A 288,358-nucleotide genomic window follows, 5' to 3' on the forward strand; every position below is an offset into this window, starting at 1 on the left:
GAGTTAGCAGGCAGTGTTTTTCTAGATAGACAGTAACCTGACTCAGCAAAAATTACCGAGGGTCTTGGTCACTTTAGAGTCTAAGAGTTTTGTAGAATGATAAACTTTGGTACACGGAAGTCCACTTTTTAAACCCTTTGTTTAAAATGGAAACAGTCCTTCATCAAAAGAACTCAGTGAAACAGTGAAATCACCCATTTTATCCTCTCAATAGTGTGATATGGTCAAGCTACTCTGGTACAAGTGCCACGCATATGAAGGCACAGCATACCCCTGAGTGCAACTTCATGCCCCTGCTGGCCAGTGAACCCAGTAGCCACACACTGGAGTGAAGTGTTTGTGGAGAGATGCCTCCTTCACACACACAGACTATGCCTGCTCTCTATCATGATTTAAAATTAGGTGTTCATTTCACAACGTAAATGTATACATCAGGCCTACTTAATCCTCTCTCATATATAATTATTAATCACATAAAAGAAACTCCCAAATAAATGTACAGTGATCAGGCCAAGTCACCAAGCCCACTTTATATTGTGGTTTGGCATCTACTTTTTTTTTAAAACTATGAACAGTAGCCACAGATTGATCATCAGAAGATTGCATCATGCCAGAGATGGGGCTGATTTACCTTGTCTGTACCACAATCCCAATAAAAGGCTTTTTCCTTCTCATTTAATGACCAACCCCCCCCCCCCCCCCCGTTAAACAGAAAAACATTTGCATGCAGCCCGGATCTAGGCTTTGCTAGAAAGAACATAGCTAAAGTTAAAATGCATGCTTTTTTTTGAAAAAGGTTCTTGCAAACAATTTTGTAGAAGGTCCCTGTAATCACAGAAAACTGTTGCCAAAGAATCCAGTTTTCCCAACACAGTGATCTGGAGCATAGTATAGCACTCCCAGTCAGTATGGAGGTGGCAGAACATGGTCAAAGAAACATTCCTGCCTGGCATAACTTGTTTCATATGAGCAGACAGTAGAGAGAATTTCTACCACTTCAACTAATAATATTGTAATCCCTGATACCAAACTACTGTGTTAACTGACTGGCTTGCTTGCTTATTTATGCTGACATTGTGTTATTCCTTTATTTATTTATTTATTTATTTAAGCTGACATTGTGTTATTCCTCACATTTGGGTTTCATGAAGAGGGTGGACCTTATCCCCTGAGTGTTGTTTGATATTCTATGTCTGCTAAACTGAAATACACTTACCATTAGTTACACCAAAGCTTTTAGCGGTAGCTTGGTGGCTAACACGATTAACTAGGCTTATTTCAGGTTCATGCTAGAGATGGAAGTCTGCATATGAAGGGTAGCTTCACTCAACAAAACATTGCAGGCTTTTCTCCCCCCTCCCATGGCAAATATTAGGGGGGGGGATAAGAAAACAACTATGGTTGAGCTGCATTTGTCCTTGGTTTTGATAAAAGTGTTCACTTCTATTCCCTCTTGCAAATTCCATCGCGTGAAGCCTTACTCTGGTGATGTTTACCAAGCATCTTTGATACTTATGGCTGAATCTGTCCCTACCAGACACTCTCTGCTCTTCGTACATACCATTCTTTCTCTCTCACACACACACCCCAATGCTGGAAAACTGATGTGCCATGGAGTCAGTGCCTCTCATTATGAGCTTATCTGGGATGAGTGAAGGCAGCTGCTGAGTTTCAGCAGCTAACCTCATTAGGAGTGTGAGAGCTTGTCTGCAGGAGGGAAATATGGGGGGAGACCTGAGGGAAAAAGCTTTGCATAATTTCACGGCGCCTTTAAGGAAGGGTAGATTTTGTGAGAGGGAAGGTGTGAACAAAGGTACAGATAGACAAAGTGTGGAATGAAACACAGGCAGCTTCAAGAGATACAGATAAAGGAGAAAAATAAAGGAGATACATGAACAAAGATGGGGGAAAAAACCTAGCTGGAGAATCAAAAGGACCACTGATGATGGAGTGAAAGGATTCCTTTGGTATTCCGAAGTTTACCTACAATCCTGTTGAACCACCTGAGAAAGGATACCTTGATAGGAACATTAGTTACAGCTTATACATTGTTTGTTCTGCCTAGAAAAGGATACTGATAATCTGTAATGGGATTGATATCTAAGCATCCGATGCCTGTTCCCTTAAAGAAAATGGGAAGATGCTGCCAACAGGCTTTCAGAGTTCCAAAAAGATGGGTAAAAAGAAAAGAAGGGAAATGCTAACATTATCTTTAATCATCTTTGTATGCACTGTTTGTTGAATCTTATTGTATGACTAGAAGAACACTAAAGATTGAACTTCTCTTGCTCCATCAGCCCATCTAGTTTGCTGAAATCAGTATTATTTCTGAAGGTATTGTTAAACTGGCCAAGAGTGGTTCCCTCCCCGGTCCCTTTATGCTTCTGTTCAGAAATTGGCTTTGCTGGGCTTAATAATGCCCAAACCATTTTCACATAATCCACTGAAAACTGAAGTAAGTTTCAAAAGAAGGACTCTCCAGTCATATCTCTGTCATCTCAAAAGCTATGATCACAAGCACAAGAGTAGGCTTGTTAAATCTCTGGATTGCTAAGGAAGCAAATGCACTTCCATAAAGCTTTTGTTTAATCTCCAGCCCCCAAACAATTTGAATTCATTCTTATGTAGTTTATGCTTGCTCTTCCTGTACCTCAACCCCCCACCCCTTTTTCATCCTTTAACATGCTTTAAAGAAAGCTAGAACAAACTCATGCACTGTGTGCACATTGTTACTTCAGGTTGCCTTAGTACAGCGATGGTGAAACTTTTGGGCTCAGCATGTCAAAAATTTGGAAAATGCCTAACTTGACTCTGCTGGTGTGTCACCCATCCCCACCCGAACAAAAGAGAACCAATTCCTTACATATTCATTTATTTTAAAAAAATACATCCTATCATGTGTGATGCTATGTATTATATAAAGGAATGTCAGATAATTACAAAAATGAAGTACGAGTAAAGCAAACTCAGTTTGTTTGGTAACTCAAACAGGGAGAATAGTTATTGTCGGGTATTGGTGAATGCAGGAGTGTCACTCAAAACACTGTGGCATGTCCCCATTGACATGCATGTCATAAGTTCGCCATCACTGCCTTAGTGGATCACCCTGTCATGGAAGGCTCAGAGGATGCCCTAGTCAGAAAGCTTATGTTTCATCTTAAAAGAACAGAACAACAGGAAGAAATTCCTGGCTTAACCTACATGTGGCTAAGCTAGTGCTGTTTACTGACAAAACTATCTAATAACAATATTCACATGTACAGGAATGTCCAGAAAAATCCTCCTACTTATTTCCAAGCACCTAGCAATTAACATATATTAGGTGGAGTCTAGCTGTTCAGCAACAGATAATAAGCTCTTTTCTGCTCACCCCATCTTATCTGCAACTGAAAGAAAGCCGAATATGAATAGCTGTATTTTCTCATCTCATGCTATACATTCAACAAGAAATATTGGCTCAAATTTATTACAATACTGTACGCATAGCATTTTTAAAAATCTTCTCTCTACATCAATTCAAGATTTAAGATTCATGACATTCAGTGACTTTTCCAAACTATGTGTTCTTTTCTGAAATATGTATAAGTACTCTCAGCCTTCCATGCCATCTCCCAAGTGTTTTGCTTCATTCTACTTTTTTCAGTCTTCTTCAAGATAGGTTTAAACAATATTATAAAGGAAGCTGGCATGTGGCATCATAAAACATCAGCTATGAGATTCATTTCCAGAATCACACTAGAAAATATAAATGGCTGCAGTCCAGTTCTTTGCTTACAGAATTGCCCTCTTATTCAGAATATATTTACATGAATGAGTTGATAGGGAGTTTACTGAGGGCCAGAGAGAGTGGCAGGGAGCATTCTCATGACTTTGGGTCTGATAACTTGGTGATTTATACCTAGCAGTACCCACTGTGTGAATGAATAAGCCTCTCTTTTCTACAGCAGCCATTTTATCTGATGAACTCACAAAATGTTAATGTACATATTGGCTGCAAAAGACAGGGAATCCCTGCTTTGGATTTGAACTCCCTGTTTAAAAATGCCTGCTTGATGTATAAATAACCAGGCTCAAATTATCATAGTATGGACACATTATGGGAAGACCTGGCTCCCAAGTCCATAATGCTGGGAAAGGTGGGAAGAAAGAAATGAAAATGTTGAGGAGTGCAAGCTGGATGATTTTGATTAGAGCAGCAATTGGTGCACTGTTGGAAGGCTTGGCCAGGTTAGGGACAGATCATCTTGGAGAAGGTCTATCTATATGGTCATGAAGAGTCGACACTTAATTTGGTGGCACATGATTAATCAATCAATGGGTATGTGTGTATGTCTTTAGGCATTTACCTAGTAAAAACTATCATCTGCTTGCTATAGCTATGTAATAAATATATGTGGAAAGTGTAACCTTGAATGTTGATATCTTGCCCTTTTCTGGGATAACGTCAGAGTTAACTACTGATAGTCTTTAAAGTGTACTAACATCTGTGAAAATGGGTGGTAATGCATGGTGATGACAACACAACATTGGTTCAGTTAAACTCGATCAGATCTGCTTATGAGCATTATTTTCTAGATTTATGCATTTAGGTTAAGTATGATATATGAGCAAGAGTCTCTTTAACTGTGAAACAGTGGTCTCCTCTACTATCAATAGTGATAATATGGTCCACTCTCAGTTTGAGAGAATTGCTATGACATCCAGTACTGTAATAAGTTTAACAAAAATAATAGTGAAAAATATTGAAAGAATGTTGAAAGGTTGCACTGGTGACAAATTGTTTCACAGCAAAATTCACAGAGTTGGTTTTAATATTTAAGGCCTTAAGCAGAATCATCCATCTGAGGAACCACTTACGTCAGTATGAATCTACCTGGAAAATGATGTCAGTAGGAGCTCTCTTAAAGATGATTGCAGTTTTTTTTCTGCCTGGGAGTTCTGTTATGCTTTATGGCCTGCCTGGGGGTTGCAGGTATAAATCATGATGTCACCAGAGTGGGTGGGGACAAAACTTTTGGCCCAGTTTCTTTGCACTTTGGTGGGGAATGGGAGAGATTTTAAGGAAAAAAAATGAATATGAAGCATCTGCAAGGCTTACAGTAGTGTTTTTCAAACTTGGCAAGTTTAATGTGTGGACTTCAACTCCCAGAATTCCCCAGCCAGCATGAGTTGAAGTCCACACATCTTGAAGTTGCCAAGTTTGAAAAATGTTGCCTTAAAAACTCATGTTGCTGCTTAAAAGTCCGATAAATTCCCAAAATACCAAAAAAGGTAAAAATATTCAGCCTACTCAACCCAGGGAGGTTCAAGGGTGCAAATGGATGCTGGAAGCCTGCAAAATATGTTTTACATTTTTCCTTTTTGGTTTTAAGATTCACATTGTCTTGAATATTCAGTCTGAATAAAAAATGAAATGTAAATTGAATAAACAAAGAAAAAACTAACCACTGCTGTTTATTTGCAGAAAGGACATCATGTTCATTAATCCAAATTTAGTTTAGGTCTACCTTCCTATAACAGTTGTTGTTATAGCTCAGAGGCACCATAACTCTTTGCTTGCATTGTTATTTATGCATTTATTTACAAAGAAAATATATTCCTTTAACACTGTGTGCACAAAGATTATGAGTGTTGAAAACTAAATGGAGGGTACTAGCTCTTGGGCTCATTATGGTCTTGATCCAACATGAATATAGAAATTATGTCAGATATAACAGGAAGTAGAAACTACACACAATACAGAAAAGATACTGTACACTGGAAGCAAAGCAGAATTTACATTACCTGCAGAATTCAGAATCTTATCCTAGACGAGAGCTTTAACAATTTTACCTTTTACTTTGGGAACATATATAATCCTGGAAATATGGCACATTTTCTCAAACAAAGCAAAATATGCTGACTCTTTAAGTAAATATCTCCTGATGGAGACTCAAGACTCCGTTAATAGATTTTATAGTAAAATCTCTGGTAATCTTAGACATATGTTTGTATCTTTAATTGCATTCCTTATAAAATATAGACTTTGTACAGTTATGACTAACAAGCAGGCAATTTCTGATTTATGGCCTGGAATGCGTGGCTTTAATCGTATTTCCTGCTGTGTTCAAGTAATTCATAAAGATACACTGGTTGGTGAGCAACTTAGATATTTAGAGATGAAAGTGATTCTAAAAAAGCAGTTCCCCCATTTTACTTTTTAGCAGTCATGCTGTCTGCAAACATGCAATGTATGAGCAGCTTCTGAGACACCCAGGCACCATTCTTGGAAACTAACTGCTTACTTTTTCTTTTTTTCTTTTTTTCTTTCTCTTTTTTTTCCCTGGTGGTGGGTAACTGTAATGGAAATGTGTGAAAAATTGCTTCAAGGATTTTATGTCTCCAGCTTAAGGATCTGAAACTAACAACAGCAAGCTTGTTTTAAAAGTTATATGGGAAAATGTAGTGGACATATCGGCCACTTTTGAAATATACCGGTGCAGTTCAATAGGATTTTTGCCAGTTTGGTGAGTTATAGCAGTGTTTCTCAACATCAACAACTCTAAGAAGTGTGGGCTTCAACTCCCAGAATCCCCCAGCCTGTTTCTCAACCTCAACAATTTCAAGATGTGTGGACTACAAGTCCCAGAATTCCTCTGCATGCTGGCTAGGGAATTCTGGGAGTTGAAATCCACACATCTTGAAGTTGTTGAGGTTGAGAAACACTGAGTTATAGGAACAAAACTCCCATCAACCTTAGTACATCTGTCTGACATAATCTGATCTGATTCCTCTGTGAATCAGATAATTTCGTTCACAGAACTGATACTGTAAGGATAAACACGAAGGGGGTTCTCCCCACATGCATGCTGCCTTGGTTTTTGTTAGGAAACACAGGATATAAATTAATTAAATAAGTAAAATAATTTTGAGAAATTACTGACAATACATTTAGCCATCTTCAAAATTCTTCAGATGATTTTCAGGAGCCAAAATACATAGAAGGGAAAAGGTGAAATGACTTCTTTTTCCATATGAGGTTTTCAACATGGTTTAAGAAACAACTTAAAAAAAAAAAATCCTATGACTAATTTCCTCTGTCTTGTTCCCCACTGAATCTGAAGCAGGATGGCTGATTTTGCAGAGCCAGTTGGTCTGATGGGCTTCAGGCTTGTTGATCCTGATGGAGCAAGGAAAGACTTATTGATCCTGATGGTCTTCACTTCACCAGAACTGTCAGCAACTGCTTCTTTGAGATCTTGTAAATTCCTGTTTCTAACTGACCTATCTTCTGTAGATCTCTTTTTCTATTGTCTTTGATTTTTCCATTTAAGCTTAAGCTTAAATATTTTAAACACAAATGCAAAGGCAAGGGTCACCAGGGTCTTCCCTGGTGACCCTTGCCTTTGCATTTGTGTTTAAAATATTTAAGCTTAAGCTACATCATTAGTACTGGTGAGTAATGAGCCATCTGATTTTACTTCATCTAGTAGTGAATGGGAGCTAGTTTGGGGTAATGGTTAAAGGCACCAGACTAGAAACCAGGAGACTATGAGTTCTAGTCCTGCCTTAGGCATGAAACCAGCTGGGTGACCTTGGGCCAGTCACTCTCTCTTAGCTCTGGGAAGGAGGCAATGGCAAAGCACTTCTGAAATCTTGCCAAGAAAACTGCAGGGACTTGTCCAGCAATCTCCAGGTGTTAAAAAACTGACTTGAAGGCACAAAAAAAAAAAAAAAAAAAAGTAGTGGATGATTTGTTCTTATTTGTAATCCAAGGTATTCTCAGCGATTTTCTCCAGTGCAACAAAAAAGGCATTCTTTTTACTTCCTTCAGCTTCTCTGATCTATGTTACAACTGAAAAACCACAGCCTTGACGATACATCCCTTTATTATCAGTATGATATTTTTGCATTTTAAGGAAATGCTATCTCACTCCAAATTTCACTCCCACTCCCTCCAAGGAGCTGCTTTTTCTTTAGAAAAGATCTGCCATGCATCTCTTTCTTCTCCCAAACTGTTTCAGAGAAACTTAAGAAAAGTCCTGCTGGAAAAAACATGAAGCTTTCTGCTTTCTATTGTATTTAACCATTAAGAAGTTATTTCAACCTGTTAATTTAGCCAAGATGCAAGTTATATTACCCTTGGAACACGACAGGTATCTCAGAAGCTGTATTCTCACAAAATGCTTATCAACAGTTTAATGCCTCATGAGATAGTCAATTAACCCAGTTTTTTGAAGTTCACATGACTTACTGTATGACATATAAACCAACCACACAACCTGAGTTTGAAAAAAACAGTAGGCTAAAGTGTGGACAAGAAGTTTATTTATTTATGAGATTTGGGGGCTGCCCAACTCCAGAATGATTCTGGCCAGCTTACATCAAAAGTAGGGGGAAAAAAACCAATACAAAATTTACTTTCTGCTTCAGCATGTTTCATTTAAGTCACTGGCAAATTGTAATGTTCTGTGATTTTTCATTTGGGTTCTGTTTTTTCCTTTTCTTTCTTTTATTTGTTATGCAGTGATACCCAAGGCAATTTAGTTTTCTACAGTATCGATCAATCATACTTATAACACACCCAGTCTTGGAAAAACCAGGTTGATTAACAATATAAATCAACCAAATGACAGTAATTTCAAAGAGATATTTGAACCACAAAACACAGTATCAAAGCAGTGAATAACAATACCTGGACAACTTCAAACTCTAAAAATATTTGAATGACACTCTTAAAAGCAAAGTTCAAAAAAAAAAGGAAACTGAAGTATAAATGTAGCCTTTAAAACAAATCTGAGAAGGAACAATCCAAATTTTGATGGGAAGGGAGTTCCACAAAGCTGGTCTCACCGAGAGGGCCCATCCCTTAGTGAATTTTGAATGGTCTCCTTCTGGGTCAGCACTTGCAAACAACTATTCAGAAATGATTGGAGTACCCACTACGGCAAGGTTTCCCAAACTGTGAGATGTATCTGCCTTGGGGAGGTACAGACAGAGTCCAGGGGAAGTGGGCAGAACTTTTCACTTGTATATTGTTACAATAAATCCACCTTTCCCAAAGTTTCATTGTATTGTTTTCATTGTTCATTTGCGTTCATGTTGGTGTTTGGATTTTTAGAGTAGGCATGTACATTAAGATGACACTAAAGGGAGGTGGGATGGCAAGAAGTTTAGGAATCCCTGCTCTAGGGTTACTTAAATGGACTTAAAGTCATTTAAGGATATATTTGTCAAGAATGAATTTAATATGCATTAATAGATGTAATTAATATTTAAATTAATACTAATTAATGACTCGATAATTAATGATTTAAATTAATCTTTATTGATATTATATTTATTTAATTATTAATTAATACTTTCGCCATGAGCTGAAGGGAAATGTAAACAGTATGCAACCAAAATGGCCATCTCAAAAGAAGTGTCTTATGCTTGAGAGGTTTGACTGCCGTATTCTGGACTCATGGCAATATCTGAGCTTATTTCAAGGACATCAATGGGCAACATTTTATAGTCACTGGATCAGAAGATAACCTGTGCCTGGTGATTTCTCTTTCAATTGCAGCAAGGTTTTCATGAAGGAAACTCTCCAAAATGGTCTTATGTATTCCACTCCACCCCTCTAAGCTTCTAAGTCAGATCAGGCCCAAATAATCAGAGAGTGAAATCCACAACATTGGAATTTGTTCCAAATTCCTGTAAGGTAGACTTGCAAAGTACTTAAAAGAGGTTCTTCTGCAGGGAAAATTTGCTGGGCAAATGCCATAGGTAAGTAGCACATAGTTAAGTAGAACTGTGTGCTCCCAATAAAAAGGCAATAAAAGGCAAAATCCAGCTGCTTTAGCTGATCAAAGAGGGTTACAAATTTATTGTGTATCAGTGCTTGAATGGGTAATATATTGATACTAACACTACGATTTGTCTCCACAGGATTATTCTTCACCTCTCCTATTGATGCCAGTGGGGAAATTTCCTTTTCTTGCATATACATAGAAATGCATTTAACTGTGCAAACAGAATGAACATTCAGAACAAGCCCTTGAGAGCTCAGTAGCTTTTAATGCCAGGACGAACTGAAGCAGTTCTCTCCCTAGATTAATAATATAGAGCGGTGTGGTACAATTTATATAACAATTTTAAATGCTCAGAACTCTGTGTGTGTGTTAGGTATATAGTTCCTCATCACTCAGGCGAAGTATGTGGTCTTCAGGTAGCTTTCATAACTAGAACTAGAATGAAGCATGTTTCCCGTGTGAAAACAATCAACGTCATTGCATATATGGATGAACACATGACATTAGACAGGCTAGTAAAGCTTTTCCTATTGGTTGGAACTTCTAAGTCTTCTTGGTCTCTCTTTTGGTGATCCCAGTGGTTAACAATTAAGGGAGGAAAAAAAAAGATGAAAGACAGCACCTGTGTGTCATTTTTAAAAATGGCTTAACATTTCTCTCTTTCCATCTTTCTCTTTTGGCTGAGCCTTAACAAAGACGAAGTTATTGGAGCAGAAAATGCCCTCCTCTGCACAACTTTTGCCTCTTTTCTGGGATCTGCACAGCTTGAGACACATAGGTCAGGATGTGAAAGCTCTCAAGATTGGCACAACCACCTCTCTGTTTTCCTTCTCATAAGGCTCTGGAGTGGAAGTGGGGAAATGTACTAACTGGAACCTTTACAATGATATCCACAACAGCACCTGCTGTTGGCTATGAGTACTGTATCCGCGCAAGACAACTTCCTTTCTTGTGGCACTGAAACAGGTGCGATATCATAAATTTGTCTGGGATGAATAAGCTGGCGTTGGGTGTTGGTTTTAAATTTCTCATTGATTTCAGCAAAGAAATATTGCCTGTGTCTTGAAGCAATTGCTGCTGTTCCACAGCAGAATTTGGCATTTTCAGGAAATCCTTTACATGTTGAAAAAATGTTGTTTCCACAGACACTCTTGCACCTTCCAGAAGTTTCTGGAATATGTTTGGCGTGCAGAAGAAGTTCCCACAAAATGTTGCACCAAAATGTTGATTTTCATGAAATGAGAGTTTTCTTCTCCTAAACTTTTGAATGCAGGACCCACCTTTAATCTACATATCCAATTTGGAAACAGCCCCTGACCATTGTTTTTTTTAGTAGGTATCTCTCATTCTCTGTCTTTGAGAGGTAGCAGAAAAAATCCATGCAGAATAAGTGACAGTATAATAACAAGGGAATTTGAGCAGATGTAATTTTGAGATGTACCAAGTGCTGAATTTCTTCCTCCACCACCACCAACCCAACTGTAATGGAATTCTTCTGTATCACTTTTTCCCACTTTGGACTTTCTATTAGTGTAATGTTTTAATGCGGGGCTGGCTCACCATTACTACAACTCACCTTAGGATAGACAATTCCACCTCCCACAAAAAAATCCTTGGGGGTGGGGTGGGGATTGGCAGGCAGCCCCTTGGCTGTGGGAAAGGCTTGGGTGTCCCAGTGGTATAGTTAGCTTGCTTGCCCATACTAATTTGCCCTCTGAGTAAATGCACTTTGCAAAATGAGGCCAGTATTAAATACTGTATCTCCTTTTCTCATCCATGTCCATCATACAGCATTATACTTTTATCTGCTGGAGTAAAGTATATTGGAGGGTGGGAGGAGGTAAGGAAACTTCTACTCAGGAGTAGCATGAGCACGTGTACTCACACAGATAAGCAAACACTGATCACTTCATCATGCACTCCTAGGCAATCTGAAATAATAAAATGTATTTTAATTCAGCCGCAAGAGTAACGGCCATGATAAAGCGCACCCCTTGCACATAATAGATGATCCCAGTTTCCCACACATCTAATTAAAATGTTCTCACCCACCAAACTCAAGAAGGACTTTATCTGCAACCCCTGAAAGCTGTTGCTGCTCATGGAACATTTGGAACTGGGTATATCAACAACTCCTTCCGTTACCTTCTCGTGCAAGATTTGAGTTTTTTATGGTCCCAGAGTCTTCATTTGCTTGCCTGATTTATTCATGGTATTTATATGGCCATCCAACTCAGATTGTGACTTGAGGTGCTAGCATAGGATTAAAAACAAAATAGCCAATAAACATTAAAAAAACCCATAGAAACAAACAACACAAAACCTTGTTGGTACACACAACTTCATACTATTACGTATTGTAATCTATAGGAAAAATAACTCAGCTAAACTCTTTCAGCCACCCTTCTGATTACTCTGGATATACTTCAGTGTTACTCTGGAAGATTTTTTTTTTTCACACCATGTTTCTCATAGAATATATGTATAGTTTCACTATACATTTGACCTGCTCCAGTTGTGCAGGAAAAAACTAGGCAATCATACAGTTGTTGTATCCCTCCAAAATATTTCCCTGCTTGCAGAGACTCAAGCCATTTCCACACACCGTACTGGGAATCAGTGATAAATGGAGCAGTGTTGCAGGACTTCTGGTGTGGGATTAATTCTGTAGGTTAACTGGTTCAGCTCTTGCTCAGGAGAAAATGCTGGGCAATAGTTTTGTGGTGTTTTCTCTGCAGCTTCTGTCATCTTGGGATTCCACCCCCCCCCCCCCCATCTGCAGGGAACAAGGCTACTTGGCACTTCCCTCCCACACCCCTTTCCTGTTAATGGCACTTTTGTCCAGTTTAATTAATGGAATTTTATAGGGAAGGATGATTCTTCCAAATGTCAAACTTCCATTTGTAGCCCTTATTTGTTTTCCAAATACTTCTCTAGAAATTTCATTAAGAAGGGGGAAAGAATTAGCTCATAATATCTGGCAGAGGTCAGAGTTATTGGTCTGTGGAGTCCTTGGGATCCTCTGCGCTTGGTTGTTTTCTTGCAAATCTGTTGTTACTCAGCAAGGTAACATCTTCAGTGCTAGAATGGAATGGGGTTTGCTCTCTGTTTATATACTGTAGCATGCCCTGCCAGTGTTGGTGGGGGTGGGGGTTTTGTTTTATTTTTTTCCCTCTGGTAGTTCCTTGATTAGGGTATTGTTTACTGCTTGATTGTATATCTCGTGGTAATCTTGGTGTTAATCTCTGCTTATCTGGGTGATGATTGCTGGTGAGATGTTCTGGTCTTTTGTTTTCCTTTCTATTGCCTCTTTTGAATACTGTGTAGATGTTGTTTATCTCTATGTGCCTGTTGATGGCTGCCTTGTTTGAATACTAAGCTTCCAAGAATTCCCTCACATTTTTGGATTTAGCTTGGTCTAAGATGCTGACAGTTTCCCAGTTGAAACTATGGTTAAGTCTGTCCATGTGTTGGGAGATTAAGGAGTTTTCATCATGTCTTCTGACTGCTAGTTGGTGCTCATGGATGCCCTCTGCTAGTCTTCTGCCTGTCTGTCCTACATAATGGTTGTTACAGTCCTTACAGTGTATGTTGTGGATGACTCCTGTTTTTTCTTCTTGGGCTACTGGGTCTTTTGGTTTGCTTAAGATGTTTTGGAGGGCTTTCATTGGTTTGTGTGCTACAGAGATGCCATGTGGTTGTAATAGTCTGCTGGTAATTTCTGAGACATTTCTGATGTATGGCAGTGTTATCCTTTTCATAGCTTGTGTTGGTTGTGTTGTAGTAGGTTGAGTGGTCAGGCACTTTTTGATAAAGTTGCATGGATATCCATTTTGTTGGAAGATGTTGTATAGGTGGTCTGTTTCCTTTTTCTGCTGTTTTGGGTTGCTGCAGTGCATTTGTGCTCGTTTGAATAATGCTCTTACACAGCTCCTCTTGTGGGAGGTTGATGTGATGGAATGGTGTTATGAAGGCCATGCTCAGGGAGATAAGCATTTCCTTAGCCCTCCACAGGAGCATGGGAAGTTTAAGAAGGTGAGACTGGCACCACCCTAAGGAATTCACGGTGTTGTGGCTTGCTGGCTTGGGAACAAGTGCAGTCTGGAGAGATTGATGTCAGGTTCAGCCCAAAGAACTCCATGAGACAGTGCAATACAGTTCTGTTGCATTTATTAGCTTCACCTCAAGACAGAAATCTCTCCAGACTGAACTTAAGTTCCCAAGCCAGCAAGCAACAACACCATGAATTCCTTAGGGTGGTGCCAGTCTCATCTTCTTAAACTTCCCATGCTCCTGTTGAGGGCTAAGGAAATGCTTATCTCCCTGAGCGTGGCCTTCATAACACCATTCCATCACAGCTGGGTTGTTACTTTGGTAATGGAGTACTTGATTAGTGTAAGTTGTTTTCCAAAAAACTTGGGTGTCTAATTTACTGTTGTTTCCTCTGCTGATGAGGATATCCAGTATATAAACAGAGAGCAAACCCCACTCCCTTCTAGCACCGAAGATGTTACCTAGCCGGGTAACAAAACATTTGCAAGAAAACAACCAAGCTCAGAGAACCCCAAGGACTCCACAGTTCAATCCTGAGCTACACATATTCTCTTCTATTGGTAGTTATTTGTCTCGAAGGACCTTTACTAAACATTAGCTAAATTAATGTGCTTAAATTATGCAGTTACTGAACAAGTTTAAAAAGATATGAGTAAAACCACCCAGATTTTGAAGACTGTGATACGGTTATCATAGGATGTGAACTGAATTTCCATCCTGAAGCAAGCCATAGTTGGCTTGGAGTGATGGGATTGGCTGGCTTTTAATCCAATCTGTAATGATACAGTAGGCCACAAATTTTTACCAACTGTGCCTTTGCTTCAGAATTTTTCTTTAAATGTATAGAATTTAGTTATCAAAATAACAAATACACTAGAGGCAAAAGCTACTGACCTAGAATATTACTTTCCAGCTTCTGAGCATGGCTGACTGTACAGTGATGTAAAGTGACATGAACGCCAAAAGTATATTATTGTTCATTGTGGGCCTCAATTTTTATTTCTAATATTACTCTGAAAGATGAAACAACAGTTGTTTATTTTTGGCATATTTTGTCTTAGCAAAACTAAGCCCACTTTCCCCTATTATGGGGATAAATCTGAATTAAATTCCAAGGGATTTATTTAATGTCCCTGTAGAGCAAAATCTAAACATGGCCTTCATCCAAAAGCTAATTTAGTGTTTTCAGAGACTTACAAACTATAAGTAGGAAGCCAATTAGCATGCAGCCAAAAAGAAGAAAAAGAGAGAGAAAGAGAAACAGTAGAGGATCCAAAATTCCAAGTTAGCCTAAGCTGAAAAAGCAGCAGTTATAGGAACATTCAGTTAGCAGCTGATAAAATTCTAATTGTTTTGGAATTTTTTTTTTTCCTGAAGAAGATAAATTCCTATATCCTACCATTTGCCTGGGTTGGTAACAGTTGCTTTGCAAAATATCTGTTCAACTGTAATTTATTAGAAAGGGTTTCTCTCTCAAATGTTATTGGATTCCAAGTCCCAGCAGGCTTATCCAGTATGGACAATAGTGAGTTGCTGGAGTTTCTCCATTCCATCAGAGAACATGTTTTAAAAAAAACCTTTTTCTCTGTTCCGCCAGAGGATTACGTATAGAGGATCCTAGAGGAAGCAATTTATCTGGATCCATTTCAGTTGAGATGAAAACTGTGACAAGATAAAAAGTTATTCTGGTAGATGATCTTCACTGAGGTCTAGATGTGATATGTCAGCCTTGGCCTTAGTAGATTTCTCAGCAGTGTTTAATACTATTGATAGTGGTATCCTTCTAGACTGCTTACAAGGGTTGAAAGTTAAAGACATCATTTTACAACTGTTCAGCTCCTACCTGAATGGGTGGTTCTACTCAGTGATGCTAGGGAAGATATACTTGAGTCCACAGAAGCTCCAGTATAGGATTCCACAGGCTCAGGGCTCTTCCCCCTGCTGTTCAACATTTTCATTACATGAAACTGCTGGAACAAGTCATCCATCAGTATAGGGTGAGGTGTCACCAAACTACTGATGACACTTGGTTCTATTTCACCACCCTGGGTGAAGCTGCTGATCCCGAGGAAATGTGAATCAGGGTCTGGAGGCTATGACAATCTGTATGGGGAGAAATTAAATCAGATTAAATCCTACCAAGACAGAGTTGTTAGTGGTCAGTAGACATCTGGGCCTTCTGATATCATCAGCCCTATTAGTTACTCTGGATGGATTTCTGCTTTTTCTCTAAAGGACATGGTTCATGACTTGGTAGAACAACCACACCAATATAGAATTAGACCAATATTAAAGTCACTGCATTGATTCCTACAATATAGACTTCCAGGCCCAATTCAAAGTGCTAGTCATTACTTTGAAAATTCTAAATAGCATAGCACTGGAATACATCTGTCAGCACCTTGAACTGAATCTGCCCATCCAATCTGGCCACAAAGAGAGTATCTGCTAAAAGTTCCCTTGTGAGGTCCATGGGATTTAGATAAGATGGCAGGCCTTTTCTGTAGGAGACCCTACCTTATGGAATATTCTCCCCTAGAAATACATGCAGCCCCCACTTTGTTGTAGTTTCATAAACAAGGTAAAGCTGCTTTACTAGAACGTGCTTTTGGTCCCAGCTGACTGACTGTGGACACTTATCCTGAGTTTTATCTTGGAGTCTTTGTTTTTCTTTTGTTAAAATTGGTTAATTTTTGTTTTTGATATCAATTTGGATTTAATTATTTATTATGTTTTTATTTTTGCATGATGTTGAATACCACTCAGTCTTTTGAGACTGGGTTGTGTTATAAGTCCTGTGAATGAATGAATGAATGAATGAATGAATGAATGAATGAATGAATGTTCAGCCTTTCACCATTTAGCAGCCCAGCTCATTTCCTCTTGGTCTTAGGATAGGCTACTAGTTAAACCTATGACATTGGGAAAGACATGTGACCCTCTCAATCTTGGGCTTCTTTTCTACTCATCTTGAATTAATCACTGGGAATGCAAACATGCCATAAGCAGAAGTGAGAGGGAGAGGTGGTCACAGAAAATAGCTGAAAGTCCTTGGGTGAAACAGAGAACAAACAGCAACAGTTCATTATCAAAAGCCACTCCAAAAGGGAGCAGGCAGCCTAGCAGCCCACGACAAAGTAGTAATGGAGGGCAGGAACCAATGACCATAGCCAATTGGAATGGAGGTGTTTGCCTACCTTGACATGAAGAGCAGCAGGTTAAAGACACCATTGTTTATGCCAGCACAAGTCAGAAAACATTAGTTGTACATCAGGAAAAGATAAGCAGGGTTTCCTTTCCAGTAGGCTGGAGGCAGGCAGAGAACATTTGTGCATTTCTGTTCTAAAGAATAGTTAGTGGCCTGTACTTGCACTGTGGCAACCTGATCGTGCAACTCATTCCCAAGAACAGATGTCTGTAAGAAAGGAGTGTGAATTCCAATCAGTTTTGCTGCTGAAAACAGAGCACTGGATGCCAAACTCTTAATTCTGAAAATGGATTTGTACCTGTGGGATTAGGCTAAAATGGGATTAGGTAATTTGTGGTCCAGCATTTTTGGGGAATCCAGCCATTTTATTAGTGTGTTGTATGATCCATGCCATCCCATTCAGTTGTAACATGGCTTATTTGAACATAGTATGCTTTGCAAGCTCCAATGTTTGGTTATCCTGGGTTCTGAATTTATTACATTGTGTGAACCCAGTCAAAAAGTACTGCAGGTAGCTCTCATTATTTGGAAGTACTGTAATTATTATGGTCATTTACCAGAGTTTTGCAAATTAACAGCTTTTGTTTCAAGTAAAATAAAGTACAAGTATAAAATTATAATTCAGTCATTGAGGTGATCAAGGTGTGTTGAGTTTTATGGACACTGTAATAACATTTTGCCACATTCAAGGAACCTAAATTGTACTGGCTTGATAGAAGTAGTTGTACCTAAATTAAGCCTAAGTACTTCACCAGATGGGCTTATGAAACAAGCCCTTGCATTCTTATTGAAAAATGCAATATAAAAGAACATAGGCTATAGATTCAATGATTCTTTCTCCACAAGGGTACAACCTGTCAACCCTTCACACAACCTTAGTTCATATGGAACTTTTTAATGTTTGACCTTGAGAACAAGACTTGGGAAGACACTAAAACACACTAGAGTATGATAATGGTTATTTGATTTAAATATTTTGCCAGTCTGAAAAAAGAAAGGGTCTTCACTGCCCAGAAACATATTCCTAGGGTATGGTAGATTGATACAATTTGCCTTTCAAATGCTTTGCTTGGGTTTGAAACATCATCAAAATAACCTCTTTTGAGAACCTTGTTGTCTTGCAAGGATTATCATTTCATGTTGATTTAAAATTATCCATCATAATCAAAGAGCCTACACATTCAGAAAAAAAAAAGAAAAAAAGAAAAAGGAAAAAAGGAAAGGAAAAGGAAAAAGAAAAAAGGGAAAAAAAGGAGAAAAGGGGGAAAAGGGGGGGGGGAGAACAACGTGCAAGAACTTTAGCCACTGGGCAATAATACAGATCCATGCACCCATCTCTACTTTAATCAGACCAGCCTCCTTTTTTAGTGCCACATTAGGTACACATAATTGAAATTTAGTCACTTGGATGACTTAGCTGAATATAACTTTAGCACTGCTGGAATATGCTATGCCCCTCTGGCAAAGTAGAAGTCTACTTCTGTTTGAGCTTAGAAGAAGATGGTTCCCACCATGGCAAACACTGCTTCAGCCCAAGTGACTAATGTCCTACATTGTTGAATCTATTCTGTCAGAGCTGGAGAGTAAGAGTGCATGCGGAGGTCAAGGAAAAGGGTCAAAAAATAAATGTGTACATACACATTTTCTGTACTGTACAATGTGCAGCATGTTGAATAAAGTAACCACCACTAGAGGAAGCCTTCTTTTTTAAAGTTCAACTACTGTAACCCTGAATTTACGCCTTCATCAAATTTTGCCTTAAGTCAGGGAGGGTCACTGCTTAGGCTCAGGTTAAATACTGCACCCTCAGTGTTGTTGTATCAACAAAGCCAAAAAGTCTTACACCAGCTTCCTAGAGATGGAGTTTGGCTAGGTTCTGTATTGCCCTTATAAACTGTAGCTTGCCAGGCAGACTCATACTTTTGAGAGGAGCTCTGTTGTAGCAGAAGGCAAGTTTTGTTTTTGTTAGTGCAGAAGAAAAGAGCTTGCCACCCAGTACAATGAACCTAAGTTAACTCTTTGTGTTAGGAAATAGCTAGCAGGAGTCCCTGTGGAGGTTGCAAATCTCTCTGGACAGAAGATGTGGACCCCAATAAACACACAAGGAAACAACTTATTTAAAAGATGGATATGTTGGCCTGGCATATTTTGAAGTTCGTTACATTTTCCTGAAAGGAAGACTAGGTCTTTCCGAAATAAAGTACAGTACTTTTAAAATTAGGAGTACTGTATCTGGGCTGCAGAAATCAGACAACCACTCACTGGCAGCAAATTGTATCAATCTGCCATACCTAGGAATAGGTTTCTGAATTTTATGTATGTCTTCACTGTCCTTTTATGGTCACCCAGATTTTTATATCCAGATATGGAAGTCCTATTTGAAATGGCAGACTACTCTTTGATTTACTGAGAAACTAGAATAATGGAAGCAAAGAATGTTATCTTTCCTTGGTAGATGGAATATGGGGGGGCTGGAATGACAAATGCTGGGTCATTTTCCTTTTGACTAAATATGGTTATTCCTATGCATCTAAGTAAGTGAGCTATCATGACTTCCTATGTTCTAAGACCTATAACAATGCAAGGAATAAAAACGATACAAGCCTACAGCCTCTCATGTTTTAAGTCAGTTGCTTTTACGACTTCCTGCTCCTATTGGTCCCAGAGTTGAAGTCCACACAGCTTTAAATTGACATGATTGAGAGACACTGATTTATACAATGTAACTAAGTCCCTTCTTTTTCTTATATGAATTACAAGTGATGAGTTAGTATGCGAAGATGGGGACTTCTTTTTCTTTCTTAGCCAGGATCAAGCCCCAGGGTGACCATAATCTTGGGGCTGCATTGTTTGCATCCAAAATAGTTTGCCTGAATAGAGTGGAATTTTATGAAGTTTTCATCATCGAGATGGAATCAGCTGCATGGAACTTTGTTTTTTAATTTAGGCCTAGAGATTCTGTTTTCCAGCTCAGGGCCCCCGAGTTTATAAATTCTGTGTATTGACTAGGTAAAAAGAAAGAAAGCCAAGTTTCGAGTATTTGTATCAGATGCTTTTTCTCGTTAGGAAGTCACAGAACTGAATAATATAAAACACTGTTTCCTTCAACCTGATGAAGGGCTTTGACATCTAAGCACATGTCATTGATAGTCATTTTCACTATTAAGGTCTAATTACACGTTATCCTTAGTCTATATTCACATGACACACTGGACCACATGCAAACCTGGTCTGTGTGGTCAGTGTGTCACAGAAATACAGAAAATTGAGTAAATCATGGTTAAGTATCTATACCAGTGTTTCTCAACCTTGTCAATTTTAAGCTGTGTGGACTTCAACTCCCACAATTGTAAGAGTTGAAGTCTATACACAGCTTAAAATTGACAAGGTTGAGAAACAGTGATTTATACAATTTAACTAGGTCCCTTCTTTTTCTTATATGAATTACAATATAAATTAGTATGTGGAGATGGGGACTTCTTTTTCTTTCTTAGCCAGGATCAAGCTCCAGGGTGACCATAAGTAATATTAACCAAGACTCTATTGATTGGATTAGTGTCTGCTTTTACTATCTCTTCTGGAGCCACTGGACCACACCAATCTTATCTCCACCTGCAATTGTCTGCATAGCTAGAGGTAGTTAAGAAAACATTAAAATCATTCTGTAGGAGTGAGCTTGTCATAGTGCCTTATTTCATCAGAAATGCATCAATTAGCACTGATTGTACTTGATAATTAAAATGATTTACACATCAGATGGTGTTATTGACATTTGGGCAACCACCTGTGCCATCTCTTGTAGCCAGAAGTGATGAGATTTGTAGTGCTTCCCCCTCCTCCCCTTAGCAGTACGAGATGGGGAAAAATGATTTTAAAATAGTTTATTTAGCCTTGGGATATCAGCCTTTTCTTTCTTCTAAATGGTAAATTAGCTCAAGGTAATTCTTTTTCTTTCAACAAAGCTTTTTGTAAGGTTGGGCATTTTGTTACTGAATCTTTTCCAGCTTGGGAGAAAAAGGTAGTACTGATATGAATGTTTCTTTTTCAGCTTTATGGGTTCATATGTCTAAAAATGTGAATGTTGGCATCTGAGGAACAAAATCTGGCTCAGCCTCAGCTCTCTTCTCAGTCATGAGCTCCTACAGAGAAATGTTCAAACTTCATTATAAAGACAAGTTGGGAGAAATTAATGGCTGCAAGATTGTAATTTTGACAAGGCTGTTATTGGCAATATCAGGATTTTGTCACTCCCTCTCTTTGCTTCCGCTGAATTCCCTGGTGTGTTTACTTCAGGGTGAAATATTCTCAGTTCATTCAACAATTCTGTGAGGATTGCTTTCCATAGCTAAAAAATAAGGTCTACCTGAATGCTCACAAGCAAATACCATTAATTAAGAACTTTCAGAGGTCCAAGCATGTGTCCCCTCCCACTTCTCTGGGCTAGAAACATTTGTCAAGAAAGGGTCTATTAAGGAACAACATGAATAGCATAAAAAAGGAGCAAAATTAGCAAGGAGTGAGTTAGGTAGCGTCATTTCTTCCTTGACCTTGAATTTGGTAATAGGCAAAGTACTAGTCATAGAGTCTATGTGATTTAAATGAATAAGCTTCATATTTTCAAAACATATTTTTTATTGAATTGTATTAGGCAATCATCCTGGAAAAATAAGGAGAAGTCTAGCAAGTTATTGGCTTTTAGTTGTTAAAGACATTGAGATGGAATGTGAAACTCCCACAGCTACCACAGTTCCGGGTTCTCTTTCTCAAGAAATAGTGTCTAGTACAGATCAATCTATGGCATTGACCCTGATGAATTTATCATTGGATGGTGTAACAGACTCTTAACTCCCGTAGTTAAGATTTTAGTGAGATTTTATATCATGGCCCTTCCCAAGCAGGGATCAAAACCGGTTCTGTGTCCCAACTATAGTCTCATATCCAAATGTAGACATGAAGCTGGTACAAACCCTCAAAGGGACATTTCACTTCATTTGAGACTCTGATGCACCAGTGCCTTGCTTCTAAGCAGCGCAGGCACCACGACATATTGAAGCTACCCCTCACTTCCTCATAAGCTAATGTCACTTCACACTTGTGTTTGGAGCTAAGGTGACTCCAACAGCCCTGGTAGGCCTTGAGATTTTAACTGCTGCCTTACCACAGCTTATACTTTTCAACACTGTGCATGCAGTTCTGATTGTCCAGGTTTTGATGATATTAGAATCCTAGCGGACATAAAAACCTTTAACTCAAAATGGATGGAATCCAGTTGCCATAATTTCCATGCATGTTTTGAGCACTTTTGAAATTATTTCTAGAAGTGAATTTGGAGATATTACAAATATGCACCTGGGCCCCACTGTATGAGTTTTTAAGGCTGTATTCTGATTCTTTTATCTCAGTGTAGTAATTCCTAGATGATTTCTCAGTTGGTAAATTTATCTCTAACTTTGGCACAAAGGAAGCCAGACCTAGACAGATGGTCCAGAATTTCTTTGCATATTTGGAACAAGATACAGTAAATGTTATTAATGTGAACTGAACTTTGAAGCTAAGCTGTATTTCAAAGGCCTGTTTTTATTCATTCATATTATTTTCAGTAAATTATTGGTACTAAACAATTTTATTTGGCAGAATCATCCTTTAAAATTTTCATGCATAGATTCCAATACCCTGTTGGGAAATGTGAATTTTCTTCACTTCCAAGCTTCTAATTGATTATTTAGCTTGGCTTATAAATTAACTAGGAATTTTAGAATGTGCTTCTCTTTGGATGTTAGGCTCTGTTGCAGCACTTTTTAAATTTGCAGAGCATAACATTAACCTTAATTTACCTCAAAATGCTTCTTGGCAATTAATTCAACCTAAGCATTGTTGTTTAGATGCTTTTAATGTCTTTGCTCTCTCTGCATATCTTTGTGAAAAATCCGGTCTAGGTTTCTTGTGTTGTTTTGTAAATGATGCAAACTCCAAGGCATTTTATTTCAATGTTATTGACAGTTCATATTTTAACTGTTGAGAAAATATGGTTTAATATTTATATATCATTGAAATATGAATTTGCTAATTGCATTTTTGTTTACATTAACTTTATTACGTTACTATCACTATTAGAAGGTAGGTGAAGCAATGGGCAGAAGGAACAATGGGAATCAGAAGGCAAAAAGCAGCGTTGTGGCATTGTAATGTAAGCACTACCCCTTTCTGATGCATTATGTTACACATGCACCCAAAAAGGGCAGAGATTGTACAGTGATGCTTTCATTGTTCTGATGAAAGCAGCAAGGTCCTGTGGATGCCCATAAAACTAAGTATAGATACTTCAATCAGTATTTCAAAAGAAGTTTTGTTCAACCCATTTTCACAAAACCCCAAATGGCACTGATTGCACAGCTTCTAGGCCACTGATTTGGAACAATTCTAGCTAAACAGTATTTGTTTTATGCAAGTATCAAGAAAAAAATATGTAGGAAGGAACTAAGTATCTCGAGAAACTATCCACATGGATATTATTTCTCATGCTAATGATGGCTAATTGAGAATGTCTAGTATGCAACTCTCAAGAGTTCTCTGTCACATAGACAACTAGTAGGAACTATGGAATAAATACATAAATTATCCTCCATGTGTTCCAGACAATTTACACCCAGCAAATAAGTGAGACTATTTTGGAAGCAGCTGGAATTTCCAAATTGGAATTTGGGGATTACAAACAACACTAGCCATCTTAAACTATTATTTGTTAACACCAAGGATCTTTCCTATCAGTTTTGGAAAAAGATGGTATCCTGGAATTGCTTGTAGATTCTATACCCAAATCACAGAACAAATATTCAGCATATAATACACCAATAGCACTGTGACAAGGCATCTCAAAAATGATTGGCTGTAACTTATTTGCAGTGTAGTGTTTTAGGAAATAGTGTTTTGTCCGTGAGTGGATACAGGTAACATTTCCTTTACCCATCTAAATGCATGGTGCATATTTCCTTGCTCCCATTAAGAATTATACAGTAAGATCACCTGGAATAATGTGGTGATTTGCATGTCCGCCCATGGGGAGAAAGGTAGGAAAGAACATCATTTTCTGTGATGATCTGTATAACAGTTTCATGGCTTGGCAGAGTAATAGTGTCATCGATTGCTGCGTGATTTGGGAGAAACATTGAGGTTTGTCTGCACAATGAATTTCCTGTGCTTAAAATATTGAGCCTTTCTTTGTGAGAGGCACCCTTGTAATCTTGTGGGAGTATGACTTACCTAGTCTTTAACGGTGTCAAACAAAAGGATTTTCACAACAACTGCATTATGCTTTCTGGTTCCTGTAATCAGGGGTAATGCTGAAGTTTTATCCAGGCATCATAAATACAATGGATTTAGTTTCTTTTCGACTGTGTCCACTTACCAGGCTTACTGTGTCATAACTGATTCTGCTCCTATTAAAATCTAGGTGTCCAGGCCAAATCTGACTGGGGCAAATTTCATCTGTATTGCAGTCTATGACCAGAGCCACAGACAGTAGTCTGTACAGAATCTGCGATCTGATATGCTGTTATTGAAGTTCATTTCAACCCAATAGCAATCTTGTCCAAAACAACAGCTTTAACTATTAAACTGTTAACTATTAAACTGGGGATAAGTTTCACCTGTCATAAATCTAACACTGTGTGATACTTTATCAGGTCAATGTTGCTAGAATAAAAGACCACCTATTTGTAAACACTGGCAGTTTTACTGTGCGTTTGAGTAAGTTTTTCCATCTCTTTAGAGAGCATCCAAACAGTAACAGACTAAGCTGAAGAAATAGTATTATTGAATATGAATTTCCCTGCACATATTAGATGCTCTGGGGCACAGCAAAGGGAGTAAATGTAGAAAATGTCCTCTTTTTTACTTTTTTATCAGTCTCCAAAGGGTTAGTTCTTCCTGTAGCTGAATCAGGATAAGAGGCCATTCAGACAAGATGTACTGTTAAATATGAAGAGGCTCCTTACTCTGATCTACCTTGAATTCCCATCTTTCACTTTCCCTATTTAGTGTTATTATTATTGTTGTTTTGGCAATTGAGATTTCTAAGTCTTTGGAATGAAACTTTTTGCTATCCATATAAAAGATTTCCAGGAATGCTTACAAAGTGAAGAACACCTGCGAACTGATTTGCAGTAAATTCTAAACTGTTGTAAACATTTTCGTTTGGTTCACTGATATGGAGGAAGAAGTATGCTATTTTCTTGTCCTAAGACATACTTCCTCTCTCTGTTTCCCAAGTCTCATAAAGTGTGTTGTGTTGTGGTTTTTTTTGTCTTTTTTGAACAGTTTGAAAAGAAAAACACATCCATACACATGAAGGCCTATTTATATACTATCACACATCAAAATCTGGTGCAAATTATTTTTTTTGAATTGCTTTAGTTAAATTAAACAGTGTTGCATCACTGATTCTTATAAAAGAAAATATAAAGCACTAAGAATTCATAATTCATGACTTAAATTTGTGACGTGGTGTATAGTGAGCTTTTATTATTATTTTTTAAAAATTTTTGGAAAGTACTTTTTTGATCCTTTGTAAACTCCATACAGAGCAAGGGTGACTACCTAGAACTGCCCTAGCCCAGGAACATTTCCTGAGCAGCCAGGTCTGTTTCTTTATGCCAGGGAGGTATCTACACTATAAAGCTGCCCTAATCTCTGAGGACACTGATGTTAGCATGGTTTCATCCCTCTCTATGGTGGTTCTTGAGGTTATAAAAAAGTTCTTTATTGTGCCCTTGTGGAGAAAGGAATATTGAATCCATAGTCTACATCCTGTTATATTGCATTTTTTAAATAAGGATACAAGGATCTGCCTTTGAACTCCTCGTTTAACAAGTTACCCGGGCAATTCCGATCTATTCTATGTACAGCTGCTATTATCACACCAGTATGATTCATTTTCTATGAACATGGCCATATTTTACTATACGGCTTATAAAACCAGACATACTTTGACTGCATCAATGACCCTGCCATAAACTATGCTGTTTTATTTTGTTTCATCTGCTGTTAACTTATTGAATTCTGGTTAGTGACCATAACAAAGTTAAATACAAAAAAATACCCAGAATAGTTAAAATCACTCTGTTGAAATATCTGCCATAATTTTTAAAAATAAATTAAGCAGTAAAATAGATATACTATGTCTCTCACAGGTTTAACCTACCCATTTTACTCTGCAACTATCAAAGGAAATGGGTTTTGTCAGATGATGAAAAAATATATACAAAAAAGTGCACCCTCTGATTGCTAAGAGATGTTAAATAACTTCAGAACTGCCTTACTGTATTCTGAAATATTTGGATATATTTTCCTTTGAAATCACATTCCTGAGCCTAGCTAGAAAATGCTTTAAAAACAAGACCCACAACAAGGAAAAAAACAACATTAATATACAAGAATCACAAATGGGTCTATATATATAGTACAATAAAGAAATTTATGCAAATATTTATACTTCAGATTCAGAATAATTTGTTGTCACTAACTGCACATGTACTATAGATCAAGGTTAACAGATTATTATGTTTCAGTGGCAATATACTATGAATATCAGATGTTGGGGAACATGAATATTGCAGTCACATGGGTTTCCTAGAGAAATGTGGTTGACTACTGTGGAAAATAGGATGCTGGACAAGAAAGGCCTTTGGTCTAATGTTAGTCATTTAGATGGGTGATCTATTGAAGAAAATAGCCTCTCATTTCTCAGTACATCTCAATTTTAGGAATATTCATTGATGTTCTTTGGAAGTAGATTCAAGATTCCTTCATACAGCGCATAATTCAAAATTTGGAGAAAATCACGTCTGAGATACGTTTTAAAAGAAATAACCATATAGAGGCAGATGGGTCTAGCAATGCCTGTAAGTTCCCGTTTAGAGTCAGATACACCAGATTTTAAAGTCAAGCAATAAGAGCACCTGTTGACTTCATGCTTCCTTGGAAGCATTGGATGAAATGCTGGGCTAGAAGACATTCAATGGCCTTTATACTTCAAATGAGCAAACAGCCATGGAAAGATGTAGGCATCCAAAACCACTGTTGTATCAATCGCAAGCCTTTCCTGGATTGTCACCTCATTTGATCTCTGCTAAAGTTGATACCTGTGGCAAACTTATTTTTCATAACTTCCTCTAAAGGTTCTAAATCTGGCATTACTGTGTTATTCTGGAGTCACTTTGAATCTGTTGGTTCAAATGCCACAAATTTACCTGCTGAGTTTAAGCTGAAATTATACTGCTGCCATCTTGTTCAGGTCCCACTTTTTGAACTTTTTTCATACTCTGAACATTCTCTCTCAATGATTCATTTTATTTCATTAAAAAAGAAAAATCTAAATTTAAATCTAAATATCTAAATCTAAATAAAATCTAAATATTTTAAAATCCTGTTCCCCTCCTCCCAGCATAAAATGGAGATAGCTCCAAAACAGGCATTGTCCTTTGGCACTGATTCTGAAATACATTTTTGGTGCTTCAGCGATAACATGAACTCTCCAAAAGACCTTTGAGATGCGGTTAGTCTGCGTGCGGATGGTACTTCTCTTGCTGAAGTACCCACGGGACAAATGACAATTGCTGCTGAGTTCTCTGGCAGAGCAAGGAAAGAATAAACTGTGTTGAGAAAGTATATCTACACATAATTCCCCACCAGCTCTAAAGACAAGCTGCCCCTTTTCTTTGTTCTACAATAATGAGTATTTTATTTAAGGTTTTCATGTATTGCAGGAAATACAGTGCAGCTTAAGATATAAATCACTGAAATGATATATTTTAAATATTTAGTCAGCCAAATAAAATGACAGAATAAGGAATGAATACACACCTTTTCATTCGTAACAATCATTACACCTAGAATTGTCCTTCCAGAATTTTAACTACTGCCAAATATCAATATTTGTTTTAACATCCACTTAACTATGCAAATATTTCTTAAGATGTCTCAATGTCTGCCTTTGATTCCTTTATTATGATAAAAAAGAGATAATTAAAAATAGTTGCAACTGCATCAGTGTACATTAGGTTATTTTTATGGTAATTATAATCATATGTGCTGTGTTCTGAAATTAACTATCTCAAGTGTGCTTTCTGCAATAATTTGTTATATTCACTTGGAAAGTACTGCCCTGAATCTTACAAGAACAAAAAGATCTCATGATTTTTTTAGAAAAAATATTTTGGCAAGTGGATATTGTTGTCAATTATGAAAAGGAATCTTGCTGTTAGAAAATTAAGCTTCTAAATTATTGAAACAAAATATTCAACAGAAATCAGAAATAACATGCAAATGCAGACTCTTGATGTATATTATATGTAAGTTAATCTGTGAATTGCAAAAGGGATGTAAGTATATAACAAAATTTAAATAATCTTTTGTTATAGTAGAATATGGGGATTCTAAACTTCTCTCTTTGTGTTTTTTCAGAACTCATTTGTGCACATGTATCCCAATGGAAAGGCTGTATCTCAAGGCTGAACACTCACCATGCATGCCAAAGATACTAGATTCCATCATCTTAATTCACCAAGATATTCAAGCCAGTCTCAGTACTATATACTGGCTAACATCCTACTTGAAATAAGCTTCTGAAAATCAGTATCATTCAGATGTATCTGGAGCTGTAAAGGTGCAACATTTCTGAGCGCCTTTCCCAGACTTATAATTGCAAAAGACTCCTAGTCAACTAAGGACTTGAAATTGACTTAATTAAGTAGGAGGAAACAAATTCCTCCCACCACAAGGCCCTTATGACCATGGGTCTATTCTGTCCTGGTTGAGTGTGTGAGAGAGCAATAGCCCTCCTCTCTACAGCACTCTGCAGAGAGTTGTCTTCAAGATAGTTGGATTAAATACTAGGTACTTTCTTAGTCTGTATTTTTTGTTAGATCAACAATTCTCAGGCAATTTTTCTTAGAAGATATAAGCTTGTTTCTAATGTTTTTCAGCATTTGCCTTATTTGGCCTTCAAAGACGTAAGTTTGACTAATCAGCAAAGTAAGGAAATTGTGTTCCGCAGTATGTGGATAACTGTTGAAGTAATGTTTAGATATGCCCCCTACAACACGTTTCATGCACATGATTTGCTTCTTTTTCCTGTTTGGAGAACTTCTAATCCAGGTAACAAATGATAGAGAAAAAGAACATGCTTTTGTGTCATATCATAATGAGATGCTGTAGATAGCATTTTGCATTTCCTGACTACCTAACTCTATCATGCAAACAACAAAAACAAAACAAATTAACAAAAAACCCAAACATATTTTAAACAGACAGCTGGAAAGTAATTCAGTCTCTTGATCCAAAGTTTTCAGTCAAAGATATCCACTTCAGGTGCTGCTTTCAAAGGCAATATTCTTCTTGGCTGTGATTGTAAAATGTGGGGCCACAGTTGCATTCATTGTTCAGTGAGCTTGTCCACAAAGTTAAACCCACCGACAGCAATGAATGTTGATTGTGACCTTTTTTTGTGGATATAAGTGAAACTCTGCAAGGGAAGACAAAAACAAATCATCTTGGGTGTTGGCTTTATGACTATCTTCAATGAAATTCTGAAAGCATGAAGCAATGAGGAGGATGGTTAGCTGGAGGGTACAATCAACGGTCGATGGTTTTCACTTTAATCCCAAACTCACCGACAGCGTTGAATGTTCACTGAAGCAACCATAAGAAACAGAATTCCAAAGACTTCTGTTACTTCACAGTATTCATCCTTAAATGTCTAAAGTGAAGAAAAAAAAAAAAAAGAAAGACAAGACTTTTAATTTGGTAGATTAATTCTGTTTAAAATCACTGTTTCCATCACATTTGACTGTTGACTTATCCATCAAATCAATCTATTGAGGAATTCTCAACAAAGTACTGCTGCTCCATATTTAATGCACTTTTCTTGTTTGGGGACTTTAAGCAGAGGAATAAAGAGAAAGGTATCCATAAATCTCTGAAAAAAAAATTACATCAGAACAAAGTTCCTCTCTATTAAAATAAAATAAATCAAAAGTTTATACAAAGTAAACTCAAAATAAAATAATAAGTTTAATCTATTGTTCAGTCTTAAAAATAACACCACTTTTACAATACTGGCTCCAAATTGACATCTGTAATTCTTATAATACTCATGCATTTTTCTTGAATATTTTCACAATAATTATTTGGCACTTATTATTATTGCCTAATTATGCCTAAGGCAAATGTAAATTTAAAGCCAACAGGCTTGTCTCCTGACATTCGTTCTTTCATATTTGGCAATCCCGTAAAGCTCAACAATTCCGGAAAATGATTTACACTAGAATGAAACAAATCTTAAAAACTGAATTCCCATTTCAACCTATGAATACTTAACAAACTTTACCAAACCATTTTTTTCTCAAGTATACTGAATTAGCTTTAAATTTAACTGCTGCAAGGACATTACATGGCTGTGCCTGGAAAAGTTGTCTGATCCTTTCAGTGGAAGAATGCCTAACCAAGTTCTGGGAATATGCTTCTATGTTTAAAATAACTTTGTACCTTAAAAGTAAATCTGATACAGATTTAAGCTAAATCTAGAAACCTTCCATACATGGATTGGTACCATATCTAAAATTTGGGTTTATCTATGCATAGAATTTATATTTCAATTTAATGAGCTATGTAAATCAAAATAGGGTCTTAGTAATATGGACTGAACTTACAAAGTATAATTTTATACAGTGATTTATGTCAACCATGGCCCTTGATATTCATTAGCTCAATGAAATTTTGATTTTGGGATTTGATGATTATTTATTCTATAACTACAGAATTATCTTGTATTACTCTTTTTATATTTCTTGTTGATACTTATTTTGTAATCTTTTTAAATGTTAGAGCAAAAGATAGTTTTTATTACGTGAATTTTTAGATATTGGAGTAAGAGGTGAATGTGTTTTATACCTATGCCTGTACCAAAGAAAGTCAGAAGTTACTTTTCTTTTTCTGTACTTTTCTCTCTTTTGTTGTTTCTTTTCTTTTTGATTTTTCTGTATTTTACTTTTTTCTGAAACCCAATAAAATTTATTGAAAAATGTGTTTAGAAAGATACTCATTTTTAGCTCAATATCCACATGAATGGAACTTGATTCATGGTTTACAGTTAATCACGTTTAACATATCATTATTATATCCTTCCTTCATTTTTTTCAGTCACTTTTTTCTTCCTGTAACTTCTCCCTTCCGCAGTTTATTATTTTACTTCCGTGATATCAATCAAGCAAATGAGCTCCTTAGTTGTCGTTCCCTGAGATTCTATCTCCTAACAACAGAGTTGGCTGCTTTTTGTTTCCATTTTTTTCTTTTTTTTACTAATAACATATTTGAAAGCTCAGTACTACTACCATCCTTCTTCTGTTTATTTCCCACCTTGAGTGCAATTTGAAAATCTCTGCTGTCTTCTGAACTTTCAGTTCTATAGTCTGCGTTTTACATTATTTATTGGTTAAGAGTGACTTTCTCCCCTTCTTCCATCATCTGGTTTCCATCTTCTTTTTTAAAGAAACCCTGTGGATTGGCCATGTGTGCCTTTGCTAGTCTGTGCTACAAATGCCAGATTTATTTTATGTACATTTCATATCTCCAGGCTTCTGAGAACATTCACATTGGCTGAAACTTTTCTTTTTCTTTATTTAAGGTTAGTAGGTCATAAATAAACCAAAACACTTTTCCTTGCTCTGAGCAATTTGCTCATAAGAGTACATGAAATATCACTTCTAAAAACCAAGGAACCTAACGTGACTTGACAGGAGTACACGACAAAGTAGTTCATTGTGTTGCTTTAAAGGCCATAGGGATTTCAGCTGTGGAAGTTGTCTGTCTTAGGAATAGATTAAATATCTTGTCTGATGACCTGTGCTTAATTTAAGTGGTTGCCTTTGCCAGCCCTTCCAGAGGGCATATATGTGAAATAGAGCATCTCATCTTCCATCTTCGATTCTTTTCATTGTCCTGATAGTTTGACCTAAATTGAAAACAGGAATGCTGCACGGTACAGAATATTTAACAGTTATGCCAAGTGGCATATTTAAGCCTGTTAATTAGAAGGAAACAATCTTTAGTTTTACATAGGAAGCTGAAGGTCAAAATGAATACTGTTACTTTATTTAAATATGTTTTAATTATTTTAAATTAAAATAATAAATAATTATTAATAAAATTATGTAATAAATAAATAGTTTACTAATGTTATATAATAAAGCAGAGCACTGCTGATGTCATAAATTTCTACCAGTATCTGGACATTTTCAGATTTGTTGTTTATCATTTCTACTGTGTATATTAGAGCAAAATACTATGATGATGATTTGTTTCAGCCAAAGTAAGTTCAATTGATTTCAGCAGAAATGAGAAATACCTTTTTAGGACTCTCATACTGAAATCAATCAGGCTTGAAATGTCTGCTGGATTAGGCCCATCTTAGCACAACTCTGGGCAACTCACAACCACAGTAAAATTACAAAAACCATAACACCATAAAAAACAGAAACTGTGACTGATGCAAATTATGTCATTTGCATGATGATGTCATGGCCTGTGTGACATCACTTGCTCCTCCTGTGGATGCCCATGTTTTATGGATAGCTGAATACTGATACTGCCAGCTGTAACATACAATGAACTAGAGGTGACAGACTGTAATACTACTAGACCAGCTTTTCCGCATCTACTGAGAATGCAACTTCTCAAAATCAGGAGTCTGGTAGCACATTTTCTGACTAACACATTTTATTAAAATTTCTATTTGATTAAGTGGGCTGCAGCTCACAAAAGCTGATGTCTTCTAATAACATTTGTTAGTAGGAAAAGGTGCTGCCTGACTTCTGATTTTTTGTTAGCATTGCCTAACACGGCTCTTCTCTTGCAATGCAATTTCTTAGAATCCTAAAGGCAGGCCTGTATTAGGAATTGTTTTCCCCAAAACCTGGAGGCTGCCAGGAGGAAGAATGCTGCCCTGATTTTGCTTCTAATCATCACTGTTTATAAATTTCAGCACTGGGTATTTTAGCTTTATTTAACACAAAGTTTCTATTTAGTTAAAAAGCCACCTGTAGATTGTATTTTGTGAATTTCTATACTCCTTTACACAAGTCAACTTAATTCTATATATTCATTGTATTGTGAGAAAGAAAGCGCTGGAAGCTATAGTTCAATATTGGGAGGTAGCAGTTGTATTCAACTGTGGAATAATAAAAAATTAGATATTAGACTGAAGGTTTACAGATGAAAAAATATGTACATACAGAGGCAAGAAAACTTCTTAAAGGCTAGGATCATCGTGGGTGTGTGGCTAATACAAGCTTTATCCCTCACAAGTCACCATTACTGGTCGGGGTCACAGAAGATGAGATGTATCTCAAAGGACTTCTATCTCCAGCAACTATTCGTAGTGACTATAGGTTTGTTAGATTTTGCATCCCTAGGCAATTACTTTGTAATACAAAAATGAAGCCTCATAGTGGCTGATACATGTTTAGGCCTGAGTTTCATTTTAATCTCCTCATATCTAATTCTTGTGAGAAGATGGGATTTCAATTTGCCCCAGCTACCATCACAGGTCTTCAGAACTGTCATAAACCTGTGCTTTCAAAGCTCCCAGTGTACCTGTCATGAGGTTTCTAAGCAATGTTTCATCATAGTTACAGCCATACGTTTGTTGGTAGGAGCTCCTTAATTTTTGTTAATTATCTGGAAGGGGTTAAAATGAAAATTGGACATGACAAAATTATTCATTTGGAATGATCTGAAGGAATGCTATATCATTAAGTCTCATAGTGACCAGCACATATAGGATAAAGACATTTTGAAATATTTCTTGGAGCCATACATGGCTTAGGTTCTACTTGAACATGGCAACACAAGATGCCAAAAATGTTAACTTATCTTAGTAAAATATGTATTAAAGAACAAGATGCAGGCGTGATGAGCAAACAAAAGTATGGTCCCAGTAGAGAATGGCATCCCAGGGACCATTAGATACATTGGTTTCTGTCTTTGTGGTCAGAAAGAAAATCCTATCCTCGTAGGAAGGAATCTGGTATCAGATCCTCTTTCCTTGTCAGATGCTGAGATTAATTTTTTCTGAGGTCAGGAAATTCCAGTCCCCAGAAAGTTCCCACAGAGATGTGCCTAGGGCTAGGTCTGGCCAGAACACCTTATGATCTAATGGAACCAAAGCTCCCTCTGGTTTGCTGCCACAACCCTGAACTGAATCAGAATGTATACCAGCTGTTTGGTCTGTGTCCCTTCTCACTGCCTGCACCAGAGAGTAGCTTTGTCCAAAAGTACACAAAGAAACAATTTCACAGAAAACAGAGGACAAATCTCTCTTTGTCCTCATTTTTGTTCTGCTGGCTATAGCCAACAGTGTAATTGTACATGTCAGAGCACTCCAAACTAAACTTAAACTTGCTCTGTTAGGTACCAAAGTATTAAACTAATTGCTATCATTTCTGGTTCACTGCCCCGTCTCAAGGATGGGATATATTTTTGATATTTGAAAACAGTATGGAGGAAGGAAATAGGATTATGTGTGAACAGAAGGCAAAGCATCCTGCAGCAACTGCTAAAATAGGGCAACTTATCTAGGCTTTTTAATGGTTTCCTTTTCCTTATAGCCCCAACAAATACGATTTTCCACAGCACGAGGACTGGAGAAGTTTAACACTCATTATTTCACCTTGTCTTCTCCTTAACTGTGCAAAGAACAGAAAGCATAGCAATTTCATAACTGAGGTTATTCATTGCAGCAAACTCAGGAAATACTAGCAATAATTCATCTAGCTATGAAAACATTACAAACTAGAAATCAGGAAAAATATAAAATAGTGGCTGGTGCACTTATAATCATTTGCTTAAACTCAACAGATCTTACTAACACAATTTCTTAACAAGACAAGGTTTGTTATGTTTCTAAAGAATCGACAATGTCAGCTCAGACACCATCAGCAGCACCAGTTCCTCAAATGCTAATCTGATATTATGGCATAGGGTGGTTTAACTGAACTATATCCCTTTAATTGTTCCTATAACAGACCCATTATGGCCAAGTCACAGAAAGTGTTTACAGTTGTCATCAATTTATCACAAAACATTAGTTCTGATCACCACAGGTTTTAGCATCTCAGTTGAGAGTGTCCACAAAGTATATGTGATTCTTTTTCAAACACTGTACTGATAACTACTGATAGTACTTTCCTATGTCCAGTGCACAGTTCCTAACTACTAGATATGCTGAACTGATTTTTCTAATGATATATACACAGCCAGATTCCTTCAAATGAACTTATATTTTATAGTTGTACTTTGTAGGGAAAGCAGAGAAAGATCAGGTCCAGCTGCCACCAGTTGCCATGAATTCTTAAATAAAAGAATGTCAAAGCCTACGCAAAGCCTTTTTCTTAGTGCTTAGGAATGAACCAGGAGAAAAATTCATTTCTCAGGTTCTACTTCCAGAAACCAGAAAGCAAGACTGAACCGTTTCCCATTTTTTTACAAGTATTATCTCAAAGCATAACTGTGAAAAGGTGAGGATCAGTACATATGAAGTTTCAGTGTCAATCATTCTGACACATTATGTTACACCATGGAAGCACGAAGAAATGAATCATATTAAAGCTCCACACTTACAGTTGCTTGAGAAAAGTGATTAGGAATCTTGATTCTGATATTGTGTTCCTCACCATTTTATTATTTCAGCAAATTTCCACTGAACAGCTGCAGATTTGGTATGGCCAAGACCTTTAGACACAGATGTTTGTGATGTTGCTATGAAACTTGGTGAGAAGACGAAAGTAATTCTATTCTTTCATGAAATCACATTGTGATACTATACTACCATATGCAGGAAACCAGGAATCACAGCATGGGACATGTAGTCAGCTTTCAAGATTTTAGCACATTCAACTTACTTTCACAGTGTCAAAAGCCAGGAAGCTGAAGAAGTATTTTTAAGAAAAACCGAATGCTACACTGTACTGATAAACAATTGCAACTGTGAATGAAAATAGAGTAACATTGTTTTTCACAAGGTAGCTACATCAAGAGCATACTACCTATGATAGAAATCTTGTAGGAGCATAACATGTGTGCCATTTTTCAGCTGTTCCTCTGTGAGAGCGAGGAAACAGTTATTTACATTTTCATAGGATTGTAATTAGTGTAGCAAGAGGTAAAATCCACATTAGACTGCTCTTTCACAGGTTTGGGATTCTTGCTATAGACTGATGACTGTGAATATAAAACAGATTGCCTTGGAACATGTCTGAGTTAGAAGAATGAAATACAATACACATCTGTGTTCACATGCATGTCACTATCATTGACACAGGTATGGTATGTTGGGCAGTCATATAACCCATACCTCCCCAAAAGTATGCAATATCAAAAATATACATAACATCCTATACCATTTTTCATTTGTTAAGACTTTTTAGTATCTTAGAGTTGGTGAGTTTTTTCCTCTCTCACATTTTTGGCAATTTCTACCATCCATGTGGTGATTTAGGAAAGAGAACACTATAGGTCGTCCCCAGGTTAAGAACGCCTGGGTTATAGACAACCCATAGTTAAGAATGGAGCCTATTGTAGCAAAAGTTGAGTTAAATACACAATGATTTCAGTTAAATACACAATGGTTCAAGTTTATTACACAATACTACTTATACAGTATAGTGTTATACAATAATACTATCTGACTTACATACAAATTCAACTTAAGGACAAATTGTGGGAATGGAACTCATTCTTAAACTGGGGACTACTTGTGTTGCCAAACAAGGCTGATTTGGGGTTGGGCTGTTAAACAAATACATAAAATGAGGCATCTGTATCCTGTCAAAAATAAAGTAGTAAGAAATTAGAATTGGTTTCAAAATGTATGTGGACTGTCAAATGCATCTAGTGCCCTCTTCAACTTATTTAAATTATAAATAGATCAGCTTTACTCTCTCTGCATAGCTACTGGTTGCTATATCCAGTCCTCCCAACTGTAATGAGAATTTTCAACACAAAAGAGAGAATGTAACACTGAAAAGAAAAGACTGGGACCAATTTTTTAAAAAAACCTCACAAACCTGATACTTTTGTTTTTTCAGGAAGGCCTCTAATGCTTTGGTCAAAATGTTTGTGTATTTGGCCATGTTTGTTATGCTGAATCTGGACAAGCAAGTATTTTTAATAAGTATTTTATTCTTAGAGAGCCAGTTTGGTATAGTGGTTAAGGCACCAGGCTAGATGCAGGAACTATAAATTCTAGTCTTGCCTTAGCCATGAAGCCAGCTGGGCCAGTCACTCTCTCTCAGCCCCAAGAAGGAGACAATGGCAAACCACTTTTGAAAAACTTTGCCAAGAAAACTGCAGAGACTTGTCCAGGCAGTCGCCAAGAGTCAACACTGTCCTGAAGGCCCCATCCATCCATCCATCCATCCATCCATCCATCCATCCATCCATCCATCCAAATATATAACATGGTTCTTACAAGGAGAACCATAGCTATACCTGTTGAATTTGTAGAGTGGTGAGAATTTCATTAGGTTTGGTTTTGACAAGGATATACCAATATCTTAATTTCTTTCACTTGAAGGAATAATAAGACTGAAAAAAGTGGGAGGTTTTTTTGTTGTTGTTGTTTTATTAAAATTGAATGGGGGAGAAAACAAACTAATCTACATTCACAGCATTTACAAGTAGATATGGGGAAAATTTTAGTTGGATACATATTTTTAAACTAATTTATGTTAATTGGAAGAATTCTGCATTATCGTTTTTAGGTCAAAATCTATACACAATAATGTGCATATTAGAGAAACCTGACATAAAACATGTGCCATAGTCATTTGCATATGGAAGTATAAATGTTAAGAAAACTGTATACAGAATTACTTATCAACATTTTAAATTCATAGGCTAACAGAAATTGGAACAAATGTTATGAATACACATATGAAAAAGTGAACTGTCCTGCATAAAGAAAAATGTATTCTTATTTATTTTTTAAAATATTATACTTTCTGAGAGAAAAAAAGGAACGCATAAAAGGAAAATTAAGAATGATCACAGAAGGAAAAGAAAATTGCAGCTAGTTTGCAGAAAAATATACTTGCACTAGTTCTATCTTTGAAGGCAGATAAAGATAAAACTTCACCACCTTTTCATTATTTTTTAAATATTTACCATTCTCCCTTTTTCAGCTCCATGCTCTTTAAATCGTTCTCTTGTACCTCCCCAAAATTTTACAGCTTGACAGGCAATCTGTGGGGATAAAAATAGCTTGTTAGAAGATTTTATACCTAGTACTAACAGCCATTGACCATTAAACTTCTTTTCACTGGTTACATACTTGGTTCAATCATGTTTGAGTCACAGCAACTTCTTGGTTGAAATAAAAAAGAAGTCACAGCATAGCTTCTTCCTCACTCCCTTTCTTTGGTATGCTAACTGGTTTATTTTTGTTTTATTTACCCTCTCCTTGCAGAGGAACTCAATTTGTGAATGGTGTAAAGCACACTGTAATCAAAGTCCAAAGATAGGAAGCCTAGAAGAAGTTGGAGTGAAGTTAAAAGTTGCAGTGGCCTATGACTGGAAAGAATAATACTTTGTTCAGATAAAATTGAGGTTCACATGATAAAACTCAGAAGAATATAAAACAGTCATTTTACAATTGTGAGGAAACTCAATTTATAACTCCACATTTTTTAACTGATTCTTCATCAAATCTGAAAATTTGAACAGCAAAACCACTCTGGTCAGCTACCAAAAAATTACTTCCTTGAACACTAGTAATGTTAAAGTAGTAGTTGGTGTCTGTTTCTTACTGTCATTCTTCTTCTGTATAGGTAGAAATCTGGCAGATTTAGACTCAGGATTTCTAGTTGCTGAAAGCTAATTGTAAAATATCAATATAGGATTTTTTTTAACAAAACTTTTTACAGGTCATTATCTGGCTGTTGTAATTATCTGTGGTTAAGGCACCAGGCTAGAAAGCAGGAGACTGTGAGTTCTAGTTCCACTTGGGCATGAAAGCTGGCTGGGTGACTTTGGGTCAGTCGCCTTCTCTCAGCCCAACTCACCTCACAGGGCTATTATTGTGGGGAAAATAGGAGGAGGAAGGAATATTAGGTATGTTCGTCCTTGAGTTATTTATAACAATAAGAAAGGTGGGATAAAAAAAATCTAAAAAAAGCCGAACAAACAAACAGGAGAACCAGTTTGATACAGTGTTTAAAGGCAACAAGCTAGAGACCAGGAACCTATTAGTTCTAGCCCTGTCTTAGGCATAAACCAAGTTTTTGTTGTTATGATTATTTTATTTAAATATATTATAGCCGCCCACTCCCATAGCCTCTGGGTGGCTTACAAGTACAAATACAAAACAATAAAAGCAGTTAAAAAACAGTTAAAAAGTATAACCCCACAGGCAGCCCAAACTAAACAATCATAACCAGTAATAAATCAAACCACACCAGGGGCCCCACAAGCACATCAACCCCAAAGACCAACATCAGTTTTCTGAAACCCCAGGAGAGAGGGCACTGTCTGTATTTCTGGGGGGATGCTGTGGCAGAGGGTGGGGGCTGCGACAGAGAAGGCACACTTCCTCAGTCCCATAAGATGACAAGATTTAATAGGAAGGGACCTGGAGTGTACTGATTCTGCCAGAACATACCGGGTAGACAGAAACAGTTGGAGATAGGGCCTGGGTACCTGAGGGACTGCATATGTCATAAAGGGCTTTACAGGTGATGACCAGCTGACTGAATTGCACCCAGAAGCTGACTGGTAACCAATGCAGCTCACATAGCGGTGGTGTCACATGGGCATACTGGGAGGTGCCAATTACTGCTTGCATTGCTGCATTTTGTACCAGCTGTAGCTTCTGGATGGTCTTCAAGAGCAGCCACATGTAGAGCACTTTGCAATAATCTAGTCTTGAGGTGACCAGGGCATGAGTAACAGTCTGAAGGCTGAGAACAGGGTGCAACTGGCGCACAAGATGTACCTGTGCAAAGGTTTTCCTGGCCACAGCTGCCACCTGCTCTTTGAGCATTAGCTACAAGTCCAGTAGAACACCAAGTTGTACACCAGTCTAGAATGGGGAAGTGGTACTTCATCCAAGACCAACAATAGGAATGTCCCCAACCCTGGGGGGCCAAACAACCATAGCTCAGTCTTGTCAGGATTGAGCCAAAGTCCCCTTACTATGGCTAGAAGACTGATATTGCAACACTGGAAAGATAAATGTATGGCCCCACTCACTCAATGGATTGAATACCTGATTACACTGGCCACCTATGAGCAGACTGCCTATAGACATAGTCTTTGTACGGCCAAGTATAATGAAATATGGGATTCATTTATATAAAATACAGTAGGTTAGGAAAAAGCACGATTGTTATATTCACATACTATTTGCATTAGATAAATATATATAGAATTGTAACTGTTTATTGTTGTAACAATATATATATATATAATATACTTGATTTTTTATTATTTTTTCTGTTATATTTTTCTAGCACTTTTTAAAGCACTTGTTATATTACTATTTTTCATTTTCATAATGTATGTATCTTGGTGTTTTGTTCCTTTTTGCTTTTCTCTTTTGTTATTATTGTAAAATAAAGGGGGGGGGGGAAGGAATGAGCCAAAGTCTGTTCTGCCCCATCCAGACTCGTAAAGTTGGGTGACTTTGGGCCAGTCACTCTTCTCTTCTAGGAAGAAGGAAGTGGTTAACTACTTCTGAAAATGTTACCAAGAAAACTGCAGGGACCTGTCCAGGCAGTTGCCAGGAGTCAAGCTGACTTGAAGGAACAAAATTAAGCAAATACATTGTTCTAAAGAAAAGGTTACTGTACAGGTAAGAAGATGATGTGTTCAGTAGGAAACAATGCCATTCCATGTTGGCTAAATTCTATGAATCCCGTAAGAAAGCAGTAATGAAAATGTGCAGAAAAACAGAACAACATAGATGTTTTAACTCCTTTAAGGTTGTCTTTATTCTTACTAAAAATTCTAGTTGGAAGCAAGGCAGCAGTTGTGCATCAGAATTTAAACTGTTTGACATGAATTCAGCGATCAAGAAGGATCAGCAAATCAGCATGTATGCTCATCAGTTCCTATAGTCTGGGATCCTATTACTGACAGGACTTTGAAATATATTTGGAGTTTAAGTACTTTCTGAAAATAGACTGCATGGTTAAAATTAAAGCCTTCAACTGATAGGACATATATGTAACCCAATCCTGCAGAGATGGGATACTGATCAATTATTCTAATTTCAGAACAAGCTTTTGCATATGAACAATTGTTAACTGAATTGCTTAGTAAAATGCTGTTGGAAGAATTATCAGATGAGATTCTGATTCTCTAACTTTTTTACCTGAAAGAATTTTCTTCCAAGGACACTTCTGAATGGACACAAGCTCCACTGCATTCTCTGGGTTTTACTACTGCAACATCTTCATTTATTTTAATGGAAAATGCTAATCTAATTTGTCATTTACTATTCTCTTCTGAAAATGAATTGAATACACAAACGCATATTACACCGATGTGTGCAACTGAGCACCCATACTGGATGGCTGCACCTGTAATCACTAGCATATGTTCTACACTAATTAGTTCCAAAGATGAAACTAGGTTGACATATTAATCATACTCACATCTCAGCACTCACAGCTGGACTGCATGCTATTTGGGATGGTGGATGTGTCAAATTCCCATCTTCCAAAAACAGAAAACATGATAGAAGAGCTCACAAAAAAAACCTACCAAAGCAAAAAATTAACATGCACATTCCTCTCCAGTCTAAGAAAACTGAGACTCTGCATGGAATAGCATCTGAATGGTGCTGAATACCAAACTTTTTTTCTGTCAGAGGAAGACCCCTGTAGGGATTTATATTACTGAATATTAATAATGATGATTCCAGGGTATCTACAATGTGAATGACTGTTATAATTCCACATCAGTGTACAGAGTATACATCAGAGTATAAATACATGCTAAGTGTAAAACAGTATAATGGATTGCTTAAAAATATTTCTTCCTTATTTCTTGGATGATTAGACCTCCACAAACTTGGCTAATGAAATAAATTAAGTACAAAATCTGCTTTTCTCATTATTACTGTAGAAGCAAATTTTCTCATACTGACTTCATATTTAGGTTCTAATGACTTAACAAATATTTTGGCAATCTTACTTTCTAGACAGTGGGAACTGGAACCAGATTCGGGTACAGAATAAATATGCTAAATCCCAAAAGCAATCCAAAGGAAATAATATCATAGGAAGCCTGATAAAACCTTGAAAAACACTTAGTGACCACTAAAACACACACACACACTTCTGTGTATAGATTCCCATACACATTCTCTCTCTCGGATGGGAATACAGTATATTATTAACAAGAGCTGTCCTGATCTGGCTTGGAAAGAAATTCTCAGTTCTTCATTTACAAAAAACTGTATGTGGGAAAAAATATACTAGGAAAATTAAATATTTATAGCAAATACCTTCTTCAATAACCTAAAGACAACTCTACACATGGGTATCACTAGATGGACAACCAGCAAACTGAGTATCTATTGTGTAAGCAACAGTAGGGAAGCTCTATATAGTAAGCAAAAGCAAGTTCTGGTGCTGACTGCAGCTCACATAATAAACTCCTTGTAAATTTACAACTTAAGCTAAAGAAAACATAATATCATCAGATTAAAAAGGTATAATCTCAGCAAGATTCCATATGATTATATGGTGAAAGTAAAAATATATATTTAATGGGCTAGATCTGATAAACAACATTTCCTGAAGAAGTTTGGACTGAAATTCATGACATCATCAAATATGAAGCAAACAAAATTATCCAGAAATGCAAAAAGGAAAAGACAGCAAAATGGCTGTCTGTTGAATAGTTTAATAGAAGCAGAAAGGAAGAGGAAAAGCCAACATATACAGAGGAAAATGTGTAAGTGCTGAATTCCACAGAAGAGCAATAAGAAGTAAGAATTCATAACTAAAGAAACAAACTGAAAATAATTGTGGAAGATGAGATATTTATTTTAGAAATCAAAGTAAACAATATGCAAATATGTGACCAATAGAAGACAAAGAAGGCAAATATCTACTGGAGAAAGAAAATATAAAAGAGAGATGGCACAAATATATGAAGAGTGGTACAAATAATAATAGTCCCAAAATCAATTACATGTTTGAAAATTTGAGCACTGAGCTAGAAGCAGACATTTTGGAAAGCAAAGTTAAATGGGCCCTAAAAATATAACAACGAAACTGCAAGAGTTGATTAAATGCCCACCAAACTTTTGCAAGAAGATGCAGACAAGCATGCTACTTGCATTTTTAAGCAGATGGCCAAGGAACTGGAAAAGATAACTTTATATTCAAATACCAAAAAAGGACTAAAGAATGCCCATATGATTAAACAATTACATTTACCTTACATGATAATAAGATAATGCTCAAGATTTTGCAATGTAGACCTCAATAAAAGAAGGATTAAAAACTGCTAGTTATTCAAGTTGCAGACGCACCTGAGATCATTTGCCTAAGATTTATGCATTGACTAGGAAGTAACACTGAGAACAAAATAGGGAGTAATTAAATGGTTCAAAATAGAGAAAGAAGTGCATCAAGATCTACCTTATTTATATAACTTATATGCAGAATACATCATAGGAAATGCTGAACTTGAAGAAATTGAAATTGGAATTAAAATTGCTAGGACAAAACATGAACAGTTTCAAATATGCTGATGATACCACTTCGATGGCTGGAAATAAAGAACTCTTAAGGAATCTCTTGCTGAAGAAAAACAAAAGAGTAAAAAGACAGTCTGTGAATTGATAGCAGACTATCTTCCTAGTCTCAAAAGTTCACTGGAATGGGTGTTTGCTACTGACTATGAGAGATCTCTACAAGTATTAATGTGTAGAGACATCATGCTGTCAACAGAGGTATGTTTTGTTCAGGCTAGAGTTTTTCAGTTTAACATATGGCTGTGAAATCTAGACTATCAGATGCCTTTGAACTGTGATGTTGGAGAAAATTGTTGAGAATACCTTAGACTGCAAGAAGAACAAATAATTAAATATTAGATGCAGTAAAATTAGACTGGTTCCTGGAAGCACTAATAACAAAGCTAAAACTTCAATAAATTAGACACATAATGTGAAAGTAAGAATAATGGGAGGAGACCCTGATCCTTGAAAAAATGAAGGCAATAAAAAAGAGGCTGATAGAGACAAGGTAGCTAGATGCTATTACTTATGACACAAGCAAGAGCTTACAAGAACTCAAAGAAGCAGTTAGACAATTCTGGCAAAATGATGAGAGTCAGAAATGACTCAATGACTGAAAAACAGGTTTTTGAGTCAAGAGAGCTCTACCCAAAAACATCTACAGCATCCAGACTTTTGTCAAAATAATGAAAACTTTGTGCCGTAAGCATTGTGCCAAAAGTAGTCCTTTTGCACATGTGTGTGATGTTACACTACAAAAGTAGCAGACCTCGCATTGTGTTGGCATGGTGCTGCTTTTGTCATTTTGTTCCCCTTGTCCCTACTGTGGATGCTTTTGTCTGTACTCCAATTTTTTTGAAGGAATTTACATGAGTCTTCCCAACGTCAATTTTTTCCATGTATGTAGACACGTTCAGGATAAGCATGTCCTTAACTCAGTGCAAGGAGATGTACAGATAGGTATATTTATAGCTATTTTACCTTTCTGTTTTATTTTGTGACACAGTTATCCTTTTTTTACAGCAAAATGCATGCACAAATCAGTGTAATGCATGCATCTCACTGGGTTAAGCCTGCAATCATTTATTCAAAGAAGGGACAAAGGAAAACTAAAGTCACTCTTCCTTCCATCTACTCTTTCCCCAGAAGAGATGATCAGTGATACTGCACACATGACTAATCCAACTCATTTGTCAGGCTTCTTCCCCAGTCCCAAAGGTAATGCATTTACTCCTCTTTCTATCAGATCAGACTGAATGGCAGCATTGAGAGAGTTCTCAATATATACTTCAAATCTAGCAGCTGCATTATTGTTTTGGAAAAGTAATTATTGCTACATCTGATGAAATGTCAAAAGATCAGCAAACATCTATCATATTGTGCTCCCCTGATATAGAAGTCCTACATGGAGAGGGAGGGCAGATCGAATTTTTCTCAAATCAAACTCCTGCTTTTTTGTTTTGTTTTGTATAAAGTGACCTTAAAACAATAATTTTAGAATCAATTGAGGAAACTGGTTAAACCCTAACCATGTTGGGTAATAGTGCCATTGGAAAAACAAACAAAGTAAAATACACATTACACAGGTACTGCCAGACTAAACTTTTGACAAGATCTCATGAATTCCATATTGGTTACTATTGTATCAGTGGGTGGGTGGGGTAGGTTCATAAGTTTATTTAATCATCCTCAATGTTTATTTATTGGTTCTAGGTATTTATAACTGCATTTCAAGACCAAAAAATCCTTATCTGATGTTAACAGAATATAAAAAAAAATGGTGGAACCATAATATTTTATCACCACTTCACAAGATGGTACACCTTTCCCCTGCATATATTGTGTTATTATTCATATATATCACATCATTTTTGCACAATAACACTGCCCCTTCCTGGAGTTTTGGTAGAGAAAGGAGGCACCATGACTTGCGGCTTTTAATATGAAAAATAAAGGAACTGTGTTGCTGTAGTTGCCATGCTATGATGAACAAATCTGTATAAATTTCATTCATTTTCCTATCCAAGTTAATTAGGCAGTTTTCTGGCCTGTTTGTTTTACTCATTTTTAAAAGGTTTGTGAACATTTTTAAAAAACGAAAAACTGCATGTGTTGCTCACGTTTCTCTGACATACTTGAGCTTTTGTATTTCACTTTTCCTACTGTATGTGTGTTTTACACATAAATCTACCAAACGTGCTTTTTTTAAAAATGCAAATTTCCCTAGTGTATGTTATTATACAACTTTCTTCAATGCAAATTTTGAAACATAAATTGCCCTGGTGTGAACTCCCTCTTAAAGTTAATCTTTCTGACTTACCTTTTTAAAAAGTTCAAATACTTCTCCATGTATGCTTTTTAAATGCAACTTTCAGAAATATACCGTACATCCTTTTCTGCATATGTATTTTTGCAAATATTTTTATATGGATATTGGTCAAGAAAAAGAGGGACACTAGAAAATTTTGGTTAATGCTGCTTTCTATGCCATTGTGGTATTTGTTTGGTGGGACTGGACAAATAAGCTCCTGTATGAATCCATGGAGAATTTACAACCTTGCTCCATACCCTACTCTAACAAGTGGGATCACTAATAGTAACCCAAACAAGTGTTTGCATAGCCATTCTGGTAAGTCTGAAGTTATACATGTCCAGCTCAATGTTTTTCTACTGTTATTTACAAATGCACAGAACTGCAGCCGGTATACCAAGTGGCTTTTCACTGGGAAATATCATAATCATGATGAATAAATGATGGCTTTTATCTTTCCAAAGATGATGACTATCACTAAGTGTCTACTATAAAGTATACTGACATTCATTCTAAATACATTATGGGAATGCATTTTTAGGAAAGAGGAACTTTAATAAGTTTAGCAGTGAAAAATACATCATTTTTTAAGTGTACTTTCGGGAGAGGAAAAATTCATGTGTCCCTGCTTGATTTGCATCCTTGGACATTTAAGCCCTGTCTTACCAGGCAGAAGTTAGTAGACTTTACAGCGTGTGCAGGCTTGCAATCATACTGCTTCCCTTCATCGCTAAATGTTCTTTTAAGAGCTTTCTGTGGTTCGACGACCATATCAATTTCTCATAGTCTAATGAAAGTTCCTTCCCTCACCCTGAATCACATATACAAATTCTTCAGTGGAAACTGTGATCAGTGGAGCAGACTTCTGCTTTTTTTGAAGATAATAAAGAGGTAGTGCATGGTGGATGTTATGGGTTCTTCTGAGCAGTACTAAAACGTATAAACTTAGTTTTTTGTTTCTTGCAGACAAGAAATAGACTGTTCCTTGTCCACTGTTACCCCATTCACATATCTTATCTCTGAGTAAATAGTGAGCCTTCAATGCTATTCTGGTTACTTTTATAGTGGTGGCTACTTGATTTCCCCATCTTTGTTTCTCTGACTAGTACTTAGAACAAGTTCTTAGTTTGTAAGGGGGGCTATCACTGGATCAATTTTCTACCTGAGCATTAGTGACAATGTTCTTCATTACTGATTCCTTATATTCATCTGGAAAAAGATTACTAAGAAGCCTTTCCAGAGAAAATGTTTGCACTTCTCTATTTATGATAAACACACTTGTAAAATGTGCTGAACATTTCTGCTTCTCCATCCTTGAAACATCAAGCTCATGAGTCTGTATTAGCAAGGAAATGAGAATGAGAGTTGGGACTTTCAGTATCTCTGGAGCCCAGAAAACTACTCTTCTACTACTGGCACTAACAATATAGCTAAAATTTCAGTAGAAAATTAGTAACTTTTAAAATAAAAGTTGAATGTACACTGGAACCCCGGGTTACAAACGCTTCTGTTCACGAACTTTTCGGGTGACGACCAGCTCCGGCCGCAAAATTTTGCTTCGGTTCACGAACTCCGCCTTGGGTCACGAACAGGATCTGCGGCCATTTTCCCTCCCATGACATGGTCTGTGGCCATTTTCCCGCCCGTGACATGTGGTCCGCGGCCATTTTCCCACCCCTGTCACATGGTCCGCGGCTATTTTTCCGCCCCTGACACGTGGTCCGCGGCCATTTTTCCGCCCCTGACACGTGGTCCGCGGCCATTTTCCGCCCCTGACACGTGGTCCGCGGCCATTTTCCGCCCCCGACATGTGGTAGGGAGGGGGACTCTCCCTCCAAGCAATAGCTGCCTCCCTGTCCTCCATGCCAGAACGGATTAACGGTAATTACATTGAACCTTATGGGAAAATTTGCTTCGGGTCGCGACCAATTCAGGTCGTGACCAGAGTCGCGGAACGAATTAAGTTTGTGAACTGAGGTTCCACTGTATTTGTTTTTTTAAAATAAAGAAATTATCTTCAAGCATCCTGAACCAGTTTGTCAGAATTATAGTAGTACAAGTATGAAAGAGCAATGTAGTTAGCATGATTATGGAAAACCTGTGGCAGGGTGATGCCTTGATAGCTATCCACAGCTTAATCTGTCTGTTTCTATGCATGCTCAACCAACCCTGGGGAGCCCCCTTGTAATGTTTTGGCAAGTCTTAAAGAGAACATGCTATAGTATTTCAAGGACCAGGTCTGGAAGACTTTATATAATCTTAGTAACTGGATGAAAGCTAAGAAGACCCATGTTTGCAGTAAGGGCAGGAGAATAGACATTAACAGTTATGTAAACAACATCAAAGTATGCAATGCTTTTTTCCACTATGATTAATAATTTTAAAATTGACACAACAGGGTGGAAAAACTTTTTCAGTGTCTTGGTAGATAGCACTATGCCACATTTTTTTTCATAATATTTTGTCCTCTCAGCCATGGCAAACCATTGGCACGGAGCAGAAATCCAAAATGCTCTTTTAAATCCAATAGCTTTAAAACAGGAACAGGTTATCAGAGAAATGACAGATTTGGATTTCAACTGCAGTATCCTTAAATAACCACAATCATTCTTAAGTCTGGGTTATGGATGCATTAGTGTATAACTGGAAGTCACATGTATTGAATTTGGGTTGGCTTGTGTGTCTTCCTTTTCTGAATACCTCCTTCAATCACTTGAAAAATAGAGCTCTCCTGAAATAAATGTCGTCAGTCAAAACTCTCCTTCTCAGATATTTTTTGAGGCTGTCTGTGGTGAGCCCAAATGGGGAATATTTTCAAGTGCAAGGGAATGCTGAATTTTGGAAGGTAGGGGCACAAGAAGGCTAGTTTCATGGCAGGAAGTAGCAGAGGATATCTTTTCATTCTGTAAAGCAAAAAAGGAAAAAAAGAGTTTTGCCTCCGTTTCAAGTCCGATATTTAAACATTTAAATTCTTCACTGGGAATGCCTCAAAGGGAACGATAACATGTCACGACATAGCAATGTCCTCAGGAATATTGGTAGGGAGAAAAGGAAGAGAGAGGACAGAGTATGACTAGCCCAAAGTCACCCAGTGAGCTTCTATGATTAAAGATGGACTTGAAACTGGGTCTCACCAGTCCTAGGCCAATATCTCCACTATTTGTATATCTATGTGTGTGTGCGCGCGCACCCTGCCACATGTGTCTATCTATCTCCCTCCATTAACACACCTGTTACACATTTGCCCTTGCCTCAGATATGCTGAAAAAGTACCCATGACATATTTTGGTTCAACCCAGTTCCAGAAAAAGAATTTAATCAATTTCACTTCAGAAAAATAAAGTATGGAGTTAAGGCACATCTCTTGCCTACTTCAGGACCTGGTGTTCATGGGAAACGCCCTGTACAATACTGATTTCCAGCTGCTTGAGCCATTGGGTGAATATTCTTTTACCTTGGTTTCAGTGGGTCTCTTCAAGTTTCTCAGACCGATCTGTAGAATTGTCCCAAAGATAATCCTATACATAAACATACAGTAGTTTGGTATGAAAATCAGCTACCCGAATCACCTGGGCAAAGGTAAGAGACATGTGCAGAGACAGAATTCATTATATGGGCATTATTACTTCAGCCCAATCCACCAGCCAGAACTCTGTGTACATAGCTGCAATGAGACTGATTACAGAAACACAACTCTCTGGGAGGGGAACAATGGTACTGTCTTTCCTGCCAAAGCCCTGATTGGTAGTTTTGCTGAATCTTTGGATAGAGGGAACTATCCATGCATGGGTAGAAGTAAATCAAGGCCTGTACGTACCAAGCATTTTCCACATGTTTCTTGCCCAAGGACTGGATATATAATATTTAATGAAGCAGGAACTAAAAAGCACTGCCTGGAAAGCATTACAGTAAAAATAATGATATACATCATATGGAGATGTCTAATGGGTTTCTGTCAAATGTTACCTCTTTCCATAAACCCGCAGATTTACTGCTTCTCTCTACAACTATACTGTAAGGTGAAAGCCCCATCTAAGCTTTTCCAAGCACACAGAGAATGACTGCAGTTTTACCTATTCAACTAATTAGCCCCAAAGCTACTCACTGCTGCTTCAGACAAATGCTATATCCCCAGCATTTTCATTTATATTTTGGAAAATGATCTGAAGCAATTGGGAATACCTCCAAAACACCTTCCTGCTGCTGTATTACACAGTCACTATTTTTATTTTAAAATGTGGTAATTGCCATTAGTGAGCTGTTCATACTGCCTGTGCACCTTGATAAACCTGCTCTCTATCTGAAGTTTGGAGGATTTCACATAAAGTATAAATAGCATTGATTGCCTCTCTTTGCAGAACACAACAACCCATCCTCTCTCCCAGTAAGATGGCTGTGTCTCTCTTTGCCAAACACAAAACCATCCTCTCTTCCAGTGGGATGGCTGTGCCTATGTTTTCAAAACCCTCAGCCACTGCAAATGAGTGTGTGTGTATGTGTCCGTCCATCCGTCCACCCACCCACCCACACACACACCCTTCCTTCCCTTCTGGAGGTGATATAAATAGGATTGATACTACTAGGGACAGGTTCATGTTTAGGTGTATAATTGCCCCTACCTGTTTTACCCCTTTTCATCCCCATCGGAGCCATAGGAGGAAGAGTTAAAAGTGGAATGGCCACAGAGATAGAATGCCTAGAGTCCTCTCTAGGACTTTCCCTTGATCATGGATGTTGGTAGGGGCAGTGAATCCCCACTAAGTAGTTCACATGACAAATGGGGAGTTAATTGGGGGTGGTGGTGTTAACTTCAAGCAGGCCAGGTTTAACTCTCTATTATAAGATAAATAGCTGGGCTATTTGACCTATTTTGCCTGTTTTCTTGACATACTTACTCCTATGATCCAGTTAAATGCTGTCTGTTGCATTATTAGATAATTATGATGTGTACAAGGCAGGGCGTATGCGTTATTTTTGGTGTGGTGGTAGTGAAGGATCCCCCTTCCCAACATTCTATGGAAAGAAATACTGGACATTTTTCAAAATGGGATGCTTTGCAAGACCAAGAGGTTTATAAAATAAGTTTATAAATGAGGTTCTAACCTGACCAGACCTCATTAATCCTTTCCATTCTCATCCTTTTTTGATGTCAGAAAGAGTGAATGAAATGTATGTATGTATGTATGTGTGAATCACCTTCAGACTTGTAGATGTGTGTGTGCATCTGTGTGTGTGTGTATGTGTGCGCACGTGTGTGTGTGTGTGTGTGTGTGTATATATATATATATATATATATATATATATATATATAATTTGATTAATAACAAAAAAGAAAGAGCAAAACACAATGATAATAATGATGGAGATATATATGCTGTCAAATAGAAAAAAAACAAAGTGCTTTCCAAAAAAGCAAAAGTAGCATATGTCATTATAACATAAAGTTACAATTCTATGTATACTCATCTAATGCAAATATCACTCAAGTACGTATATATTTCTAATATACTTATATGATTATCATGTTTTTAGCCTACTGTATTTTGTATAAATGAATCCGATATTTCATTATACTTGGCCATACAAAGTCTATGTCTATAGGCAGGCTGCTTATAAGTGGCAAGTGCAATCAGGTCTTCAATCCATTGAGTAAATGGGGCCATACATTTATCTTTCTATCAATATCAAACTTGTACAGATGAAGAGGACTTTTTTTCTTGATAATGGGCAGGGGAAATTCTGATTATTTCTCCAGTTCAGGGACTTCCATGTTTAACAACAGAGACGTAAACAGAGGCTTCTTCTTTTTAAACTTTGTTTCCTGTTTTCTTTTAAAATTTTATAATTTTTCTCACAGTGGCAATGTTCCTCCTCTGTCAGGGCCTTCCAGTTTACCTGAGGTATCCTTAAACTACTGATGGAAAAGGAAGGTTTTTGCTACTGTAACAATAACAGTTTAAAAGTAAATGGGAAGAAGTTTAAAAAGAAACTTTTACATGCACTGTGAATGTGTCAAATTATAGGATTTTAAAATTCCCCTTTCCCCTTTTTTCTTACATCTTCCCCACTCCCCAGTGTTGGTGAGATCAAGAGAAGGATTTCAAGGAAAATTCTTAAATCTGAGGTAGGCTCATGCTGGACAATATGGGAAAATATTATTTTTCAAATATACTGGCCCCAAGGTACACAGGGCTTTATGGCTTATAACTTTCAATTTTGCCTAGAAATGGATCACCCACCATTGGACCTTTTTTAAATAAGGAAATCACCTGCCCCATATACATGGATTTAGTACTCTGGACCTGCTAAAATTTCCAAAGATTTTAAGCAAAGAACAGCCCCATTCAACTTTACTGTGATTTAGTCAGAACAGCCCCATTCAACTTTACTGTGATTTAGTCAGGATGTATGAGTCACTGTGGCCAGATCTACCTTTTTAGAGAAAAAGCTGGCCACCCTTGAAATTTGGGAATTCAGGTTCCAGGCAGCATCAAGGATTACAACCAGGGATCCTACATCTTAAATGGTTTTTAACAATTAAAATTGTATGTAACAATAATAACAGCATATACAGATAGAAATATATATTCATTTCCCTCTTTTAAAAGGGAACATCAATAGTACTCTTGCTTTATTTTTAAGTCTTATTATAATACTTTTATTTTATTTAAAACAAAGGGGTATTTTCAAAAAAAAGATATTATCTGTGAATGAACAGATGGTTACAGGTTATACAATTATTGTTCAATATAACATTAGAGAGTTACCAAGCAGAGTGTATTAAATTGTTTTTCTGATATAAAAAAGAAGTAAAATTTTCAACTTAATGCCAAAATGTCCACTGTATTATTGCTTATAAGTGCTTAAAAAAGAAGAAAAAGGAAAAAAAAGGGAAAAGGAAGCCCGTAAAAAACAATGTAGACAGTTTGGAAATGGTACATGATCCCAGTAACTTTAAGCTATTATAACAGAAGTAATTTAAAAAATTGTTGGAGGTGTAAAAAAGAAATTGGGACTTATTTGCATTTATGGTCGGAATGTGAAAAGGTAAAAAAAAAAATGGGAAAAGGTTTTTGTTGAGATTAATGAAATATTATCTATTAATTTGCAAATAAATCCAAAAATTGCATTACAGTTAAATTTTGGAAACATGAAATTAGAATGGCAAAAAAAAAGAGATGATAATTTTTGTTACTGCCTTAAGACTGATAATAGTTAAAAAATGGAAAGTGGATTTTGAGTATGAGCTTGAAGATTGGTTTAAAGAAATATGAAATATTGCTATTAATGATAAACTGACATGTGAACTAAAATATAAAAAGGGTCTGGTGAAAAGGAATGATTTTGATGTTATATGGGGTGAATTTCTGGAATATGTTTTGGTTAAAGGGAAGGGAGTAAAACCAGATCAATATGTATTATCCTTTTGGAGAGGAGGGCTTATTAAAAATTATTAATAATAGAGATCCATGATAACAAAAAATAAAGAGATAAGGATGGTTATAAGTCCCACGAGTAATGGGTGCATGTAGAGATTAAGTTATATGTGTTTTATTTCGGTTGTTTGACTGAATTATTTTACGTTTTTGTTATTACTGGTTTTGTGCTTCATAGTTTGTATTTTAAAAGAAAAAAGGAAAAAGCAAAAAAAAAGGAAAAAGCAAAAAAAAAAAAGTAGGTAAATATTCAATTTCTGATTTTCCCCTTGTTTGTACTCCAACCGGTTTGCAGTATCTGTTGGCATAAGCTTTAGAAAGCATATTCTAAATGTCTGTACTGACCTTGCTGCTGCAACATATAATATATATGGAAGCCATTCTTGCTTAAATTTAGTTAAACTTTGGTTATGTATATATACTGTTAGTTTTGCCATTGCTGTATATTCTCCAAGTTTAAGTTCCCAATCTGATATTGGTGGTACAACTTCTTAAATCTTAACCAATGTATTATTAGTCAAGGTCCAGGAAGGGAAGACACCTTACTTTGGTCAGTGCCAATGGGCCTTTTTTCCCCTTCAAAAAGCTCTCACAGCAATGCAAGTAGTCTTCTCCTCCATGGTCTACCTTGGGAGACTAATTACTTGACCATGTCATGCTGCGCCATTATGATGACAAGAGCCTTTAAATGCTGTGAAGATATTTGGGGACTTTTTTTAAAAAAAGAAAGGTAACTTGAACTCTTGACTAGCAGAACGGTGACCTTCTTTCCTTCAGAATACAATTCTGAAAGGAATTCTGTCCCCTCTTCAGTTCACTATGGCATTATTCATTTTCACACAAACTTTCAGAATGCCCCCTTGTTTCTAAAATAAGGAACATTCTAAAACCAGGAAATCCTTTTCCTTACAAATCAAGGGATATTGTCAATGTGATATAAAAGATGTCATTGCCAGAAAATATCCAACATGTAAGAATGCCCTATAGTTTTTATATTGTTATAGAATATGACATTAATTCAAAACATATAGTTCTAGAAACTGCACAGTTTTACTGTAATAGTTCACTCTATGTATACAACTTAAAAACATGATCTATCCTTTCACTTGAAAAATGTTTCTGAATGTCCTTGGATTATGTGCAATCAAGCGATGCCAGGAAATCCACCTGGTTCCTAACATCTGTGGCTGTGGAAGTTTCTTGTTTTATCCACAAATCCCTTTCCTGAAGCCCTGCTCCTTTTCCCAAGGCCCCAATTGTGACTCTCTCTCTTCTCTCAGGGCCCTCAATTTTCCTTCTGAGATTCCCAATCCTACCCCATCTTAGGGGAAAAGGGGGGGGGGAACCTTCTCTTTTTTGCTTCTGGACTTTAAAATAGTGTCCATTGATACTAATGGAAGCCATTTTAAGACTCACTGATACAATGGGAGAGGAAGTGAAGAATTAATTGTCCCCTTCCCTTCTGAAGGGGATAAATTACTCTGTGCTGCAAATATGATGGCAGCATTTTTCCTGTGAGACTGTGATATAGATTTGTAATACAAATGGAGTATGAAAACAGAATGTAGTAGTGTTAAAGATGTATACTTCTTTGTAAGACAGTAGCCTGTTTGTTGTAAGTGGAATGTCTCTGTGAATAGGGACAGTCATCCAGCCTCAGTGCAATGTTTCTAACAACTTTGTACAGTTGCTCTACCTGTGGCCGGCATGCGGCTCCAAATATACTTGCCTGAAATCAGTTTGACATTCCACTCAAAATAATTTTCCATGTTTTTGATACTAAGGGATTTTCTATTATTCTTACATAATGGCCTTTAGAAGAACATAAGCTTTACATTCTAAAGCTTAACGGTATGCTCCCACCCCAAGTCCTGCTACTCATCATGGCAGGGAGATGTTCCTGGGACAGATGAGAGAAGAATGCTTGGGGTATATGCCAGGAGTATATACTCCCAGCAGGTTATCACAAAGTGTGAAGGTCATCCCAGCTGCCTACCTAAAACAGGCACCTACGCTGAAGAGCAGCAATACAGAAAGATGCTGGAGATAAACTGATCACTTAGTGACAACAACCAAGGCATAATTTCATACAGCACAGGAAAAGGCAATAGTAAAATAGTCCTGTCTATCAAGAAAACCACATGGATAGTCAAGATAAAATGACTGATGTTATAGTGCTGGAAGATGGGCCCCTCTGAAAGAACTGTTAAGAGAGGAGAAAAATTACTAAGATCTAGGAAAGAAAAAAGTGTAAAAAAGAAACTCAAAATAACACTGCCTTGATTTTGTTTGGTGTAGATATGTAGAGAGAAACTCTGACAGGCTTTCAAGATTGATGTCAGCCCTTCAAGGTAGGCAAGGTCAAGAAAACAAGAAACAGAAGCAGCAGGGACTTCAAGAACGCTCTTTATTATTGTAGGATATAATAGAATCTTGAAGAATACCATGGACAGCCAGGAAAACAAGCAAATGCATCACAGAATAAATGATTCCAATTTATTCAAGAAAAATTACCAGACTCAAATTACCATATTTTGGACACATTATGTGAAGACCCAGCTCCCACATGAGAAGTCCATAATGCTGGGAAAGGTGGAAAGAGAGAGGATAATCAACAGCAAGGTGGGAAGACTCAATTAGAACAACCATGGGTGCACCAGTGGAAGATCTGAAGGGCCACGTTGGAGACAAAACATCTCAGGGAAGGTCTAGCTATGTGACTGCTAAGAGTCAACACTGAACATGATGGCACATAACCAGTCAATCAAAGTATAGGCTAAGGAAAAGGAATACTCAGGAGTGGCAATCAATTTTTCATTATAGCAGTGACAATGAACTTAAGTTGAGCTGTAGTCTTCTCTTTTCCTTGCAGCTCTTCCCCCCATCCCCACACCAATTGTTTCCACATTTGTGAGAAAATGCTAATGTAATTTTGCATTCCCATTGGGTGCCATTAGCTAGAGGTGAACTATTGAAAAGTGGTTTACAATATGCAGCCAGTGATGTAACTGGACTTCTCATGTTTTGTTAGCATCAGACTGAATCCTTTATGGTTCTATGAGATTATCAGAACCGTGTATCTGGAAACTATATGTATTTCAATATGCTATTTGGCAGCTTTGGAGTGATGAAATAATCTTTCTTTTGGCAGAGCAGAATATTGATGATCTTCTACTATACTGTGACACTTTGTTGAGGGAAATTATGGTCCTTGATTGCCAACAGATGTAATCTTGTCAAATCAGGACAGGAAGAAAGGGCCTCAAGGTGAAAAACCATCATGTAGAAAAATGTCAAAGCTGTCTGTCACCTGTCTGTCCAAACTTTTCTTAGCATCCCTTGTCTTTAAGAAATGAAGCAAACTCTTTTGAATTGGGCATACTGCCATTCTAACAGATGGCTATAAATATGGGCAGCCAAGAGACTATGCCTGTTGTAGGCAGCACAGAGAAGAGAAGATCTTAATGTGACAGCTAGTCAGGAAAAGGAAGTGCTGTAGATGGGAAGAGATAATTGACTGAATGAATTATTCCTAAAAAATACTTTCTGTAAGCAAATAATAATTTTAGTAAATATGAAGTTAATTTAAAAAAGACTCCAAATAAAGACTGCAATCCTAAATCTCCAGGATCCCCAGTGTGACACCTATAGGCATCAATAAGCCTATAGACACCTCTATTGGCACCAATCAGGTTCTCTGCTCCCTTAACTGTTTAATTTCATTAATTATACTTTTTCTTTAAAAAGAGAAGTTGACATGCTGAAAAACCAAGTATCAGATTAAATATGGCATCATATTTAATCCCAAAAACACCTTGGTGACATGCCTGGGTCCATGAACATACTTAATGGAAAAAAAGAAATTGGGGGGGGGGAAGGAATGTGGCTGCAACCCAATACTCTGTTTATTTATTGATTTGATTTATGCTCAAAAATCAAAAAGATGGATCAATATTTATATAGAACCAAACACAATATACTGAAAGAGTACATTGAAAATACAAAAATAAGGTTGTCAAAGTTACTACACTCTTAAGCATAAAGCAGTAATGACTAAATAAAATTTGGAAACTTTTCTGGAAATGTCAGATGACCTCTCAGTTAAAACAAGGAGAGTATTCTATTCATCTGTGCTACCATGATGATGAGTTAGTATCTGTGTTATTAGGTCAGCTCAAACCATCCAAATAAAAAGAGCTGTGCAAAAGCACACGTGAGGCTGATTCTATTTCCCATATGCACATGGGATCTTGCACAGGAAAATCCTTCATTCTTCCCACTAGCCCTAAAGATAGCAAAACATTAAGCTGAGCAAATGAAAAGAGTCTCCTGTGGGTTGAGGAAAAGTTATGGGCAAGTAATAGGCATAGGAGAAGAGTCTGAACAGATTCACTTCAAAGCAGAGATTATGCTGGATATCACAAAGCAGAGATCATTCCGGGTATCGCTGTCAAGAGCTATTTAGGCTCTCTCAAGGCAATCAAGGCTCTCTCAGGGTAATCAAAGTCAAATGTTTTAAGTCCAAATTAATAACTGCCTTCCATGATCATATAAACTTATTGTGTAGCATCAGGAAAGCATGAAGCTAATTTGAGCCAAAATTTAAGGCAGCAAAATGGCAGGAGATTACACCAGATTCCAGTCTCAGCAGACAGCTGATACACACTGGATAACTTGCAACAGGCTCTTAAAAACTAAGAATGGCTTCACTTGAATTTACATCATAATAATTACATGCGTATTATGTAACCAATGGCTGATAACCTTTGCTCCAAATTTTTTTGCTGCAATTGGAACATAATTATTGCCATTGCAATTGGCATAACATAAAATTTGTGGGCTCAGACAGTGACAGCCCTTTGTGTTCTTTCCAGATTGATGAGGTTTAAAAAGAAGCACTGAGATATTTAAATATTCTAATTTAACTAAACAAAATACTGATTTTTCATATGTGACAGAAAATAAGAGTTTTGTTTTGTTTTTTTGATGGAGAAAGTTATAACTTTACGTAGTTTTCTCATAGTTGATGACCAGTCTTTCCTCTCTGCAACACCTCAGGCCTATTGTTGAGAGGACTCCTGTTCCATTAGCATACAAAAGAACTGAAATGGGTCTGTTGGCCAACCACTTGGGAGTGAAATTTAGGTTTTGTCAAGACTTGCATCAGAGAATTAACCCAGACATTAAAAAGAAGTGAAGTTCTACCCATGGTTCAGTCCTTTTTTGCTGAATTATTTTCATGCAATTTCATAATCAACAAAAGAAGTCATTGTTTCATAGAGAAAGCAGCTACCTTCTGCTTATTTATCTCTGGGAATCAAATCAAAAGCTGCTTTTAAATCAATGCAGGCAACATTAAAAATACTCCCAAGACTAGATGATGGAGAACAAGACATTAAACATGTGTTTGTTGCCCCTGCCTGAGGTTTCTCTTTAGATCATATAAATCTTTTGCCCCTATTTTGTCTGGATATTTGCTCAGTTTTCCACAAAAAAAGACAAAGGTAATTAAGATCGTAATCCCATTTTTTTGTGTGGAGTAATTATCCCTTTAACCAATGATGTGTCACTTCCCCTCCTCAAAATATATTTGGAAATGCAGGTAGTCCCTGGTTTAAGAACACCCGGTTTATAGACAACCCATAGTTAAGAATGGAGCCTATTGTAGCAAAATTCGAGTTAAATACATGATTCAAGTTAAATACACAATGGTATTGTGTACTGTTTCAGCTTACAAATTCAGCTTAAGGACAGACCTTGGGAATGGCACTCATTCTTAACCTGGGGACTACCTGTACTTATTTAACTTTCACACAAAGGATGAGTCCTCAGTTTGCTCTGAGGTTCTCACTGGATGAAAACTGGTGGCTCTCTAGCCCAGAAGTTCCCAAACTTTCTCAGTTTGCAGTGCCCTTAGTGCCTCAGTAACTTTTTCACCTCACCCCTAACAGTTTCTAAACTGTACACTGAGGTCTCTTAGGTACAGTTGTAACAGTTCCATTTCTTAAGTAGCAAAACATCCTGCAGCATACCCCTGAGTGCCTCAGGGCACTGCAACACAGAGTTTGGGAACCACGGCTGTAGGCATATGAGGAACTGAATTCCCTTAAAAGCTTGCAGAAAACTACAATACACCATACAGATTTCTATATCCTTATGGTGCTTCTGAAGTTAAAGGCCAACATTTTTTATTGGACTGATAGTGCTTATTTTTTATAGAAAACACATTTTAGTGGACACTATTTTATTTCCTTTAATATCCATCATGTTGTTCATCTGAGGAGGTCCCTTCCATTTTCATTAAACAGCTCTATCAAAATTGTTACAAAAGTACCCATCATAGTTTTTATCCTCTAAGAATAAAGTTCATTCCACTCAACTCTTGCTTTAGAGATAATCAGAAATAAAAAAGGAATGACTACAGAATGGGGAATTTTATATAATTTAGAAAAGAAATGAGTCTTTCTGAGATGAAGGGTTAAAAAATAGGAAATGCAGACAAAAGCTTAGATTGATGACAGTATAAAGAGGCAATTCTCCAGTTTAATCTTTTCCATTTTATTTTGTACCACAGATTTCCACTATTGTATTATGAAGCACAGCTATTGTGTATCATTTAATAGGCTAAATCTTGAGCCTTTTATTGTATAACATGCAAAGCAAATGGCTTTTGGAGCCAAGTAAACTGAAGATATCATTTTTGCAATTTTCCTCATTTGATTTCACAACACCCATGTTGGACTTGCAGTGCAGGAGGCTAAGTGTTCTGCTTCAGGCAGGACCCCAAGGGGAAAAAGGAATTAAAAGATTAGTTTTAAATATGGCCGTAGTGGGGTGGACAGATATGAGCAACACTTCAAGCAGCAAAATGGTTTGGGCTGCTAGTACTACTGCTCAAACAAATATCCTGATGAGAAATCTTAGTCACTTGTGTAAATGCTTTATTGAGATGTGTTCATAAAAAAAAAAAAAAAAGCCAACAGGAAACTTGATGGATTAAATTGATCTTTCTACTGCTTCAACATTTCTGATATATCTCACTGTCAGATTTTAATTAAGAGAATCTGCTTCTGAATATCAGTGACTGAAATTTTGTTACTTAAAGCACTATAATGTGTCCTAATCTCTACTTGTACATGTGATTTTTTTACTTTTGTGAAACAGTGAATATGCATCATTTAGTGAATGCAGATTAATGTCCAACATTGGAAGTTTGATATGTTTCAGAATATATCATTGATGGATGGATGTTGTGGTACTATCAATTTTCAGAACGATATTCCCTGATTTGTCAAAGACTCAAAAAAATGACTATTATGTATGAATATACACATTCACAAACTTCTGAATCTCCACGGTTAGTTTATCTCCACTGTTAGCTTAGATCTTCCTAATGATACTCTGGACTGATTGATACAGTCACGTAAGTCATCCTGGCCACATTTGGAACTTTCCTAATTCTGAAACTTCCTCATTATGTGGAAAATAAGATGATTTGGTTTGTAGGGACAAAAAAAGTGCTGCCACCATGATCGTGGAAACTGCTTCATTCTGTAGCTATAATCCACAATATCTTATATAATCCACAATATCTTATATTACACCACAAAGCTATGGCTGTCCTTCAGGTACAGGCATAGCTTACTAGTTTAGTGGCTTAATACAGTTTAAATGCTTACATTAAATCAATGGGAATGTTTTTAACTATGAAAATACAAGAGGTCTTTAAAATAAATAATAATTATTCGTTTAAGTTGGTTTTGCTTTCTTAGAAGATAAAGGATAAAAGAACCAGACTCTAATAATTGAAAAATTAGGACCGAAAAGTAAACTTCAGTATTGTTGTTTAGTCGTTAAGTCGTGTCCGACTCTTCGTGACCCCATGAACCATATTGCGCCAGGCCTTCCTGTCCTTCACTGCCTCCCTGAGTTTGCTCAGTTTCATGCTCATTGCTTCAGTGATGCTATCTAACCATCTCATCCTCTGCCGTCCTCTTCTCCTTTTGCCTTCAATCTTTCCCAGCATCAGGGTCTTTTCCAAAGACTCCTCTCTTCGCATTAGGTGACCAAAGTATCTGAGCTTGAGCTTCATTATCGATCCTTCCAATGAGCAATCAGGGTTGATTTCCTTTAAGATTGACTGGTTTGACCTCCTAGCAGTCCAGGGGACTCTCAAGAGTCTTCTCCAGCACCACAGTTCAAAGGCATCAATTCTTCGGCGCTCGGCCTTTTTTATGGTCCAGCTCTCACAGCCATACATTACTACTGGAAAACTTCAGTATACATGGAATTAACTACAGTACATGGTTCTGTAGAACCAGTCCTCAATCACAGTCCAGTCAAGTGAATATTAAGAATATTACACTGAATCTGGTGTTCCTATCGGAGCTGTGGCTATATGATCTGAAATTGGGGAGCTTGTGGTGTCTCCCCGTCATGGTCAGATCACACGTTGATTTCCATGGGATTCTCTAGTGACGTTATCCATGCTGGGAGGCTAGACCCATTAGATTGGTCTGCCCCTGGTGACTGATGGACCCGAAGGGGTTTCAGAGGGAGCTGGGGGCTGTTCCTCCTGGCCTGCTGCACAGTCCATATGAAGCCTTGATCACCACTTGCAATAAGAGAGCGGCTGAGGCATTGGATTGGATTGCACCCATGTGACCTCTCCCCTCTCGGGGATCCTGTCACTTTCTGTGGTTCACAGAGAAGTTGAGGGAGATGAAACAAGAGAAGAGAGGTCTAGAGCATCGCTAGCACTTAACAAAGGACAGACTCAACAAACACAGGTTAGAGCCACTATTAAGGCCTACCTTGTGGCAATAAGGGCAGTGAAGAGTCAGTACTTCTATGCTCTTGTGTCCGCAGATAGCCACTCCTCAGCCCTGTTTCGGGTGACACGAGCCCTCTTGCGTAGAGGTAGAGGGGGCTTGGAGAACCTTTTGCAGGGGCGTGCAGACGGATTTGTTCAGCATCTGTTGGACAAAGTCACTTGGATTTGCTCACAGTTGGACACTGGCCTTGTTGCAGGTCCAGAGGAAATGCCTGGGGAGGAATCTTGCCCAGTTATCTGGGAATGGTTTGAACCTGTTGGACCTAAGGAAGTGGACAGGGTCCTTAGGACTGGGTGCTCAGCCACCTGCTCTTTAGATCCATGCCCCTCCTGGCTTGTTAAAGCAGCCTGGGGAGTGCCATGTGAATGGGTTCTAGCAATAGTTAATTCTTCTTTGAGTGAGGGGGTTGTTCCTTTACGTCTTAAAGAGGCTTTGGTTCGCCCCCTCAAGAAGCCATTGCTGGACCCCACCATACTGGACAATTTTCATTGAGTATCTAACCTCCCCCTTTTGGGAAAGGTGGTTGAGAAGGTGGTTGCGCAGCAGCTTCAGAGGACCTTGGAAGAAGTGGATTACATGGACCCCTTTCAGTTGGGATTCAGGGATGGATGCGGCATTGCTTATGCTTTTTAATGACCTCTGGTGATGGCAAGATGGGGGCTGTGCATCCATCCTTGCCCAACTTGACCTCTCTGCAGTTTTCAATACCATCAACCATGGTATCCAACTGGATCGGCTAAGAGGATTGGGGGTGTAGTGGCACAGTGTTGTGCTGGTTTGTTTCCTTTCTCCGGGGTCAATTCCAGTTGGTGATGACTGGAGAGGAGAGGTCCCGCCCTTGGCCCCTACTGCATGAGGTGGCACAGGTTTCGGTACACTCTCTTTTCCTTTCTACATGAGGATGCTGGGTAAGCTCATCCATTGCCATGGGGCAAGGTATCATCAGAAACCCATTATATCTCTCTGCCCCTGGCGAATTAAGCGATGCCACGAATGTTTTATCCCAGTGCCTGGAGGCTGTGAGGGTCTGGACAGAGAACAACAGACTTCAACCGGCAAGACTAAATAGCTTTGGGCTTTGGGGCTTGCCAGTTCTAGGACTATGCCATCTTCAGTGCTGGATGGGGTTGCACTGTCCCAGACAGACCCGGTGCGCAATCTCAAAGAGCAGGTGGCAGTCGTGGCTAGGAGGGCCTTTGCACAGTTTTGTGTTGTGCCAGTTGCACCCGATCCGAGATCGGGGGGCTCTGCTCACAGTCACTCATGCCCTAGTCATCTCCAGATTGGACTACCATAATCTTCTGTACATGGGGCTGCCCTTGAAGAGTATCTGGAAGCTTCAACTGATGCAGAATGCAGTGGCGTGGGCAGTTATGTCTGCTTCTAGAACAGCACGTTACACCTCTATTCCGCGAGCTGCACTGGTTGCCAGTTTGCTTCCAGGTCCAATTCAAGGTGCTAGTTTTAACCTTTAGGGCCCTTCATGGAATGGGACTGGGTTATCTGAAGGACCGCCTCTCCCTGATTACATCTGCCTGTCCCATTAGATCTGGCAGAGAAGGCATGCTGTGGGTCCCATTGGCTAGGTCTCTGCCATGGTGTCCACCTTATGGAACATTCTCCCCCCCCCCGAAGTGAGGTTTGCTCTATCCCTGTCCCTCAAGACCTGGCTATGTAATAAGGCCTGGGGGTCCCAGGGGACTGGCAACATTCTAAAATGGCTCCATCACTGCAGTTAATATTCGCTCTCTTCTATGGCTGGTGGTTTGTATATTTTAATAATTACTGTTTATATTTTTAATAATTGTTTTTATATATTTATTGTTTTACTTAATTGTTGTACACCCAGAGTAACTTCTTGTGACATGAGCAGCGATATAAATTAGATAGATAGATAGATAGATAGATAGATAGATAGATAGATAGATAGATAGATAGATAGATAGATAGGCAGGCAGGCAGGCAGGCAGGCAGGCAGGCAGGCAGGCAGGCAGGCAGGCAGGCAGGCAGGCAGGCAGAATAAAGGAAACGGCTTTATCCTGATTCTGTCTACTGGGTTGTGGTGTCAATTATTGTTTATCCTGGGAACTGTGTTTGCATAGGTTAATATTTCTGTGTTAGTGATAGGCAGGATTCTACATTCTCCAGTTTATTATTCCACAAAAATCATAACAGCAAAGTTGATTTAAAAAGGGTAAAGCCTTTTCTTAGATGTTGGGTTACAATGCTTTTCCATGTTTACTCTGTTCAGTTCATGCAATGGAGCTCAGAATCCATACCTATACAAAAGTGCATGTAGCTTTTTTTAAAAAAACTTTTCCTCTTACTGCTCACATCTTCTTCCTTCTTTCTGATTTTTTCTAAAAAGTTGGCCTTACAATTTCATGTTTTTAATAATGAGAATAAATATCTAGTTTTAATAAAGTTTTTTTTTTTTTAATCAGGCTTGACTCCTGCAGTCTCATCAACAACAATATGGTAATGGTTTCTTCCAGGATGTTTTTTTCAACTTTCCAATCTAGCCTATAGCCCTGGAATTTCCTGATAATCTTCCATGTCTGATCTTGCTTAGCTTGGACAGCAATGTGCTTCTACTTGCTGGAACCTACTTCTCATAATAAGTAGTCTTGCTCAGATAGTATAAACTAACTCCAGACCTGAAGTGTATTAAGATTTTCAGGAGCACAAAATAAACTACAAAAATTCTGTATTATGGCAACATAACTAATCATTTTTTAAAATGTATGTGGTAAAAGGCAGCACTGAATGCCTCATACAAATTTGTGTCTGCATACATTTATGCAGAGGAAAATTCAATTCTAGTTTAAAAATAACAGTCCATACAAAAGAAGAACAGGACCCACGAAGTGGTCCACCAAAATTTATTTGACTGAACAGTTTACCAGGTGACGATCTTCTCACTATGGTGACTGACACTGTATTTCTATTTAAAGCATTTAAGTGGGAAATACAGTCAGGACCAGAAATATTGGAACAAGGATAACTGTTTTGGCATAGTTCCAGAATTTAAAAAGTTCCAAATGTGGTCAGGATGACTTATGTGACTGTATCAATCAGTCCAGAGTATCATTAGGAAGATGGGGGGGGGTATGCCACTGGCTGTACTTCCTGAATGGTTAGTGCCCCACTTTTGTCAAACCCCTTGAATTACAGAGGAAAGTCCTGACTTCGCTCCCATCTGGGCGTGTTTCCTTTCAACTTCAATGTGGTGGTGTACAGAGGCCAAATGCCAAAACAGTTATCCTTGTTCCAATATTTCTGGTCCTGACTGTATATGTGTAAATTGGTGTACAAAATTGCATGGAAATCTGTGTCCTCTTTTTGGCTGTTTACATTTCACCACTCCTCATCAAGTCTATATTGTGTAATTAATCCCAGCTCCAAGTATAGTTCCTCTCCTCTCCTCTCCTCTCCTCTCCTCTCCTCTCCTCTCCTCTCCTCTCCTCTCCTCTCCTCTCCTCTCCCCTCCCCTCCCCTCTCTTCCTTTCCTTCCCCAGTTATTTCTTTTGACTCACAGGCAAAGTAGGTTGAAGCTGCTGGTCAAGGAGAATGCAGGAAGAATCCAAGACAGTCAGAAACAATTGATGACAGATTTTATTTGGAATTTCCTTTGATATCAGAGGTAGAAAGAATCAGTTGCAATTTTTGTTGATGAGGCATTAAAGTAACTGATTCCACATTAACTGTGATACCTTTGCACCAATTAGTGCTTGCCTAATGAATGTAATTGCAAAAGGACATTATTGTGCCCATCATGTATAGGTGTATGTGATTTTTCCTGTTAGATTTATGGGGCCAAAGCTAATGAGATTCTAGGATAGAAAAAAAAGCAGGTAATTATGCAAGAAATCTGTCTACTGCTGTGACCCTATGTACAAAGTCTAAGGCAACTGCATCCTCTACAATGTGCCCTTAAAAAATAGCTAAGTGCGGAGCAATATCCTGCACTGAACTCTCTCCTATGACTTCTGCAAATCTTAATTAGCATCTACACTGGCTAGTTGCATTTAAGTAAGCATTACCCATTTCTATTGCTTTTCTCAGTAGAATCTTAAGGTAATACATGGATTTTTTCTCATACTTTTTTATTTTTTCTTCGGAACAAAATGATGAGGGAGAGTAAAAATGAGGGAGGAAGAATACTGATTTTCTAGTGGTTAAGCGGAGATTAAAATAACTTGGACTTTCCCCAATTCTAGTCCACCACTCCAACCTAGCTTTCCCCAAAGCAGTGGTCTCCAGATTTGTAAGACTCCAACTACTAACACCCTTGATTCCTCTAAGGCAGTGTTGTCCAAACTTGGCCACTTTAAGATGAGTGGACTTCAACTCCCAGAATTCCCCAGCCAGCAAGCTCTAAGGTATTGCAGCATGCACACAACTTTGATAGGGGTAGGGAATGGCTGAATTAAATTTTCAAAGTTAAATATGGTTCTCTATTAGGGTAATGGGAAAAAAAAGAGTTGGGACAGTACAAAATGTCTTTCCCCCAAATGGCATTAAAACAAATGTCAGTAAATTAAATATTAAAAATAAATAATAAAATTTTGGAGAAAGTTATGGAATACTAGGATCTAATCCCATTATGATGTTTAACAAATACAAAAGTTGTCTAATCTCAATAAAATGGTCAAGATTCATTTACAAGTGAAATCTATCTTTAAACATAAGTATTGAAAATGGTAAGCGATGGAGAACAGAAACAGAACAAAGAAGATATCTAAAGACATCTTCTGTAGCATCATTGTAGTTAGTCAGGAAAAAAAACAGTTCAGCCATGCTCAGATTAGTTCTTCATGGGCATATGGAAACAATAGCTGATTGCTTTAATAACAAGCTATATATATATATATAAATAAAAGAGTTATAGATATAATTTGTGGGTTTGAATGTAGTTAAATAAACTGCTGCCTTCACTGACATTGAGCTCCATGAATATTCTGCTATTTGTTTTCCATTAAAGGGAACAGACAAGGTTTCACAAAAGCCATGATTGCAAGGACATGCATAGACAGCTCTTTGGCTTTGATAGGTCTTTGCATTTTATAAAAGGGCTGAGGATAAGCATAAAGATCCCAAAATTACCAATACAAATGGAAATAAAGGGTATTGAGAAAAATGCTCACCCAGAAGAGTTAGCTAAAATGGCTTTGGCTGCAAATCAGACAAATTATATTTACTTCCCAATTACTAATGCTGAGCATGGTGGTGCTGTGTTACCAAGCACATATCAGACCCACAGGCAGTTGCAATCTGATCTGTTCATCTATGGCATCTCAGGATTATGGTATAGATGTTAGATCAGAAAGTTTATTATGATCACGCACAAGTACATTCATTAATGGCTGCAGCTGTAAGGTTTTCTCTGAGAAGAATCTTCATGTGAACACAAGAGATGCCTTGCTGCATCAGATCAAAAGCCCATCTATTTCAGCATTCTGTTTCCATCAGAGGCTGGCCAGATGTTTTGGACACTCCCAGCATCTGGCATTTAGAATTATACTGCCTATCGTCTTAGGATTTCATCAGTCTATCATTGCATGTTACTATTTTTGAAGTTCTTTGCTGATTGATTTTGATGGCCACATCCCATTTCCGGTATTAGATGACAAAATGTAATAACTATTGTTTGACCAAGTACCTTTTTTTTTTTTGTTACAGGGAATATTATGTCAGTTTCAGCTGTATAACTTGTATTTGTATATACCACAAGAAACCACAAGAAAAATAAAATCAAAACCATTTAGATTCTGGTTTATTTCTTGATCAGCTACCCTTTTCCCCCAATCAATAAAACTCCAAATAATTTACTTATCTTACCAAATAAGTCTTTATTTTTACTTGTTAGATTTATATCCTATCTTTCCTCTAGAAGCTCAAGGAAGATTACTTAACACACCCACCTCCTAGAGCAGTGATGGTGAACTTTTGGGTTTAGCGTGTCAAAAATTTGGAAAATGCCTAACTTGATTGGGTGGCATGTCACCTTCGCTCTCAAACAAAAGAGAAACAATTCTTTACATACTCATTTATTTTTAAAAAATAAGTCCAATCATGTGCGGTGCTATATATTATATAAACAAACATCAAATAATTACAAAAATGAAATAGAAGTAAAACAAACTCATTTTCTTTGGTAACTCAAACAGGGAGGATAGTTGTTGTCGGGTGTTGGTGAATGCTGGTGTTTTACCCAAAATGTCATGGCGTGTCATCTTTGACATACGTGTCATAGGTTCACCACCCCTGTCCCAGAGCAAATGTAGGGCTGAGAGAGAATGGCTGGCTCAAAGTCACCGAGTAAGCTTCCATAGCTGAAGGCAGATTTGAACCTGGGTCTCCCCAGTCATCTAACGCTTCACTATTATGCCTCATTTCCAATGCCATGATCCCCCCATCCCAATTTATTATTTTGAGCTGGGGCAATAATTATATACAATATTCTAATACACTGTTCCATAGATAGGCAACACTGTACAATACTGCAGGAGATCTGCTGTCTTAATTTCCAGCATGAATTTGTTTTTTCTCTTATGGCACATTAGATTATTCCAAGACCAGGCGCTTTAGGCCCATTAAGATTTTCAGCAATGGCTAGTGGAAAATGTTGTCTCTCTTTCTTTAACAGAAGATTCTCATGCCATGTCATGAAATGTTTCTGAATGTTCCCTCATCTTCAAAAATCACTTGACAGAGTATTTGTGCTTGAAAAACTGAAGTGCAAAGTTTCTAGACAGAATGTTTTGGTATTTTTATACAATGTTCTTTTGATCTGGATCAAATGTATCACACTTGCTGATATATCTGATGTTGCTGATATGATATAGGGAAGTAGCCCCCAATGAACAAGAGCCTCTTAGCAATCAGAGGTAGAATAAAATCCAACTTTCCTTTAAGAAAAAATTGAAGAAAATTACTTGGACTGACACCATTCCTCAAAGCGTTGCAAGGCTGACCTTCACCAGGCTAATGAGGAGAAATAAATTGCATTTGACTGGCCTCCAGTGACTATGTATTGTGTCTTTCTTTTCATTAATCATATGTGATGGATCTTAGCAGATGTTGTTCCGCAGTCCAGTTACAGGTTATTGGAGAGCTGTTACAGGTTATTGGAGCACTGCATAAAGATAATCTGTGTGGTACTTTAAAAGACAAATATATTTACTGTAACATTGGCAAGAACACTCATTATCAGATGCATGAAGTGGATAGTCAAAGTGTTGAATGAATTAGCAATGGAAAACATTTAACATACCAAAAATAAAACATGAGAGAACATGAACTCCTATAAATAGAAAGCTAGTGTGGTGTAGTGATTAAAGTGTTGGACTAGAATTTAGCTCAAGTCCACCCTTAGCTGTGGAAGCCCACTCAATGACTTTGGGCTGGTCTCTTTTTCTTAGCCCATCTCCCAAAGTCATTGTGCAGACAAATGCTGCCTTTTGCTCCTGAAGAAAAGCAGAACATAGGTAATCCTCATTTAGCGACCACAAATGGGACCAGCAACTCAGTCGTTAAGCAAAGAGGTCGCTAAATGAAACCAGGACTGTGCTTATGATCTTACTTCAGCTTTCCTTTGCTTTACAGACTTACAAAGGTTGTAAACGCGAGAATTGGTCACAAAGTTATTTTTTCATCATTGTCATAACTCTGAATAGTTGCAAAATGAGGCAGTTGCTAAATGAGAACTATCTGTATTATGTAACATGTAATACATAAAAAGAGGAATCAGTTAATGACTGATCTAATTTGGCAGGAAAAACTCTTCATTTTTCCATTTTGATCATAAGTATACTATTTTTATTATGTTGCCTATTATGTTTAACTTAAATTTTTCTGAGCCAACTAAAAGAGTGGAGAAACAATTCAACTTCTCAGGACAATGTCACTGATCTTAAACTGACCAATCTTGAAAAAAACAGATTTTATTTGAAAACAGCTGAGCTATAATTCATCAACAGGTTTAATTCAGTCTATATTGGCTTCAATAAAGACAGATTTTTTTTTTAATTACACTGGTTGTAAATTAATTAATTTTGTGTTCAAAATTGTTCTGTGAATCGCCATTTTTATTAAGATAATTATTACAATCTATATAATTTTTTACCTTACTGTTTACCATTCATCTACCCTTTATCTCATGACAATTCTCATGAATCTGATGAAGTGGACTAGTCAATGGAAGCTTCCAGCATCACTTATGAGTCTTTAAGATGTCAAGGTATTCTTAGTTAATATCTACATTGTTGTGAACAAATAATGCTGTTAGTATCATTTAAAAACTTGACAGGAAATAATTCAAGATTAATATTTTCCTTTAAAAGTCTGTGTTTATTCCACTAAGAAGTTAATGGGGTGATTTTTGGGCCAGTTAGTCTCAGCCCAACCTACCTCACAGGGATGCTGATGTGGGAATATCATTAGGGAAGACTCCCATAAATACTGCATGAATTCTCAGAGAACAGACAGTATATAAGTGTACTAAATATATTGGTTCCAAGTCTAATTAAGCTAGTTGTGATGAAGTTAAACTGAAACTAATTGAACAAGCTAGTCAGGTTAACTCATTTCCCAATGCTTTCAGAGTTCATTTTAGTTAGTTTTTCTATGACAGCTAATTTTCATCAGTTAAATAATTATTTTTTAAAAAAATGTATTTCAAAGAAGCTAAACTTGTGATTGAAGTGCTTATTAATTTTTGAAATTTTTAATTCAGTAATGAAATTATTTAATGAAGAATTCTGAAATATCTTCAAAGATATTCTATTAATGATAAGGCAGCTTTTTTCAAAAGGTTTCTCATACTTCCCTTTAAAAGGGACATATATTAAGTTTAAATCAAATAACTGAAATGCAAGTGATCAATCAAGCAGTCATTTTCAAATCAATAATAACCTAATAATATGTGGTCAAGGCAGGGAACTGAATGTTTGTTCCAAACAACTGCTATGTTGTGTGCAATTGTTCTGTAGACTTTTGTTTTTGGTTATCCTTAACTGTTCTACAGATATTACCTTCAACAAACGTGAAACATCTGTATGACACTGGAGTAATTCTACTTAACCGAGCAATGTAAAAATATTGTATGCATGCAGTATGTAGCTTGGGATCATTTTCCTCAACAATGAACAAGTACATGTAGTCCTCACTTACCGACCACTCATTCAGTGACTGTTCGACATTACAAATGCGCTGAAAAAAGTGACTTACAACTGGGGCCTGAAGTTATGGCTGTTGCAGTGCCCCTGGGGTCACATGATCAAAATTCAGATGCTTGGCAGCCTGCCCGCATTTACGACTGCAGGGGCGCTACAACTCCCCCCTCCCACTTATCTCTCCCTAACCTAAACCTTCTTGGCCCCCTGCCACCTTGCGCTCTGCTCCCCAGCTGAACTTGCCGTCTTCTTGCTCCTGCTGCTAACAAGCTGTGCCTGGCCTGGTTGCTGGGCAAGGCTGGGCTGGGCTTCAGCTGCGAAAAAAGAAAAACACAAAACAAAACTGAGCAGTCCTTTTTTTACAGAGCTCTTAGGCAGGGCTGAACAAAGGAAAAAAATAACCAGCAGTCCCTTCGCACAGACCTCTTGGGCAAAGGAAAAAAAACGATGCAAAAGGACTGCTTTTTTCTTTGCAGCTGAAGCCCAGCCCAGCAGCCAGGCTGGGCATGCCTCATCAGCAAGTGGCAAAGGTCAGCTGGGGCGGCACAGCACAGGGCAGCAGGGGTCTTGGAGTGCTGGGTGGCAAGGGCGACTGTGGCTGGGACGGGACTGGGGTTACTGTGGCTTCCTGGGGCATGGTAAGCAGCCCCAGAACTGCACAGGGCAGCCAAAAGGGCACAGGTGGGGGGGGGGGAAATAGGCAGGTGGGGGGAGTTGGAGGCAATCCCTTGCCTTACTGAGGCTCGGGGCTGGGAGGGACCAAGCTGGAAATGGCTTGGATTGGGGTGGGTCCTTGGCTAATGACCGGTAAAATTTGCTTAACAGCAGCAACAGGAATTGCTGGGATTACAGTCACTAAGTGATGCGGTCACATGATGTCTCGCTTTATGACTGCATTGCTTAGCAATTGAAATTCCGGTCCCAACTGTGGTTGTTAATTGAGGACTACCTGTATAACATTTTTGACTCATTTGTTTAATGGGGTTCTTTTTATCTAGTTTTAGGACTTGTGTGGAAAACAGATCCTATCTCTGATGGTTTCTACTTCTCCTGTATGACTGGACAGTATGGGCATGGTTCCATGTCCCACTGATTAAACAATGTAATCTGATTTGATCCAGGAAGCAGGCATTCTCTATTATCTTGCCTGCCTTTTGGAAGAAAGATACTCCTCACCCTGACTGTGTTCAAAAAGTCTTTGAAAACCTGGCTTTTTCTCCAGGCTTTGGGTTAGGGTGGGTAGAAAACTCCGTACAGGATTCTGCATGTTAGTCTGAATCATTTCTCTTCTGTATCTACATAATTCTTTTCTTTGTTCTATTGCTCTGTTTTAATGTTGTATGCCACCCACTCTTCATGGAGTTGGGTAGCCTTCTTAATTTGACAATCAATCAATCAATCAATCAATCAATCAATCAATCAAATAAAAAATCCAAGACTCTTGAATATGTGGATGATTGTAGGCTTTGGTGGCTTTAAACAAGAAGAGATAAATTCATGGAAACAGCTATATGAATGGCGGTTATATTTGATTAGGAACTGATGGATCAGTCTAACTTCATATATCATTCACAAGGCCTATGTCTTATTTCTGTATCAGTATTCTGCTTGAGTATTCCCAGAAACACTTGGATTACTATTTTAGGAAGCAAGATCATCAAATAGATAGACTTTGGTCTGATCCACATTTTTGCTGCTTAATAACAGCAGTTTGAAACAGTTCTTTAGATATCCCCAACAAAACCTACTGGCCCCAGAAAAACAGCTTTACATTTTCTTAGGGTTTTTATATTTTCAGTGGTAGGGAGAGAATGTCCCACCTTAGCACAACAGTCCACTGCAGGCAAAGGCTTACTCTGTGAATATATGCAGCAATTTAAAGGGGCCTCTAAGTAGAGGCAGCTTTCGTGAGTTTTGGTCCTAAGCCATGCAATTTTTCCCTGAATAAAAAGAAAAGATCATAGTAGGGGAACTGGGCTGGGGCTCTTGACTTTAGCTGAATCTCGGGAATCTTATAGTTGAAATCCACACAGAGGAATATCACTGAATGAAATATTTGGGGGATAGATTTCCTGACTAAGAGATGAACACTCATTTCAGGATTATCCATCCTGAGATTTGAAATTGTCTTTATTATTACTGTTTTCCTTTTTTGGGAGTGCTTTTCTTCAATAAATCTGAGCAATATATTATTGTAAATATATTTTTTGGTAGATAAAATCTGATTATGGATTAATATTTTGAATTATAATTTTGATGAAGTAATTTGATATTTTATTGATCTGGGCCACTGAGAGTTCTATTAATAGAACCTCTCCTAGATTAGGGGAAAGTCATTCAGGCAGTCATTCATGCTCTAGCCATCTCACAGCCTAATTACTGCAATGTACTGTACACGAGGGTGCCCTTGAAGATCACCCAGAAGCTTCAGCTGGTCCAGAATGCAGCAGCATGAGCAGTAGTATGCCCATGTAACACCTCTGCTTCACAAGCTCCACTGATTACCAGTTTGCTTCTGGGTGCAGTTCAAGATGTTGGTTGTTACCTATAAAGCCCTATATGGCATACGGCCTGGTTACCTGATGGACTGCCTGTCTCCCATAGTATCTGCTCCACCACTTCAATCTTGCACAGTTGGCACACTCTGGGTTCCTTCCATTAAATAATGTCATCTGTTGGGACCCTGGAAGCGCACCTTGTCTGTAGCAGCGCCTGCCCTCTGGAATAAGGTTCCCCCCAATATCCGGATGGCCCCCACTCCGCTCTTGTTCAGAAGAGTGGTGAAGAACTGGCCTTTGGTAAGGGAGCATGAGACTCCTTGCTTCATTTCATTTGGTCTGTCACACTTGCCATCCTTTATTGTTTATTGATTTTATTGTAATTTCTTTGTTGATTGTTGTGAGTCACCCAGAGCCATTGGGGTTGATTGTTGTGAGTCACCCAGAGCCATTGGGAGTCAGGTGGCATGCAAGTTATAATAATAATGATAATGATAATGATGATGATGATGATGTTGCTCATTCGTGTCTGCAATCCTAATCATAATTGCAATGAAAAAGACTAACTTAATTTAGTAGAACATTTCTGAATAAATATTCATTATATATGTATTTTTCTTTGTCCATGGGACAATTAATAATCTACTTGAAGGAAAATTATTGTATTGATTTCATTGGCTTATTACCAAATCAGAATTTGTTTTTTCCTCTCTCTCTATTTTAGCCCTCAGAATAGGGCAAATGTGTATTTTTCATATGTCTCAATTCTGTCTTTGCCATCTTAAATTGGGAGATAACGAGTGTTAATATCTTTAGCTAGACTGCGGTTAAGATGATTCAATGGCTTGCAAAATCTTCTGAAGTGCAAGGAAAAGTAGGATTTTAATTCTCTTGATTAAACTAGCCCATAGTATTTCTTAAGTTAAACAAATGGTTTGGAATCAGGCAAAAAACTCAGTTGACTTCCTGATTTAGCACAGGAACCACAGCTGTTACTTATGCAATAAGTTTTCCAGAAGTCTGTCTGTTATGTGGAATAGTTGTATAATTTCAGAAAGGAAGGGATGCAATTATGCCATCAGATGATGTTGTCAAACACTGCATTTCACTACACTGATGTGGATGTAGACTATACTGCATGTTTGTTAACAGTCCATTAAATTCTTGGTCAAAATCTGCCTGTCTTCATTAACATGGTGTATATTATTTAAAAGCAAGGGTATATCTCAAATCATTTTCCTATCTGAATATAATGACTAGTGCAGAGATCCAAATTCAACAGGCAAAACGTAATTTGTGCACTCGACACTAGTCAGGAACAGGTTAAGCCGTCTGCATCATTTCCTATGCTTGCATGGCTGCCCTGTGCTGCTGACACATGATCCCAGGAAAAGATGTGTTTGATTTAAAATGTCCATGACAAGTGCTCTGATTTACATTTTGCCCTATGAATCCAGATCCCTGCATACCCTTAATCAATATATTCAGAAACGCAATAACATTTAGTAAACACTACAGAAGGGGGACGCGGTGGCGCAGCGGCTTAATGACGCTGAAAGTTGCCGGCCAGAAATGGTCGACGCTTCAGCGGTTCGAGTCCAGCCTTCGTGTTAGCAGGGTGAGCTCCTGTTTCCTCCCCAGTTCCTGTCAACCCAACAGTTCGAAAACTCACGTGAGTAGATAAATGGGTACTCTCACTCTGGTGGGAGGAAAAATGCTGGCGGCGCCTTGCAAAAAAGGAGTCGGGAGCAGTTGCCGGTAAGCGCGAAAAACCACACGCGCCCGAAAAGGGCGCGAAGCAACGGAAACCCCGCCTTCTGCGCTCACCAGCTGGGCTCTGCTCTAGGAAGGAGGCTCTGGCAAACCACTTCCGAAACAATTGCCTTGAAAACTGCAAGGACTCGTCCAAGTAGTCACTGCAGAGTCGGTAACGACTGAGCGCAGAAAAAAACAAGAAAAAAAAAACACTACAGAAGGATACAGATATAGACCTTTTAGTAACAGTGAGAGGTTCATCTGCATATAATCGCACACATGGGCATTCTCAGAAGCTTTTGTATGTATGTGCAATATTGCAACATCTGTACAAAAGGGGCACGGCTTACACCACAATGCTGCTTTCATAAGGCTGTTCTTGCTCCCCCCCCCCCGATGCGGCTAGCTACATAACTACTCACAATATTAATTTTAAAATAGGAGTTGTCCCTGGAAAATTTGATAGTATATAAGCAACATAAACAATAAAATAAAATAGGTGGATTAAATTGTTTTAGTTAGATGATAAATCATGTTAAATAATACAGCCTTGCTTAATTCATCTTCTAATATAGATCAAATCAGAGAGTGGAACTGCCACATTACATCTTACTTTAAAATAAGTATTTTTGTGTATCTTATAGATAAGAATAAGCAGTTGGTAATCTGCTGTTATACTTCTAAGGTTCTTCCATGCTTTTCTTCCAGAGATACAACCCAATGCTTGCTTAAACTTAATAAACACAGCATCTAAGGCAAAGCTTAATTTTTCTGTATATTTCTCCATCAAATAATTTAACATTCCCTGCTGTATTGTACTTCAACAGAACTGATCCTACCTGCTCATCCCCAAGCATATTTTCCTACTCCATCTAATTTAAAACTGTCTTGCATACATTTTGCTAATGGTACTTAATAGACTAATTAGGCAACGATAAGTATCCCTTCCCTTTCTAAAGACTGGTAGTTATTGCTAAACCCCAGTCTTTATGTAAATAAATGATGAGGCCAGAATTCTTTTTAATCAGCTCTGGGGAGAGTCAAAACCGTTCCAGGTTCCTTTCCAGAATTTAGCTGACTGATCAATTTGGAGACTTTTGACACTGAAAAGTATGGCTAATTTCAGAAGGATTGACAATCCTTCTCCAAGAAGATTACTAAACCAGATTCCTCCACATACATTTCACAGAAAAATGCTTCTTTCAGGAATATGACATTCAAGATATGAGGGCTCTATATACTCATGGATATACAGGCAGTCCTTGCTCAATGACCCTAATTGGGACCGGCAACTCTGCTGCTAAGGAAGCAGTCACTACGTGGGAAATCATGTGCCTGCAACTGTGCTTTCTGGCTGGAAAGAGACAAGACTAGTCAGTTTCATACCCTTTATCTGCCTCCTAACCACTCCCCCGCCCTTTGGAACACTGGAGTGCCTGCTTACTGTCTTGTACACACTGAAAACAATGAAATCACACTGCAGCTTGGGGTTGGGAGCCACGGGTGTGCTATGCAAACAGGTTACTCTCTTGAATTCCCTTGTCTCCAATCTCTCCTCTCTGCTGGGGGTGGGGGTTGAGAAAAAAAGCAAGTGATTTCTGTAGGCAATCTCTTCTCTGCCTGACCCTTTCCCCGCTGCCGGCACAATCGCATTGCTCTCGGTGTGTAGAACAGCAAACAGCTTACCCTCTTGAAATCTCTTTCCAATTTCTCTGCTCTGTGGTGGTGGTGGTGGTGGGGGTCAAGCAAAAGAGAGATTGCTTACAGAAATTGCTAGGGTAGAGAGATTGGAGAGAAAGAGATTTCAAGAGAGTACTGTAAGCTGTTTGCGTAGTGTGCCTGCAGCTGCCAGCCTCAGGCTAACGGCATGATCGCATTGCTTTCGATGTGTAGAAGAGCAAGCAGCTTACTTTCTTGCAATCTCTCTCTTCAATCTCTCTGCTCTGCAAGAGGGAAAGAAAAAAACTACAGGTCAGGCACAAGACAATGCATACTGACTGTAATGGTGATCATGTGACTGAGGGACGCTGTGAAAGTCATAAATGGGCCATAAAGTTATTTTCTCAGCACCATCATAACTTTGAACAGTTGCTGAATGAATGGTTGGTACATGAGGACTACCTGTATACAAATCTGCAGAAGATGGAACCATCATTAATTTATTTGCTTCTAGCAGTTGATTCCACTCAAGCATTATGGTTTTCTTCTTTTTGATGCTTTATTCTGTTTATGTTTTTTTAAACATTATAGCACCAATTATATAGGCACTTGTTTGGGTCTCACTTTACAGCATGATAAAATGTTGCTGATTTTTCTTGGTTTTAACATGTTCAAGTCACTATTTTGTGTTATGTGCATGTTTCTTACTTTACCATAGTGCCCAATTAATTATGAGTTATGGTTTTCAATCTACATGGAAACAGGCAGTGGCAACTAAAATCATATCCTTGGGCTTTTCTCCAGGTCTTCTACGCGGCATGGAATATGATCAGGCCAAAGAACTCATTAATCGGTGTGTAGCAGACACAGAGCACCAATTGAATCTAGCTAGGACCCCAATCTTTATTGCCAGTGAATCCAACAGGTACTTTGCTTCCCCTACGGCATACCTAACTAATCTAAGTCTCTAAACACCGGAGGGCCGTTACTCTGGCACGATGTCATGCTCTCCCTTCAGCTGTCCCTGAAAGCCAATATAAGAAGATTCCTTATCTGAAGAGACAACCCCCCTCTGACTCTGGAGACAGAAACAATAGAGCATGTGCTTCTCCACTGCCTGTACTACAGAGGTATCTGTATAGTCTCATCTCACCATTACTACACAAATGCTCAGGGTACACAGGACAGTTCTACACCTTCCTGCTGCTTTCAGATACCAACACTGCTGCAACATACAATCTTGACAGGTTATGCGCAACAGTGCTTAAAATTTGTCACATGATGACCTGTGCCATAAACTAGACTTAGAGCACCTAGTTCGCCATATTAGAGTGCTCTGTAATTTCATAGAGTCTTCCACACCTTTTATGCTCCTCTACACCCATCTAATGCTCATACCCCTTCTTTTAGATTCTTACAAACTTTTATATATACTTTGTCTTAATATCTTCTAGCTTTTCATTTTTTAGACTCTGATGTATCTTCTATGCTTTTTAATTGACTGTACCCCATCCTCCTTATGAGTGTCTATGAGCATAATAAAAGCTTGATTTGATTACCATGGTAACTACACTAACAGGTTTTGGAGATAAAGTTGCAAGTTCTTGGAAATACTGTAGCAAGTCCTTACATTAGGTCAACATACTGTATTTGTCCTAGGCTGATTATCTATAAGTGAAATAAATTGCAAAAATTCAATTTTCAGTTTCCCCTTCATAGAAGCATTAAGTTTCCTAGTCCATCTCAGGCATGAGGCCCAAACCTCTGTTGAGGAATTACAATAAACCTGCAGGTGGTAGCCAGATAGTCTAAAGTGCTCATAGTAGTACCTCTCTTGGACTGTAATTTCCTATCAAAATCTATCTCCATGCCTGCCCAGCTATGGGTTGATTCAAAGTTGGTTTGCTGAATTTCCACTTTCATAATGAATCTTCTTTATGTTTGATCTCTTAAATAAGCCATACTGGGTGAGAATTCTGGGAGTTATAGTACCGATATATCTGGAAAGTACCAGGTAGGGAAAAGCTGTTGTAACCTCAAGGGAATACTCATGTCTCTCTAGGGTGTAAAGGGAGAAACCAACTGTCATTGGGGTTATTTCTTATTTTCTGTTTTAGAGTCACAGTCTTACATCTGAAAATATGTGCCATTAATCTTCCACAGAGCAGCTGCTTCCATAGGATAAGGCAACAATGCTTGGCATGTTGCACAAGTAACTTCTTTCCCTCCAGGCCTAAGAAAATGCTTAAGGTCAAACTTTTTAAGTTGATGAAAACCAACAGAGGTCAAAAAATGATCTTTCTGAGCTTCATGTAACTGCTACAAGGAAATAGGCCATATAGGGAAAGCTTACACAACAGGCTGAGATTTCAGAAGCACTGAAATTCAATGGACTGGAGAACGTAATGGCAGATGTAGCACTGAATATCCTTTCTGCTGTCAGACTTATATTATTTTAGTAGAGAAATAGGTCATCATTGGATGATCTGATTAACTCCTATTCAAATTCCTCACATACATATTGCTGCTACTTAACAAGGATTTTTTAAATGTCCAGTTCATTCTAGTAATCGAAAAATTAATGCAAAATAGACTTTTAAAAAAATTGGTATTGAAAAAATGGGAGTACTGCTGAAAGTGTTTTCAAGAACCTGATATACCTTTGGATCTCACCTTTCCATTCTAATTATAAATGTAATTAGTTATAGACTATAGCTTGATATTTCCTATCAGTGTCAGTAATATAAAATGATTGAGCACTATGGGGAATCTAAAGCCCAGTCCTCATTTAACATTGGCAAATGAGGCCACAACTTTTGTTCTGCCCCTAGATTGTTGCCCCAAATGCAGTTCTTTGGATCAACCCATCTCCATGCAATTATGGTAATGCAAACTAGATTACTACATATTTCTTTTAAAAAGAGGGGATTTTTAATAAATTGTAGCTATTACAACCAGAGGGAAAGTAATTCCACTGCATATCAAGCCGTAACTATGATGCAGACATTATGTATGAATGGGACAACTGTCATTACTATATTCATAGGGCATAATATACAAAAGAAACTTGTATATATATTACACAACCAAACATCAATATTGATTAAGCAATTAGACATTGTACAGACAGAGTTAAAATAATGAACATACTTAAGTGTCACAATAAACCATAATTCTGGCTTTCCATTAATTACCATTAATGTGAATGGGCTCAGTTTCTTCTATAAGACTCCTCTTGCCAATAGTAACAGCTAAACAACCTGTAAAAGTTCCTTCCATTGCTGTTCTTCATGATAGCTGCCAACACTGATTTGCTAACACCTACTAAGCCAGGCTTGGAAGCAAGAAACATAGTTTCCAATTCAAGCTTGCTAGGAAGAAAATAACCCAGAATTCCCAGTCTGCATTCACAGCAACCAAACCAAAGAAAGAGTATCTGTAATTTATTTAGTTCTTCCGGTTGGGCAAGGAGCTATGAATGAGAATGTTTAGGCAAATTCTTCAAAATTCTGGCTTAGCATGAAGTGTGTATTCAGTGAACAGTACACATTCCCTGAAACTTACACTATATTTTAAAATATAGTATTGTTATACTTGATAAAGTATCAACCAACTTGATGAAGTCCAGATGAACTGGATTTCATTTCCACAATCCCATTCAATGTAATATCCAACTTTGGCAAAGGGTATCCATAGGGGGTAAGATGACACATATGAGATGGCATTATGCAAATACCACAAGCTGTGTCAGACTTTGGGTACAAGTACATAATGGCACCATTGGTGTGATGACATCATCTCATGCGTGTTGTTGTTTTGGGACTATATAGGAATGGAAATCTATACACCTGGAGAATTCCATGCTGGTCAAAAGTATTACAAACTGTTTTCAAATACTTGGCTAAGAGATAACCCAATTCTAATCAATGATTGAGTAGAAAGGCATATATTGTGCTAACCTACCTCTAATAAAACTGAACAGAAAACTAGGATTTGGGGCTGGAAAAAAACATTCTACATTTGGTAATGGAAAACCACCTTTTCTATGACTGAGATTACATTACTGTAGGGAAACTTGAACACCAGAATTTCTGTTAAGGAAACAGACTAGCTCATCAGTGTTCTTAGTAATTAACAGAGTGGTTCATGTATACCACTGATCATACAGATTTTGGTACTATTTGAAAAATACATTATATTAACCTAAAGCAAATTAATTCTTCAATTGTAATTCCTCCTAAATTATAAAGCTTGTGTAAACTATACTTCTGAAATCTAGACATATATTTTATCTTGTTATTGCTTTTTTTAAAGGCATGAAACTTCCTGAACAATGAGATAAAAAACATTTTTTAAAAAATAAAGAATTCAGGAAATGTATCACACAATGTTTCCCAATCTGCTGCATCCTAGATGTGTTCAATTCCCAGAATTCTTTTCTTTTAGACATTTTGCTGGCTGGCAATTAAAGCCCAATAAATCTGGGGGGCACCAAGTAGGAAAAGGATTATATATTTTTAAAAATTGAATTATATAATCCAAGTAGACACTTAATTTACCTTGAAAAAAATGTTATTTTTAACATTTTCAAATCATTTTCCAAAACCTTAATCATCATATAGTGGTCAGTGAACTGATATTAAATTCTGCAAGGGGTGACATATAATGAGGACAGTGTTTCAACAGATGAACCAAGAATTTCATTTCATGATTTCTGAGGATGATTAGAATGTTCATGAATCAATGAATCCAGTGGATTTATAACAAAATAGGAGACATGAATGCAAATAGTTGGGTTTTGGTTTTTAAACATTATTTATTAAGCATAATTCAATTCAATGTTTATTACCATTATAGACTAGCAGATATTAAGCAACATTAATGGACAAAGAATACTAAGGAGATTTAAGATTAAAGCATGGAACAGATTCCAACATTTTATTAAATGCTGGATTAAAGCTGCTAACCGATTTGTAATAAAGATGATGAGTACATGGATTATCCATTGAACTGTTTTGGAAAACCTTTCATTTTATGTATGTGTCTCTGTGCTTGCATTCACACATATGACACACAGAGACCAACACACAGATATACCTAACAATTAACAGTGTACATACAATGGGGCAGATCTTCTATTGTGGCACTACTTTCATTATCGTGATGGAAGCAGCAAGATCTTACAAACACTTCTGCCATCATGGAAACTGAACAAAAGAACTTCGTGCTTCCACAATTAATAAATCCTAAAGGATTGGTGACAATCTTACCTAAGTATGTTTCATTACATTATAATGGCACTAATAAAACATCTCTTGTCTATATTAAAAATAAACTGCTACTAAAAGCATAAAATACCATGCTATATTTGTTTCTGAGATATGGAGATATTCAATAATTATTAAATTTAAACTAAATTATTAAATTTAAGCTAAACAGCTTATTTGCTATTTATGACAAGTAACTAAACTTCTTTAACTAATACATGAACTGGAATGTAATTATCCTTCATTTTTTGGCACTACTCTGAATTTGGTTCTTCCGTTCTTTGGTTGAAAAAGCTATATAATTTAATGAAACTCATGGACAAAAAGGCATACTTGGATAAAGTGTTTCAAATGCGTACACTAGGGAAAACTCTACATACAAATGAAAATGTAACACACACCAAAATCTTCATGCAGAATATAAATAACATTCCGAAATCGATAATGAAAAATGTGTCTATTCCTGGGTAATAATATTATGAAAGATCTGAATAATCTCTTCAAAATATGTAACTCCAAAAAGTTTCTCTTTACAAATCGTATATTCAATGTGTAACATTAACGATGGTTCTTTATCAATCTAGCTCTATAATCCCGCACATTTACACTGGAGAAAACCCCACTGAAGACACTGGATTCCTTTTAAATAAAGTTGCACTTGTGCAGCAGCATAATGTGTATGTTTGAGAAAAGCATGAATGAATTTATAGGTACTGCAAAGACTGCTGTCAAATTAAACAGTAAACTAACTTTGAATTAAATTTCTAGCCTCTAATTACAGACTTACATCATGTACACAAATTGGCTATCTTCACAGAAATGAAATTATGTAACATGCAGTATATTTTTGCAACATAAGCATGAAATGTAATAGAAAAATTGGCTTGATATTATCATTTTGTATGTTGCTAATCTACAAGTTGCTGACTCTCCCACCTTCCCTCCCTTTGTGTGTATGTGCATATGTGTTTGTGAGAGAGAAAAAGTGAGTGACTGACAGAGAAAGACAAAGAGACATTACGAAAATGCCAGGACAACCATTCATCTTATATCCCATGGAAATGGTATTTCAGTAAGTTGAAATGGGAGATGGCGCATGTACTGAAATGACTTAAGTCATCTGCTGTGATAATTAAATATTAGAATCCATTGTTGGATCCACTAAACAATGTTACATCCACAGGTGTAACTCTTTTCAAATCCAACTTCTCTAGAAAATATTTCATTCCCTTTGAGATGGATACTACACAATATGAGGTTGCAGATTTTGCAATTTTGGGACTGATTCAACACAACTGTCTGGATTTTTTTCTATTTAGTGTGATGATGATATGATGATGATTTTTAAAGTAAAAATCCATGAGTGGCATTAAGAATATTTTTCAGGCTACCTTCCCAAAGGTTGGTATAGTTCTGATCCTATCTACAGGAACTGGATGTGCTTTATGAAAATTTTTTAGAAGACTTCTAACATCCTTTGGGCAGTGGATGTGAAGAGAAGAAACATAATTCAGAAAGCAAGCAATAACATGAGAAGCAGCAATTGTGTTCCCCCCCCCATTAAAAATTGAGTTCTGTGTTGTAATCCTGGCTCCCAGGCAACCTACCCGCAGCAAATCTGGGATGACGGATTTGTTTTGACTGCAGAACCATGCAGACAAATGGAACAGGCAGATGGCATGATGTGTATTCATGATACATGTCCTTGTATCAGAATCGAGTCCATACTGCCTTTTTAATATAAAAAATTAGGCCAGAACTGAAATCCCAGCAGTGTGAAGAGCTTCAAGCTATCCGAACCAGAGTGGGGTGGCTCTTTTTAAGTTTGAATGAATTCATAGACAGTATCATGCTGAGGGATATACTAACATTTTTTTCTCCAATGGTTCTTTTTTTGTAATGATAGAGCACCCTGCCTTTAATAAATTTATATCAAAGGAGGGGGGGGAGAGAGAGAGAGGGAGATATTGAGAGAGAAATCAATGATGATTAGAGAAGGCTAAGATTAGGATCATTCCCCACTGCGATAAAAGGTGGATATATTATTGGAATGCCAGATATAAACAATATAACACTGGAGATATTTAGTTCAGTCATATTAAGCAAAGAATGAGGTGAAAATCCTGCGGTGGTTTGTCTCTCCTCACTGCGTGATAAAGAAAACCACCCCCTCTTCTTTCCAAACTTCTTTTATCTGGAAGCCTGGCTGATTAAACACAAAGAAAGCAAATGCTTGTCAGCAAATGCAGTGAGCATTGTTCAACATAAAAGAAGCTATTTATTCCCCAATGTAGAATCAGCTGGGATATGATGGGGCCTCCTCTCTCTCCACTTGATCAAATACGCTTTTCTTTTTGTTTTATCATCTCTGCTGTGTCAAACACTCTTCATAATCTGCTATCAGGTCCAACACCAAAAGCCAGAGAGGGTTACAGGTACCATTCCTATGCCGAATATTGGCTTCTTTCAGATAATTTGTGAGAACAATTAACCAGGAAAATTTCCCATTCAAATCTCACCTTGCCTTTGAATTCACCAGAGTTATTAATTTAATTATTTTTCCAATTGCCATTATGGGAATAGTAATACTCATCTTCCATAGGAGAATGTTATAATATTGCTTGAAAACTGAGCAAGATGTTGCACTGATCATATCACACATTTCCACACCAGGTTTTTTCTATCACCTTTATCACATGATTTTATTTCATCATATGAACCAGCCATGACAGTACAGATATAGCAACCAAGTGCTCTCCATCTGTTTTGTACTTTAAGTTCTATCTACCTAATCAGAATGGGAAATGGCAAGGAATGTAAGAAATATAGTATAAACTTCTGGACAGCATAGGATACTATCAGTGACTTAATGTGTTGTACCAGCGATCAATAATATGGGACTGAAAATGGGAAACTTGCAACATTATAACCTCAAGTTATAAGGTCAGTTTTAGCAAATACTGTAGCAGAGGCAGGAAGCGCAAAGAAAACATGCCATATGAATTCAACCTAGTTTATAATTAATATTTTTGAAACACTAAGAATATTTTCAGTATACAAGCATTAATTCTAACTGTGACACCACAAACAATAACAGGAAGAGTACCACAGGATCAATGTATATTTCAGGAAGAGCGTTTTGCCCCATATAATGGATTTGCAGGACTACTAACGTAATAATGTATTGCATATTAATGCTCCCATCCTGAACATATTTTCAGTGGAGTCTAATATATTTTAAAGGAATTTATTTTTAAAAAAGTGTATTTAGAATTTTAGCCTTATTTTAAATTCAGCTCATGATACAGTTATAAATAGTATGAATAAAGGACTTTTCCTTCAATTAGACACAAGGGTCTAGCCAGAGAAGAGGCACGTTAGTTCTATGGGGCACTATGTTTGTTCCCCATCATTCCTCTCATCTGACATAATCTATAAATGCTAATGTCTAGTATCATTACTATATGGAAGGGTGAATTCTTCAAACATAGTTTGTAAAGGAGAAGGACCTTATCCCTTGTTGGAACAAGAATTCTACATGTAACTCAGCAAACATCAAGGTGGTAATTTGACATACCAAAGTTTCTGCTTCTCAGAGGACCAAGAATCAATCAACTCAGCAATAAAAAGATAAATACTCCCTGAGTTGATTTCGATTCTCGATAATTATTTGGGCATGTCCATACAGTTTTCTTGGCAAAATCCAGGACACCTTTTTCCAGGATGCTTTAAAAAAAAATCCAATGTACTAACCAAGCTGACATTGCTTTTCTCTGGAACAGACAAGCTTAGCTAGGTGCTGCCATCTAGTAACATCAAGAGAAAAGCCATTTAAGGCTGCCATCTGTGGGCATTTCTATTCTGAAATATTTCTGTGAAGGGTGAGATAAAAAGAACTAACTAAATAATATGTGGGTACAAAAATAACCAAAGGAATAGCTGACTTGAGTTGAAAATCAGGAAGGCAGGAAACAAATGTTTAGAAGCTACTGATTTTTTTTTCAGAATGAGTACAAAATTATTGTTCTTTTCCAGAGTTTTCTACTCTTACGCTAGTGGTCTAAGAAAGCCTAATTTTTTAATTTGCCTGCCTCTAACAGTGGCTTCTGACCACTGTTATCACCAGAAATAAATTAATTACAGCTTTCATACCTGCATTTCATTTTTCTTTCACCTATAATTCTCCCATTCTAATCTGTCTGAATACTCAGTGAGGCTTTTAAAAACCAGTTGGACTTTATTTCTCACTGTGGGGGACAGGATGGAATGGGAAAGAAGAATCTTAGATGTGTGCGTATTTATTTATTTATTTATTTATTTATTTATTTTTCAAATTTAGTCACCGCACATCTCACTCAAAGAGCCACTTTGTGTATGAAGAAATAGTAGATGTCTACAAACTTTTAATCACACAAAAATATCCCGCTGGGAATATAAAATGGCAAAGTATGTGTCATAATGATACATTTAGGTAAAGGAATAAGGCTTATTAAGGGTGTAATTTATGAGGGATACATAGTTTTTATGTGAGTTTTCTTCCACTCCTCGTATTATAGTCTCATACATATTTATTCATAGCTTATTCATTTGTATATGGACAAATTAGGAGTGGCCAACCCACACCCATGGAGTATACACTCCAAACTCCTTATATGGGGATCCCCAGAGATTGCAATGCCAGGAAAACAAGTGAAAATAATTTGTTTCTGTTTAATAAACTCAAGAGAGCCAGTCTGGTGTAGTGGTTAAGGCACAAGGCTAGAAACTGGGAGACCGTGAGTTCTAGTCCTGCCTGAGGCACAAAGCCAGCTAGATAACCTTGAGCCAGTCCCTCTCTCTCAGCCCTGGGAAGGCGGCAATGGCAAAACACTTCTGAAAAATCTTGCCAAGAGAACTGCAGGGACTTGTCCAGGCAGTTGCCAGGGTTCAACACTGACTCAAAAGCACAAAAATAAGCAAACAAATAATAAACCCAAAGTGTTGCCAAACCACAGGGTCTACAGCAGAATGCAAAACCCTATCTACTTTGGGGATAGCAATGTCATGTATGGGTGCAGAGAAAAACATTTTTAAAATGTGGCTCTTAGTCACTGGAAAGTTGCCCACCCTGGTTTAAACCCAAATTATATAACTAAGCTTTGCTAACGATGCTGCTGCTTTCCTACTTACGGCTTTCTGCTTTGATACCTCTACAACACTGTTATACTGCAAGCTCTACATGTGCTCTCATATCTTCAGACAGATGACAACTGATCTCCGTATCTCTGAAGACTAGCAAGTTCATTATTTGTTTAAAACCATCCCTGGAACCAAAATATTAAATTCCACATCAAACAAAAGTCATGGGGCTTCAAATGATGAATAGTTCGAGCAGTTTAAAAAAAAAAAATCAAGAAACTCAAGAAAGTTCAGTTTGTCTGTATTCATGGCATTTGGACACAATTTATAAAAACAGCTTACTTGAATCATTTTTAGTAACATTATGATAAACCAGGCTACTGTACCTTGGAATTCTGATAACATGCCTCATCTGCTTTCCTTTGGTAGATACAGAAGATGCTGAGCAGATACAGAAGATGCCTTGAGTTAATTTAGTTATTCATCTGGTTCTCTCAATTCCACTGGCAAAAGAAAGCAAAGGAGATTTTGAGTAATTAGTTTGTGTGTCTGGGCATATGTGCATATATGAAACAGTATGGAATGAATTGTAGGATACCTAGATAAAGGTAAATATTTATGATAAAAATAGTAAATAATTTGCAGCGACATCACATTTTTATTTTTAAAAATACTAAGCACAAGAAGGAGATGCTTATTGGTATGCAATATACAAGTAAGAGAGGTTTAGATTTTTACCCCAAAATCCTGACAAGAAAGCCCCCTGTATTCAGATACAATTTTAAAACAAGTGTGATGCTGTATTTATGCACCTACAAGATTTCAGATTTTTGCAAGGATGCAAGTAACTTGGATATATTTTACATTCCATATTCTGCACTTCAATTGTTCTTATAAGAGGTCCCACATTTTGGTCATATATAATTTGATAAAATGAATGGTGATACTATAGAGATAGGAACAGACTTTCTCATCGGTGCACATTTGCCCCTCAACTATCGACTCCTTTTACTTCTCCCATATACGTGAATAGAGACTATTATTTTGTATGGGGAAAAAGGGATACACTTCTCACTGAATCTGTCTAACATGCAAATTCTTTTCTCTTTACAAGATTGGTGCTATTGTTAGGCCAGCTAACATGTAATGGTGCCTCATGTGATGGATGCTATCACAATAAGGGACTGGAGAATATTGTTAAGTGTGCTGTATCAGTAATTCTGTGTCCCTAAAACTTGTCTATTTTCTAAAGTGCAGTAGAAGACACTGTATTATTGGTTAGAATATAATATTGGTTTGGTCAGCAATTGTACAGGAAATAGGAGGGAAGAACTATCTTGCTTTTTTGTCTCAAAGGGCAAAATGGATGAGCTGGGCCTTCCATAAGAAAAGTAACTTGATCCTTTGAGTCACTGAAACAGCAGGAGAGAATGCAGAGTCCCATACTAGCTTAACCGTATTATTTCCCGTAACAGATTCTGCAAGCGTGAGAAAGGACTTTTGTTCAAGTCCGAATATACACGCCTGGAACTTCAGCACGATAGGGGATGAATGACATGGTCCATCCCCATGCAGGAAGGGTATATAGATCCCCCTCCCATGCCAGCAAAACATGTAGATGGCAGGTAAGCAGTTTATTTTCATCCCACAACCTTCAGGGCAATATTTCCTGTGTTCCATACTTTACTGAGCCTTTTCTTATTTTTATATCACAGCCAGTTGTATTTGAGGTTGTGTATGTCCAAAGATGGCAGGGATGGTGTCACAATCCAAGCCCTGCCCCTTATGGATGCACCTCAATATTGCACACATGTACAAAGAGGGCTTGGATTGCAATATCATGCTTCCATCTTCCAAATGTTGACATACAGGGGCCCCACAGATGCTCATGATCCCAGCAGAAATGTTAGATCAGCTAAAATCAATAATTTACAACGTCACAGTAATCTTCTCCTTAAGCTTTTCCCATTTTATCTGTAGAAGCATATCCTATAGGTATTTCCTAATAAATTTTATATCTGATTCACACCTCCAAATTAAAAGAATCTGTAATTATGTATCTATTTACTTGTTATGTTTATGTTCTTTTAAGTGAAATTTTATTTTAAGAATTTGAATTTGAGTCCTCTTGGACTAAAGCAATACATAAAAAACTCATCTCACGTGGCCTCTCCCTTTGACTCCTTATATTCTCTTGATTTCACTCAGACTAGGAGAGTTATTAAAGAAAGCCTTTTAGTTATTGAAAAAGGACCCAGCCCAAATTCTGCCCAAACTCAGTTTAACCATGTTAGGTGGAAACCAGCCAACTACATCAACTCACTCATTTCTCCAGTCCAATAAAGGTTCTTCTTCAGAACCAGGTATAATGGTCTCCCCTCAGCACTTTTATATGGGAGATTTAATAAAACTCCCATGATCAGCTGAACCTGCCCGTGATGATGGTTCAGTTGAATCTATTCTCCATGTGCTGCTTCACTGCTCCTTCTACAATGATAATCCAAAGAAGACTCATCTTCCCTCTCTTGCTACATGCACCAAATTATCCTGAGGAATTTCATGCCAATACCCTCTTATCGGACAAGAAAAGTGTTATTGCCCATAATGTAGCAAAGTTCTGTATAGCTGCTGTGAATGTGCACAAACGACTACTGCACATGACTAGCATCCTCATACCTGATTTGCTGAATTTATGGCTATGTGGATGGTTTGCTTGTTTGTTTTCTCTTCTCTTTGCTGTATTTAATTTATATATGTTCTGTTTTATCTGGTCACTGACCAAAATAAATACAGGTAGTCCTTGGGTTACAATGGTAATTGGGACCAGAATTTCCGTCGCTAAGCAATGCGGTTTGAAAGCACAATGTCAAGTGACCATGCCACTTAGAGATGGCAATCCCACAAATGGCGTTCACATGTCCGCAGGACACCTCAAGCGTCGTAATTGCAAGCCAGTTGCCAAGTGCCTGAATTGTGATCATGTGACTGTGGGGACACTGTGACAGCTGCAACTTCAAGGACTAATTGTAAGTCCCCCTCATTCAGCACCACTGTAACTATGAACAGACGCTGAACAAGTGTCATAACCTGAGGACTACCTGTATTATCTATCTAAATATTATTTATTTTTTAAGCATTGCTATTACTTGTTGGGATAGCAAGGCACTTGGTGTTTATGCAGCAGAAACAATTATTTTATAACTTTATAGCTACTGCTTCAATAGACAAGATTAGACTATCATAAAAGCCTGTGCTAGTATGATTAGTGGTTAGCATCAGGGAGAGCTGGGTCCAAGTCTGCCTTCAGCCATGGAAACTGACTAGGCCACTTTCTCAAACCAATCTATTCCATAGAATTGTTGTTGAGGGAAGAAACTAGAAAAAAGAATACTGCATATGCTACTTTCAACTCCTGAAATAAAGATGGAATATAAATCTAACAAATAAATAATAAATTAAAAACCACTTGCTTATTGGTGCAGGAAAACCTCCAGAGGTAGCGCATAAATAGGAGAAGCTTCAGCAGATTCTATCCAATAAACACAGAACTGTGATCTCTGTATTCTCTTACTGGAGTTGTCTTCCACTAACTAACCAGACTACTGAGGGTTCCAAAATGGTTTAGTGTTTTCTATCTCATTAACGTTGATTTTTAGAAAACTGTTCATTATTATTAAAGGTTGTGTCCTCTATTCTGAGATCGAAGAGAAAGATACAGAAAAGGAAAACATTTTTCAAGCAAAAAATCATGCATTATCATTGCAATGACCATACATTCTTTATTATAAAGGGCAAATCTTTATTTCAGAAAGGTGTTCTTTAGATTTATTTAATTATTTATTCTCTTGGTTTTGCTCTTGAATTTTCCTTTCTAAAGCTAAGTTATAAACATAAATTGTTTTTTTTTTTTAATCTTTATGAACCTCTTTCAGATTTGCCCCCCTTTCAGGTTTGTCCTTTATTTTTTTTCAAGAAAATATGGTCACTGTAATTATGCAAAATCATGAAAACTTTTTGGCTTTGGCTTTCTGTGAGAATTTGAAGAATAGGAAGTCCTACTTTTTGGAAATTGTATTAAGAATTCCTATTCAGTGCCTCTGGACTGCCCTATATGATTTTAAAAACTTCCCTTCTATGGAATTATAATGACACAAATTCCCATTTTTCCTGTTTCTTTTATGGAAGCCACTGACAAAGTGCAGAAAGAAAGGAAGAAAGGAGGAAAGGAGAGGAAAGGAGAGGAGAGGAGAGGAGAGGAGAGGAGAGGAGAGGAGAGGAGAGGAGAGGAGAGGAGAGGAGAGGAGAGGAGAGGAGAGGAGAGGAGAGGAGAGGAGAGGAGAGGAAAGGAAAGGAAAGGAAAGGAAAGGAAAGGAAAGGAAAGGAAAGGAAAGGAAAGGAAAGGAAAGGAAAGGAAAGGAAAGGAAAGGAAACATACATCACTGGAAGATGATGAAAAAAAGACAAGGATTTGTATGGAAAATCCAAATGGGGAGGGAGGGAGGGATGAATACAGACAACTATTTTAAAAAGTAAAACATTCTTTGAATTGAGCTCCATCCTGGTGATTTCACGTATGTGTGCACAAAGTTTTCTTGCTAACAATATGTAATTGATTTACCACTGCCTTTTGGAATATGTGTATGTGTGTGTGTGTGCGTGTGTTTGTGTGTTTATTTTCCAGTCTAGCCTACAACCCTGGTCCCATCCAAGTATCAATCAGGCCAATCCTGCTTTTTTGAGATCAGCCAAGGTTAGCTAGGTACAGCCACCTAACAAGGCTAAAAGTAATTATTTTAAATATAAATATAGTATAACTCATCATAGTAGGAAAAACTATTACCATACTTGTGGAGTTTCTTAATTGCTAAAAGGCAGCTTCAGACTCTCCCTGTGGTTATCTCTTTTTAAATCAAGCATGGATTGGAAGGAGTGCTTCTCCACTGAAGACAAATAACAGATACATAGAGTTTCATTTTCCTTCTCTATAACTCTAGAGCAGCTACATACACAAGGGTTGAAAACCTATGGCTTGAAAACAGATGTTGTTAGACTATAACTCCTAGGAGGCCCAGCTAGTATAGTCAATAGCAAGCGGTGTAATGAGTTGTAGATAGGGAGAAGACACTAATTCCTATGAAAGAGATGATGTGTTTAATCTTGAGAAGACAAGACTAAGGAGCAAATATCTGACGGAATGTCACACAGAAGTAGTTGAGGACCTCTTCAAATGCATCCAGTTAATTACTATACGACACAGAATGCTTGACTAAATGAGCTTTTCTTTTCTTCTGTTTTTTGGACCTGTTTTGAATCACCCAACAGTGCAGGTTGAAGAATAATGGATTTAAGTTACAGGAAGGCAGAATACAAAGAAAAAAGGGACCTTCTCTGATATGTCTAAGTCTACTGATCACCTGCAAGGAAACCAAAGTAATAAATTAGGGTGTTGTTTTCTTGTGCCTTTGAGTTCACTCCTAGTGACTGGCTGGACAAATTCCCGTAGTTTTCAAAAGTGGCTTGGCTTTTTTTTTTCTTTTCCAAAAGTGACTTGGCAGTTTCCAAAAGTGGCTTACTTTCAAAAGTGGCTTGCCACTGCATTCTTCGACACATTATGCTATGTGTGTTTATAAATGCTGTTAAACATCCCAATACTAGAATCTGCTTCGTATGGCAAATATCTGATTGTTATTGAATAAAGTATCATCTTCACCTATTGGCCTCCTTTCCTCACTGCACATGGAATCATTATTCCAGCCACAACAGCAGATTCAGCTGAAAGTTGGGAAAACGTTTCCTTACAATAGGAACAGGTTGACAGTGGAATAAATTACCCAGCATGGTGGTGAGCTCCTCTTTACTGAATGTGTTCAAGCAAAACCTCAACAGCCATCTTTCAGGAATATTTTAATTTGGATTCCTGCACTTAGCAGGGTGTTGGATTCTTTAATCCTATAATCTAACACTGTTTATACATATTTTAAAAAATCACAATGTATTGAGATGAAGAGTTTCCCAGCCTTTCCTTCATTTCATAGGATGACATTTCCTAAGGCAGGGAAAATGAACATGGCACGTATATAATTGAACAAACTATTATATTGGGAGTTACTAAAAATAGAACAAAACCTTTTTTTAATAGCCACGCCATTTTTATATTTTTTGTTTCAACCTTGGTTTCTCTTGTTTGCTTTATCATATTTTGTTCATGCTATGCAGATATGTGTTTTGAAACTGGAAATCTAATTGCAGTAATACTTCTTATTATAAAATGTATGCAGCTCCCTACAAAGGTAGAAAAGATTAGAAATTGCAAAATGTTGGTTAAGAATTTTTTCTTGTTGTACTTCCAGCTAACAAATAACTTGTTGGGTTGACATCATGATTCAACTACATTGTGCTAATACTTTTCACTCAGAAGGAAAGTGATACTCCTTTCTCTTTAAACAAGATTATCTAAAAACGACTGCAACATTTGTAAATCATTTCATTCTTTAATCTAGCATTAATTTCCCCACAGAGAGCCTTTTTCCATAATAGAATGTATGTGCAGCAAGGTACAAGAATGATTTTCTGGTTCATACACTATCCCTCCATCTCTCTGCCACATGAAGAAGCATTAATATGAACTTGTAGATGCAAATTCCTGTCCTAATGCCTCCAACTAACAAGATTAGTGTGCCAAGTGGACTGTGACTAAGGTCAATTTACAACATTTTGTTCTATAAACAGAATAAGAGTTAAAAAAAACTTTCTTCAAAACATTTCTGCATGCATCCTGCATGCCTTGGAACCTTACAGTTTGAATCACTGAAGATATTTGTGGTTGTGCTAGGTCTGAACTACAGGTGGTCTTTGGTTAACAACCACTCAATCAGAGACTGTTTGAACTTATGATGGCACTGAACAATTGGTACTTATGACTGGTCGTTGAAGGTCCAGCTGTCGCAGCAGCCCTGTGGTCATGTGATCATGATCCGGCCGCATGGAAACCAGCCTAGATTTCCAAATGTCACAGCGTTCCGCAGTCATGGGATCAAATTTGCAACCTTCCTTGCCTGCTTCCCAAAAGCAAAATCAATGGGGAAGCCAGCAGGAAGTTGGAAGTTGCAGTCACGTGAGGTCTTTGCTTAACAATCCACAGTGATTAGCTTAATAATGGTAACTGGGGACTGCTGGAAGTGGCATTGTTAAGTGGCGCAGTCATGTGACATCACATTTTACCACTGCATCGCTTAGCGATGGAAAGTCCGGTCCCAATTACCATTGTTAAGTGAGTACTACCTGTATCTCATATAGTAGGTAGGGCATTTCCTCAATTTGTACTCATGAAATTCATTTATGAGTATCTTATAATTATTCTTATTTCTTCTATTCTGATATCCAATTCTCATTTGAACTTTTTTCACAATTTCTCACAAGCAAGAGTTTGCTCTATTCCTAAGTATAATTCACATTATATTTTGTATACACAAAAGCTACCCTGTAAAAGCTCTCTGAAAAATTTCTCTATCACTTCTTTTACATTACATACAAATGGAAATAAAATGCTAAATGGATTTTATGGCTACAGGAAGACAATTTCTGCAAAATTTCATATGAGAAAAACAATGCATTTTTCCAACTTTGTACATAGTTATACAAGAAATAAATAACAAGAGTATTTAGTTACTCAAAGTAATACATAAGTTAAACCAGATGAATTGATACAAACAAACTTGACAATTTCTCTAGTCTCCTGGGGAATTTATCCATTGGGGCAAAATATAAATAGATCTTATATCTGTATAAAATTTGCAATGTAATAAAACATATGAGATCCTTTCTACTTCCTTACTGCCACTTGGACACATGCACTCCACTATGGGGGTTTTATTATACTTGCCTTGAAGTACTGCTGATGGAAGAATGTTGTATCTAGTTTTAAAAAAAGCTATTCTCAACTTGGAGAAAGTCAGGGTTTGTAAAAACCATGCTGGTTCCCATACAGTGCATTCCGAAAGTATTCAGACCCCCTTCACTTTTTTCAATTTAGTTATGTTGCAGCCTGATACTACAATCGTTCAAATCCATTTTTTTCCTCATTAATCTACACTCAGTACCCCATAATGACAAAGTGAAAACAGAATTTTAGAAATGTCTGTAAATTTATTAAAAAGAAAAAACTGAAATATCACATGCATTTAAGTATTCAGACCCTTTACTCAGTACTTGGTTGAAGCACCTTTGGCAGCAATTACAGCCTTGAGTCTTTTTCGGTATGATGCGACAAGCTTTGCATACCTGGATTGGGGGATTTTCTGCCATTCTTCTTTGCAAATCCTCTCAAGCTCAATCAGGTTGGATGAGGACCGTCAGTGGACAGCCATTTCCAGGTCTCTCCAGAGATGTTCAATAGGGTTCAAGTCAGGGCTCTGGCTGGGCCACTCTAGGACATTCACAGAGTTGTCCCATTCCTGTGTTGTCTTGGCTGTGTGCTTAGGGTCGTTGTCATGTTGGAAGGTGAACACCTTCGGCCCAGTCTGAGGTCCTGAGTGCTGTGGAACGCTCTTCATTGAGGATATCTCTGTACTTTGCTCTATTCAGCTTTCCCTCAACCCTGACCACTCTCCCAGTCCCTGCTGCTGAAAAACACCCCCACAGCATGATGCTGCCACCACCATGCTTCACTGTTGGGATGGTATTGGGCAGGTGATGAGCGGTGCCTGGTTTCCTCCAGACATAATGTTTAGAATTGAGGCCAAACAGTTCAATCTTGCTTTCATCAGACCAGAGAATCTTGTTCCTCACAGTCTGAGAGTGCTTCAGGTGCTTTTTTGCAAACCCCAAGCGGGCTTTCATGTGTTCTGCACTGAGTAGAGGCTTCCATCTAGCCACTCTGCCATAAAGCCCAGATCGGTGGAGGGCTGCAGTGATGGTTGTCCTTCTGGAACCTCCACACAGGATCTCTGGAGCTCAGTCAGAGTGACCATCAGGTTCTTGGTCATCTCTCTTACTAAGGCTCTTTTCCCCCAATTGCTCAGTTTGGCCAGGCAACCAGCTCTTGGAAGAGTCCTGGTTATGCCAAACTTCTTCCATCTGGGAATTATGGAGGCCACTGTGCTCTTGGGAACCTTCAGTGCAGCAGACATTTTTTTGGAGCCTTCCCCAGATCTGTGCCCTGCAATAATCCTGTCTGAGCTCTGCAGGCTGTTCCTTTGACCTCATGGCTTTTGCTCTGATACAGTATGCATTGCCAGCTGTGAGGCCTTCTACAGACAGGTGTGTGCCTTTCCAAATCATGTCCAATCAATTTAATTTACCACAGGTGGACTCCAAGCAAGGTGTAGAAACAGCTCAGCAACAATCAAGAGAAATGGGAGGCACCTGAGCTAAATTTCAAGTGTTGTTGCAAAGGGTCTGAATACTTATACCAATGTGATTGTTCAGTTTTTCCTTTTTCATACATTTGCAAACATTTCTAAAATTCTGTTTTCACTTTGTCATTATGGGGTACTGAGTGTAGATTAATGAGAGAAAAGAAATGAATTTGAACGAGTGGAGCATCAGGCTGCAACGTAACGAAAAAAGTGAAGGGGGTCAGAATACTTTCGGAATGCACTGTATACCCCTGTTTAACCACATTCTATCATGTTGGGAGAGCCTACTAATTTCAGTTTGGAACTCTACATCCCTTATTCTTTGAATAGTTAAATGCTTGGCTTGTTCATAGCACACTGATATCAAAGATGGAAGAGAGAGCCCATATGAAGCAAACTTACGTTCCACCTCCTGTTTCCAAGGAGAAGAAAAATTATCTGTTAAAACTAAGGGAGTCAGTCCGGCTGGGAAGAATTGTATCTTAAGCCAGTAAGTTATCATCCTCTTCCAGGCCCTAACCTGAATTAATGGCATTCCTGTCTTGAGTCTTAACTGGGCATTTGGAGTTCCACTGGGAGCAGCTAAAATTGATTGCAAAAAGTTTGCACAAAAAATTTTGTTTCCTGTGGCTCCTTAAATTCCTGTTTGTGCTCCATAAAGAATTTGAGACAATGTTTTGGCCCCGAACAGTTTTAAAACATATTTCATTGCTGTCCTTTGGAATTGTTCTAAGCTTTATCAGATTTGATTTCCATTGCAATAAACCCCAAACTCAGGACTACTGGGGATATGAAATTAGAACAGATTTTGATTTTGGTTCTGTGAGAAATAGTTGAAACCAATCAATCTAATTCAGATATATGGACAATATATTCTGGAGAACTTTATGGAAACCCTTTAATCATTACGTTGCTATGTTTGGCTAGTTATACCAAGGTGTGAAAAGTGTGTTCTAAGACAATTAAAAATCCAATATTCTGGATTCACTATTTTTCATTGGTGTGAAAAATGAAATCCCACCTCTTTCTGGTCAACTATTGACCATCTTTTTGACCTTCTAAGCTGGAAAATCATGCTAGCCTTTCAAATGGTTCAATTCATGCTAAGGTAAGAAGTGCTCAGATATGTTCAAATATCACTATTTCCACTTGTGGATAAATTCATATTGTGGTTAAATGTGTTATAAAAAAACTGAACAATACCATAATATTTTAGCAGGTTTTGTTATATGATATCTTTCCTTACAATATTATGTCTTAACTATCAACAGTTTTTTTTTTAAATATTATCTGCCTCTTTCATGGCTTTCTTTTGTCAACTGAACCACTGACCTGTTAGCTAAAATGCAGACTAAACCCTACTGAGCAGAGAATGCCAGGGGCTGGGTTATTTGAGTGACCACCTCTCCCCAATTACATCTACCCGTTCCACCAGATCCATCAGAGGGCATGCTGTGGGTCCTGTTGGCTATGGAGCTTCATTTGGCAGGTCCTAGGCAGTGAGTGGGCCTTCTCTACTGTGGCTCCCGCTTTATGGAACATCCTTCCTCCCAAAGTGAGGCTGGCCTCATCCCTTTTAACTTTCCGGAGGTCCCTCAAGACTGGTTGTGTCAGCAGGCCTGGGGACCACAGAGGACTGGCAAAATATTGAGATGGCTGCCATGTAATTAACACCTGCTCTTCACCCAATCTCTTTTTTATTCTGCTTTAGTTCTGTGCTTTTCATAATTTTAAAGTTTTCAATATTAATAATATTAATTTGTATATATTGTTCTTAACTTTGTTGTATGCCGCCCAGAGTCACTTGATTGAGAGATGGGTAGCTATATAAATATGACAAACAAACAAATAAATAAATAAATAAATAAATAAGACAAATAAATAAATAAATAAATAAATAAATAAATAGCCCAACAGTAGCCAACATACTGAGATTGTAAAGATTGATTTGCCATGAATTATAATTCTGCTGCAGTTCTTACAGATTTTATAGTAAAAAAAAAAAAAAGTTCACTAGGATTTATGTACATTTTTATATTTTAAGTACCACAGAAGTCTTCATTTTTAAAATTGCTTATATCTGTGTATATCTCATAGCGCTATATACTGCTTATATACTATACTTTTTTTAAAAAAAAAAATCTACCCATCAACAGACGATTAAACGCCATGAGAATTTTCAAACATTCTTGAGTATTCAACAAGAGATACACTGGAGCATTAGACAGAAATAATCAATGACATAATTACCTTGTGAAATCCAGAAAGCAAGGTATCCCTTCTTTTTCCCCCTTTTACCAGCCCTTTAGAAAACCTACCAAATTCTGAGTGCTTGAATCTCAAAAAACTAAATTATTCAAACTTGGCAAATACATGAAGACGTGGTTTATCTGCATAATTTATTGATGGCAAGGATATTGAATTTCCTCGTTTCGGTATTTGAAAAAAAAATCTCGGCAAAGAGCATAAATAGCTTGAAGTAGATGATTGGTTTCTGTTCTACAAAATACAATACTTCATATTCATTCTTCTTAATAAGTTATCATGCCTCTATATTGTCTCTTGGCAATTCTTTTGTTGAGCTCGACATATACAATTTTAATCTTTCTAGAAATATTCTTCCTTGTATTTTGTCTCTGAAGCCATGGTCCTCTTGCCAGCTTTCTATTCTTCTTGCTAGTGTTTTACACATGAAGTCTGTTTTCCTTTAGCAAGTGGGATCTTTGTGTCTTTGTCTTCTTTGCTAGCTTTCAGGCATGTTTTGGCAGAAGCTTTGACTGCTGAGGCACTAGAAAGCAGGGAGAGGGAGGGACTGTGCAGTCATCTGTCAGCTTTTCCCGCATCTGTAATTTTTTGTCCACTCAGCACTCTTACAGGGGCTTAAAAAGGGGGAATTCTCAGAGCTGAAGAGAGGCAAAAGCTCTTTAAACGTCCACCAGACAGTAACAGTCAAAGTCAGCAGGAGAATGGGCTGGATTTAGGGGAAAATCTACTAAATTATACGCTGAGTATAGGACAAGGTTTCACACATTTTCCTAATATTGGGTCAATGCAGACTAGAATCGCAGATTTTGGTGAACAAAACTGCAGCTCTCAGATACTTCTTTCTTAGGTGACTTAAGAAGCATTTCTCAAATGATTCAACCAAAGAAAACATTCTAGAGAGACTGAATGGAAACCTAAGTTCCTGTATTATTTCTATAAAAGTAAAAGCCATTCCACAGGGCGCTGCTATAAGTTGTTTCTTTTGATTTCTATGTTCTTCTGGAATCTGCCAACTTTCAGAAAAGAAAATGTGACTTCAAAATATCTCAGGAAACAGCAAGATATCACAGTTTTGGTCTTTTCCCCTCCTGCCACATATTGATTGATTATCCAGTATGCCTCTATTTTATGAACCAGTAATGCTGTTCTGTTACCATTTCTGTAGGCTGTTGCGATCTGAACTCCTACTGTGACTGTTAATTAATCAGTCTGACAAACCAAGGAAAGACCGAGCTATGTAAGAAATTACTTCTAACTCCAGTGACTAATAAGCGATTGTAAGGTATCTCTCTCTCTCTCTCTCTCTCTCTCTCTCTCTCTCTCTCTCTGTCGAGGGAATAAAATAAGAACTCTTCAAATTGTGTTAAAATGCATTGTTATTTCAAACTTCAAGCAAAAACATGAAAGGGAGCATAAAAACTTTCTCTGAAAAAGCTAGACATGAGTTACAAGAAAATCTTCTCTGGACTGAAAGGATCCTATTCTTGAATTCATAACAGGGAGCAAATAAAGTTTTAGTGACAAATGAAATAACAACAGTAACATGTGTCAAAATGTTAGATCCTGAGAGATGCAATGAGACATTAAATGTACAGGAAAACATGATTTTGCAGTCATATTAGAGAGCCTTTTTTAGTACCGTGTCCTACCAGAGTTTGGCAACCATGAGCTTTTTTTTAAAAAAAAAAAATAAATTAGGACACTGTATGTTTGCCAAACCTTTTAGATAGATTTTTCTACCAGGATATGTATTTTTAAAAAAGCCTACTGAAGCCTAATGTAAGTAAGTGACATCAGAAGCTATATTTGCAGCAGCTGTATTTGAATTACTGCATGAAATTTTTGACCTTCTCAAAACTCTGAACTGTTACAATCTGAGCACATTTCCCCTTTGTCACTATTTGAGATATACTGATTTGCAAGAGAGGTTTTCTTGTTTATTTTAAAGCAATCAGAAAGCATTCTAGACATTTCCTGGAATAAATATGTGAAGATAAGGAACAAGAACTACTTGGAAAGAAAAAAGAAGCTATTATTGCTTTCTGAAACAGTTAAACCCCAAAATGGGACACTTTTTTTAAATACCCAGAGGGAAGGCAAGATCGACAATCTTTTTTGCATGATGTCAGGTGAGTTAGCAGGATGATGTAGTGAGTGATCTTTCAATTAGACTATCAATGATTGTCTAGTCAGAGTCCTGTGTAATACACAGTTGCAAACTCAGATCTCATGGCAAATCTCTTCCAGGATTCTACTATGGCAGATAGCAGGATGGGAGAGTCTAGGACTGTTTCTGACATGCTAATTTTCATAATAGATTTTTCTTAATTATTTGAGAGCTACGGAGTTTTCATCACCTTCTACAATCCTAAATGGTATGATGTGGAAACAAACTTTTCGTGCAATCTGCAGATTATCTGTATATACATCAACCAGGCAGATATTTCATCATACTTAAACTGTGGTCTGTTCATTAATAACTGTAACTGCAATAATTAATAAAAATAAACATAAAGGTGAGGACAGTTTGATGGCATTCTTTTGATGTAACTGTAAATGCAATTATTAATTTCTTTGCAGTAATAATTTCCATAGTGTTGCCTCTGGAATATCTGAAGTCAGGATTGGCATCAAGCAATTTTGTTCCCTGCTTGCAGGAAGGCTGATATTTATGGAAATTAAAGTCAATGGTGAACCTCAGAAATCCAATTGGCTCCTGAATTATGACTTCATCTATTCCCCTTGTCTCTCATACAAAACATGCTATATGAAAAGTAGTATATGTTGTCTTGGTTGTGACCCTGAAAAGAGGATGGAATGATGCCTTGCTGACACCATGGTGCACAAAGTTGTAAATAAAGTTGTAGATCTTTACAGGGTTAATTATTTACTATGTAGTTAATGGCTGGAGTTAAATTACATTTTTCTTCTGCCATCTTCCTATACAAAACTAAGGTAGAATCAACAGAAGATATATAAAAATAAATGTTATCCCCAACCTTTTTTCTTAAACATGGGAGATAAACAGCTATAATGTACATCCATGAGGAGATTAATTATCTATATAGCAGGTTACCTACTGGTTTTAATAATATAAATAATCTAATTAAAGGACATAAGAGAACATAATAAAATGATGCATTTTTTATACACTGCTTTTTCTACCTAAGCTGTGTGGTTCCTTGTTTTTATTCATATTGCTAGCAACTTATAAAAAGAAACTGTTGCTGAGCATTTTACTTCATTTTAAAATGAATCATTCAATGTATGTAGTTTATTCAAAGGAATCATCTGTCTTTTTTTGACACTGCAAAATCTTCACCTGGACTAGTGAACTACAATCAAGGAGAGCCACGTACGAACTCCTTCTTCTCATTTTCTGGTGCAATCACATAGTGCCAAGGGTAACAAATGCTGGTGCCAGCCTTAAGCAGTGGTGTATTCTGGACCTAATGATCTTGCATGAGATTTTAATCACCATACCAGACAATACTGTAGAAAAGGAGATGGTAGAGACAGAATTCAGATGTCACTCTCCAGGTAGGAATCACCAGTCCTTTTTTTTTTTCCAGCAGTAATTGTAAATTATGCTTCTTGAACATGGACTGCCAGCAAAAACTTGCAGTAACAGCTACTGGCAGCTTAAGTACAAATTTGAACCACTGGGAGGTTCGGTCATTACAGGTGAACCAGACTGCTTAAAAATGTATGTTCAAACACTTAAGAACATTGCTGAATGGAAAACTGATTGCTTTGAAAGATTTACACATATTTTCTTAGAAATCATGTCAGTCTGGTAACAAAAATAAAAAAGCATTCTTTTCTTACTATAGAATGTGATCTCCCTGTATCTTGCCTACCAAGTTCCCATCAGTATAAATGAGATATAGGATTTTTAGAAATGGTAGAACTTTTTTGTTGGTTTTGCCACAGATGTTTGTCACTATTATTTTCTGAATTTCTAAACAAATACATGTAATTGTGAAAAGGTAGGAGGAAGAATTCAAAAGTATATATAGTTTGATAGCACCAGAGTCAACTTGAAAGAGAAACTTATAATAAGCATTTGTCAAAGAAGTAGCATTTTTAAAAATAAATTTTACTTTAGAGTAAATGTGAATTTGCTACACTTAGTTTCACCATCCTACAATTTTCCCCCAAATAAAGTCTTGCAACTTTTGGAAAACGTATGTAGTAGAAATCCTACACTAGGAAAGACTGAACCTTGACTAGGAAGTAGCACCAGAATCACATAGTGCAGCTAGCTCTTAGGCCTACAAGTGCTATTAAGCGCTTCTTTTATACAAGCAGAGGACAATCCCTGCGGCATTAAAACTTTTTGAGGCCAAACTACTGGCCGAAATCCTTTATGAGACACAAATAGGAATTTACGTGAAGAAGGATGCACTGGAAGCAGTGCAAACAAAATTTTTGAGGTCAATCCTTCCGGCGCCCAACGGAACAGCAAATGCTGTTAAGATCTGAGACAGGAATGCCTGCAATCCAAGTAAAGGCCTGGAGGATGATGTTACTACTGGCTGAAAATCCAATTCTTCCCAGTTGGACTGACCCCTTTAGTTTTTATAGACAATTCTCCTTCTCCCTGGAAACAGGCCATAGAGCAGAAGTTGGTATTATACGGACTTTCTGTATCATTCCTTTAGGATATGACCAAGCCAAACAACTGCTCACTCAAAGAATACGGGATATGGAGCTTCAGACTGAAGTTAAAAGGCTGCCCCAACCTGGTAGAAATTGGATAAATAAGGGCACTTGAGAACCAGCAAGATACCTACAAAATCTAACTTTCCCCAACTGAAAACAGCATTTTTCAAAGCCAAGCATAACGTCTTACTATCCCCACTGCTTCAAGGCAGATACTCCAAAACCCCATTAACTGAGTGTACCTGCAACTTTTGGAAAACGTATGTAGTAGAAATCCTACACTAGGAAAGACTGAACCTGTCTGGCGACAAGGGTATTGAAACCATTTTGCATATATTATTACATTGTAAACTCTACAACGATATCAAGTCTGCTTATATTCTGCCCCTAATATGTAAATTTGCAGGAAGGCCAGACAATTTCTATGTGAACTATCTTCTAGAAGATTCGAAATCCTTTATCACCTGTGCAGTAGCCAAATTCTGTGTTGCCACAATGAAAATAAGACATAACTTATTTTACAGAAATAATCACTTGTTTTATTTATCACTTTAGGTTTAACACATACTAGCCATCTTGTTTTTAGATGATATATATTTTACTTCATAGTCTGTAGTATTTTAGATTTATACTTGCACAGGTAATTAATGCACCATTTTTACAGCGTATGTCACATTTTTATGTGTTATTTTATCTTTGTTATGCTAGTATTTTATTTCATCATTTTTTTCTTATTTTTGCTGGTCACTGACCGAATAAACTATTATATGTAGGCTAAGAAGTCAAAAATATCACAGAAGAAGGCAATGGCAAACTATTCTCATTCTCTTGCTAAAAAAATTTCATGTGGTCTATGAAGTCATTAGGAATTGACCTCAACTTGAAGGTGACTTTATCTTTACCTTACAAATTCATTATGGCAAATATGATTACCTTATTACAAGGAGCACAATTTTAATATTTTTGAGAGACAAAAGCTTGTTTACCCATTCACAAAAATGGAGTTAGGATAGAAAGGGGATACATGTTTGACCTCACTTATAACATCCTTGTTCTTGTCCCTCCCATTTGCTATATTAAACTTTTCCAAATTGAACAGAAAAGTATGGAGAGAAAATCTACTGAGTGTTCATCTGAATGTGCCTTAGAATATTCCATGCAATCGAGAAATGTAATCATATATAGCTCTCTATCATCCAGAGATTTTAAAGCATATTTAGCTGAATATACACTTTCCTCCATGTCACCCACTCAAACAAGAAAGTCTGAAACTGTACCTGGTCAGATAAGATTTGAAATAGGGTTAACATGTACAGTCCTGCTAATCTCTATAGTTATTCTCAAAATATATGGAAGCAAATGTCTAAAGATACAAATAAAAAAGTTAAGATCTTGACCCAGAGTGGCACTAAAATCAGGTTAAAGATCCACAGAGATCTGATTTGTCAGTGATTTTTTAAAAAATTTAGAATACTGGTCTGTCTCTACTTAAAGCAATTTAATTTCTAATTTATTTAGCAATTTCTAATTGTCAGATTATGTATTTGTACCTGCACTCTTTTATTGTAATCTTTTTATTGTAATCTTTTATTTAATTTGTATTATAATAATTTTTCATAATTCTGATTTCAGGAATGTAAAAGAGTAATACTTTCACTCCTCTATTGCTATGGCCAGAAGCCAGTACAAATAAATTTAACACAATCATTCTGTAGTTGCATAATGCTTATTCAGCCACAAATTGAAACTGGATCCAAATAACAAGATTAGTCCCCCCCCCCCCATTTGTATTCTTCATATGAGGTATTAATTATTCTTTACATTTCACTTCAGATGTGGCAATATTCTTAGAATGATTCATCTTACTTTTTGAATAAAAAATTTCTCGCATACTCAATAGAGTGGATCAACAGCAAGCAGAAGATGAGTAAATTAAAGGATACACATTTTATTAGGTTTTTTTTTTAGCATATCAGGGAGGAGATGGTGGCCATTCATCCCATTTCAAAGATGATGAGTAAATTAAAGGATACAAATTTTATTAGGTTTTTTTTTTAGCATATCAGGGAGGAGGTGGTGGCCATTCATCCCATTTCAAAGATGCTTTCGAGTAAACTAGCTGCTAATTAGGTTTTACACAAAATGAAGTCAGATATGACTATCTAGAAATCAGGTTTCCAACAGGACATCCACAAGACACAAATGTTTCTGAGGGCTTTTTCCTTGATGCCAAATAGATTCCCTGCCCACAAAACACACACACACACACACACACACACACACTTTTTTTCTGTCTCCACACACAAAGACCGCAAAGGGATTGCTAGCTACCCAGTATCATGAATATCTTCAAGAATGCTTCTGGTCCCCAAATGGGCCCCATCAGCTTTCTTAGAAAATAAAAAGGATTGCTGTCTCTTTCCTCCACCCTCCCCAAGGACAAAAGTAGTAAAGAGGATCCTGAGAAGGATCTAGAAAAGATGGCAGATAACATTATTGTAATTTAGTCTGCATAATTAACTGTATTTCATTCTGTGACAGCATCTCCAATATTATCTCAAAATTTTAAATGTGGCCACCAACCAAGAAGTTTGAAAATCTGTGAACCAGAAACTAAGTCAATCAACGAAGAAGCTATCAAAAACACATAGAACAAAGTAAAACACATATACAAGTTATTTATACTATTTTCCTCTAACTGTCCAATTCTCTGAACATTTGTGTCCAATCCAGTTTCAAGAACTAAGCATACTGAAGGTTCCGAACTTCTGTAGCAAACTAAATGAAAACAATATGTTTGTCACTCTAAATTGCCAAGGAGTGTGTAAATAGACATCAAGCTTCTTTAAGTGCCTACTAAGGGTGAGGAAGAATTTAGAGTGCACAAAATAAGTAGAGAATACAGGAACTTAGCAGTGATAGAAAGTTTGACTGAAGATTCCCAACAGAGGCTCTTTTCTCCTTGCCAATCAATCTCTATCAATAATGATCAATACTGTTAGAACTTTAGAAGGGAGAATGCAAGATATAATTAACAGATGAGAGTACAGGGCTGCAGTTTCCATAATAGCCAGACTGCACAAATTTAATGAAAATAAACACCCCTTTTGAAGGAAATGCAATTTTCTCTTCACAAAACTAGCCGACTCTACATGCAAAGTGCTTTGTTCTGTTCCTTCTTCACAAATATAACACAAGATTTGTTGTTAACAGGGAACACACAACTCATTATTTTGTGAATGTCTTTTATTTACAGATATTTTTCACTATGTTTACCTCTCTTCTTTTACTATTCACTGTCATCACCACTGTAGCTGCAAATCTATAAAAATTTTCTCATATTCTACTTCTTTGTGTTGACTTTTTCCATAACTTAGTAATTACTGGTTTTGCCACATTTCCTCTACATTCATCACAACTGAAATATTACTCTTTAGCCACCACTGTATATACACCTCCATTAAGAAACTCCTATATCCCAATATAAGATGGCACATTATTAATTTTCTGTTGCTTCTTTTTTGATAGGGTAGCTTTAGTAAAATTTCTTTTCCTTCCTGGAATATGTTCAAATCACATATTACATTCTTGCATTAATGATAACCATTAGCCCATTCACATGTTCATTAGTAAAAGTCTAAAAGGTCCAGGGGGAATACAGAGAGCTACAGTTGCCTGTACCCATTCTCTGACACTGCCTCCTTGATGACACACACATGCTGGGAAGATTCTTCAGTCAGTGTACTATTAGGTCTTTATGAAGGTTATCTTTACAGCAGTCCAGGCAAATTGGGGGTTCCATTTCCACAGAGAAAACCCCATGCAAAAATTCCTTCAAATTTGGGGAAGGATGGAGCTATACTCATGCGGTGTTGCTGACCCTATATATATTTAGTAGGTATGGTTCATAAATGTTTAAATCTGGATCTGTAATTCTGTATGTGTATATCTCACAGTTTGCAACCACTGCAAAATATGTCTGCCCATCCCAAAGATTCTATCTTACACAATGCACAATTAGAGAAAAACATTAATTTTATGCTAATTATTTTTTTTCCTCCACTATTGCAACATGGGCAGGAGAAGGTTCTCTTCATAGGCCTTGTCAAGATGTTCTAAAAGACAAATAAAATCAATCCTGGCAAAAATAAAAGGCTTCAAAAATTTGCATTTATTTATGTATTTATTTAAATCAATTCATATGGTTGCCCATCTCTCTGAACACAACTCTGGGCAGCTAACACAAATGAAAAACAATACAATAAACAAGGAACAACAAGAGCAAAAACATAAAATGACTGCCGAGAAAACCATACAACCAACAGATAGCGGCTCAACTAATCTCCTGAGCCCATGCCCAGGAAAACAACCAGGTCTTAAGAGCTTTTTGAAAGGCCAGCAGAGTTGGAGCCAACCTAACCTCTGATGGTATGGTGCTCCAAATGGCAGGCACCACAACAGAAAAGCCACCTGAATGCTCTTACAGACTGTCTTCAGATCTAGCTGTCCAAATTCATGAAACAGAGGTTGAAGAGCCAACTCAAATCTTAAGTATTATTGCAATATGCTTAGGACACAAACATGACTCAGGACTACATTTCCTTCATTCATATAGTCCTGCCCCTGAACCAACAGCTTCTAAAGATTTGAGCTGTTTATCCAAGTACTTGTAAGGTGGCAATAAACACAAAGGGGTTGTTTTTGGTCACAAGATGAGGTATTGCACACCTGGCACACTTGTTTGGGTTTGGAAGCTAAGTATGTTTGAGCTTGGTTAGTACATGAATGGGAAATCACTAAGAAAACCCAGTACTATAAGTTAGCCTAGGAAGTTTAAAATATCCTTCTTTTCCAAGCACTTCTATATTGTTGCAAGAAACTATGTGGATGGTCACCAGGAGTTGGAGTCACTTTGAAGGAGAAATTAAGATTTTTATTTTTAATCAGATTTTCAGGCCCTCCTAAATATTTCGGTTGTGGTGAGTTTTGTCACTGTATTTAGTATATGCTGTTTGTATTATCATAGCAAGATATACATTACTTTAATTAACTTCCTTCCTTAATATGCTGTGAGTTATCCTGCTATCTGGGTTTTATCTTTGTTATAGATCCAAAGTGGTTTGGATAAATCAATACCCACATGGCTGGAGTGATGGGATACAAAGAAGAAACGCATCTACCTTCATATACCTGTGATCACATCAATGGCAATTTGATAGTCTGTAAAAACACTCCTCTCTCCCAGCACAAAAAACAAAGTGGGAACCAGACTTAAAATCAGGAGATTCATTAATTTAAGCAGAAGAGAATTGGAGCTGAGGCAGCATCTTGACCAAAGCTCCACAATTAATTGAGGACAGAGGTGAGGTTTGCACCCAGAATCTTAGGACTGAACTCTAAGTAAGTACTGATAGCAATTTTCCTCTTGTGGCAAATAGCAGGTTCAGACTGAGGCACGCAAGACAGAAGATTAACCCACATATGACATGTCATTGTATTCTTCTTGAAGTAAGGAGGCAATTTAATCACTGACTGAATTACCCCACTCTGTTTCAGTCTACTAATTTAAGCTGGGCTTTGCATATATTAGACTGCAGTGCCTCACATCTTCAACCACTGTACCTCAGTCTTAGTTGCCATTCGACCTGCAGAAAAACATACATACTCAGCTTTCTACCAATGGACTAAGTAGTCCAAATAAACCGTACTTGAACCTACTCTACAAGGTAAAACCATACAACTGACTAGTTGCAAACTTATGGGGAAATAGTTTGCATTGTGCAAGAATTCAATTTCTTTATAAGACCTGCAGAAATACTTGTAATAACTTTGTTATGGTCAGAAATGGTTGGGAGGAAAATATTTTCCCCTATTTCTATGAACTATTTCTATTTAACTTTTCCTATCTGCAAAATGTCATAGTTAGGTTTGACATACCAGTATAATATGGGAAAGACAGTTGCCCAATATGGGCAGAACAATTGCCCAAGCTGTTGACTGAAGTGAGAAACTTGAGGAATGTGGTTTTTGTGGATTCTTATAAAGAATATCTGGAGCCATATTTTCTGACTAAAGCACACAAAAGAATTTAGCAGCTGCACTTTCTAATCTGTAACACAGTTTTTGGCATTTTACGTCATTTGAGAGGGAAAAGTCACTTAAAACCATATTTTTAAATAAACACTCATTTCAGTACATTTTATGCATTATGTATTTAGTACATATTTAAATATATATTTGATAGAAATTTAAAATTGCAGATTAATGTGGAGACGGAAACTAGGATTATAAGTAAAATATACAAAAATGGAAGTCCAGAGTAATTTTTATTCCCTTGGATTTTTTATTTTTATTTAAGCGGGGAGTGGAAGTGTTTTGTTTTACCTCCACTGGGCTCTGTTTAATACAGTTTTTTGCCATCATGCTTTGAAAATTGACTTCTCTGGACAAATTTAAGAAAGCAGGGTGCCAGTGAAATTAGGCTAAAATATATTCCATGTTTTGTTTGCTTTTAATAATCATAAATAGATGTTAAAATCCTCAAATGCAGTCAATAAACTGATTTATAGGCATAAAAAAACTGTTCAAACACATTGGGAAATCTGTAGTGTTTCTTAATGATGAAGACTGAATAATATTACCATGACATTAAATAGCATGGTATCTACTCTTTCTACATTTTATATCAAAGTTCCTGGAAACAGATGTGCTATTCAAGCATTTCATTCAGTTTTATCCAGATGCTGTGCTCAGAGAAGTAAGGGGCTGGGAAATTTGCTTTCATTGTCTTACTGACTTCTAAAGAAATGCTAAAATATCTTGATGCTATCCAATTTGAGTAACAAACACATGCAAAACATATTCAACTGCCACTTATCTTCATTTGGTTTAAGCTCACTGTAATTGCCGCTCCTATGTCCAACATGCACATAAATCATAAACTCATCATCCAGAATTCCAATAAGTGCATCCTTCTGAGTTCACTGTCCCTCTCTGGTCATTATGATCTAATTGTATGAGTATATAAAACATAAATCAAACTGGAAGCTAATTGATTGTACTACCTGGCATACTGTGAAAAAGCAAAACAAAGGAAATGCTACAGATATGCTGTGAAAGGCAAAATAATGGAGAAATCAACACAACAAATGCTGGTTTAAAATGTAATGTCTAGTAATGTCCAATGGTGAAAATGTTTGGTGGAATCAATGAAAAGAAACAGAGAGCATTTCTGGAAATGTTATATGTTTTTAGTATACCTTGATTTTTTTTTAAACGTGGAAGTTACTGTATACACAAAATACTAAAAAATACTTATTGGCCATGCATTAGCTGAGAATGACAAAAATGAATTCTCTCTGGAAGGGGATAACAGTAAATAGTAATGGGTAGGCCCCATGGAGAAACTGAGGGTCTTCATAATCAACTGGCTTTTGAATTCTACAGACAAATGGGTTAAATATGAATCAACCGTGACTGATTTGCATTTATCCGACTACAATGTTAAGAAAATTAAAGATATACGGGCAGGAAAACATTAAAATGAGAACCGCTACTTACAAATTCTGACTTCCCAGGCAAGATGGGAAACAAAGTTAAAAGGTGAGGACTGAAAAGTGAAGTAAAGCCATGGAATTTGCATTTCACCACTATCTTAAAATGAAATGCACGAACAGACTGTAGACATTTTAATTAGGCACTATGAAGTGTTGCAATGGGTTCAAGTTTGTTCCTAATACATTCTTCTTATGACTGGGATGAGAAAATAAAGAATGATGAATTGCTTATGTTTAAAAACATAACATCTGTTATTCATTACCTCTTTTATTAAAAAAATAAAATAAAGAAAACAAAACCAGGAGCTTAACCATTGTTTGTTTGGTTCTTCACCTTACAGAGAATTTACAACTTATAATTTACAACTTGAATCACAGCAGTATCTTATGGAGTATAAATTAATGTCTATAATATCTACCAACATTTAATTTTAAGACTGTTCAGGATGACTTGAAAGCTTGCAGGTGATGTTTGTCACCGTTGAATGTACTGCCATAACATGGAATTATTCTTATAACCAATGTGACTAACTTTGCTTTTTGTCTTATTAGAGCATTTTAGCACTTCATGAGAAACCCCTGTAGCAACAAAAGAAAATATAAAATACCTCACAGAGAAAAGCAATGCTATAAAACCCAATCTATTATGGCAGTCGATGAAATCCCATTAGATTTAATTGGATTTATTTAGGAAGGATACATGCTTTGGAGTATTTACCAAAATACAAATGGATCATGCAGGATCTTTTTAATCAAAATTAAAATATATTGAAATAGTAGGGGTTTCTTCTAAGCTCTATCAGAGACTATACAAAGAATGTGTATCATGATGTTCTTTTTTGCGTTTAGCAGATCCTGCAGTTAGACTAACTTTTGACCTTAAAGTGAGGTCCAATGCAGCAGCAATGGGATGGAGCACTGAGTAACTGAAAAATATGTTTGGACAGCTGGTACAGTCAGAGGCTTTCTTGAAGAAACAGAATTCAGGCATGAAGGTCTTCATTTAGAGATGTGTTTGCATAATGGGGTAGGGGTGGAGGAAGCACCATTGTCTTCATAATGTAGGAAAACATTCTTGAGGAATTACATGCAATAAAGTAAAATACAGAAAAAGGTCTGTTCTATATTTTTAAACTCTGAAGAAACAATTCTTCAGAGGCTAAATCCTAGTCATGTTAATCATGACCATCTTCCTTGCTCTCTCTTTCCTTTTATATTTTTTTAATCCCTACTCATACCTACATCCTTCTTCTCCAACTTATATTTAAAATAATGTGCATGCCTTGTCCTGGTGCTATCTCCTCCAGAGTTAGCAACCATTGGTTCCATTTCTTCCTTTGATGTTACTGACTAGAATATGGACGTATTTTGCCAAAACATTTTTCCAGCCAGAATATAAGTCATTTTTCAGCACTGTGTTTCTAATATTTTTCTCTGCATATCACATGTCCTAAATATTCCAATTTCCTTTTCTTGATGGTATTCACAATTCCCCTATCTTCACCCCTTCTCTGGAGGAAAGACTCATTTTGTGCAGGGTAAGCCTATATTTTAAGCAACTGCCATATCCATATTTCAAAGGATTCTATTTTCCAGATTATCATTTGGGACACTGTCTTTGCTTGAACTCCATACAAAAAAATGTAAAAACACAACAGCATATAATGTGCCAACAAACTTCCAATCCTAGGCTCTGACAGCAAGTCTGTTTACTTATTTTTTGAAAAGCTACTATCACCTGTTCGTTCCAATTCCTTATTCCCATGCTGTGATCCCATGTACCATTCAAAATATAGCCCAGGTATTAATACTGTTCCTATTAGCATTATAACTGGTTCATAAATTTTATTTTACTAATAATCATTACTCTTTGTTTGCTTCTGATTCTGTTTAGCTCATAAGGGTTATTTGATACACTTGACTGCATAAAAGCTGTAAACCTTGCTTATTCTTTGCTATAGAATAGTATCATCTACATAGCATACATTGATATCAATATATCAATAATGTCTATACCTTCTTGACATTCTTCTAAAGATTCTGTGAAAATAACTTCAGAATAGGAAGAATTCAAATTCTATATAATATTTGAAATTGTGTTGTTTCTTTCTTCCTACTTAAACAGCCACTGCTTGTTTCCAGCATAATTTTGTAATAATCCAGCTGTATAGTTTTCAATATATCTAGCAACTTGCTATTTTCCACTTGGTCAAATGCCTTTTCATAAAGTCAATGAAACATGCATAAATGCCAAAATTTACACCTTTACAATGTTTTACTAAATTTTGTATACCAAAAAGGATATCTCAGGTTCCTAACCCATTCCTGAATTCAAACATTAAGAAAGCTTCACTTTTCCAATAAATCCTGTTGTGTATTATTTCAATAAATATTTTTAAAACATGACTCATCAGGCTTATCATACGGTATTCAATGCATTTTTTCAATGCACCTGTTTGTTTTGGGTAGTGTAATAAACACAGATATTTGCTAATCAACTGGAATAATCCCTGCTTTGTAGATTATGAACATTTTTTGAAATATCTATGACATTTTAATCCATTAGTTTCAATATTTCTACTGGAATGCCTTCAGGTCTCACTACCTTGTCATTTTCAATGTTTTAATTGCTTGCATTACTTCTTCTCTACATAAATAAGATTTTGTATCCATGTTTCTATAATTAGGATGTAATGCTCTACTGTGTTTTGTATAAGTTGCTCCACATATACTTCTTATGTATATTGTTTTGCTTTTATGTTTTGAAGGTCTATTAGTACATTGGCATTTGGGGTTTTATGTGCACCTGTAATTTATTTTCATATGGAAGTTAAAGTATCATATTTAGATTCTAGTACTTCAGTTTTACAACAACTATCCACTACACCTTAATATTTATGGCATTTATTTATTTATTATTTTATTCAATCAATTTATATAGCCACCATACTCTGCACATGACTCAAGGTAACATGCATCCTCAGTAACAGAATGAAATCCAAAACCACATAATGAAGCAAAATATAAAAAACATAATACAAAGCAGCAACATACAAACACATTAATGTAAGAAAAAAAAATTAATCATCACACTCCTGATCAATACTTGGTGGAAAAAAACAGGCGTTTAATGCCTTCCAAAAGACAGGCAAGGTTGGAGATAGCTGGGATGCTGTTCCAAAGGGCAAGAGCAGCAACAGAGAAGAGATGCTTCTTGGGCCACACCAGATTACATTGCCTGTGTGACAGGACCTGAAGGGTGTCAAATCTATAGTCACCAAGCCATATAGAGCACACTGCAATAATCCAATCAAGGCATGAATGGCCATGAGCAAGGCCTCCTGATTCAGGACTAGGCACAACTGGTGCAAAAATGAAGCTGTATAAAGGCCCTCTGTGCCATGGCTGCCATCTACTCTTTAATCAGGAGCCACAAAACTCAGAGAACCCCTGAACTGCACCCTGGGTCTGTTTGGGCAATGTAACTCCATCCAGAACAAAATTCCACAGATCTAGGTTTCCCACAAGATTCAGTCTTATGAGATTAAGCCTGTTTTTTCCCATCCAGACCCCCACAGGCTCCAGATACTGAGACAGAAGCTCAGTAGCATCACTTGGTAAGCCCAAGGTTGAAATGTACAAATGAATATCATCAGTATACTGATATTTAACCCTGTACTGATGGATGACCACACCCAGCAGTCTCATAGTATTTTACTTTAGATGTAAAATACTGTGATTGAGTCTTAAGTATAAATCCAACTCAACCACTGCATCCTATTTTCAAGATCTTCTCCTGCCAAGTAAAGTACAACATAGTAGAATGCGATGTATCATTTGAAAATTATATTATATGCCATATATTATATGTTTACAATACTGTCCTCCATCTGAAGTTTGAAACAGCTCCAATGTTTATCTGAAAATGACAGAGGAAAACATGAAAATATAGTGTGCATATTTGGAGACTGAGTCAGAAAACAGCCATGTAAACAAATAAATAAAAAAAGTATTAGCCTGCATGTTCAGAACACAATTCTTCATTTCTTGTTCAGAGCCAAGCTTGATGTTTCTACTTGTTTCCAAGACAGTCAATGACAACCAAGGGCTCTTTAACTTTAGTAGTTTGCATAACTACTAAAGTTTACTATCATATATCTGACAATGGACAAGGAGAGATACTAATAGAAGAGAATATGTGTAGCTCAAGGTTGAACTGTGGAGTCCTTGGGGTTCTCTGAGCTTGGCTGTTTTCTTGCAAACGTTTCACTACCTGGCTAGGTAACATCCTCAGTGCTAGAATGGAGTGGAGGTTGTTCTCTGCTTATGTACAGTGGCTTGTGTATTTTTGTATTTCAAAATACAAAAATATTTGTGTATTTTTGTATTTCAAGGAGGGAAACTCCTTGAGACATGAAATATCTTGGGCTTCCAGTAAACCTACATCTTTACTGCTACTTACAAGACTATAAGTTTTTCCTTGCCTGCATTAAGCCTGTTCAACTCCAGTCAGGGTTCTCAACTTTATAAAGGGCAGTCCTTTCTTTTGAATCCAAAACTGCCACCCCATTGAGGTAGGCCAAACTAGGAAACTGACTCTACCAGTTTGCCTAGAACTACACTTCACTGATATAAGCTAACAGAATCTTGAAAGCCTGCATTCTCCCTTCCCTCCCTCTTATACCCCAGGGAATTAGGGCAGAGGCAGCCTGAGTGTCTAATGTTTTCTATCTTACCTGGTTTAAAGCATGTTTTTGTACATGTTCTTGTAAGCATCACTGCATAGTTTCTCCAAGGTCATCTCTATGGATCTCTACAAATATAAATCTACATAACAACAAAGGAAGGCAATCTTGAAGTTTCCCTTCTACATTAATACCTGGATTTGAGACAGAACAGCACAGAGTTACCTTGTCAAAGTCTTGGCCAGCCTGATGATATATCTGTTGCATTTCTATTTGAATGATAATTATTTTGAATATTTGTGCCAATATGAATTAATTAGTATACATAAATGTTATATACATTATCACAGATTTTCTCTTTTTTGTGTTGCATAAGTTGTTACCTTAGTTGTTACTGATCTCTTCCATGTTACTGCACATATTAACATTTTATTTCAACTTTCCATAATATTCTCTTCAGTTTTATTAAATCCTCTGTGCTGTAGGTCAAACAGTGCAACCTGAATAGATTCTTGATTACTGCTGAAATGAATGTTCTTTTTATAAGCTATATTTTTCAACATGACACTTTGAAGAAATCTATTATTATTTCTCAGTGTGTATAACATTAATGGAAGGTAAGGTACGGATGAATTCAGAACTCTAAGGAATTTTCATAATGATGATTCTGTAATGGAGAATAAATTCTTCTTGCTACAGTATCAGTGCTTATTACTTTATTGATTGAGCCTAGAGTGGCCATTGAAATTTTTTCCAAAGGAAAATTTGAAGTAGCTTTGGGAATGGTGGAAAGTTTCGGCAAGAGTTGCAAATTTCTCTGGCGATGGAGGCATCTTAAATTGCCACTGAATTTGACCGAAAATGAACACAATTTGACCTAAAATGAACACAAATCAATTTCTCCTGAGCCAATCATTTGGGAAAGTCTGCAAGTAGGTATACAACTTTACTCAAATACATGTAGATGTCATTTCCTATGGAATTTTCTTTCTAAGAACAATTCTAACTTGAGGTCCTAGAAATTGAATCCACTGTTCTCAGTGTTTAATTTCTAAAACAAAAAGAATCAAGACCAAAACCTATTTATGAGCACATATATTGGCTTGGGGTAGAATGAACAGAAGCTGTTATATTGGCTTCAGCCGTAATCTGGGGGGTTGATGCTTCCATTCATCCAGTGAACCAATTAGCTTTGAGTGCTGATTCTCTTTGACAGTCTTTTAAAATAAACTCTGCTATATTCTTCAGCATTTCGTAGTATTTCAGTTCAGAAGCTGAGTTGTTATCAGAATTCCTGTCCATCAACAATATTAACATTGAATTCATTATTAAGCAGGATACTACGGCTCTCAACTAAATGCATCTTTTTAGCTCAGACTGGGTAATTCTTCAAGGCCTCAAGTAGAAGATGCCTTTTATTTCCATTATTATTTCATATTTGTACCTGGAGATGCTAAGGATTGCATCTAGATCCTTCTGGATTGCAAATATTTCCCATATGACTGAGCTATGAAACAGTAACCTGTATCAATTCTCCACCTGTAGAGGAAGCAACTGGAATGGCCATTACTGTTCATTTCCAAGTATTACTTTTTCTTGAGAAAGATCTGGAATGTGAGAATTCTTGCTCAAGGGAATGTGTTAGGCAACTTTTGATAACTGCTGTACATTTTTTCTGAAATAAACTGGGAAACCCATTCTTAAATTTTAAAGTTAAAAATTAGGCACTGACAGAGGAATCTACTCTCTGTGCTTTGTGTGGTCTCAAGTATGTCTCCACATTTAAAAGAGGCAAGTCCAGCTCATGCAGAAATATGATAAACAGCTTTCTTCAAGAGGTGAAATTCTTCTTTGTCTCTGCATTCAGTCTGATTGAAATCTGAATCAGAGATATGGTAGAAATACTCGTCCCAAAAGACTAACTACAACCTAGCAAATTCCAGGCAGGAACTTGGGGCAAATGTCCAAGACCCCACTAAACAAAATGAAAAAGAAGGCTTAGTACATTGTGAAACACATATACTCTCCTTGCTTAGAAAGACTTTGGGATCAAAACTAACATACATTGCCTTTTGAAGAAGGAGAAGCACAAGGTCATTCAATTTAAAATCAAAGGTTATCTAACTGGACGTAGATCAGACCTGCACAATATGTGGCCCACCAAGCAGCCTTCTGTGGCTCGGTGGTATTTTCTGAAAAATAACCAATCTGCTGCGCCCCAACATCACCACCGCCAGGAAGGATCTGCCACTACTGCCTAGCTTTTTGCAGCCAGTTCCACCCCAAAAGGCACACTGCCAAGTGCCTCTAGGTCAAGTCACCAAACAGCTGATCGGCATGCCAGCTATTTCTTTGCACATGTAATTATTTTTACCGTATTAATCTGGCCCATTCCCCTCTATGAGTTATGCAGGTCTGCTTTAGATAAGGATGTCTTACTTATGCATCTTCAAAAAAGAAAACATAACCTGTGTATATGCTAATTTAGATGCAAATTTAGAAATAGTGTAGTTACCATGAATCTTTCTCATGATTCCTCACCTTAAAGTGACTTGGGCAGTGATGAAAGGTAAAGGTAAGGTCTTAAACTTTAGGGACAGGGTGAGTGTAAAGTCTCCTTTTTATATGTTTTGGTTTTATCTTGTCTTGCTTTGTTTTGTTTTATTTTGATCTGATCTGATTTGTTTTGGTTTTGGTTTTGTATTTTGTCCTCTTGGTCGGTTGTATTTTTATATGTTGTTTTTTTTTAGTTATAAGCTACCCAGAGTCATTTAGGAGTCAGGAGGTCTATACATTAAATAAATAAACAAATCTAAATTTTCTGGACTCAGTCTTGATTCCTGGTGACTACATGGACTTCCTGGAAGAATTCTATGGCAAGCCTCCTCTGTACTGCAGCAAAGAAGTTTGCCATAGGATTCTTCCAAGATGTTTTTTGATTTCCCAGTTTAGCCCACAATCCTGTGATTTCCTGGTTTAAACTTCTGCAGGTTACACTTAAGGAAACATAAATTCTTATAAAAGAATTACTGACTAAGCCGTCAATTACTATGGAAGTTCATATCTTTTTAACTTCTCAGCTAAATGAAATATAGGAACTATAGGATTGCTGTAGACAAAAATTGGTTAACTGAATTACCTGAATATTGTAGAAAATTACTAGGAGTCCCAGTGCTGATGTCAGAAGAGCATCAAAAACAAATGAGATTCATCTTCTGATCTGAACAGTTTGGGCTAATTAACAATAAAACTTCATTTAATTAACTAGCAATAACACCGAGATATGCTCAGCACAGCAAACACTCCATACTCAAACAATGATTTATATGCATTTATGGGACAATTAATGCCTAGTCAATATTGAACGTCACACATATATTGGGGCTTACCTTTCACTTTCACTCAGCTTACAATTTACAAGACATGGCATAACTTTCTTTCTGCCTTGGTCTGATTCAAATGTAGGGAACAAAATGTTAGATTTGGTTGGCAGAATCATCAAATATGAGGCTTACTATATGGACACTCCCTCCCTCTTAGTCCAGGTTACTATATATCATAGGGTTATTATAAGAATCAAAGGGAAAACACCATTCTGAGTTACTAAAAAAAAATATAGTATTCGTATGAACTTGATGGCAAGCGGAATAAAGGAATTCTTTCATCCTGCTATGCTGGAATGCTCATTTTATATGTCTCCTGATCATAATGATCATAATGATCATAATGAGATAATATTAATCTCTCTTGTTTTCTCTGAGCAAAGCTTTCTTCTAGAAATAAAGGGAAATTTTTCACTTGAAATATGAGAATATGACCCTTTAACTGCACCTGTGAAAGATCCTTCCCACTCTAGAAATAAAGATCTCTCCTGGATGCATTATATACCTGGATTCACAATCATTCCCATGTTTAGCTCTTTTGAGCTCAATGGCTATGCAAAGGGACCTATTGGATTACTTAAGCTTTTGCCCATCATTACATCTAGTTCAAATCCAAAGTACTAAATAATGTTCCTAAACAAATCCTAATTTTTATGATCTACAGTGGGGCAAAAAAGTATTTAGTCAGCCACCAATTGTGCAAGTTCTCCCACTTAAAAAGATGAGAGAGGCCTGTAATTTTCATAATAGGTATACCTCAACTATGAGAGACAAAATGGGGGGGAAAATCCAGAAAATCACATTGTCTGATTTTTAAAGAGTTTATTTGCAAATCATGGTGGAAAATAAGTATTTGGTCACCTACAAACAAGCAAGATGTCTGGCTCTCACAGACCTGTAACTACTTCTTTAAGAGGCTCCTCTGTCCTCCACTCGTTACCTGTAGTAATGGCACCTGTTTGACCTTGTTATCAGTATAAAAGACACCTGTCCACAACCTCAAACAGTCACACCCCAAACTCCACTATGGCCAAGACCAAAGAGCTGCTGAAGGATACCAGAAACAAAATTGTAGACCTGCACCAGGCTGGGAAGACTGAATCTGCAATAGGCAAGCAGCTTGGTGTGAAGAAATCAACTGTGGGAGCAATCATTAGAAAATGGAAGACATATAAGACTACTGATAATCTCCCTCGATCTGGGGCTCCATGCAAGATCTCACCCTGTGGGGTCAAAATGATCACAAGAACGGTGAGCAAAAATCCCAGAACCACACAGGGGGACCTAGTGAATGACCTGCAGAGAGCTGGGACCAAAGTAACAAAGGCTATCATCAGTAACACACTATGCCGCCAGGGACTCAAATCCTGCAGTGCCAGATGTGTCCCCCTGCTTAAGCCAGTACATGTCCGGGCCCGTCTGAAGTTTGCTAGAGAGCATTTGGATGATCCAGAAGAGGATTGGGAGAATGTCATATGGTCAGATGAAACCAAAGTAGAACGTTTTGGTCTAAACTCAACTCGTCGTGTTTGGAGGAGAGAGAAAGCTGAGTTGCATCCAAAGAACACCATACCTACTGTGAAGCATGGGGGTGGAAACATCATGCTTTGGGGCTGTTTTTCTGCAAAGGGACCAGGACGACTGATCCGTGTAAAGGAAAGAATGAATAGGGCCATGTATCGTGAGATTTTGAGTGAACACCTCCTTCCATCAGCAAGGGCATTGAAGATGAAACGTGGCTGGGTCTTTCAGCATGACAATGATCCCAAACACACCGCCCGGGCAATGAAGGAGTGGCTTCGTAAGAAGCATTTCAAGGTCCTGGAGTGGCCTAGCCAATCTCCAGATCTCAACCCCATGGAAAACCTTTGGAGGGAGTTGAAAGTCCGTGTTGCCCAGCGACAGCCCCAAAACATCACTGCTCTAGAGGAGATCTGCATGGAGGAATGGGCCAAAATACCAGCAACAGTGTGTGAAAACCTTGTGAAGACTTACAGAAAACGTTTGACCTCTATCATTGCCAACAGAGGATATATAACAAAGTATTGAGATGAACTTTTGATATTGACCAAATACTTATTTTCCACCATGATCTGTAAATAAATTCTTTAAAAATCAGACAATGTGATTTTCTGGATTTTTTCCCCCCATTTTGTCTCTCATAGTTGAGGTATACCTATGATGAAAATTACAGGCCTCTCTCATCTTTTTAAGTGGGAGAACTTGCACAATTGGTGGCTGACTAAATACTTTTTTGCCCCACTGTATTTACTGATGGGAATGTCACCAATATTAACTTACTGGATTAAGGTTGTGCATGAAGAAAGGAAATGTATTTTAGGTGCAGAAATTATTAACACAGTAAATACATTATATTGTTTCATTAAGAAGAAAGAAAGAGTTCTTGTGCTAATTCTCTGACTCTTACGCTTCCTCATTCAAGAGAATAGCACTAATTATCCATGATTGCTTTAATCATTTTCCCATTTTGAACAGTAAGGAATCACTATCCTTACACACCACTACTAGAGAAAACAGATTTTAAGCAAGATCAAGTACAGGATACCTAGGGCGTGAGTCAACCAAGATGTTTTTCAGTGGTGATAGTTGGGGGATGGCCACAAAACTATGGTGTTTATCCTCTAAGCTGGAAATGTTTGTGCCCTAGAAGACTAGAAGCTTCTTTCTTAATGCAAAAACGCTGTTATCTCAGGGTTATCAGTTTGTAATAAATACATAAAAACAGTAGATTATGTTTCTGAAAGATCTGATTATATATTCAGAACTCCTCCCTATTCTTGGCTTCAGGATACAGAACATATTCCTATTTTGTATTATTTAGCATAATTAACAGAACTGAGTGAAGAAAACTTTTGGAAGGGGGAACTGTTCTAATTCAAGGTATCAGCAAGTAGTTGCAAGTGTGAATATTCTACCATGAACAATCCCTAACCTACACCCCCATCTTAACCTTTAAGAAAGAAGGGATCTGTATAATGATGTATTTGTTTGATAGAGACTTCAAATATGACATATGTGCATATATCCACACATACGCATGTAGCCAGAAGGCATACAGTTGGGTTAAATTTCACATTTGATTCTGTACATTGCTCCCTTCCACTGCGAACCAAAGAAATAATAGAATCTCATGGGCAAGACAGATATCACAGTATTTGACACAAGTGTAGCAAGTCAGGAAGCTGGTGGGAATCTGAGTCTAAGCTGTTTTAGTCTTTGTGGCTAGAATGAAGGGAGTGGAAATCTTTAGCAAACATATTGGACATGCACTAAAATATACACCTTGAGGTCATGTTTGTGGGACAGAGTCTGTGCTGTAGAGTCTGTACTCTGCAGAATGTATGAGTAAAACAGGCCCAAAGTAATTAACAGTGGGGGGGGGGGGGCAGAGAGATAGAATGTTGCACCTGGAACAGGGAGGCGTGACAAGGGGAAAGGTTAGCGTTAGGCATGAAGGCACTGACTAAACAGACTTTACACTCTGTTGAAAGTCCAGGCAATCCCGACAGTATTATTCCATAGCTCTGAGGGTGGGTTTTTTGTTTTCTGTTTTGTCCTAATCACAAGCGTAAACATAACTGAAACTGCTAAAAGCTCAGCAATCCTTGAGCAAAAGAAAGCACAAAATAAAAACAAAATCTGGATTCCCTCCCCACTCTATTTATTCATAAGGATCAGAGCATGCAATTTTAATTAAATAAAATAAATTGCTTTATTTCCACATGATTATGCACTAGCTTCACCTTTCTTCTTGAATAGTGGTTTATATAAATCTGATCATGAGGGTGGAGCAGAGGGAAGAGGAATGATAATGTGGGAAGTAGAAGTTAGAAAGAAGCTCAATAATGTTTCTTTTGACTTTCTGTTTGGGTTTTTTCCCCCTAGCATAGAGATGCACTGATAGAATTTCCTCTTATGCAGCGATTGAAGGGAACAGAGCCCTACCAGGAAAAGAACGGGGGGGGTGGAGGATGGGGGGGTGGAGAGAGTTTTGCTCCAACTGGAAAGCACTTTTTTCCGCATTTTGTCAGTCTAACCACTGATAGCAAAATGCCCTGTTCTGACTGTGAAACGGACTGTTTTCAACTTCTTGGAAGTGCTCTGAGCTCAAAACATTTTCAAAATGCTCAAAATAGCCTGCTTCAAACTTCATGCTTGAAATGGTTCAAAATTAAACCCCCCAACCCTGGGAGACTGTACCCAAAGCACTTCCCAGATAATTTACTGAGACCAAAGAAATTTTAATATTTCTTTATATTGTCTAATTAGCCTATCTCAGGGGCCTTATTCAGGCTAATAGAATCTGATGGACTGTCATTAAAATAAACTAGCAAGGTAAGCCTTATCATTATTTATTTTGTAAGCAAACTCTATTCTTTTTTTCCCTAATGCTTTGTTTGCATCTAAGGTTGCGTATAACACATAAGAATAGTTGCCTATTTCCCTCACCATTCATGCTATAAAGAGAAAAAGACAAGTTGAAAATCCTGTTCAGCATTCTTAATGCGTTTTATATAATCTGGAGGCCAAGCAAAAGGTGCAATGATGAAGTGCCCACATACTGTGGTTAATGCAAACTGTTCAGTGTGGATAGAGCAAAACTTTTCTTGTCTTACAGAGAACATAACTGTTTGCACAGAAGTGGAAAAAGACAGTGAAAACCTAATTTTCTTTTAAATATCGCTAGTCCCACGTATGTGAGTCACAAAGCAATTTTCTGCCACCACAAAATGGCAGGCTGCAACACAAAGTGTTATTTCAGACTTCAGGCTCCGCTTAGCTATTAAATGTGTGTTGTGAATCTGGATGTTTCCATTATTTGATCTGGACTTAAAATAAATAAAAAAGAGGACCTCAAGTTAGGCTTTCAGAAATAAGTGCTAGATTTTCCCTTAGAAAGTAATAGCAATTGTTCTGATTTTAGGGGCAGAAAAAGAGGAGAATTTTAGGTCTCTTAATAGATTGAGATCTAAACTTCCTCTCTGCCCCAGGTATCTCTGACGTATGTTGAGAGGAGGCACTGACTTTACTTAACTATATGTCAGCCAGTATTACCTGGACTCAAGCTTGGGGGCACACAAGTAATAGAAGCACCCGTATCTTCAGCAATGTGAGAGCTTAGTTCCGTAACATTGCCAAACAAGAAAACAGAATTCAATCAGTCTGTTGCACTGCTATTTCTCTTGCCAATTCCCACTTCCTTCTTCAGAGACTGAGTAAAATGAACTAAGTGAATCATAGTTGGGTATCAGACACGTTTTTCAGGATCCTCTCAAAGCTTTTCAAAGGTGGAAAAGTAGCAGCAATAGTGGTAGAAAGTGAAAAATGAACCGAAAGGGAAGACTTCCAAGCTCTAAGCTATGTTAAAAATTGGCTTCAAATTTAGAGTTTAGGTTCCAATAAATGCTCTCATTCAAGCTGATTAATATATGGTCTGAGAAGAAGAGGATGACCAGCAGCAAGGTGGATGGACTCAGTTACAGTGATGATGACTTCACCGTTGAGAGACTTGAAAGAACAGGTTAGGGATAGATTGTCATCTAGAAAATCTATCTATGTGGGCGCTAGGAGTTGAAAATGACTTAATGGCACATAATCAATCAATATTTGCTCTAGAATTTAGTGTATCTGCCCCAACACTTATAGCAATAGGTATAGCAGAAGAGTGTTAGTGAACCAAAGCCATTTTAAACTTCCTACAATACTCAAACACAACAGTATAGCGATGGGTAGGGTTTCTCTACCTTCCAGAACTTTAAGTATATAGGAATACCTATTTCACTATGTCCTTCTGAGACATTTAGGTCCTTGGCTATTGCCTTCCTGAATATACTTAGTACTTCCATTGTCTATAATCTATAGTCTATAGTATATTTAATATACAGGCGGCAACTGTGATTCCATTTCCTTGGCTAATTTAAACCTGCCTACACTTTTTAGCCTTCCTACTCTGTACTTCCTCTTTTTAAATAAGTACTTGTAAAATAATTTATAGTAAAATTATATTATCAATGTCTATTTCCTTCACTACATTTCTTATATTTTTTTCCCCAAGAAGCTGGGATTAACTGAAGCTCTATCTTGTATATGGTATGGGATGGTAATGGCCTACCAGCAGCAGGAGATTCTTATTTTTTGCCCCTAATTTGCCCTTAAAATGTATTGCCCCCTCCCCTAGTTATATACAGGCCATGAGGCACAATAAAAGTTTTCCATTAATAAACAATTCTGGGGGAACAAAACATCATATTAACTCATACAATTTTAAATCATCTAACCTTCAGAATCAGTTCAGAAAAACAAAACGCTTAAGGCCTTCTCAAAGCTATAGCTGCGCAATGTTATTTTCAAGCATTTTCAAGATCCCTCTTTCCTTGTTTTATTCCAAGGGTTAAATCTGCAGTATTTTCCACAGATATAGTATATCTGAGCTGAAGTCTCCAGGCAGGGTTGCAAGTACGCCTTCACTGTGATTTCTGCCCTGCTTATTAGTCTCACAATTTTCATCCCTTGCTGTAGTCATAACTTGATGTTTCAAAAATAACACAACAAACCTACCATCAACGTTCAGAAGTAACTCACCCCAGAAGATTGAAAAAGCTTAGCTCAAGGCCAAGAATGACAAATGGCAAGAACCAACACCCATTTGATTTGTTGGTTCTTTCCACACAAATTTAGATTAATTTAGCACATGCAGGATTAGCAGTATAGTACTGTACCCAAATCATATATGTTATTTCATATATGTGACAGCATAAGCTGTTAATCAAGGACTGATAGTGCATTTTACTATATTTTTACAAGCATTCATAGATAATTGTTGTGGTATATAATCTTTTTAATCTTAAAATACAACCAAAGCTTACAACAGGAGAGTATTTAAAAAGCAACTAAACTAATCAGCTGAATTAAACCTGATAAAAAGGCCAGAAAAATAAGAGTTTCTTTCTAAGTATTAATTATAATAAGGTAGTGTCTGACAAAATATGTTGGGGAACAGAGTCAAATGATAAAATTATTCCACAATAAAGCACCTTTCCTGGATCACTGCCTCCCCACCTCATATCAAATGATTCGACAAAAACCTTCCCAATGGGAATCTTAATAACCAGAGAATATTGTGGAGAAAGAGATATTCCTTCAGATACTTTGATTTGGGATATTAAGGTTAAATATAGCAGCCTGAATTTAGCCCAGAAAAGACTGGAAGCCAGTACAGTCATTTCAAAATTGGCAAGATGTATTCCATATGACAGTTTCAGCAAGCAAATTAACTGCCATATTCTGTACTGCCTATGTGTATTTCTGGCCATCATTAACGGCAGAACCACATACGTGTATTAGAAGAATTTAGCAAGATGCTGCTAGGACACAACTAATAGCATATGTATGTTTAGTAGAAAGCATAGCAGGAAAACTAAGTAGGGCTACAAATCTAACCTTCTCAACAAAGCAACATCTACAGAAAAGGTATAAGTGCATTTTCAAAACAAGGCTTTAAGTCTCACATAATAATGAAGGATTATTTCTGACAGCAACATTTTGGGAAAAAAGATAGATGACACTATTTTCTAGGGGGAGTCGGAGGACATTCTCACCAGTCCTTTGCCAAGCATCAGTCACTTCCTGTTCACTGTAGAATTCTCTGTGGTGCTGCCTACCGCAGGGAGGAGGATCCTGTTCAATTGGTCCGCCCCAGGAGCTAATGGACCTGGTAAATCCCAGAGGGAATCTGGGGTTGCTCCTGAAGCTCTGGTGCACAGTTTGGCCCAGGCCTTAGTCATTGCTTTGAATGAGGAGGCAACAGTGGCCTTGGATTATGCCTATACAGACTTATTCATGTGGATCCTGCAGGGCCCCTTGGTTTTTGAAGCAGCTCTGGGAGATGAAATGATGGAAGAGATGCCACTGAAGAAGACAAAAAGCTAGTCCGACTTAGCAAAGGTAAAGCCTGCATAAAGGACCACCTTGTGGCAATAAGGCTGGTGAAATGTATCTTTCTGCCCTATTGTGCCTATAGTTCTTTCTAGTAAGCCTGTTTCAGGTGACTTTGTCCCTTCTTAGTAAGGAGGACTTGTGGAAGCCCTTGCAAGGCTGCTGTGAGGATTTAACTGTCAGATAAAGTTACTCGGATCCACTCAGAGTTAGACTCTGGCTGTACTAGTTCCTATGGAGATGACTGAGGGCTGGGTCTTGTCAGGTTATCTGCGCTGAGTTCAACTGAGTTACTCATAAGAAAGTGGATAGACTTCTTGGGTTGTTGAGTTCTACCACCTATATGTTAGATCCATGTCCCTCCTAGTTGGTCAAGCCCTCCCATCAAGCAGCTCCTTGTCCCTTGAAGGAGATGGTAGTTCACCCACTCCTCAAGAGGTTCTTACATTGTCCAGTACCCAACCTTCCCTTTTAGGAGAAGGTTGTTGAGAAGTTGGTAGGCCTATAGCTTCAAAGGGCTCTGGAGGAAGTGGATTATCTGGATCCTCTGTAGTCAGGTTTCAGGCCAGGATACAGTACTGAGACAGCATTGATCACACATGTGGATGAACTCTGGTGGGCCCATGATGAGTTGATGTATTCATCCTGACCCTAGATTCATTGGCTTTTGATACCATCAAACATGGTATCCTTCTGGGCTGGCTAAGAGGGTTGGGAATGGGAAGCATGGTACGTTTTCCTCCTTCTTCCAAGGTCGGGTGTTTCAGTTGGTGTTCATAGCAGGGCAGAGGGCCTCTGTTTTGTGGGGGTGGGGCATAGGGCTTGATATTCTCCCCACTCCTATTTAACATCTACATGAAACCACTGGGCAAACTTATCAGTCACATGGGGTCAGATGAAATTCAGTTGTACATCTCAACTGTACATCCCAGATTGTCCAAGTGATGCTATAAAGGTGCTTTCCCAGCGCTTGGAGACTGTATGGGCCTGACTGGGGAAGAAGTAACTTCAGTTCAATCTTGACAAGATTGAGCAGTTGTGGGGTTTAGGGCCCCCTAGGGGTCTGCCATCTTTAACTCTGGCTGGTGTTATGGTCACCCAGCCAGACTGGTACACAGTCTGGAGTTTATTCTGGACTCACAGCTCCTGTTTGAAGAATAGGTAGCAGATGTGGCTAGAAGAGTATTTACACAAATATAATGGGAGGCATTGCACATGCTCATGCCTTAGTCAGCTCCCAATTAGACTACACCCTCTCCTCATATAGAGACCACATTCCCTTCCAATGACTTGGTCACTAAGCAAAATGGTTGATAAGTAAACAAAGATCACTAGTTGCTGCCGTCTCATTCATGTAAAGTTCTCTATATCAGTGTCCTGTGCCTGACCCATTTTTTCCCCGTTTTTTGCCCCCTCGTAGGGCAGAGAGATTGCTTAAACAAGCTATTGCTTTCTGAGCTGCTTTTCTCCACAGCACAGTACTACCCTAAAAAGTGCTAACTGCAAGTTAACAAGCTCAGCTCTGTGACTTTAATTAGTTGATTAGAACCCTCCAGCTGGCTGCACTGCTGCCTGAAACTAACCAGACCTTAATCAGTTTCAAACTGAAGGCTTTTGTTGTCAGGTGCATGAAATTTGGTCATAAATGCATGCATTGATTTGAAAATGATTTTTATTACCATTTATTACCATCATATTTGCAAATGGTCATTAACCAAAGTAGTCACTAAACAAGGCGTGGCTGTACTGCAACACACTATACATGGGGCTGCCTTGGAAGAGCGTTCAAAAGCTATAGCTGGTCCAGAATGCAGTGGCATGAGCAGTAGTGGGTGCCTCACTGTATACCTACAAAACGTTACTGCTGCGTGAGCTGCCCTGGCTTCCAGTAGGCTTCCCGCTGCAATTTAAGTTGCTGTTCATCACCTTTAAAGCCCGACATGGCATGGGACTAGGTTATTTGCAGGACCACCTATCCCCACCCCAGTAGATCTGGCAGAGTGGGCATATTCCGAGTTTTCTCACTTGGTGGGGTCTCAGAACAGTGCCTTCTCTGTCATTGTGCCTGCCTTACAGAACAATCACCATTTAAAATACAGATAGTTCTGATCCGTTGGCCTTCAGAAAAACAGTGAAGACCTGGCTTTCCCTCTAGGCACTAGGGCTAAAATGCTGATAGAGTTGGCATAGTGTGGTTAATTGATGGATGCAAGTTTTATTGGGGCTTCAACATCATTTTAATTATATTGTCTTTTTTATTCTTTTTCACTGCCTAGAGTTGATTCAGTACATGGGTGGCTATATATGTTAAATAAATAAGTAAATGAATAAATAAATAAATGGGATTGAATTTCATGAAGAATCTAAATACAGCATAGCAGGCTAGACTGTATGAACCAACTGATTATTCATCTGAACTGCTAGGACTGAACCATGAACCTTTGTTATTTCATAAACTCAATATTTTCCTTCTTGTGCACTAATCTTTCAACTTTCTAGAGATTCTTTCCTAAACTAAGGGAAGGAAATCTATCAAATGTTATTGTGTTCAGTTCTCATTTTCTCAAACTCATTTTCCCAAAGTTTGCTCCATCTCATTTCTGTTCAAATTATTAAGCATGCACAAACATTTGTACATATTTCATGAGAATTCCTTCTAATATGCACATTTATGCACTTTTTAAAATATAGATATTTGAAATAAAATCATCAATTAATCTAGTTATATAGACACTCATCAAACATCAGCAAATAATAGCAATACATTTTATTAAACTACATAATTGGAAAGTGTAAAAACATAAACTAAAACAGAAATATATAAACATATAAAGTCCCAGGAAAAAAACACATCCAGTGGGTTATTCCACTTCTAGACCCAATGCCTGAAGAAAGAACCAAGTCTTTAATACCTTCCAAAAGGCAAGCAGGGTTGGAGACAGCTGGATCTTGAGAGGAATGCTGTCCTAAAGGGCAAGAGCAAGAACAGGGAAGGCATATCTCCTGGGTCCACCAGATGACATCGCCTAAACAACAGGACCTAGAGCATGCCGATCCTGTCAGATCTTACTGGACAGACAGAAATAATTGGAATTTTGCAAGTAGCAAAATTGCAACTAGCATGGCCCTGCCCCATGAAGGGCTTCATATGCACCTTGAACTGAACAAGGAAGCAAACTGGCAATCACTGCAGATCACAAAATAGAGGTGTTAACATGGGCATGCTGAGTTATGCCCATAACTATCCATGGAGCTCCATGCTGTACCAGGTAAAGCAGAAACTCTTGTAGAGCATCCTCTTGTAGAGCACACTGCATTAATTGAACAATGTGACAAGGGATGTGACAAGGAAATCCTGATCCAGGACAGGCACAATTGGTGCACAAGTATAAAGGCTCTCTGAGCTATGGGTGCCACCTGCTTTTTGAACAGGAGGTGTGAGTCTTGGAGGGCTCCAAATTGTGTGCTGGGTCTGTTTGGGGCAGTGCTACCCCATCTAGAACAAAAGATGGAAAATCTCTGGACCCAGGCAGTCCCATAGTTCACAACCACTCAGTCTTACAAGAGTTGAGTTTGAGCCTGTTTTCCCCATTCAGACATCTACCTTCTCCAGATACTAAGACAAAACCTCAATGGTATGTATCATTTGGAGAGCCCAAGGTTGAGATGTAAAATTGGGTATCATCAGCATACAGATGTTATCTAACCTTGTGCTAATAGGTGACCTAACCCAGTGGTCCCACAGAGATATTAAACAGGAGCAGGGAAAGAATCAAACCCTCACCTACCCACCCCTTCGGCTAGATCTCTCCCCCCATCAACATTGACTAGAAATAACCATCAAAGAAAGTGAATCACTGCAACACCATGCCTCTCAGTCCTAGCCTCCTGAGCATGTCCAGAAAGATACCATGGTCAGTGGTACTGAAGACCACCCAGAGATCAAGGAGGGCCAGGATGGATGCACCACCTCCATCTCAGTCCCACCATATGTCATCCACAAGAGCAACCAATGTGGCCCCTATACTCTGTCCAGGGGTGAAACCTGACTGATAGAGATCAAGATAATCCACTTCATCCAAGACATTTTGGAACTGCAGCTTGACCACCTTTTCAACAATCTTCCCTAAGAAAAGAATGTTGGAGACAGCTCAGAAATTATCCAGCATGGTTGGGTTGAGCAACGGCTTCTCGAGACTGGAGATGACCACTACCGCCTCAAGTACAGGCAGGGCCACTCCCTCTCTCAAGAAAAATCCACCGCCACTTGGACCCAGCCATGCTACCTTCCTGGAGGCCTTAACTAACCAAGATAGGCAATCTAAAATGAGATGGACCCACTCACACTCCAAGGACCCTGCCCACTTCCTCGGGGCCAACAGGATCAAATTCTTCCCAGATAACTATGTCAGATCTTGAATCTAGCCAACTCTGCAAGATCTGTATAACTAGAGTCCAACTCCAATTGCATCCCAGTGATTTTAACTGACAGGCTTCATAAAAAAATTCTCAAAACAGCTCTGCAGGTGATCTTCCAGACTGGTCCTCCCCAGCAAGATGCAAGTCATCTTGAAAAGAGTCAGTGGATGCAATAAGAGCAACAAAACAATTATTTTTTTGGTATAAACTCTAACAAAGACTCCTGTGTCTGGTCATATTTGCTCTTCTTTTTTTCTCCAGCATCACTCTAGGCATTTCTTCTGATTCATCTCCCAGAGTCCCTCTGAAACCTGAGGACCCACAGGGATCCATGAACAAAGAGAGGCCATGCAGGACCAATCCAGCTTAAGGTTGTCACCATTCTCTTTTTCCAAGTTGTGACTAAGACCTTAGCCAAACTGTACACTAGATCCTCAGGAATTCCACCAAGTGTTCTCTGAAACCTAACTGTAGAGAGTAGGGAAGGTGATCTTGACAGAGATAGGCCAGATCTGTTACTAATGCAACAAGGGCAAAAAACATGAGTCACAGTATGCAAGAGCAGCTCAGGCAGACACCTCCCTAATTCACATGGTTGGGGGGCTAGTAAAGGACAATCAGATTTGCAAGATTCTGTTATGACAGCTGATATCAAAAGTAGTGTTAGCCGTCATGTAGAGTTGATTTCTTGGTTTGGTCTACACAGTGTGGCTGACATCAATCACCAATAAAGTATCTGACTATACTTTATTCCCCACTGTGGTAACAAATCTGGCTTACCTCTGTCAATCAAGGCCATCTTCCTTACTCTTTACACCAACTGGGTCTGTTAGGTGAACAGGTCCTACTTCCCTGCATTGGGGAATGGAGATGGAGAACTCCAAAGCAATCAAAGAGTGACCTGTCCATGACAAGGACAGAAACATTCCCCAATTCCAGATCACATTGCCAATGCCAGATCAAAAACCAGATCTAATGTGTGATCCTGCAGTGTGTTGGGCCCTCATGACTTGGGCCAGGTCCATAATGGCCATGAACTTCTGAGCCACTCCAGACTTAGTGCCCAAGGATGGTAGACTGAAGTCTCGCAGGAGCATAAGCCTGGGAAATTCCATCACCAAGCTTGCAACCAAACTGAATAGCTCAGGCAGGGATGCTGCTAGGAAAACCAGTACAGAAGCAGCAATCCTATCTATTCCCTAGAGTCCAGCCTCATAAATAAGAGCTCACATTGGGTTATCTGCAGGGCAGTGCCTCTGAAAGGCATAACAATCTCCCAGATAATAACAGCCACTCCCCCATCTCTGCCCAGGGATCACAGCTGGTGACACACTCAAAACCCAGGACGGCTTTCCAAAAGGAGAAGCCTTGTTCCATACCCCCCTGCTACAAAGGTTTTGGTAATTCAATTTTTGAAAATAGTTTTCCACTAGTCAGTACATTTTTATGCTAACATTTTCCTAAAAAAATGGATGCACAAACTTTTCCATAACATACATATTTTATATGCATTTTGGAGCTACAAATATCACTATAAATTTGGGAAAGGTATAAATATCTCTATAAAATTAAGTTTAATTTATATATAGATTTGAGCACTGTAAATCAGATAATTTCACATTAAAATGCAAACTGAATTTTTCCTCCATCTCTACTCCTAACTGCATATAAAAACAGGAATAAAAAAGAGTGGCTGACATCCTAGTTATTCTGTTCACATGCCATTATCAGATCTCAAATATGTACGAAATACACAATGCTTGCCTATTCCATTTGTCAAAGAAAAATAAAGCATACAGGAAGAAAACCACAAAAGATACAAATAAGAACATGTTATATTCTATACTCAGTACAGAAGCAATATTTTTAAGGATGACAACCGAGTTAGCATGCAAACAAAGAGATGTGCTACAGGCTGCCTTTCAATGTTGAGTATGATGCGAGAGCACCCTCTTCAAGCTCTATAGTACACCAATATATCTTGGCTCTTCTCTGACTAAATGTACTAAGCTATTTATTTAAGGCAAACTTTTAATAGGTCAAGAAGACCATACAGCCACATGCAGCCCTCGAGACCCCTTTCATGGCTCCAGACACAAAAGCCTGACTACAGTGTTAAAATCAATGTCCCAGATTCTTGACATTTTAAAGCCAGAAAAAACTCTAGTGTAATCCATAACACAGCCTTAACCCAATTTTAAAAAGACAGAAAAAAATATCACCTACCCCTCAGAAAAAGGCTACAGGAATTCAGATTACTGGGTACAACTCTTCATCGCAGGAAGAGAGTCTGTGTGGTAAAAAAACAGAAGGAGTCTTGTAGCACCTTTTCCGACTGACAAATTTTATTAAAAGCACAAACTTTTATGAGTTGCATCTTGCTTCATCAGATGCATAGAGTGGCTACACTAATGTAGAATTTAAATTGGTGTGAGGTGGGGGGGAACAAAGCGGAAGACACATTGATTATACAAGTATAGATTACATGTGTACAGATTACAAGTACTTTATCAAAACAACTGTAACCATCTTTAGTGTGATTAACAATGGTCAAATATGATGTGCATGCATAACTTGGTACACAATGTAAAACTCCTATGGCAACAACTTCAGAGAAAGGCTGAAATGATGGGTGTGCTGAATTTTCATGAAACTCATTCACTATAACTGACATTCTAATTGAGATGGTCTTGATCAGCTTCCAATGAACTACAGTTTCCCCCATTGGGCTAGATGTTTATTAAGAAATTCTTCTAGGTATTTCTGAGATGAGAAGCCACAAACTGTTGCATATGCAGTTAAATGTTTGCATGTGTGGTGTTGATTACTGCTGATGAATGTCTGCCTAGAAAAAAAATTCTGGTCATATATTCATCAACAATAATCAGAAGAATTTACTGATTCAGACATTTAATGATGGACTTTAATATGTGCAATGTTTCTCTTAGATATGTCTAAAAGAAATTTCTATACTGTTATCAGTATACGCTCAAATACTCTGAATCTTGTTAGAAATATATGAATCCTGAAATAGTGTCTGTAGCAACATTTTGAAATTTCTCCAGGAACAAATGTTTGATCCTCATGATTAGTTTGTCAAGGCAATAGAAATATTACAATGTAGGAATGATTTAGCAACAATTTCAGCAGTGTATAAAATGTTTGACAAAGTTTAACTTTGACCAGGTTATATCCTAAGTTTTCATAAGCAATTACTATAAAGCATGTGACAAGACTGACACCATAATAAAGCCTAATCTTTATTCAATTTTGAAGGGCTGCCATGTGTTGCAAACTATTTAAGAATATCATCTGAATTTTATAGATGTATGTGACATCTAGAATGTACCTATAGTTTAGTATTTAGCCCAGCAAGTGATTGTATGTTTCTGTTGAATAGTGCTGTATCTTTATATTTGTAAATTGCCTCTCAGCAATGTCTGCTGAGCCACACACACACTTTAGTTAACAGTCAAAGAATTGAGCATACCTCTAATATACTCATTCCCTTCATCATAATGTCCATTGTTTTTCTAATACATTTAGAATAAGCACTAAATAAAAATGTTCACTGGGTATGAAATATACCAAAGATATTCACAGAATGTGATCCTAGTGAATTCTGATAGAACCTGATTCACACCACTCAGTATAATGTGCAGCTAGAAACTTAAATTATCTACCAGCTTGCACATTTTCAATTTCCCAATTCAAGACTTGCTTAATAGAGATATTAAGATGCATCTAGGAAATATGTACTTTTGATGAAAATGCAGTTTCTCTCATTATTTAGAAGATTTTTTTGGTGGGGAGGTGGATTAAAAAAGTCACAGATCAGTAGAGGCACATGATGAAATGGAGTACATGTGAAACTGACATAAACTGGAGATAAGAGCAATACCCTTGTACCTAGATGGCACCCCAAATGGGCAGCATCTGATAGAAAAAAAAATTCACCCACCTATTCTTCCCACCCCTATACATTAGAGCAATTCTAATACAACTCATAAAAATAAAATATTCCTAATTATTTCAGCTTTAGCTAGCAAGTATGCAAGACAAAGGCGAGATTGATGTAGTGTATCTCACAATGGCCCTACTGATTTCTCCACTAACCCTTCCTCTGCACATGGTCAATTAGCATTGAAAATCCTGTGCTGATTTCATTCGCTGGAATTTTTAAGCAGGTCAGAAGAAAGATGTTATTGAAAGGAAAACTCTCATCTAAATAAGAAAAGAGCACGTGGCCATCTGGTTCAGTTCTACCATACAGAAATGTCACTGAACTCAGACACAGTCCTCATCGCCCTCCCTTTGAAATAGCTGACAAAGAACCACAGAGAAATATGTATACATTGAGGTTCCCCTTAACATTTTTTTAATCTTACCAAATGCATTGTGCAGCTCATTTTCTTTCTACAGAAATGTTAGTTTCTATAGCTGCGTAAGACAAGTTCACCTCTTCATGTTGTTTCCTGAGCTAGATTTGCATTTTGCTGATAAAGATGGTGGCAGTCTGAGCAGACTTTCGAACATTCTAAAATTGCAGAGGTACCTCTACCCATAGTGGTAAGGACAGCTTCTTGGCATAATCACTTTTGACAGGTAAAAGACTTCTTCATTGAAAACATGAAAACTGATTAGTGTAAATCATAGTACAACAGACCTTAAGGCATTCTAGGAAGCAACAATCCACGTGATACTAGACTTTCATTTCTGTCTAGTACCTAAACTCACAAACACATTTTCTCTACATTCCCAGGAGGCATGTGAATCAGTTTGCCTTTCTACCCAATCACTTCTCTCCCTTTCTGAAGCAAATCTGCACTTTTACCCCTATATGTCAGTGTTAATTTTCTTTCAGACGAAGCTAAATTCAATTGTTTCTTGATCCCAGGACCCAGCAATTTGTCTCTATAATCCTCCCTTGCCCATTTTTTAACAGCTGCATAACCACAGAATTTATTGAAGAAGGAAGAACAATGCTATAAGAAGAAACTACAAGCACAGAGAAGAAATTACAAGCACAAAGTAAATGCACTGATGGACAAAGCTGATATGTGACAAGACCGTTTGATAATACTTATTATATGAACCCTTTTGTAAAAGGGGAGTGCAATGTGTGTGCATATGTGTATGTGTAAATGTTGTACAGCTTTTTTCCTTAGTTGTTGCTGTTGCAGTTGTACAAAACAGAGCAACCTAGGTTCAGTCTAAAGAGGGAAACTCCTGGGTGGAAGTGTAATTATTTTCAACTAAAAATACCCTGAGTACTTTTCTCAAATATGATGGGGGAGAAGGGAAAGAAAAGCTACCAAAAGGTAAAAAGGTAAAGATGCCCTCAAGTCAGTTTTGCTCCTGGTAATTGCAACCATGAAAGCGTTACAGGATGTTTTGCCCCAGAATCTTCCCAGAAGATTAATGAACCTCTTCATTCACCAATTCTGCTGCTCTTTCACTCCAGCTGTAACCTCTATGCAGGTCAGGCTGCTCTATGAATCCATCTTTAATATTTTGATTGTCAGCTGTCTCCAATGTGATGTGCTTTTAATAATTTCAGTTGTATTTTTTAATGTTTTTAACCTCTGTTAACTGCTTAGTCATATGACGGCAGGTGGGGGTGGGGAGAAGCATATAAATTGAAATAATACATAAAATAAACATTTTAAAAATGGGTGGTTTTTTCCCCATTAAATTTATATTCTGGCTTTTCTAAAGGAGCTCAAGACAGCACACAACCCTGTGAAATATATTGAGCTGAAAGAAAATAATGGCCCAAAGTCACCCAGTGAACTTCCATGGCTGGGATCTGAACCTGAGTCTCCATGGTCCTAGTGAAACAACTTTTAAAAAAACAAATAATATGCAGCTGAACATTTCATGTAATTTACCCATTATGTTTAGCAATCACAGCATGGCAGGAATTTTTTTCCACAGGATGTTGAGTACAGTTACCAAAGCCATATTCTAAAGACTTTCTTTCTCACCAGTTTGCCAAATCAAAGTACTTACAGTTTTGTAAGAGTTTTAATAACTCTTAATCTCATATGTGGAGGAGAGACAAGAAATCAATCAGCGTTCTAATCACCACTAGTTACAGGAGGACAAGTTCAGTGCTCCTCTCAAAGAACTGAAACCCTAAATCTTGCTGAAAGTACCTTTCCAATTATGTGGTTTGTGTTTGCTTGCTAACATACCACCGAAGAGAAGTATTCTTACAATTCTAATTATTTCCTATATCTGTAATTTCTACTCTAGGCAATTACTGAAAGCTAGCCAAGATCCAATTGCTGGATTCATTTAAGGATGATAGTTACCTCAACTGAGAGATGAAGCAGATTTCTGATCTCCATTTGCAAATACTGATGGCAGTATTAGAAAGAGAAGATGGCCTCACTAGCATGTAGCATGTCTATTGTCGCCTTTTGAAAATCCCAGGATGGTCTAACTTGGGCTCTTTTTCTGTCCTTTCTTCTTTTCATGTAGTGACCTGATGACCAGATAGAGTTCTAATGGTTATTATCAGGGAGGAGTTCTGATGGCTATAATGTAGGAGACTATAGCCTAAAATCTACATATTGGGAAAAGAAGTTGGGAAAGCTTTATCAACCTCTAAAATGGTTGCCAAATTTACACCATTATGAGGTCTGAGAGCTGATTCAGATTTTGCGGTCAGAACTTTGGTACATCAGCTGGAATAATTGTCCATGCTTTTAATGTCAGTAGCAGAAATATTCATCTGTAAAGATGCAGTGTAAGAAGGCCACATTCAACCTCAATTTCCAGTCTATGCCTACTGTAGCTTTTGCCAGCCTGGTAACCTCCAGGTGTGTTGGAATTACAACTCACAGAATTCCAAGGCAGCATTGAAATTGCAGTGTCAATTCCTTGAAAGTGTCCCCACACAACTGGTGGGTACCATAATTATAACTATTTACAAATGTTCAACACTTGATGACGCTACTGCTAAAAATACTGATGTCTGTCCATACAGGAAGCAAGTGTGCTGATTTGATTCTAACGAAGAAAAACAGAAGTTGGCATATTAGGAAGATATGGCAGCACGTGCAGACACACAATAGAGTACATACTATTAGTACAGCGTCATTTTTCAGATGACAGAAATATATTTTCAAACTGAGAAGTGGAAAACTGCCTAAACTACAGTTGGTATTTCATGTTGCCAGATTTTGTACCAGAATACCAGAAACAAAAAAGTTCTTCTGAGCCACTGTGAACTCCTTAATATTTCTTAGAAATGTGGATTTTTTAAACTTAAAAGCTTAGATTAAATGAATATATGAAGGTGTACACAAAGCTAGTGATTGAATTATTACATTTTTCAAGACAGTAGAAAATAAATGAAAGCAACAGACATTTAAACTGAATAGAATTATTTGATCCTTGATAGCTTTATTAAAGTACAGGACATTAATACATATATTAAAGCAATACAGAAAGATTTTTATGGAAAAGGGTTTTTTAATGACTGAATTACTCAAGTGCATATGATTACTCGCCTTGAGAATAATCTCAGTAAAAACTTTTCAAATCATAACTGCTAATATAGATATAATATACAACTTCATTTCTATGCATATCTACAAGGAAGAGTTCTGTGGAGGACAGTGGGCCTAGGTAAAAATGTGCACAGCTGTACTATGCATGTCAAAATCTCCTTTTAGGTAACATGCCAGAATTATTGCCTTTGAAGCCCATCACCAACTTCATCAATCAGTATATTAAATCAATTCAGTGGGATCTGACTGCTGCGTGAAACAAATATAGTTGTATTTCCAGGGTGCATAAACATTCATATTGGTTACATAGGACATGCAGATGTTTGCTCCTATTAAGCCTTAGTGGCTGATGTATGTTCTATTTGTGAACAATTACAGAGGCTATGTATGTTGTATTTTGTTTCCTATTCTAGGATTATCTCACGACTAGTTAGGGAAGTTTTGGAAACAATTTGGGAAGCAATTTTTTACTTTTTCAGATCACAGGTTCACTTAAAATACTTCAATTCCCACAGAAATCTGGTAGTGAAAGTCTCGCTACAGATAGAATTTTAAACCAATTTCTAATTATAGAATCATATTTAGTTGGTATGGAAAATGTATCTGTGTATTTTACTGAAAAAAAGGATAAGTTCATCTTTTAAGAGGCCATAACTTCCTATATGTTTTTGAACAAAAACCAACTGAAGTGTGTTAAGTGGTAATTAACCTAAATCAATAATAATGAAAACAAAAGTAGGAGTTACTATTTTCTTTGGAATCAGTAATGCCAGAATGATTGTATTCTCATGAACAGCCTTAAGAGTCTTATATAGTGAACAATTGCACTGGAGTAACTTTAATGCCTTTACCGTTAGTAAAGAGGTTCTAAACGTTTTCTTTTAAAAATAAATTTCAGACACATGCAAAACTGGACTCTAGTCCACAAAATCGTAATAAATCTGTCACAGTTGAAGGCACCACAAAACTTTTTTACCTGCAACAGACTAACATAGTTACCATGCATATATATTGCAATACACAGCAGCAACATTATTCCTCTGCTTTAGAGAGACATTTCCAGAAAATATTTGTTACACCTATCAGTTTGTACATTAATAGATGTAAGTTTGCCAGAATATTATTTGGAGAATGACATTACATTTATTTCATACTTCTTTTACAGGGGCAGGAAAACATTTAATTTGATTTAATTGAATTTAACCCTATAAGGTTGTATCAAAAACAAATCCCACAAAGAGATAATGGACTAGTTTGAATAAACCTAAATATACAGCATAATGATCAAATCTGTAACTCTTTAAAATTATTAATTAAAATAATTAATAATAAATTATTTATTTTATATATAAAATAAAAAATAAAAAATAATTAAGATTATTTTGATTGGGGAGGGCATTCTCCTTCATTGTACCCATTCTTTAGCAAAGGTTTGCTATAAATTCATTATAAGATGTATTATAAGATACATTATATCTACTGGTCTATTTTTACAATACATATTTACTGATTATGCTTTTTTTTTTGGCATCTTGTAGAAAACTGGCTTTGAATGAAAAATGTGTTATTCTCTTTGTTCCAACACTCTTCTCTGACAAATGTATAAATCTTTTGATATCTCTTGAAATTTGGCTAGTTAGAGGAGTGTAAAACTCTTCTTGAAATATTTTTTGAGTTTTAGCGAAACACTGTTAACTTCCTGAAACACTGCTACAGGTATTTATTTTGTTTGCACAGGACCCTGTAAAGTCTTCTTTGAATCAAGCAAAATTAGATGACAAATTTAGCTAAAATAAACTGCTCTGAATAGTTCTTGCCTTTTAAAGTTCTGGACCCTTACCAGAGAGAAGCACTACTACATCGCTGGAGTTACTTTCAAGAATGCTTGAGTAGGTGTACACAGTTAAACCCATCCACATATTATTAAATACAATTTCATGTTAAGAAGGGAGCATCAACATTTTGCCCCAAAGTCAAATTTCATGACATTGTTGGCATACAGCCAAGCAGTGTTTCTTTCAGACACCATCAACCAATGAAAATAACAGCTGACTTCACAAGGCTTCAAACTTCTTGCAACTGTGTTGAAAAATATGTTCCTAAATTCTCCTGACATTTTTGTCTCTAATATCCTAGTATTATAGCAGAATATAACACATGTAAAACACATATGAACAATTTTTCAATATGGTACACATATTTTCTGTAAACAATCTGTGTGGATTCTCTCACAAAATATTACGGTATGTGTACAAGGCACACAAAAACTAAAGCAAATTGTAAGCATTCAAACATGGAATGGGGTAGCAGACAGTGAACCCATGCAAGCACTAGTCATAGACCATATGTGGGTACGCACAGAGGAGCTACTTTCAAATGTATGTGAGAGAAAAAAATACATGTGCTAAAACTGATCCCTGACCAGCTAGAGAAAGGGGATATTGTTTGGTTTGGTCTTGCCACAAAATGGGCAAGACTCCCACCCTTCTTCTGCACGCAGTTGAAGAATAAGCTTGGCGTGCATTGCGTGCAGGCTCCTCAACTAGAGAATAGCGGGGGGGGGGGGGGGAGGGCAACCTGGCTGGAATCCAGACAGGCTGGAGTAAAGCGCTCTGTTGATCATTATGTCTGGCCTTCAGGTGTCTTAGCTCACAGTGGGCGGTGGTTGGGGGAGGTGTAGATAACAGTATGGCAGACAAAGAAGGGGGGGAAGTGTGGCTTTTTAAAAAAAGCCATGAGATAATGGGATGCTGAATCCTCCTTTTTTTGAAAATGTATTCCTTGGGTTCAGTTCTGAAAACCATAGCAAGCAAAAGCTTTTCCCACAAAGACTTTATTTCAAGCTGTAATTAGGAACGTCTGGAGTCTGTCTCTCATACACAAACACGGATTTGTTTTATTCATATTTTAAGGGGAGTGGTTGGATTTTGTTTAAGGAAAACCAAATAACAGTTTTGTGTTGTTCTTGTTCTTGTTGTTTTTCCCTTAGCTTGCACATTCATGGAGATGCTGCTAGCCTGGTCTGAATATGAATCCAATTTCTATTGTCCTTGCCCTCCCTCCTCTCCCCCCATCCCAAACCACTCCCCTGTAAAGCTAGTTTCAGAATGCAACTTTCTCATAATGGACTGCATTTTTGTTTTACTTTTACTGCCTGATATGAATTATTTTTACATTATGAAAACATAATCAAAGTGCATTATTCTACTCCAAGACTCCGGAATTTAATTTCATTTCTAGAGAAGAAGAAGAGGAGGAGGAGTAAGAGGAAAACACCCTGTGCTTTGTCTGTTGCTTCTGCTTGAGAACTCATAAATCTCCTGTTCATGTATGCGAAAGCATCAGGACTGCTTGGTATGAATGTCTTATTCTTCCCCCCTCCATACTTCTGATCTTATGCAAGGAAGAGTTCTACATCCCTTCCTTGAAAACGATTAGGAATTTAACCAAATTCTAAATCAAAGTCAGGATTCCGATGTTAACAAACAAGCTCAATCTCTACTCAACTTGAACTTGTCTATACTCAAAAGCATTGCCCATTTATTCAGTCATCATGAGGGAAAAAATTGATTTACACATTGCATTCTGCTTTACACAAGAAAAATGGGAAAAAAGAAAGGAACTGTGTTTGTGAATGTTGTCTAGGATCTAGGAGCAATTTGTCCCAAAGTGTGTATGCTAGCTATCACCCCCCACACGCCTCACACCTAATTATAATAACTGTCAAATGTCCGTTAAGTGTGGCAGCTGACTTGGCAAACTTTCCCTTTTATTCCCCACACTCCTCCCATTTACCATTATTAGAGACGGTAAATAAATAAATAAAATGATTTGTTAAAAATCAAACTCTTCCCGGCAAGGAGGGAACTCCCTTCTTTTTCTTTTCTCCTCTTCCCTCGTCCTCTTTTTAATTAAACAAAGCAGAACCCTGTCTATAGCAAGAAACAGCGTCGCTGTGTCGCACTGTCCCGAGGAGAAAACTCTCTCTCTCTTTTTTTTTTAAAGAAGTGGGTGTATAACTGAAACCGCCGAGAAATACCCGTGCAAGACCTCATAATAACCCTCCTTTGAAAGGATGTCCAACCTGCACGAGTACTGGCGGGGAGGGGAGGCGAGGGGAGGGGAGGACCTGCCAAAGGAGAGAAAGGTTGGTTTTGACACATGCCCGAGACCAAAACTGAAAAGAAAACTAAGTCCGGAGGACTCACCGTTCCCCACTGCGGCGGAGCAAAGTCACTCGGGCGTCCGAGTTGAAGGTTGCGTGAGAAGAATACCAAAGATGCAGAATCCCACTCTCCTGATGCCGTCCCGGGAAGAAGGCCCGGCGGGCAGGCAGGCGGGCGGGCGGACGTGCGTCGCAGGGAAGAAACGGAGAGGAAAAAGTCTGGGTCAAGTCAGCGGGCACCTCTCCTGTCCCTCGCACGGCGCAGACGTCCCACGGCCACCACTCCGGCTTGTCCGAATTGGAAAACTAAATACTGCCCATGTGAAAATAAGACGTGGGGGGTGCACGGTCACGTGAGGCGTGACGAGCCCCCCCCCCCCGGGCCGCGGAAACCCAACTTGGGCATCCTCCCTTTTTCATTCGGAAGAGTTAAAACTGAGCAAGCGGGAGACCGGGAGAGCCGAGGCCCGTCTCCCTTGCGTGGAAGGACGACTGTAAGATTCTACCGTGCATTAGCGGAACGAGAAGCAGCGGGCGTGAAGTCATTCCCGGACGGAGAGAAGTGGGTGGGGACTGAAAGCTGAGCCGCCGCCCTCCGGCTCTGCCCCCCCCTTCGCTCCCGCCCCACGGTACGCGCGCTCTTGCGCGCGCACGCACATATTGTGTGGGAAGGGAAGACAAATCTGTCTGAAGACACTACGTCCTATCACGTGCTCGCTAACCCCTGCCTGGTTCGTATTCTAAGGAATGTTTCCAATCTTTGGAAAAGAAAGAAAAGAGAGAGATCGGCTTCTGTTCAGGGTTCATTTAAGGATGGGTGTGTGTTTGTGTGTGTGTGTGTGTGTTTCTCTCTATGTCTTGAGTAACACCATACTGTCGAAGGGATATTTGGGCGTTCCATTTAGGAATTCTCAAGGAAAATCTTGTCTGCGTTCATCGTCTGTTAAACAAAAGGAATTTTCAACGTCGTTCCTTCTTCCTTCTTCTCTGTAGTTCTTACACGTATTGAGAATTGGAGGTCAATATAAGACTGATTTACGGCATTTATTTTTCGAATAAATGGCAAGCGCTTTCAGCTTCAATTCAGTGTCTTTTACAAAGGCGTCCCGTTTCTTCACAAATTTATCTTTTCTCTTTACTCATGCATAATTACCTTCAAGATTAGCGCCATATCTGATAACACAGGATCAAAAAAGCCTTTAAAGGTTTTAATGTTCTTTCGTTAACAGGGTTTACATGTAAAAGTCTGGCCACTACCAGCAAGCCTATTACCTGATCTTGAATGTTTGTATTATTGCACTGGTTAGCAAGAAATAGGAAGGGTCCTAACTAGTATATAGTAATATTTTTCATTTTTTTCAATATTTATTTACACAAACATGCTGATACCACTTTTACTGACTTTTCATATTTCTAATTTGTTTTTATTTTTATTATGTAATAGTTCTGTAATAATGATATACTGTGTACTATATCATTAATTAGAAATATATCTTGCATTGATACAGGACATTCTTCAGTTGTCCTATCTCAAAGTACCAGTTTTCAATCATTAGTTCTTATAATGTAAAAGAAACTACATTAATGTGTCATCCAAAGTCATATGAGAGACAAATGAGCTAAACTGACTCCATATGTAAAATGGCACCCAATTCAAAATTGCCATTACTGTATGTATCATAAAAGTCTGTGGCTAAACACACTCAAACCACAAGGAATTCTTCTGTCAATGTTGTTATCCTTAGAAAGCAAAACTTAATGGCATGATCGCAGTTATGAAGCATGTTTAAGATGCTTCTAAAAGAAGCCAGGGAGTAATACCAGTTCCAGTTCAAAAGGTTCCTGCCTACGTTCTTTATGTTATCAGTGTCCTGTGGCTGAGCATGACCATCAATGGTGAACTGTTGCTATGAAGACCAATAAGAGATTTGATCTGTGCAATTCTTGATAAGAGGAAAATTTAAAAAGGAAAATTATAGCCAAGATGCCCTCTTATTAAGTTTGCAGAGAAACATTATATACTTGAAATTATTGTAGGGAAAAGGAAAGATAAATCTTCAGAATGTAAAGCAGACCTGGAAGGAAATCTATTGAATGGAAGCCAAGAGTAGGAGAGTCCTTGATTCAAATCCCATTCCACAACTTAATTCATTGGCCTTGAGACATCTATTTTTTTTTCAACCTTAGCCCCCTGAATCTGCAATGTAATTCTGACCTACTTTAGAAGGGGACTGGGCACATTGCCATAATTAAGTATTGAAGCAGTTAAAACACCCTAAAATACTTTGCACTTTTATTTTTAAAAAATCATGACAATTCTTTTAGAAGCTGGCTCTGTGAATTCACTGTACAATGCATTTATCCATGAGTGGCAGAAACCTTTGATGGTATAGGCATGATCATATTGTGAATTCTAGAATAGATGCTGCATACTTTTATTTTGGGAATAGGAAAGTGAGTACCCCTGAAATTCATAATCTTTCTTTTGTTGAATGTGTTGTGGGGAAGTTCTTTGACTAGATTTTCCACTTGCTACCCTTTTGTTCATACTACAATGATCACATCTCATAGGAACTGTAATAAACTGCTAAACATTGAGCTATAGCTATGTGTAAAGCTCTTTCCTCTCCCCGATAATGTTCACGTGATAGGCAGTTTGGTGTAGTGATTAAGGCACCAGTCCAGAAACTGGGACACTGAGTTCTAGTCCTGTCAGGCACAAAGCCAGCTGGGTGAGCTTAAGGAAGTCACTCTCTCTCAGCCCTAGGAAAAAGACAGTGGCACACTGCTTTTGACAATGCCAAGAAAACTGGCATTTACCAGGAATCAAGACTGACTCAGACACCAAAAGGAAGAAAAAAAATTAGGTACCTGATCTCTTTCATGTTAACATCATGATGTGTGTTGATCTGCCTTAGCCATCACAGCTAGTGATGGGGAGAAATGAAGCACGCAATGTCAGTTTCTGTCAGCATAGGCAGAGAGTATATTGCATGATAAAGAGAAGGTAAGAGGGCAAATCCAATATATAGATGGTCTTTTTAGCAGCATCTCATGATGACAGTAACATGATTTCTATTGCCAAACAGCAATATCACTCATGTAAGTAAAGTACATATTCAGAAATAGCTGACTGATTAATTATGAGCACCATTTGGAATATGTATGGATAAGTAATATGTAGGTAAGATAAATATTGGGGAACAGGGGCTTTGGATCAACCAAAGTTGAACAGAAGCTATAGCAATATATCTTGTGTCTACTGGACTATGTTGGCAAGAGGCATCTTAAAGCCTGGGGAAGATAGCAAAGGGAAAAAAAATTTGAGAACCCCCTACTGCAAAGAAACAGTAGATGGTAATTCTTATTTGCCCAACTAGTATATTTCCTATTACTTAGTTTGTAGTTTGAACATCAAGCCAAAGTTTGATTGCAAACAAGGTAAATGCTCTTCATTGCCTAATAATTAACTGATATGCAGACATCACAAAAACATGATATAGATGGAAGATGGGGTTATGCACCCTGGCATATCACTTCCATCTCCACTTTTTCTCTGCTCTGGAGAAAGATCCGACAATAACTCATAACCAAGCCAATGTGACTATGTTCTATATCACTGGAAATACAGTAGGGTTTCCGATTACCTGGAGGCCTATAATTCATCAGAACATGTACAGTTTTCTCTTCAAACTCCCCATTAACACAGGAAAGTCAGGGCCAGTGCACTCACCCTGATGTCCCTGTCCCTTAGCACATTAATAGAAATTATTTGGCCCTGCATCTAGAGCCCAGATGATTTTATAAAGGGTAGATTAAGCAAATCCATTTTTAATGACAGAATAGTACTGATGTAGTGTAGAAATCAAAGCAATATTAACTGTCCAGCTTCCTTTGTAGACTAGTTATGTTGATATGATATTATACATTAGGGGGAGATGGGCAGAGATAAATCTAATAAATAAACAAACAAACAGACAAACAAATACAGAAGCTTCCAGTCACATGAATGATCATGACTGTTCCTCATTTTCTAGCGCCAGGGCTCAAGCACTGATGGGAAGCAAAAGTGATATAGGACAATGTTATGTAGTGCTGTATGGATGTGGTAAATGGAAGCAAGCCTTTTTCTTATTTTTTAAATTTCTTTGGCTTACTACTAATTATTCCTTTTCTGTGTTTGCATAACATTGCTCATCCCTAAAGGGATTAGTCTAAGAGGTACGTATGTATGTATGTAAATAGCCAGCCACTAGGCTGCAGTTCTTCAGCAGCTTTTCAGTGCTTCATAAACATGTGAAGCAGTCTTTTGATTTGCATTGTTGGTGATATTCCTTTAAATATACCTTTTTATTTCCTCCCTCTTATTGCTGGCTAAGACTGGTTGTACTGGTTTGTGCAATCCCTTTCACTCCTTGATGTTTACCTCTTAAACTATTTATAGACTTTATCATCTACGCTCATATCATTGCTTCATATCATTGCTTGAACATAGTTTTCCAGGTATAATTGTGCAAGAATCATATTGGAGGATTTTTATGCTCTTAGCCTGCGATTTGATGCTGATAGAGTTAATTGTTTAGTCCTCTTTTTAAAAATTGTGTTAGCTATTGCACTTGACATGGTTCTTTATGAAAACTCGGTACAGAAAATGTGTATATTTTATTTAAAGGTAGCAACCATCAGTTTCAATCTGCTTCAAGCCCTTTTCCATGGACAATAATCATTCTTGAAGGATTTGGAGCAATAAAAAGAAGTTATATTAAGAAGCATTGCAGTGCCTGTACAACCTTGTGACTGTTTCCTTTCTCAGAAGAAATTGTATGTGCTTGTTTGTTAGATCTCTATCTCACTTTTCATACAAGAGCTGAAGGCAGTGTGCTTAGTGCTGCTTTCTCCTATTTTTCCTGTAGCAATAGCCCTGTGAGGTAGGGTGGGCTAAGAGAAAATCACTAGTCCACAGTTAGCCAGAAAGCTTCCGTTGCTGTGGGTGGATGAGAAGCTTGGTATCCCCAGTGCCAGCACCTAAACCACTACACCACACTGGATCCAACTAGCTGGATAAATGCTTTTGTTAACTGTGGGTTTATTCTCTGCTTTCTGACTGAATAACCCCAATACTGGTAGAGTGCATAAGACATCAAAGTGGATGTTGAATTTTGAATAAAACTATACTGGAAAGATATAACAGACCTGGACATAGCAATAGCTTTATTACAAGTCTTAGTTCCTTTGGTTCTTTAAAGATCCCCAACTGTTGGCCTTCCATTAGTAAGTGAAATGCTTTTAGTAAATATCAGGTTAAGTGGATTATGATCCAGGAAGGTGTATCAGTTTGATAGCCTTTAAGATGTCACAAGCCTCTTTGCTGTCATAAGATCCTAGCAATAAGGCTGCCTTACACTGAGTCCATTTATTCTTGACCTGAATGGCAACAATTCTCTAGTCATATTTGAAATAATAAAGATTGAGTTTCAGCGTCCCTATATGTAAAGCATATGCTCTACCACTAATCTATGAATCATGGAAGGAGGGAAAGAAATGAAGACTTGCCTGCTAGCGGGTCGGTTGGAATGTCCTCTCCTCTGCTACTATGCCATGAAATATAAGGCATCTGCAAGCAACCATGTAATAAAGGGGGCCAGCATCAGATGACTGCTAGAAGATCAGCTCAGAACTAGAGATTCTATTGCTTTCCTTTCCATTCAAATATTTCCCATTAGTTATATACAGGGACATCTATAAGGGGAGGGGGTGTTAAAACAGACAAAATGAAGGTCATAGCATTGAGAACAAAAACCAGCCCTTTTGCACGTGTGTGTGTGTGTCCTTGACACATGTACAAAAGGGAAGGGCTTGGATTATGATGCTGTGACCGCCACCTTGCCTGTTTTCACTCCCACTGTGGATGCCATTTATTATCTATCAGGATTTTTTTTCCTAAGTTTAAGCTTCTAAAGTCTCAAGTTCTTCCCAACCTGTTAATAAAGACATTTGTGAATTTTGATAAGTACAAACACTTATTCTATTATTTTGGACTTTTTCCAATTTAGAAATCTTGAGAATGTGGGTATGTGGAAAAATTAGGTCTACCATTTGTTTATTGAATTCTTACCCTGCCTGGCTGATTGAACAAGGCTGATGAGACAGCCTAATTAAGGAAACTGTCAGTCTCTCCTTGTGGATAGGATAGGTTCCTCAGTCCTTAAAGAAGGCAATTTTTAAAAAGCCCACTTAATTTTTTTCTCTTGACTTGCAAAGTCTATATAATTAAAGACTACTCTCAAACATTTTTGAGGAAAAAATTATTGAGAAAGTAATAATTTCATAACTGGAGGACACAGCTGGAGGAGATAGACCTGTTTCAATTGGACTTTTGGCCAGGATTTGGGACTGAGACTACTTTGGTCAATTTAGAATACGACCTGTGCCAGCAACTGAAAAGCAGGAATACAGCTTATCTTGGGGACATTCAGTACCATCAACCATATCATTTCTCTGGACATACAATGGGATTAGACCTAGCAGACACTGTTTTTCAATACTCTAGTCGTTCTTATCAGGTAGTACCTAGGAACTGTTGCTGAGGATTAGTGAGCAATGGAGCGTCACAGGAATCAATTTTGTTCTGTGTACTATTCAATATATGCATGACACTGCTGGGGAGGTCATACAGATATTTGGAGTGAAATGCCATCAATAACAAATAAAACCCACTTCTACTGTGTTTTACCATTTAAGATTAAGGAAACCATTAATGGCCCTTGATGTTGGCTAAATTTGATAAAAGATTGCATGAGCAAACATGCTGGAATTAAATTCTGAGAAGATGGAGACACTGTTGAATAGTAGGAAGGAAGGAAGGAAGGAAGGAAGGAAGGAAGGAAGGAAGGAAGGAAGGAAGGAAGGAAGGAAGGAAGGAAGGAAGGAAGGAAGGAAGGTTTGTGAGACTCCCTGCCAGCTTCCCACAGGAAAGTCAAAGGGGAAGCCATCAGGAAGTCAGAAGTTGCTCCCACTCCCACTGCTTTTTTGCCTGCCTGTGGTGATTCTGTTTCTCTGTTTAGGTAAGGAAATATGTCTGAAACGGAGACCCAACGGGTCACAGTTTGTCTAGTAGTATTTATAATTGCTGTAAAGAACATCAGAAACTTTCTTTTTTCTTTCTTTTCTATTTTTCTTTTGCCTTCCCCCCCCCCTTTCTTGCACTTTTAGCTTTCTCTTTGATTTCTTTTTAAATTTTCTTACTTTATATTAGCTTGTATTCATTTTTAATCTTCCTTTTTAAATTCTTTAATAAAATTATATAAATAAAGTTATCATGAAGCACCAGTTGAGAGTGCTCTGACTGCCACTTGCGGTGTTGGTATAAATCTTCTCAAGGTTGAAACAATTTAGTGCCTGATAATCTGAATAACTGCCTCTTATTATGAAAGTTTCCCAGTATTAATTTATTTTACTCATTTTTAAAAAATGTATATCCCACATTTCCTTCGGGAACTTGCACAGGAATCTCCCTTTCATTTTATTCTCTCAAAAACAACCTGCAAAGGTTGGAGGTCTAAGAGAATGAGTGGCTAATTATATATCCTGTGAGTTTCCATTGTGAAGTATGAATATAAACCTGGGTATCCCCAAATCCAGTACAATACCTTTACTACTATGTTGCCCTGGTGCTCTCTCCTTCTCTCTCGCTGTTTGCATTACACTCTTGATTTTGAAGTTACACACCTTTCACCTATCTTCCACTTTACACTTTCATCCCATTTTGAATGTAAATGTCTGACAGAATTCTCTTGTAGGCTGAACTTCATAATACAAATGCTCTCTCTCTTTGCTTATACTCTGAGAAAGAAGGTTCCTATCGCAAGTGTAGTGCCTGATATGGTCAAAATGAAATAAAGCTGGGTCAACAGCAAACCTTTCTCCTCCCTTTCCCCATATCCTGGTCTAGTCAGCCTTTCACATCTGGGCTCCAGAATGCCAAGGGGGCAAAGTTACATATCCTAAGAGACATTTTCTTTCTTTTTTAGTTACTGCTGGTGGCCTTCATTTTTGTTTCTCTCTTTCATTCAATCAATGCTTACTTGGATCTGTATACTCATGTGTAAAACTGAGTATTAACATTTGGATTAGAAATAAGTTGAGAATGCTCTTTCACAATATGTCTGTATGATGCATATGTATGTGTGTTGTGTGTAATTTATTTATTTATTTATTAAATTTATCTCCGCCCATCTCCCCCTAATGGGGGACTCCGGGCGGCTCACACAATCCATTAAAATAATAAATACATATAAAATTACAAAAGACATAAAAAGTGTAGAAAATATTACCAAGAGGAAAAAGTCCAAGAGGCTGATGGTTTCCCGGGCTGGAGACAAAAGCCATCTACGAGATTAGCTGTCCCCACACTTGATGTCTCCCCTCCTCCCCGCAGGCCAAGTGGCAGAGCCAGGTCTTCAAATCCCTCTGGAAGGCCAGGCGTGAGGAGGCCAATCTCAACTCCAGGGGCAAGATATTCCAAAGGGTGGGGGCTATAGCAGAGAAGGCCCGCCTTCTGGACCCCACTAATCGGAGCTCTTTTACCGAGGGGGTCCGGAGCATGCCGTCTCTGTGTGATCGGGTGGGATGGGTTGAAGTCATGGGGGAGAGGCAGTCCCTTAGGTAACCTGGTCCCATGCCATGTAGGGCTTTAAAGGTGATAACCAATACCTTGAATTGAACTGGGAAGCAGACTGGGATCCAGTGCAGCTTGCAGAGCAACAGTGTTACATGGGCCCTTCTTGGGGCTCTAAAAATCTAAAGAACGCGTGGCTGCATTCTGGACCAGCTGCAGCTTCTGGATACTCTTCAAGAGTAGCCCCATGTAGAGCACATTGCAGTAGTCTAGATGGGAGATAATAAGGGCATGAGTGACCGCTCGAAGGGCATCCCGATCCAGGAAAGGGCATAACTGATGCACAACCCGAAGTTGTGCAAAGGCCCTCCTGGCCATGGCCGCCACCTGCTCTTTGAGCAGGAGCTGTGAGTCCAGGAGGACCCCCAGATTACGCACCTGGTCTGTCTGGGGCAGTGCTACCCCATCCAGCACCAAAGATGACAAAGTCCCTGATACAGAGGAGCCATTAACTCACAGCCACTCCATCTTACCAGAGTTCAGCTGAAGCCTGTTGATCCCCATCCAGACCCTTACAGCCTCCAGGCACTGCGAAAGGGCAGTCACGGCATCACTTACCTCATCTGGGATGGAAATGTATAATTGAGTATCATCAGCATATTGATGATACTTCATCCCATGATGGCGGATGATCTCACCCAGCGGTTTCATGTAGATTTGAAAAGGAGCGGATAGCGAACCGAACCCTGTGGCACCCCACAAAGGAGGGGCTGAGGCTGGGACCTCTCGCTCCCTGTCACCACCATTTGGGAATGGCCCTGAAGAAAGGAGGAGAACAAGCACAAAACCATGCCAGCCACCCCCAATTCCCTGAGCCATCCCAAAAGGATACCGTGGTCGATGGTATCGAAAGTCACTGAGAGATCAAGGAGAGCAAGGATGGTCACACTTCCACCATCCCGGTCCTGCCAGAGATCATCCATAATGTTAGATGAATTGATAGAATGAATACACACACACACACACTGAGAGAGAGAATATAAGCTTCATATGATATTTGCTTCCCATGATTTTTGACTGTTCTCCCCATGTAAACTGTAGCACAATTAACTCTTCTTCCTCCTCCTCCAAACATCCACAGGATATGGAGATCTTCTATTTACTGTGGCAATTTCATAAACATAAAAGCCAACTGAATTTCATCTTGTGTGTTTAAGACAGTTCCATATATAGTATACTGTTTCCTTGTTTTGAATCTGTAAACAACTGCATGTAACTAATAAGTATGTATTCTGATTTGTAGAAATATGTCATATCATCTATATGTTGTGTTTGTACCATGCAAAGGTTGTAGTCAATTTACATTCAGGGGTTCATGGAAACATTCAGTTTAATCAGGGATGCCTAAACTTTTGCATGAAACAGGATGCATATCTTGTACAGAGAGATATTGATACCATGAGCATATATGAATAAGAAAGTATGCATTTTAATATCTTTACATGCTAAGTATATTAAAAATTATATATATATATATATATATATTATAATATACTTATTATACTTTATATATATATATATATATATATATATATATAATATACTTATTATACTTTATATATATATATATATATATATATAAAATATACTTATTATACTATATATATATATATAATATACTTATTATACTATATATATATTATATATATATATATATTTAATATATATATATATATATAAAAATAAAATATACTTATTATACTATATATATATATATATATATATATATATATATATATATATTTCAGTATAAAGTATATAAATCAGTGTCATATCATAAATCTTGCTCTATGAAGAATGTTTGTGCATCACCACCAGTGTCTTTGGTGATAGCTTATGGACCTGCAGAAGAATTGAAAGATTATGCCAGAATATAACCAAAGATTATGAAATACAATAACCCTGACTAGACATCAATGGGTGGGGATAGTGCAGTTTTGTCTAGGCTGCCAGAGGAGGTAATCTGCTGGGTCACATTTCCTATAGCTTTCAGAAGAAAATGTAAAATATACTTTTTTCAAGAAGCATATGCTAGCTGGCAGTTGGTCACAATTTTGCTTATGATAGACACTTCCAAAACAGAGAATAAAATAGGAGATACTTTTATATAACATCTGCTTATGCTGTACTAATGTATGCATATAACTTAGTAATAACTAATACTTGCTTAAGAAGTGTGTGTGTATATAATCTCTGTGAATTAATAGAACCATAAGAGAATGTATAAAACTATAGTTATGGTTTCAAACACAATAACCCTTAGCCGCCAGATTTCCCTACAATTAAGTAAAAATCCTACTGTCTATATAATCTCCAAAAAGTCCAAATTCTTCTCTTGAAAAATTTTAGTCCTTCAACATTCCTGTAATTTTAGAAGTACCTTTCTGCCAAATGTTCTATTCATTGTCTCCTATCTTCTGTAGGAGTTAAGCTCTAATTACTGCAGAAATGTCCTGAAATCATTCTCTCTCTCTCTCTCTCTCTCTCTCTCTCTCTGTGTGTGTGTATGTGTGTGTGCACGTGCATGTTCTTTTACATTTAGCCTCTTTGGTGGCTTTCAGAAGGTTATCAAAACTGGTTTTCTGGAAAGTGTTGCAGCAATTTTCACTCACTTACTACATCATCTTTTGCCTTTTTAATTCTTTAATTTTCTACTGTTATGCTGAACTGTATGTTGTTTATTTTTTCTACGTTTTTTATATTTTAATCTTACTGTAGATGTTTTAATTTTTTTTTCATATCTTGTATATTGTCAAGAGTTATGAGATGAAGGAAGGAAGGAAGGAAGGAAGGAAGGAAGGAAGGAAGGAAGGAAGGAAGGAAGGAAGGAAGGAAGGAAGGAAGGAAGGAAGGAAGGAAGGAAGGAAATCTCACCGTAAGCAAGAATGAAAGGCTTAATACGGGTATTTTATTTATTTATACATACATACATACATACATACATACAATTTATAGGCTATCCAACTCTAACAACTCTGGGTGGCTTACAGTGAAAAAAGTAAAACAATTACAAAATACCAAAAGAAATCATGGACATATACCCAAAAGTGTCCATCTAGCAAGGGCTCAACCTTCACTCTGCCCCAGAGCCTGGGAGAATAGCCTGGTCTATAATACCTTCCTGAACATCATCTGGTTGGGAGCCATCCAGATCTCGGTGGAATATTATTCCAGAGGGCAGGCACCACTGACTTCTGCATAACCATCACAGACTATATGCTCTTGCTCTACCCCTGCTTCTCTTTCCTTCTCTCTGACAAGCCCCATACATTGGGAAAGCTAAGGACTTTTCTTCATGGTCAGTTAATGTGCTTTCCTCCCAAGCCTTTATTATCTATTATGCACTATAGGCACAATGCCTAGGGCCTACTAAACTTTGGGAGCTTATATAAAGTTTTTAAAGTTCAAAATAAGAAATCTGAAAATAGGGAATCAGTGAAGTCAACTTGCAATCACAATTACAAATAAATTCATGTGGATACATGACCTGAAAATATTATGTGCTCTTGAGCAGAAGAAAATTCCCTGCAATTTACTGAAGAATTATAGGCCCAGGGAATATGTTTATAACCCTAAGCATCTGGATTATTACTGCAGTGAGGATAGTCAAAGATAAATGTGTCTAGAGCCTTTAAGGACTGTAGCGTAACACTGCTTCCTCTCATCCTTGAATCAAAAGTAAAGTATATGGACATAAATTGTACTGCACCAACAGCCTACATTTACTGGAATTCAGAACAAGTCTGGGCAATATGGCTTCCTTCATATAATTTAAATTGTATGAAGGCAACAATAGGTGGATTCCCTGCTATCCTTTTACCTTCCCCCAACATCACCTACAATTGCTCACCCATACATAAGATGGGATGGAGTTTGGGATTCGAACCTTAATTTTTATTATTTATCGGATGCTTCTAACAGGACTGTCAATTCCCAAGAGATTGATAGTTGAAATAATTTCATAGATTGTGTCATCTGAGGTCATCCAGATTACTGCAGGCTGGAAACAGATTGGAATTCCACATTTTATAGGTGTGTGGGTGTGTTGTCTGTCTCACATGCATTCCCTACTTTATGGTCCTTCCATCACATACAAATACACACACTTGATGTACACACATACCAAATAACAAGATTCCTGGCAGACAGATCTATCTCCTGAGAGTTGGACATTTTACTGTAAAGAGAAAAGAACCAGGTATCCAGTTTCTCTTGCAGCCAAAGCCAAAATAGCTGTGAAAATGTAGTTCCCTGTCCCTGGTCACATCAGCCTCAAGCTCATCCATACATCATCCTAGATTATCTCCATGGGAAATTTTGTATCAGAAGAAAGAAAATGCTACTTCCAAATTGGAACAACTGCAGATGTGTCTAGGCTGCTTCAGCAGCAGGCTGGAGATAAAACGGAGGCAACATCATGAGGACCTGTCCCACAAAAGATGTAAGTAAAGTGTCTTGTGCTTCAGCAAGTATGACATGAGGATGAGCCGTAAGAAGAACCTAACCATGGCAGTTACAAATGCAAAAGTGAATGAGAAGTATGAAAGAAATATATTGAAACAATTTGGTGATATAGTAAGAAACAATGAGGATTAAATCACAAAATATATGAAGGAAGAGGGAATAAGTCAAGAAAATCAGAAAGACCAAGAAAGTTGGGTGGAGTTCATGGGGCTCTGAAAAAGAGATGTAAGCAGTATAAAGAACAAAAGGCAATGTAAGAATAGCGCAGAAACAAAGATAGTTTCCAAGGATAGAAAGGTATGGAGAAGTATAGTGAGTGGTGTTGGTATAAATTATATTTTTCTTTTCTCTTATGTCCCATCTTTGATTACTTTTGCTTACTATGTCTTATCCTTTTTCTGTACAATGCATAATGTTATGTATCCAGAAAGTACTAGCATGATGGATACATTCATGTATATAATAAATAATATCATTTAGAGAAAAATACCAAAATGTAAGGAGACCATGTGACTGCTCTTATCCAATGCTACTCTTTCATATTGTCGCCTTTAGATGGAATTTGGAGTAGACAGCCCTACAGGCTGAGGATGGGTTCACAGGATGTCTTTTGTGGACAGAACACAGAGGCATCCTTGCAGCATGACTGTAATCCTGTATGAATGTAACATGAAAATCTGCATTTGTAACACTCCCTGTATAAAGGTTTTGTGAATCCTAACCAAATCTGCTATATAAGCAAAATAAATGTTTCTTAAGCCATGGAAGACAAGGAATATGCATTATCATGGTGAGTAGGTATAATTAGAGGTGGGGAGCTTGTTGATGCTTTAGGACTTTCCCCCAGTGGTAATTTTCAGAATTCTCTTTCTAGGACCTGTCTGTAGATATTATTTAGACTGTATTTCCCTCTCTCCACCTTCTCTCCTCCATGCAACATAAAAACATTGCTACGGCTATGGTGGAAAGCAACTACTTGCCAAGTTACTGGCATACTACCCTTTTACCATCATAGGCTTTTAAATGCAATGGAAGAATTTTGGCTTGGAAGTTTCACAGCTGCCTCTTCAGGGCAACTCCTCATTTTATTTTTGTTTTTGTTTCTGTTTTCCAAATGTTCAGTCAAATATATACAATATGTTTTAGAGATGTAGGTGATGATGATTATGTGCCATCAAGTAGTTTTCAATTCTTAGTGATCACAGAGATAGATTTTCTCCATGATGATCTATCCCTAACTTGTTCTTTCAGGTCTCTCAATGGCGCACTCATTGCCACTGTAACTGAGTCCATCCACTTTGCTGCTGGTCGTCCTAATCCTCCTTCTTTGCACCTTCCCTTCCACCTTCCCCAGCATTAGAGCCTTTTCCAGAGAGCTGTGCTCTTCGCATAATATGTTTGAAGTAGGATAATTTGAGACTGGTCATTTGCGTCTCAAGTAAGAACTCTGGGTTGATTTGTTTGATGATCCATTGGTTTGTATTGTCGAAGGCTTTCACGGCTGGAATACGATGGCTGATGTGGGTCTTCCGGGCTGTGTGGCCGTGTTCTGGAAGTTTTGGTTCCTAACGTTTCGCCAGCATCTGTGACCGGCATCTTCAGAGGACACAGAGAGAACTGCTCCTGTCTGTGCCCCTGTCCTCTGAAGATGCCGGTCACAGATGCTGGCGAAACGTTAGGAACCAAAACTTCCAGAACACGGCCACACAGCCCAGAAGACCCACATCAGCCATCCACTGGTTTGTTTTCTTGGCTGTCCATGGTATTCTCAGGAGTCTTCTCCAACATCAAAGTTCAAAGGCATCAATATTCTTCCTATCCTGCTTCTTTAAAGCCCAACTTTTGCTTCCATAGAGTATCACAGGGAATATCATGGGTTGCACAATTCTGATCTTTGTAGGTATAGACACATCATAGCATTTGAATATCTTTTCCAAGGCCTTCATGGCTGCTTTACCAAGTGCTAGTCTGCAGTCAGTGTATTTCTTGACTGCTTGTTCCTTTATTGTTGATGGTTTATCCTAAAAGGCAGAATTTATCCACCACTTCAATATCTTCATCAGTTAGTTCATGTTATCATTAGTTTGGTCGTCTTTATGTTTAATTTTAGTCCCATTTTTTCACTGTGTTCTTTCACTTTCACTACTAGGGCTTGCAGATCCTGTGCATTTTCAGCTATTGGGGTAGTGTCATCAGCATAGTGCACGTTATTGATGTTTCTTTGTCCAATTTTAAAACTGCTCATCTTCCATTTCAGCTTCCCTTAATATATATGAAGCATATACAGTAGGTTGAATAAATAAGGGGAGAGTATGCAGCCTTATCACACTCCTTTGCCAACCTGGAACCAGTCTGTTTCACCATGTTCTGTCCATACTGTGGCTTTCTGACCTGTATATATGAGGACAACGATGGAGATGTGGAGAGGGATTAGAATTTCATTTTATTTGCTTTTTGCATGTAGTAAAGGAGAGTGGTGTGGGGATTGGTTGTTTCATGATCTGCAGTACCTTGAGGATTATATTAATCAGCTGCAGGGAAAGCACATTAACTCTTAGTATTTTGTGCTGCTTCTATGCATTCCATGGTATGCAGAGGTGAAGACAGCTGCACAGTCAGCTTCAAAATGGTTTGGAGGGATTGTGGAGTAAAAAAGGGTTGTGTGGAAGTTCTTGGAGTGATTGATATTATTTTACCAGGTGCGATGAATTGGCCACCTGTATACAATTTTTGACATAAAAGAAGACTGATGCACTTGATCAAGGGTTTTAAGTTCTTTTCTTTCTTTTCAAAAAAGAAAGTAAACTGTTTATATAAATAGTAGGCACTTAGTCAGTGGTGCCTGATTCAGAATATCAGAAGAAAAAAGATAGTAGCTCTCAGAGAAACTGTGACTATCTTGCTTTCAAGTATAATATTTTGCTCCCACCTAAAAGCCAGATTTGTCTTTAAAGAAGGCTAGAAAGAGTGCATGATGGGTTTAGATAAAGCCTCCCCATTTAAAAATGTTAAAAGGGAAACATCCCTGCTTGCTCTTTTGAAAACCTGTTACTTGTTAAATATTGTACAACACATTGTTTTGACACCATGCTCTTCAGTGGATACACAAACTGTTTCTACACATTTAAACAAAGATTTCATCATGCTAATATTGGAATTTTATGGATCACTTGCATAAAAAATTGAATATTTTATATTATTCATAAGGAAAAATTAATTGTTAATTTCACATTCTTCCATGGATATTTTCTGAAGGCACCCAGGACTTTGCTTTTGCTACAATGGCCATCCATTTGGATTTCTGGAAGTTCTTCTTGAAACTGCCTTCTATAAATAGGTTACATAAACTAACACTAAATATTTCCAGAAAATTCACATTGCCTTTTTGGCCATACAATTCACATTTTACTTTTTCTCTTACAAGCACTTCCTAGATGATCTTTTGATGCATAATTTCTGAGCAGATTCCTGATTATGCAGAATTCTAAGTTGTATAAGTAGCCTCCATGACTAGAGGAAATGCATTGCTCCAGAAATCTGCCTTTCAGCATAAAGAGGGAAACAAATTAGAGGAAAAAGAGGAAAGAATTTGTCTCTATGTCTCCAGTCCCCATCGTATGAGGACTCTTTTAATATGATGTTGGTGGGGTAGCTAGCAAGACCTCCCTTTGGTGAGGAATTATGAAGCCTGGGATCAGCCATTGTATAGTCCCTTTATTTCATCCTCACCACATATGCCCTCTCGTTAGAAGTTGGATCCAGAGGTATGGCAAAATTGCATTGTGTTGTGTTGCTGACTTCTTCTCTTAGTACTTCTCTGCAATTTGCTCCACCCTCTTATTATGTTCTTGTCTGGTTTTTACCTACATAAGAATATATTCATAAACATGTAATTCCTCCAAAATGCCTCTTAGTCTGCTCTTTGATATGTTTCTGAACCTGAGGAAATCCTAAAATTTAAATATTTATTTGCCCAACACTCCGGGATTATTTATTTATTTATTTATTTAGCGATCATATTTATATACAAAGGCTGAAACTCTATAATTGAGATAAGTCTGTGAAAATCACTACTGATATCATGGTAGAAGTGCTGAAGAATTCCATTTTGGTCTGCATTTTTCAAACTAAATTGGCTGCAGGTTGGCAGGTTCTGGGTTCCTTCAATTAAACAATGCCATCTATCAGGACCCTGGAAACAAGCTTTCTTGTAGCAGCATCTCTGGAATGAAGCTCCCCTTGAGATCCTCATGGCCCCCACGCTGCTGTTTGGAAGAGCCCTGAAGACCTGGCTATTCACCCAGGCCTTTGGCACGGGAGAATGAGATGCCTTGCTTTGTCATGCTTGCCATCTTTTATCTTTATCTTTTATTGATTTTATTGTAATTTTTTGTTTGATAGTTGTGAGCCGCCCAGAGTCATTCAGAGTAGGACAGCATATAAGTTGAATAAATTATTATTTCCCATGGTACTACACAGATAAGATTGCACATTCTCTAAATTTTATGGTATTATTCTTAGCTCATAAAATGCATATCAAAATATGTATTACAGTAGTAAATCCGTATAATTAAATACGGTATATTTTAAGGGAAAGACATGAAACATATATTTTAGGTGAAAATGTGCAGAGTTGAATTGCAAACTTTCAATCTTTTTTTTTTTTTTTAATCACAAAAAGCACCCTTATTTTTAAAGTACTGTATAACTGTAGACCAAAATAGATCTGCCTACCTCTGCAGCATGGGCAATCCATATTTCTGCTAATCCTTAACTCACTTATTCTTTCATGGAGATCATATTGTCATACAATAGCCTCTGATTCCTTGTGACCCAACCGACATCATTTCACCAGGACTGACTGTCAGTAACTGCTTCTTTAAGCTGTTGTAAGCACAAGATACCTCATAGTATCTAGCCACCTTGTCTTCTACTGGCCTCTTTTTCAATTGCCTTCAATTTTTTTCAAGCATTGGAATGCTTTTCAGTGATTCTTGGTTTCACATTATATGTCCAAAATACTTAAGCTTCACTTTCATTATTAGTGCTTCCAGTGAGCAATCTGGTTTTACTTCATCTAGTACTGAAATATTTTGTTCTTCATGCAGTCCAAAGTATTCCTAACCATTTTTTCCAGCACCTCAGTTCAAAGGCATAATTTTTTCTTTGTTCAGCCTTTCTGATGGTCCAGCTTTCACAACCATATGTTAGAACTGCATAACTCATAGGTATTATATACCTTTGTTGTCAGCATGATGTCACTACATTTTAATTATTTTGTCTAGATCTGTCATATAGTGCCAAGTAATAGATATCTCTTTATTTCATGGCTACAGTCATCATCCCTGTGAAGTTTTGAGCCTATAAAAATGAAATATGTTACTACTTCAACTTGTGTGCTTATCTGCATTCTGTTGACTTTGTATGTTCACATAATATTGGTTTTCTTTTAATACTGAGCAGCAGACCAGTTTTTGCACTCTCTTCTTTCGCATTCAGCAAGTGATTCCTTAAGTCTTTCTCCCTTCTAGTCCTCAAAGTGATATTATCATTATATCATTTCTATTTCTTCTAGAACAGCACTTCTCATGCTATATTCTGCAAATAAGTTAATTAAACTTATTTGGGTCCTAAGCCATTTAGGATATTAAATACTGCACCAGAATGCTGAATTAGACCTGGAAGCAAACTAACAGTTCTGCAAAGTTCTTTTAGGACAGAATTGTGCATATAAATTTTGCCATGGCAGAAATGGAAACTTCTGACTCATCTCAGGGGCTCTCTCACAAAGAACACATGGTGGTAATCAATTCAAGTTGATTAATTAATAGATTAAAAGTTATCAGGAGATAGATCATCCCAGTCATAAAATGATCACAGCTGATGTTCAAGCTGAACCTGATGACACACATTCTGTGTCACCAAGGCCACATGGGCTTCTAGTGGTAAAGCTGGATCATTCATCCTCTGAAAGTCAAACCTATTTCTCTAAACCTATGTCTACAGTGCTTCTACCCTAGTTCAATTCATTACATTTCATTCCTGTGGCCATCTAAATATTTGCAGTTACTCCCAGGTCAGTAGTTAGAATTATAGCCTAAGAATAGTTGTGTTTATCTTCTTGGGTTTATGCAGTTTTTTATTTCTTTATTAGATCGGTATCCTGTTTTCTGTCATAAAATTCTTCTATTATCTTCCCTTTTTTCCCATGTGAATGAATTCTTTATTGTACTGGACCGTCCATGAAACATGAAATTATAAGCAATACCTATGGATTTTAGTTTAAGAAATTGCTCTTGTGAGCAGCCCACATTTTCTAACTCATCATCATAATCTGTAAGAAGGCAATCTATGCATTACATTAGCTATAGGTCTCAGATGTAGTACATTTTGTGTATCAAATCTCCTACAAAGAATTCCAACTCATTTGCTTTGACTTATGTCTACAGTGCACTTGCAGTCCTTTCCCAGACAATGTTAGCAATGTTATTTGCTACTGAAGAGGTTCACTGACAATTCTTTGTATGTGCAGAAGACAATGCATTAACTTGCGACCCCCTGTCAGATATCAAATTTATTGTTTTCTGCTAATTTCTGAGAACATTTCTCTCATGATAAAAGCAGGAGAAATCAGACTACAATGAAGAAAGGCAGTCATATGTTTCCTTTTTTAAAATCAATTTTTGACAGTGCAAGAGTAGCCTTTGCATTTCACAAGATCTCATTTAAAGAAATTATATCCATGTTTTCTTTTCAATAGATCAAAGCAGAATTCTTTTAAGATGGACAAGTGATGATATGACTGAGGCCACACTTTTGCATTCATTTTACTGAAATACTGACATTTTGCAAACTTAAAAACTCTAAAACAAAGATGAAGAGTGACTTTGGGATGGTAGGTTGCCCCTGACCCATGTATATTAACATTAGTAGAATGCCCCATATGTACTGGATCTGTGAATATGCACATACATTGGGTAGAAAAGCAACACATTATAGTTCCAATGCATACATTCAAATATGATGTCAGGACAGAAAAAGACAGTTGGGGTTCTAGCATGAGCAACAGAACCTTATGCGTTTGAACATTTGGGTATATGGCTTAAAAAATTTGGCTGCTCCAGCTTTTCAGTCGGCATCTGTTAAAAAGATCTTTCATATCATGCATCTGTTGGAAATCAAAATCACCTGGAAGCTAGCTCACACCATTTTCCCGGCCAAAGTAAAAAATCTCATTATGTTGCAGTCTGCTTAGCAGAAGTTCACTCTTACTAGCTATTTTAGGACTATTCTATCCTGTTAATATCCTCTTTAAACTTCAGGCAGCAATGCTGCAAAGTAGTTCTTCAGAATCACACTATTACAGAATTGTAAGCTATTTTTTTTTTAAATAAACTGTAAAAGAAATTAACATTCTCTCTTGCTGTTCCAGAGCTGTTAGTCAAAAAGGTTCCAAATACTAATTTTAGGAAATATCTGTGATTGAAATGGCAATTAATATTTTGACCCAATTCTTATACTATATACTAATTGTTATACCTCCTTTTCAGTGGCATCCATGGTGTGTGTATGTGTGTGTGTGAAAACAGACAAGATGTTGGATGCAGTGTTACTATCCAGTCCCTGCCCCTTTTTGACATGAACTAACATTGCATACCTGTACAAAAGGCGCGGGGCTTGGATTGTGTTGCCATTTTTCCATCTTGCTCATTTTGACACATGCATCCATGCGTGCACACACACACCACGGATGCTGCTGAAAAGGATGTATAAGAATTAGTATATAGTATAAGAATTGGATAAAAAGATTAAATGCCATTTCAATCACAGATATTTCCAAAAATTAATTAATAGCTTTCACAGACACAAAGCAGAAATTAAAAACACCTGATAAATAAAACACCTGCTCTGTATCATGCTGGCTGGGGAATTCTGGGACTTGAAGTACATACCTCTTAAAGTTGCCGAGGATGAGTAACACTGTGCTAGGATCCTTTTAATTTCTGCTTTGTGTTTGAGAAAGCTATTAACATCTGCTTCCTAATTCTTCCTCCATTCCCATTTCCATAAATAAATATTTTCTCAATTCTCTCAAATTCTGACTAAATAAAAGGTAACTTTTGGTAACTTCATGGACACATCCATGAAGTTTTTTTGATAACAGTATGGAAGCAGTTTTCCACTGCTTGGGATAGGTCCTCTTAATTCTGATTTTCATTATTTATATTAATTATTCCCAGTCACCTCAATAGGACAATACACAATAGGACAAATTTGCTCTCATGAATTTGAAGATAGCAATAGGATATGAATTACTATGCCAACAAGCATGGGATAGGTTTTTCTTTTTTTTATGGGATAGGTTTTTCTTAAAGTCTTCAGGGAATCATTTACTTCAAGTCAGGTTCAAAATGGTCTATTTTCAAATAGGATATTTGATTTTGAGAGCCAAGTCAAGCTTCTTTTATATATGCATTCCTGCTCTAGAGATGTGGCTAGCAGATCTGAACTTCAAAAATCTAGGAGACCAGATGTTAGCAAAATGTTCCAGAATTCTGAATCTCTTTGCTACCATCTAGTGGTCTTCTGGGGTTTTGCAGTCCAGGTCCAATAGCTGTGTAGAGATGAGCACACCATTTTGCAAGTGTTTTATAATTACCTCTTCGCAACACTGATACAATTTACTATTAAATAAATTCAGTTTTATTAAAAGTACCTATCTGAAAAATGTAATCATATTAGCAGTGAAATAGATCAGTGGAGAATAATTTACTCCCAAATGCTTATTATTAATATAGCATATCTTCTGGCAAGATGGTGATATGCTAAGATGCAGTTTATTCTCTCTCCCCCATCAGCTGCAAAAATAAAGCTTATAGACTGTGTTTGAAGAGAGCTGGTAAGCTGAAAATCTAATTAAACTTCTTCTGCCACTTAAGGTAATTTGGGATGATAAAAATGCCTCATAAACCTAAGATGCAGCTTCTTCCTTCTCCTCAGACACTTATCATTCAGCTGCTCCTTTCCCAACCCTCAGCTTCTGAAGAGACTGGGAAGTGAGTGAGGCTTCAAGTAAGAAGCTATCTACTTCTTCTCACCAACTGGAAACTCTGGCTGGGACTCTAGTTCAAATGGAAGATATTCAGAGAGCTATATTTACTCCATAAAATCCATCTGATGTCATTCCTCATGAAGTGAGCAATTTTGAGATTCTTCCTATGTTAAATTCACTGAGTAGATGTTTCTCAGATCTTAGAGATAAGATTGAAAAGATTGGGAGGAGATATGGTGAGATCAAGAGGCAGTTATAAACTAACATTGAAGCCAATGAGGAATTTATTGCTGCTTTAATTGCTTGAGACATAAAAGAGCTGGTGTCCTCCCAGGAAGCCTTAGACCCTATCCAAGGTCAGGAAAGAAGGGGGAAAATCATATACTTGGACTCTCTTATCAATAGTATAAAGAGACTTTGATAAAAGCTATTAAAAATGCATCTTAGACCTGTTTCAGATAGATTGTGCTGAATCTAAAAGGTAGCCTATCATGTGCCATCTAGATATAGGTCTTTACAATCTATTGATTTTCTTGTCACTGAATTTCTCCAGAGCTGATCAAAACAATATATTTAAACAGCCAGAATGGCAAGAGATTTGGAATAAGAGGGAAAGAAGTATGGGTTGTTTCGAGCTCTACCCTTCAGAGTGGTACTCAAGCACAGAGAATTCCACCAGGCTCATCTCAAGGCCAGACAACAAACGATAAAGACTTTCCAGCAATATTTGACTTATCTTTATCTTATCTTTGGCAACTGGCATGAGGAAATTTAACAATCTTGAAAAAGCTGATAATTATCTCAAAAAACTGAAGGCCATATGTTGAGATGTAGACACTCTAAACATGTCCACTCAGAAATGATCTATTGATTTGGAGAAATCATGGGGTTATCAACTGCTGCCATAGTTACCCTTTGATGGGCAAGCACTCCCTGTTAGGAAGCAGGTTAACAACTTGGAGTCCTTCTGCATTCATGACTCCTGCTGGATCATCAAGTGAAAGCCATCGCCAGAGGGGCTATGCCCAGTGCCAATTGGTGTGCCAGTTGCAGCCTTACCTGGGACAGGAGGACTTGAAATAGTAACTCACCACCTACCTAGACTACTGTAATGTGTTGTACTTGGGGTGGCCCTTAATATTTGGAAACTGCAGTTGGTTCAGAATGCAGCATCTCCTTTCCTTTCAGGCTGTCCATGCTGGGAACACATAACACGAGTTTTGCGGATACGCATTTGTTGCCAATTGATTTCTGAGCCCAATTTAAGGTGGTGGTTTTGACCTATAAAGTCTTTCATGGTTTGGTACTTGAATATCTACAGGATCATTTTGGTAGGATTTTGGGCCTACGGGTTCAGGGACGATGCCAACTTTGGTACTGGATGGGGTTGCACTGCCCCAAACAGACCCAGTGCGCAACCTGGGGGTCCTCCTGGACTCACAATTCCTGCTTGAAAAGCAGGTGGCAGTTGTGGCTAGGAGGGCCTTTGCACAACTTCACGTGAATCAGGAGGCTCTCCTCACAGTCACTCATGCCCTGGTCGCCTCCTGGGTGGACTACTGTAACACCTGCTACATGAGGCTGCCCTCAAAGAATATCTGGAAGATTCAGCTGGTACAAAACGTGGCTGTGCGGGCAGTTATGTTTGCCCCTAGAATGGCACATGTTACACCTCTGCTCTGTGAGCTGCATTGGTTACCAGCTTGCTTCCAGGTCCAATTCAAGGTGCTGGTTTTGACCTTTAAAGCCCTTCATGGCATGGGGCTGGATTATATGAGGGACTTCCTCTCCTGATTACATCTGCCCATCCCATCAGGTCCGACAGGAGAGGTATCTTGTGGGTCCCATCTGAGAAGGAGTTACATCTGGCAGGACCTAGGAAACAGGTCTTTTCTGCCATGGTACCCACCCTGTGGAACATCATTCCCTCAGAGCTGAGACTGGCCCCATCCTTGACATCCTTCCAGAAGTCCTCCAAAACATGGTTCTGTCCACAGGCTTGGGGATCTCAAAGTAATGGTGAATTAGTGAAGTGGCTGCATTGCCTATAACATTGCATCCTCTCTGCTAATCTGTTAATAGTAAATACTGATGGATGCTTTTAATTGTAGAATGTTTTTAAATATTGTTTATTTTATGGTCTGTTTTTTTTATTGTGCATCACCCAGAGTCACATTTTGTGAGATGGACAGCTACTGTACATAAATACAATAAATAAATAAATAATTTTCCACAGCCAGTTTTGGCCTGACCAATTAGATCTCCCAGGGAGAAACTGCTTCACAACCCACTCTTTGGGGAGATTCAGGGGACTAAGGCTAGGAAGTCTCCTCCCAGAATCTTCCTGGGAATCCCATTATCCATTTGTTTTTTCTTTTTTACAAATATTTATTTAATTAATTTCAGTTTTTATTTTTATTATTTTTCTCTTTTCCCCCTTTTTCTTAAAATCAGTATTTAGTTTTGGTAATAGTTTTGGAAATTATAGTTTAGTTACACATTTTTAAATTTCTTTCTTTCTTCCATTTTGGATTGATATTCCATGTCTTTGAGAGACTACTCATCACTAAGATTTTCATTAGCCATTACATGCTATATAATTTTTAAGACAGTTCCATTTCTTGGTTATTTGTAATTTATACTTGAGATCTAGTCTGGTTGCCACTTCAATAAAAACATACTTGAGAATTTTTAAATGATAATGAATTTTGTGTCATATTAAACTGCTGAGAGGGGCCACTAAAAGAAAGCAAATTCTATTTAAACTGACATTAAGGAAATCCAGTTTCTTTTTACAAGAAACACATATTCTTCTAGATGAGAAACTGCTTTTGGAAAGATAATGAACAGATTTTCATGAGTGGAAATTCAAAATCTGCAAGAGGAGTGGGAATTTTAATGAGAACATCTTCTAATTTTATAGCTGAACAAGAGATTTTAGATTCTGAAGATCACTTTATAATTTTAATAGTTAAATATGGAAATCTGTTATCAATGGCGTGGATAAAATTTTATCGTTCAACCAAATATCTTATATAATTGTTTTGCTAATCTTTTAGGGTTACAAGTAGATCAGATAATAGTTGCTGGAGACTTTAGTTTAGTTCTGGATCCATTATTGACTAGAAATAAGATTTCCAGAAAGAAGATGAGTCCCCAAAGTGGATATATGGAGACTGTTTAATCCTAATACACAACAACTTTAGCAAGTTTTACAGAAAGAAATAGAAAAATAATACAACGTATGAAGTGAAAATTATTTGAGAGAGTGGTTTGTACATCACCAATAGTTGCCCAAATACTGGTGCCTTATTTTGTTCCTTTTTGCAATAAAAAGCTGCATATTCTCTTAGCTAAGGCCCTATATAATTTTCCTTTCACACGGAAATATTGGCTAGTCTTACTTGTTTTAAAAGGCTAGACTGAACACTACAGCTACATAGATCAGGCTTGCTTTCTTCGAAGTATCACATTTCAGAGCTGAACATAATTTATGCCTATACATGCCAGTCTTTTCAAATTCAGAAAGCCCCTTTTATTTCCAGCATGTTAAGTTAATCGCTTGAAAACTTTACTAATGCATTTAGGTATCTTCTTTTCAGTTCTTATTCTACTTTTTGGGTGGTCTCAGATCAAAAAGGTGTTCATTAAAACTTCCATCTGAACGGCATCTGCCTTGCACATTTAATATCTCAGCCATAGCTTATTGTGAAAGAAATTGTTACATTTTATGTAGGGGAAATGCATCCTCTAAAGATAATCTTCTCACCTTACTTGCATCATTTGTGAGAAAGTTCAGTGCAAAGTGTGTTCATCATTTAAATAGCTGCCTAGTTTGACACAACTTGGAATTCAAATATTACTGCAATTACTTATGAAATATGCATTATTTTTATAAATGACACTTGATTCTTTGCTGCTTTAAGTGACTTTCCAAGATAAATTACAGATTCATAGAATGCAGGGATGAAAAATGGCCTGGGGTCATCTCAAGTGGTCCTCTTTATGCTCAAGTGGTTGCATAAGTGCCCTACTCACTTCATAGATGGGTATTACAGTGCACTACAAGGAGAGAGCAGAGTTGATGAAAGCACAGCATGTCAACGCTGCCTGTACAAAAAGGAATAATCGAAGGTACAAGCCAGCATCCCAGGTTTGTAGACACACTCTAGCATGACAAAGAACGTAACTCGTAATATGTAACACAAATGGGACACTGCCTAAGAACTAATCAGACAATTGATAAGTAGCTACAGTCCAGAGTTTTAGATAAGAGTGTTTCTTAGGCCTATCTGTAGATTCAAGGGACTGAATTGGGAATTTGGCATTGCACTGATCTACAGAGCAGATTTATTTCCCATAAGTGGGGTTCTTAAGTCAAAGAGACATTTTAATCCAACCCCACTGGTTGATGTTTCGATTATATTTGGTGAATGATTGACATTTACTTCTATTCCGAAAAGAAAAGTGCTTTCATTTCAGCAATGAGGACAAAACTCAGACCCTAGTCCTGGAATGTTTGGCCTTCAGTGACAGAGATTCTTCTAGAAATGCAAAGTATATTTTGAATATATATTTAACATATATTTCCATGGTTCAAAACAATAAGAACAGAACAGAATCCAGAGCAGTTTACAAATATTTTGAATCCCATATCTAGAGAAATAAATCAAAATAGCATATTTTCTCTAGTATATAGATACATTGCATATACATAAAGACTGACTGAGAAACACAAGGTCCTTACAGTAATACAGTATAAAATTCCCCCCACCTCTCCTAATAAGACAGAATTGTCCTATTTATGATGCCTATTTTTCACCTTATGTAGATACCTCAAGTTCTTACAGTAAGGCCAGCTTTCAATTTATACTGAAAAAACCACTGTTGTTAGGGGAATATTCATTCTAGCAAGCTTCTATGCTATCCATAAAAACAAATGCAACTGTCCTAAAAGCAGAAGTAAAACGGAAATGGATGTTTGAAATCTCTTTGTTAAAGAGGACTTCCCCAATGTCTCTTGATAAAGAGATTTTCCTGAAACAATCAAAGGAATATTTTTGATGCCCTGTTCTTGCTTTTATTTTTAATTGTTTCCACACTTACTCGTTACTCTGGGATATCTGTTTTTCACTCCCTCCCCTTTATGCCGCAATTAGACGACAGCATCCTTAGTCCATTTAGTCCATTTCAGTGTTTCATAAATTATCCTTGTGACTTGGATTTTTGCAGTGGTTTTAATGTATTAGGCCCAATTGCAACAAAAGTCAGTTTAGAGCACAATCATGCAAAGCGCTATTGAATCTTATTAAAGTGTTAGCGACTGATCTTTTTGAAAAAATAATGAAAAATTGGTATATAAATTTTGTAAATAAATAAGCAGTTTCTTCCCTCCCACTTAGTGCATAACAGTATCATTAGCAATTTGCCATTATGACTGCCATCTTCAGTTAACAATGACTCAACATTTCCTTCAGCAATGCAAAATCCCATCTCTGTACCTAGTTCCAACAGAATCTCCCACTCCACACTGCAGTCCTTTATCTAATACCTGATATCCCCTCCATATCAAAGCTAGCTTATCTTCTGCATGGCAGTAGAGAAGGGGGGGGGGGAATGGAAGAATTCCACTTCTGTTGCCAGCACCATCTTGAATAAACTGGTCTTCACTGAGACAGTTGCTTCCTTGCAGTGACTTTCAGCGTCTACACTTTCACATTATTCCAAGACCCAGATGCTGTGGCTATTTGGAGCTCTGGTTCTATCAAGGCAAAGCTTTTGTTTCCAATCATGTGACTCAGAAATTATATACTTATGTGTAACTTGCACAAGGACCAGCCCTGCTAAATCTTCTTGTAAGTAAAAAATAAAGTAAGGGGGGCAGAAAAGAGAAGGGAAGAACAGGACAGTTAGGAAAGTGAACAGCCAGCTTTTGTAGAAACTTTTCTGATAGCAAAAAAAAAAAAAAAAAAGTCAGGGCAAATGTTGTAATGGCTCTTTAGAATGAGACAAACATCTCAGGGTAGGGATGGTGGAGAAATTAAGTTTAATAAGAACTTACCTGATTCTCACTTGTGAATCAACACGCAAAGTGAGATTCAGTTATTTTTGAAATTCACCGTATTCTAGACCTGAGATTAAGTTTCCCACTACAGAAAATGCATATAAAAATGAATGACAAAAAATGAATAATGCTCAGTCAAGTGGCTTACAAAAGTAAGACCATCTGGCAAATTGCATAAAAATGCCTACATTAGAAAAAATGCAAGGCAATTTTTGTAGAAGCTTTTCTGGGGGAAAATCTCAAACCGATGCAGATGGAAAAAAAGAGAAACAGAGAGAATCCAAAATTGGCAGATTTCCCCATTCCTACAGATAGTAACTGCTAGTAACCTACAAATACTGTGGTATAAATATAAGCTATGTGACTAACCTTGTGTCTTTAATCTAGCCTTCTGCTCTTGGGTACAGTAGAGGATGCTGTCATGTTTCTAGTGTTGAAGTAAGGTTCAGCTGCCAGTCTGTTGGTTATTCACTTCAGGCACCAATGCCCTGAGCTGATCTTGGACTCCCAAACTATTGGCTAGGCATATCATATGAAGAAGCTGCATCATCCAAGAAGGATGGATTGAAGGACAATTGGTTGAGAAGAGCTAACAGAGGACAAATGAAGCCAGCCATCTTTATACTGCCATCCTTTCAATTTTATCTTGAAAGGTATTAGACTGGACATTTTACTGGGTTGGTTCAGATATGGATGCTGTACATTGGGGAAGATAAATCAGTATTTGGAATCGCTTATCTAAAGTTGTAGTCTGATTTATATGCTTAAAGGAGTAAGTCTCATTGATCATGATGGGAAATATTTCTGAATAAAGTGACCTTGGATTATGCCCACAATGTTATTGCCCATCCTAGCTTGCTTGCTTGCTTGCTTCCTTCCTTCCTGTCTGCCTGCAAATATCATATATAACTGTATTGCTTTCTTGTACATTTTAATTCTGAATACATGGTATTTTTGTAATGCAACATTCTAAAGTGAAAATACCTAGGATTAGCACCATGCATCCAGATGCTGACTTGTTGGACTTTAGTTGGACTCTGATGAACAGCTATGCTTCAGATAAAAACCAATTCATGTAGAAATGTGTGTGTGTGTGTGTTCCTTTGAGAGAAGTGAATAGATAAACTGCCCAAGTTAAAAGGAAATAGAGCATGGATAATTCTAGCTTGAGATATTCTGTTGCTTAAGCGATGCATTAAATCAATATTTTGCAAAGCTTTTCCTTGTTACGTTATTTTACTGGCTGTTGTCAGAATTAAGTATTTAGGTCATCAGTTTTTAGAAACAAATTTTATTTTTATGGCCTTAGTGACTTCATCTTCACATATTTTAAACCAATTTCCTGATGTACTCTTTGGATTTGGTTGCTCTGTACTAACTGAAGAAGGAAAACATACTTGCAATGTTTGGTGGAGGTGATAATCAAGAACTGAAAGTTTTGTGCACGTGGGTCTAAAAAATATGTAGATATAAAGCTGGAGGGCCCTAACTTCCAGAGCACAAATCTCATCTGCACCATCTTCCTGGTTAAATCTAGGAAGGAAGGAAGGAAGGAAGGAAGGAAGGAAGGAAGGAAGGAAGGAAGGAAGGAAGGAAGGAAATGATTGAGCAGAAGAACTTGGGGAGTTGCTTCCAACTACATCTTCCTCTGTTCCAATGGGAGTTTCCCTTTAAATTGAAACAGCAGCTTTAAAGGTGACATACTTTTCACCTTTAAAGAATTAAACATCTCCTGTCTCCCACAGTCCAACAGCTGCAAAGACTTCCCTGTGATTTCTACTTACATAATAAAAATATGTATGTTAGTTATAGTCACATGTATTAGCTTAGTGATTTCAGTAAAGCAAGGACAGAGAAACCACCCCTTTGGGCCTCATGCCTTATCAGGGTCTATGGTGCAAATGTCAACAACTCCCTTTGCTGCCCATTGCCAATTACCTTCTCTCCTGACTTTCCAAAATTACAGCTTCCAAAATTTTGAAGAAGGCTTCGTTCTCCAAGAGCCAGGGATTAGACAGCACCCCCAGTGCTGAATTCAGAGTGTTGACATTCTAATTTCTGCAGTAAGAGGACTCTATGGTCACTGGAGAAACTTGGGTCAGTTGGAAAGGAACATACCAGTGGCCAACGTATCTGTCTGTAATATTATAACTAATGTTACGTTAATTTCACAACCCATAATATATTTTTGGTTTATCCTGGAGTGCCCAAGTACCCTTTACAGAGGAGAGTTTTCTTTATGAATAACCTCTCTAGGGATAGACTACTTACTTTCAGGCACAGGGCCATCTTTGTCTTTTGAATAGTGTGCTGAAGGTTACATGCCAAAACAGTTGGGGGGGAAGTGGACAAATGCAAAAGTTTATTTATTTATTAATCAGATTTGTAGCTTGACCGCTCCAAATGGGTGGCATATAGATTAAAAACATAAAAAGATCAATACAACCATCAAAATCAGGGAAAGGAAAGGTTCCCCATGGACCCACCACATACCTTAACCCAATGCCTGGGGAAAGAGTCTCGTTTTTAAGGTAGTTTAAGAGAGAAGTGGATTCTGATGAGATGCTCGTTGTGTTTATTTAAATAGTAGTGATTACTGTCTTTACATTAATATACAGGTTTGTGCAAATTTTATGCAAATCTGCCTGTTCCTGTCCTGGTTTTGGATTATACATTTCTGCTACTGTTATAATATGTACATAACTAGTGCAGTATATTCTGGTTTTTGTTTAACTAGAGAAGGAAAGTTTTCTTTTATGCAGATCCTCATATAAACCACTAGTTAGTGCATATTATTAAATGACTAGAAGTAAAACTCCATGAAGGAAATTAAGTAAATCCCAAACGATATACATTATGGATGGGAAGAAATTAGATCTCTGGCAGCTGGAGTAGATTGACAAAGTTCTCTAAGTTCTAGTTGTTTAACCATTGCAACAGCAAGTATGTATCCATTTTTTTTTCCAATTGAGCAATGTATGGGCATTTAGCTCCACATCAGTTGTGAGCATGAAAGCCTATTTCTCTCTTTGTGGATCACTTTTGATGAATCAAGGTGGATATATCTTGTTTATAATATTATTTCTGCCTTGGTAATATCATTGGTCAAGTTTAAGATTATTGTTAATTGTTACAGGGTACAGGTGCCATTTATTTTTAATTTTTTTAAATTAATGACTTGCTTTAACTGGAGCTTTTTGACTCTGTGCATTTAGTAACTGTAATGATTCCACAGGGAAACTTTCATCCAATCATCACTAAGTGGCTGAGATGTCAAATAAATGCCATAGAACTTTAACAAGTTGAGTTATTTTACTTCATAGATGTCTCCTTAGTCATAAATCACCTCAGTTACACAAAGAATTTAGCAAGCTCTGAGATAACAAACACAAGTTAAAAACATGCAATTTATACAATTAATTTTTCCTTTAATCAAGACTTAAAAGCCTAAGATCACACACTTCCTATTGTAAACTGTGGCTTATGGTCTCTCATTTTTCCACTGCTGTTTGAGATATTATCCATATAATTAATTGCAGGGTCTCCAAATGCTTGTTGCCAAGTCTGCACTTAAGCTTCTGAGACTCTCTTTTGAAAACGTTTTGGAAATGCATTTAATTGTAAATGACAACCATAGGGGTGTTGTATTGAAAATAGATCCTTTTAATTTGTAACTGGACCTAGACATCCATTTTATTTTCAAAATGATCAGTCATTGCTGTCATATACAGTATACTGCACGCAAATTAACCAAATCACTTAAAGTCCCTTCACATGGTGTAGATTTCATAATGAAATAATAGGTTATCAATGGGCTACATCAGACATAACTCCAGACTATGATTTGGAGCTATGTGAATGAGTCTTCAAAGACTATTGGGCTTACAGAATTTCCCTTACTCTTTTCTTGTTCTCTGGGAAGCCACAGCTTGCCATTTCATCTGCTATGTTTAGAAGCTCCTTTGCAAACCAGGACTGGAAATCAAGGTTTGATCCTGATTCCAAGTCCAGAACAAACAATAATTTGGTAATTATACTCTTATTTCATAGGCAGAATATAATTCAATAAATAAACATGCAAACAACACAGAAAGGAAGGAATAAAATTGAGGATGGAGCTATGAATGGTTACTAATAATGCTGAATATATTAAGCCTGTGTTTACAGGACACATTTATCCACTGTTAAGGAATAAGCCACAATTTACTCCATGTAATTTTCTGATTCCGTGTGACTCTGTTTCTCTTCATCTGTTCAGTCACATCCACCTTTCAGAGACTTTATAGATTAGCTGTCTCCAGTCTTTCCAATGTTTTACAACTTAGTTTAATATTTCTATGTTTAAATCAGATTCTTGTTTGATGGTATCTATCCAGCATGTCGGTTTTTTGGCCTTGTTTTCTAGCACCTGCAACCATTCATAGCATAACTGATTTCTCTAAGAAATATAGACAGCCTTACTTTGGTAATCTTAGTTTCCAGTAATATTTCTGGCTTGATATGTTCTAAAATCATCTTGGTCTTCATTTTTGATGTCTAAGGTATGTTGAATAGACATCTCCAGACAACCTGAAGGAGGCTAATTTTCTTCTATCTGCTTTTTTATTGTCCAGTTTTCGTAACAGTAGGTAGTTACAGGAAAAAAACAGTAATATTTATTACTCTTTACCTGATTCCTTGCTTCCAGGACTTCTCCATGCTAGTCATTGCAACTCACCCAAGTGATGTTCTCCATTTATTTTCAGGTCCAGTAACTCCTCCTTGGTCAATTTTGGAACTGAGGAAATTAAAGCCCTGGACTGATTCAACTCCTTTGTAACTGATTTTTTTCCCCTTGATGTCACTATTTCCAGCTGTTGTCATTACTTTACTCTTCTTGATATTTAGCTGCAATCCAGCCTTTTTACTTTCCACCTTGACTTTCAGGATAAGTTGTTTTATATCCTCTTCATTTTCTACCATAGAGTGGGGTCATCTGCATATATTAGATTGTTTATGTTTCTGCCACAAATTTTTATTCCAGTTTCCAATTCATCTAAGTTAAAGTTCCTCAAAACTGCCTCTGTATATGAATGAAATAGAAGTGGCAATATAATACAGCCCTGCCACACACTTTTTCCTGTCTTGAACCAGTCTGTTGGTCAATGAGTTGTTCCAACAGGGGCTTCTTGCGTGTGGTGCTGGAATTTTGTGAAATCAATCACATGTTCCGGAATGCTTATTCCTTTCAGATACTTCCAAAATTTTTCATGTTCAAGATAACCGAAGGCTTTGCCATAGTCAATGAAGCATAAATATAGAACTTTTTGAAATTCACATGCTTGTTCTGTGATCCATCAAATATCCGCACTATGGTTTCAAATGCCTCTTTTTCCTATACCTTGGGCAGCTCTCCTTCCATGATTGGGTCCAATTATTGTTGTATGATTTTCAACAAAAGGTTGCTAGCATGTGATACCAGGGCTATTGCGTGGTTAAAACAGATGTGGGTGTCACTCTTCTTTGAGATTGGGATCAACACTGATCTTTTCCAGTCATTTGGCTAGTCATTGCAATCCCATATTTTTTTGACATAGTTTTATATCTGCTGCTGTTGGTACTGATTAAAGCAATTCTGATGGAAAGCCATCAGTTCCAGGGGCTTTTGTTTCTGGCAACTGTTCTAGTGCCCATGTTATCTTGTCTTCCAATATATCTGGCTCTGAATCAGATTTCTGTTTGTTACATGGTTGAGAAACGATGCTATTTGTATACAATTCCTCAGTATACTCCTTCCATCTATTTTTGATTTGCTTCTAATCATTCAGTTCTTTCTTGTCCCTGCCCCTTATTGTTCCTTTGTGTGCAGTAAATAATGCCAAGTGTTCTTTATTAGGGCAAAAAGATCTCTAGTGTGTCCTTTGGGGGGGTTTCCCTTTATTTCTTTGCAGTGCTCGTTCCAGTAATTTTCTTTGTCTTCTCTAAAGAATTTCTAAATGAAATTCCACATTTAGCCACCTTGCTTCAACTCTGGATATCATCTTTTTTGATGATATCCAGCTTCCCAAGGTTCATGCTTTGTATGTTCCATATGCCAAACTTGTTTCAGCACAGATAGTTTCTTTTCTCAAAGGATTCACCAGCATTCTGGCTGCCCAAGGAGTTTCCCCTTCTGTGTCATAATACTCAGAGCATATAATTGCTCTTTCCCAATAGCATGCTTGATATCGTCTACCAGGGTGTATGTGTGTATTAGGTACCATATTTGAGCTTTTCTTTAGGAACTTTTCCATAATTTTTGTGGATAATACTGGAATAAATTACCAAGTCTTTCTCCAGGCCTTCCTCTTAATCCAGCCCTGGAACTGGAATATAGATGTGGCACCATCTATATACTGGGTTCATATGACACCAGCAAACCCTAAATTAACAACAGATGCTGGGTTTATAGAGTACACTAGGTTATAATGTTATAGTTTAGTACAGGTAGTCCTCACTTACTGATCACTCATTCAGCAACTGTTCAAAGTTACGACGGCACTGAAAAAAGAGATTTACAACTGGTCCTCAAAATTGCAGATATCGCAGCATCCACGCAGTCACATGATTGTGATTTGGGCTCTTGGCAACCAATCTGTATTTATGTCAGTCACAGTATCCCACAGTCATGTGATCACCATTTGTGACCTTCACAGCTGGCTTCCAACAAGCAAAATCAGTGGGAAAGCCAGTAGGAAGTCACAAGTCATGGTCACGTAACATTGTGCTTAACAGGCATGGGTGATTCGCTTAATGGCTGCAGCTGGAACTGATGTTGTAAGTTGGGTGTGGTCACGTGATATTTCACTTTATGAGCATATCACTTAGCGATGGAATTGCCAGTCCCAATTGCAATTGGTAATTGAGGGGTACCTATAATAGGCTAGGTTCAATATATTTTGCAAAATCAGCCCTTGCCCCCTGTTTAGAAATGTATGTATGTACCTACCAGTTGCTAGGCAAAATTAGTGGGAATCACACTCATGTCCCACTTTCCTTAGACATCTGTTTGGACACCATGAGAACAGAATGCTAAACCAAATAAGCATCTGATCTAATCCACCCATGGTCTTCCTGTCTTTTTATGTGTTACTGATTAAATGGGCCAGTGAGCAAATCAATAATTGGGTTTCATACTCTGATCTTATCCTACATCTTCACTTACTTATCTTTCCTTCTAGTTGACATACAGTACATAGTATGGAATGAAAATGAATGCTGAAAGGCTATGAGTTCTGTACAGAGCATAGAACAGCTGGTTCAACTCTATAGTAATTGTCAACTTGTAGACTAGATGTTCAGTATTAGAACATCTAATGTTCAGTATTAGAACATCTTCTCTAATGTGAAGTCCAGATCAAAACTGGAAGATAGGAGGACAGGGATCTTCAGATTCATATTTGAGCCATCCAGCTTGTGAATGTACTGTTGCATCTACTTCACATAAATGATGTGACCCCGCCCTCTGGAACAGCATCCCTCTAGATATTTGAACAGCGCTCACTCTCCTGGGATTCCAGAAAGTGCTTAAGACCTGGCTGTATTCACAGGCTTGGGGTTTATGTGGGTATGATTTATTGCTTGAGCCCCTGTTGTATTGTTTTTTGTGCTTTTTGTACTGTTTTTTGTTCTAGTTGTTTTAGTCCAGGCTGCCTGCTTTTGTGGATTTTAATTGTTTCACTCTTTTTATGGATTTTGCAAGCTGCCCAGAGTCTTCCGGAGTGGGTGGCCATATTAAATTGAATAAATTAAATTAAATTAAATTAAATTAGGAAATGAATATTGGAAATAGTTCTGAAGTAGTGATGAGAGACTAGGCTATGCAGAATTTGACCCACAGCCTGCTGATGCAAAAGACTAATGCTACTAGTTTCTGCACTGATTAATAAGCTACAATTTATTTCAGCTTGGAAGTTTTCCTTGTATGAAAACTGAACCCCCCATTAAAAAATGTTGCTGATTTTTTGCAAACATGTATGCAAAGTGAAAACAGATTTTTAATATTCTAATTGCTAAATGAATTGCAATGGATGTAAAGATCCATCCCTGAACCCATTCCTGGCTTGCTTGTTTACAGTACTACTTCTTCCATTTTTTTTTTTTTTTTTTACAAAGCAGAATAGTTCAATGAAATGTAAGAGGAATTAAAACAAGCATCCATTCATTAATCTGTCTTTAAGAGGGAACATTTGAAGATTGTATCTGTTTCCTGAAGAAAGCGCCTATTATGTTTCCTTCATCTTTGACTAGAAGAGGAAAGAAAGCTATAATAAAAGAGACAAAGCTGCAAATACAGACTAACACCCGGAATTAGATTCATAAAAGTTTAGCTGTAATTTTGCTTGTGTCTCTTTTAAAAAGAAAGAGGAAGAAGAAAAGAAAAGAAGAAGAAAAAAACCCCCTTTCCATACAGGATTTTGGAGATGGGAATCAAAACTCAGCTTAGCACATAATGTTCAAAGAAAAGAATTGGCTCATCCTTTCAAAATAAGACTTTGAAAATGTAAAGGCTACAATATATATGTGCGTGCGTGTTTTAAAAGATTCTTAAAGCATCAAATAGTATTTTAGACAAGTTTGATCTGGATCCCAGAAGGATGTGGTTAATTATTTAAACAATATATATTTATTGGAGTGACTAACAAATACCACCCATCTACTCACCCACCCACCTCCATATGTACATATGTTTAAGCTTTTGGTGGTGAAAAAAAAAAAATACAAATGTTGTCATGAAAACTTATGTGAAGTTTATGCTGGCCACAGCTGTATATGGTGATATAGCTGACTGTAAACTATTAGCTAATAGTTATATGCTTCTGGCAGTTGTAAGCCAACATATCATATATAATCAGAATGCAACTCCCTGATTTGATGCAAATCCAATACAAATAGCCAATTCTCTAATACAAAGGAATGTCTTAATTTTATATTATGAGCCCCTGAATCTCATAAATAATGCGTGTTAAAGTCATCCAGATAAGTACTGACTTATAATACTGCTGAATATTGAATATAAATACTTCTTTTCCAAATAGAGACAGCTAACAAAACTCAGAATGTTATCAAAATGCCACCCCCAAAAAAGTATTATTTTGTCATAGGGCATATTGTATGTGAAGATGCTCTGTTTTTCTGGCTCTGGCTGACTGTTTTTGTAATTCTTAATACTGTTTTTCCTTCCCCAGAGATGGACTTGTCCATTAATTTTGTTTTAAGCAGACATTCATTAAAAAAAATGACTTTCACTCTTGTTTTTGAAAAAAAATAACAAATTTCTAAGTTCAAATTAAACATACATATCCCACCCCAAACAAAATTCTTAACAAGCCACTCAAGACAAGGAGGTAAGTTTCTTCTATATTATAGTTATTTACTTGCCAAATTGCTGTTAAAGTTGAGAAGCCTATGAAGGAAAAAGAACTGGAAACCTAACTGATTTTGCGATTCAAACCTAGACCTTTAAGAGCTAAACATTAAGAACGACTTAGGTTAAAAAAATCTGCATTTTTTTGTTTTCTTCCACATTTGGATTTTAGAAATTCTAGATTATTTTTAATCTTATTATTGAAGATATTTGTACTTTTCAAAAACTTGGGCACAGCATTTTAGTATCCAATTTTATGTGGCTATCCATGTGCTATTATTGATGAGAAATTATGACACTATTTGAAGATGTCAGAATTAGATTGAAAGTTTGGCACAAGTTGGGAAGATGAATTTGGTTCTAACCAAAAAAAAAAAAAAAATTGCCTAGTTTTGATATTTTCATGGTTGGGGCGCATGGCTTTTCAGGAATAAACTCATATAACTGCTTCAAAGCCAAGTCAGGATTGATATGCACGTATGTATGTATGTATGTTAAGTATTTGATTACTTCATCTTAATTTGTTTCCTACAATAGTCCTGTTGGTAGGGTTGAACTGAGTGTGACTGGCTCAATTCACACAATACACAGTGAGCTTCCAGAACTGCCTCTCTCCAGTCCTAGTCCAATATTTTAAACATTATATCACACTGGCTTTCCTGATCCAAAGGATGGTTGCCATTAAAAAAAGACACCTCCAGTATCAGCTCCATTTGTGGTAGCAATTCCTCTTCCTGTCACCTATTCTCCAATGAACCTTGGATATAACTTTGGGATAAATTGTTGATTGTCTTTTTATATTGCTATTTTGTACTGCTATTTTATGGGGGGTGGGGGGGGGTTATTGTAGGCTGCCCAGAGTCACATTCTGTGATGTGGGTGGCTATATAAATATGATAAATAATTAAATAAATAATTAAATAAATAATATTCTTAGGAATCTAAAACGATTATCACTAAAGTGATGGACTCTTAGTAATCTGTAGTAAAATTACATGTTTTTAACCAAAAGAAGGCCCATTCTGAAAAATAACCAAAATGTCATCCTATTCTCCAGGAAATTCCTTTAATTGGTATTAACATAAAATAATTGCTTGATGTACTAGTGGCCAGAAAGCAGACCTTAAGATACAAAAATAGCAGAGGAATATGTTAATTCCCAGCAGCATTTCATTCAAGCATGTGTGGTTGATTCCTTATAAAAGTTCACTTTCCTGTCCAAAACATGTTGTTTTGAATCCAAATTGTCAAAGTTCATGCATCTTTATATATATATTATTAAAGAAATTTTTAAAAGAATAAAACAATACAAATTTTGAAAGAGAAAAGTAAGGAAAGTAAAGAAATAGTAAGGAAGTTTAAAAAGTTCAGATAAAGAAACAGAAAAGAGAAAGAACAGAAAAAGTTATAAATATGTGGCTTCCAGTCTTCTTAACAGTAGTTACAATTACATTTGTATTTTACCCTCTAAGGTTACAACAAAATTTCCTTCTTTCCATAGTCTACCCTTTCTAATCATCAAACTCATAAATCACAAGCTCGTTTTTTAATTTTTTCAGCAAAAAGTCCATAAGGGGTTTCCAGTCACTAGTAAATGTAGTTATTGTCCTTTCTCTAATCAAACAAGTCAATTTTGCCATCTAAAGTTCATGCTTCTTTTGTATGGAAAATCCCCTTCACTTTATACAAAATGTGATTCCAAAGATACATGGCTTTCTGAATTATTATTTTAGTTTGAATGACTTTGTAAATTGTTCTTCAGGTTTTTGAAGAGCTGAGCTGAAATTCTATAAATGTGAGGTGTATCTCAAAATGTGTATATTTGGCAAGGAAAAGTTTCTGTTTGTCTTATTTCCTTACACAACATTTGAACACAAAGAAAGCTTGAATGCTAAGCTGTATAGGAAGCAAGACCAGCCCTCATTGCAAAAAGTTGTACTTCCACTGTAAAATCTAGTCTTTTAATCCTGAATCTAAACAAAAAATAGATACTTTTATAGGAGCTTTCAGGATACTCTGAACTAAAAAAAATGCAAACCACAACAGTTTTTGAAAAAAGAGAAGGTTTAAACTACAGAGAGTTTTGGACTGGTTTTGGAGTAAGAGGAGAGATACATTCCAAAGTTATTTCTACTTTCTTAAAGGATCGAGGGAGACATGTGGAAACTCTCCCCTGTGAAAACTGAAGTCATCATCTTGAATAATTACATAGCTGGAAGCTGGGGAAAAAACCAATAGAACTATGGATTTTTTAAAAACACTGGTATACTTATATAATTATTTTATTCAAAATGTTCATATGCTGCCTTTCATGCCATGCATCTCTAGGCTGTGAACATTAAAATACCTTTATTACACTTTCAAATACACTAGAGGCTATGAGTATATAAAATGGATAACCATTGTCAGACTTTTGCACGGACACTGTGCAGAAGAAGAGAAAGTTGTCAAGAGAGATCCTATGGCTTACCTTTTCCTACTTTTCTCCCTCTGCGCAGGATTGTGTTCAAAACCCCATTTTTTGTATGGGATGGCAACTGTGATTGCAAAGCCATATGGCAATGTAAGCTGGGAACTGTAACCTAAACTTTTACACCTATTGCACATATATGATCTTCTGGCTGCTTGTCCCTGATACCCATCTGTTCCAGTGGCAAGATTCCAGCTTCAGAGCTAATCATACAACCCTCGTCCCCTAGCTTTAGATGGCAATCATAATTGAGTTTCAAAGGGAGGTATTTTAAACTGCACAGATCTAGTTAATTTGTGCCAGAAGCTTTACTCTGTTCTATTATTAAGAGATTGGTATCCTGTGATAACTTTAGTTGTTTGATCCTCAGAGCTTTCGTATTCAGGGAATTCTATGCAGAAATTGATAAAATATTTATGTGCTACAGTCATAGACTTCCTGTCCTTGGATGTCCTTATAGTGTTTATTGTGGTGAGAAGAAACTATTCAGCTGCTTCTAAGGGCAGGCAATCTGCATAAGGTGCTCCATATTGGGTGGAATTGGGCTTCATAAAATAAATGAACAACCATACTGCCCTACCTTTCAGATGAGGGATGCAAATGTCATCCCTGCTAGATATATTTCAGAAAGAAAACTATGTTCAAAGACAGCTGAAGTTCATTTAAATTATTCATGTCCTGACTTTCTATCAGGTGATCTATAAGAAGTCTTAAGATAAATAAAACTATCAAGATCATATAAGAACAAAATATTAAGGATATGTTTTTTTCCTCCCAGCTCTTATCTCGGACAGGCAACATCACTTTCACAATGGATGGCTTGGCGGTAACAATGCAGTCCTTGGGTATAGGAGGACAGTCAGCCAAGCACTGAATTGGTTTTCTAGATGAGGATCCTGGCCAGTGCTGAGTGTACGCTAAGTGTGTTTCTGTACCCACTTTCTTGTTTCACACCTCTGGTTTTATACCCAGATGGATAGCAAGTTACAAATATTTCTTGCTGAAATAGCTCACTCTAAAGAACAGTCTATATCCAGTTCAGTTTAGTTTACCATGTGTTCAGTCATAACTTTATTGCATCAAATTCTCCCAGTATCCTGAGAATTATTTTAAAATCAGACATACAGAATAAATGTATTTTTATTTGTATACACCATTTCTTCTATGTGTATTATACACATCTTTAACTTCAGAATGCATTTCAAAATTTGTACAAATGCATAAGTTGATGGCTATCTGGCTTCTAATCCACATAGTAGCCTGGGAAGCATGAATTAGGCTAATTTCCCTAAAAATTCAGACCATATAACATTTTATAACATCTCTAGTGAATTTTTTCCTGACCTTCTCTTTCAACACCTTTCTTCTGCATTCAGTTGCAAAGTCTAATTCCTGCTCTCATTAAACCAGACCACATTTCTTCATTATGTTAGAAATAGAGAAGCTGGAAAATGTCTCTAAACAAGAGAGGAAATGTGATTTTATATTCGTGTTAGTTAACTGACATTAAACCAGTGTTCCTTGTTTTATGTGTAACAGAGAATTCTGATTTAAACAGAACAGGAATGAAATGCTGAAGCCAGCCTATAAAGAGATAATGTCATGGTAGAATAAAAGATAACTGGAATAAAAGATAAACTCATCCATGATTTGCTAAGCCATAATTGAACAAATTCAGATTGTTATTACATCATTATTGGCTATTAATTATTCATATCAGGACTAAGTTTGAGTGACTTTTTTTTATGGAAAGGGAGTGAATGTAATCATATTCAGCTAAACATAATTCAATTTGATCATAAGCTCTTCTTCATGAAAGTTTCCAGTTGTTTTGATTATGTCTATGGTTTTCCTTCAAACTTTCCCAATCAACACCCTTCAAATTTCCAAATGCTTGAATACAGCTAACATCTACCTTTATATAATGTACTCTTTAAAAAAAATAAAAAATGGGAGGCACACTTCATTTTTACACCTGAAAATGCTTTAGAATTTGTAAAAATAATAATGATTGTCCTCTGATGAATCTATCCTCTGTGTTTATGAATGAGTCTACAGCTTAGATTTGGACTGAATAACTTTACCTGGTGCTGCAGTGCATACTAGTTACTAATCACCAAGGAAGACCAGACCATTGGAAAGGTTTGTCAAAGAGAAGAAGCAATAGAAATAATTTAATATATACATTTTATGTTTACATGCAAGTAGTTCTTTGGGCTATAGACAAAAGGAATTTTGTAAAATACAAATTAACAGCTACTGTGCTGTCGAATTCCTGGCAAAAAATTATATATCCACAATAATCCTTAATTTTTTTTCTATTTTTTAAAATTAAAAACACAATTTGTCCTTATAACGTTATTGTTATGATGGATAAAGAAAGGGTGAAATGTTCCAATATTTGATAATTATTTTGGAGTCTTATGTAACTGATGAATAATGAGAAACTCCTCACATCCAATATCCCATATATATTATCGATGAATTTCTTTTTTATATTTTTCTCCCATCTTCCATTCTATCTTTTTAGCCTTTTAGGAAGCTAAAGTATATTTTCTGATATTGAATAACTACAGAAAGTGAGAGACAAAGAGACACCCCAGAGATATGCTTTTGACTCTTTCATCAATGTATCTGACTGAGAAGACAGATTCTCCTTCCCCCCTCTTATACTCTTTCTGCTGGATTAACCCGCTCCCCTTTCTCCTTCTTGGTAAGCTTCCAGAAACGCTAACCTAGTTTGATCTGACAAGCCATATCACATTCAGACTCAAATGGCTTAGACAGAGATCACATCCAATTCTATTGGGAGACACTTGAGCAGTACCGACTAGCTGCCAAAGGACACCATTTGTTCCTAACATCAAGTTTGCCCCATTTAGGACAACAGTCATTGAAATGGGAGGGTCAACACACCAAAAATCCTTTGTAGGAATTAGTGAGTGTGAAAGCCATCCTCTGGTTTGTTAATAAGTTTTCAGTTACTGTTTTCTTATCATAACAAGTCTATCTCTCCCACCCCATCTTCAATCATAGTTTGTACAGCCTCCAGTTAAAAATAGCACAATGGCACAAGTTTATTATAATTAGTAAATCAACATACTGTGGGTTTAGACTTTGCATTTTTCAAATGAAAGGCATCTTTTCACTCTAGGAAGGCATTTCATCCAGAGGAGGGCTCCTACCAAAGAAAAGTCAGGGAAAATAATTTTTATTTGATTTTCCATCACTTTTAGCTTTTGTGCTAATAGTCCTTATACAGCTAGAATAGGTTAACTCCTGTATTTAATGAATGTATAAGGCTTTTATTTGCTTGGGAATAAGCACCCTGGTAAAGTAGTAACAATAAAAGCAAAGCAGCCACAATAGCAATACAAACAGTTGTAAATGTTTATTTACAGCTGAGTACTCTGTATCCATAACATGTTTCTTAAATTAAGATGAATGAATGGATGCTGTAGTGAGCTATTTCAGTCCCAGTGTTAGTCCAAGATACATTGTTGAGCCTACCTCATGCCCCTCATCTTTGGATGATTATTTTCCTTCTCCCAGCATGGAAGAGCCTGAACTGTCATCCCAAAGGTAGAGACAGAACATTCTTAGTTTCGTCATTAATTTCAATTAGTAACCTGGATGTGTCTCCTGACAGGAAGAAGACAAACCCAAAATACAGAGACGCAGCAGGCGTCTTTCCGTTCACTCTGCTTAAGCATCACATCTCAAGGTATGCTAACATGAGTAAATGGGATCATGCACTTCAGCCCCGCCCTCACTTTCCTCATTTGCACAGAACTGATAGCATGTTCATTTGCTTATCACAGTTCCCAAGTACACATATAGTTCCATACCCCTCTCAAAATGAGGAAGTTGGGATCACTGGAAGCAGGACGGTGGGCAAAAAAGCAGCACCAACATGCAGAATCTCACATTTCTCGTTCATCATCTTGGGCTTGAACAGAAACTTTGTAATCCTGCTCTCATGGTATGAATGATGGAAAGATCAGTCACAGCTAATGGCCAGTTATGGCATAAATCACCCCACAGCAGAGGCAGGTTAAAAAGAGAACCAAGCAATGGGTCATGCATACAGGCAAAGGGTAGCTTCTCTCATAAATGCAAATACAAAGAAACTTTGTTTCTTGTAACAGAGGAATAGTGGGTTTGTTTGTTTGTTTGTTTGTTTATAAATTTTTGCACTTGAGATTTTCTGAAATCCATATTAGCAATATTTGGAAGGAGCATCAAATGGGTTGCTCTTGAAATCATAATCAAGGCAGAGCGATATGATCATTAGGTTGGAGCAATAGACACGACACATTTCCTTTCTATGCAATAAATATAAGGACATATGTAATAAATAAATACTAACCTCTTCCTCCCCAAACTTGTGTTTGTTTTATAGGGAATTTATTTAGGGGCCAAAAACTTTCCTACTATGCTCAGCATCTTTCACTAGTCATAGTAGTGTAGCCTGATGTGCTCAGCAGCTTCTTAAGGACCATGGATTCCCACCTGTAATGAAGGTTCAGGCAATGTGCCTTCAAAGCTTTTATAAACTTATCTGTTAAAAGTGAAATTGATCCCTTTACTGTAGTTGTTCTCAGGTAACAGTTATACTGAATGTACCTTCTTAAGAAAAAGATTTCAGGTTCTATCTCTAGAGGCTAAGCTATTAGAAGACTGTGGTAGCAATCTTAGACTCAGTTTCCTGGGAATCATCCCAAGTGATTTAGCAGGACTTATTTATAAATTGACATGACTAGGACTTCACTCTTAGATTTCTTGGCCCCAGAATTCTTAGCTGCTCCCTGGAAAGGTGAATTTAGTTTCTAAATACTAAATACATTTATTTCAAATAAATGATGGAGTTAGAAATAGTTAACGACCGGTAGAAAAAAAAATCAAGGAAAGCTGGGGGACAAATTCAAATATATTACACATTCAGTCTAATATCCAGTCTTCTTTCATTAAAAATCAGTTTGATGTAAATGGGAACTCAGAAGAGCTGCTATGGGTTATATTCAGAGATTTTAAAACTGAGCAGGATCAAGGCACCTCACATAGAAAGTGTGAGCTTTTTCTGGATTTGCATTGGAGAGAGCATATTCTGGAATCTGATGGGTTTTCAGCCTATCAGCAAGAGAATAAGAGGACTAAGCTAGTTTGATATTTCTTACTAAGCTAGTTTGATATTTCTTCTCAGTTTCTCTCTGAGGCTCTCTAATAGAGGTGGAAAGGAACAACGAGGCTGGTAAGGTCATGATTGTGGTAGAATTTAACATGACATTGGCTTTAATGTAGATATCAGTAAAAAACTAAATCTGAGTATTTTTCAGGTAGCTTGTATATTTTGGTTCTAATTACTTTTAGAAATACATATTTCATAAACTAACTCAAGCTGTATTATGTTCTCCCAAAAGTTTGGTCACCTGTGGTCAATGTTTAACAATGCTGATGCAAAATAAAAATGTTGCTTCCAGTTTCTGCTTTCCCCAGGAATATTTCAGGATGTAAATAAATTTGCTATTTGACCTGTGTTACATTCATTTTAATCACTTAAATGCTGACTTTTTAATCACTTAAATGTAAAAAATGCTGGATTACAGTATGTTGTATGTGTATGTCTTAGCTTGAGAAACATGAGATATACCTAAAGGAAAACACTTTTCACCAGTGGTTTTGTGGTGAATGAAGAGTAAACCCCATTGTAATGCTTTGTGAATCTGAGGATACTGTGGCAGAATCAGAATGTTATCCATTCCACATGGACATCCACAAGTCCCTCTATGTGAATAGGTTGTTTTATGGTTCTTGTTTATAGATGTGGGTATGTGGGTGTGTGTTCATATGCATGTGTGCCTCAATGTATTATATGCTGGTCTTCTAGAATAGTCCAGGTTATGAATTCAAATTGAAATTGACTGTGATGAAGTCTGGCAGTGATGGGTGGAGGTTAGGAGAATCCACTAATATTTGACAGGTTCTTTTTCCTCTGGTAGACTTATTTGATACCACAAGTACTAGACAAAAACAGCTGGGAGATCCCATGTTACTTTCTTACAATGTCCCTAGTTAAGACTGTTCTCCATGTTGCAATTACAGAACTCAGCTGGACTGGTAGTTGAATTCCTTAACATAGGTGAAACATCCTGCAACTCCAAATTTAAATTCAATCTGTCCCATTTCTATCCATTTGCAAGATTCTGGATTTAAATTAAACCAAAGGACTGGTAAGAAATATTAGTTTTCAGTGAATGAAACAATGTCTCTGTGGCAATCACAGGCAACAAAGCATCGGGAAAGAAATATGCAAGGAGATGAGCTGACATGAAATTGTGACTATGGCAATATTCTTGTGAGACCTAGGCAGTTGAAATATAAACAGGTGAATATCACAAGATTAAAGAGAATTAGGTTAGCTGATCAGCTCTGACAAAATTGTGAGAGCATTGACTTTTTTCCTGAGATCCTTTTCCTTCCATCAAACTTAGATTCAATCTTTTAATGTTCTTGTAAAGCATAATGTTAGGTTAAGTGTAAAGGGCAAAGTGATCAGTAATGTATGTTTCGCCGACAAGCACTTCCCTGGTAGATTTCTGGCAGTGCTGAATAATGGAGATTATCTGATGCTAGTAGCTCCACCTCTTTAAGATTAATGGAGAGTTATGATGCTTCAAAAGAAAAGGGTTAAGATAGGTTTCTGTGGAAGCTCTCTTCTAGAACAGTGCCTTAAATAGGGATAAATTTGATGGCAGCATCAGACACTACCTTGGTCTGCTTCCTCTGGATTAATGTAGAGATGATGAGACAGATCATTTGCTTTGTAACTGTAGAAACTGAAAAAGAAAGAAAGAAAGAAAGAAAGAAAGAAAGAAAGAAAGAAAGAAAGAAAGAAAGAAAGAAAGAAAGAAAGAAAGAAAGAAAGAAAGAAAGAAAGATCTCCAATAGTGTAATTCAATAAGAGTATTGCGGAGAGAACAATTCTTCTGCGTTTGTCAAATATCTCTTTCATCTACCTTCTTTTTTAACTAATTTCAGATCCTTCTTTGTGCAGCCAGAAAAAGCAGTAGGTCTTTAAAGACACAAAATAAATCCCATTTACCAAGTCGGTAATCATTCAAGGTCATCTGTTCGTTGTCTTTGTCTTGATTGTTGGAATTAGTAGCTAATAATGGGGCCGAACTGTGAATGAATTATCATCCATGGGGCATATTTCGGGGAGTGTCAGGAAATATTACAGGGTAATTAAGGTTATCCAATAGCAAAACGGAGTAACCAGCAGATGTCAAGTAATTATAGTGTTTAAGAAGTGTGGGGGTTAAACTAAGATTATAGCTTTTATATTGTCTGCCTTTAGAAGTCATATTTGGAATTTATTCAGATGTGGTTTTGCTGCCCTTTTTCCTTTTGTTCTGATTCTGTCACTTGAATTTTGACTTAAACAAAGGCTTTTACTGGCTGGAGGAAAAAAATAAACATCAGCAGATGGTATGCTATGTCTATGTACTAAATAGAATGTGGCACGTGAAAATTTCAAAGTTGATTTCATTTATTAGCAATCCATGGCTATTCATTTGTATTAATTTATTTACTTTAGTATCTAGGTCATATTTCTGTTCCATGGCACTCAATCCTATGTAAGCAATTGATGTCAAATAAAAAAATAAATTTCATTGGTATTTCAATTTAAAGAATAATTATTATTAAAACTATATTCAACATTGCAGGTTGACAGAGTCCCCGGGTTAAGAATGCCCGGTTTAAGGATGACCCACAGTTAAGAATGGAGCCTATTGTAGCAAAATTTGAGTTAAATACAGAATGATTCAAGTTAAATAAACATTGATTTGAGTTAATTGCACAATATTACTTATGCAGTGTTATACAATAATACTGTTCTGGCTTACATACAAATTCGACTTAAGGACAGACCTAGGGAATGGAACTTGTTTTTAAACTGGGGACTACCTGTATCCTCTTTTGATTGTGCATTCTATATTTCATATATATATATCTCACATATATTTCACATATATACAGATATGTGTACACACACACACACACACACACACACATTTCATAGTATGTAATGGTTAAGAGAGATCACCAACATACCTATGGATGCTTGGTGGTTCTTATGTCATCTGAGTAATGACATTTTTAGTAATTGGTTCGTATGTGCACTAGTATGTGTGATAATTTCATATACTGTACATATTAGAATACTGTTGGTTATGTTTATGCCTGCTTTACATTGTTCTTGTTGTACACCTACCAGAATTGCTTTGGCAACTGAGGCAGTTAATAAATTGGTTAAATAAATAAATAAGCAAGGAAGCAAGCATCCTTGTACTTGTTGAAGCATAAACTTTCACACATAAATTCCTTGCTAGTGGCAAGGAATTTGGGGAATTGTAGTCCAGATAAATGGAGAACACCAGGTTCTTTATCCCAGATTGAAATATGTGATTGCACAGCTTCTAATAGGTAGCCATCTCTTCTTTTATCCTGTGATGTTTCTAAACAATAAAAAACTTGCAAAATAAATCCATTTTGTCACCTTTTTTTTTAATGGAAACAAATAATAGTTTTTTGTTTTTTTTTAAGAAACAAATGACAGATTCAACATGTTTGCAATGATCTTAATGTTACTGGTTTGTTTTTGTTTTTTTCCTGTGTGCAAGGCCTTGGATCAAGTAAAATCCAGGGAAACCATTTGCCTAGACCCTGAGCTGGCAAATATGATTTTAACAGATGGACCAAAGAGGAGATAATGTAATGGAGAATTACTTCTGGCATCTGGAATATCTGGAAGTATCACAGCTAACTGGCACTTATAAATCAATTTCTATAAGGAAGTGATATTGGGGAAAATTCATACAAATTATCTGCTGTTGATAAAAAACAGGCACTGTGGAGGTGTTTGAAGTTCTTCAAGTGACAAACAGGAATCGAAGTAAAACCTGACAGCTCAGAAATACATGCATGAAAAAGTAATAGCAGAAAAATGATGCATGGGCCAAAAATGAGAGGAACCAGAATTTTAATCCATAGGAAAATTATCAAATAATCAAAGCCTTGTTTCAGAAGCTGAGCAGATCTTTATGTTTTAAAAAACAGTGATTGCAATCCTATGCATATTTAATAAGAAATCATATTAAGATAGCATTCTTTATTTTTTTAAGTTACTACTCAAACTGTTTAATGAACCAGATTTTTAAAATTTGTTATTTTGCAATGTTAGCAACATAATAATAATATGAAGTGGATTTCTCTCTCTCTCTCTCTCGCTTATGGAATTGCCTGTTTTACAAAAACTGACTGAATCAGACTTCTTACTCCAAGCCTTAAAGTAATATTTCATTCACCACTGTGACCGCATACACCTGTTTCACTCGTGTTGGATAACAATATTATTATTAAGTCTGACTGAAGGCAGATGTTGTCCTTGGACAGACAAATGTGATCAGTACTATTAGCCATTACTAAGTGGCTACTTCAGTCTTTATCAGCCTGGAGTTCTCCAGATGTGCTGGTTTACAGTTTTCATTACATCAGCCAGGGAAGATAGGGAAGGCTGGATTAGAAAGATACAATTATAAAGTGCTCAGCTAGTTCTTTATAAGCTTTGAATGGATGTAAAATACAGAAAGACGCAATTGGAGAGAGGAGAGAGCTCATCTTCTGTTTTTACCCACGCTGTATGAAAGCAAGCTGTCACACAGCATCAGGAACACGCATAGGCCCCTATACCGGAGATGCATGAGTAACATCTATTTTAGGCATTACAGTGAAGCATTGCAGCAGGAAATATAAATGATTGTGCTTTCTGTTCTGCCCTGAAAGTTTGAATATTTGAAAATTTAGTGCCAATTTTAGTAGAGCTGTTATAAAACTAGGAATTTGAGTTTGGGTGTACAGTACATTCATACCATTTTAGTTTTTCCATTACTCTGAGTTTTTTATATTTTTGAAAGTGATAAAAATGCCTAATATATGGAGATGTTTATATACTATATCTCTTTTTAATGTACATTTTATCAATTCACTATTTAACATAAATTATCCTGATGTACAACTTTTAAAATACATAATTAACCCTATTTTTTATTTATTTTTTTAAAGCATATATACCTTTTTTTCTCTCTTCTCTTTTTTTGGGCATCTTTTCCAAATAAATGAGCAATGTTAGCAGATTGTTTTCTTTGCTGTTATCTGTCCTATGGCAGAATCATCATCTTTGGAGGCTGGTGCAAATTTGCTTCTGTAGAAAATTCCTACCAGTGAAGATTTTTTTCATGGACTTTTAAAAGTTGTCTTTTAAATGTACACTTTGCCACTATTTTAATATACCCAGTGCAAAGATTATATATGTACTGTATAAACAGACAGACATAGATACATGTACAGCAATATATGATTTCAAAATATGAAAAAATAAATTTATTTGTTTCTCTTTTGGGTCATCTTTTTCAAATAAATGAGCCATTCTTAGCTGCTGTCGATGCCATGCTAGGATCAATTTTGGAGGCTTGTACCAATTTGCTGCTGTAGAAATCCATGGCAGATTTCTTTTACATCCTGACATGAGAGATCCAAATCAAACAGTTTCTATCTGCCTGTACTATCTCACCAAAGAAACCTGTAATTGCCTTGGCTACTTAGACTCAATTTTACTCTGAAAATGGATTGACTGTAGGAATGTAGAAAAATGAATGTACTGATGATCAGAAAGATTTAATTAAAAAAAAATCAGAACAAAGATAGTGGTTAGACTTGAATAGAAGCAGGGCTTTATGGTCATGGCAGAGGATATGATATGAACTTTGAGAAAGCACAGTTTCTTGCAAGCTAGTAAAAAAAAAAATGCAGAAAAACCGGATCAAACCAAAATCTACACCTATTTCAGAATTAATTAGATTATGTAGTTGTGGTGTTTGCTATTTTTGTTGTATTTTTTTCTTGTTAAGAAGATGTAGATAGGTGTCATGGAAAAGTTTAAACGTATGATGGCTTGAATCTGTACAGAGGATGGGGACTTGCAGCTATTCTTCCATCTGTCCTTAGGTTCCATTGGCTCCTTCCCTATTTCTTCTCAACCTCCATGCATTCAGTTAGGATGACAGAAGAAAGGAGGGCTGTAACCACATTCACATTCACTTGAACGCAATCGTAGCTCGCCACATGATTATGCACACTGCTTTGTTCAATGTGAGAAGGTCAGAGACACCAAGAGGCAAGATGGAGAAGACATGTGGATATAGGGAAGAGAACCAGTATGACCTCCACACAATGTCAAGCCCTCACATGCTTGGAGAAAGGGTGTTGTTAGAAATATGAAACTTAGCATAGAGACTCCTACCTCCACACTCAAGACCCTGAATATCCCCCAAGGGAAGCTCTTTATCTTGGATAATGAGTTAAATTTGCAAGTGTGACAGTGTTGATTTTCTGATCAGGAAAAGTTAGGGTTGCAAACTAGGCAACTAATTCAGAAACAGTGAGCCCATAATATACCTCAGAGACACTAATATTATTCACCACTGGTATAGCAGTTCTTATGCCCAAATTTCTTCCAGTGTAGCTTTGGTTTCAGTTGCAAGAGACAAACATGTAATGGAAATAATTCTTAGCCATCTTGAGATTTTGGTACTTTTCTGTAAAAGAGCAAGAACCTGTTACAAGTCAAAGGTAATACACTTTTGACATGTTAAAAAATATAGCCAGCCAACTGTGAAAAAGTTATGGTTTTTTTTCAATGAAAAACAGAACAATTAATGGCAAAAATCAGTAGTTAAACTGCCAGCCTAACCTTCCTCCCTCATGTATGGAAAACAGGGATTGATTAAGTCATAGGAATAGTTGAAAAGTTATATCTTCTATCATGGGTGCAACAGTAGTTGGGGCTCTGCAGGCATGAGGGAAACCAACATACCTAGAAGAAAGTACTCCAAAATCAGACTGAAAGGAGGCAATGGCAAACCACTTCTGTATGGACATGGCTGTATGAACATAGGTGAAACATTTAGATGAATTTGGATGCCAGATGATGAGGCCTGAAGTCTGAAGTCAGAACATTAAAGACAGTAAGTGTGTCAGCAAGGTTTGATCTGGAAGACATAAAATCTAAGATCAATATAAGGAACAGATTCAGTATGCTGAACTTATGCAAAGGGAAGCTGAGTAGCTGTGGGAAAATAAGAGATGTTGTGCAAACTATCAATGAAATTCATGAAATCAATCCATGAAAGTCAGAAGATGAAAGCCCAGGACAACGAGATCATATTTCAGGGGCATCCACAGTGATAGTCATTGGCTTGCAAACGGCAGGTGCAACCAGGTAATCAAGCTGCTGCCCCTTTTGAACCTGTGCTGCATGCTCTACAGCCATGTAAAAAGGGACAAAGCTTCACTTGCCCAGTGGCACCTACTATTTTAAGCCAGTGACCATTGTTGACACATATGACTCTTGGACATATGGAAACTGAACACAAACTTGAAAATCCAGCAAAATACCTTAACCAAGAATGTTCACCCCCGCCCCAAGGAAAGTAAGAAGAAAAGAAAAATGAAAATTGTTTTTAAGAAAACCTGAGAAAGTACAAGGAGATACGGAGCTAAAGTAGGACTACTCAGTTTGTACAATCTAATAGACACAAATTATTTTAAAGGAATATGGTAAGATTATACTGAACCTTTTACAAATGGCCCAAATATTTAAATCATTTTGTAATCCTAACTGCCCAATAGGAAAGCATCAGGCCCAAATGAACTCCTCTGTTTGAGCTTGCAGGAGAAGAAGTTATTAAAGTGCTCACAGCTCCATGTCAACAAATATGGAACAAGACTGTGTAGCCTAGAGAGTGAAAAATATTGGGTGTGTATACCCATACCAAGGAAGGGAAATGCAAGAAGAGATGAAAAATTCCTCATGCAAGCAAAGCAAATACAAAAAAGAATAGAGGGATGACATGAATAGGCAGTTTTCAGAAAAGGCAAAGGGACACAAGGTCATATAACTAGCATAAGATGGCTAAAACTGTGTAGCGAGCAATTATATTGATAGTCAAAAGAAAAAATATTTATAAGAGCATATTCTACTGTACAATAAAATGTGTGTGAAAAATCTGGATCAATATTAAAGATTAAGAATATAAATGCCAACCAGCATGCATAGTGAACTCATAGTTGCTGGTAAGGAAATAAAGAGGTAGATAGTTTGTTTTGTTCAGTTGAAGAAGAGATAAATCGACAATCTTTACTGGAGAAATAAAGAGGCTATTAACCCTAAGGAGGCAAGCAATAACAAATTTAAAGAAGACTGCATAGGTTAGGGTTACTATATGTCTATAGCGTTAAAAATCAGAATAGTTAAAGCAATGCTTTGCCCAGTGATAATGTATGCCTGTGAAACATAGACATTAAGAAAGAACCAGAGGGGGGAAAAAGAGGCAGTGAGACTACCACAGATTCAAAAGAACTAATCAATTAGTCCTGGACCAAGTAAGTTGGCTATTGCAATTTACCTAACAATCAGCAAACGGTATCTTTCACTGGGGATGTGGTGCTAGCTGATGCAGGAGTAGGAAAAAAGACTACACTTGGCAATGTTAAGGAAAGCAGAAGAAGATCAAGGCAACAAATAGCTTAGGGAAGTAGGGAGATCAGTAGAATAGCCTTAGTGGAACACTAGATTGTTGCCAGTTCCACTATCCAAACAAGCATATAAGTGGAAAGGATGCGTCATGGAGGAATTTTTGGTTTTCCTAGGGGGAAGTGATAGGCAGCTTCATCTGTTTGTGAGGCGGTCAAGGTGCTGGGCATTTGTCTGTACTGTCACCAGAATCAGGCTTGATTTGATGGCATCTAACCAGTTACATCCTCTCAGAGCTGATCTGCTGGGAATCATATTGAGGTTAGGAGTGTGTGGGGGCCAGAACCAAAACATAGGGAGCTACCCATTGTTTCCTTGGAGCCCTTTTCTGCTGGTCTATGACTGTAATAAAGATTTGATCTTGGGGGGGAGGTGTCCTTTTTTGCCCTTCTTTTGACCTCCACTTCTTCTATTCTCCCAAGCACCAGGCTAAACGAAAGAGAGAGAAAGAGCTCTTAGCAGCCCTCCTATGGAAAACTTTGGAAACTAGATGAAGTTAGATTTAAGGCCCCACAATGCTGGATTGTCTTATGGCTATTTGCTACAAGTAGTGTATCAGATGTATATTAATGTAGACTAAGCTTCATAGCAATTCATACTGTCACTGGCCAACAGCTTTTGCCAGGGATAGCATTCATTCATTGTTCAAACGTTGACTCAGAGTCAAGACAGAGATTCTTACCCAGAAAATCTGGCAAGTTTCAACAAGCCCCCAGACAGACTGAGGATTTGGAAGGAAGGGTATGTTAAATGCCGGAGTCATCAGAGTTTAAAAATAGCTGGTGTGGTCTTGTTTTTAGTGAAAAATATAGAGCAATGTGTCTAAAAGCAGAAAGACAAACCATCAATTCACTGGCTCCTTTGTAGCATACACCACCTCTTAAAGTTTGAGAAAAATATATGGTTGACTGAAAAAAAGAACACACACTAATTTGGCCTTTATGCTTTATTATGCAAGATGAAGGGGCATCTTGCATTTGCAAAGCTCATACTTGTATCTTTAAATCCATGTTTTTAATGAAACCTGTTCAACATATCATCATGCTTCCTCCCAAATGTTAAAAAATGCTTTTCAAACATGACTGTTTCTCAGTTTTAAAGTATTTGCCTTGTATTCTTGGAATACTGTAATAATTATTGAAAACAGTTTTGTCCACCTTAATCCCTTTTCAAGCCTTAGGTCGAAGCAGGGAATCCCAACATGTGTAGGAGGCATGGATTTATGTGCATCTCTCATACCCCTCCTGGCCTTTCCTATTTTTAAACTTCGTACACTGAGCAGCAAAGATTAAAGGGTGCTGCTATGTGTAACCAGCTTGTTATTGGATAAAGCACATTTAAGTTCTAGATCTTCTTTAAAAAATTGAATACAGGTAGTCCTTGGGTTAAGAACGCCTGGGTTACAGATGACCCATAGCTAAGAACAGAGCCTACTGTAGCAAAATTCGAGTTAAATACATAATGATTAAATACGCAATGGTTCGAGTTCATTACACAATACTACTTACACAGTATAGTAATACAGTAATACGGGTCCGGCTTACATACAAATTCAACTTAAGAACAGACCTTGGGGACAGAACTTGTTCTTAAACTGGGGACTATCTGTATTTAAGTTATTGAGGGCAGTAGTTAGTCTTAACTTCTAAGTTCTGTGTGTCCAAAATCCAAAAAAACAGAACTGTAAGCATAACTAGCCTCCACTAAGGTAAAGAAATTAATTAAATTAGTAATTTCCCAAGATTGCCCAATGTGTGCTTTAAGAAATGAAATTAATTAAAATTAAACATACACATGAATTCAAAAAAAATCCTGCCCCCTCACAAACAGAAGAAGCTGCCTATCGCTTCTTCCTAGCAAAACCAAAAATCCCTCCACAGTGCATCCTTTCTCCTGATGTCCTTTTTGTGATAGTGGGACTGACAAAATTAAGGAAGTTCTGGGCAAAATGCCATGACCACCACCCACTTCAAATCCTGGAAGCTCTAGAAAGTTATCATAACAGAACTGGCAAAGTTATTCTTAAGTGTCATAAAATGTATAGTAAGCATTTAAAGAGTAAAAACATATTCAAGTCAAGCGTGATTCCTGCTGACTTACACCGATATATCCATGCAGTTACCCTGGCCTGATACAGAAATGGTTTCCCACTGCTTTTTTGGGTTGTTTTTTCAACTTGCCAGTTAGCATACCAGACTAGACCATTCTAAAGCACAATATGTGTACTAAGTGAGAGAATCTATCCAATCCTCTCTGTTAAAGAAACCATTTTCCATTGTTTTTCAAAGAAGAATCTCTACTGTAATTAACCATCCAAGGTTTATTGGCATATACAATGATGCCTACATCCATCATGAATGGAAATTATTTAGCCTCATACTTTACGATTCTTTCTTCCCTAACTATAGATATTGTTTAAATGCCCATTACATACTCCCTCTTTTCTTACCAAGTAAGTTGGAATTTGGGACTCGGCTATTGATTGGCAAAAACCTGAATATTTAATCTTTAATCATTCCTGATCTCAACTGGGAGCATTTTTAAAAATCCATCTTACAAATGTCCTGCAATATTTGCCCTATATTTGTAGTATAATTTGTTCAGAAGTATTTGCTTTCCATGTTATAATGTCAAGAGATGGGATGCTTACTATGGAAATACTGTTATAGATTTCTACCTTTTCTGAAATTCCTAAGCTGGTTTAGGAAGTTGGTTCTCAGCCACCTTTCCTTCTACTCTGCACCAGGTATATCAAAAGATAATAGTCCCTTAATATATTATGAACATTCTTTCCAGCCAGGTGAAAACATGCAAGACACATTTTAGGAGAAGGTCTGTTTATTTACTAAACTGATAGTTTGCTGCAACCCATTTATAATTTCAGATCGTGCCCCTGCTGCTTCATTACTGTGTCCTTGAACTGACTTCTTATTTCACAAAGATCTTTGAACTTCTTGCCGATTCTTAACCAATAGTACACATGGTGCAGTTATAATATTATCGGATCTGTAATTAGTAATGTAGGAAGTTGCCTTACGCCAGATCAAACGATTAGCTTGTGCACTATTTTTTATGTGAAAACTGGCAGCAGCTGCTCAGGATTTCAAAAAGCAATCTTTCTCAACCTTCCTGTAGATGTGATACACTGAACTTGAGACACGTGTTTGCAAAGTGTTTTTCTTTGCTTTTGTATTTATTTTAACTGATTTGCATCCTGCTTGTAGTGATTGTGGAATTCAGTTGCATAATATATTTGCATGCTGCTCCTGCTGCATTGCCAGATAGGTAGCCCTTCTCCTTTCTTTTCAGGTTCAAGGAGAATAGCTTTCACACTGTATGAAGCATAGTTGATTATAACACAGAAAGGGAGAAGGGACATCTTGACAAAAGTAGAAAGAAAAAGTATGAGGGGAAAGTCTGTATCAGTGATTAGAGGACCAAGCAGTTCTGCAGAGTGATTTTGTCACAACCCTAAGGGTGTCCTAGCACAAGAGTTGCATTGTTTACTCTTTTATTGCATTGCTTTTTAGACAATTTTAGAATTTTCATATGCTTTTAATAATTTTCCAAAAAGCAGTTTATGAAGTGAATTAGAAAACAAAAAAGCTAACTAATTAACATTTAATGATACTTGTTAACTTTATGGAGATAAATATAAGGAATATATGTACACGTTTCAGCAATTTGTGTGGGGGTGGGGGGGGCTTCAAGTCAGTGTTGAGTCCTGGCAACTGCCTGGATTAGTCCCTGCAGTTTTCTTGGCAAGATTTTTTCAGAAGCGGTTTGCCATTGCCTCCTTCCTAGGGCTGAGAGAGAGTGACTGGACCAAGGTCACCCAGCTGGCTTTGGGCCTAAGGCGGGACTAGAAACTAGAAAGGTAACTCGTGGTCAAAAATGCAAATAGAGAATTTATTTATTTATTTCTCAACTTTTTCAGTTTCTTTTTAAATGTTCTTATTCAATGCAATGGAAGCAATTAAGTTTCAGCCAACTCTTAGATCCCTTCAAATTCTGCTAAGTTTACGTCTAAACTGTAAACTTAGGAGGGCTTTGGAAACCTTGAAACCTGCATTTTCCTTTCTGGGGCACAGCATTCCTTCCATGAAATGCCAGTTTTTAGAGGCTCCTTGGGGCAGGGGAAGGAGATCAAAAGAATTCTAGGAATACTCATAGAATCATAAGGTTAGTTAAAGTTAAGGGCCATTTAGGCCACTGAGTCTGATTCCTTTCTTAGGGCAAGAATCCAGTTTAATCCTTCTCCAGAAGATGGCTATCAAGCATTTGAAGCATGAAGGAGAGCCCATCAGCACCCTGCCTGATTATGCTGTTGAGCTGTTATTATTGGTAGGAAATCTTGTCTGATGTTCAGCTGGAATCTGCTTTCCTAAAATAAATGAGCGGGATTATTCTGTGTCCTACACTTTGGAATTATAGACCACAGGACTTGACCTTCTTCTATGGGATATCCTTTCATGTATGTAAAAATGCTATCATATTCCAGCCCCTCCTCTCTTCTCAAGGCTAAACATTGCCAGTTCCTTCAATCTTTTTTCATAGAATGTGGAGGGGGGAGGAGGGTAGAAATTGGTCACTGGGAATCCCCTCTAATGATTGCTACCTGATATTAGTATTTTTTTTTTCATTTATTGGTTTATTATTTTTAATAGTATTCCACCAAACTCTCTGCCATTCACTGAACATGTAAAAAATGTGATGCAAATCTCTCCATAAGGAGAATACACTAATGGAAGCTGGCAGTTGCGCGTGAGGTCATAAATGTGTATCTGTGCAAGAAGGCTGACACTGTGCCCTGGAAGTGCTGAGATCAGATTATCTTAATGTTAGAAACTCAATTGTGAGGAAGCACAGGCTTGTTGATTCTTTTTTTTTTTTAATTGATAAATAGTGCTGAATTGTTAAAGAACAACCTTTTTTTCCTTCCAAATACCCAAGCCCTTGTTTTTAAATAAAAAATATTTATTTTATAGGAAGACTGAACTTTAATAAATTGTATAAAGGAGCCACAACAAAAAATATTACACAGCTCTAACAAAATAATTATTTATATTAACCATACAGGGGAATAGTTGGCAACCCCACAGATGTGTGAGACTATAGCACAGAAAGAACAGAAACTAACCAATCCTGCTAGCTGTTGGAAATAGTAACTCCTGGGAAGAACATTGTGTTGAGGGAAAGATCGGATGCCATATCTACAGGCCAGAAAAGAAAAGGCTGCAGGGAGTTTACCTCTCTCCTCCCCTCAAGAAGAATACAGTTGCCAATTTCTTTCAAACTCTAGAAATACATCCTGGCTTTTGCTAATGGCCAGACAGAGCATGGCTGCTGCATTAAATATGGTACTTCTGTTGAAGCATAGCCATCAATCACCAAACCTCTACTGCCTATATAATTGCTGTTGAACAGTCAGTACCTTGTCTACTCGTTCTATTACCTGCTCCATTTCTCTTCCCTTTCATCCTTCCTTTTGGTTTTTGTTGATGTGAATTGCTTATGGAAGCAACATTTGAAAAGTAGGATGAAGATATATTTGAATCAATTATGTAACTTTTATCTATACTGAATGCCCAAGGCCAGTACCAGCTCTTTCCAGCAACGGAAGTAGTGGAGCTGGCCACATAAATTCTCCTCCAAAGAGTGGAAGAAACTTCCCTCCGAGGGACCCACTCTTCCAGTCACCTCCCTCTTCTCTTGTTGTGGTGACTGCCAATTTTATTGGCTGCTGTGCACCTGCCATTTTAGCTTCCTGGCTTTGCAGGATCTTTGTAGGGTTGTCTGAGTCCAGTTTAAAAACCAAGCAGCATAAAAACAGAGAATAAGAGCTCCATCAGCTGTTTGCTCTTGAAGGAGGCTACTGGTTCTCAACCTCTCCTCTAGGGCAAGATGTCTTTCTGTTTAGAGTATACTAAAGTACCTAAATTTGCATCTTTACATATGGATAAGGATGTACTTTATGCAAAATAATATCTTCTTTTGTCTTTTTTTGTGGTGGGGGGGATAGGGAGACAGGATGATAGATTCTTTTCCTTTTGTACAATGTTTGACAGTTTATCTCCAGGAAACCTAGAGCAGGCTCTTTCACTTGATTTATTTAGCAAGTTTCTCATATTCACCCTTTACAGTGCAACGATCCCAGGCAGCCCACAAGACACAAAATTCCTTATGAAAAAATCTAGTAAAAATACAAAACCATTTTTCAGAACTGGAAAGCTTGCCTACTCGGTCATAGTGTCTGCTGTCTGGAAAGATCCTCCAGAGATCTGTGTGGCTCCCATCCTGATGGTGTTCCAGAAGGCCTTGAAAACTAGCTATTCTTCCAGGACTTGGGGTAGGGTGCATACAACCCCCCTCCCCAAGTAGTTAGGTGTGTTTTTGGATTTAAGAGTGTGTTGTCTGGATGCATGTGGGTTTCTGTATATTTTATCATGTATAGTATATGATAAAATATACTAACCAACCAAAAGTAGTCTAAGAGATGCAACAGACAAACTCATTTATAAGCTCATTTTGGGATGTATCCACAGGAAATATCCATCCATCCATCCATCCATCTATCTATCTATCTATCTATCTATCTATCTATCTATCTATCTATCTATCTATCTATCCATCCATCCATCCATCCATCCATCCATCCATCCATCCATCCATCCAGTCATTTCATAGGGCATGCCAGTCATTTACTGTCTGCATATTAATGTGTCTGGGCACATAGACTTGGTGTACTATATTGACTTCAAATTTATAACAGAAATCTTTTCCTTTAGCCCTTCTTGTTTGATGTTCTAGCTTTTCAGTAAAATCTGCTAGTTTGTTTCCGCATTTGTAATAAGATATTAGCTATGAGTGATAACTTCAAAGAGCCTTTATTGAGCATGATCAAGGGAACCTCTAGTGTCAGTACAAATGGGAGGGTTTTCTGCAGCTGACTGGCAACCAGCCAATTAACAAACTGCTAAGAGGAGCCTAAAATGCTAAAATGGCATTCAAAAGGATGTGGGGCCTGTAACTTTGGAGCCTGTAACAAAAGGCAACAAGGTGGTGTGATCCTTTCTAGAATTCCAACTTTTTATGTACTCTTTCAGGGCACTCCATTCTATTTTCCACCTCTCCTTGTTTTCCATCCTTGGCAATTGAGGTCATGCTCAATTCCTACTAAGTATTTTTTTTCCCCTTCCCTTAGTAATTTCAATTTATTCTCTCTTTCTCTCTCAAACTCTTGGGAGTCCCACCTGGATACAGATATTATTCTTGTGTATGATATCCATGGGTTGGCTATGTAAGGTACACTATTAGGGAAATGAGTTAGCTATTTGTTCCAGAGAAAGAAAATATAATTATGACAGGACCTTTGTCAGAAGTCAGAATGATCAAGCAGCTGCTAAGAGTCAATATTTTATTTTTTTCTATTTTAAAATGTTGGATGCCACCCTTCAAAAGTAGGGTTTCTGAATCCATTCAGAGAGACCAAAATCAGACCCTAAAATGCTTTTCAGAATGGTGCAAAATAGAACAGACCCCCCCCCCCCCCGGCTTGTTGAGCTCTTGTTCATAAGCACAAGTGCCTGCTGAAAAAAAAATTAGCGGAGGTGGCAAGTGAAGAAACAGAGGATGCCTGTCAAAGGAGGCAGGTGAGAAGACAGGAAGAGAGCGTGGGACAGTGGATGGTGAAGAATGGAAATGGCAAATGCATGAGGAGACTAGAGACCTTCTGAAATCTCGTTCTGATTCACACTTTGATTTGAAATGAGCATTGGCTTTGTGGGGGTTTTTTCCCTCCCCCACCTCACATTCCATCGTGACCCTTGTTTTTATTAGCCATCTACTCTGACCCAATCACTGAATGCTTGACAACATCTCAAGATCAGAAATAGGGACATGGTTTGCACAATGCACCTCCTGCCCTCTCACTACATATTCTGTCTCACAAGCTCTGAAGGGATAGGATAGATCCAGGAAAAGAAGACATTAATACTGTTTGACGCTGTGGGAGCAGTCTTCCCTAAGCCCAGACTAAGAAATGCATCTAAATATTAAAGCATAATTCACAGGGACTGAAGCAAACTCTTAAAAAGCTTGTTTCTTTGCCTGTCCGTTTCTGTTTTGCTTTTATGTCCTTAAATATGTGGTTAGTGATCATTAACTGTATTGTTCTGAATACACTGATCTGGATGCTGTTGCTGCACACAGACGGTTTCCAATAGTTTTATATTCAGTATATTCTTCCACTGCATCATCTGTGTCTGCTGACTTCTCAAAGGAGCTTCTTACTTCAGTTGCATTTTTTCTAAGCATGCCAAAAATATTTTAACAAGAAAACATTGTTCTGTGGATGACCACCTCCTAGTAAGTGTGATTGCCCAGTAGATGGATCTTGTAGCTTCAATAGCTGGTGTCAACACTGATAATCCTTACCTCCAGTAGATAAATGACAGGTAGATCTGTAAAAACGTTGCTACTCTCTGAATTCTATACAACAATAATTTTAGCTCTTCTCTGGTAATGCACCAGGATATTGTGCAAAAATTTTCTCTCAGATTTTCCCTCAAATAGCACTGTTGTTTCCTTCAGGACTGAGTCATTTCATGGAAGTTTTTACGTCATAGTGAAGCATTTTACACAGTATTCTGATAAAATCTCTTTGCTTCTGCAAGGAACCTAGTAATTCTGGATGATCTGTCAAGATCTTTTTGATCCACTGCAATGACATATAAACAAGCATTATTCTTACTGTACTTTTGAAAGTTTTCCTTAATCAACGAATATTATCTTTGCTGTTCAGTATGATCAATGATAATGGCATCCTATTAAACCAATGTACATGGTGGCTATAGTCTCTGAATCATAGATTCCTCATCCAGTCCTTGAATAGAGGTATAATTACATGTATAATTACATGTAGAAACAGAACAGTGAAACATTGAATATATTGGCTAGTCTACTTCTCGGATTTAGATGACGTATCTGTTCCTCATGATCGGTGCTGTTTTGATGGAACAGGCTTGTTACTCTCACCACAGCAAGACACAAAATGGTACTGAAGGCTTTCTCAAATATTTAGGGGCCATTCAACTCTGCGTGGTGTCCTCGGCAACTGAGTTGCAGCAAGATTAAGGAGCCTTCTGTTTCAAAGAACTGAATTCCCCGAGGGATTCTTTTCTGCTGGCACTTATTTTTTTCTCAAAACAATAATAGCATTACACCAGAAAATCATGTGAAGGGAAGGACAGAGCTTTGGCCCCATGTTTTGCTGCTAGATGCACTAAATGACATAAACAGTCAACACATACATTTTCCCAGCACTTCATTGCATCTGTAGAAGCTTTGGATTCCTTTATGTTTGGTAATCATTACAGAGGCATTGTCTGTGACAAAAGCCACACAACAATTCTCTAGGCTGAGTCCTGAAACAGATAGTCATTTTTTTCAATGGCCTTTGCAGTATTTTCAGCATCTGCCGAGTGAGCATCTCCAGAAAGTGAGTCCTAATTGAATCTTCAGAACCTTAAAGGTCAACAAGTATTTGTCATCCTTGTCCAAACTGTCATCTGTTTTTAGTGAAAAGAGTTTTTAAATCCTACAACTTTGTAATAATTGCTTTTGGATAGCACCCATGCTCTCTTTTGCAATGCAGTGGATAAGGTGACAAGCTTCTGCATGTCTGTGTACATATTGCTTAGCTATTTCACTATCTAGAAACATACTAGCTACCAGTTTACTGAAACTATTAATCACAGAAAATGGCAAATAGTGCTATAGTTTAAAAATCTTTGAAAAAATAGTCTGTATTCATTATCTGGGATAATGGATGACATGTATGCCCCCCTCCCCCTCAGGCAATCGTCTCACCTTCATCTGCTGGCAGCATTCAATGTAGGGTGGCAGGGCTTGACGTACAGTGGCCATTTTTCTGTTCCTCCAGATGACTGCAAGGAAGCTGGGAAGCTGTCACTACCTCTCCAATTTCTTGCCATTTTTATTTTTCCCTCTTCTGCAGGGATTTTTTTTAACGGTCAGTATCACTGTGTACAAATTGGTGTGTGTGTGCTCACTCTCACTCTTGTATAGTTGACTAATCTAATCCTTTCTAGGATGAGTTATTTGTGCAGGTTAAGGTGGTGGAAGAAGTGGGCCTAATTGCAACTGTGTGGTAGGGTCTAGGCTAAGATCCCATCAGTACTCTGGAAGGTTTTAAATTCTTTTCATTTTCCAAATTGGTCTTGTGCTTGGCAATACCCCTCTCCATCATGAATCCCGAGAAGGGGTATCAAGAAGTCACAAATGCGTGTTTCACAAAAGGCATATGTGTTTCCTTTTCTGGATGTCCCTGCAGAGTATGAGAAACTGCAGATTGTTTCACATTGTTTTTGCTTTGATTTCTGTCTGGGCCAGAGTGGAACAATAGGATTTTGAAAATAAAATACTATATAAATAAGAAAAGTTCTTGACTGGATCATATAGACCACTCAATATGTTTGCTCTTCAACAGTCTCCTAATCTCAGATCAGACTAGCAGTTCTTGGCCAGCAGTTTCAGGTATATATCTTGGCCAGTCTCGCTTCCTCTCCCCTGATGATTTTCCTTGTGTGCAAAAGAGTGTCCACTGGAAGTCACACTGGTCTCCACAGGAAGTGCAGCACACCCATCCAGCAGGGTAGCATTCCCAGCATTCTTCCACTCTCAGAAACAAGTCAGTCCCGTGCACATGGCTGTTGCTCTGTGCTGCTCGTTCTTCTCTGCTTGTTTTCAGTTTCTCAACTCTTCCACTCGCACTCCCCATCTCCCTCCAGCTGTTTGAGTCACTCTAGGAGAGTTGGCAGACACGACACTCTCCTATTATAGTTAATAAACATGTGAAAGAACGGGGTGAGAAAAATATGGACAAACAGCACAAACGTTCCACCCTCCCATTGAGGTAGAACCATTTAGTAATCACAACAGGGTTTCTGTTTTCCACCTTGAAGACTAATGTCTGGTTTCAGAAATGTACTTGCTGTGTTTTAAAATGAATATGATAATTAAACCTAGTCTTAAACAGTCTCATTTTTATGCCAGCCATTTTACATAATATAAGCACTTTAAAAATGTACTTGAAAGCTGAATTTCTCAAAGATTCACATGATGTGAAAAATCTGCCGATTTTGCTGCCATGCATTCAATTTCTCCCTAAAATGAAGGTGTTCTTAAGGTAAATAGATATTAAAAGTTTGCTGGAAGGCACTAAGTTAAGGTTTTTGATTGATTGTTCGTTTGTTTAATCCATTACTCTGATTAAAGAAGTACTAATTTTACTAACTGAATGTTGGTTGGGTTTTTGGGGGGGGGGGTCTAGTTATTTTTTGCAAAAAAAATTAATATGTTCTAGGCATATGAAAAAGTAGTATAAACTATGTGTGGATTTCTAAGTCCATCTGAATTCCAATTTTGGATATTTCGTGCATAATGGAAAAACTGAAAGCTACTGAACAAGCAGTGTCTACATCTTGAACCCTCCAATACAAAAAGAAAAGGCTACAGGACTGATTGTTTAGTGCAGAAGAAATTAAGATATTACCCATAATTAGTGATTTTCTTTGCTAGCTTCATTAAGTAATGGCATGTTAGAAATTATTCCTACAGATGTACTGCACATGATATCTGTACTTCTTTATACTACTTTAACATAAAACAGTTGTGTGCGCTTCTCAGAATTCTTTGCTCGCTCTATTTTGAGTAATTATATAAATTGCTTACATTTTAGGATATTTTGTTCATTCCATCAGCATATATTCAAACTAGCATGGAACAAAGAGCAAGAAAGCAAAATATACATTAAAAACTGGACTGAGGAAATGTCTAATACATCTGTACAAATGTAGCCATCATTTTCTTCCTTCAAAATTACTTTTCAAGGCTCTGTAGACCATTTCTGGGTTACTTGAAGTTTCTGACAGTTACACAAAACCAGCCAATGTCCTGGAAATCTAAATGCACTTGGATTTACTCTAAGCACATACTTTGCTTATGTACAGACATCAACATTCTCCTTTGAAACATTTGAACTGGCATAATCTGTCAAAGATGTCAAATTGGAGTTCTGCAGTGCTGATATAAAGCGCAGGTCTCCTGAACTGAATGGAATGTATACCTCTTATAGGAGGGATTTTGAAGAGCCCCATCTTTGCCAACTCTGATACAGTGACTTAATTTGCAAATCCTGGCGGAATATGCTGATCAAAATGCATTTATGCAGTTATGCTCTGGTTTTGTTATTCTCTACTTTTATGCCAGATGAATGCCAAGAAGCAAACATAAATCTAAGGATACAGAACATGATGTATCCTACTTCACTCACTTATTCAGAGGAACAAGGTGCTATTTTTAGGGTGTTTTTAACTGTTTTAATTCTTTTAGTCTCTACTGTGTTTAGTTTTCACTGATTTTTATTGTATCATGTTTTGACTGATACAGGGTTGACATTTCCCTGAGAGCTTTCAGCTATAGAATGACTAATGCATTTTCAAAGTAAATAAATACATATACAAAATCAATGGAAATCTAAATAAGATGTGTGTTTGATTTTGAACCTGGGATGTCACAAATACTTGTTGATGCCTTATCCTGCAGTGGGAAATATGCATGCCACCAACGTATTCTTTAGCAACTGTTCATGCCCCATTGATATATTCGCATTAGCTAATTGGTGTGCCATCAGCTGGGCTATGGGAAAGGGCTCGCCATTTCCCCACTTCAGGTAGCAGGGGAAAATATTGATCAGGATCACTAGAATTGGAGGTTGAGCTTCTTCTTCAATAACATGGTTATGTTTACTTGCTGCTAATTTCCCCACTTTCAGCCACTGTGATCCGATACTTGGGGTAGTAGTGGTGGAATAGATTTGTCTTCTGTCTGAACCTATGCTGCCCCACCATATTTGTAACCCCTGCCCCCAAAAATGCATGATACCAAATGCAACCTAAGTCAAACAGAAAGCTGGACAGCCTGAGGCCACCCTGTAGCCCAGAAAGCCATCTTCAGTGCCCAGATTTCTCTGGCGGAATTCTTGCAACAATACAAATAGATTCCATCTCTGCCTTTTAGCTCATTTTGATACACATATGATTTATCATCATGTTTAGGTCATTAGGATGTACACCACCTTTATTTCTTTCAAGAGTGTAGCTCTTTCAAAATCAGGGTCCTACCATAGAGTTGTTCCTCTCTTTGGTACAGTACATGTATTATGTACTTCTATAGCCTGATTTTGGAGGACTCCTTTCATAATATCTTAGTCTGGTTTCCACTTTATAATGCAGCTGTACATGATTCTCACTGGATTAGGCTGTATTTATTTTTTTTTTACTTTTTTTTTTAGAAATGACTGTATCTTAGGTTACACTATTTACTTCATTAATTTCAGTTGGAAAGTTCCATCTACATTTATACAGTTTTTCTTATAAATTACTGGTGCTTAAAAGTGTTGAATTTGATTGGACTGTGCCCATGAAACATGCCAGAATTTATAGAACTATACATGAAAGCTGGCTGGGTGACTTTGAGCCAGTCACTCTCTCTTAGCCCAACCCACCTTACAGGGTTGCCGTTGTGGGGAAAATAGGATATTAGGTGTGTTTGCCACCTTGAGTTGGCCAAAATATGTAAAAGGTAATAATAATAATAATAATAATAATAATAATAATAATAATAATAATAATAATAAGCAGAAGAAGCAGAAGAAGCAGAAGCAGAAGCAGAAGCAGAAGCAGAAGAAGAAGAAGAAGAAGAAGAAGAAGAAGAAGAAGAAGAAGAAGAAGAAGAAGAAGAAGAAGAAGAAGAAGAAGAAGAATGACAATGAATCATGCCCTTCATCCATGCAGCAATGTTAACAAACTCTACTTACCAAGCTGCATAGGTGGGTGTGTAATGTTGCAAGTACACCAGACAGTTGAAGAAGAAAAAAGGGCATTGGAAGAATATCTGAAGGACAATGAAGAAGATTCACTGAAGCTAGTACACCAAGAAGGCTTACTGCATACTAAACAGACCAAACTGGCCTACAAGAAAAACCAAATGAAGAATAGAATAGAGACATGGCAAGGCAAAGTATTATGTGGTCAGTATACACACACACACACACACACACACACACAAACAGGCAAAGTAGATAACAACAAGACCTGGCAATGGCTAAGAGCAGGAAAGTTGAAGAAAGAGACAGAGGGGCTAATTCTGGCTGTACAAGACCAAGCCTGGAGAACAAATGCACATAAAGCCAGAACTGAGAAGAGAGCAACAGACAGCAAATGCCACCTCTGCAAAGAAGCTGAAGAAACAGTGGACCACCTAGTTAGCTGCTGCAAGAAGATCGCACAGACTGACTACAAGCAATGGCATGACAAAGTAGCAACAGTGGTGCACTGGAATATCTGCAAGAAATACCATTTGCCTGCAAGCAAGAACTGGTGGAACCACAAAGCAGAGAAAGAAATAGAAAATGAAGAAGCTAAAGTGCTCTGGGACTTTAGAATTCAAACAGACAAGCACCTGCCACATAATACCCCAGATTGAACAACTGTAGATAAGAAAGACAAAAAAAAGTCTGGATAGTGGACATTGTAATACCTGGAGACAGCAGAATAGAAGAGAAAGAACTGGAAAAAATTGCAAACTATAAAGACCTGCAAATAGAAGTAGAACAACGGTGGCAAAAGAAAGCAAAGGTAGTACCAATAGATCCCAAAACATCTGGAGCACCACTTGAACACCATCGGCATTGATAAAATCACCATAAGTCAATTGCAAAAGGCAGCTTTACTTGGAACAGCTTAGATACTGCAACGATACCTTTAACACCATCAGACAAGATCTGCCTATCCACCAGAACTCAATAGGTGGATAAAAATGCCAAATCCAGGCTAAACATCTGTCTGACTGTGCAACCAACAATAATAAAAATATGTACAATCATTCATTAAGGAAAAGTAACCATTTAGATGTGTCTAAGTATTTTCTTAAATAAAAATATAACATGTGAGTTGGATTTATAATCCCTGTAAATGGAAACCAGATCATGGGATCATTGCAGAATAAAACATTATTGATTAACTAAAATTGGCTGGATTTAGACTGATTTGTACATTGCTAATGCTCACTTTTTGTGCGTGTACATCTTTGAGTCAGTCTTGACCCCTGGCAACGGTTTGGACAAGTCCCTGCACTTTTCTTGGCAAGGTTTTAGTAGGGTTTGTCATTGTCTTCTCCCTAGGCTGAGAGACAGTGACTGGCTCAGTGTTCACTTACCTGGGGATAAATCTGATTGTATTCAGTTGGACTGACTTTTGCATAGAATAAGAATTTTAGGCTGAAGTCTTTTATGTGATCAATAATAGCACTCAGTAAAATTTGTTTCTGAGTAAACACAATGGGATTGTTTTCCACTGTTAAATTATTTTAATTTCCGTGTTAAATTATTTTAATTTCAATTTAATTAGCCTGTCCATATTAAAATGTTGAAAAGAAAGTTAACTAACAGGATTATGCCTGAAGCTTCAGATATTATGTTTTCTTTTTAGGAAACAGAAGATGGAGCATAGGTTTCCAATTTGTGAAACAGAAATGATTAGTATCATTGTAGTTACGGGGGCGGGGGGAAAGAGCAGGGAAGAAAACATATTCTGATATCAAGTATTTTGCTGTTATACCTTCCTGCCTACACATGTTCAAAATATTTTTTCACATCATTACAAGCCCCTCGAGATGTTATCTATCGCCTCCACAGCCCTAGAAATGAAATATTTGTAAACCTCCTTCCAAATTAAGTGTTGTTGAGTCAGGTGGAAGTGGTAAGAAACCGTTAAACCAACAGGGAGGCTTCTGTGGGCACTGATGGGAAAGAGTCGTTAGGACAAGGTTCACTCACCACACAGGAAGAAATATTCAGTTCTTGAAAGCATGTTCTCCAGCTGTGGCAGAAAAATAATTTGCATAGCAGAGTCAGAGAATCACAACTCTTATGCACAGATCTTCATCAAGGGTACTCTTCCAGGCATAGCAGGGTCATTGCTATGAATTGCAGCTCTCAGAAATTCAATGATTGTCATTGTGAAAACGAGAGATTTAAAAACAAATGAACAATATGCATAATATGCTTATCACATGGTGGAGAGAGAGCTATTTATTCATGCAACATTAATGCCATGAAACACATGGTAAGATATATCAAAAGGGTTGGTAGTAGCTCTCAGGAGCTTCTCGGTATAAATCTTGTTGAAGAAGTAAAGATCCCAAAATATATTTACAAACATCTTACCAAAGAGAAGCTAAGAGTAGGTAATTTACATTAGATTATACCTTCAGTGCAGTTCAACACCAGCTACACCATGTACACATTTACACCAAGTGCAAATTAGAGATAAATCTTTTTTTTTTTTATAATGTTTTTTTTATTTTTACAACAAACACAAAACAAACATGAACAAACAAAAACATAAAAAGGCATAAAAAATCATCTTCCATTTTATACCGTGTGTCAACCAGTTAAACTCGTTGGTGCCCCTTTCATAATCTTAAATTCTCATATCATCTATTCAAAAATATACTTGTATACTTATCAATTAACAATTATTAATCATTCATAGCTAATCTATAAAATCATATATTACAGAAAATTTTAACTTTCAATAGGATTAGTAATACATCTCCATCTATCTATTATATGTGTATATATATAATAATTAATATCAAATTTCTATTATAAAATTTCCTAATCTATTACATTACTATATTTTCTCATCTAATCATTAATAAAAACAAATCCCGTGTCATATAAAATTGCTTATCTTCTTACTCTAATTTCAAATCTCAATTTAACTCATCTCTGCACATTCCATAATTTTGAATAACTTCCTCCTGCATAAGTACTTTTTAATTTTTCCAATTCTTAAGAGTTACAATTCTAACCAATATCAGTTACAGTATCAATTACAATTCTAACCAAGTTACAGTTCTAACCAGATTTCACTACATGTTATACAATTTTTAACTATATATCTCAGATTTATACTTTATTCCAGCACTTGCATAATTTTGAGTTCACCCTTTTCATTCAATGTCCCAAAATATCTGGCTGTTCATTCCTTTTTTCTATATTATTGGATAAGAGAAAGCAATAATAAGTGTCCTTTTGAACATTCTGCTTTTGGAAGCTTCTGTCAGTTCCATCATTGTTGTATTCCCCTGATTTTCTCTTTAAACATCTGCAATAGTTTCTTTCAATATTGTTTTACTTCTTCTTTTTGTACATTCTCTTAGTACGATTTTCCATTATAATCTTGTATAATCTTTTTCTCACCCTCAGTGCCAAGAACAAATCTGTCTCTCTTCATTTATCAGTTGATTAACCCTTTTAATTCTCAGTTTATAGGCCTCACAATAATTCCGTTTAATGTTTCTGATTTCTTGTACTATTTCTTCCTTTTCCAATGATCCCGTTTTATGTTTAATTAAGTCCATTTTAGCTTTAATATCTTTTTTCTTTTCTTTTTTTTTTTTGAGAGTTTCTGCAGCTCTTCTTCCAATTTTTTATAGTCATCCTCAATAGTTTAAAGATCTTTTTCTGCATTGTGTTTCTCGTATAGTCTATTATCTTGATAAACCTTCATTGAGTCAAAGGATTCTTTATCTTTGTTCTTGCCAAAAATAAGAGAAAAAAAGAAGCAAAAGGAGAGAGAAAAAAAAAGAAGGAAAAATAAAAAGAAAAGGAAAAGAAGGAAAAGGCTAAGCCTCTTTAAAAAAAATCCATCTGGGGGGAATAGAAAGCAAAGCAGAGCTTCTAGCAGAAAAAAGAGCTACTGCCACTAATCAAGGCTCTTGTGACTGGCTCAAACTTTCCATCTTAATGTTTTCAAGGTCGCTTTCAACTCCACTTTCTTGTTTATAGTTACGGATGGCACCTGTATAAACATGCACATCCCACTATCTTTTTAGAAAGCACAGGGTCTTTGAGCGTGCGTCACAATGAAAAAAAAAAGCACTAATTCACGCCTCTAAATGGCAGTGCAACTTTCTTTCATTTACTTTCTCTTAACTCCACTTTCCCCATTTCAAAGTCAAAAAGATATAAATTTCTTATAACAATAAAAAAATCTTAGTAAAAAAAAAGGCTTAAAATAAAAAGTTATTGAGTATTAAAAAGAGAAAGCCAATCCAGTTAAAAATATATTTTTTTTAAAAGAAAAACATCTTGTCAATTCCACTAAAAAGGGAAAGTTGAAAAGAAAAATTTTCTCCCCCTTCTTTTTTTTTAATAGGGTTCAATCTCGCCGCTTAATCCACTTTTCTTCACTTTTAAAAATCTCTTTAAGTTACTTAAGGTGTTCTCTAAGAATAGTTGAATAGTAAAAGTCCATCTCACCCAGTTGACACCCTTCTCTTCCATCTTCCTTTGGAGCTGTCCCGGCTTTCGCAGCCATTTTTGGCTGCCTCTCCTCCACCGGCTTCAAGAGCTTCTCCCCGGATCGATCTGGGACTTGCGGCGTCCCTGAGATCCGCGGGACGCGCCCTTTGCGTTCGCCATCTCTACGGGACGGCTTAGGTCCATCGGGACCGTCCGGGCGAGGAGATATCGGCTGCCATCCTGGGAGCCCAGGATCGCCCGCCGTATCGCCGCGACGCCAGCTCCGCCCTCCCCGCAAATTAGAGATAAATCTTGAACCCCAGTCTCCTAGGACCACATCCACCTATTTAGCTTCTAAATTATACTGGTTTGTACTTTATGAAGCTTTAATAAAGCAAGTTACCTTTTTAAAAAATGAACAAACCTGGGAGCAGCTTGATTTCATTCCCCTTGGACTCCCACTAATTGCCATGTAACCCTCAAGGAGTAAAACTCCTTCCTAAAATAATAACAGCAACAACAACAACAATTTTACTTGGAACAGCTTACATCCTCCAGTGATAACTCTAACACCATCAAACAACAACATCCGCCTATCCCAGGTCCTTGGGAAGGACTCAATAGGTGGATAAAAATGCCAAATCCAGTCTAAACATCTGGCTGACTGTGTGACCAACCATAATAATAGTAGTAGTAATAGTAATAATAATAATAGGAACAGCTTATATCCTCCAATGCTACCTTTAACATCATCAAAAAACCACATCTGCCTATCCCAGGTCCTTGGGAAAGACTCGATAAGTGGGTAAAAATGCCAAATTCAGTCTGAACATCTGGCTGACTGTGCAACCAACCAGAAGAAGAAGAAGAGCAAAATCTTTTGTCACTTTTTATGGTCATAAGCCTCTTCCCCATCTCCTGAAAAATATTCTATTAACTGTCCCCAAGGTTCCAAAACTTTCATAGGAGACAAAAGGTTCCACAAAAATGGGTAGGAGGCAATTTTGGCTCTGGATGATTTTTTAGTGTTCTGTAAGGCTTGTTTTATTGTTCTTATACCAAGATGCACAATCAGCTTGGTTGCTGCCCATAGAGCTCCTCCAACAATTGCCCCCAAATTGTAAAAAATTAATGTGATTTTTAAAAAATACACAGGAATAATCATATTAGGTATATTCAACTTAAAAGTTATATTTACATTTACATTACGTTATATCAAACATTATTTTAATTGCACTTTTGTCCTGGCCTCACTTATTTCAGGGATGTGGAGGTGTGAAGGGAGGGCAGTTTTTACCATTCAAAGGCTCATGACCTCCCCAAAATTGCTCATTTCTGTGAAATCTTTTAAAAGCCATTTCCACAAGATTTTCTTCTGGAAAGATGCATGGAATGGCAGCTTTTACAGCCAAGCTGTAGAATCTTAAAGGATGTTTTTAAGAGATCACTTGTTACAAACTAATGGTATCACATGTCTTTGCCCAATCTTGTCAATAACCCACTTTCAAAACAAATTGTCTCTTCCTGTAATATATATGAATCTTTCTTTAAAAGAAAGTTATCTAGCTTTTATGTTAAAGAGTTAAACATAAGGTGATTGTACGTGAAACTCTATCTCTCTGCAAGTTCCCAAGATTCAAAAAGCAAGAAATCTTCTGAAACCCTTCCAACAATAACGTTGAACTTGTGCCAAACTTATTTCAGAATATAGTTTCCAGATGGAAATGCTATGTTCTCTCAGCATTAGTGAATCGGATTGAACACAGACAGTTATTGCACCCTGTGCCATTTTTAAGAAATGCAGTTGATGGATGGTGCTGATATCTGGAGTAGATGGTAATGGAAAACTTTTTGATTGTGCTGAGAGCATGCGAACAACAGGTTACTAGCAAGCCAAGCGCAGTAACAGCCTAGCTGTGCCAAACCATAGCACAGGTTCTTACTTCATGATGATTGATGAATAACTTTCAGCAAAAAGGGAGAAAGAAAAAGAATAGGTATCCCAAAATAAATCCCATTTCCCTCCAAAAATACTTGATGGAAACAAATCCACAACCACAAAGTGATTAGGGTTAGAAATACATTTCAGCTAGCCAAGTATCCCCTCTCAGACTCCTATTCTTTCATATAATATCTGCTTAAATCAGACAGGTCTGAGGAGTTCCAGAAAGCCACAGAATTAGCCAGAAAGTTGCTGGATGCTACTGTTCCCTTCCAAAAGTCTGCTGCGTAATGCTTTTGCTCTAGAACACTGATACCACAAAACTGTCTTCCAGAAATGAGCTACAGAACAAGAACCACGCACTTGTCAACACTATGAATTTGTGGGTAACTCCCAAAGAAAGATGTAGCAAGTGGGAAACAATGAACACCTGGCTTAGGGTGCCATAGTCCAGACCAGAAGTCCACTCATCTTAAAGTTGCCAAGGTTGAGGAACGCTGGTGCAGACAGATGACCACAAAGAGTTATTCTGCTTCTCTTTGCTGTCCTCTTCTACTCATTTGGATTTGTGCAGTCCTACATTTATTTGTTTGTTCAATTTATATCCCATTTTTCATGCAGGCACTCATTCTTTCCCACTCCAACACATTTCTTCTCATCTAAGCTCTGATAATGAAATGTACTCATTTGGGAGAAAAACCCTTGAGAACAGGGTAAAATAGTATAAAATTATGGAAAAGAGAAGGCACTACTCAAATTACCGAGGGTGCACAAGAACCAGCTTCCTTAGTCTTTATGATACCATTCTTTGGTGCTCTTTTAAAAGGTAGTAAGGAAGATATATTTTTGTTAAAAAAGGAAGGAATAAGTAGATCGGATATCTGCGTTTTATTGACAGCCTTCTTGTCTTCTCACTCTTAATTTAGGCACTTGAAGATGGATTCTGCAGTGTTTCACTTTGTACTAATATCTTACACCTACACTCTGTGTGTCTGAGAGAAGTTAGTATTGAGGGCAAGCTGTATGATTTCCTTTATACTAAGAAACCCAGCCAGAATCAGAAGCGTTACAACAGGGATCTACCACGTTTTGGGGGAGGGGGTGCATAGAGTCTCACTTAGCCCTTAGTGCATGCCAGGAATTCTAACAATTTTTTTCAATATTTACAATATTATTGTGCCCCCTAAAATGATGAATGAATTTGTGTGAGCCCTGTGAATAAAACCAAATGATAAATAAAAGTGCTGTGATTGAAAATTGGTTTTGACAGATGGCTAGCCCTACAGTTTTACTAAGCCATCTTTCTCAACTCACTTTGGGCTTTATTTCCCCCTTTGCCCATGGAAACCCTTGTGAGCTCACCCAAGGAAAACAAGATTGACTATTGACAGCCCCTTTTACCTGTACAAACCGTGATCAATGTTAATTAAAAAAAAAAGCTGATCCCCTTTTTATGCTGCTTATGGATCATTTTAATCTACAGTTTGAGAACCTTTGGTTCTGAGTTCAAAAACTAAATCTGAGTTAGAAGAGAAATCAAATAAATGAAAAAACATGTAAAGTATTTATTCTCCATGTTTTAAACTCTATTATGTTCTATTACATGGTGCGGGGGAGGATTCTGTGGGCTATATTTGGGTTTGGGGTCAAAGAGTCTTTACCATCCCTAGTACACTAGATCTTTAGTCCTTTTTGTCCCCTAATGCCTGCGGTATCACTATCTCCTATGGGCCATCTAGGGTGGCCATTAAAGTACCCAAAGAAGGGAAGACATGATGAAAGAGAGGACTATTCTGGCTAGTGATTTTTTAAAAAAACAACTAAAATGCATTTCTAAGTTTAAATATATATATATAAATATAAAGAGTAATGTAAGATGTGTACTCACCAGACCTATCTAGATTAGTATTGACATTTATGTCCTTTCCTGGCCTGGTCTAGCAGCTTTTTGTTGTCTATCCAAAATTTAAATAATATTCTTTTTCTTGATGCTGATGTTTGTATCACAGTGACATAGAGTGCAGAAAACATGATGGTTATCCCTTTTCTGTGTCATTATAATAGTGTGTTCTTTTGACCATTCTGAATAAATGATTTTTTGTTTTAGACTTTTTAACATCTCTGCTTTGTGAGCTCACTGGTTTTGGGGCACAGTGTCAAGGTGCTAGTTACCACCTCTAAAGCCATTCATGGCATAGGACCTGGCTATCTGAGGGATTGTCTATCTCCAGAAATTTCTTCCCACCTTGTGGAATTGGACAGGGTTGGCATGCTCCAGGATGAATCAGTTAAAGAATGTCATCTCATAGGATCCAGGAAGCAGGTGTTCTCTGTCACAATGCCCTCTGGTACAGCATCTCTCCAAAGATATGTATGGCTCCAACCCTGATCTTACGTAAAAGGTCATTAAAAACATGGCTCCCCCCACCCTTCCCAGGATTAGCTTGGGTGGCAAGCCTCTTATGGGATTATGTATGTTAAGCCAGATTTTTTTTTCTCTTCTGGATGTGCATTGTTCTTCTCCTTTGTTTTGTTGCTTCTGTACTCCTTTTATTGTTGTAAGCTGCCAGAATTGTCATGGAGTTGGGTGGCCTTATAAATTCTGTATAAACAAGTAAACAAATAAAAATAAATAAACTAGATAACCAGTGCTGTTTCTAGCAAAAATGGTTCTTGGGTCTCTGGGCAAAATGCTACAATACATCTTCCATTTACATTCAGTTTAATTAAGCAACATATTTTTACTTGACATACATGAGTTTCGCTGTTTCTTTTCTTCTCCCTCTCACACAAACTTTTATCCATTAACAATTATCATTTTCTCTGTTTCTTCTTTCATCTATCCTCCTCCTCCTCCCTCCACTTGGCTACCTGCAAACATACACAGTTCTGGAATTTTTGGCTTTTTTAATAAAAATTAAGGCTACATTACCTGAGTTGCAAAAAGTCCAAACCACCACTAAGTAGCAGACAAGATGTCTTTTCTGTCATCAAGGGATCTTCTAGATTTTTGAAGAACAGATATGGTAGCTTTAGCCTTTAAATCATGTCCCACAAAACTTTGGGAGGAGACAGAAATAGAGCAGACAAAAAAGGAGAACAAAAGGTGAGTTCCCTAGAGAGTGGAGACATATGGAGGGTGAACTTTTACAAATTGTCTGAAATACCTCTGGACATCTGGTCATTCTAGGGCCATCAGTACTTTTAAGTCCTAAGGAGAACAAAAAGCAAAACAGTAGTTCGCTCATCTTTCAGGCCCCTACAGCGATATTTGAGTCTCTCAGCTCTAGGTAGTTCTGTTTAGTCTCTGATTTCAGATGCCAAAGGACTTATCAACATTGTCAGGTTACCCTGTTGCCAGGACAGGCCAGCAACCATTTTTGGATGACAGGTACAAACATCATCACCTTGTACTGACCCCTCACTCTCCATGTGTGCTTTCCTGCTTTGCTTTCAAAGTACTGTTGCTTCTGTTGCCTCAGGCATTGCTGTTTGTTTTACCTGTGGTATGTTACTTATTTGTAGGCTAACTCCTGCACTTTGACTGACTGTCACAGAGTCAGAAGGCCTGCTCAAGTGAGTCACTGGTTACCATGGTCTCTAAAGCTTCTGGAGCTATTTGTAACAGCAGTTCTACAATAGGACAGTGGTTATAACACTTGTCTGGCCTTTATAATATTGCTGGTTTGACATCTGGCAGAAATGCTTTTTTTTTAAAAAAAGGACAAGAAAAAGACATGTGAGAATTATAGGAATGCTATTCTACTGTTGCAGAATGTAATAACAGAATCTTGAAAACCTGCTACAGTTTCTCTCTGCCTCCTTTTATAACAAACAAAATCAAGATGGACTTATTTTGAGTTCTTTAACCATTTTTTAATCTTATTCTTACATAGGCCTGGATTCCCTACGATGGTGTGTACCTGTGGTGTGTTCCTATGATGTGTGCCTATTTCACCTACATTGTATCATCCTTTACTGTTCATATTATAGATTTATACTTCTATACCCTTTTTATATTGTATTTTAATGTGTTTGATGCTGGCCTTTGTCTGTAATAAGGTTTTGTTTTGTTTATTTGAGTTCTTTCTCATGTCTTTCATTTTCCCATGACTGAGTTGCCACTTTTCCTCTTAACAGCTCATTCATTTCTTCATCAAGTTTATCTTCACATTCCTCCACACTATTTTTCTCTACTTTTCTATTTTTCTTCTTTTATTAAATAAATCCAGCAGTGTGCTGTTTCATTAGATGCACTACTGGACTTATTTAAAAAAAACCTGGAAAATTAGGTAGCTCCAGGAAAGAAAAATCAGAACAATAATTCATCCATGTTTTAAACCAGCAACTTTCTATATGTTAAGCAAGCGTTATAACCATTGTGCTATTGTAGAACCACTGTTCAAGGTAACTCTGGAAGACATTAGAGTCCAATAGATTAATTTAATTAATTTATTACCTGGGTTATTGTTTATAACGGTTGGTTTTAATCTTTATACACCGCCCAGAATCACTGTTGTAAGATTATTTGTTTAAATTAGTTAAACAAACAAATAAATACATTATAGGAACTTTTATTTTAAAGCTGGTTGTTGTACTTGCATGCATACACATTTAACTTTAACTTTGTAGATTTAAATTTGATTTAACTTGTATATGCTTGTGTATGAATATACACACATAAGCACAACCACATACAAGTATACATGAAGACCCACCCACAGAAGGGAAAGGACAAAATAGTGGGAGGGGTGCAGCAGCAGGGAGGATACGGTGGCTTGCGCCCAAGCTGAATACTTTGCAAGTGGGTGTCTCAGTCTGGGCAGAATTTTTTTGAAAAACCAGCTTACAATCAAGCCAACCATGAGCACAGGACAGGAGCAGCTTAAATGGTAAGTGCAGATATGCCTTTACTCATTCTCCTATGTAGTCACAGAGATACTGATGAACCAGCTAGATCCACTGAGGTTTGCACAGATGTAAAAGCTGCTCTTTTGCATAGAAAAGGCTTGTAACCACTGAGCCATGAATCTTTAAAATAATGTTTTTAAGAAGTCGTGGAAACTTCTGAAAGTGGCCTAGTTCAGAGATATGCAGATACCACACACCAGCTGTTTCTAATTGCTGAATAATATGTTCAGGATTCAAACATCAAGAACCTGGGAATAGTTCCAGGAGACCTAGATGAGTTGAAAGCTGATACCTTATAAAGAAATATAACATTCAGTTTTATCAATCAGCATACCGTCTATTATTGCCTTGGGATTCTTGATAGAGTTTCAGATTCCCTTGTTTCCTGAGCACTGCCAAAACTGAAGAAAGACAGCTCTGTGTTCGGTGTGGAAGTCTGGCTGCATATCTCTGCACTCAAGGATGCAACATGTGTCAGATTTAAGCACCAAAGAAAATTCTTCTGTAAGATCCTGAAACTTGCCCTGCCATAGATAAAACTTCAGAGTTTTCCATTTCTACTTAAATACAGAGTTTGCCCCCATGTCCAAATAGCAGAAAAATAATGCAAGAGATAGCTGTTGTGGAAGTCTAAATGTAATAAATATCACAGCCTGTATAAACAACACCTACCCTAAGTAAGTCATTGTGACCTCTGCAAAAGCTTTCATAATGACTTGCAAAGTATTAAATTTGACACTTGCTCAAAATTGATAACGGGGATTTAGCAAGCATTAGACACTTTGTGCTACTTGAACATTTGCTTGAGAACAATTGTAAAGAAGAACCTATTTAAAATTAATGGAACTTTCAGTTTGTGATAAGTAATCAATACTGCAAGATAACATTTCTACTTTACCTATCAGAATACTCAGTAACACAGATATGATTTTTATCCTTTCTCTGCATGTTTGATCCTGAATTTTGTAATTCTAACTCAGCTCATTGCCTGGAACTAATTTTTATTATGTCTGAAGTAGTAAAGATTATAATATTGCTAAACACATAAGGTGCCTTTTTAATTATTGTAATTTCTATCCTGCTTTTAAGAAAATAATTCAAGACAGCTTTTCCTTCATTAATCCAGGGAAGGGCTTGGTAGTTATTGGATATGGAGGTCTTAAGAGTGAAGCCCACTTTGAGGGAAGTTTTATTTAAGAGTCCCAGAAGTTCAAATCCAGTCTATTTCATTATTCCAGACTAATATATAAAAATATGTATACGTAGGTGTGTATGTGAGTGAGTGTGTGTGTGTGTGTGCATTATTCCAGGGTAATATATAAAAAGCTATGATTTTGTTTGTTTATTCAGGAAATAATAAAATAATAAGTAAAAACATGAATTAGTGCTTCATCTCTGATCTTTTGTTCCCTTTACCAAGAGGTTCTGCTGAATGAATGTGTTTTCCAGGTAAGTGTGCATAGAGTGACAGTATTAAAATCTTTCCTCTATAATATTTAATATTGTTATAGTCAACCTCTCACACTGTGTTTTGTTTAATATTGGCTCTTCATGCTATTTAGCTGAATGGTTATCCTTTATAGATTATAAGAAGTTAGATGCCACAGTGTTTTTGTATGCAGGCACTGTGTCTTGAACCAGGTCTATCTGAGTGGTAAGATTAAAAGTGGAGTTCAGTTTGCATTTCCTTGAACGTGAGCAGAATGCTGCATACAGCTGGAAACGGCTTCATCAGGGTGCTGTATTGTGCTAAGATTTGCATCCCCAACTGTGGAGATGTTCCATTTTAAACCTTGAAAGCCTAATTTGACAATTTGAGACTGCATATGGATAGAGGGATCTCGAGTTTATACTAATTTTAATGAAACTCAATTAGGAATGTAGTTTTTATAATTTTTCATCATTTACATAATAACATGTTAAGGTACTTTGTAGTGCTGAAAAACTTTTTGGTAGCGATTGGCTGAGCTGTGTATTTGCCATAGGGAGACTGGGCAACAGTAATTCCTCAAAAAAGCCCCTTAGGTGGCATTGCCTGAGCTGCTAGATAGGAACAAGAGGTGATAGAAATTTTTAGAAGTGAGGTAGGAGAAGGAGGGTCTTAGTAAAAGGCTAGTTGGAAAGAGTCTCAGCATTATAAGAAGAAAAGACAAGAAGGTGGAATTCTGGAAAATAAAATTGGGAGATAAAATATGCAAACTGATGCATTTGGTCAGAGGTCTTGAGGTTGGTTTTGAAATAGCCAGACCAATGGCTGGAGGTCTCTGAGTTTGCTTACAAAGCTGCATATCCCAGCCCTTTTCCAAAGACAATGGAGGGACAAAAGGAAGAAGAGATTCAGCTCGATAGTAACACACTTTCAGATATATTAGGAATTTAATCAAATGTTGGGCCAGCAAGAGCCCTTGGACTCTTCTTAAATACACTGCATTTTGCTGAGAAATTAAAAGAAGAAAGAGTTGTCTGGTTTCCAGTTTGTCTGGATTTCATTTAAACTTATTATTTTAAAACCAGAGATGGAAACCTTGTATCCCGCCTTCCCTTTTAAATAAAAATGAAATCATATGTAGATATAGATACCAATCTGACGGATTTTCCATTTGAATAGACTTTCCTTGTTGGATGCTCTAGATGAAGGGGTAGCCTATAATACTTCGTTTTGGGGTGATACAAGAGAGAGAAGGAAGGTTGCACGCATAATTTTAACACATAATAAGGCCTCTGTCAAAACTTTTCTGCTGAAACTGTTGGTTCAATACAATTTCCTTCCCTGCCAGAAATCCCCACACTCCAGTGAGTGAAAACAAAATTATGTTCATCTATTTCACAAATGTCAGCAAGTAAAATTTTACACTAAATTTAAGGAACATATTTAACACAGGTTGTTCTAAACTTAGGGCAGATTCATATTTTCTGCTTGCCCCAGTGCAAGAACAGGCCACCTATTTTGGAGAGAGGATAAGAATAGATTACATTGTCTTCAGCCTACCCCTAGCCTGCTGGAAACTAACTTCATCTAAGTTTTCTTGCTCTGCAGGAAAAGTAGTGTTTTCCCTCCTCTGCTGGTACAAGCTAGGCTATACAGTCCACCACGTGCAGCACCTCGTTCCATTTTACACAAATGTCTACATTCTGATTGGCTAGAATGTGCTCTATTGGGCACACCCCCTCCTGTCTCTGCTCTGCCTTCCATTGGCATTGCATACTGGGCTCCTGGATTGCCTGGAATGAAAGGCTGGAGAATGGTGGGGTTTTTTGCACTTCCATCATAGAATAGTGAAGTGCTTAACCATACCTTTGTCTCTTTTTAAACAAGGCTCAGCAAATTAATGCTGGTAATTTCTTTGCACATGTTTTCTTCCAACTTAGTGAAAGCTGACAAGAGTTCCACCAAATTTTTGCTTCTAGAGCAAGTGAGAAAAAGACCTGTAAAGCTGTGTTGTTGTTTTCCATAACAGGTGTAGTACTTAAAAGGTGAAATTCTGGCTGTTTCTTTGTTTGTTTACTATTTTACTCATGGGAGATGAGCAGTTGGTGACTGCAGTGTGGAAAGGCTCTTACAATGACAGGATTGATCTGAACTACAGTCCTGTACTCTGGAGTAAGGACCACAGAACTGAACAGACCTCTGAGGTAAGATATATACAACTGTACTGAAAGTGAATTATTTGGAGAGTGAAATTTCACATATGATGGAATCCATTAAAGACTGAGCTGATGATACTGTAAATCTCACAAAAAATAATTAAATAGATATGGTATGACAATTTTAAACTAAAATGGCAGGATGCTAAAATAGCATTAGAATGTAGCTTCAAGAATTCAGCATTTTCCAATTTGTATATGAACAGAATAATCCACACCTTCTGGATTAATGTGTGGATCAGAACATAATGATCTTTCATACTTCACATATTTCTACAACACTTCTCTGAGTGTTATAACTCAGCTAAAATAATATATTGAAACATTTTTCAAAAAGCATATTTTAAGATAAAATACATTTACAGAGTCACTTGTTAAGATGGGTGGATATAGAAATCAAATAAACAAATAAATTATAATCAAATTCTACAGAAGTGAGGTGAAAAGAGGCTGTGGCTGAGAAAATGCTATATCATATTCCTTTCAGGCTCATACTGGCCAGGATGAAAGAGGGGTATTGTGTGTGGTGGGGGTGGGGAGGCAGAATCCCTTTTCACAGTGCCAACTCCACATGCATTTACATTTACATTTACATTTCAGAGATTTTGGGGAAGTTATGGGAATTTGTAAGGACTCTCTTCATCTACCTCCCAGCACACATCTAACATGTTGTTTTTTCTTCCTCACCACTTTTAGAGGCCCTAAAGGGACAACATCAACAGATGTATCCACCAGCATAAGAGGATTTTCAGTACTGGACCTTTTCCTCTGATGTGGACTATTTCCTTTTCCACCTATGAAAAAGTAGATCCATATAATCCTATAGCCTTGTGATATCCTCTTAGAAATCATGGAATTTCACTCCAAGAAATGTACATTTAAAAGAAAATAAATTGCAACGTGTACCATTCAATGCAAGTGAATCTTCAGATTAATGTGGAAACAGTACAAAATAGACCTCATAGCAAACACAAGGGAAATGTCTCCAGCAAGAAATAGAGTGATTTAGTCATCCCTATTTTGTAATGAGAAGTAGTTCTCACCCAAATTAGTACAATTTCACTGTTGTTATGATGGACATATTTAAATTCATTGAGTAATTCCCCCCTTTTTTTAATGATTAGGATCAAAACTGTACTCGGAATGAACCCTTTAAAATCTCAATGATTTTAATGGATCTACTGTAAGAATGACTAAGTCTGGATCCACCCTAATATGTTTAGAGCTTGTTTAGTTTTGTTTTTAATGCTATATCACCCCACATTTAAGTCACCTCACACTATTAAATCTCAATCTACACATAGGGATGTTTTAATTCTTTTTTAAATTAAACAGGCTTAAATTTTGATAAATTTCTTTTTAAAAGGTGGCCTACCATTTAAGGACAGGCACAGAGAAAGCCATTCTACACATGCTTTCTTGTCAAGAGCAGCATACAGTTGACAAGTAAGTGACCTCAGAGGAAACAGTGGTTCAGGTAATTATAATAATATAATGAATGTAATATAATGAGTATAATATAATATAATAATATACATAATGACAGTTGAACCAATATTTAAGGACCAAATCATTAAGGGGTATCTAAGTCAAAACCAGCATCATGAATTACATATATTGGTTATAACTATGTGATATGAATCCAGAACAATTTTAATACATTACCAACAGCAATTCAGAAATCACTTTCTTCTAGGGTCCCCTCTCCCTGGCCCAAGGAAAATAGGCACCATCCCAAATGGATACAGTTTTAATGCATTTTTAAAGTGGAAAGCTATGTAGATAAATAATTTTTAAAAATTGCAGATTGAAAAATAAGAATGGGTAAAACCAAGCAAAACAAACTTCTCAATTCTTACTCCTCCACTTGCATCTTCTGTTCTAAGTATTGACCAAATTCATTGTAGTGGACTTGCCATCGTAAGCCACCCTATACACAGCAAGAACATGAAAGAGTTCATTTGAAAACTGCATCCTCTGACTCACAGCTACACATATAGATTATGTCAATGCAAAATAGTAGTAGTAATGATAATAATTTTGTTCTGCATATACAAGAATCTCCTTATTTAAAAATAGTTTCTTATATATAGTTTCCTAGGGAAGTTGCCATTTAATTATTCATAATGATGTTCTATAGATCGACTTCAACTAGTGGCTATACTGCTCACTGAATGGCAATCTAGTTTTATCATAACATCAGTGGATATTTGCATTTTATTGAGCAAATTATCTTTTTGGAAGAAACACACATATATTTGATGATCTATCATTGCTGTGGCTCTTCAGGCACTGTCAGAATTGCAGCCCACTACCTCAAACTGAGATAATTGCTCCAGCTATTTAAGAATCAAATTGCAAGGCTGGAAGGGTTTTATCCATGATGAGATGAAATGCATAATAGATCTGATGACCTGTTCTTTCTGTTTTCTTTATCTGCAGCAGTTATGCTGGGTTACATATGGACAGTACAGTATTGAATTTGTGGCATTAGCTTTATTGACTTTTGTGGTGAGGTAGGTTATTGTCACCATGATTTGAGGGATGGTGGTACTTGAAATCAGACCTTGCTCAGTTTCTAATTGTTCCATGGTTCTATTCATTCCATCCCATTTTCTCATAAATGTGTTTTTTTAAATAAAAGAAAAACATTCCTACAAATGTGGAGTCTTTGGTATTCTCTGAGCTTGGTTGTTTTCTTGCAGACGTTTCATTACAGTAATGAAACGTCTGCAAGAAAACAACCAAACTCAGAGAACACCAAGGACTCCATTGTTCAATCCTGAGCTACAGATATTCTCTTCTATTGATATTCCTACAAATTTCTCCTTGATATATGCATTTTTCTATGTATGTTTCTTGCTATATGCAATTTTTAGAAGCAGAATCGCTAATATATTTATGTTTGTGCATGTTTCCCATGTATAATTATTTGTGCATATATTCCTTGAATTGCAGGACAAAATTTGGAAAGATGAACATCAGTAAATAATTACTGGAAGTTGCAAGGCATGTAAGCTGAGTGAGTTTGTTTTGAAATGAAAAGTGAATCAATGTCCAGGACTAGGTAGTAAGGCAAAAATGTGACATTATTGATCTTCCAACAATGTATTTTTTATTGTAAAGGATTTGGTCTATTCTTTGCTCGCTGTCTGATAGTGGCAGTCCCTAGACATTTCTCTAGCTACTAGATAGTGTTGGTAGAAAATAATCTGAAGGTAATCAATTTCCTTCAACAATTTGGGTTGTAGGAATGGGATTTATAGAAAAAACTGTCATAGAAAGAGTAAACCCAATGTAGAAGATCAGTATTAAAGGCAAGAGATTTAAAAATGGTGATTCCAATGATCCTCATCCATTAAAGATAAATAATGATAGATAAGGTTTCCTATACATATAGCTCCCAACCAGATATTGATCTTTCCTTGTATTGTGCAGGTCCTGAAAACTATAGAATAAGCTTTAGGCATTCCTTTCAGTACCAATAGAAGAGAATATGCGTAGCTCAGGGTTGAACTGTGGAGTCCTTGGGGTTCTCTGAAAACAACTAAGCTCAGAGAATCCCAAGGACTCCACAGTCCTTTCAGTTCACATGGGGCAGTCTTTCCTAATCTCATGCCAGATTCCAGAATTGCCAACCAGCATGGCCAAGATCTGAGAATTCTGACAATTGTAGTAAGACATACTATGCTGCAGAAGACTGATGTGGGCTGATGGTGCTCCACATACATTGTATACTGTAGGATATGTCTCCATAAATATGCTTCTGTGTATGCCATAAAATAGGTCTTGCAACTTTTGTAGAATCCACAGTCTTGATAGGTATTTCTTAGTAAACAATGGAAGCATATCCTGAAGGCTGAAAGCTTGAAAACCATCAGCTAAACAGAAAGAAGCAATTTTGAAAATTAGGCATGCTTTGTAAGATGAAGAACAGTTTGTAATAGGTAAACATTGTAGACTCTGTCGCCTGATGATAAGCAAAACAATTTAAAATGAATACAGTAGAAAATGGCATTATCAGTGGGATATGTTAAATTACTTAATTGCTAGTTTCCATCATTTGTTCTTTACATCACTTTGCTATATTAAATTATTCACCAGAGATTTTCCATCTTTGTTCCCTACTGCATCTCTGAAATGAAGGTTAGACAACTAAAATGATAGGAAATTAACTGCATATGATCAGATAAACCATTGGGTGGTATTTTTAATTGATTATGTAAAACAGAAATGCAGATTTTGATTTTATAGGAAAGCTCACTTTTAACATAGTAACAATTAGTATACATGGGTGATATACTGATTGATTGATTGATTATGTGTCATCAAATAGTTGTCAACTCTTAGAGACCACATAGATAGATTTTCTCCATGATGATCTGTCCCTGACCTGGTCTTTCAGATCTTCCAGCAGTGCACTCATAGATACTGTAACTGAGTCTATCCACTTTGCTGTTGGTTGTCCTCTTCTTCTGTTTCCCTCCACTTTTCCCTGCATTAGAACTTTCTCCATAGAGTTAGGGCTTTGCATAATGTGTCCAATGTAGGATAATTTGACCCTGTTCATTTGTGCCTCAAGCAAGAACTCTGCTTAACTCTGGGTTAATCTGTTCAATGATCCATTGGTTTGTTTTCTTGACTGCCCATGGTATTCTCCAGAGTCTTCTCCAACACTAAAGTTCAAAAGTGTCAATGCTCTTCCTATCCTGCTTCCAACTTTCAGTTCTACAGAGTGTCACAAGGAATACCGTGGCCTGCAAGATTTTGATCTTTGTAGGTATAGAGACATCACAGCATTTGAATATCTTTCCCAAGGCCTTCATGGCTGCTGTACCAAGTGTTAGTCTGTGGCATATTTCTTGACTGCTTGTTGTTTTACTGTTGATGGTTGATCCGTAAAGGCAGAAGCTATCCACGACTTCGATATCTTCATTCTCAATTCTAAGGCTGGTTGCTCTACCTGTTATCATTAGTTTTTACAGTGCTCCTTGACTTTTATTACTAGAGCTTGACATGATCAATACAATCAAAGCCCTTTTTATAATCAATGAAGCACATAGTAACTTCTTTTTAATATTCTTTGGCTTTCTCAATTATCCAGTGTACATCAGCAATTATGCCTCATGTTCCTCGACCTTTTCTAAAGCCAGCTTGAACATCTGGCATCTTGTATATTTGATGCATATATATCTGTGTCATCACTATGCATATCAATGTGCTCCACAGTTTGTGCATGTGCATGTGTGTGTGTGTGTGTGTGTGATATACATATATTCATAAATATGCTCAGAGGTTGCAGCTTTAATCTGATAGCTGTACTCTAAAATACTAAGACAGCTAGAAGAATTATCATTAGGTTAGCAGTTATCTGTATCACCACTTCACTGTTAGGATGAAACTGAATGGCCTTGAAAGAATAGTGGACTTTGACACAGGAGTTCACTTATGACAGCAAATCAAAGTTGACATGGTACTAAACAAAAAGGGAGCGATAGCTTGTTTCTCATCTCTACCGCAGATGCCTTTGGTTACCCTGTTTAAAAAAATAGAGCTCGTAGGGAAGGTCCAGTGATGACATCCAAAAGCCCTGTCTCCAAACACTCCCAGTTTTAGTCAAATTACAGATACCCAGACCTCTTAAGAAAAAAGAGTTCAGAATCTAAAAGATCAGAGACTACCTCCCTTTCCGAAAATCAAACACTTGTGCTTAGTTAAACAAAACAATGCAAACCTGGAGATCAAATTCAACCACTCAGCAAGGAAAGCCTTCTGTACAGAAGATAAAGACTGCAGCTGTTACAGAAAGTTGGTAGGTCTGCCAATCATGTAAACAGCGTACTCTTCTTAACACTATCACTTATTACAGTGGTGAAGATAGGAGTCTAAGCCAGGGGCCACATGCAGCTTTAAGAGAATGAGATGAAATCTTGTGCAGCAGCACTTAAAATTTATGGTTAGTTAAAGCTTATTATGATTGTAGACCAGTATCTTAAAACCTATGTGTAGGTGGAAAATGGGGAAAGCAAGTCCTCATCTTACTAACTAAGTAGAGTATGTAGCATATGTCTTAGGCAGCAGTGCTTGAGTACAGCAGAAGCACATTCCCCAACAGATGCTTCTGATACCCTGGCCATTCCTTTTTGGGGGGCACCTGTTTCCAGTGTGAGCACCTGCTTCTGGTCCAGATTTCCCAACTGCTGGGTTGTACCCTTCATTATGGTGGCCGATGATGGTACTGATGATTCGACTTCTATCAGCTTCTGCTATAGGTAGCAAATTATCAGGGTTGGTGCTTTACTACAGGATCTATTTACTGAGTCATTGATTCACTCAAAAAACTATCTATCTATCTATCTATCTATCTATCTATCTATCTATCTATCTATCTATCTATCTATCTATCTATCTATCTATGATTGTTCTCCAAATACTATTGCTTTTAAATTTTCAGTTTAGATAGTGTATTTTTTTTAAAAAGTCCTTAATACTTATTTTTGAGTTGATTGACTGTTTTAATGCTTTTCAATATAATATGGTACTTTCTTTTTTGTTGTTATTACTTTTGGGGGAAAAAAATAAGTTCTAGATGAATGGGCCATTTGCTTCCAAAGTAGCACTATGTAAAATGTATTCAGTATTCTACTCTATGCTTGTGATTTTATAAACATGCCTAAATTTAAAAAGTCTGAGTCTAAGCTATAGATTTGGGAAAAGGCTATAACCTTATAATGCTGATTGATTTGATAAATTTTATTTTCACTGCAATGTAACACTAATTGATACTCACCATAAATATGTAAAGACTGAGATAACCTCTTTTATTTTTATGCATTTTATATCTCATTACAAGCTGCTGCTAGAGCATGTTGAAGGCGCACTTTAAACTTGTTTTTAATTCACAGTGAGGCTGAACATTAAGAAAAGATAACATCATCACCAGCCTTATATTCATCAGACCAAGGAGAATTAACAAGTCATATTGGCAGTGTTTGTTTTAATTTGACATTTTACATTCCATTTATGAAAAATATTCTATTAGATTTGAAATAAACATCATACTGTGAGGATTCTTTCTTATAAATCTGGTCTACTTAGTTTTGACAGAGTACATTCATATATGCAGTTTAAATATAACCCATCAGAAGAAATAGAGAAACAAAGCATATTCTTGATCCCTGAAAAGCCTTATCATTTGACCCCGTAACACACTGCGTCAGCAAATAAGAATTTAAGGTTAAGTTCCAGCATTGTTATTTTTATCTTAGTTTTACAGCTTAATATATGTTCTGGATTTGTAATTGGAAATTGCCTGGACTCACATACCGTTTGTAAGTAGATGCATACAATTGTACCCCAACAACATAAATGCAGATTGCCAGTAATATTCACCAATATGTAGTCCACCAAAGCTTCAATGAACCATATAAGGCTGGGAAAGGTGGGGGGAAAAGAAGAAGAGGACAACCAACAGCAAGGTGGATGGAGTCAGTTAGCATCTGAAATTAGCACTGTGTCAATCCCCAACCCAGCTGGGCAAGGAAGTAAGAAATTGCTGATTTCAGTATATCCTTAATAATGATCTGGACAGAATCGTGGAAACTGTAAGAGGAATGTCCCATCCTCATTTAGAGTGAGTCAGTTAGGGCAATGTCTCTTTGAATGATCTGAAACACTTTTTTCTAGGTTTTTTACCATCTGGGGTAAGTTGCCATTTATGAGATAAACTGTCAGTTGACTCACCCACTGAATCTTGATTGTTTATGTTTTTCTTTTTCCATTCATTCTCACACAGAGATTGCTTAACCTGAGAGTTAACCATAGTTCCTTTCTGTTTCACATCTTATGCTAAGCAAACCAAGAAGGGAAATTGTGCGCATGTCATGCTCAATCAACAATACTGAGTGGATAATCTTAGTGGAAGCTATTGAACTTCATATAAATTCTGGCTGAGGGTTGATATGCATATATGTCATTTTTTTTCTTTGTATATGAAACTTTTTTACTTTACATTCTTCAAGATGAGAAAGAATAGTAAAGATACAGAAAATCAAAATATCAAACAAAATTTTTAAAAAAAGAAAACATTAAGTCTAAGCCTGACTTGCTGGGTGATATATCGTATGTAAGGGAGCCATTCCTGCTTGAATTTAAACTTCCAGCATAAATATATAAGGGCAGTTTTGCCATTGCTGTGTATTCTCTGATTTTGGTTTCCCATTCTTGTATGGTCTGCAGGGTTTCATTTTCCAGTGCTGTGCCAAATTGGTTCTTGCCACTGTCAGCATGCATCTTAGACGATTGTGATACTTTTCATTTAAGCTCTCTGGAATTATTCCTAGTAACATATTTGTGGTTTCAATTCAAGTTTTATTATTAAAATTTTCTGAATGTTTTGGTGTATTTCCTTTCAATAGTTTTGGGATTTTTTATATAACCACCACATATGGTAGAATGTTCCTTTGTTATTGTGGTATTTCCAGCATTTGTTATTGTATGATTTGTCCATCTTGTTAATCATTGATGGGGTTGTATACCATATATAAGACATTTTATACCAATTTTCTTCAAATTGTAGCTTGGAGTAAATTATATTGATTTTTTTCTATAACTCTTCCCATTGTTTCACTGCAATTACTTCTCTGATGTTTTGCATCCGTTTTATCATGCAGTTTTTAATTTGTTCTGTCTCTGCATCATATTTCAATAACAATTTATAGATGCACCCCAATAAATTATAGTATTTCTATATGAGCATTTCAAATTATGTCACCTCTCTCAAGACACCTCATTCTTTCTTCAGATCACTTTTTATTCTTCCAGTAACTTGTGGGTACATTAACCACAAAAAATTCCTACCTTCATTAATAAATTCTTGCTATGTCTTTAATCTGTTTTCTGCATCTGGATATACCATATTGGCATATATGATTACATCTTTTTTACTGTAATTATCCTTGAAATAAAAAGCATTTGACAGCATCATCATCATCATCATCATCATCAGAAGAAGAAGAAGAATAGAATAAATTAGAATAAAAAACATTTGACGAAATACCGGGACTTGCAGATCGAAGTTGAATGCTTGTGGAAAAGAAATCCACTGTTATACTGATCATTGGTTAGGACTTGAATTATTAGGCTTCTACCAGTCTTAGACTGTGAATTTAATTGTAGATAATAATAATAATAATAATAATAATAATAATATAGAATGAAACTAGAATAAAAATTATAATAAAAGTAGAATAAAAAATATTTGATGGTATTCCTCAACCTGGTAACTTAGACTGAACTCCCATTCCAATAACCCCCTGTTATAGCTAGTTATGGCAATTATAGTCCAGCATATCAGTCAGGCACCATTTATTTATTTATTTCAAATATTTGCAACCCACTCCCATCTGAAGACTCTGAGCTGTATACAACAAAGCAAAGACAAAAACATGACATGACTTTGATTGACCCTCTCCAAGATGGACACTACAAAACAATCAGCTAGGGTGAAAACTGTGGTGGAATAAGGTGGCTTTAACTGCCTTGCAGAATACTGAGAAGGAGGGGTCTGCATGAGCCTCCAAAGGAAATGAGTTCTACAGCATGGGGGGTCACAACACAAAAGACCTGCCACCTAGTCCGTGTCCCCAAGTCCTCATGCAAAGGGAACACTCTCAGCAGGCCTATAATGTGGAAACTGATCAAGATCTTTGGGTTGCTCTGATTTGCTTGTTTGAAACTAAGCCACTTCTCTGTTTGATTGCTGCCTTGTCTGTTGCTTATTACTTTGTTGGTCTTACATAAACTTAGAACGTTATCTATTCATGAAGCTCCTATTTGTAAGCTCTGCTATATCATAACTTGACAGATCTGCAAAGCATTCTTATTAACTGGAATCTGCTTTTATTCTACATAAAACTACCTAGAGATCCAAAGCACATTCTGCACTGAGTTGCCTATATGTATATACACTGCAGCTCCCAGAGGAAGCCTTCAGCCAATTGCTGCCAAGCCCAAGCAAGCCAATAATACAGCCCAGCCAATCAGCACTCACTCTGTCAGCCTCCAACTTGCTAATCACTGAGCTCATTGTGTTTATTGCCTTCTTCCCACCGCCAAGCTTTGAGCATTCCATGAATAACCAAACAATCCTTTTCCTGTCTTCAAAGCTTTCAATGTTCTCCAATCACACATACAATCCATGAATTTTCTTTATGTGCATTTGCCGTCCTCCCTATGGGTTGACATGGAGCCACTTTGAGGGGGAAAATAAAAATCATTTTTACAAGGATTAGCCAAGCCTTTGTGAAGCTCAGAATGCTTCCTTGCAAACAAGGCTTCATTGTTCATGTAACCCAAAATGCTTTCTTCTCTCCAATATACCAGGGCTCCCATTTGGGCTTTGAGTATAAATTCAATAAATAATAAAATAAATGTAGCAGATCAGCTTTGCTATGTGACTGAACTCTGGAAAGATTCATGTCATAGGAAGACCAGGAAAGTCATCTTCTCTGCGTGCTTCAAGGTTGCCTTTGCTTGTAGTAACAGCAACCCAATATATATTTAATGTCATCAGGGCATCATTTCTGGGCTTTCCCCCAGCTGATTAAAATAGATCTGGGAAGTGGAGACTTGGCAGCAGATCCTCTTACCAGAGAACACCTGACCAGAAAAGTAGGATGGACCTGTTGAATGTGCACGTTCTCCATCCCAGGGACACAAAAAAGAGAAAAAGACCTGCAGCTTGAGGCCATGTTCTGCTGTAGGCAAGAGGCCCAGAACACTATTCCAAAGGGGCAGAACATTAACAGGGTTGGTTTGTTTGTTTTTCCTACTAGGAAAAGATGAGCTTCGGAAGCAATTCAGGTCATTGGATTGACAGTAATAGCACTGGGCTGTTGAATGAATAAGAAGAGCTTCATAAATTGGCATCTGCTTCTCAGATGATAGGGCAGATCTCAGGATATCATTCTGGCTGTCCTCTGCAGTCTTAGAAACCATTCTAAACTTTGTGTCTTCAGTATAATATTCTTTTCTCTATTAAGTGGAAGATCCAGTTTTAATATTCATGTCACACTTGCATGAAGACAGGAAAAAAATGAATCTGGAAAGTTCAAGTATACAGCTGTCGTAAGTTATATTCAGGGTCTAGTTCACAATAACATCTCTCATAAAATGACTTTGGGTAGCGAAGATAATAAACTTCCAACTGTGAAAGTATGAAAGTGACCACAGAAGAAAGAAAGTTTTACATTTGTTTGGATTAGGTGGCTTTATATATGTTTGTATTTTTCAGATATCTATAGCAGAGTCTGATAATGTAATTATAATTGATGAATTCAATGCAAATTAGCAAAGGCAACAAACGTTTGGAAATAGGGACTCATCTTGACATATGTAGAGGTTACCTCCCCTCAATTCTTTGAGTCAAATTGCAACAAAGTTTGGGTTTGTCTCATAACGAAGTTGCCAGTGCTGTCACTTTCTTAGCCCACTAGCAAAAATAGGGAGGCTGAAATAGAGAAGCTAGATTTTCTTAGTGCTTATTTGATGGATAGTTTTTTCCCCCCATTGCTAATGAAGACACATATTTCCTTCCTTAATAGACTCACATAAGATAGAGTCCATCTTCTCTACCCCCTTTTGAGTTGGTGAAGAATGTGAACTTGACTGTGTACGTGGTAGAATTGCTACAAGCTGGTGGTGAGTTTGCATGGTGATGAAGCAGTGCAATAAATGTTGTAACTTTTTGAGATTGTAGCTTAATATCTACGGCAGCATTTCAAAGAGGTATTAGTACATGGCCTCCAACCAACTAGGTGAAATATAAGTTTGCTTGAAATTTAGGGGCTCAGGTAGTTCACACCTAACTTCTACAAACAATGCAGGTTGTTCTTACTGGCAATCCTTTCACAGCAAGCAAAAAAAAAAAATCTTGAAAGAGTTTTTGTAATGCCCTCTTTCAGTGTGAAGGACAGTGGAGGCTCTATAAATGTCTTTCTCCTCCCCTTTAAGTAGACAGAGAGACAAAGAGCAGCCTAATGAAAACTTTGCTTACATTCTACATGAGTGATCCATCCACAGTAGATCTTCAGTAGTTTCGCACAGTTTTATGCATGCTGTCGAGTTAGTACCTCATGAAACAGCAGATCATGTGTCGGGCTCTGATCATTCATAATGATTATCTAGAAACAGCACTGGCATTTCATCTCTAAAAAATAAGTAACAAACAGTTGCTTATAAACAAGCCTATAGTGTTCCATTGTTCCTGCTTCAGGGTCAAAATGCATCTGTAATTACTTTTTAATATTCTCTTTAACTAGAGGATTTATTTTAAAATAAACACTTGTTAGATATGTAAATATAAAATGTATTGTGAAATCTAAGGTAACGTTAGAATTTACCTGGTATTCTGATACCTGTCCGCATACATTTTAACTGCTCGTACATTTTAACTCAAAATTATAAGGTTTGTTGAGTTGACTTTCAACAGTTCTAGAATGTGGCTTTGAATTCTTTGATTTGTTTAGTGCTGCAATGATTTTATGGAGAGCCATAAGAAAGCATGAGAAAGATCTATCGTTCTAAGTCGATCTGTATGAAAGGATGTCCAATTGAACTCCATGAGACTTTTGAATATATCTTCACAGGACTGCACGGCGACTCTCCCCCTTCTCCCCCTTCCCTCCCCAAGCAAAGCTGTACCACCCAGAGTCTCACATCTGTACATAACATCATCAATTGTCTGCATGTACAAAATTGTTTGAATTATCTTATCTAGGTTTGGGGGGAGGGAATTGCAGGCTCGTTCTGACATCTTGGAATAGTGGCAAATTGTTTCTGTGGTGCAACTACTCTTTCAGTGCTGCACATAATGAGCACTTTGTTAATACATTCCAAGGGCAATAAAGTCACTCTTGGTGCATAGGCTGAGGCTGAAGCTGTTTTTCAGCTGGGCTGATGACAGCATGTTAAAATTGTAAAAACCCAGAGTTACAGTTACTGTTTCAGCACTAAGCTCTGTGCTTCACACATGCAGCGACTGAAAACTAAATGAAACCATCATGTGGGATTTAGCTTTTGATCCCTGCTTTCTCTTTGCTGTTATCTTATGGATCTATTTTCCACCTGGTGGCATCTTGGAAAATATGACTGTTAGATTTTGCCAGGGTTTTATATACCATTAGCAAATTCCATTCCAGTAAAGAGAGAGAGAGAGAGGAGAAAAAGGGACATATTGGTGACTATATTTAATTAAGCTGCAAAACCTGGTTGCAGTTCTGACTTCTATATTTGAAAAAGATTGTTAAATTTTACATTTGCCATCTGAGACTTTTAAACTGGACTTTTAATGCTAAGTGCTTTCTTTGGACTTTCCTTTTAAAAAGGAAAATGTGGAAGAGATGCAAATCAACAAACACCATATACAGTAAATATTTAACATATTCTTTTATTAATGTCATCTGAGTGTCACTTTGCATGTGTTAATGTTTTATCTCATAGTTATGTATTATTCATGTTGTTTCTAATTATATTTGGATAAGTTATGTTATTCCATCTTTCTGGTATGGCTGGGCATTGCTGCTATAAAGGTTTATTCCAAGGATAATTTTATTTTTTGTGCATGCTGAGACATTTTGTTCCATCATGGATTGTTTTCTTTATTGTGGTGATGGAGGAGAAGATGGTCAGGAAAATCTAGTTTCCTAGGAGAAAGAAGCACTGAACAATAGGAGTAGAGAGAAGAAACAAAATGTTTCCTTGTCTCCATTTGTCACGTGTCAGTTGTCTGCATGGTGGTAACCTGAAGGGCAAGAACACATATGCCAACCATTTCCAGTTATTCATCTTTGGAATGACCTTCCCCCAATATACTACTAGCCCTAATGCTGCAGGCCTTTAAGAAGTCAGTGAACACATGCCTTATCTCTTGGGGCTTTGGGCCAGAATGATTAGAGTCCCCATTCTTAGGAGTTGTAGTAGATTCAGTCATATAAGTAGTTCTCACTTAACAATGGTAATTGGGACTGGAATTTCCATCACTAAGTGATGTGGTCATAAAGTGCAATGTCACATGATCATGCTGCTTAGTGAAGGCAGTTCCAGCACTTAAGCAAATCACACACCATCTTTAAGTACGATGTCAGTGGTCGCTATTTGTGACCTACTGCCAGCTTCCCCGTGGTCTTTGCTTGTGGGAAGCTGGCAGTGAAGGTCACAAATGATAATCATGTGACCACAGGACATTGCAACATCACATTTGCAAGCTGGTTGCCAAGTGCCCAGATCATGGTCACGTGACTGCATGGATGCTGTGACTGATGTAAGTACGAAAACAGTTGTAAGTACCACTAGTTCAGCATTGTCCTAAGTTTGAACAGTCACTGAATAAGTGGTCATTAAGTGAGGACAACCTGTATTGCCATTTACTATTTGGTTTTAATAATATGTTTGTTTTGTATTGTCAGTTTGATTTCCTTTTTCCTTTTGTACACTGTCCAGAGTCACATTGTTTGAGAGGGGCCGCCATAGAAATGCTTTACATGAACAGATTAATAACCAATCCTGCACATGAGATATTCAAAGGGTGATGAAGGTAAGGGTCCTCACGCAGACCTTCCCACAACATCTCACTGTGACTGTAGATCTTTTTGAGCTGAATGCAAAGATCTGCAGGAGAAGGCTTAAGCATATTCAGAGTGAAGGGCAGGTTTGTAAGGACATCTTACCAGACATGTTTACAATCCCTTTCAAGAGCTTGATACTCAATGCATGAAAGCCTGCTGAAGCATCAGGGATGTGGGAATATTGGGGGCTGCACTGAGGACTATATTGGGAGGCTTATATGCATGTTCTTCTTGTTCTTCTCCCAACACATTTTTGTGGGTATGGATATCTATAGAGGGTGCTCTCTCAGACTGATTCAGCAGCTGCTGTATGACAGGCAGATGATGGATGGACAGAAGTATGGGCCCAATTTTCTTTCTCCCTGCTGTCTGTATTTGTCCCTGATTACTGTGACAAATACAGACTTTTCTGATTTCCCTTTCTTTTTAAGAGTCATTGGGAAAGCTGAGCAAGGTTAGCGCTCTCTCTCTTCATACTGTACTGTACTGTACTTTGTTTCATATTTTTGTGGTTAAAAAAAAATACATATGGTTCAGAACGGAATAACCTTATTTACATTGAACCTTATGGGGAATGTTCGGTTGGTGACCACATTCGTAGGGGTCAGAACAGTTTAACCTTATTTACATTGAACCTTATGGGGAAATTTGATTCGGTTCTTGACCAGAATAGTGGAATGAATTAAGTTCATGAACCGAGGTACCACTGTGTAAGAACAGCATTTATGTGATGATGGCACCATGCACATATCATCATTTGGACATTAGTACAGTTGGCTGCAGACACCACCCTATCCTATAATATCATGTAGGAATCTGAGGATGTTTTTCTCCACTTTGTATCTCAGACTTATTTATTTAATATGCTAATAAAAGGATATCAGGAACTATATAGGTCTCAAGGGGTTTCTGAAACTGGGAGAATGGATGAAAGTAGGTCACTCAGTTTCCCAAGTCCTGCATTTCCTGAGCCTCTTTTGATTTTTATGGATAAACGTTTATGGATAATGACATATTTTTAGCAACATAGCATTCCATGTTGCTAAAAATGACTCTGCACAGTTCCTAAGTAGATGAAAATAAGCTGCTCTTCCTTTGATCTGACTTCACTGCACACAAAGTACACAGATAAAAGACCCTTGTGCTGTTTATTATGGGAATTTGTTGAGCAAAAATTAGAAAACCTTGGGATATGCTTGGATCTTTTCCAAAGTGTAACTTATTGAGCCTTTCTAGTAAAAAGAATAGGAGAAAAAAGTCCATTCTGACAACTCCACAGTCTTGCAAAAAAAACCTCCAATAACTATAAATTGGAAAAAGAAAAGCGCATTTTAAGCATACATAGTGGAATTTCAAGTATTAGATCTTGGGGCAGCAAATACATTCAGCTTCCATGTCTAGGCCAACATATAGGCAGATTACTCCCAGCTGAGATTTTTTGACTACCTCATTTTTTTCATCTTTTATAAATAATTGAGTGTATCTGACTCAGTTATTGCCAAACCCTGCAAAGCTGGCAAGCTCAGGAAACTTGGATTTCTGGAAGAATCTATCCTGCTAGTAGACTACTATAATAGAAACTTGAAAACCTACCAAAGTAATTCTCCTGTGCAACTTATATCTAGTGTAATTAAGGCAACATTACTCTGAGTCTCTTTGTCACTCTTCTCTTCTTCCCACTCCTGAACTCAAGAATCTCTTCTCTAATGGATCTGTTTCCTCCTCTAACTGTCTTGTTGCCCCTCTGTGTTCCCAAGATCTGTCAAGTATTTCATCACACTTATATTCTATAGGGGTATAGATTGAACCTTGTTGCTTTAACTTTTAAATGTTAATTTGTATAACAAAATAGTACTTTGGAGTCCTTGGGGTTCTCTGAGCTTGGTTGTTTTCTTGCAAACGTTTTGTTACCCAGCTAGATAACATCTTCAGCGTTAGAATGAAGTGGGGTTTGCTCTCTGTTTATATACAGTAGCTTGCCCTGCCAGTGTTGGTGGGGTGTGAGGTTTTTTTCTCCTTGGTAGTTCCTTGATTAGGGTATTGTTTACTGCTTGATTGTTTGTCTGGTGTTAATCTTGGAGTTAATCTCTGTTTATCTGGATGATGATTGCTGATGAGGAGATGTTCTGATCTTTTGTTTCCTTTTTATTGTCTGTTTTGAATAGTGTGTAACTGTTGTTTATCTCTATGCCTGTTGATGGCTGACTTGTCAGGCTTATAAGCTGCTTCAAGCATAAACTGATTCTATTGTCAAAAAAACTCCAACAGATAGAATAAGTCAGAACAGTTGGCACATTTGAAGCAGCCATTTTTTTCTGACCCTGACGGTTAAAGCATTTTGTTTCCTACTCATAATATCTGAAAAAGCAATTTCTAGGTTGGAAAGTTTCTAGGTCAAAACATTTTGTAGATCCCTAGTTGCTACTACTACTGTTCAGCCTAAGACAAGCCTTTAAGTCTTTCATCCATCTAGCTTCCATCATAGTTAGCAAACACAAGAATGACACTTGGCTATGCTTGAACCCGAGTTTTTCTATTTAAGAGTCAAACATTGTCCTAAGCTCAGTGAGATGTGTCTTGGAAACTCTGAAATGATAATACTGTTAACACTTCAAAGGCTGTCTCTTGCAAAATGCTCAGAAACTAAGCTGACCCTGGATATACCAGCTACATTCTTGATTTAAGCTGGCAAAGAACAGTATTCCTTTCCCATTACTAAAATACTAGCTTTGATTTTTAAATCACTGCATGTCAGAGTCTTGGCCACCTGAAGGTTTGCATCATCTTCTGCATTTCATCTGTGAATTGAGAATACAGAGTACTCATTTAGGCCTGCACAAAAAGCCACACAAATTCATTTGATGAAGAGATTCAGGCTGTAAAGGTGAGCTGATTTGCTTTGTGCAAGCCAAGAGGCCACCCAACACACTGGAATATACATCCTGTTAAACTGAGGAAATCCCTTTTACAATCAGGTGCCACAGCCTTCAAGCAGGTGACTTGTACTTTTAAAGTTGCCATGGTTAAAAATAACCCAAAACCCAATAGTTAAAAATCTGATAGAAAGAACTATATTTTGTTCTCATCAGTATTTACACTGGATACTTTTCTGTATGTGTAAATATAATGGACAGTGAAACAAATAATCAATCTGGTAGATCTTCAATATTGGATCGGCAGTATAATAGAAAACATTTGTGTCACTAGCATTTGATAATATCTCCCACTATTCATTGCTATTGGCTTGACATGATATCTTACAAATGTGAAATCCTGGCACATTTTGTATGGATCTATATCTATCCCATATCTAGCTTCTTGGTAGCCTGTTTTTAGCATCCTTATAGTGGGCAAATCTAGAGACTTGACTTTTTAGTTCTAAAATTGTACAAAAAAATCTAGTCTCACAGCTCTCCTGGGTAGTTTAACATAGACATAGCTGATGGGTTGAAGAGAATATAATTGGAATAGATCATTCAATGCCAATTTCCATAGCCTCTTCGATGTCCTTCCAGCACTTAGCATTGGTAAATCAAGGAGCTACTATCCCTCAGCAAGATTCAATTACAATTAATTGTCACTTTATGAATTTTTGCTCAAGATAGGCCAAGCTTTATCTACTGCATGTCTGAGTAGAAGCACCAATAGTTATTTAAAATGTCATTCTGTATTATTCTAAAGGTTGGATAACATGATTATTCCAGACTTTGGACCCATTTACAATTTTAGGGGATTTTTTTAAAAAAACCCAATAAATAATAAATAATTAAATGAAAATTAAGTTGAATGTTTGCATTTTGCTCTAAGAAACGTTTGTATAATGGCCAATCAGCTACATTTTAAATAAACTTGAAACTTAAATTAAGAATAGGCAGTACCTGAAAAGATCTGGGGGAACCAATTTTTTGAAGTAATACAACACCCCTAAATTCAGCAATAAAAAGTTTACAACTCTGAATATGCTTTCTTGAAAGCTTTCCATCAATAATCAATAGGATTAATTTCAGAGGGACTTTATTAGAATGTTGATACTGAAATGAAATAAATGGTTACCTTTCTCTTTTTCAAATCAGGCATGAGAGCATCTGTGATTAAGTTCTCCCAGTTCTCACAATGAACATAATGTGTCCCATACAATTATGTCCCATACAATTATTTTTTCTGATAGCAAGATTGGACTCTAATATTTCTGAATGTTTTCTGAGGAGTATCTGTTGTGTATCTCTGTTGTCTGAAAGGTCAGGTATTCTAAAGTTTCCTATCAGTGATGACTCTGCATTTAGGATCTGAACCTATATTGGAATTTGAATTGTATGTGCAATTGTTATATATTTTATTCTTTACTGCTTTGGGTCCTGGAATAAAAGCAACCTAAAAAAATGGTATTTTTATTTCTTTAAAAGTTCTTTAAAAATAAATAGAACATCAAAATGTAATAAATTGTCTGTCTTTCTCATCAGTTCATTTTTCCTCTTACTGCTAGTACCTTTCCAAGAGGTAGATTCTCATATCATGAGCAGAATTGGTAGGCTAAAGCATCAAATATGTAACATGCATTTGTGGGATTATTTGGAAAGCAGCAATTACAGGGTGGCCCAAGCATCATGCTTCCTTGGACTCTTGCTACAATTGGAACATTGAAATTTACTTTATGATGATGCATGACATTTGGACCACCCTGTGACACTTGATTGTTTCAAATTCCACACTCAGGAAAGTGAAATATGATTCTCGGTAATCTTTCTGACACTAGACATGCAGGGTCTGCCGTTAACAAAAGTGTAAGTATTTCACTGGATGGGAGTTTGTTGACACTACTTGAATTCCATATGCACACAACATCTGTGGATGTAAAGAACAGCCATCATATATTACTTATAAGAAACTTAAATACAGCCTCCTTTCTTTTCTGTTCTTTTCCCTGAACATGGATACTGTCAGTCTCTTTCTTATAAGATAGATAGAACAAACAAATCAAAACACCAGCTGGGACAATTTGGAGCTGACTTCCTTCCCTCTCCAGATGAAGTGCTTGAGTAGAGACGCAGCCAGTTTTTTACCTATCCCGTAGGTCTGAACGATAGGACACCAGTGTGGGATGTTTTTACTTCGTAACTTTCCATATTAATATAGTGCCTACAATATTGCATAAATATTTCAGTCCAGCATAAACCAATACTGAATTCAACTCTGGAGTATTAGACTATCTCCCTAGTATAAAACATACACAGGTTTATTAGACCTGTTTAAAATCCTGCTACCCAAAAGATGCAAAGTTCTTCTAAGCTTAGTAGGGAAGTGGATTTCTCGGTATGTGGGTGCATGTGTTTGTAGAGACCCCGCACATTTCAGACAGTAACACATTGGAAATTAAATTGCAGAATTTTAAGTTGCGTTTGTATGATTCTTACCGTTGATGTGTTTCAGCAAATACAGCCCTGTTCTGCAATCTGATGTCCTCCCAAGACACCACATTGCATAAAGTGCCACCCCCTAGGTTTATATATATCAACAAACATCTGAACACACACACACACACACACACACACACACACATATATATATATATATATATATATATATATATATATATATATCAACAAACATCTGAACAAATGTGTCTGAAGCACAAGTGGTGTTTGTACGTGCATCTTATCGAGCTGAGGTTTTAGGATTAATAGATAAACATCTGAGAAGTATCAACATCTTGTGTTAAGGGCTTTTGAAACACTGGAGGAGATGTCATGGCTACATTTGTGAATGACACATCACACCTACACAGAATAGTTCTTTAACCCCCAAACTGGCTGTGATTTATTATTTGAAAGATACATGTTTTCCCTGAAAATGGTGTAACCACAGGGTTATGCTTATTTTAGTTTCCATAGTTTCTATGTAAACTATGTAAATGTATTGCCTTTAATTCTTGTCTATTGCCTGTGATAAAATTCTCGAATCCTGGAAATGAAAATGGATGTTTCCAGAGCACTGGAGAATGAGAACAGATGGACATTTTTGTGGTATCAATAAGCGATTAACAGCCTCCCCATTATGCCAAGATTCTGTAAGAAAAAAACATGAAAGGTAATTGGGAGGCCACAGTTAAACATACTCACCGATAAATGAGGGCCAAGGTACACAGAGCCAGTTCCAAGATCATGTAACCTAACCCTTTGCTTATTGCAATGAACCTGTCTACTCTGAACTTGTGAGGATCTTGGTTTCTAGACTGTGAGCTGCTGTAAAGGGCTTGGCATTGTCTTATACCTATATCTTGAATATTCTCTCTCTCTCTCTCTCTCTTTCTTTCTCTCTGTGTGTGTGTGTGTGTGTGTGTGCGTGTACACACCTTTATATATCTTTATTTCCTATTATTCCTATTCCTTATATGGATGTATTGCTATGATCAATTACCTTATCCACATTCTAGTTCTACCTATTGTTCTATAAACCTATGACATGTTCCTGTTTTCTAGTAAGCTTGGGCCTGTGCACTAACTTTCTTTCATCTCTACCCTCCTTCCAACAGCCCTTAACAAAGTCCTTTCTAATTGCTTGCAGGTTTTCTTTGCCTTTTTATTGCCAGGCTGTAGAGTCAGCTTAGCAGCCTTCATTTCTGGCCTGTTGCAATGTTGACTTGCTTCTTCAGGCTTCACATTAGATTTCTAGGCTTCTGAGTAGTGTCCAGTACCTCCCTGGGCCTCCATCTGCAGCCTGGCTAGTGCTTTGGGCTTCACTGGGGGGATAGGGAGGAAAGGAGTTCTAGGTTGTTTTCAGCATGGTACCTCTGTCCTCTGAAGTTTCTCCTGTTGCTTCTGATTCTCCAACTTGGTTGCTCTAGCTGTTACGTTCTCTGGTTGATGCTGCAACTGCCTCTGAGGTCCTCAGTGATGATGTTGTCCCAAGCTTTTCCTTAGTGTGCTCTGAGTCTCCTCCAATGATTCTTCAGGCAAAGCCATTTTTACTCACCCAACTGCTAATGCTAATCCTTTAGCCATTGATGACAATCTATTGCTCCCAACATTCACCAATGCTCTGCAACATCTCCCTCTTTCCTCTCAACATTGCCACTTTATGCCAGATGGCCTTCAAAAGGGGAAGGAGGTATTGTGGGCTGGTTTTCCTTCCTCAGGGTCACAATGGAAATAATTGTATGAGTTTTACAATTGCCAGTTGTATGCTTATTTTGAATGCAGCAGCCTTCCCCAATTTTATAACTTCCAAATTGTTGGGATTACAACAACTCCCTGCCCGTCCATAAGTTTACAAAAAAATGACATAACATATAATAAAAATAGAAAAAGCAAATAATGCAGCACACAAATATTTTATACTAGGCACATACAGTAGAAGTTTTCTTTATATCAATTCAGATATTCTGTACTTTTACTCTTGCATTGTCTTCTGACAGGAGCTTCCCATAATACATACAGAGCCTCTCACCTCATTGACTGGGAGAGGCGTCCATAGAATCCAACAGTTTCTACAGAATGAGAAAACAAGCATCACAATCTTGCAACACAAGCTCTGCCCCTTAGCAGTGTGCCTGCAGTGTCAGGACATATGTACAAAAGAGGTGGCCCTTGTGTCAATAGGTTCCAAAATTAATTTTGTCACTTCCGCCCTTGCCCCAACCATGGATGTTTCTGCTCTCTAACCTGGTCCTGATCCTTGCTGATGCCAGAGGCCTTACATACACAAAACAAACAAGTGCCAATATTCACAAATAAAATATTAAATATGAAGCACTTCTGAGATCATATGCAGGTGTGTAGAAAAGAAAAGGTATGTTAAGGTATGTTAAGATGAATTCTGAATCAGTTCAAGCACACCTGGAGAACACTTGCTGTAAGTGGCCAGTCTAAACTGTCTTGAACTGCTCTGACTAGAAAGAGCTATGAGAGTGCAATACGGAAACATTGTTTCTCAGTTCTGCACATGAGTAAAACCATCACTACCCACCACTATGAAGTAGTTCGGAAAAAATAGGTGAATAGATTCCTCGGAGCATCATGTTTCTCATGAGTAACCCATAAGAATGGCAGAGCAGAGGGATAAAACTCTTCTTTGAATTGGTCCCAATGATTGCTGAATAAGGTACAGAATGACTGTGATAAAGCCACGTGCACAGCCATTCTAATTTATTTTATTTTATTTTATTTTATTTTATTTTATTTTATTTTATTTTATTTTATTTTAGATTTATACAGACATCCATCACAAATATATAACTCTGGGCGGCTTACAACATTAAAATAATAAAAACATAAAACTCTATACTCTAATAGTCATAATATTTTAAAAATGAGATGGGTTGTCAAAACTATTAACAAAAATATTACAGGTAACATTTTTATCTTACATTGTTATAAGAGGGGGAAAAAAGCTTTTTTTTCCACATCAGTAAATTGTAGACTTTAAACAAAGTAATTACTATATAGAATGTCTCTTTCTTAAAGACAAATTAATGATAGATTACGGTGGTTTTTCCAGAAGATTTTTTTTGTTAGGGGGAGAGATCTGTTTTTGAGCACACCTGATTAGAGAAAAGACAGTACCTACATTTATTGCTGACTGGAAATTTAGGGACTTTTTGTGTAAAACAGAAAAAAATGAACTTATGATCTATGATTTTGATAATTAGATAGGATAGATTATAGAAAGAAGAGAGTCATGGTGTAACTTTAAAGAAAGAGGTAAATCTACAGTTGTACTTATAATTGCTGTAAAGAAGATCAGAAGCCACTTCTTTACATCTTTTTTCTTTCTTTTCTATTTTTCTTTTACCTTTTTTCTTTTCTTTTTCTTTTTGCACTCTAGCTTTCTGTTTTATTTCTTCCTTTTTCTTTTTCCCTTGTTACTTTATTTTAGTTTGTATTAATTTTTACTCTTTTTAAAACTTGCAATAAAATTATATTTAAAAAAGAAGCAAAAGATTAATTAATATAGTTATACATCCCCTTTGTTTTTATTTTGTAAAGAAATGAACAAAACATCAAAGTTTTCATTGAGTCTACCTGAAAATGCAGAAAAAGCTTTTAAATTATCTAAACTCTTGGGGGAAAAAGTCCTTTGTAGCATAATATACTTTTGCATTTCTTTAGTAATGCCTATAGTACATCAAAACTTAATGCAAGGTAGTGAGATATGAACAATTTAAGCTATAGAACAGCACAAATATTTTCCAGCTATCTTTGAAAGGTCATGAATTAGATTCATGAGATTTATTGTGGACAGCATTTCCTTCTTGTACAAGTTATGGGAGACAACATCTCTAATAACACTCTTACTTCTGTTTCCCACCAATTGGGGTTCAGGGCACAGTGAACCTGATCAGGAGGTAGACTGCAATTGTAGCTTCTGGTAGGGTTATTCTTCATGAATTTGTCTAATCTCTTTTTAAAAGCCATTTGGTAGATTAATAATATGTTGTCTAAAGCACACTCTCCATTGTTCAGTGTACTGGATAAAAAACCTCCTAATGATTAGTAATGGAAATGTATTCTTCCCTTATTTAAAAAAAAAAAAGCAAACTCCAGAACATAATACTATTTCAAATAAGATTGTATAGCAACCAGTATATAACCATCCATATTTAATTTACAGTGTTGTAAAAAATGCTGCTTGAAAATCAGTAGTCTTATGGCTCATCATATTGCTTGTTAAGAAAAGTTCCTGATAAACTATGTTCCTTATTTATTTCTCAGAACAGACTTTAACATTCTATAAATATTACAATTTTGATTAGATCAATATTTCCACTCACCCCTGGCTAATTACAGTAACATAGCCTAATTAATCCATGTTTTTTGTGGGTGGATGTATACGTAATGTGGGTGGATGTAATGAAATTATTGGACAACACTGTACACATTTATTATATTTGTTGAAAGGCTTGTAACATAAAAATAGTAAAAAATAAAATGAACTATGCTTTTAAAAATGCATCTCTTATCCTATATTTAGTTAATCCTGACCACTGTACTCTAACCCGAAGAGCTGTAGGCATTCCAGAAACTATACTGAATAACTTAATGATTAAATATTTCAATTAGGTATATAAAAATTGTGAACTTCATTATATGCTAAAAAAAGTGCTTTCATGCTTGAAGAAGATAGGAAGATGGACACAAATATATATACGATATATAATATACATTTACATAACATAATAACATATTTATATAAAATATAACATCTATAAAAATCACAATGCTTATTTTCAAAGTACACTATAGTTACAATAACTAGATAGATAGGATACTGATAATTTACAAAAGCGATAAAGAAGGGTTGCTTCATATAATTAACTTTGTTTAGTCAAAGTTGATACCAGGGTGCATGGAATTATTTTCACACTGAGCAAGACATTGTTGAGAAGAGAAAAAGCTAAATCCAATATTGATTTATATTTATACATTAGACTTACACCCTGCTGGAGTCCAAAACATACTCTCCAAGTTTACATAGGTCTGTTAAATTTATCGTAAATATAGAACACTCAGGCATTAACACAACTACATATAAGGAATAATCAAAAAGAAGCAATCACGTAATATATTTCTCCTCTTTCCCTTCCAATCTTAGCAAATGCTTAGAATGTTGTGGCATGAAATAGGAGAGTTGAATTAGCTATTGCCAGTCCTGGAGTTTTCCTGTTTGTTGGTGCTGTTGTTCTTCCTACGTGGACAGCCTGAACCCTTGATTCAAACTGGCAGGTCAAAATGGAATGTCCCAGTTATGTCTTTCATTGTCAACAGCTCGTCCATATAACCTGCAGCTTCTGTATGTGTCATCCTGCTCTAATTTTTAACCTTATCCTCTTGATGGTTTGCCAGGAAGAAGAAAACACACCAATCTGCAGGAATGAGCCCTATAGACGTTAAGGATAAAACTACTTACTTAGGAAAAGATCTTAGTCTAAATTGGGGACGAATGACATCTTGATAGGAATCTGTGTACCGAGGAGACGTTCAGGGGGGAAAGTCTTGGTTTGTTCAACCATTCACATTATAGGATGGAACAATGAACCTACATATGCGATGTATATTTTTTGTCAACTTTTCAACTTTGCAGTTGTAGGTAGGCAGGAAACAGATTTTGGGTAGAGTGCAATGCAGGGCTCTATACGAGACTATATCTAGATCTATCTGTCTGTATTTCAGTGAATCACAAGATATGCGGACCTGTGGCATAATGCTGCGTCTTTAAAAAAAGAAGAGTATCGTCAGCATTTGAAAATATTTAAACTTTTCTTCGCAATGAACCTCTAATTTTTTTAAGTATATGGTATATTTCCTTAGTAGATCATGAAAGAAAAGCAGCCTTATATTTTCTTTTCTATACTACTGAAATAACTGCCGTTATTGGGCAGTGAAGAAATAAGAAATGTAAACAGATGGGGTAGATACAGAGATAGAGATGGAAAATATTTCCCTGTTATAATCAGCAGACTTCCAAAAAGAACAGAAGTCCAGTATTTGACATCTATTTTCTCTCCCCACTTTCTTTAGTTGGGGTGACAAAAGTAAGCACAGTATACTTTCAATTATTGCCTATTTTGATATCATTAAAATGATTATTGGTATATTATTCACTGTAAGATTCCTTTCCAGCACAGAAGTAGCATGAAGAAGCTATAGTTTTAAGGACCAACTTTGATTTTTTTTTTTCTGCCATTGTTGCTGCCTGTGGTATGATGATAGTCATTGAGGAAAAAGTAGGTCAGTGAAATAATGGCAGTTCTGAAAATAATACAGATTGACAGTTGTTGAGCATAATCTGCTGAATGGCCGGGGGGGGGGGGGAGTATAGCAGCAAAGCTCATGTGTCCACATGTATGGCAGCCTGGCGTAAGGGGCGCCCATAAACCCTCTGCAAACTGAATATGCAATTAAACTGATTAACAGAGCATTTTAACATTCTTCCATAACAAACTGAAATTTTAAAACTCCAAATACAGTACAAAGGATGGAAAAAAGTATGCATTACCCTTACATGTTTTATTCGTTGGCATTTCTTAATTTGATTTTTTTTATAATTCATTTTATTCAGAGTTGGCCCTAATAAACAGAGCGGTCCATTGTAATGCTTATCTAAACAAAGGCTTTCATCACAGGATGTTAGCGAAACAGAAAATTAAATACAGACCCAAAGCCCAAGATACAAAGGCAGAAGACAGAAGGACACAATTATCCCATTTCTCACAAGGTTCTTTTTCTAAAGAGAATGACAAAGTTAAAGGAGGGCGACCAGATTTGGAATGGAAAAAAGATTCGGTGGCAGCAAAGAATCATGATGTTTTGTACCTACTTCTTCTGATCTAGTCACCCAGACTTCACAGCTAAGATCTGGAAGCCCTCGTGAAGTATTTCCTTGAGCCACATACGATTGCTATTTATTTTAGAAAAAGACTTGTGAGATAAAGTGTGGATCAGGATACATCCTGTTTATCTTTGATTATGTGTTTATATGGATACAGGGATTATTATTTGTATATAAATACAAGAGGAAAAAAGTCTTAAAAGAGGCTTGAAAATCTGTGGATCAAACTAGATGTGACAAGCACTTTGGGAACACCAGGGACAGATAGTTAGGGACAATGGGCAGGAAGTTCTTTTATGTAATTTGTTAAAAGTTGGATGTTACAATTTTTTATTACAACAAAATATCAACATCTTTGTTGTAAATACTCTTTCTAAGTCACGCCCTGAGAAACCTCTTTTAGAATTTACTGTTTCTCTCAAAATCATAACGCACTCTCCCATAATTTTAGGATTATCCAGTCATTCTTATAACCTTGGATAATTAGTGATGAGGGCTTTTTTTTCAAGATTGTTTTGTAAGTTTCTCCAAGACTTCTAGTACAACAATATTAAAGTTGGGTTTGGGGGTTTGGGGTTTTTTGTTAACGTTGGACTCTGAATTTAAGTAAGCAGTGATAGAAATCTACTGCTTTCTGAAAAGGCGTTAATCTTCTATTTATTTCCCCTGCCTTGTATATGTTCTGTGTACCAGCTGTGATCAGTTGGGAGTGAGCAGTTTTGAGTCTAAAAATGTCAAGACCCACATTTTATGATCCCAAGCAAATCCCAGGAACAGAATGGAGTGCCCGATTAAAGGAGGAATTTAAATCTATTTGCGGGCGTCCTGTTCCCTATCTGATTTGCATAAAGTGAAGATTGGAGAAGGAGAATGGTGGGCTCCAAACAAAAGCTGATAAACAGCAAACAAGTGTGAGTTGCTCTGTTTAAACAGGATGAAAATATATGATTTACCCAAAGTATTTTTGAAGAATAGCCTTAAAACGGAATAAAACAAGACCAAATACACAGGATTAAAGTTCAGAAAGGCATGTTTTTGTGCATTTTCCTTTAAGCATTCTATTTTTAGGCCTCAGAAAGCAGCAGTGGGTGCCAAAAAGCTTTTCTTTATGAATAATGCATCAGTGCTCTCTCATTCTCTTGCTTGACTACAATCCCTTTATGTTAGACCACTCTTTGTGAAAAAGACGACACATGTATGGAGAGGTTGTGCCGTAATGCCTACATGGATCTCTGTGTTACTTCGGTTATGTGCTGCGCTGATTACAAATAAGCAGTATTTTCCTTCTGATCAAGCAAAACAGTTCTTTTTGTTTCTGTTTTCTTAAAGGTTTTCCTAATCTAAACATCCAGAGAGGATAAGTAAAGAAGGTAGATCAACAGAGAATACGGCATGTCTTTTGTACACACCTCCATTGACTCTACGTAAAATTGGTGCCTGATTCTTCTTCTTCTGCTTTTCCCTCCTTGCCCCTTTCCGGCTGCATGGCATCATCTTAGATTGTAAATTAGAGGGTCAGGAGCATTTCTGTCATACTGATCTGTTACTAGGGCAGCTTTCTGGCTAAAGAGCAGACCAGTGCTCTAAATAAATAAGTAAATATTGGATACGACTTAATTAAAATTCCCAGGTTTTCAAACCAGGACAACTGCAATTAAATTTAATCCTGGATGCCCCTGAAGGGTGTGAAGAGTTCAGATATTTAAAATGGCCTAACTTGAAGTTTACAACAATTATATTATTTTATACTGAATTATTTGCACTGTGTGAAGAATTCATAAATAGAAATTGTTCAGCTGCTGCCAGGATGTGGCTGAGACCCAGTTAAATGGAGGACGTTAAAGCAAACTTGATTTACTTTGTTTATATGCTTGTTCTGAAGCTGTTTTGAACCTTTGAAGCCCTTAATGGCTTGGGCATTTGAGTGATCATCTCCTCCTGTGCATATTCCTCCTGGCAATTTAGATCTTCCCCAACTAAAGGGGTGTAGCAGATATTTGCTAGAAACATGGCCTTTTCAGACTGAAGTACTGTCCTCAAAGAGGCCAACAGACCCAGATTTTATGTATTTCTAAAGGGAACACTTTAACCTTCTTTTTTTAAAAAAAACCTGGGCTAAACTGGTGGCAAAAGATTAAACATCTCAAAATAATGCTGTGGTTGAATTTTTTTGCTATCACACTTTACACATTTTACAATTGCTTAATTCATTGTCAGCTGCAGTGGGTTGCTTTATCAAGAAAGATAAATGTAAGTGTTAAACAAGGACATTTAATAAATCTGTGCCTCATCAGTTACAAAAGGGCAATGAAAGCATATGAGAAATCTGTAAAATTATGGGTTTCAGGAACATTATGTTAAGAACCTGTCTGACTTAATATCTCTAGGAAAGGTTCTTATGAAGAAGCCCGGGCTCTTGGTGGCCCCTCATTTTGGTGAAAGGGAAGGACCTTCTCTTATATTAATCCCTGGCTAGGGAGTATATTCCCATGTCCACTCAACATTTAGAAAAGTCTGTCAAGATGCATTTCTTCCACTAGGTTTTTTATTGTCTATTTATTTTATTTTTCTACCTATTTGAATGTTAGTACAATGGAACCTCAGGTTACGAATTTAATTCGTTCCGTGACTCTGGTCGCACCCCGAATTGGTCGCAACCCGAAGCAAATTTCCCCATAAGGTTCAATGTAATTACCGTTAATCCGTTCTGGCGTGGAGGACAGGGAGGCGGCTATTGCTTGGAGGGAGAGTCCCCCTCCCTACGACCACGTGTCAGGGGCGGAAAATGGCTGCGGACCATGTGTCAGGGGCGGAAAAATGGCCACGGACTATGTCATGGGAGGGAAAATGGCCATGTATCTTGCTCATACCCCGAGGCAGAGTTCGCAAACCAAGGTAAATTTTTGCAGCCGGAGCTGGTCGTAACCCGAAAAGTTCGTTAACAGAGGCGTTCGTAACCCGAGGTACCACTGTATGTACCTTTAACTTTTTATTATCCATTTTTATTCTTAAGTTAGCCCTTTTGGGGCTCACCAGAATTGAAAGGAAGGCTGTGGATCAAACAAATAGTTTGACTCTTGGTGAAGGTCCTGAAATAGTGTTTTCTTTTTATTACTGTAATATGTTCTCATACTATTTGTATAAAGCATCATTTCAGCCTTCTCTTATTTCCCAGAAGCAATCATGGTTTATATTACAGATGCATCATATGTTTACAGTGATAAGTGTAATTTTTTTCAATTTACATTCTCTCAAAATGTAGCATAAAGGTAGTACAAAATGCTCCATACAAGTCAGCACAATATAGTTTTAAAATCTATTTCAAAGTTCATCAATAATGTATTTTTACATTTTACTATACCAATCTCTGATATGCATTATCAAATCCATTTAGAAATTGCCCCCAAATAAAAATACTTAATCATGTTGTTGTCCCCCTGCATCCAGTGATTCACACACAGAGTCAAATCAGACTTGCTCATTTTCACCCACAACATTTTGATTTTTCCTTAAATCTCTCCTCCACTTCTAGATTTCCATAATCTCCAAATTGGGCAAATCTATGGCCCTGCTTTGACTGAGGGATCACTGGGAGCTGATACAAGTCCTGTGCCAAAAATCCAAATACTTTTTTCTGTGTCTGAGAAAAATATTGAACTTTAAACCTAAGATTTCTTTTTTCCTTTTCCCCATTTCCATTTATAAATGGATAGACCACCTTTCTACATAATACTGTTCTCCCACATTCCTTTGTCTTTGTATAATTCCACCATCTTACTCATAGAAAGTATTTTTCCACGGTTGTTTACTAGTTATGGTGCCCAGTATTTCACTGCTTCTGAAAAAACTGAAGAATATTCAGGAAGACTGTAATTTTACTAGTTTACCCTCTCCCCTGTCCCCCCCCCCCCCAACAACTCTGCCAATCAAGGTAGATCCCTAAAGTTCAATTAACTTAGTCTGGAATAATTCAATAAATTGTGAAAATCCACTACTGAGTTTCTCAAAGACAACAGAGTTTGCCCCTGTGGATGAGAGAACTAAGACTTAATAGATCTTTTGATCTGATTTGCTGAAATTTGCATTATATAAACAAATCATCTTTAAAGAATGGTGCTTTGCAATGTGTGGGCTTGTGCATTAAATGGTTATTGTAATTATGTTAATAAATGTAGGCAAAATACTGTATCCATGGGCTGGAATCCAAAAAGGCCACCTTATTCCTTCCATTTCATGGTTGTTGTTTTTCCTTATGTCATTGTGCATTTGTTGTTGTTTAGTCGTTAAGTCGTGTCCGACTCTTCGTGACCCCATGAACCATATTGCGCCAGGCCTTCCTGTCCTTCACTGCCTCCCTGAGTTTGCTCAGTTTCATGCTCATTGCTTCAGTGATGCTATCTAACCATCTCATCCTCTGCCGTCCTCTTCTCCTTTTGCCTTCAATCTTTCCCAGCATCAGGGTCTTCTCCAAAGAGATCTCTCTTCGCATTAGGTGGCCAAAATATCTGAGCTTGAGCTTCATTATCGATCCTTCCAATGAGCAATCAGGGTTGATTTCCTTTAAGATTGACTGGTTTGACCTCCTAGCAGTCCAGGGGACTCTCAAGAGTCTTCTCCAGCACCACAGTTCAAAGGCATCAATTCTTCGGCGCTCAGCCTTCTTTATGGTCCAGCTCTCACAGCCATACATTACTACTGGAAAAACCATAGCTTTGACTATGCGGATCTTTGTCGGCAAGGTGACATCTCTGCTTTTTAATATGCTATCTAGGCTTGCCATAGCTTTCCTCCCAAGGAGCAAGCGTCTTTTAATTTCATGGCTGCAATCTCCATCTGCGGTGATCTTGGAGCCCAAATAAATGAAGTCTGTTACTGCTTCCATTTCTACCCCTTCTATTTGCCAGGAATTGATGGGTCCAGATGCCATGATCTTAGTTTTTTTAATGTTGAGTTTCAAGCCAGCTTTTGCACTCTCCTCTTTCACCCTCATCAAGAGGCTCTTTAGTTCTTCTTCACTTTCTGCCATTAGGGTGGTATCGTCCGCATATCTGAGGTTGTTGATGATTCTCCCTGCAATCTTAATTCCTGCTTGTGATTCTTCCAGCCTGGCATTTCTCATGATGTACTCTGCATATAGGTTAAATAAGCAGGGTGACAGTATACAGCCTTGTCGTACACCTTTCCCTATTTTGAACCAATCGGTTGTTCCATGACCGGTTCTAACTGTTGCTTCTTGGCCCGCATACAGATTTCTCAGGAGACAGGTAAGGTGGTCTGGTATTCCCATCTCTTTAAGAATTTGCCACAGTTTGTTGTGATCCACACAATCAAAGGCTTTTGCATAGTCAATGAAGCAGAAGTAGATGTTTTTCTGGAACTCTCGTGCTTTCTCCATGATCCAGCGAATGTTGGCGATTTGATCTCTAGTTCCTCTGCCTCTTCGAAACCCAGCTTGTACATCCGGTAGTTCTTGGTTCATGTATTGCTGAAGCCTAGCTTGTAGGATTTTGAGCATAACCTTGCTAGCATGTGAAATGAGTGCAATTGTGCGATAGTTTGAGCATTCTTTGGCGTTGCCCTTCTTTGGAATTGGAACGTAAACTGACCTTTTCCAATCCCGTGGCCACTGTTGCGTTTTCCAAACTTGCTGGCATATTGAGTGCAGCACTTTAACAGCATCATCTTTTAGTATTTTAAATAACTCAGCTGGAATACTGTCATCTCCACTAGCTTTGTTGTTAGCAATGCTTCCTAAGGCCCACTTGACTTCACTCTCTAGGATGTCTGGCTCAAGGTCAGTGATCACACCAGCGTGGACATCAGGGACATTAAGATCTTTCTTGTATAGTTCTTCTGTGTATTCTTGCCACCTCTTCTTAATCTCTTCTGCTTCTGTTAGGTCCCTGCCTTTTTTGTCCTTTATCATGCCCATCTTTGCACTAAACGTTCCTTTCATATCTCCAATTTTCTTGTAGAGATCTCTAGTCTTCCCCATTCTATTGTTTTCCTCAATTTCTTTGCATTGTTCATTTAAGAAGGCCTTCTTATCTCTCCTGGCTATTCTCTGGAAATCTGCATTCAGTTGCTTATATCTTTCCCTTTCACCCTTGCTTTTCGCATTCCTTCTTTCCACAGCTATTTGTAAAGCCTCATCAGACAGCCATTTTGCTTTCTTGCATTTCTTTTTCTTTGGGATGGTTTTAGTTGCTGCCTCCTGTACAATGTTACGGACCTCCATCCATAGTTCTTCAGGCACTCTGTCTACCAAATCTAATCCTCTAAATCTATTCATCACCTTCACTGTGTACTCACAAGGAATATGATCTAAGTCATACCTGAGTGGTCTAGTGGTTTTCCCTACATTCTTCAATTTAAGCCTAAATTTTGCAGTAAGAAGCTCATGATCTGAGCCACAGTCAGCTCCTGGTCTTGTTTTTGCTGTCTGTATAGAGCTTCTCCATCTTTGGCTGCAAAGTATATAATCAATCTGGTTTTGGTATTGACCATCTGGTGATGTCCATGTGTAGAGTCGTCTCTAGTGTTGTTGGAAAAGAGTGTTTGCTATGACTAGCTTGTTCTCTTGACAGAACTCTATTAGCCTTTGCCCTGCTTCATTTTGTACTCCAAGGCCAAATTTGCCTGTTATTCCGATTACTCCTTGACTTCCTACTTTAGCATTCCAATCCCCTATGATGAAAAGGACATCTTTTTGGTGCCAGTTCTAGAAGGTGTTGTAGGTCTTCATAGAAGTGGTCAACTTCAGCTTCTTCAGCATCAGTGGTTGGGGCATAGACTTGGATGACTGTGGTATTGAATGGTTTGCCTTGGATACGCACTGAGATCATTCTGTCGTTTTTGAGGTTGTACCCCATTACTGCCTTTCCCACTCTCTTATTCACTATGAGTGCAACTCCATTTCTTCTAAGGGTTTCTTGCCCACAGTAGTAGATATAATGGTCACCCGAATTAAATTCACCCATTCCCGTCCATTTCAGTTTGCTGATTCCCAAGATGTCGACGTTCAATCTTGTCATCTCATGTTTGACCACATCCAGCTTGCCTTGGTTCATAGATCTTACATTCCAGGTACCTATACAATATTGTTCTTTACAGCATCGGACCTTCTTTTCGCTTCCAGATACATCCACAGCTGAACGTCCTTTCGGCTTTGGCCCAGCCGCTTCACTCTTTCTGGAGCTACTTGGAAATACCCTCCGCTCTTCCCCAGTAGCATACCATTCCATAAAATTTCTTGTTCTTTAAAGGATAGCCTTTTCAAAGAATGACAGTGTGAGTATGGGAGAGTTCTGAAAAGTATCTACAGTAAGAATACTATACCTTCTGGATGCCTGCCAGTATTTTGATTGGATCCGTGGCCCCATACCGACACAAATGGTAGCACTGGAGCAGCAGCACTCATTTAAGCAATTAAAATGTGAAAACTACTTATTAAAAATCAAATATAATATTTTATAGGTTAATACTTCATTGAGTGGTTTTATAATAATGAGGAGCTTCAGAATTCTAGTGGTGATTTTCTAATTATAATGGTCACAGTAGGGGCTAGGCTTTATCCAAACTGTCAAGTGCTGAGCTCTCAAAAATATATTTTAAATAAAGTTACAGTCCTGATCGCAGTTGTGCATAAATAAATCCTACTTATTTCAGAGGGATCTGAATGCACCCAGCTGGGCAGGATCCTAGCCAAGGTCACTGAGAAGCTGAGTCAGAAACCAACAGAGCTGCTATAATGCAGTGGCTAAAAAAGTGAGGCAAAACCACCATTTTCAGAAAAATCATCTAAGCCAATGACCTGGGAAAGCCATACTACCAAATTATGTGTGCTAAACTACATATGTTCCTGAATTTGTATGCACAAAGTCTTTTTATGTTATAGGGAATCAACATTCAGTTCAACATGTTGAGCTCCCATTTTAATATACCAAGCCCAGCCACTTTTGTACATACACCAATGTTGCGTGCATATACAAAAGTGTTGGAGCCTAAGTCACAATGCCATGCCTGCCATCTTGCAGATTTTAATCTCTCCCCTAGCAGATGTCCTCTTTTTTGGTGCTTTCATGTCAGTGATGATTCATGGTGACTGGATTAATCCCTCCAATTTTCTTGGTAAGATTTTTTGAAGTGGCTTGCCATTGCCACCTTCTTCCTTCTTTCGTTGTCATGTCACTTACCTTGGTTATATTATCTGATCATGAATCTCCAGCTAAACATTTCACCTCATACACCAGCAAATGCTCATAGCCTCAGTTCTTGCTTCCTCCAGTTCAGTAATAATGGGAGTAATAATATGGGCCTACTTTGCTAGCTTCTTAGGACAAGGTTATATACTGTACATGACATACTTTGAACACTCAAAATATTAAAGTAAATGCTCAGTATCTTTGTATGCATTATTATGAACTTGCAAATGACAGGTAGGGGAAACGAAAGCGAAACGTTTGAATCTATGAGCATAAACAAGTAGTTGGGTGCACGCAATAATGTACCATGAACTGAGCAAGTTGACAAGCCCAGACAAGGCCTTAGCTTCTAGAGTGCACTGCCTATCCAAAATGCTAAGTAGTAGACAAGTTTTCCATGGGTCTCAATTCATTATACATCCATTCAAAGTAAACTGCTGTCCCCACTTGATGCAACCAGGCTCCTAAACCTCATTCTACTGAGCAAATAAACAGGAGTATGCAAAGTTTTCTCAGTGGTGAGGTGTCCTATCTCTGAATGGCATTTAGAGGACGGTGTTCCAGAAAGCGGTAAGACCAGGACAAACCCTAAATGCATTTACATTTAAATAAATCACAATGATATTAAATTAATTAAACGTGATGGCAATCGCTTCTCATGCAGCGAACATATCCCCCTTCTGGGACAAAAAGAATCATCATCCAGGAGTAACTCTGGGAGGAGCTGCGGGGGCTGCAGGGATCTTTGGGGCTGCAGTAAAGGAAGCCCTAATATTAAAAAGGAGAGACTATAAGGTGGGGGCTATTATTCTGAAAGCTACCGAGACAACAGAGATCAAATATATGAAACAAAGCTTGAAGTCCTTTAGGAAGAAGAATAAAACATGTTTTCACTTGATAAACTTTCTGAGAACACCAGACTCTACCTTGACCAATCATTTTTTTAACCGCATTCTTTCTTAACTGATTCCCAGGACTGATATTCCTCACCTGTCACTCACTCCATACTCACTATACTACTTTAGAGACACCATATTTAGCCTAAAAAAATCTAAACCGCCACAGAATGGCAGCAAAGAGAGACCCAGAAATGTTGCTCCCCTCTAGTGGACATCCAAACTTTGGCAGCCCAGGTATGATAACTCAGTTCCATCTTTTCTTATTTCATCCATTTATAAAGATCGGGATTGTATTGTTTTCTTGCCATATAATAATTTATTTTCGTATCAGCGTATCCCTCTGTGATAACCCTTCATGAGAATCTCACGTAATGAGTTTGGGGTTTCCTTTTTTTTCTTTCCTTATGTCCTTCATGCTTTTAAAATGCTTCTATATTTGTCTTTATTGAGCTATTAATATCTCTGATGAATTGATGCATTTGGCTGAGCAGTTACGGTATTTACTTTTATGGTTTTAGTATTTTGCACTCGAATGTATAAAGTATGAAAAAAAATGCTGTTATTAAGTAAACCTGGAAGCAGAATAACCAGACATCAGCCCTTAATACATCAGTTAGATTTGATTTTAAAAATATATATTTAGCAACAACTTCCCAGCCTCATATATCATAAGATGAATGACCTCTGCTATTGCTGCTATCAGTGCTAATTGGTTATCAGTGGTAAGTTTGGATAATGAAGTAGCAAAAAGAAACTTTAGAATAAGACTTCCTTCTGTATTTATCAATGTATTGAGAAAAAACTAGCTTGCAGATTTTTTCTGAGTTTGCATTATGAGATCACAAGGCTGTAAGAGAACTTGCTGCCAAAAGAGGCAAATATTAATGAGTTGCTGGTCCCAACAACTGCTATGGTAGTCGTGGTAGCTGATGGTGGTCAGCAGTTCAGCCAAGGAGAGCATATAGGTTGGCAAAGAGAACAGAAATAACAAATAAGGTGCCAGATAAGATGATGTTGTTCATAATGTTCACTTACTTAGCTTTTATAACACAGAGGATTAAAACAAAATGTGTTTCATCATTAACATTAATATCAAGGACAATGGTTTAGAGATATTAGGAAACATCGCCAAGTTTCATTGATAACTATCACTGAACAGCAGTTGTCCTGCACTACTTGCAGTTACCACTACTAAGCTAAGAGGTTTCAAGATGATAGGAAATGTTTCCATTTTTTTTATGAATATCTTGAGAAAGTCTGTTTAGCAGCAAGGCACCCCTTTGATTTTTAAGATGCATGAATATGCCTACTTACAGTCCATGACACTCTTACATGTTTTTAATCCATCATTCTCCTCTTTTGATATCTGTGTTATCAGTGAAGGTTTTTAAAAAGGGGAGTCCTCCAAATATGCACATTTAAATATTTGAACTTGTACTTTATTCTGTGGTTCCTGTTAAAATGCATATTAAAATGTAGATTTTTCTCTATGTAAACTGCGAGAACTCTGTCACAAGATTGGAGTGTCTTACACATTAGTCCAAGTGGTATTTAGGATAAAGTAATTTCATATGGGTATTCGTCAAGATCAGATTTCTCAACTGTCTCTATTCCATGTAAGTTTGTCTGTATCTTTGAACTTGTTTTAGTGATTTTGCCTCTTTACACTTATTTTTTAAATCAGTCTGGAAGTAGGAATGCCAAACAGTTAAAGGATAAATATTTGAGTATATATAAATAATGTGTGGTTTCAGAGCTCAGATGATATACAGTCTTTAAACCAGGCTTCCCCAGCTTCATATGCTGCAATTTCCAAATATGCTGAGACTCTTAACTCCCAAATTTCCAAGTCAGCGTGGGAATTCTCAGAGTTGTAGATACAGTACAGCTGGAAAATTCTAGTCTGAAGACAATTGCTTTAGACTTCATACAGTAGCAATGGGTCTGGTATAGCTGAGGTACAAGTAATCCAACTCTTTGATGACGCAGTTTTTCATCGTTGTCATGTAGTTGCAGACAACTTTGTTGTTTAAGTTCCTCAGAATATCTGCCCTACACAATGCAAGTAAAAAGATCCAGTCACCCATAAATGAAACTAAATGAGCTGTAGAAGCATTAAGCATGTGCTGACTGATGATCAATTTCAGCTAAGGTGCGTTCCTTTGTAACAGCAGATGGTACCCAGACTCTAGGGCTATGTACCAAGAGGAGAATGCTTTCAAAGGCAAAAATCTACTGTGGCAATGCCCATCTCCTCTCTAAGATGCCATCAATATCACAGATAAAAAATGGAGAGGTGCTCACATTGGAACCCAGCTAATCATGGCCTTGTTCAGTCTTTCCGATTTGCCCTTTCGAATGCTGAAAATGTGTACCTCATCGGTAGCATCCTCACTCTTATAACACTCTTTGCAAAGTAGGTGACCCCTATAAGCATCAGGCTCTCTATGATGCCTAAAGGGGGCAGGCTTCTCTGTGTTCACCAAATGGATGGCCTGATTCTCACCTCCCATATTCAGGAACAAGCAGATAACTGGCGGTGGGGACAGGGAGGATGTAAAGGTAAACTCTGTTCTGATTTCCTAACTAAGGAGCTATGGAAAGATGAATGGAATGGAAATGATTCCTATTGCATCGTTAAAGCATTCGGCACTTCCGAGTCTAGGTTCATGTATGCAGCTAGTGGCTAACTTGTAATAGCAGGTGGAGGAAGTGCTACCTTGCCATCACAGCACCACGCTTTGTGAATTCAGCCCTGAGCATAAGGCCCAGGCATGCAGGAGCACCATTCCAGTGATTCTGCATTGCCGTTTTGTGAGCCAAGGATCACGTTAAGCAAGCGTCTGCACATTCAGCTGCTCTTATTGAAGTGACTGTGACTCTTAGAGCAGTGGCGCCTTCTTTTTCAGGCTCACGCTTAAGCCTGGAAAATGAGCTATTATCTTGAACAGTACAGGGGTGCTGCACATAGATGAGGCCTGAAGCCCTTGCTCCAAATGATACGGAGTTGTACATGGGCCTAACATTAAAATCCCCTAGTGTGTGCCACTCCTGTATGCAATATATCTGTTGTCACTCGTAGTCTTGCTTTGGCACTTTGGGGTGCTGGAGGCAGAAAGTCCTTCGTGACATCCTTTCAGCTTTGCTTCTTGGTTGTTCTGTCACAGCCAGTCCTCTGACCTTCAAGGGATAGAACAGAGCTCCTCTCTTCAGTCATGTTTTGGCCTGAGGATCATCGATGGAAAGGAATCAGGAATATCTTGCTATTCAACTATATTTGCTTTGACGCTGTCAGAAAACATTTATGTTTGGTTCTAAATCTTTCTCTTGCTTGTGCTCAGAGCCCAGTGGGTTGCCGGGTTTTATGGAAATAAAGAAAATAGAAAGAGTTAAAAAGAGACAGCAGAGAGGCAGCGTGCTGCAATGGGAACTTAACAACCTGCAAGCTATTAGAGACTAGGCCATCTCTAATACGTATAATATCCTGCTGCTTTTCCTTATAAGCTGGACTCCCTCCCTCCTCCAAAAAAGAAACAAAAATAGACTGGAGAAAATATATCTATAGATATAGATATTTATGTCACAGATGTGTGTATGCATGTGTGTTTGTGTGTGTCTGTGTGTCTGTGCGTGTGTGCATGTGTGGTTTTCTGATGTGCTGAAAGAACAGGTTAGGGATAGATCGTCATGGAGAAAATCTATGTGATCACTAGGAGTCAAAATGGGGCTGTTTTACTTGCTGAGATATAGAGAAGAAGTATACATTTGTTCAGTTTGCACCATATTGTGAAGTTTTCAGTTCACAAAAAATTATGAACTGAAACACCATTATGGTAGATATTCATACTTTTCTAAATTTTATGATGCAGATCACAACTCAGAAATGTCAGGTATTAGTGGTAAGTATACGCAGAAATGCATTGCATTGGGTTAAATCATTTGCAAAGTAAAAAAGGATATATCAAGAAAATTTGTGTGGTGGCAAAAACGTACAATGAATTCTCATGTTGTTATTATTGTTGTTCATGTAGAAGGATGGAGTAAAATGTAGTTAAAATTGGGAAAAAAGTTATTGAACACATTTAAATCCTACTAACATTTCTTCTTGACACATATATTAAAAATACAGAACACCAATCATCTTTTGCAGATGATCAGCCTGGACTTTGATCACACATCCAGAACCATGTGCAGATAAATATAGGTATATATCTCATATAGGTATATGTCTGTTTAAGTATGCAGGAGTATATATAACGGTGTACTTATAAACATGCAAGCATTTTTTCAAATACACATATGTCATAACGTTCTTGAAACTGGATTAGGTGAAGAATTTAAGTTAGAAACAGATTTAGGCACGCTTATTATAACTAACCTAAATTTTCTCAATAACTTTCCAGCTTATTTCTGCTGCAGCAGCATAGATGTTATAATGGGATTAGCTCTGATTTAGAAAATGGCTTCTCCAATTTAATGGTAACTTCCTGGAAAGGAGTAACATTGCAACAATAGCAAGGAGGCAATGGGGGAACTGGGGCAAAGCTTGAATTGCAACAGTGAATTCTTTCCAATGAATTATGTTGAACTCTGTTCTTACCGATTGGAATTTATTCCAGTAGACAAGAAACATGAATAATTGTCTTAAATAATTCGTTTCTAATTCAAAGGAAATTGAATCTATGTTTCTTTAAATCAAATTTGAGTCCCACTTACCCATGGAGCTCACTTGGTCATTTGGAGTCAGTTGCCCTCTCTCAGATCAATCTACCCGACAGAGTTACAGTATTGTTATGGGGATAAAATGAGAGAAGACTGCATCTACCTCACCTTAAACTTTCACACACACACATGCACAAAAAGGCAGAACAGAAACAATACCATAAATAAATAAATAAATAAATAAATAAATAAGTGAGTGAGTGAGTGAGTAAGTAAGTGAGTAAGTAAGTAAGTAAGTATATGGGAACTATTACCTCCTTTAACACTCATTATTATGTTTGGACAGAGTATTTATGATTGGCTGGCATAGAAACTAGTCACTAGATGAGAGTTTCTCAACCTTGGCAACTTTAAGATGTGTGGACCTCAACTCCCAGAATTCCCCATGGCTGGCTGGGGAATTCTGGGAGTTGAAATCCACATATTTTAAAGTTGCCAAGGTTGAGAAACACTGCATTAGATTTTCTTAAACGTGATTGAATAAGTTACCATCTGCCCCTTAGGTTGGGAAAATAAACATTTACTCCCCATTTTTCTGTGATGTCAAGTGAAAACATGCCTGTACCCTTTATATTCTACTCCAGACTTATAAAAAGTAACCTGGACACATGGATTTATTACAAACATAATGAAGAGCTCACTAGAGAATTATTACCAAATGGGCCCCTCCAATATTGCTAAACACAGTTCAAGGCCCAGCCCGGCATTTCCTGATTTGGTTGATGTAGGACTTGGGCAGAGCAGGGAACACAAGAGCAGAGCGAGGGCTTTTTATGAATGAATAAACCCTACAAGCCCCGGAGCTGTGTGGATGACAGTTGAGACCCGCCGAGGAAAATCCTTGGAGGAAGGTTAAAAGCTGCAGGAGTTTAAGGATAGTGCTGAAGAGGAAATGGGAAGGGAGTATGTAAGGAAAACAGAACTGGGGAATAAAAACAAAACGTTCTCCATAGGAACCTTTCTGATGAGCTAATGCAGCTGCTCCTAAGAAATATTAATAGCGGTGAAAGAAACCCATTCTCAAGCAAACAGAGGCAAAGCTAATGCAAATGTTGCCTCCCCAAAAATTATTTTCCAGTTCTCTTTTTCCAAAGATTTGACTCACTGCATACCTCCAGAGCAGGAGTGATTCAGCTAAAGGAGGGGTCCCGCAGGAAATATCCACCCATTTATGGAGAACGTTTGGGTTAAATATGGAGTTCCTCCCTTTTTAAAAAATTAATTGGATGAAAATGTGATATTCTAATTCTTCAGCCAGGGTTGTTATAAAGAGAATTATCGCCTCATCCATTAAGATGTCACATGGAACTCATTAAGATTGTCCTTTATCTCCTCTTGTATTTAGCTTAATATGGAAACCATTAGTCTATCTTTATTAATTTCTATTGCAGCTTTTTTTGTGTGTAGCTCAAGGCAGCATATATAATGTTGCCTCCTACTTTGCCCACAACAACAACCCTGTGAGGTGAGTTGGGCTGAAAGAGAGTGATTGCCCCAAAGTCACCTCACTGGCTTCATGCCTAAGGGAGGACTAGAACTCACAGTCTCCCAGTTTTTAATCCAGAACTTTAACCACTACACCAAACTCTCCCTTACCAAGCAATTGAAAGACATTATGGCACAATAGTGGTTGGAGCTGAACATAGGTTGTTATTTTAAGCTGATAATATATTTCATTGATCATAATGCTCTTTATCAAAATGTATAGATATAGAACCAAAAATGCTAAATTATCAGGCTATATAATTAACTGGAGTAAGACAAATATTCCCTGCTGATTCTAAAGTGTCTGTGGACATTTGTAAAAAGTGGGGGTCTATTTGTGTTTGAATCTCTTTAAATATTGTGGAACAATTTTGTTTGTAAATACAAGTGTTTGAATTTGTTTATCCAAGATTGATTATAAACTGATGCATAAAAATCCCCAAGAGTATAAGGAAAGAGATAAATATTATAAAAATGATTATTTTTTTGAGATTGATGCTTGGAGGGATTCCTACGTTCATATCTTTAAGGTATTTTAAGCTGACTGATATGTAACTAAGAAAGTTTCTATAGGGAGGACAAACCTTTTTTCTCAATTATAGCTACTTTAATGGACTTTCTTGTTTTTCTACTATATCACTAGACATATATATAACTTTCTGTTTCCTTATGAAATTCAGACTGAGTTATTGAAGAAGGAATATGGAATGTCTAAAAATGCAGGATAGCAGTGTATTCAGTTAAAACACATTTTGGTTTCACAATTGGCTCCATATGCATTAGCAGCATCTAAAATTCCTGATTTCTTTCAAGAATGAAGTGTTTTTGGATAATTCTAAACCTCTAGGTTTTTTTTTAAAAAAATTGACAAACAATATCTTTAAGGGAGGGGACGCGGTGGCGCAGCGGCTTAATGATGCTGAAAGTTGCCGGCCAGAAATGGTCGACACTTCAGCGGTTCGAGTCCAGCTCCGCGCAGCAGAGCGAGCTCCTGCTTCCTCCCCAGCTCCTGCCAACCCAGCAGCTCGAAAACCTACGTGAGTAGATAAATGGGGATTCTCACCCCGGTGGGAGGAAAAATGCTGGCGGCGCTTGCACAGGAGACGGGACCAAGTTGCCGGTAACGCGGAAGCCTTGCTCATCCGAAAAAGGCGCGAAGCAACGGAAACCCTGCCTCCTGTGCTCACCAGCTGGGCTCTGCTCTAGGAAGGAGGCCATGGCAAACCATTTCCAAAACACCTTGCCTTGAAAACTGCAGGGACTCGGCCAGGCAGTTGCTGCAGAATCAGTAACGACTGAGTACGGATTAAAAAAGAAAAAATCTTTAAGGGAGACATTGGTTATTTGCAAGAACTTTGGAATAAAGAGTTGGAATACCCTAATGGATAAGAGTTTTAAAGACCTTAAGTAGACTTCTTACGATCTTAAAATGAAATTAATTCATCAAACATGTTTTCATGTTTTTCATGTTTCACGTTAGACACCCAGAGGATCTTTGGAAAGGATTTGCTGTATTTCCTTCTTGCTGGAAGTGTAAAATAATGGATGTGACACTTAACATGCAGGATGATATGGTCTTGCCCTACTGTACTCCTATTTTAGTTTAATATTCATGCTTGTTACTATGGTTGGAAGAAAAGTAGTACGTTGCCAAGATATGAATGTGATTTTGAACTGTACATGAAAAATAAAATGGAAAGGTTATACCTCTATGGATCTACTATCTTGGGCTAATAATATGCGCTCACACTCTGCTTTTGAGCTGACTATCAATGCAATGGAAGGACTGATCAATATTGTTCCATATTGTGCAGTATTTAAAAATTGAGCTATTTGCTATAAATATGGTAGTATGTTTTTGTACATTTTTCTCTCTTTTTAAAAATTTGTCTTTTTTCTTTGTTCCTTTTCTTTTCTCCTCTCCCCTCCTCTTCTTCCTTCCTTCCTTGCAATAAAGATTACATTAAAAGGGAAATATCCCCACAGCAACCAGGAACAATTTATCACATTAATCTAAACGTGTACAGTAAATGGTCTCTAAGGATACAATAGAATAGAAACAGGTTGTGTATATTTGTGTGTGTGTGAGAGAGTATGTGTGTGTGATGAAAGAGGCTAATGTGGCAATAACTGAACATGTACTTGTCATAAACAGAGTCCTGCAGTTCTACAGCATCCGCTGCAGTGCGTGTGATAAATGCTGCAACATAGGGCAGATCCATACAACAATCAGCTTCATCCATTACTATATATTCTTAACAACAGTTTCAAACAGCTGCTAATGTCCCCTTTCTTGGGCTGGATCTTCCTCTGGAGCTACACAGCTATGCTGTCTCTTATCTGGCCATTCCCTTGGCAGCATCTCTTTGCCCCGTCTCCTAAAGTCTTTTCCACATACCATTACATACACTGACCTACAACAGGAAAACTGGCATATGTGTATCTCATAAAAAGAGACCAAAATAATAATGTTCATCAAAAAGTGGTTCATTACTGAAATTTACGTATGAAGCCAGGAGTTTGCAACTATCATATATAAGGCCATCCATGGATAAGCTGACCTCAAATTTTTAACCAAAATACCATGAAAATTGTGCCACCAACAGATAAGCCAACCCTCAAAATTGTCTTATCCACAGGTGGCACATTTTTCATGGCATTTTGGTTAAAAATTTGAGGGTTGGCTCATCCGAGGATGGGCTTATCCATGAGCATATATGAGATATACAGGTACTTTTAAAAAAAGTATTACCATATATACGTGCAGATAAGCTAAACCCCATGTTTTGGGTGCATTTTGACACATAAAAATCTTGGCTTATCAGCAAGTATATACGGTACATGTTTATTTAAAATTTATAGGGTTTTTGTTTTTTTAGTAGGCAGTCATCAAATAAAAATCCTACAGACATCTGCTGTAACATACTGTAGCGGAGTACTATTAAATAACTGCATATCTTCTTTGAAAGGGTGTGAGATACTAAGTATCATACCATAGCAATTATCAAGTACTGTGAAATATTAAATTAAATACACTATGCATATAATCAATCAATAAAACATGAAATTGTAAAGTTTGGCAAATCATACCATTCTTCCTGCTTAATCTCCCTACTCTGCTTCAGTCTGCACTTCCTGGACATTTGGTGTATTGTACTATTGTATGTGTGTGTGTGTATATATATGTGTGTGTGTGTGTGTGTGTGTGTATTATGTATATCTCCTCCCATTAATTACTGAGAACTCCAGAATATTTCCAATGTGTTTCTTTTTCATCTTAAGGTTAAGCAATTATGTTAAGTACTAGAAGACTGAAACCGTTCTCTTTTAAGTTAATGTAAATTTTAGCAAGTGAGTGGTTTGGCTGTAAAGTAGCCCAGTTTCATCCAATCATCCTTTTAAAAAAATAGAAGTAGTTGTAAGCATTTGAGGTTTATTGAAGAATGGTCATATATTTGTCAGTAACATTTCCAAATGTCTGTACATTTCAATAATTTATTGGTTAATTTGTTGTTTTAAATTCCCCTTCTTCTTAATGTATTATATTAGTTGCAGATACTCAAACCACAGAAGGTTATAATCAGTGCTTTTTTTGTTACAAAGGTGCCAAGGAAATGGAATCATGGTTGTAGAAATCCATAAATGTAGTAAACCTGGCCTTGGTCCATGATACAAATAGGCCTCTTCATTATGTCTATTAAATTAAGTAAAACAAGAAAGCCAAGACAAGGAGCAATCATTGGGGAAATATGATTCTACCACTTACTTCATAAAGCATGGCCTATCATGGGAGATCTGGAATGTCTCCATTTGGATGACACTTTCCCAAGCCTTTATTTCTTGCTTGCATAATTTGCTAATCCAGAATACATACTATATATTAATGGTAAAAAGGCAAACTAACCTTATGTCCTAAAACACATTTTGTGGCTGTTCTCTGGAGCATCCATAGGAGAGGTACAAAAAAGTCAAGATGGTGACCATGACCACATGGTTGAAACCCTGCCCATTTTTTACATGCATTGCATGTGTAACACACATTAAAAGTTTGTGATGCTTTGATCACGTGGTTGCAAGCACCGTCTTGATGTCCTTGACTGGCATATATCTATATCTGGATTGTGTTGATTCCTGTTGAATAAAACTCTTTAGTTAGAATTTAGTGAAACGTAATCTCCATTAAGCCTAAGGCCTCATATACTTACTGATATAACTTCTGTATTGTAAAGCTAGCAACTAAGTCAGGTGTTTTATCCACAATATCATCCCTCATAATGAACTAGCTTTGTTTGGATATACGTAGCCCGCTATGCAATGTATTACCTATTAGAAAATAGAAATTAATATTTTTCCTGTTTTAGCACAATGATTGTTTGGTGAGAGTTTACATGCCAGTCCTTTAAATCATTGTTCTGTGTCCCTCTTCTCTCAAAGAGCAGTTCTATGCAGCACCCTTAATCTGCTCCTGTCCTGGGCTGATGTTAGCTGCCTTCTAAACGGGCTGAAGAAAATTCTGTATGGGTTGAGACACTTTCACAACAGCCTGCAAGGTCTTCACACTACACTACAGGCTACCATATCTTCCATTGGATAGTGTCCTTGCTGCTGCACGTTCCTTACTTTTTGTATTGAGAAAGCAATTGCCAATCATGTTTCTTTTTGTGGGCAGGTCTTACTGGACACATATACTGTTGGAAAAACTTAGTATTGTTTACAAAGTTAAAGCAGCAGATGCACATGCCCTCAGGTGCACCAATCAGGTTTAAAATAAAAGTTCCTTTCTTGTATTTTCCCAGGTTTGGCTCCCTAATCTCTGTGGCAGCTACTGGTACAATATTATCCCAGTGGTTATAATATTTGTCCAAAATGCAGAGTCACCAGTTCAAAACTCAGATATTTTTCATTGCTATTTTTCTTTCCTTCATGCTATCCACTTTATTACTTTAAAAAAAGTTCACTGATGCATTGTTTGATAGTTTTTGCTGTCACTTGAGTAGAAGAGTTTCACCACAATTCCCAAATAGCCCAGATGAAAGAGACCTGCAAAGGACTTCTCACTATATTTTCCTGGAGCTAGGAGAAAAAAAAGAAAGGAAAAGTCAAGTGTTTCAAGTCTGGATGTTAGGCAGATATTATTACCAGTGTGCTACTGGGGCACTACTATCATAGTAGTTGCATCAGACATTAGGGAGTAAAACCAGAAAAAGGCAACAAAGGAATGTTTATTTATGGCTCCAAACCAATAAAACACAAGATAGAACTTAACAGCACATGGTAAATGAGTCCTGAAGCAATTAGTAATAAAAAAGAGATACCAACTGGAAGCCATAGCTATGTAATGGTATGTGGAAATGACCTTGGGAGACAGTGGGAAAAGCCACAGTCAGGGGAACAGTTGGATAAGAGGCAGCTTAGCCCACAGAAGGAATGTGGAAATGGCAAGCATCTCAGAAGATCTTGAGATTCCATCTTGTTTCTTGGGTTCTAAAGGCAACGGGGGAGAAATGTACTTTCAGACTTGCAAGATTCTGTTACTGTAATCTTACAATATTGTAAAGTAGAATTAGTTCATCTGGGCATGCTTCCTATCTGGACTACCTTGCAAGGCTGACAAACTATTGCTAAAAAACATGGCAAACTTGCCCATATTTGGTGTTATAGGAGGAAGGCTGCAATGTCTGGTCAGAAAACAACAACTAAAATTCATGACAATCGGAGTTACAAGTAGCAATCAGATTTACCCATGCCATGGGTGATCCAATGGGCAATTTAACAGTACATGGATTTACTGACTCAACCTCTGTGTATGAACATACACAAGTATAGTTATTTTATGGAAGACTAGTATATCTAACTGTTGGCATGACAGGTGATGGACCAATTCAGGCCAAGGTTTAAAAACTTCCTGTGAGAAATATGTACCATGTTATAGAAAGTATCTAGGGATTGTCTGGAGTAGCAGTTGTACCATAATGAAAGTTAATAGCCTTATCACCTTGAAGATCTAAATCCCAAATCACTGAAGTCCAACCAAGGCCTGATCTGGGCCAAGGAATGATATAGCCAGGACTGAAAAGCCACAATATGCTGAGTCTGAGTCTCTTTTCTCCTCAGGGATCAGGTAGAAGTAGTCTTAAATCTCTGCAATGAAGGTGAGGGAGGGGTTAGGTTTAACCTTTTCAACCCACCAATTAAAATAATATCAAAGAAAAGGCCAAATTGTTTGGTTCCACCATCCTGTGTTTGCTGAGGGACGCTAGCAATCACAGTCCAGTGTGGTGCAGTGGCTTACAGTGTGATCCAATCTTTATATAAACATCAGTTCCACTGAGGTTGTTAGGTCTTAACTGGTGTTTAGGATGACTGCTTCAATGGTTAAGTGTTTGTCTTAATTATATTCTGAAGGAATGGACTCTTTTCAGAATTCATCCATGAAGGGTAATGTAATAACAAGGCTCTTACTGCTGGATAAATATAATATAACAGGAATTTGCCCTTAAATTTAGAGAAGATCAAACTTATTTAGCCAAAAACTGAGAGAATCTTTACATTCAACTAGCTAGTGGGAGTTTTCAGGGGCAAATAAATCTGAATCCACCACAGGCTAGTCCTACCCAAGAGAATTTGATACTGTAAGCAGATTGGGTTCTCTTCTTTGATATTGATAATAATAAAAAAAATACCTATGACATTTAGAAATGCCTTGTGCATTAACTGCAAACACTGTTCTGAGGAAACCATGAACTCAAATGCCTTTTTCAACATTAAATATTTAGAAGTAGCAAAAAATGCATTGACTTTAGAAACGTTCATTCTTTTGAAGGATAACGTGGGGTAACAGAGTTTTTCTATTGCTGAGTCCTCACTGTTTGCAGTAAGGTTTTCTTTTCTATGTAAGTTATCTCATGCATAACAATTATCAGATCCAGATGGTGTGAAAATCAATCATAAACAAAACTCAAAATGTGCAATATAATTGTGAGATGAGGAAATTATGTCTTCTCACATATCAAATCCAGCAAACAATGAAGACTAACATTTTTTTAATGCTTTATAAAGCTCATAGCTCAGCTCTTACATTACTTTTATATCTTTATATCTATATCTTTTTATATCTGTTGAAATAAGGAAAAGACAATTTTGTATGGTTGACAGCAGATTTAAAGTATGGAAACCTGGGAATGAGAGCCTGTTGGTGTAGCGGTTAAGGCATCAGGCTAGAAACGGTGGGACCATGAATCTCTAGTCCTCACTTAAGCACAAAGCCAGCTGGGTGACCTTGGGCCTCTCCCTCAGCCCTAGGAAGGAGACAATGGCAAACTCTTCTGAAAACCCTTACCAAGAAAACTGCAGGGACTTGTCCTGGCAGTTGCCAGGAATCAAGACTGACTTGAAGGCGCGCACACACGCACACACACACAACCCTGAGAATGCTTCTTAGTTACTTTTAACCAGTTCCATCTGCCTGAATGGATCTGGGAATATATATATATATATATATATATATATATATATATATATATATTATTATTATTATTATTTAAAATATAATAATACACTGAATACCTTGGAAAAAAGAAAGAGAAAGAAATAGAACACATCAGAAATGTTATCACTGTGCTATAGAGTATCAGAAAGTATTAGTGGCTAAAATGGAAATATCTGGCTTGCCTGTGTGAGTTCATAACTGGGGTGACATTTCTGCCAGAACTTTCTTGATTATGTTTAACTACTAAGTTCCCAAAACAAATCAGAGAAGATTCAGGTAAGTGGGAGATAATGTTAAAGGGTCGGGGAAAAATAGAAAGAGCTAAGAGGCAGAGAGGTGGATCTGTGCCTCTTCAGAGGTTGCTGATCACAACCCTGGCAGCCCCAGCCAGCATAAACATAGGTGAGGAACCCTGGGAAACACATTTCAGTAACATTTGGATCAAAAAATTTAGACATCGGAATAGTTTTTTCCCTTGTGCCATTGCTCTGTTAAATACTACATGACTTGATATGTGCTGGACAGTGGCTTCTCCCTTTGAAAAAGTTATTTTACTGTGTAGTGTTATTGTTACTGTTTATTATTTTTCTGTTGCTATCCAAATGCACCGTTGATCTTGCTGTTCGTCACCGAAGACAAATTCCTTGTACATATTTTATACTTGGTCATTAAAGTATTTGTATTGTATTGTATTGTATTGTATTGTATTGTATTGTATTGTATTGTATTGTATTACCAGCTTTCCAGCTCTGATCTAAGAGAGGTTTATCCTGATCTCAAAGTCTTCAAGGACTGGACCAATTAGGAGGAATAGCCTGTACGCTGTGATGTGACTGGCTGAATATGGCTCAACCAATATCAGAAGTTCTAGAGATTGATCCTGTGAAGTGGGCATAACTGCTTGGACAAACTTTCACTAGAAACAGGTTCCTATCTTTAGCTGGCCTTATGCAGTTGGAATCCTTTTGTTTTGCTCCAGGAATCATGGTTTGAGCTCCAAAGCACCTTTAAAAAAATCTTGTTATTCCTATTAATTTAAATGAGCCATATTCTAGGAAGCTGCCTTACTTGGGATCAAACCAAAGTCCATCTAGAAATATATGGTCTAACCAAATAAAAGTAGCTTTCCAAGGTTTTAGGCAGGCATCTTTCCCAGCCTAAATGGATTGAGCTAGAGACCTTTGGTCTTCCTAATGAAAGCAGAGAAAGAATTTCCAGAGAAACAACCCCAAGAATTCAAAGGGACCATATAACACATCTTTGAAAATGTATGTCATATCATTTACATAGTATAAAGTGGAAATGTTACACTGTAACATCAATTAGTTCAAAGGCAGGTGGGAATATTTTAAGGCCAGTTTTTAAGGCCCCACATTCCTACACTGTGGGGATTTCATTGTTCTTCCATCATTGTGCATACAGTAATCTTGCTGCAATTACCATACGTAAGATAAATCTTATACAGACTGTTCTCCACGATGAACCGTGATAACACTGTTACAGTGTTATCATCTAGTACCCAAACATTTACACAACCCCTTATCTTCAAAGACTTTCTCATACGCACACATAGACACCCAGCCAAATTCACAGAAATACCATAAGGTCAAATATTTGATTCACAGCTAACTTCAGAGAAATTATCTTGGTATGCATTAATTTTTTTTAATGTTTTCTTTAAAAAAAAAAACCACCCAACTTTAGCAATGAATGTGATGGAGAAAATAGTTCTAACAAACAAAATGGAGGCTGTACCCTTTTTCCTCCCTGTCTTTTGGATGTGACTAGCATCAAACCTAGCTCCTCTCTTTGTCTAATCCTGTCAGACCAAAATTGACCCTCCCTGCCCCAGGCAAATCCCCTTGCAATCCCATCTCAATCAAAGAAAATGAAGCCTCGCTCACCAACTCACAGTACAGCCTAAAAATAGCCCTAACAAGGGAATTGCAACATACAAAAACCCAGTGTTCCATCTTGAATCTTTCTATCACTCTAATGGACTTCCACAGCTCTGCTGCATCTCCTCGAAGAGTTTCTTTTTCCCAGGTACAACCCCAGGTACACAGACAAGGACCTGTCCAAAACTGACCAGCAAATCAGATCCCCAGGATTTCCTGCGTTGTAGCTATCATTTGTGTGTGTGTGCCTTTGAGTCAGTGTTGACTCTTGGCAACTGTGTGGACTAGTCCCTGCAGTTTTCTTGGCCAGACTTTTGGAAGTGGTTTGCCATTCCTTCCTTCCTAGGGCTGAGAGAAAGTGACTGACCCACCCAGCCAGCTTTCAGGCCGAAGGTGGGCCTAGAACTCACAGTCTCCCAATTTCTAACCTGGTGCCTTAACCACTACACCAAACTGGCTCTCTTTTGTAGCCCTCAATTTCTATACAAATGTTTGCTTTCCCATTGTTCAGGGTTCCTCTTTCTTGTAAAGCTGGCACCAAGCAATCTTTGAAGCAAGCATGGTTCTTTCTCCTCAGTGTTGTGCACTGTACTGCAGAATTTTCCATGACATGAGGAAGATGGGACAGTCAGCTTGATCGAAGATTATGCATTTTTAAGACTTATTTATTTATGACTATTCCGCTTTACAACAAAGCTGCCGAATATGGTTGACATACTGCAACTCAGTGCAATTGAAACCATGTTCACGAAAGTTGTCTGCTTTTAACTCACCTGACTTAATTTCTTAGCAAGTGTGCTTCAGAGGAATCTTAGAATTCAAATGCACGTTAGAAAATTCACACTAGAGGTCTTATGAATTAATTCCTTGTCCAGCATTTTTGGTGCTGTGGATTTCCACTTTTAAATTACTGTCCACTAGCTTTGAGTCATGAGGAAAGAAATATCTTCTATTTTAGTTCATGAAGACTATTTTTTTCCTCTGTGGTTTTTCTTAATCTACAGTAAAGGCCATCCAACCTGAAAATAAGTTTCCGTCTTTAAATATAAAAAGAATTACAGTTTAACCAAACCCATAATTGAATCAGAATTCAACTTTCACTTAGTGTTGGAAAGAGAGAAAGAGAGAGGACTCAATAAAAATGGGAAAGATGACAAAACTAACTTTCATTTTAACTCCACTGAGTACATTTTTTGCCACTTGGTTTAAAATCCTGAGGAGAGCTGAACCAAGTTATTTTCCCCATAGTTGTGGAAGAGACTCCAAGAAGACATCTCAAAAAACTGAATAAGACTCTCTGTTCATGGATAATGATTATATTTCTTGTCATCATTTAGGTAAAGCAGGTTAATGAAACCTTACATCGATGCTAAGGTTTCATTTTAACAGGCCATCAATTTGCCTTGGGAAATCTGTGCTGCTTTTCCCATTGCTGTTTTGCAACAGAGAACAAGAGCACAGTTTTCCTGCATAATGCTTAATTGATGGGTTGAATCCAAAATTGTACAGAAGGGATCTCCAGAAACTAGAAACTTTTGCAGTGGGGAGAAACCCTTTGCATGCATTCTTCCTGCAGCCCTACTTACCCCAAAAGAAAATCCGCTCTGGAAAATTGGGGGAAACTTCAAAACTATGTTTGAGCAGCCCCATCATTTTGCTAAGGAGGAAACGCTAAGGAGGGTGTTTGGAAAGCAGCCATGGAGCTCTTGGTGCCCTGCTCTGTGCCCAGCAGAACAGAAAAGGTGTTGCGAGTAGCTGGTGTACCTCCTATACTCTCATTTTTGACATGGATGATTCAGCTAATGGGAGTGTTCCACATGCTTGCCTGACTTCTGGGCCCTGCTAAAGCCTGAGTAGGCTAGTGCTATCTGTGGCTGTATGTGTGATGGTACAAGAGATTGCAGTCATGTTCCCATCAAATGATTCCCCTTATTTTTGTCTAGGATATTCCTAAGAATAAGCTTTAAAAGTTGTTTTGGAACAACTCCTAGAAGTCTGTCTTGCATGATCTCCCATTTAATGGCAGAGTTTCCAACCAGCTAAGTAGTAGCAATTAGTAATGCACCTACCCATAAACCCTGATCAATATATTGTTTCCTGAAAAGCAGGAGTCTGGATATAGCCCGCAACGTGCAACTACTAATGGATTCCTTATCAGAAATATTTATTTTAAATTGTTTCAGATTGCTTCAATTAGTGCTATCTCTTTTTCCTCCCATCAAACTGATCTCAGTAACAGGAGAACTGGAGATTAGCCTCTCATCTTTAATGGGCAGAGTGCAGAGATATAATTAGTGTGCAGGGGAGAATACCACTGCATGTGGTCTGGAGTATATGGATATTTAAAAGACAGCCAGATGAAGTCTGCATGGATCACTGGATTCAAACATTTTAATGCAAATGATGTTGGAGGCATAATTCAGCACATCCAGACTGACATGGAAAAACACATGCTTTGGGTAAAAACAACAACAACACAGGAATTTCTAGACAGCAGTGAAAAAACAACAATGAGGGTTGTAGGTATAATAAGGAAGGCCAAGGATACAGCAATAGAAATTTAGAAGATGAGGTTTTGTTTCTTGAACATAGAGAAAGAGATGACATGTTGGCTGGGACAGTTCAGGAAGAGGGAACAGTGTTATAGGAAGCCACAAGGAAGCCTTATCTAATGAAGGAGCTATCTTGTTGGTTGATATTGTCACAGCAATACCTCTTATTTGTACTGCGCATTAAAATGGGTGAGCCTCTGCAGATAACATTTTCACATTAATTCTTATGGCAAGTCTGTTAAGTAAACTAATGTATTCCCCATATTACAAACAAGCATTGATTGATTATGTGCCATCAAGTCACTGTTGACACATTGATAGTTTTTCTCCATGATGATCTGTCCCTAGTCTAATCTTTCAAGTCTTCCAATGGTGCACCCATCACCACTGTAACTGAGTCCATCCACCTTGCTGCTGGTCATTCTCTTCTCCTTCCTTCCACCTTTCTCAGCATTAGAGATTTTTTCAGAGAGCATCTGTAGTACCTACAGCGTAATACTTAAAACAGGAATATGGCTATTTTAATTTATTTAAGTTTGCACATGGGCAGGATAGCAATTTCCACAACAGCCATGGTATATGTAGAGGAAAAGTTTGTTCTTTTCCTTCCCAGCTGTGCCCCTACTAGAATCTGAGCCTGGGATCCACGGGAGGGAGTGTGTGACTTTTATTGGAAAGACAGATGGAGAGGGAAAGGTTAATTCAGTGGTGTGCTGGTAAATGTTTATGGACTGGCTCTGCTGATTGGTGCACCATGGGTAGTGGCTCAGCTCTTAACTGGCTCGCAAAATTTCAGGAAATTTAACAGTTGGCTCTTGCGAGTCCGTATAAGCCAGGTCCAGCAAATCACTGGGTTAATCACTGGCCTACACAACTCCCACCCCCCGTGCAGCAATCCCTCTGAAAACTGGCTCCCTCATACCACACTTGCATGCTCCCACTGGCATATATGCATATGCTTTATTGTCAGTGGGAGCATTTTTTTTCTTCAAAAATCTTCATCTAGTTATGTCTTTCTTTCCAAACTTAGGGGCAAAGCCTGGATTCAGAGACTATGTTTTTGCTATGGAAAAATCCATCTGGTGGTACAAAATTATGGTCCCAGAAATGTTGCTGTGCAAGCATGTCATATAAAGGAGTGAATTAGGCCGAAGGAATATTTTTAGTTTCAAGTCAGGAGAATGCAGCTGATTTCCTTGCACTGTGTGGTTCTTTCAAATGGGGTTGCTGAATATATACGACGTGAACTTTCATGGCAGAAACACTTGCTAAGATATAGTTGAACTAGAGCAAAATGTCTCTCAGGTATTTCAGATTTCAGTGGTCAAGAAGAAACAAAGAGAAGGCTATATCATACAAGACTCAGCAAAGCTTTAAGACTTTATCTTTCAGTACTACCACAAGAATGTGTGCAGCTTTTTTTTAACCCTAAAAATCAACAATATAAAAATTCTAGATTACTAAGGAACATTCCCATATGTGCCTTCTTGATCAGCTGCTAAGAACCTGTTCTGGATACTATTTCCTACCGAAGCAAATCTGAAGGTCTGTGGGTCCAGACCAAATGTGAATCATTCCACCTTTGTATAATAATAATGCCCCATTGGCATCTTTTGGCATTTCTTTACATTTACCTCAGATCTCATTAAGCTGAAAGCTGGCTATTGCTTTTCATCATGCACACATACATGCGTGCGCACATACACACACACATTGCTGTAAAGAATTGTGTTGGTTATTTTGTCCTGATGTAAGCAACTGACTTCCTCTCCCTGAGTGATCTGCTGAGGATTATTCAGTGAATCAGGCATCCTCCAAGCTCAGCATTGTAATGCTAATGCTGCCTGATATTTTAGGACCCAAATTGGCCTCTCAGAATCTTTCATGTCAGCGTTCAGATCCATCACTGAGAGAAGCAGCATTGAAGCTCTTGTAAATGATGGTACATTAAAGGCCCTTGTTATCTGACTTTTGGAAATGAGGGCATCTTAAGTGTTAATTGGTACCAATGTGGTTAAAGGAAAGGACATTTCTTTTAAACAAAGGCTGTCATTTTAAATAAAGCGCTACTTAAAAAATTTAATGACTTTTTAAAAATGTCTCTTTAAAAATGCACAAGTCTCCGGATCCTTCAAAGCCTGAAGCATTTGATAGTCAGCTACTAATCAAACACTATTTGATGGGAAAACAGAATCCAATGCAATTGAATTGAGTAATACAATTTTTAAAGATATTTTCATGTGTAATGGGAAAGATTAGTCACTTCTACCTGGGAGAGTAGTTTTCAATATGTAAGAATGTATTTGCTTGATCGCATAACTCTTGTTAACACTGTAACAGGTACCACCAGCAATCTAACTCTGTTTTAGGCCAGGAAGACAGGCATCCTCTAAAAAAAATTTGACCAAATTAATGCTTCTATGGGGCATTTTAAAGATATTCAAGCAAGCATTTCTTCATGCTCCATCTATTTACTCAAGTTATTTCAAACTGACCCACATTTGTCAATAAACAAACAACAACAAATATATTCTTTTGCTTGGCTTTTTTTTTTTTTCTCCTCAAGAGCACAATCCTTAGGTTTGCATGCATGTGTGTGTGTACGCACACACACTTTTGAGTCAGCTTTTGACTCCTGGAGACTGCCTGGACTAGTCCCTGCAGTTTTTTTGGCAAGATTTCAGAAGTGGTTTGCCATTGCTTTCTTCCTAGGGCTGAGAGAGAATGACTGGCCCAAGACCACCCAGCTGGCTTTGTGCTTAAGGTGGGACCAGAGAACTAGGGACTCTAGGGAAGTAGAGATTGACCAGGCTGTTTTTAGATCTCTCTGGATACCAGGACACAGTGGGAACAGGGACATTTACTCCTTTGCAAGCCTGTAATGGTGGCAGAAGACTGACAGCTAAAGAGAGCTTGCCCTTCCTAAGCAAGAAGGGAGCAGAGAGAACTATCTGTCACTTGCTGGCTAGTAATAAGTACCTCATCTACCCTCCTCAGTTTTTGCTGAAAAACAAAACAAATTCCTTTCCCCGCTGAAAAAAAATATTTTAAGAAAAGGACAAGGGAGGACACTGCTGTCATTTCTATGCTCATCAGGGGAGCAAACCTTGTCCTACAAGGTTAGAGAGCAAAGAAGATGGCCTTGACAGACCTGGACAAGACCTGTTATCCAGGCAAAGGGGGCTAGTCCTGGGAAGCAAGATAATTTGGGGAAGCAGATCAGGCAGGCCCCTCCTGGATTCACTGGGGTAAAACAAGAAGGATAAAACAATCAGGCTTGCAAGATTCAGTTATTAGGACCTATCTCAATATATGTAGCTCTGGGCTTCCTGTGGACTTGATTTCCTGATCTAATCTACCTCATAGGGCTGGCAATAAAACTACTTATGTTATCATGACATTGGGACAAGTGTTTTACTCAGGCACAACACCCTGGTCATTGAAGAGGACATCCAGCCAAGTGGCCTCTCAAACAATCACTCCTGAGACATTTGTTGCTTGAAAACAGTTTTCCCTGGACAGTGGCAATTTATAACCTGGACCAGGATAATCTGAGATTTAGCACAATAATAAGCGACCAAAAACAGTGACATCTAATGATGGAGAAGTCAGTTCAACCTATACAGCATTGCATCTCTGGCTAGAGGTGACAGAAGATAGTCAGTTCCCAGGGGTGTCCACAGGGAGGGGAGAACAAAAGTCAAGATGGTGGCCACAACCATGTCACTGAAGCCCCGCCCTTTTTACAATACAGAGCCTTTGACTACATGGCTGTGGCCGCCATCTTGATTTTTTCGATCCCTTGTGGATACCCCTATAACCTCTGCTGGAAGGGATTGGCCTCATTTATAACAGCTGTAACAATATAAATATATTGTTAAAATATATTGTCCTGTAAAAATTATGTTTCTTGGAATAATAATAATAATGACAATCTTGTATATTGAACAGCTGGAGATTAATTTCAGGGTAATCCAGCCCTCCCAAAACTAAAATTAAAAAAATAGAAATTCTGCAAGAATTAGGGTTTCCTGTTCTAATTTTTTGAGACAAAAGATTAACAAAACAAAATTAATCTGCATAATAAATTGTGGGGGATGGAGCAGTTCATATCTAGTTCATGTCCGTTTCACATGTGTTTGGTGATAAGCCTCTTATATCCCATTTCAGTGTCTGTCTGCAATTTAAAAAATAACAAAAATAACCATAATTGCCATTATTTTCATAGGCAATTTCCCCTAAAATATTCTTTGAGTAGCCATTTACCCCTTATGCATATATATTCATCAACTGAAGGCTTGCATAGTAAAATTCACAAAAATATAGTATTAAGGATAACTCCATTCCAATCTTCTTCTTGATCCAGAATGTATGAATTAATTCAGTGTGAATTAGTGTTTAAAATCATGGCTTAAATGAGGTTATTTCCATAATAAGAAGTCATTTTCTCCATGGAGAAGATTTGTGGAAATGATTTGGGTTGCCTCTCCCTATGTATCATACATACAGCAGACCCATTCTTTGAAAAATTCTTTGAAAATTGTCTTGATTACAGTAACACTAATTGATCCTTGGACTTGTAATAGATCTTTTCCAGAAGAAAAGTATGAGACTGTTTAGACAAGTTAGGTTCAGAGAAAGAGGTTCAACATTTTTTAAAATCTCTTTTTAAACTGATTCTGAATTCAAAGTCTTATTAAGAGTCTTGGTCTTTGAGTGCCACACTCAATATACTGAATTTTGAGAATACTTCTGTGGAGCGTAAATCCATTTTCATTTGCTTTGGGAAGAATACTAAGGGATTAGTAACATTATGTATCTAAGATCTTGGCTGGTTGGCTGGCTGGCTGATCAGAATGAAGGTTGCGGACTGTCTCCAAAATTGTTGATGCTACGATGCACATAGTGCGGTGTGCAAATTCTGAAAGTGCTGTCTCAACTCTTCCCAAACATTAGATTTGGTGCAACTGTTTGGGAAGTTGTGATGGAGACACAGCAAAGTTGTGATGGAGACACAGCAAAGACAACTACAACTGCTATACTCTTATGGTTTTGCTTAATTCAGAATATTTAGGTGGTAGTGAGGGTAGAATCTAGCAGACGTCCAATTGAAAATGCCTGCAGCTAGATACATAGCAGGGTTGTGATAGTAAAAGAAAAAAGTGCCACGCTTTTATGGGCTGCTTTGACACAGAACCCCGCAAAAAGGTTTGAAGAATAGCAGAGAGGAACTGTGGCCATTCCAGATCTGGAACATTTTTATCCATTTTTTTTTCAAAGCTTGCATAATCCTAATAGAAAAGAAAGGTTGTTTGGAAAGTTTCGAGTGTTTGTCTTTTTTTACAAAAATCTCATGAGCTGCTCATGTCTTTGCTGCTCATTGTCTCTCCTTTTTCCAAAAGTCCATAAAATATTCTACAGCCATTTTAGATAATGGGGACTTGATGTTCAAAGAGCTCACACCCTCCCTGCCTTTGCTGCCATTTGGAACAAGCCCCAGGCTTGTTGAAATCCTTGAAGAACTGCAAAGTCTACATCATCTCACCATGCAAAATTAAAATCAGAAGTGGCATTTCAGATTTGATTCTCCAGTTAATGGGCTGGAAAGACTGTCAGTCTGCTTACCAAAAGCCCTACAGTTACACACAAGCTCAAGGAAAAAGTGTTGTGCCATCTTATTTGCAGATTTATATTGGCTGGGTAATACTTGTTTCAATAATTAAAAAGAAAAAGGATTTAGTAGCACTTTGGGTTAAAGGGAACCTGCTTGATGAGGACTCCCTAACTAATTGCAAGTATATCTGCTTTCAAAAATATAGCATTGCTCTTTTCCTTGTACTTGTTCAGATTTCATATTTGTTCAGGAATCAAATATTAGCTTCACAGGATGACATGGTTTGAAATGTAGACTCAGGCAACTTCCCTCATATGATGATTGAACCATCATGGTGAGCAATGTCTAATTTGAGGGTCAGATATAGAAACAGGTACCATAGCTAAATGCATCAATGGGTTTGCTCTATTTTTATGGTTGCCTGGCAGCATCTAACTGTGGCATCAGGTATGTGTGTGAAAGAGGTTCTACAAAGAAGACTCTTGACAATATGGTTTTAGACGGTAGGAAAATATTGCCTACAACTTTATTAGTTACTATTGGCATGAGGTTTTGGTGCAACATAGGCTCTAAATCCAAATTCTGTGCATGGCCAGCTTTTTTGGGGGGGGGCAGGGGATGATAATCCTCATTGGTCAATTCTCCCCAGTCAGTTGACTGAAAACAACCACACTGACAATGTATATTCATCAACTTTGCAGAAGCCTTCCTACCATCATGGGGGTGGAAAGAACAGCCCCTAATTCAAAGTAGGCTGTGCCTTGAGACTTGCCCTCAGATTAGCCCCCTGACTGAGGTCATCGCTCACCTGCCCACCATAACCCTGGAGGTAATCCAATATCCCAAAGATTGTTCTCTGTACAAATGGACAGATTAATTGTCCAGAACAATTTGGACAAAACAAAGCACATATTAACAGAATTTCTAGAAAGGGGGAAACTAATGGTCAATTGAAAACCCTGGCGTCTGGCTGGATCTCTGGTGGTCTTCTCCTCAGCATGCCAAGCGTCTAGGAGGAATGAGCTGCTATGCCAAGCAAAGTCAGGGTGGGGTCACCAATACGCCTCTGAGCAGAATGGCAGTGTCTGATAAAATTCAGCCTAGCCTCTTAAAAACTGAAGGATGTAAAACAGATGCAATATAGCTTTTTGCAAACATAACAGAAAAGCAATATATTGATGCAGGCTTTCATGGCCAGCGCCAAACCAATGGTGATGAGCTTCCAAGCTAATAGGCTGTGATCTAATTATCTGGTATCCTGATGTTTCACCAGCAACTGTGGCTGGCATTATCAGAGGTAAAGTGATCTGCTGTGTAACACACTTCTTGGCAGCTCACAGGCAATTGAGCAGGAACTGATTGAGCTCTTGTATTTGTAGCAGAACTAATCTGTAATTGGACCATGTCACACCAAAGTAAAACATGCTTTAATTAACCAACACCATATAGAATCTACAGCAGTCTCACCTGAAAGAACAATAAGCAGTAACATGTTTCAGAGATAGACCACTAAAAAATTAGCTCCACTGGAAGTTCTTCAAATAAGACCAATTATGAATTCACCTGGACAAAGAACCAATCAGAAACTGGCTTTCCAGAATACCAGTGAAAGAAAATAAAGAAAAATAGATATTATGCTGTATATCTGTGAAATGAAGAGAAAGAAGGATGCAATAGATCCAAGGGAAGGTGGTCTAATCTCATTGAGTTGATGAATGCATGTAGGCAAAGGAAGGTGCAGGCTTAGTTATAAATGAAAGGAGCTAAAGTGTATGTCAGAAGGAATGAATTGGTGTCATCCAGATTGTGAGTGCATATGAAAGTAGGAACCCAGAAATTGGTAATAGCTGCATGTAATGCTCCAGTGAATCATGATAATGAAAGAACCAGGGTGAGGTTTGGAAAAAATTGTCCAATGTTCGCAATGAATGCAATCTGGGGGGAGGATAATTTTTTAGGCAACATCTATGCATTACCAAAACTCTCATGTCTGTTTGTTTATAACCTTCAATTGGGCAAAACAGTGTA

The 288,358-nt window shown here is 37.4% G+C and overlaps 1 long non-coding RNA gene across 2 annotated transcripts; it reads right to left on the reverse strand.

Moving 5' to 3' along the window:
* Positions 1–26,521: 26,521 nt before the first annotated feature.
* On the reverse strand, positions 26,522–144,407 carry LOC112540954 (uncharacterized). Of its 2 annotated transcripts, XR_003084985.2 has the most exons (5): positions 143,905–144,407; positions 134,403–134,466; positions 88,278–88,394; positions 38,254–38,331; positions 26,522–29,557 (listed from the first exon to the last, which is right to left on the reverse strand). It is a non-coding gene; the product is annotated as an uncharacterized LOC112540954 (long non-coding RNA). The 2 variants fall into 2 exon arrangements; XR_015798460.1 differs by lacking the exon at positions 26,522–29,557 and having other exon boundaries at positions 37,231–38,331.
* Positions 144,408–288,358: the final 143,951 nt, after the last annotated feature.

This window comes from Python bivittatus, unplaced genomic scaffold (genome assembly GCF_059951505.1).
Source record: "Python bivittatus isolate LINGU-HERP-01145 unplaced genomic scaffold, Pbiv_v1 ctg000700_np1212, whole genome shotgun sequence".
Lineage (NCBI taxonomy): Eukaryota > Metazoa > Chordata > Lepidosauria > Squamata > Pythonidae > Python > Python bivittatus.